General features: G+C 37.8%; 1 long non-coding RNA gene and 1 other non-coding gene across 2 annotated transcripts; one reads left to right on the forward strand and one right to left on the reverse strand.

The window, feature by feature from the left end:
* Nucleotides 1-8,112: 8,112 nt before the first annotated feature.
* Nucleotides 8,113-241,404, reverse strand: LOC133046130 (uncharacterized). The gene is made up of 3 exons (XR_009690421.1): nt 241,249-241,404; nt 102,034-102,074; nt 8,113-8,169 (listed from the first exon to the last, which is right to left on the reverse strand). It is a non-coding gene; the product is annotated as an uncharacterized LOC133046130 (long non-coding RNA).
* LOC133046325 (small nucleolar RNA SNORA67) lies at nt 97,021-97,163 on the forward strand. Its single transcript, XR_009690463.1, has one exon. It is a non-coding gene; the product is annotated as a small nucleolar RNA SNORA67 (small nucleolar RNA).
* Nucleotides 241,405-288,358: the final 46,954 nt, after the last annotated feature.

Here is a 288,358-nt window from a genome sequence, read left to right on the forward strand (position 1 = left end):
GGGATCGCCAGCTACATATAGAATAATCCCCTCAGAAAGAGACCTGAAAGCTGGATGAAGAGTCTCCAGAGCAAACGGTAAAACGACAGCAAGGGGATAGCAGAAAAGGCAGAGATAAAGGCTCGTCAAGAAAAATTCACACCCCAGTCAGATCAATCCAAAGATGGGAGCAATTACAAAAGTGAGGTTATTTTCCCTGCAGAGTAGGGGATTTGAATTCCACAAACACCTCAATGGCTAGATCCTGCACAACGGAGATGAGCCCCTTAAACCCCTGGATTTGAAAACCAAAGGGGCACATGCTCAAGAAAATATAAAACTACAGGGAACAGAAAATCTGCTTTATAAAAGGCTCTTGTGCAGACTCACTCAACACGAACAACAGCACAACACTAGGCTGAAAAATGTGTGGGCGGTAGGTGAAAGGATTCCACATCTCATCTTGAAGGATCTGCCTGAGAGGCAGGTACCAAATGGGACCCTCTTTGGGGGACATGATCTCAAGCCACCTCAAAACTCAGTATGGAATTCTACTGTCTTGCCCAGGTTCAATGCATGGAAGAAAATGAAACCTGAAGCTTTTGCTAAACTTTAGTATAAGACCTAACTGTATACTACTCATGAGCTGTAGGAAATGAACACTGGTCTGTGACATTTTACATCCCAAAACCTTGGTAGAAGCAAAAGCAAAACCACCTCTGTGTCATGTTTTCACAACATAACATCCACAGCATTCTCACGTGAAAAAAATAAATCTAATATGAGCTCACAATATAAAAAGACAGACTATGTGAGGGGGAAAAAGCTATGACAAGAATGAATCTACTAGCCCAGTAAAAAGGATATGCAGTGTAAGCACTCAAAATGAAAAAAGATCATGAACATGAATAGAAAGTAAGAGTTTGGAAAATGTTAGAAAGGAATTGAACCCACAAGAAAATAGCAGAACATTATAAAAGATACACAGAAAGAGAAATCAAAGAAACCAAATAGAAGTTCCCAGAAAAAAAAAATAATAGAAAATTTAAAAGCCAACAAACATTTTAAAGTGCAATTAAGTGCTTTTAACAAATATTCTTTATTTCCAGGCAATTGTTAATACTGCATTATCTGCCTTCTTCAGAGTCATCCATGGCCTTGTGACTTTGGTAATGAAATGTAAACAAAAGTGAGTGACACATGTCCTTCATGAGAAAGTTTTCAGACTTAGTTCATGATCCCACAGGTGCTCTGAATTCGGCCTCAGCACTTATGGAATCATTTCCTGGCAGTGATTCCATCAACATGAATGGAATATGATGAGCAAAGCTCCCACGTTAGCTTGCAGTGGGTATGTAACATGAGGGAGAAATAAATGTTTGTTGTTTTTGCCCATAAGACTTAGGAGTTATTTGCTAGTGCAGCATAAATTTGCTATTTTGACTGATATAAATGTTAAGTAACAGAGTAGACACTGATAAAGAAAGAATTTGAAAACTGGAGGAGGAAATGACAGATTTTCTCAAAAAGCAAAATGGTGATGTAAAGAAACAGACACTGAAAAGAATAACCAGGCATTATAGACAGGAGAAATAAATGGTCCCAAAACGTCTATTTAGATATACAACAAAGGACAAAGGAAAAGATGTTGAGTGTCAATTGTTCAAATAAATGATGAATGACAATTTTCCAAAACATGACCTCAGATTGAAAGTAAGGCATCACATGAGTAAAACTAAAAATAAGTGCTTAATTGGACAAATAATAATGAAACTTCAGAACTCCAAACACAGAGAAAATCTTAAAATGAAATAAACAAAAAGACCACCTATAAAAGATCATCAGTGTGACTAACAGAAGACTTTAAAATCTGCAGTAAATAAAGAGTAGAAAACAACAGAATAGTATCTTCAAAGTATTGAAGGGAAAAACTGGGCAACCAAGAATTCCAACCCTAGTTCAATATCACTCCAAAATAATGGTTAAAAAAAAAATGACATTTTGTGACAAACAAACAGAACTGAACACTAACAGAAGCCACAGAAAAATGTTTTGTGGGTGTTAATAAAAAAGGAATTTGAACACTACAGATTAGGAAACTAGAAACAAATGACAAATGATAAATGAGCAAATGAATAAGGAATTCTATATAAATGAAACCTTAACTATATTGAATATAACAGTAAGAATCACTAACTGAAAAAAAAATCAAGTTTCCATAGTATTTTACTATGTATACGAGAAAAATGTGGAACTTTGTGTGGTATAATTAGAAATAAAGTATTTTAGGTCTTATGTAAGAACGTTATTAAATTTTGCATTGCTAAGTGTAAAATTAAAGGAGCTATATACAAATAGAGACATAATAAGAAATCTGAAATAATCAAAGAATAGTGGAATAAAAGAAAAATTAGTTGTTCCATTAGAATTCAGAAAAGAAGAAATATGCAGAAACAAAAAATCTCACACAAAGTGTGCTGACACAAAATAAGACAGTAGAAAGAATGGAAAGATTGTTTAAGATTCAAAGTAAGTATGAACTTTTAAACTCCTCTGATACATGAGAAAAACAATATATTGAAAAGAATATAGCTATATGTTACTAAAAGAAGACACACCTAAAATGACTAGTAAGGACTGGAAACAAACTAGAAATGGAACCCCTGGCAAATATTAATTTAAATAACGGAGGGATTTTAATCTTAATATGATATGAAATAAATATGTCAAGAAGCATTACTGAGAACAGAAAGAGTATCATTCCCTAATATCAAAGGGTTAATTCATTATGTGAAAAGAAGTCTGATGCCCGCATCTCTTGTATCTCCTGCATTGCAGGTGGATTCTTTACTGCTGAAGTACCACGTGCCCCCTCCATTAGATATCAAACTCAGAATTTGAGGGTGTATATATATATTTTATTTGCCACCATAACCCTAGGTCCTACTGAAGATGTTGGCTTTTAGTGAGCCACCAATAAATCCTTGCTAAGAGGCAAATGATACAATCTCAGCTATTCTGGCTACTCACCATAGCATAATCCTTTCCATTATCCACAAAGAAAAGCAGAAAGCAACCACTGTATCAAATGGAGCAATTCACACAGTCATTTCTTCATAATGTAGATTAAACAATTCTGCTTAATGTTACAATGTATAGTATACTTCACTGACTAACTCAATTATCTTCTATATCCCCAAACTATGATTTTAATTTTAATTTCCAAAGATAAAACCAAAGGTAAAAAAAAAAAATAACTCTACAATGTTTAAACAGAAAAAAATCATAAATAATAAAAATGATAGACAATTGAAACATACATTTTCAGGCAGCAGTTTATTTTCTTACTGGCAACATGTTGACTTGCATTCAGAGGCACACGCACAGACACATTTTTAATACAAGGCCACAGGGATGTGTTCTCTTAGTTCTAACATCACCCTCATGGTATGCTAATGCCCCTCTCAGCACAGGTAATGTTACTTCTGCGAGGGAAGGCTCTGTCAACTACTAGGAGGAACACAGGAAGCATAAAAATAATGTTTCTCTGTTAAACATTCCTCTGCTTTATCAGAAGTCCCTACGGGACTGATTAAATTCATTAAGTGATAGCAGAAATTCTAGCCGTGCTTTTCTTTCTGGCAAAGATGCCTGTGGAGGGGGCGCTGGGGATGTGGGAGGGTAACGGTGGAAAAGCTGAGTCGCCAAAAACCGTGTTACAGCCTAATACTTACAACCAAGTAACACTCATTAAAATACATCAATTATATAATATTACAAGTCTATTTTACTTCAATTTATATATATATATATATATATATATACACACACACATATATATAGAGAGAGGAACTGTTTGTAACTGGCACCATGGTAAAAATTTGACATTTGTTCTTCCTTTGTCTTACAATAACCCACCAAAATGGCCGTTAGTACCTTCATGTTATTGTTAGAGGAATGTGTGGCTAGAGAAGATGTAATTGATGAATTTTAAACACGAATCCATCTCTGACCCCATCTCTCATAACCAGTGGATTAAACTATGAATTTTTACAATTAGAAATCTGCCTTGGTCTTTGGTTTTGGAGCGCACAGCAGGACTTTGTGGAAAACCGTGCTTATTGACTTGAGTGACCGCCCAAGAAGTCTGCTTATTCTGTTACACGTCCTACTCACCACATTTGAAAGAAAAATCTTGTCTTCCTAAAACATGAATTTAGTGTTTTATGACTTCACTGATATCCACGTAGCATAAAAAGAGTTGGAAATGGCTGAGTGACTGAACAACAGCAACAACCATAAAATCTGGGCCAGTGCAGAAGACATGAGATGTTGGTTCGACCCCTGGGTTGGGAAGATTTCCTGGAGAAGGGGATGGCAACTCTTTCCAACATTCTTGCCTGGAGAATCCCCCAGACAGAAGAGTCTGGTGGGCTACCGTTCACAGGGTTGCAGAGTGGGACATGACTGAAGCGACCGAGCGCACACACCATAAAATTCACCATTCACTGTAGAATCCAGTGTCTCAGCATATTCACAGGGCCATGTCGCCACCACCACCATCCGACTCCAGAAAATGTTCATCACCCAAGAAAGGACACCAGGGGCCCACCAGCAGCCACTTCACATTACTCTCTTTCCTTAATTCTTGGAAACCACTACCATGCTTTCTGTCTCTATCATTTTTCTATTCTGGAAACTTCATATAAATGAATTCATATAATATGGAGCCTGTTGTGCTTGCTTCTTTCACTTAGGATAACAGTTTCAAACTTCATCCATGTTGTAGCATGTGTAGATACTTAATTTTCCTAATCTGTTTAAATTAATATCATCCAATAAAAGATGAAAATTATGTGCATCAATCCAGAAAAACTATTTTCTTCAATTTTCTCTATGTGTACAGGTTAGATGGAATGTTGTGGTTTTAACAAAGGAACTTGATGCAAGTTCATACACAAGATTATAGTCTCCATTTCTCCATTTTACAGGTGGGGGAGAAAAGAGTTTTGGAGAGATTAGTTTATCTGTTTGAGTATTTGAGCAGGAAATTAAGCACAGAGCTCTGAACACAAAACGTAAATTACTTTTACTTAGTGGGGTAGATATACAACAGGAACAACAAAATGGTTCAGTGACCAAACCCATCATCTTTGGTTTGTAAGAGACAAACTCTTAGAAGTCGAGCTTTTATTTTGTTTTGTTTCAGTCACTAAGTCCTGTCTGATTCTTTGCAACTGGATAGACTGCAGTCCACCAGGCTCTCTGTCCATGGGTTTTTTACTGGAGTGGGTAGCCATTTCCTTCCCTAGGAGATCTTCCCGATCCAGGGATCAAACCCTCATCTTTGGCAGGCGGATTCTTTACTACTGAGCCACCAGGGAACTCGAGTGCCTGCCAGGGCCATATAGATAGCAAATGATGAGGCATGATGAGTTGAAGGTAGAGGAAGGCATCTGCTGCTCCAACAGGCCCTCACGCCACCTGGGAATGCGGGCCCAGGGCAGAAAACAATCCGGTCTCTTCTAAGAGAATCTGGAAATCATCACTGCATGGGAAATCTAATTTTCAAGTGTTAGCCACGAATTAAAATTTGTTTTCCTTTTTGAAATTAAATGAAAAAGAGAGAGGAAATGCATGAACTAAAGTACACTATTTTGCAGCTGTTCTGTTCCACAGGCTACAAATAACAGATAGCAAAAGGCCAAGGCACCAGAGGGGGAGCCAGGGCCCTCTATAAGACAGGGACAAAGGAGAATGAGGAAAATTCGAGGGAAGGTGACCCTCTGCCTTTCAACATTAATTCTGAACACGCCCAACCACTTAAACCTTTAAAGACAGAAGAATTAGAATAGAAAAGATGTCATTGAATCCTTCATTCTTTCCATGAATAATTACTGAGTCATTCTTCATGCACGTACTGTTACATTCTAGGAATACCATAATGTACAATAAGATGTAATCACTGGGCATCAGAGTCCAAGGTGGGAGAGTAAGATAATTAGGCAAGCAATTGCAGGACACTGTGATTATCATGTCATTCATATTGATGTCAGCAGCCAAGAGAAGCTTAACTGAGGCAAAGGAAAACACAGAAGGCTTCCTGGAAGAACTGAGCTTTCATTTAGTGATAAATGAGTTGATCACACAAAGGTAGGAGAAGGGAGAAGATGGAGAAAAGGGCTGTTCCTGGAAGAAGGGCTACAATGCACAAGAGCAAGATAGAAGATGAGATATTTAAACAATTTAAAGAAATTCAGGTTGGAAGAACCTACTTTGGAAAGTGTGGGGTGGGAGAAAGAAAGGTAGACAGCTAAGCAAGAGCCAGATAATGTTGAAACTTCTGAAGCCGTGTTAAACATCTGGAATTGATCCAAGGAAAACAGGGAAGACTGGCAGATTTATAGGTGGTTCTGGTAGTTAGATTACATTTAGAACGTGATTTAAGATCACTCCTACTTCCTTGTGTGGGATGGATTCTAGCTAGAGAAGTCTGAGGAGGTAAAAATAGTTGTTCACAGTAAGTGTGAGGGCACTCATATCCTGGAACAAGGCCAGCTCCATGAATAAAAAGCCTGGCTCCCTGAGAGACGACAGGGAGCAGAGCCTCCCCCACCCAACCTACAAACTGACCTCAGACACACAGACACACCCAGCAAACTGTGGGCTGATAGACTCATAAGAAATAATAAATGGTCACTATTACAAGCCACTGAATTCTGGGGTGACTTTTTACAGAGTAAGAATTAATTGGTAAAGAATACCTTAGTTAATCTTGGCTTATGAAGGACTGGGGCTCATAAGGGGAAATCAAATTAAATAATTTTTTTCTATATATTTTTTTCAATAGAGGGTGTTAAGAAAATTCCCTGAGACTCAAGAGTATGCATTAATATTACCCAAAGGTATCAAGCCCTATACTGAATCACAGAATATTTTGTTTTCTATTGCTGGGGAGACAATTTGGCCATCAGGATCCCTTGATAATTATTACATCTCTTAAAGTGACTCAGCTTTTTATTTTCTACACAGCAATGCAATGAGATTTTCCTCTACCACCATCCTCCAGATTAACATTTTTCCCCATGAATGTCTGGTTAACTGTAGTTAACTTCAATATCACTCTTGCCACTTTTAAGGGCCAGGTCCTACTATGGGTGAACAATATCCCACAAAAAGGTATAGTGAAATCCTAATCCTGAGACCCATGAATGTGACCTTATTTGGGGAAAGGGTCTTTGCAGATGTAATCAAGTTAAGATGAGGTCATATTAGACTAGGGTGGGCCTGACGTAAGGACTGGCGTCCTCACATGAAGGGGAAATATAGACTCAAACACACACAGGGGAGAAGCCATGTGAAGGCAGACTGTAGTGATGCAATTACAAGCCAGGGAACACCAAAAGTTGTCAGCAACTTCTAGAAGATGCAAGGCGCAAGTAAGAATTTCTCCTTTAAAACTCTTAGAGAAAGCACAGCCCAGCCTACACTTTGATTTCATTCTTTTCTACTCAGTGAGAAAATAAATGTCCATTGTTTTAAGTCACCCAGTTCATGGTACTTTGTTACAGTGTTACAAAACTGAAAACAGCAAGTTTTACTTGCGTATATCTGTATCTTTTATAAAGGAAAAAAATATGAAGTTCAAGACAGAGTAGGCAAGTGTAGACAGAGGGGGCATGCATGACAGTAACTTACAACACTCATGCTTTACCCCTAAAAGACTTCAATTTTAATGCCTCAACATTTGCAGACTCATTAACTTAGTATTTTGAAGATCTGACTGAAAATATTCTCTCCATAAGTCATGGGCAAAAATGCAACAACCTTCATTTTATTCCCAATACTCTTTCCATGATGCCAAATTCTGAACTTTTTGAATTATCACATTAATTTGAACCACCAAATATCTGCCTCAAGTATCTTCTCCAGAAAGAACCCAGAGAGGGTGCAACTTCCTATTTTCAAGGTTCAAACTTGTATGACTTCACTACTGTTAACTTCAACTTTCAGAAAAACATCAAAAATGATCTCACTGTATCACTCTAAGGATTGAATGTTTCCATAGTAACTGAGGATGCTAATCCAAGGTGAAATACAGGTAAGAAAAAGTTTTCCCTTTGGGGAAGCTTACCTTTTAGTATAGATCTTGGGGCCACATGCTGTGGAGTTACTATATGTCAATGATTCCTAGAATTAAAAAAAAAAAATAATGTACAAATAAATACATTTTTCAAGGATAAATATTCTTATATGTAGTTAATGCTTAACAATTTCCATTCTAAACAAATTAGAAGGAAATAAACATTAAATACAGTTGGTATGGATTCCAGGCTTAATAGAATGGCCAAAATTAGAGACAGGAGCTTGGGTTCTATGCTGTGTATCTCACTAGCTCTGTGAACTTTTTTTAAAACATGTATTTTTTAAATTTTTAAATTTTATTGAGGTGACCTTGACTGTTAACACTATATGTTTCATGTATACATTATACTTCTACTTTTGTATGCCTCACCAAAAACACCATGCTCATCACCACAAATTTTTCTGTCACCCTTTACCCATTTTACCCTCGCCATGTCCCTCTTCCCAAGTGGTAACAAATTGAAAAAAGACACATGCACCGCTATATGCACCATTTGTTGCAGCATTATTTTAAATAGTCAAGGAACAGCAACAACCTAAGTGCCCAGGAACAGATGAATGGATAAAAAGGACTCATATACAATGCAACACTGCTCAGCCATAAAAAGGTGAAATCTTGCCATTTGCAACAATGTGGCTGGACCTTGAGGGTATTAAGCTAAGTAAAATAAGTTAGAGGGAAGAAGACAAATCTGTATGACTCCACTCATGCTTTATATATGGGATATTAAAAAAACTAATACACAAAATTAATGAACAAACCAAATCAAACTAGGTGCCTGCCTTGCTGTGTAACTACTGAGCAGTGGTTTCACCACTTAACGGCTTCTTGTGAGTGTAACAACTTTAGAAGCCTGCGATATTCTCAGGTACTCAGATTCAGTAGGAGTGACCATTTCCTAAGAAAATATGTTACAACGTGATTTTAAATAATGAAAAACAACTAGGAGGCATGCCACTGTTTTTGCTCATTTTATGATTACATAAAATGAATGTAACAAAACTCTTCCAGTAAATCTGGCATTATGTGTGCATGCTAAGTCGCTTCAGTAGTGTCTGATTCTGTACGATCCTATGGACAGTAGCCCACCGGGCTTCTCTGTCCATGGGATTCTCTAGGCAAGAATACTGGAGTGGGTTGCCACTTCCTTCTCCAAATATGGCATTATATCTTCTCTTAAATCCACCAAGTTAAACTTTAACTGTGAAATACTTTTCTACCTGAAAGTACTTTTTCTTGAAGCAACAGTTTCCTCTCTAAGGAAAATATATACATATTACTAAGAATAGATGGAAAGATTCTATTTCTATCTCAATCAAATATGCTATGTTTAAATGTAAATTAGACTAGAATTTTATAGTTAAAGATACTTCTGAGTGGCCTATACACACACACACACACACACACACACACACACACACACAAAATGATATTTTCAATTATAAAAAGACAATTATATTACTCAGAATTAAAGTTGGAGGATATACACATAAACATGAAGCTACAAATATATATATGCACACACACACACATTTGTGTGTTTCCCTGGTGGCTCAGGCAGTAAAGAATCTGCCTGCAGTGCAGGAGACCTGGGTTCGATCCTGATCCCCGCGTCAGGAAGATACCCTGGAGAAAGGAATGGCAACCCACCCCAGTGTTCTTTCAAGAATAGATGAATAATGTTAGTTACTCAGTTGTGTCTGACTTTTTTGCAACGTCATGGACTGTAGCCCGCCCAGCTCCTCTGTCCACGGAATTCTCCAGGCAAGAACACTGGAGTGGGTTGCCATTCCCTTCTCCAGGGGATCTTCCTGACCCAGGGGATCAGGATCGAACCCAGGTCTCCTGCATTGCAGGCAGATTCTTTACTGTCTGAGCCACAAGGGAAACACACAAATATGTGTGTGTGTGTATTTATAGTTTCATGTTTATGTGTATGTGTATATCCTCCAACTGTAACTCTGAGTAATTGTCTTTTTATAATTGAAAATATCATTTTATGTGTGTGTGTGTATGTATATGTATATGTATATATAAATATATGCCACTCAGAAGTATCTTTAACTATAAAACTCTAGTCGAATTTACATTTAAACATAGCATATTTGATTGAGATAGAAACAGAATCTCTCCCTGACTACCGTAAATGCCTTATCACGTCTTACGCTTACACTGTCGCCTGGCGGGCGCCCTAATAGTTCATCACTTTGCTACATTTCTTAATACCTTTACTTTCAGGTCAGTATCAATAAGTCTGGAACATCAGAACCAAATCTTCTTTATATTGTTTATATATTGGAAATGGAATTTTTCTTTTTCCTTTACTTTCTTAAATATTCTCCAAAAATAAAGAGCCACAAGTGATTCTAACAAATCTAAGGCAGTGCTTCCTATGAAACAAACAAATCCTATAATTAACTTAACCATGAATCATAAATACATCACTATTTGATTTTTTAAATATGGTTGGTCATCAGCTGTATATATATGTGTGTGTATCTCAAATCCTAATTTTTTTATACTAAGCATACCCACTGATAAGAGGGTAAACCTCTATTTACAGTTACTGGCACTATATGCAACTCCAGATTACACATCAAAAACAACAGCTAAAATGAGAGTTATCCTAAAAACAAAAACGGGAAAACTGCGGGCAAGGCTTCATTCTTTATTTTCAATTATTACTAGAATCTTGGCATATACATATATATTTTCTTTTCTTCCAGGATGAAAGTAAAGATTACAATTATCCACTAGAATGATACAGTCTGAAATGAAAGCAGACTAACTTCATTCATTAAATTATAATTATGTTCCTCTTGTTTAAAAGCACAAGCTCTGGGGCAGCTGCCTGGGAAGGGATGCGAGTTAAATTATTTACTAGCCATGTGATCATGAGCAATTTGTTAATTGGTAAAAGCCTCAACTTCACCTACAAAGTAGGGAGGATAATGCTATTCAGCCTCAAAGAACAGATGAAAAATAAGTACATAATGTAATTCAGTTCTCAGTCCACTACCTGGCATATGGTAACCAGTGACTCTACAGTAACATTGATAAGAGTCTCCTATCCATCATGAGGGATGTGTATACACACAAAAAATGCAGTTAGTACTTAAAATCTACACATACTTCAAAGAATCCCCTCCTTATCCACATTACTTAGTTCAAAACTCACCCCTTCCATTTTAGGAACTGTTCCCTATGGGCACTTTTATCTAAAGAATTTACCTGTTGGATGGGCTAACATCATGAACACCTCTATCAGATTTCTTAGATGCCATTAAGCAAAGGATGATGCCAGAGACTGGAAAGCAGGATGGAAAGGTTGGAAAGTAAGGAGTAATATCTAAGATTTACCCACAAAGGTCTACGAACATCTCAGTAGATATTAAGAAGCTTTTTTATTTAAAAATTAGAGAATGCTTGTTTAATTCTAATTGGAATAAAATTTGACTAAGCAGATTCTTATCAGATATAGAAGGGATTTGGTGAAAACTTCCTATCTGATGTGCCAACATACAGAGATAAACCAGGTAGAACATACCTAAGTAGATTCCTTCAATGGGTTAAAATCACAGGAATTACTGAATACCACCTTTGTGCTGCTTTATTCAAGCAAAGAAACCAGGCATTCGTGCTAGTTGATTGTATAACAGCCTCTCCCTGGACAAGAACACATGGAAAGGCTTTCATTCCATTCACCTTTAAGTTCAGATTTCCCATGCATAAAAAGAGCATAATACTAATTTTATTCCCATCTCACACTGTTTTTATAAGCGCAGATGAGATAATCTATGGGGGGGGTGGGGGGGTGGGGAAGCAGTGTCCAGCACATAATATGCATAAAGTATTTACTTTTAATATCATTGAAAATTTATTAAATTTTCCAATACTATATCCTTGTCCTTGTTGGCTCAGATGATAAAGACTCTGCCTGCAATGCAGGAGAACCGGGTTCAATTCATAGGTCGAGGAGACCCTTGGAGAAGGGAATGGCTACATACTCCAGTATTCTTGCCTGGCAAATTCCAGGGACAGAGGAGTCTGGCGGGCTACAGCCTACGGGGTCACAAAGAGTCAAACATTACTGAGTGACTAACACTGTCATTTGCACGATCCTTGTCATTTACACCATCCTTGTCATTTACCTGCTGCTGTAATAGGTTTCAGTTATATTTAAATTTTAATGATGGCTTTTATTAGAAACTACATATAAAGCACATGTGAGAACAGACAGGAAATTGATACATGAACAAATGAATAAATAGATGAATCTACCTCTGCTAAGGATTGGACAAATCCGCATTTTGAACAAAATCAGCTGGTATAAACGTAAATGCACCGGCTATGTCACTATACAAAAGAACCAGAAATCCATGAATGAGTGTAGACCTTCGTGGCAAAAAGCAACTATGAAGAGGCAGCAGCTGGAAAGCCTGGGTCAGAAAGGATTATTTTAATATAGAGAACAAAATGTCCTGAGCTACACCCTGCTCAATTATTTAGAACTAAAATGTATGCTGGTAATTTGTTCAGGACAAAACAATCCTTCCCAAGTGACAGTATTTTATTCAGTCATCAAGCCGTGCCAACTCTTAGTGACCCCATGGACTGCAGCACACCAGCCTTCCCTGTCTTTCACTGTCTCCCAGAGTTTGCTCAAACTCATGTCCACTAGGTCAGTGATGCTATGGAAGCATCTCACCCTCTGCTGCCCTCTTCTCCTTTTGCCTTCAATCCTTCCCCGAATCGGGGTCTTTTCCAACAAGTCAGTTCTTCACATCAGGTGGCCAAAGTATTTGAGTTTTAGTTTTAGCATCAGTCCTTCCAAATGTTCAAAGTTGATTTCCTTTAGCATTGACTGGTTTGATTTCCTTGCAGTCCAAGGAACTCTCAAGAGTCTTCTCCAGCACCACAATTCAAAAGCATAAATTCTTTGGTATTCAGCCTTCTTTATGGTCCAACTCTCACATCCTTACATGCCAACAGGAAAAACCACAGCTTTGACTATGCAGACCTTTATGGACAAACTGTTGTCTCTGCTTTTTAATATGCTGTGTAGGTTTGCCATAGTTTTCCTTTCAAGGAGCAAGTGTCTTTTAACTTCATGGCTGCAGTCACCAACTGCAGTGATCCTGGAGCCCCCCAAAATAAAACCTGTCACTGGTTCTACTTTTTCCCCTTCTACTTACCACAGAATGATGGGCCCAGATGCTGTGGTTTTAGTGTTTTGAATGTTGAGTTTTAAGTCACTTTTTTACTCTCCTCTTTCACCTTCCTCAAGAGGCTCTTTAGGTCCTCTTCACTTTCTCCCTTTAGAGTGGTATCATCTGTATATCTGAGGTTGTTGATATTTCTCCTGGCAATCTTGATTCCAGCTTGTGAGTCATCCAGCCCAGCATTCTGTGTGACGTCCTTTGCATAGAACTTAAATAAAAAGAGTGACAGTATACAGTTTTGTCTTACTCAGTTCCCAATTTTGAACCAGTCCACTGTCCCGTGTAAGGTTCTAACAGTTGCTTCTTGATTCACATACACATTTCTCAGGAGACAGGTAAGATGGTCTGGCATTCTCATCTCTTTAAGAACTTTTCACAGTTTGTTTTAATCCACACAGGCAAAGGTTTTAGTGTAGTCAATGAAGCAGAAGTAGATGTTTTTCTGGAAATCCCTTGCTTTCTCTATATTCCAATGAATGGTGGTAATTTGATCTCTGGTTCCTCTGCCTTTTCTAAATCCAGCTTGTACATCTGGAAGTTCTTGATTCACATACTACTGAAGCCAAACTTGAAGCCTTTTGAGCATAACCTTGCTAGGATGTGAAATGAGAACAATTTACAGTAATTTGGACTTTCTTTGGCATTGCCTGCATTGGGACTGGAATAAAAACTGATCTTTTCCGTCCTGTGACCACTGTTTCCCACATTTGCTGTCACGTTGAGTGCAGCACTTTAACACAGTCATCTTTCAGGATTTTCACAGAGCTCAGCTGGAATTATATCACCTCTGCTAGCTTTGTACATAGTGATGCTTCCTAAGGCCCACTTGACTTCACACTCCAGGATGTCTGCCTCTAGGTGAGGGATCACACCATTGTGGTTATTTGGGTAGTAAGACTTTTTGTATAGTCCTTCTACGTATTCTTGCCACCTCTTCTTAACCTCTTCTGCTTCGGTTAGGTCTTTCCTGTTTCTGTCCTTTATTGGGCCCATCCTTGCATGAAATGTTCCCTCGGTATCTTCAATTTTCTTGAAGAGATCTCTAGGCTTTCCCATTCTATTGCTCTCCTATATTTCTTTGCATTGTTCACTTAAGAAGGCCTTCTTATCTCTCCTTGCTATTCTCTGGAACGCTACATTCAGTTGCTATTCTCTGGAACTCTGCATTCAGTCTCCCTTTCTCCCTTGCTTTTCACTTCTCTTCTTTCCTCAGCTATTTTAAAGTCTCCTCAGACAACCATCTTGCCTTCTTACATTTTCTTTCCCTTAGGAATGGTTTCGGTCTCCACCTCCCGTACAATGTTACAAACCTTCTTTAGCCTTCACTGGTCTCAGACAGGTGTATATCCAGTAATGAACGTGTACATGATCACCATCACCTAGAAGTCTATGACGGCACGGAATCTTCCTCGCAATATGCCTTTACTTAATCAGTGGCAAACAAACACATGGCCTCTGAAGTCAGATTAGGTTCTAAGCTTCATCACCTTTCTGCTACATCAACTCAAGCAAATCTTTTAATCACTACCATCTCAGTTTCCTCAGCTGTAAATCAAAAATAATATTAACTACCTTGAAAGATTCTTGTGATGATAAAAGAATATATGAAAACTATCAGGCATATAGCATGTATTCAATAAATGATGTCTACTATTACCGCGTTATTTGAACATAAAAAGACAGCAGGAGGTGAAAGAGATACCATTCACTGACTGTCCATATTCTAAAAAGTCACTGTATTTAAATTGTTTCTCCTTACATCTATCCGCTTAAGTTATCAATGGCACTTTCCATCACTGAATCAGCAGGTATTTCTTATGAGTGTTTACTTCCTTCTCAGGTATTTAAAACCCAACCAGAACTTTCCATGGGAGGTAAAAGTCATACAGATATTAAATTATCCATGTTTATTTCCACAATTTCCATTAGCTTGACTGGACATAATTTAGTATTAACATCCAGGTTATTAAACTAATACCATGCAAGAGATTACATTTAAATGCACTTTCTATTGGGAAGTGGGATGCATTTCTAATCATGCTGTCTATCTACAAGCAAACAAATGGTCATTTGACGCTTTTGTCATTATCATGACGTACAATATCAACCACAGAGATCACTAATGGGTTCCCACACACACTCAAGGTAAATAACAACACAACATGATACATAACAGGCTTTAGAGTTATTAAGAGATAATCACATCCTTGGGACTTTCACTGGGCACAGTAAATGGCCCTGCGAAAATACGATTCTCTCTCAATAACGAGGGTCCTTGCAGTTTTCACAAAGGGAGAAAAAAAAAAGAGTCATTACCATAGAGAAAATGTGCATTCATTATAATGAAGCATAAATTTCACAATCTAAGCTAATGAAGAGGGCTCTCCCTGTGATGATAATATTACAAAGTGTAGAAGGCTTCGTATCAAGGTTACACAGGTACCATCACCTTGAAGTATCTGGATTCAAGAGCCATTTTCTGGAAGACTAATTTCTAGGGTCTTGACTACAAGATAAACAGGGCTGGGAGATGCTTAAGGGCCTAGAGACTAATCTATTTAAGACTGAGAATAGAATGGGAATGGCTTATGCAGCTTATCAGCTGTAAAGTTAGACTTGAGATACTAAGCTTGGAGAATTGTCCCAAAGGATCCCTGTTTGGCCTTTATCACAGGTAAACAAGTGAGCACCCAAGAGGCTTATGTGAATCTATGGGGGAAGGATCATTCTTTGCCATTGTAAACCGTTTTCCAGAACACAAAGGGTAGAAGGATTGGCAGCCTAGAGGAGCTACCCCAGGCCCAAGGTCAGGGGCAGCAACAGTTGTCGAGAGGAGCAACCCCACCTCCAGGGAGTGGCTGCTGCAGGGCGCAGGAGGGCTGAGAGGAGCTACTCCACGTTCAAGGTCAGGAGGGGCGGCCGTGAGAAGATACCCCTCATCAAAGGTAAGAAGCAGTGGCTATGCTTTGGTGGAGCAGCCGTGAAGAGATACCCCACATCCAAGGTAATGCGAGAGGGCATCAGAGGGCAGACACATTAAAACCACAACCACAGAAAACTAGCCAGTCTGATCACAGGACCACAGTCGTGTCTAACTCAATGAAACTAAGCCATGCCGTGTGGGGCCACCCAAGAAGGATGGGTCATGGTGGAGAGGTCTGACAGAATGTGGTCCACTGGAGAAGGGAATGGCAAACCATTTCAGTATTCTTGCCTTGAGAACCCCATGAACAGTATAAGAAGGCAAAATGATAGCACACTGAAAGAGGAACTCCCCAGGTCGGTAGGTGCCCAATATGCTACTAGAGGTCAGTGGGGAAATAACTCCAGAAAGAATGAAGGGATGGAGCCAAAGCAAAAACAATACCCAGTTGTGGATGGGACTGGTGATAGAAGCAAGATCTGATGCTGTAAAGAGCAATATTACATAGGAACCTGGAATGTTAGGTCCATGAATCAAGGCAAATTGGAAGTGGTCAAACAGGACATGGCAAGAGTGAATGTCGACATTCTAGGAATCAGCGAACTAAAATGGATGGGAATGGGTGAATTTAACTGAGATGACCATTATATCTACTACTGTGGGCAGGAATCCTTTAGAAGAAATGGAGTAGACATTATGGTCAACAAAAGACTCTGAAATGCAGTACTTGGATGCAATCTCAAAAACGACAGAATGATCTCTGTTCATTTCCAAGGCAAACCATTCAATATCACAGTAATCCAAGCCTATGCCCCAACCAGTAACGCTGAAGAAGCTGAAGTTGAATGGTTCTATGAAGACCTACAAGACCTTTTAGAACTAACACCCAAAAAGATGTCCTTTTCATTATAGGGGACTGGCATGCAAAAGTAGGAAGTCAAGAAACACCTGGAGTAACAGGCAAATTTGGCCTTGGAGTATGGACTGATAGGGCAGTGGCTAATAGAGTATTGCCAAGAGAACACACTTGTCATAGCAAACACCCTCTTGCAACAACACAAGAGAAGACTCTATACATGGGCATCACCAGACGGTCGACACCGAAATCAGATTAATTATATTCTTTGCAGCCAAAGATGGAGAAGCTCTATACAGTCAGCAAAAACAAGACCTGGAGCTGACTGTGGCTCAGATAATGAACTCCTTATTGCCAAATTCAGAGATAAATTGAAGAAAGTAGGGAAAACCACTAGACCATTCAGGTAGTAACTAAATCAAATCCCTTATGACTATGCAGTGGAAGTGAGAAATAGATTTAAGGGACTAGATCTGATAGACAGAGAGCCTGATGAACTATAGACGGAGGTTCGTGACATTGTACAGGAGACAGGGATCAAGACCATCCCCATGGAAAAGAAATGCAAAAAGGCAAAATGGTTGTCTGAGGAGGACTTGCAAATAGCTGTGAAAAGAAGAGAAGTGAAAAGCAAAGAAGAAAAAGAAAGATATTCCCATTTGAATGCAGAGTTCCAAAGAATAGCAAGGAGAGGTAAGAAAGCCCTCCTCAGCAATCAGTGCAAAGAAAGAGAGGAAAACAACAGAATGGGAAAGACTAGAGATCTCTTCAAGAAAATTAGAGATAACAAGGGAATATTTCATGCAAAGATGGGCACAATAAAGGACAGAAACGGTATGGACCTATCAGAAGCAGAAGATATTAAGAAGAGGTGGCAAGAATACACAGAAGAATATACAAAAAAGATCTTCACGACCCAGATAATCACAATGGTGTGATCACTCACCTAGAGTCAGACATCCTGGAATGTGAAGTCAAGTGGGCCTTCGAAAGCATCACTACGAACAAAGCTAGTGGAAGTAATGGAATTCCAGTTGAGCTATTTCAAATCCTGAAAGATGATGCTCTGAAAGTGCTGCACTCAATATGCCAGCAAATTTGGAAAACTCAACAGTGGCCACAGGACTGTAAAAGGTCTGTTTTCATTCCAATCCCAAAGAAAGGTAATGCCAAAGAATGCTCACACTACCACACAATGGCACTCATCTCCCACGCTAGTAAAGTAATGCTCAAAATTCTCCAAGCCAGGCTTCAGCAATATGTGAACTTTGAACTTTCAGATGTTCAAGCTGGTTTTAGAAAAGGCAGAGGAACCAGAGATCAAATTGCCAATATCTGCTGGATCATCGAAAAAGCAAGCGAGTTCCAGAAAAACATCTATTTCTGCTTTATTGACTACGCCAAAGCCTTCGACTATAAGGATCACAATAAACTGTGGAAAATTCTGAAAGAGATGCGAATACCAGACCACCTGACCTGCCTCTTGAGAAACCTGTATGCAGGTCAGGAAGCAACAGTTAGAACTGGACAGACTGGTTCCAAATAGGAAAAGGAGTACATCAAGGCTGTATATTGTCACTCTGCTTATTTAACTTATATGCAGAGTACATCATGAGAAACGCTGGGCTGGAAGAAGCACAAGCTGAAATCAAGATTGCCAGGAGAAATATCAATAACCTCAGACATGCAGATGACACCACCCTTATGGCAGAAAGTGAAGAAGAACTAAAGAGCCTCTTGATGAAAGTGAAAGAGGAGAGTGAAAAAGGTGGCTTAAAGCTTAACATTTAGAAAACTAAGATCATGGCATCTGGTCCCATCACCTCATGGGAAATAGACGGGGAGACAGTGGAAACAGTGTCAGACTTTATTTTTTTGGGCTCCAAAATCACTGCAGATGGTGCTTACAGCCATGAAATCAAAATACGCTTACTCCTTGGAAGGAAAGTTATGACCCACCTAGATAGTATATTAAAAAGCAGAGACATTACTTTGCCAACAAAGGTCCGTCTAGTCAAGGCTATGGCTTTTCCAGTGGTCATGTATGGATGTGAGAGTTGGACAGTGAAGAAAGCTGAGCGCCGAAGAATGGATGCTTTTGAACTGTGGTGTTGGAGAAGACTCTTGAGAGTCCCTTGGACTGCAAGGAGATCCAACTAGTCCATCCTATAGGAGATCAGTCCTGGGTGTTCACTGGAAGGACTGACGCTGAAGCTGAAACTCCATTACTTTGGCCACCTGATGTGAAGAGCTGACTCATTGGAAAAGACCCTGATGCTGGGAGGGATTGGGGGCAGGAGGAGAAGGGGATGACAGAGGATGAGATGGCTAGATGGCATCACTGACTCAATGGGCATGAGTTTGAGTAAACTCTGGGAGTTGGAGATGGACAGGGAGGCCTGGTGTGCTGCGATTCATGGGGTTGCAAAGAGTTGGACACGACTGAGCGACTGAACTGAACTGACTAACATAATTAGGCCAGATCACCTGAGGGTGTAGAGACAGATGTTTGGTTTCCACAAGGTCCCAGGACAAACAACCAGTGTCAAAGTAGCAAAGGGTGACAAGTGGATTTAGACTTAGGAGAACAGGAAAAAGAAACAGGCATGAGTTGTTGGCACTGTTGTCAAGGATAGAAAAAAAGCTTATACACAAGATAGAGCATTACTGAAGGGTTCTAATTAGCAAGAAAACTGTGCTCACCTAAAATTACTGCAAATGGTGGTATTCTCTGATCTCCGTAACTCACAAAAAACAGAGAAAAGTTACTCTTCCTGAATCTCCATTTACTCATCAATAAAATGGGTTTTTAAAAAGCTCTCCTTGGAGTTACTGGGAAAAGTAAAGAAAATATTGAGTGTGAAGATACTCTGTATGAATAAAATACCCTATATTTATCATACATTATTATTTGGAAGGATTCATTGCACAAACTTTAAAAATGGGGTGAGAATACATTATTTCTCAAAGGCTCTGCCAGTGGTATAACTTAAGCTTATTTGTATTAAAAATAATACTAGTAAAGGACACATAACACTTAATTTATTGTAATATGCTTGGAATTATTAGCTTGGTATTTTGGTCCCAAAGATACTATCCTCAAAAAATCTACAGTCTTAAAACATGTGCAAAGGTGTTATTGATCTTAGGAGTTTACACTCAAAGAGTCAAAAATTCTATTGGTCTAAATCAGTGATTATCAAACAGAGGCAACTTTGCATCCAAATCTAGAGATATTTTTGATCATCATAACTGGTGAATGGAGGGGGTGCTGGTGTGCTCTGGCATGTAGTGGGTAGAGGACACGAATGTTGCCAATTCTCCCATGAAACATAGGACCCTATTCTCTGTTCTAAATATAGACACTAAATGTTATCACTTAACTCATGATTTGAATGACCTGCATCATTAGGCACCCTCACCTACAATTCAGTGCCGTGATAAACTACCTCATCAGCTTCTGGATCCTACGAATAGAGATGGAAAATAATTTTCTTCAAATTATTGAAGCCCATATCCAAATGCAGGCTCTGTAGCCCTTTCAATTTCCATTATGAACAATTATCAGTTTGACTAAATTCAATTCTGTCTTTCCCAATGGGAAACCATAGGCGAAGAGTCAATGTGTTGGCCATCTGCAAAACCAGAAAATGAAATTTGCAAGGGTTCACCATTATCACAGAAATTTGGCACAGCTTGTAATGACAACCTGTCAGTCTCCATTCCCAAGTCATATATAACTCCAATGCCTGGCATTCCACCACGGTCTAATGTGTCACATTATGTGACATGATATGAAAATATATTAGACACTTAGAATTTTATATTTCCTATAAGTGCCTGCTCTCTATTTCAGTTTTACCACCACGGGGGGAAAAAAATACCTGTATTTCTGCCTAGCAAACGGAAGACAAATGAAATGAAGCCAAAATTGCAGAAAGTATTAATAACTATAGATGCTAGAGTCCAAATATTTTCACATGGATAATTTCATAAACTTTTAGATGAGATACAGTATGGAATACTGGTTGAGAGTATAGAGTATGGCTTTCAGAATTCAGATCTCCACTTTCTAGCTGAGTGACCTTCAGGAAAATACTTCTTGTGCCTTACCTTGTTACCTTCCTCGTGTATTAAATGAAGGTATTAATCCCATTTGCCTCATAGGGCTGCTATAACGATTATATAAATAAATGTTTAGAAAGTGTTTAGAATCCTTCCTGATACACAGTAAAGACCATGAAGCTATCAAGTGGTTGTTTATAGTAAAAAGAAACACCTTGATAAAGCAGAAGATATGATCCCATTTTACTGGAGAAATAACCTAAGTTCTACAAGTATAAGGAACTCTTTGCGATTCCTTCTTTCCCTGAGTTTGCTCAGCACTGCCCTGTTTTCCTAGCTGCATGGACCTCAGAGGGCTGTGTGATTCTGTATGAGATCTCAACTCCCAGAGCATGTTAAGAAGTACGTGTGACCCCACTGTATGCAGCGGGTGACACAACAGGGGAGCGGGGTGAAGGAAACAGTCTGGAGGCCGGAAAGGTTCAAAATCTGGTCCCTCCAGGCAGAATTTTTGTTCATGGCCATAAGCGACTTGTATATAAAGGAAAGCACAGTAATGGCTCTGAACTCCAATTTCAATCTTTGAAAAATAACGGTTACAGGGAATCTCAGTTTTCAAAAATTTGGTCATAGGACTTCCAAGGGCACACATTGTTATTTTTATTTTCTGAACAGTTCAATATAAATCTGTGGGTGCGTGCATGTACGCATGTGTGCTCAGCTGTGTCCACCTCTTTGTGACCTCATGGACTATAGCCGCCCAGGCTCCTCTGTCCATGGAATTCTTCAGGCAAGACTACTGAAGTGAAGTGCTATTTCTAGGGCCAACCCAGTGATTGAATTCACATCTCCTGTGCCTCCTGCATTGGCAGGCGTATTTTTTACTACCATACCACCATGGTACCTAGTTAATGTGTGTGTAATTGTTTACATATTTGCTTTAATGTTTATTTTCCATTGATGACAAGTTTTCATCATTTATATTACTGGTGTAAGCATTCTTCAGATCCGGAATTAGCTTAAAAATCCATTAAATTTATGGAATATGTTAAATAGACAAGAGTAGAGATGGTATGCAGCTATGGTGAGGTAAGATATAGTAAGATAAGATCACATGGTAAAATATAGTCAAAGCTATGGTTTTTCCAGTAGTCATGTAAGGATGTGAGAGCTGGACCACAAAAAAAGCTGAGTGCCGAAGAACTGATGCTTTTGAAATGATGTGCTGGAGAAGACTCTTGCGAGTCCCTTGGACAGCGAGGAGACCAAACCAGTCCATCCTAAAGGAGATCAGTCCTGAATATTCATTGGCAGGACTGATGCTGCAGCTGAAGCTCCAATACTTTGGTCACCTGATGTGAAGAGCTGATTCATTGGAAAAGACGCTGAAACTGGGAAACATTGAAGGCAGGAGAAGGGGACAACAGAGGATGAGATGGTTGGATGGTATCATGGATTCAATGTACATGAATTTGAGCAAACTCAAGGAGATAGTGAAGGACAAGGAGGCCTGTTGTGCTGCAGTTCATGGGGTCGCAAAGGATTGAACATGACAGAGTGACTGAACAACAACAATGGTAAGATATATTATCCTGGTACATAACTGTCCAAAATGCAAGAAATATTGATATTTGAAAGGGAAATTATATATGAATATGTGAGCCCAGAATAAAAAGGGTTTCAAATATGGCCCCTGTTTTTCACTAGGAGTATCAATTTATTCTGGCTTTCTGGAAGAGTCCTACTTTCCACCAGCCACATTTGAGAACTGCATTCCTTTCCATATCTATTGCTATTCATGGTCCAGAAAGAGATCTATGTAATGGTTTTCTTTAATGACATTTGCACTAATTGCACAGTGACATATCTTGAAAGGAAAACATAATCAAAACAAAAGAAACTACAAAGCATGACTGTGGTTTTCTTCCCTAAAGAGGGAGAGACCTGCTGATGCAAAACAACCAGTGTCCTCTGAACAAAAGGCTACTGGATGCTAAAGCAAACCTTAAAGCTCAATAAATGTTTACAATATCAGCAAATATTTTGCTATTATCATGAAGAATGAAATAGTAGCTAGACAGCACAAAAGGGATGAAAGAAATAATATTTTACGACTTAGTGAATTGAGCTACACATACGATAATTTCCAGGATTGATTTCCTGTCTACTTTTGAAGCAAACAGCCATCAATTTGGAAATCCATGCAGAACTACGTGAAGAATGCAAACATTTTCCTAGTCAGTGGCAAGTTTCTTTAGCATTCTTGAAAATAAACTTAGAACTTTACACACACAGACATACACCCTTTGATTCTGAGGACTGTATAGTTCATGCCAACACGAAATTTCCCTAGTTCACTATAAATCAGTTATCACTTAACAAAACTGCAGGAGAGGCACTGCTACTTTTGAAAACTACTGAAAAATCATCATGGTGTCCTGCATTTTCATAGGTAGGAAAATGCTTTATGTGTAGTCTAGGTCCAAGAAAGCTTGGTGAGCTGGTAAGAGAATAGCTTTCTCAATTAGAGAAACACTGGTTCAAAGCTAGCTATCTCATTTACTCCTATATGACCAGAGGCAAAGGATTCTCCTTTAGCTTCAATTTCTGCATTTGTAAAATGAAAGCAATAGTAACTGTCAGCGCCTGGCATCTAACATTAATTCAAAGATCGTGATGGTCACTCCTATCCTTACTCTGAGTGAAACCTCATTCCTGTGTTCTGTCCTTAGAAAGACACCAAATCACTTAAATGAGACTAAGAAGGTTATCCAAATTAGGGGTCAACTTTCATTGACAGTTGGTATGTGCTAAAGTATATTTCCATTTCCAGTTTTTTAAGAAATCTCCACACTGTTTTCCATAGCGGCTGTACTAGTTTGCATTCCCACCAACAGTGTAAGAGGGTTCCCTTTTCTCCACACCCTCTCCAGCATTTATTGCTTGTAGACTTTTGGATAGCAGCCATCCTGACTGGCGTGTAATGGTACCTCATTGTGGTTTTGATTTGCATTTCTCTAATAATGAGTGATGTTGAGCATCTCTTCATGTGTTTGTTAGCCATCTGTATGTCTTCTTTGGAGAAATGTCTGTTTAGTTCTTTGGCCCATTTTTTGATTGGGTCATTTATTTTTCTGGAATTGAGTTGCAGGAGTTGCTTGTATATTTTTGAGATTAATCCTTTGTCTGTTGCTTCATTTGCTATTATTTTCTCCCAATCTGAGGGCTGTCTTTTCACCTTACTTATAGTTTCCTTTGTAGTGCAAAAGCTTTTAAGTTTCATTAGGTCCCATTTGTTTAGTTTTGCTTTTATTTCCAATATTCTGGGAGGTGGGTCATAGAGGATCTTGCTGTGATTTATGTCGGAGAGTGTTTTGCCTAAGTTCTCCTCTAGGAGTTTTATAGTTTCTGGTCTTACATTTAGATCTTTAATCCATTTTGAGTTTATTTTTGTGTATGGTGTTAGAAAGTGTTCTAGTTTCATTCTTTTACAAGTGGTTGACCAGTTTTCCCAGCACCACTTGTTAAAGAGGTTGTCTTTTTTCCATTGTATATCCTTGCCTCCTTTGTCAAAGATAAGGTGTCCATAGGTTCATGGATTTATCTCTGGGCTTTCTATTCTGTTCCATTGATCTATATTCCTGTCTTTGTGCCAGTACCATACTGTCTTGATGACTGTGGCTTTGTAGTAGAGTCTGAAGTCAGGCAGGTTGATTCCTCCAGTTCCATTCTTCTTTCTCAAGATTACTTTGGCTATTCGAGGTTTTTTGTATTTCCATACAAATTGTGAAATTCTTTGGTCTAGTTCTGTGAAAAATACCGTTGGTAGTTTGATAGGGATTGCATTGAATCATATGACCCAGCAATCCCACTTCTGGGCATACACACTGAGGAAACCAGATCTGAAAGAGACATGTGCACCCCAATGTTCATCGCAGCACTGTTTATAATAGCCAGGACATGGAAGCAACCTAGATGCCCATCAGCAGATGAATGGATAAGGAAGCTGTGCTACATATACACCATGGAATATTACTCAGCCATTAAAAAGAATTCATTTGAACCAGTCCTAATGAGATGGATGAAACTGGAGCCCCTTATACAGAGTGAAGTAAGCCAGAAAGATAAAGAACATTACAGCATACTAACACATATATATGGAATTTAGAAAGATGGTAACGATAACCCTATATGCAAAACAGAAAAAGAGACACAGAAATACAGAACAGACTTTTGAACTCTGTGGGAGAATGTGAGGGTGGGATATTTCAAAAGAACAGCGTGTATACTATCTATGGTGAAACAGATCACCAGCCCAGGTGGGATGCATGAGACAAGTGCTCGGGCCTGGTGCACTGGGAAGACCCAGAGGAATCGGGTGGAGAGGGAGGTGGGAGGGGGGATCGGGATGGGGAATACGTGTAAATCCATGGCTGATTCATATCAATGTATGACAAAACCCAGTGAAATGATGTGAAGTAATTAGCCTCCAACTAATAAAAAAAAAAAATATATAAAGTATATTTCCATGATGATTTGCTTAATCCCTTAAAATAATTATGTGACCTTTTCACTTTGTACCATGTTATAATTTTCTAAAAAAAAAAAAAAAGTTAAAATACTCTAGGAGAAATTCACAGTTTTTGATAGCCTGCTTCTATTAAGAAAAACACACAAAGAAATAATACTTCTAGTCATGTATTTTTATCTCTGCATTCAACCCTATTTATGTCTTATCTCATGCAGCTTTTGAAAAACCCCACTGCACATCTGTGAAATACTGAGAGTCACAGAGGCAAATACCATCTTAGTAATATAAAAATAGCTTTGATCTGACAGACCACCTGAAAATCCTGGTGGCTATTACCAACCAGAATTCCTTAGATCAGGTTTTGAGAACTACTGGAACAGGATGCCTTAGAAGCAGAGAGAAGCTATCCCTCACTTAAACAGAGAGATAAAAGAAAATAATAAAATACATGTGTGAACAACATTTAGGGAGTAGATGTTCAGAAAACAATTTTAGCTTAATTTTCTCTTCAAACGAGTAAATAAAAGTAAATAAAAGATCACTCCTTGTAATTCGGTTGTCTGGCTGGTGGAATCAGTGGGGGTAGGGTGGGAGGAGTGGATAGGGACTGGATGAACCAGGCTGGTTCATCTCCCCTGAAAAAACTACCTGGGTGCAGAGAACCCATAAGATACAAGCAGATCCAAACACTTTTTCCTGAGTTTAATCTATGAGCTTTTCGGTGCAGGCTCAAGGATCTCAGAAGTCACCTGCCTCTAACCTGGCAACAGCCCAAGAGAAACAGAGGTGAGACCCACAGAGAGACACCTAATGAGGGCACAGTGTGAACCCCTGGATTCAACTATGCCTAAACTGAATGCAGGGAATGGCAATGGTAAAATTAAAACTAAGAGAAAAATCCAGAAGAATATCCAGAAGAAAGCACATTTCTGACCCAAACAGATAAAGCCATAATACAAGTTATAATGTGTCATAAGCTTCTGGACTAGAAAATGGGAAAGGTCAAGCCACACAGAATACAGACATCTGGTGCAGTACATAATATGTGTATGCGTCTTAAGACAAATAATCCCTTGGAAAGATTAATACAATGCATCTTCTAACTATATGCCCCATCGTCATTCTCCTCGGCCCTCACTTTCTGCTGCAAAGACTAATAAGGCTTCCTGATCCAGGCCGAGGCTGAGGCGCTGGACCTTCACACTAGGACACAGTGCTTCTTAACGAGTGGAGGCAATGTCCCTTCGCTACTAGAGCACACGGGACAGTGTATGAGACATTTCTGATTGTCACAGTTTGTGGAGGGGGTTTTACTGTCATCCGGTGGGTAGAACCCAGGGATGCAGCTAAATATCCTACATTGAACAGGACAGATCCCCAGAGCAAAATGTCAATACAACTCAAGTTGAGAAGCTCATCTCAAGGAAATAACCTTGGCATGAGAATCACTTTCTATTTTCCTAGGCTAGCACTCTGAATTGCCAATGCACTGTCTAGATTTCTAAACACATCTAGGCAATATTACAAAGCCCAGTATGAAGCTTTACTACTTCCCAAAGTTGTTTGTATTCATACGATATTGTTCACAGACTAAAATGTTTTAATTTGAGTCAATGCACTAATGAAAATATACACAGATACATGAGTGTATACGCACTTGCTTATTCAAATCAGGGTTTCAAGGCCATAGTTGCTTTGACCACAATGTTCTGGGCGGGAGGGTGGGGGTAGAAATTGAAAGAACTCATCAAAGAAACTTAATTTAATGGATGGGCTATTTGTTGAGTTTCAAAACATGTTCATTTGGTTTGAGGCACACCCTGAAAACAAAAAGAATGGGTGATCATTTCTACTGAGGAGCTCTGATAAATGGTAGAAAAAGAGACATCTAAACGTCTATACATATAGAATTCATGCAACTTGCAGCAGAATGACACTTCACAGGAACAATCTAAGCTTTTGTTTACCAGCTTCCATGAACCTCCAGGAGACCATGGCAGGCAAAGATGTTCTCCCAAATCCCACAGTTCCCCTTCATTTCAAAATCCTCTCCTGTCTGTCCTTCTCTCCCCTTGTCATTTACAGTCTGTGCTCCAGAGACAGACTAATGGGGCTTGATTCTGTTACCCTAGCCAGCATTCCTACAGGATACTTCATCCTGCAATCATCATAATACCAGCAGTGCGTGTCTATGAAATTAAAATGGAAGAGACTGATTCTTCAGGTATGCGCCTGCTGCCATTTACAGTCACTCCAGATCAGTTCCTCTGAGGCAAGACAGCTCCTGCACAAAAAATACCTTTGCTTATCAAGCTGAGGCTCTGTGCCGGCGAGATGGCAATTTGGGGCCCATATGACAGCAGCCAGAGATGAGCTAGGGCGCTCAGGAGAGTGAATTCTGGTAATCCTGCAGAATTCCATTAATCTGAAATACACTAATCTGCAACTTCCAATTTGTCTCCATTTTAAAGCTCAGGTCCACTTACAACATTACATAAACACAGGTACTTCACTCAATAAAACTAAAAGACGCTGCCAACAGCATGTTTCAGGCATTTAGATGTTCAGTACATCAGGATCTAAATTTGGGTTTTTTAAACCTTTAAACATATTTTGTTGTGGAAAAATAAATTTAAAGTAAAATTTGCTATGCTTAACTATTTTTAAACATACAAATCAGTGCATTAAGTAGATTTACCATGTTGTGCAACCATCTCCATTATCTATCTCCTGATCTTCCTCATCATCTCTAACAGAAATTTATATTCATTCAACAATCATTCTCTAGTCCCTGGTAAACTCTACTCTACCTTCTGTTTCTATAAATTTGACAATTTCAGGTACCTCACAAAAGTGGTATTTTTATCACTGTTTATCCTTGTGTGTGTGCCGGATTTCCCTAGCATGTTTTCAAGGTTCATTCATGCTATAGCATGTATCAGAAGTACATTCCTTTTACAACTTAATAATATGTTAGTATATGTATAGGTATCATTTTGTTTAGCTATTCTCAGTAATGCTGCTATCATCAAGGGTATAAAAGTACATGAATCCCTTCTTTCTATTTAAATTTTGATTCATTTTAACTCATTTAAAAACATTATCTGACAGCTGCAAGGTTGTTATGAAACAAGGTAATCTAATGTTCATTTTTGTCATATGATCCTATGTGACTCCTTGTTCCATAGGGAGAGAAAATGTTTTACAAATAAGAACACTGCCACCTGGGGCTTTGAAGTTATTTTTCAAAGCATATACAATAAATAAGTTCATGTGTTAGTAATATTCTTTCTTCTCTCTATGGTCTCCCAAAAACACCTGGTACTTCTCAACAGGTCATGAGAAAATAATACCATTTCAAAGCAGCTCACTATGTCTTTGGCTAAGTTAAAATGGTCAAATTATGTGACTGTATTTCATAAGCCACTTCCCCCTCTTACAACACCAGAGAGTCAAGTGACAGAGCAGAGTAAGATGTAATATTCTGAAGTTTGTGACCACACATGCCCTTCTTAACTTTGTCCTGCATTAATTATGTAGTTCCATGAATAGGAAACTCAAATATTAGGCTATACAGAAACATGATTTCAGAGGAAATATAGCTGTGAAAAGGATAAAAATAGAAGGAAAATGATCTTAAAGTTGATACAAATAAAATTAGTAACAAAATAATTGTACCAAAAACACAGATTGCTAAATGTTATAATAACAACTGCATATCAAAAAGTGAAAATTTGTAAACCATATTTTAATAGTGAAGCTCTTCTCATTTAAACAACAGCAGAACTCTACATTTTAAAGATGTTTATTAAAAAAAAAAATAAAAAAAATAAAGATGTTTATTAAGTCTTGGTTACTCTGGAATTATTAATTTACTGAACTCTCATGGCAGTTCTGTGGGAACAAATTATTAGCATTTTCATTTAAAGCTACGGAAACTAAGAGTTCAAGTAACTCTCATGGGGGCACATGGCTAATAAATGGTAGAGGCAAACTTTGAACCAGTATCTATGTGACTCCTGAGAGGAAGCTTTTTATGACTGTGTTATCTAGAATCAGCCCAAACCACATTTCACAACTGGGACAATGCTTCAAACAAATATGTGTTTATGAGGGAGATAAGAATTAATGTGCCTTGTGAATTAAAATGGGTCCCCTCAGAGATATAAAGAGGGAGTCTGCCTAGCTTGTGTTGGACAGAGCCCGAATCATCTGGTCTTTCTCCATTCTGAAAATTTAGCAACTAAACATGGCTCCACATGGATTCATCTGACATTTCCTTCAGACCTCTCCCCTGAGAGCCCAACATTGGCTGTTTTACTGAAATATAAATATTTTATGAGTGAATGATACCTAGAATGGTCTAAAGAGAATTTCACTGTTGCTATTGTAATTATTCCTAATTATAATTGTTGTTCCCTTTGGAGCAAGTAAAATCAGGGAGCACTTATGCAATCTGCTTAGAGAAAAAGACTGATAGTAATCTATAGAGGATTTATCAACGAAATGCAGACTCCTGTGTTTCTTTTTCCTATGCACTGGCAGAATGATTTTAGAAGTCAGCAGTCTAAATGGTTTTAAGTTCATACTGACATTTGCTTCAGAATAATTTATGACATCCCAAAAGAGACACAAGCAACTTAGAACAGTAGTCTTTATTAACATGGTAAATTAAAATGGAATACTGACTGATGTCTTGTGTAAAATTCATGTGCCACTGACCTAACTATACAAATAAAGTTATATTATGAAGGTCAATTATAAGAACATTCATCTCCTGGGATATATAGCAAATGTGTTAATACAGTAACTCTATGTTAATGTGGAATATAGGTGTTTAAAGAGAAAGCAATTGAAACCAAATATTAAAACTCTGATTCAAAAAAAATCATAAATTTAGACACACAAGTTGTATTAGTTCAGGATCCCCTATCCCATATCCTCACTGATGCTGTTTCCTATGATTGTGTTGAAGGGTTTTTATTAAGTTGCTAAGACCAAAGTTTTTTTTCTTTTTGTCTATAACACATTAACACATCTCAAGGACACCAACAATGAGCAGAACATTTTTAGCTTGAAGGGTCACCAGAGGTAAGTAATTCCCACCTTCTCATTCTCCACATGAGGAAACAAAGATCTAGAGATGCTAAGGCACAGATGAAGAGGGTCTCAGCCTATCTCTCACTCCAGAATTATACTCCTTACAATGTGCTTGATTTCCATTCCAGCTCTTTCCTTGCAAAGGTATTCTCTCTCCTTTTGTTCTCTAACTCTAATAGATTGTATAAGACCAACTCTTAAAATAAGTAAAACAGAGGTAATAATTCCTAATAAAAAGATGATGGAAAAACCCAACGGTCTTGAAATTTTACTTGAAAAGTGTAAAAAATTATTATTTTTATATTCATAATGGCTATGACTGTATTGGTTTATTGTACATATAAATGTATATTTATCATAAATGTAACTTTCCATTCACTGAAAAAGTTGAACTCTTTTGAAAAGTCTACTCTCCTTTTGGCAAGCCACTCCAGTATTCTTGCCTGGAGAATCCCAGGGACAGAGGAGCCTGGCAGGCTACGGTCCATGGGGTCACAGAGAGTCGGACACGACTGAAGCGACTAAGCACTCACTCTCTTTAAGAAGTCAAAAGTAATACAGGCTCTCAGATCAGGAAACTGTGGTTCCTAGGGAAGCTGCACTCAACTTACCGGCTATCATTCTTGAATATCTCTCGATGGTCTAGATGTCTAAAACTGTAACAGTAATATTTCTCTTACATGGTAGCTGTGAATAATAAATAATAAATAGAAAATACAGGACAGTGCTTGGAGCCCACTATACATTGGATAATTATTGAGAAATATTAATTTTCTTTCCTCTTCCTTTTGAATCTTCCCTCTTTCCTTTGAATATGTATACACTGCAAACGTTTAAATAGTACTAACACATGGGCACAAATTTAGACTTACAAAATTATTTTATTACAATAGAGAACTACTTAGTAAGCCTCCCTATATCATAATACAATGATACACAGCAGAAAGTAAATCTGCCCACACATCCCTAAGCATTCTCAATTAAAGTAGGTTACTTACAGGTCTTACATTTGGAGGAGAGGAATATACAAAAATCTGGAATTAGCTTAGAAATGTTTAATGGAGAATAATACAGTGACCCTATTCAAGAGAGAAGAACACTGCGGCATTAAAAGACACTTTGTTATATCCCAGAGATTCTGACAATTCCTGATGGAGGCAGGACCAAACTCTTCCAGTATAAGCTTCCTTTCTAATAAGAAGAGTTCTAGTAATGTCTATTTCCAAGCACATTGGATCCTTCAGTACACACAATATAGGAAAGGTTATATATTCACATGATGATATACTAGTATATTCAAGCTGCCATGTTTAACATATCAGATCACGCTAAGATTGATATTCAAAATAACTGTAAGCTATATCAAGAGAAAACACAAAACAACAGGAAAACAAAGTCAAAAGACAAAGTGTTCTGAACTAAGTCCTAAAGGACATACCAAAGCCATTTTTACTGTTGATACAAAAGCACAGTAACACTTTGAAACAATATTACTCTTTTCAGAAGAAAAGAAATGTTAGCTTAGTGGGCCACAGACTCCGAGTGCTAGCACATCAGCCCTTTTAAAGAAATTACCAGCATGCTGCGTTTGGTTTACTGTCTCCCACCTTGCATTTCACCAACTGTATCAAAGCACGGAGTCTAACAGCTCCAATTTCTTTCACAGCAGCTGCGCTAGTGTGAGAAAAATTGACAGATTAACTAGAAGAAAGCCTCCAAAGTCACTAGAAACTATGGCTGCCCATTAGAACAGAATCATAGACCAAAGAACACAGGAAAAGGAATGCCTCAGTGATCCGATGCACTAGCCCCAGTGGATATGAGAATGCTACTCAGGATCTGAGTGTGAGCAGGAGAGGTTCCATCCAGGAATGAAAACCTGGACAGTCATGACCAGCAATCAACCTGGCTAAGGATAAATATCTGGATTGGAAAAGTAGCTACTGATTTTTTTGGGTATTTCAGTTATAATTTTCATGTATCTTTTAGTTGCCAGTTTCTTCTAAAAAATACACAACAGTAAACATACCTGCCCCTTACATAAATTAATGAGGTCAAGCTAAAAGAGACAGCAACTGCTTCACAAACAAGCATCACTCTTAACTGAGTTCAGAAATGCATACTTGTCCTTTTATGATAATCTGTCAGGTCTAGATCCAGGAGGAAGCTCTACACCTCACATTTATACAGAAAATATATAGTATGTTTGAGAAATATTTGTCATGTGGTCCATACAACCACACTAAATAAATAGGGAGGACTGGTATTATGACACCTATTTTAGAGATGAATGACTTAGAGGTCCGAGAGCTTAGGGGATGGTGTGCCTGTTTGTGGGGAATGAGATGAAGGCATGGGGAGGAGGAAAGAAGTCCTGAAAGAGAAATCTGAGGAAGATATATATTGGCTCAACCTCAATGTAATTTCCAAGTTTTTCCTTTTTTGAGTTACTTATTTTAAAAGTTTGCAACAATATACCTTTAAAAGACAACTATGGATTTACAGGGCTTCCCAGGTAGTGCTAGTGGTAAAGAACCACCTGTCAATGCAGGAGACAGAAGAAATGTGGGTTCTATCCCCGGTTTGGGAAGATCCCCAGGAGGAGTAAACAGCAACCCACTGCTGTATTCTTGCCTGGAAAATCCTATGGACAAAAGAGCCTGGTGGGCTATCATCTGGGGTCGCAAAGAGTCAGACACAACTGAAGCGACTTAGCATGCACCCACATTTTACATGGAGAACCATGAGTATTATATCACATAGACTTCAGGATCTACCAGAATGGATTTTCTCCTGACTTTCTGGGATGCGGAATTTCCCATGGATCTTTATAACAAACCAGCTGATAACTAAGAGGTTCATATCATCCAGAATAGCTAGGTTACAGCATAATATGATCCAAATCAAGGTCTTAAAGCAATTCATTTCTGGTCTCATGACTGTTGACAATGCTTGTTCACAACAATTCTTCAGGGGGATGAAAAGCAGTATCAGTAAACATTTCTAAATTCTCCACAACAGCAAGAAGGAAAACAAACTAGGGACTAGTTTTTAAATCTTTCATTCAATTGTGATTCATGTCCTTTGTATTCATATTCCATTGGTCACAGCACTCATTTGGCCTCAGTTTGGAGAGAAGTATAACCCTACCATTTGCCCAGAAAGAGACTGAGAACAAGAATACTGCATACAATTAATTCTTCAGCTTAAAATTTTTTCCCCTCATTTCATGAAAACCCTCACAGTTTTCATACACCTAATCAATAAATATTTATTAAGTACTTACATTTTACAAGAAACACATCCCTGATCAAGAGTCCTCTAAATGTCATACCACTGAAAAATATCTAAGGATTGCCTGAGAAATTCTGTTATCTTAAATGAAGAGAAAGTTTTTAAGAAAGGAATGCAATTGCTTGGAACACATTTTTCTATTCAATACTTTTCATATGAGCAATTTTCCCAGTAATTCTCTAATCACACAGCTTTCCAAAGTCTTATAAATGTGCACCAGCCTTTCTCTGACATAACACGCTGTACAGAGGGCAAATGAAATGCACACTCCTCGCTCCTGTGAGCACGCCAGACCACTGAAGAAAACCTACTGAAATGCTATCCTTGCTGAGTGTCCAGGAAGAGCATCAGTCATTTGTTCTCACAAGTGTACACCTGCACTTTCTGTCAAGTCTGATTCGTGTAACACTTGATACACTACCTTTACCACAGATGATAAAAAGTAGATTAGCAAAGAGTCATTAAAAGCATCAATAGAAAACCCAACAGTGTTTGTGTCGGTGACCGACCTCTTTCTGCTTCTTGTCAAATGTATTTCTATTTGATATATTTCTTCAATGGTTCCAAAAAAATAATGAAGCAAATTATCAATATAAAATTACAAATCAAAATAGCATTCCTAGGTTGAGAGAAAGACAGAAGCAAGAGTATTTCAAATAAAGGGGGGAAAAAATCAATCACCAACTCCATCTACAGTTCTTTGCTTTCTGAAGAGACTATGACTCATTCCTGTTGCCACGGCTAGGCGGGACAGCTTGAATCAGGAATGGAGAAACAGCCTTCAATTAAAGATTCTTTGAAATTTGTCAGCTCCAATAAGACATTAATACCATTTCAAGGGGGAATAGTAGGTGTGTTTTTGATTCAGTCTGCTTGTTTCTGATATTTTCACTCTACACTACATTCCTTAGCTGTTATTTTTCATTTGCTAACAAGGGAAAAAAGAAGTGTGAAATACAGGAGGATAAAGTCAAGGGAGAATTTTTGTTTATAAATCAAACATGAAAATTTCAAAACACATCCACTGCTTTGAAAGGCAGGTTGAATAGCTATCATTTGAGAGTTAACCAGATTTCTGCACTAGAGCACTTGTGGTAAAAATGTTTTATAGTATTTCAATGGCAATCCTTTTATCTATACAGAATAATAGAAAACAAGCGGGAGTAGAGACAGCAAGTTCTAGATAGTGCCAGGTTAAAAGGCTTTCATATCCACAGGTATTTTTAGTTAAAATATCAAGGGACACCTAAAGACACATAGGTGCTTAATATGCCATTGGGGTATGAAAGAAACCATTTTTAAAGGGAGAAAGTAGTAGTATACATATTAGTCGAAACATTATCTACAACCGTTGACATAAAACAAAAAATAAGGATGTTGTATGATGATGCAGAATATGCTGGGGTGAAACAGCAGGAATGCTAACTCTCGTGCTACGAATGTCTCCAGTAGCTTCATAAGTCATAGAGGGCATTACTTTGATGAATAGTGAACGACAGACACTCTGCACTGTTCACCCTAGGACATGCTGCACTGATGGCAAAAATGTCCTATTAGAACTTGCTTGATGTAGAAGTTTCATAGTTTCATTCCTGGTCAAGTAACATTAGCTCGTGAAAATGGGATTCCTACAATCATTGAGGCTAAACTTTTCATTTTATATAAGAGTAAAAAACTTGAAAAGCACCTAGAAAATTAGTTGAAGACACACTAAAGCCAAGTCAATTGACTGCTGTTCCAACACTCACACTTGACCCTTTTATTACAAAGTCTCCATCAAGAGAACATGTATTTCCCATCCATGCATTTGCTTCCCAAACATGTAGAAACTCTTGGAGTGTGTGATAAATTTTTCACATACTCCATCAGGCTAATGAAATAAGTGAGGATAAAAAGAGTTAAGAAAAGAACATACATAGCATAGTATAAAGTGTTCACTGTAAGTTAGTTTTTACTACTATTGTTTTATACCATTTTACAGCTAGGCAGGATTTACTTAAATATGTGTAGGCAAAATATAAAAGCAGTCATACCAGACTTGAGCTAGTCCTGAGAACTTCCATATATGAAAAACGCAGGTGGCAAATGGTTTCTCTTTCACTCTACTTGTCCAGTAGATATAGCTTGTTTGATTCACAACAATGACTTTAATATCTAGTTTCCAAAACTTTAAAGTTGAGTAAATTTTTTTTTTAAATCACAATTTCAACTTATTTTGATAGACTGAAAAAACCTGCTACAACAAGAATGCCATCCTGTAATGGCCCTGACCATCTAAACCAAGTAGGGTATTCTGTTAAGCTCCTGCCAGGGGAAGGCTTGGGCTGAAGGGCCAATAACTGGAAATGGAGAAATAAGTAATCACACACACACACATTCACACACAAAAAGAGATGTGATATACAAGAATAAATAATAAAAAGGAAGATATAAATTCTACCTTATCCATAATACCATTAAACATGAAGCGATGAAAAGGGAGAGATTTACAGGATGGATTGAAAAGAAAACCCATGTTCCAACTTGATGCTATGCACAAGGGAAACAATGTGGATTCAAATGCACAGTAGCTTGAAAGTGAAGGATGGAAAATGATATTCCCTACAAAGAGTATTAAAAAGTGAGCTTGACTGCCATTACTAATGAAGGTTGTACTACTTCAAGCCAAAAACGTTACCAGCAATACAGTGGAACATTTTATAATGGAAACATGGCCAATCTACTGGGAAAATATAATAATAAACATATAGGCACTTAAAAAGAGACCCAAAGTACATAAAGGGAAAGAGAGATGAATGTATAACAATTCAATAATCATAATAGAAGAAATATTAAAATCGATAACCTAACCTTCCATCCTAAGACACTGGAAGCAGAAGAGAAAAAGAAACATGAAAGCTAGCAGAATGGAAGAAATAATGAGAACTGGAGAGAAAAGAGAAAAGAGAAAAACAACAGAGAAAAATCAATGAAACTAAAGGTTGGTTCTTCAATAATAAAATTGAGAGAGCTTCAGCAAGATTGAGAAAAAACTGGAACAGTTTCAAAATCTACACCAATCAAGAAAAAATGTAAAAGACTCAAATTTCTAAAGTTAAGAATAAAAGAGGGGTGACTACAACCTAACTCCCATGTTTTTAAGTGACTCTAAGGAAATGCCACAAATCTTTGTATGCCAACAAATTAGGTAACCTAATAACATGGACATTGTACAGGAGACAAAGATCAAGACTATCCCCACGGAAAAGAAGTGCAAAAAGGCAAAATGGTTGTCTGAGGAGGCCTTACAAATAGCTGTGAAAAGAAAAGAAGTGAAAAGCAAAGGAGAAAAGGAAATATATTCCCATTTGAATGCAGAGTTCCAAAGAATAGCCAGGAGAGATAAGAAAGCCTTCCTCAAGTGATCATTGCAAAGAAATAGAGGAAAACAACAGAATGGAAAAGTCTAGAGATCTTTTCAAGAAAATTAGAGATACCAAGCGAACATTTCATGCAAAGATGGGCTCAATAAAGTACAGAAATGGTATGGACCTAACAGAAGCAGAAGATATCAGCAAGAGGTGGCAAGAATACATGGACAAACTGTACAAAAAAGATCTTCACAACCCAGATAATCATGAAGGTATGATCACTGACCTAGAGCCAGACATCCTGGAATGTGAAGTCAAGTGGGCCTTAGAAAGCATCACTACAAACAAAGCTAGTGGAGGTGATGGAAATTCAGTTGAGCGATTTCAAATCCTGAAAGACGATGCTGTGAAAGTGCTGCACTCAAATTTACTGCCAGCAAATTTGGAAAACTCAGCAGTGGCCACGGGACTGGAAAAGGTCCGTTTTCATTCCAATCCCAAAGAATGCTCAAACTACTGCACAATTGCACTCATCTCACCCGCTAGTAAAGTAATGCTTAAAATTCTCCAAGCCAGGCTTCAGCAATACGTGAACTGTGAACTTCCAGATGTTCAAGCTGGTTTTAGAAAAGGCAGAGGAACCAGAGATCAAATTGCCAACAACCACTGGATCATCGAAAAAGCAAGAGCGTTCCAGAAAAACATCTATTTCTGCTTTATTGACTATGCCAAAGCCTTTGACTGTGTGGATCACAATAAACTGTGGAAAATTGTGAAAGAGATGAGAATACCAGACCGCCTGACCTGCCTCTTGAGAAACCTGTATGCAGGTCGGGAAACAACAGTTAGAACTGGACATGGAACAACAGACTGGTTCCAAATAGGAAAAGGAGTACATCAAGGCTGTATATTGTCACCCTGCTTATTTAACTTATATGCAGGGCTTATAAGATAAACTCATAACTTATATGCAGGGCTTATATGAGAAACGCTGGGCTGGAAGAAGCACAAGCTGGAATTAAGATTGCTGGGAGAAATATCAATAACCTCAAATATGCAGATGACATCACCCTTATGGCAGAAAGTGAAGAGGAACTAAAAAGCCTCTTGATGAAAGTGAAAGAGGAGAGTGAAAAGGTTGGCTTAAGACTCAACCTTCAGAAAACTAAGATCATGGCATCTGGTCCCATCACTTCATGGGAAATAGATGGGGAAACAGTGGAAAGAGCGCCAGACTTTATTTTTTTTGGCCTCCAAAATCACTGCAGATGGTGCTTGCAGCCATGAAATTAAAAGATGCTTACTCCTTGGAAGAAAATTATTAACAACCTAGACAGCATATTAAAAAGCAGAGATATTACTTTGCCAACAAAGGTCCATCTGGTCAAAGCTATGGCTTTTCCAGTAGTCATGTATGGATGTGAGAGTTGGACACTGAAGAAAGCTGAGCGCCGAAGAATTGATGCTTTTGAACTGTGGTGTTGGAGAAGACTCTTGAGAGTCCCTTGGACTGCAAGGAGATCCACCCAGTCCATCCTAAAGGAGATCAGTCCTGGGTGTTCACTGGAAGGACTGATGCTGAAGCTGAAACTCCAATACTTTGGCCACCTCATGTGAAGAGCTGACTCATTGGAAAAGACCCTGATGCTGGGAGGGATTGGGGGCAGGAGGAGAAGGGGACGACAGAGGATCAGACGGCTGGATGGCTTCACTGACTCGATGGACATGAGTAAACTCCGGGAGTTGGTGATGGACAGGGAGGCCTGCTGTGCTGTGATTCATGGGGTTGCAAAGAGTCAGACACGACTGAGCAATTGAACTGAAGTGAATACAATGGACAAATAACCAGAAAAGCATAAAACTACTAAAATTGCATCAAGAAAAACAGAAAAATATCTGAATATAACCATGAAAGCTATTGAATTAGTAATAAATTCCCACATAGAAGTCCATGAACAGAAGGGTTCAGTAATGAATGCTACCAAATGTTTAATGTAATTCTCTAAAAGAAATAAAAAAGGAGGAAGTCTTCCAACTTTTGTCAGACCAGTATTACCCTGATTCCAAAACTAGTCAAGGATATCTCAAGAAAATTACAGATTAATATCCTTCATGACGACTGACCTAAAAACACTTCAACAAAATGTTTACAAACCAAATCCAGAAAGATTTAAAAAGAACCTATGACTTAGGGGTTTATCAAAGGAATACAAGGTTTGTGCAGTATATGAAAAGGAATTAGTTTAATATTTCATATTAGTGTATTAAAGGACAAAAGTCACATGATTATTTTACAGATGTTAAAAACACATTTGACACAATGAAACACCCTTTCATTATAAAAACACTCCGAAACAAGGAAAAGAAAGGAATGTACTCAACCTGTTAAAAGTCATCTATAAAAATTGCATAAGAAATGTCCTGTTTATTAGTGAAGGGGTGAAAGCCTTCCTTATAAGGTCATAAACAAGACAATGATGTCTGCTCTTGCTTCTCTTCAACACTGCATTAGAGATACTAGACAGGACATTTAGGCAAGAAAATGAAACAGAATTCTCCCAAACTGGAAAGGAAGTAGTAAAATTATCTCAATTTGCAGATAACATGATTTTCTTTACAGAAAACCCGGTGAAATTCATTAAAAAATCTATAAGATCTAACAAAATATCCAAGAAAAATAAAAATGTGTCCACACAAAAGCTGTATACAAATGTTCATAGAAGCATTTTTTATAAAGGTAAAATATTCAGACAATGTCCAAGTCCATCAGATGATGAATAATGCAGGATTATCCATCCATTATAGGAATGAAGCACAGATCTTGCTACAACATAGATGAAAATGAAGCATTGTGACAAGTGAAAAATGGGACTCAAAGTCTATGTATTTTGTATTATGTATGTATAATGTCTAGAATAAGCAATTCACAGAAGTAGAGTACTGATTAGTGATTTCCAGAGGCTGAGAGGCCAGTGTGGATTGGGTACTAAAGAACTGTAAATCTCTCTCGATTTTGAAAATATTCTAGAATTGAATGATGTTAACGATTGCAAAACTCAGAATTCTTTAAAAAAAATTGAGTTGCAAAACATTTAGTATTCTTAAGAACTGGGGATTTGCGGCATTATTTGTTTGGTCAGATATGATAAAGCCAAATTTTTGCTTTCAATATTTTCCTAATTACCAAGGTCAACAATGTTTCATCTAAATTATATTGTGAATTCAACCAAAAAGATGCAAAGCATCTTGCTCATAAGTGACATAACATCCCTTCCTTCCCTTACTTCCATCGTTAATCATAATCAGGGTCAAGGAACACGTAAAAATCAAAAAGCTACTAACAGAACCTGGCTCTAAACATGTTTCACTGCACCTGAACAATGTAGATTAATAATCAAATTAATATTTTCTAATGAGGTATTTATAAGATGCAATTATTTTTTCTTTAAATACACTAATTCACTTTAGCAACAGATAAAATTGAGCATCATAACTAAGCTATGATCACATTAGCCATAAAATAAGGAATCTAATTGGGTGTGAATAATGAAATGAACAGGCCTATAAATCTAAACTAGTAAAGAACATATTTTATAAGATATATTTTCTACTTTACATAGTAGCTCCCAGCATCTCATTAGAGATAAATGAACAGAGTATATCACCAAATGATCCATTCCTGATACTACTATCTTTAACATCTCATCAAAAGATAAATGGACTAAATATCATTGGGCATCTCACCTATTAATACGTAATCTAGATTTACAGAAAATTTGAATAACACTCAGCTAAACGTGCCATCATCTAATTTATTTTTGACGAGAAAAAGTCCAAAGGTAATACTTAATTTTAAACAAAATATAACTTTTACACAGTACTCCAAGTATCCAACCTAGTCTGAAAATTCTAGTAGTGACTCTTGAGCTACGGATTCATCTGAAGGGAATTGAGAGGGCAGATAGAAGTTCATGAGCTCCTTCCTACCCACAATCACTTGCTGTATTCACTTCTCTGAGGTTAGCTGTTGGTCACAATCTGGGCTTCCCTGGTGGGTCACCAGTAAAGAATCCACCTGTAATGCAGAAGTCGCAGGAAATATAGGTTTGATTCCTGAGTCAGGAAGTTGCCCTGGAGGAGCACATGACAATGCACTCCAGTATTCTTGCCTGGAGAATCCCACAGACAGAAGAGCCTGGTGGACCACAGTCCATAACGTCATAAGAGTCGGACACGACTGAAGTGAATGGACACAGATTGTAGCCTGCCTGGCTCCTCTGTCCATGAGATTTCCCAGGCAAGAATACTGGCATGGGGTGTCATTTTCTTCTCCGGGGTTCTTCTTGACCCAGGGATGGAACCCATGTCTCCTCCATTGCAGGCAGATTCTTTACCCCTAAACCAAGTGGGAAGCCGCTGAGCTAAATCAGAGGTGCCTTTCAGACTCTAAAACTTAAAGCTCGGAGCTGTCCTGCATGGTGGTGCTGAAAGTGTGTGCTGAGCTGTCCAAACATTAGATATAAAAACCAGTGGTTTTAAGAGTCAATCCTTAAGTAATAGAGTGGAAGCAGAGATCTGTGGTTTAAATAGCATGGATTAACATCTATCAACTAATAAATGAGTAAATAAAATGTATATACATACAAGGAACTATTTTTTCAAGAAATAATGAAGTATTGATATATGCTACCATATAAGTGAACCTTGAAAATATTATGCTACATGAAAGAAGGGAATCATAAAATTCCACATATTATCTGACGCCATTTCTGTGACATGTCTAGAATCATAAAAGCTATAGAGACATAAATTAGATTAGTGGTTGCCTAGAACAGTGGAGACAACAAATTAGGGGAAAAGAGCAGTGGTTACTAATAAGTACTAGGGTTTTTCTTTTCCTTTTCTTTGAGAGGGGGACAAGGAAAAATTCTTTTTTCAATATTTATTTGTTTGGCTGTGCCAGGTCTTAGTTGTGGTACACAGGATTTTCAATCTTCTTTAGTTGAGTCATATGGGATCTAGTTCCCTGACCAAGAATTGAATTTGGGCCCCCAGCATTGGGAGTGTGAAGTCTTAGCCTCTGGACCACCAGGGAAGTCCTGGGACAAGAAAGCATTCTAAAACTGATTGTGGTAACAAATTAATTATTATTCACTGTAAATATACTAAACACCATTAAACTGCACAATTTAAATAGGCAAGATGTATGGTATGTAACATATCACAATAAAGCTGGTATGTTTTTTTAACAAGATCATGAATTTATAACATGACTCTACCACTTAAGAGCTCTGGAACCATAAGAAAGTAACATAATATTTCTCAACTACAGTATATTATCTGAAAGTACAGATGGTAACAGTATCTATACTTTACAGTTTTGAAGACTGAATAATTTCTGTATATGTAAAGGATTTAGGATAATTTCTCATACAGTAAATATCACCTGTTACTACGGCTAACCAAAGCATCGTCTTCTAAGGTGTCTCCTGAAATCTGATGGCTGCCATTGTGTTTAACAGATGTGTCAACAAAAGGGCACCTCAGTGCTCAAAATTCCATTCACATGTTTATTCTTACATATTAATGGAGTATATACTGTCTGTTTGGCATGGTTAGGTGTAAATAAAACTCTAGATGGAATAACAAGCTCATAGATAAGACCTCCCAACATTTAATTAGATGTTCCTTCTTACGGAACAAAGTAACTAATACCTCCTTAGCCTCTATAGTGGCAAGAAACAGCGTTCTTTGTCTTTCACACACTTCTCATGATAAAAATGGGTGCAGTCAGACAAAGTCTAGATGGAAATAAGTCAACTATGATCTGGCTCTCAGATTTCCTGGCAGGAGAATCACTCTTAGAAAGTAGGACTGCATTTCAAAAATAATAGCTGCAATGGCTTAAACTAGGGTACACCAATTAACTCAAACTAAGATTTCCCTAATAACATATTTTTCTTAATTTATTTTTAAGTTGCATAATCAAATTACCTGAAGTTTTATGAAGTAAACAGTATGCTTATCCCACAAGAATTCCTTCACAAAGAAAAACAAATAGCAATGAACTCAACTTCAATTTAGAAGAATAAAATATATATTCACTAGCATAATTAACAAGTGCTCCATATACCTCTGATCATATTCAAATTACAGTTTAGTGTTATCAGTGACCTTTGTCGAGTAGATAGCTAATCTACAGAAACTAGAAACAAAGTTTTCAACATAGTTATTTTCATATGTCTTAGAGATTTTTTTTTTTTTTAAAGACAGGTCAAGCCAGCTTTAATCACAAGTATGACAGCTTAAGGGACAGTTCCAATACCAGTACTTATAGAAGCCAACAGTGGATTCCAGTCTGAGGTCTGACATGAATGCTCTATTAGAAAATTGCATCTGATTCAGCCAAACTCAAGCTTCACACTGTGTTCAAACAACTCTATATTATTTGCTAAATGACTTGCCTCCTTTTGCTGTGATTATGATTTCTGCTCAAGGTTCATAATCAAATTTTTTACAAATTGAAAGGAATAAAACATAAGGTAAAACTGTTGAAAACCAGCTATCAACAAAAAGGTCAAGGCCTCCAGCATGAAAAAGGAAAATAAAATAAACCTTATTCTCTGGTCTAGAATCAAATTTGTTCTTGATATAGAGCAGAATCATTTATAACTACAAAAAATATTTTAACTAGTATTAAAGCATATTACAAGCTCTCTTAATTCAATTTTCTCTGGCATTTATTGTGTTTCATAAAATATCTAAATGTCACCCAGATTTATAAAAATGTATTTATAACTTAATAAATGGCTAAAACAGATTATTCATAATAAATACAATGCAGGCCATAATAACCCAAATTGATACAAATATTTGTTTTCCTCCCCATCCTAAAAGTAATTAGTGTTTGAAGACAAAGTTTTTCTTTCCATTCTATAGTAATGGACACTAAAAATGTACATCTGTATGCACTAGATATTTCAACACTGCTACTGCACAGTTAGCATTCAGTATCAGAACATTTGGTGGATTTACATATTTCAATTTGCAATGAATCAATGAATGGTCAAGGACATATCAAGGATGGCTTAGCCCAAATCCGGATTTGAGGAATAATACCAATAATATTTTGAAAATGATTATCCACTATGTTGTTACTTCCTGCAGGTGAACCAAGCTCTTATTTGAAAGCCACTAAACAGGCAAGACTTCATGGTATTTTCAGGTTTCTCTGATAAAATGTTTTATAAAAAAGAAAAGAAAAAGAAGGTTTACTAACTATCCTCTGATTCTCTCGAGGGTAAATGAAAAGAGCAAACAGTAATAAATGAGAATATTAGTTCCACCATTTGGGCTCAAAACAAACATTCACTTGTTGCTGCAATTTTTAAGGCCCCTGACTTTAAGGAAGAAATTATTGCTTAAGATAAAAACTGCAATACTTCCCAAACAATTCTACTATTGTGAGAACCTTACACAAGCCAGTCTGTCCTGCAGTTTCAGGTAGTGATCTTGTTACTGAATGCCACAGTCTTGCCTTTTCCAGAATGTCACAGAGTTGAAATAATACAGTCTGTAGCCTTCTCAGAATGGCTTCTTTTACACAGTAATATAAATTTAAGCTCCCTCATCTCTTTCACGACTTGATGGCTCATTTCCTTTTAGTAGTGAATAATATTATTCCATTGTTGGGAGGTACCACAATTATCTATTCACCTACTAAAGGACATCCTGGTTGCTTCCAAATTTTGCAATTATGAATAAAGTTGCTATAAACATTTGTTTTCAGGTTTCTGTATGAATTTAAGTCCTCTGGGTAATTATGAAGCATGATTTCTAGGTTACTTGCTTTTGGAAATTGAATATAAAAGAATTTGAAATTCATTTTCCATTGAGTTTTACGAGAAAAAGGGTCAGATAGAAGTACAGAGAGACAGAGGGACAGGATAAAGAAGACAAGGAAAGAGAGAAAGAGAACAAATTTTAAAATTCCCATTTGTTTCAAGGGCATTTGGAAACATACAGAATGTAATTAGGGAACTACTTTCTCAGAATGTAAGGTTAATGAGATAATTAGTTGAGTTGAGCAATACATGAGGTACTGAGTGCTTAAAAAATTAATATACTTATTATAACCGAGTAATTACAACTAACAGGGACAAAAGCCAGGTTTGAAAATAAGCTGTTAAATCCCCAAAAAAGGGTGAGACTTGATTTTAATTCAACAAAATGAAGACAGCCCTATCAGAGCAACTTAAAATTATGCATTTATAACTATTTTTAAACATAAAATGGAATATATAGTTTAAAATTATTTATTACTAAACAAATTCTCTTCTAACATTGGTTCACTTCAGTTCAGTCACTCAGTCATGTCCAAATCTTTGCGATCCCACGAACTGCAACACACGAGGCCTCCCTGTCCATCACCAGTCCCCAGAGCTTACTCAAACACATGTCCATCGAGTTGGTGATGCCATACAACCATCTCATCCTCTGTCATCCCCTTCTCCTGCCTTCAATCTTTCCCAGCCTCAGGGTCTTTTCCAATGAGTCAGTTCTTTGCATAGAGTGGCCAAAGTATTGGCGTTTCAGCTTCAGCATCAGTGCTTCCAATGGATATTCAGGACTGATTTCCTTTAGGATGGACTGGTTTGATCTTCTTGCAGTCCAAGGGACTCTCAAGAGTCTTCTCCAACACCACAGTTCAAAAGCATCCATTCTTCGGCACTTAGCTTTCTTTATAGTCCAACTCTCACATCCACACATGACTACTGGAAAAAACATAGCTTTGACTATATGGACCTTTGTTGGCAAAGTAATGTCTCTCCTTTTTAATAAGCTATCTAGGTTGGCCATAGCTTTTCTTCCAAGGAGCAAGTATCTTTTAATTTCATGACTGCAGTCACCATCTGCAGTGATTTTAGAGCCCAAGAGAATAAAGTCTATCACTGTCTCCACTGTTACCCCATCCATGTGCCATGAAGTGATGGGACCAGATGCCAAGATCTTAGTTTTCTGAATGATGAGTTTTAAGCCAACTTTCTCACTCTCCTCTTTCACGTTCATCAAGAGGCTCTTTAGTTCTTCGCTTTCTGCCATAAGGGTAGTGTCATCTGCACATCTGAGGTTATTGGTATTTCTCCCAGCTATCTTGACTCCAATTTGTGCTTCATCCAGCCCAGCATTTCACATTATGTACTCTGCATATAAGTTAAATAAGCAGGGTGACAATATAGAGCCTTGACTTACTCCTTTCTCGATTTGGAACCAATCTATTGTTCCATGTCCAGTTCCAACTGTTGCTTCTTGACCTGCCTACAGATTTCTCAGAAGGCAAGTCAGATGGTCTGGTGTTTCCATCTCTTGAAGAATCAGTTCAAGTTTTGGTTAGATGATTTCATTTATCCACTTAATAGCTCCTTCATTCAAAGTATTCTACTTAGTGTTCACCTTGTACCAAGTACTGTTTTAACTGCTAAGTACAGATCCCTCAATACAACACTCAAAAATCTCTGGCCTCGGGAAGCTTACATTCATGTGTAGATAGATTGGAAATAAAAATAACAAACAAGAGAAGTGTACAATATTTTATAAATCCATAATGCCCTGGGGATTACAAGGGCAGGGTTCAATTAGACAGAGGTGCAAGCGAGTTGCAATTTTGTATGCGAATCAGGGCAGGAAGCACTTAGAAGTCAGCAAGTGATTAGTATTTTGTTGTTCTTTACTGCATTCCTTTTAAAACTGTCAACATAAACTCTGAACAGAATCTTCAAAATATTCTGCAATTTTCAAAGTAATTGTTAAAGCATCAACATATTTAATATCATTTGGCAATACTCTACAATATGATTTATACAAATTATTTGATTTCCTTTTGATGGGAATTTTAAAATAAAAATGAAACAGGTCTGTCATATAATGTTTTCAGATGTAAATTATAGAGCATCCTATGTATTCTAATAGTTACAAATATGCTATTTGATACCTCACATTAAATCTGGAAAAATCTCACTAATGAATCCACTGAAAGACATTAAAGCTGGCATTTAAAGCATAGTTAAGCTGAATTTATATTGTAATTTAAATCCACATTTTGTCAATAGGATACTTAGGTGGCGAGAATTACATAAAAGCTCTCTGAAGCCCCCTGTACATTCAAAATTAAATTAATGACTATAATCAAAGGCATGAATTAAAAAAAAAAAATCTCACCATTGCCCTAACCAAATTATTCAACTCCAATCTGTTTAGGGAAAAGGAAAAAAAAAAAAGTGATGAGTGACATAATTTACAAGGAACTCAACAGATATTTTACATTAGTAAAGCAAAGATGTTCCCAAATCAGGGTTCAAACCCAGGTTTCCCGCACTGCAGATGGATTCTCTATGGGCTGAGCCACCATGGAAGCCCAAGAATACTGTAGCCTATCCTTTCCCCAGTTCTTCCTGACCCAGGAATTAAACCGGGCTTTCCCGCACTGCAGGCAGATTCTTTACCAGCTGAGCTACCAGGGAAGCCCAAAATTCTTCCAAGAAAATCTAAAAGTTTAGGTCCTCCTAATTTTCTAGTTCATTGGAATTATAGGGTTTTTAGGTCAAGAGGTGATAGATAGCATGTACTAAACAAACACGCTTCTATATATGCTATCAGCTCTAGTATCTGTGGACCATTTCACTTTTATCCTAACCTGTGTCCTATAAAATCTCAAAGCTAGTGTTGCTACTTCTATTTGACTAAACTCTGCCATGGTAAATTGTCAACATTAATACCTAAGCTCCCTGAGACAAATCATTCTCAGGCAGAACCATGTGAGCTTGATCTCCTCCTTTGAGTCTTCAGATATTTATTACTCCTAAATGATAATAAATCAAAGTGGCATCAGCATGTTTTCTAACAAACTTCAATCCTCTTTAATAGCTTCTACAGAAAGAATTAGAGACAGTCTGTTCTTGACAAGCATTTGAGTAATATTTTCAGTAAGAAAAACTTTTGAAGCTATGGTAGACTGAAAAAGACAGAATTCTTCTACCTTCTGTTTGCCATGTATTAATAACTTTCCAGATCCTCACATCACCACTCACAACAGAGGAAGCTTAGCTCCCTAGCCTTTGAATCTGAACTGGCTTTGCCACTTGCACTGCACAATAGGTCATGGTTGGGAACAACACAGCAGTAGATACAAGGCATCCTGTATCTGGTATCTGAAGTCCCATCTAGTTACCACAGGGCTTCCCTGGAGGCTTAGTAGGTAAAGAATCTGCCTGGAATGCAGGAGACCTGGGTTTAGTCCCTGGGTAGGGAAGATCTGCTGGAGAAGGGAATGGCAGCCCACTCCAGTAGTTTTGCCTGGAGAATTCCATGGACAGAGGAGCCTGGAGGGTTACAGCCCATCGGGTCACAAAGAGTTGAACACAACTAAGCTACTAACACTTTCTCATTCACTTTTCACTCGTTAGCACGTGAAGAAGCTACCGTAACAGGCTGGATGATGAGAGATTGTGTCTTAGGTTCCTCCACTAACTACAAGTCAGCTTTCAGAAACAGAGCCAGGAGACTGGCAGTGCACCCAAGACCAGAGGAAATGTCAGCTGAATTCAGCCCAGACTTGTAAACTACATAAAAACTACATAAAAGGTTGTTTAAAGTCACTAAGTTCTAGGAGCTGTAGTACAACAATGGACAACTGGCATAAACTCAAGTCAGAGTACAGTCTATACATTGAATAGTTCAAGCAGGTTACAGGATTAAAATTATTATTTCATAAAGATGGTTGAAGTGAAAATGTTTAAATAATTTGTTAGTCCTGATTATTTAAATAAATACATTCATAACAAATATATAACCGAATGACAACTACTGCTAATAATATTAACAGCCAGCACATGGTATAACGCTTGCTGCTAAGTCACTTCAGTCGTGTCCGACTCTGTGCGACCCCACAGACGGCAGCCCACCAGGCTCCCCCGTCCCTGGGATTCTCCAGGCAAGAACACTGGAGTGGGTTGCCATTTCCTTCTCCAGTGCATAAAAGTGAAAAGTGAAAGTTAAGTTGTTCAGTCGCATCCGACTCTTAGCGACCCCATGGACTGCAGCCCATCAGGCTCCTCTGTCCATGGGATTTTTCCAGGCAAGAGTACTGGAGTGGGGTGCCATTGCCTTCTCCGGGTATAATGCTTAATATATGCTAAACAATCTATTCACTCACTTAATATCAAAACCATCCTATAAAATGTGATATTATTCCCTGATGAGGAACTTGTGACAGAGAAAAATAATTTGTCCAAAGTCACATAGCTAGTAAGTGGTAAAGTGAAGATTTGAATTCAAATAATCAATACTATTCCATTGCGCATCTAAACAATAATGGTAACAATAATAAAATGACACAGTATTATTTTATCTTATAATAATATCTAAAATTGATTGAGTTAGTGAGGATGTGTGAGCAAACAGAACTTCCATGCATTGCTGGTGACAGTGTAAAATAGTAAAATGAATTTGGAATACATCTTGGCAGTTTCTAATGAATAAGGGCATTACTCACCCTATCCTTTGGCAACTTCACACTTAAGGAAATGGTTGAATATGTCCACAAAAAGACCTGTACCAAATATTCACAATAGTTTTATTTCCAGCAGTCTCAAATTGGTAACATGCAGGATGTCCATCAGTAAGAGACAGGAAGACATATGATGGAGTATTCATACAACAGAATACTCTCGGGAATTTTAGAAGATCAAACTATCTATACATGTAATAGCATATATGAATTTCAAAATGTTATGCTGAGCCAAAGAAAGAAGATAAAAAACAGTATATGCTATGTATTTCCATTTATGAGAAATTCTAGAACAAGTAAGAATATTCCAAAGTATATGAGAAAGCAATTGCCTGGAGTAGAGCACAGATGACTACTCAAAGGTTACACAGGAGAACTTTCTCAAAGGTTACACAGGAGAACCTTCTGGGATGATAAAGGTGCCCTGTACCTCTATTTGAGTAGTGGCAAATGGCTATCAAAAAGTTAACACATTGTATACTTTAGATATGAGCACTTTACTGAGCACAAATTAAAGCTGAAAACACAAACAAAATAATACTTGCTCATTTTAACTGTTACTCAAGAAATGCCTATGTGGTACCTACTATGTGCTTAGCACTGTGCTCAAAGCAATCCTGAGTGACAGAAGGAAATCTTGCCAAAATCAATGCTATGAAGAAGTCCATCCATTGTGACAAAAGAAAATTTAGGGGGACATTCAGGAGAAAAGTAATATGTTGCCAAGAACATGGGTCAACCAAGTGCTTTAGAAGTGACAATATGAGTATCACTTTTTATAGGTGAAACAGGGAATAAGCATGCGATGCTCTGTTTTAAAAGTTGGAGATGTGACAGATTAATATTTTCCTATCTTTTAAAAAAGGTCATTAAAACATTACATTTCAAAACAAAGCAACACAAGTAAAATCACTTAAATCCCAGAAGGATTCTAGAGACCTCCAGATATTTTATCATAAAGTTATCAGTTAATCCCTTAATGATTTTACAGCATCTGATATCCTATAGTGAAATATGGGATAAGCTAACAAAAAATGTTATCATCCATTCAACAATCATAATTAAAAATTCATATTGAGCCTTTTAAACCCCCTTTTGTTCTTCAAATATTTAAAGGAAGAGTAAATAGGCACCCGTGGTAACTAGGGTGATTCTGTTAGGCTAATAGCATGGCAAAAGTTACTCATCATTTTTAAAATAATATCACAAAGTCTTAATAGTCTTGAATAGTGAGAAAATAGTAAAGTCTTGAATAGTGAGAGGTCTCCTCCATGAGTTGAAGTTTCTCCATATGAATCACTGAACAAGAATTTATTGAATACCAAGGTTATACATTGAATGCAGGGGAAGTGAACAAGCTATTCAATACACTCTCTGCCACCAAGAAAATTCTAACGTGCTTGGGTATATGGGAAGTGTAAAACACGTACACAAATGAAAGCAAAAGAAGAGGAAAGAATGAAAAGCATCCTATTTACAATTATGGGGTCCAGAGACCTTAACGGCTAGGGATGCGGTTACCCAAACATATAGCTATGGCATGAGTCATGATCAAACTGCACCAAACACTCTCATCATAGACAATTCTATTTTTCTTCAATAAATATAGCTCAATATGAGAAGTGATTCAATTTACCAATACAAAACTTTCATAAAAATAGGTCACAAGTCAAAAACAATTTCCATTAGTGCCTTGAGTTTTTCATTGGAAAATCCAATCATTTCAATACTAAGAAACTCAGCAAAGCTTTAGACCTGGAGTTTCTAGTCAAAGGAAAATGAATTGTTTCCTCCAATCTCATCTGTTTGAAGTCAGAAAGATTTTAACGCCTATCTTCCGGACTACCATCCCAAGACACTGTACATGCACCATGATCTCACACCCTGCAATACACGTCTTTAACGTGGCTCTCAAACCAGGTGTAGCCTGGCTCAGCTCTTTGTCTTCAGTCACTTCTTCCAATTCTGATTCAACAACTGATTTCAGTCATATTGAAAAATTTCATTCTGTTCAATATACCATTTTTATTTGTCCACTTCTATTTCATATATAGTCTCTCATCTCTATTCTGAACTTCTTGTATCAAAATTGTCATTAATGATTCTTGCCTCTAACTGCAACCATGGAACTCAATAAATAAGTTACATGTATAAATGAAAAGACGAAAAGGGCCCCAAACCAATAGCATAAAGCACAATTTAGTGTGATGATATTTAGGTCATAATGTAGCAAACTGAAATGAACAGCTTTAAATTACTATGGATACGTTCAGGGTCCATCTGGCTTCCCTCTTCTATGATGTGACCCGGAGGCTGTCTCAAGTTTATGAGCAAGGATGAACCTATACTCACCTCGTTTGCTGTTCATCTTTTTGGAATCACTGTTCTATGCTGCCTATTTTGTTCACTATCTAAAAACTGTTGCTTTTTTTTTTTTTTTTCATTTTTGGTTTTATTTCATTAGGCAGAATGGTAAATCCAGCCCCTGCTACTCCACCATGTTATATAAGGAAGTTATGAGATCTGAGAAAGTGGCTGGCTCAGAGGTCATATGTCAAAGAACTCGAGACAGCAACAATGAAAGTTCTAAAATTCTGAAACCTATACTTCAAGGTTTGCAAATAAGGTAATCTGGATTTTTCAGTCATCAAATATCCAGACAGAACTATGTCATAAAGCAATATTCTCAGTAAGTCATTCAGCCACTGTGGTAGCAACTTCTATATCAAGTGGCCATTCATATAAACACAAAAAGTAGAAGAAAATTAGAACGAGGCTCAAAACTGAAGATAGTCACAAGAGGCCCTGAAATGGGTTCACAGTCTGCTCTTCATTATTTTATTTTTCTTTTTATTTCCATAGTGTGAGAAGAAAGGGTTGGAGGTGTTAGAGAGCTGCCTAAAGTAAAAAATCTCACATGGATTTAAAAAGACCAAAAAGTTCATCATACATGATTCAACGACCCTCTGCTACAACATGTTCCATAAATGTTGACTGAAACCAGATGCTTTCACGCCTTGCTTTTCATTATTAACAACAGCATGTAATGAAGATCATAAATGTTCCAGGTGCCACGCTATGTGCTTTACATGTAATATCCAGTTAATCCTAACACCAGCCCTCTGATGTAGATGCAGTACAATTATTATCCCCATTTCACAGATGAAAGAACTAGAGAAAAGTAAGGTAACTTGCAAAGAATATCTCTATGCAGTAGAAAGATATGTCTAACCCATGCTGATCATTCTATGTAAAATCACGACATTTAACCAATTCATGTTCAGAGGACCTGGTCTCTCCTCCTCTATAACCCCTCCACCTGGCCTATGCCTGTTGCTCCTTCATTCTCAGGTTGTCCTCTGTCATTCCTGTCTCCAGCCGACCCATCCTCAGATCAGTCATACTTCCCATTCTTTCCAAGAAGAGGATCTAAGTGGATTTAACGTAAACTGTGCAGTTTTCAGAGAGAACTCTTACTGTATCTGCTCACTCCAGTGTACACCTGCTCCTGCAGAGGTTCCAGCCCCACTGCTGGGCTTTGCCCTCATCGCTTGCATTCTCTTCACCTGCTTCCTCCTGCACCACTTTTCACCAGTCATAAGAGATCATTCCTGGAAAAACTTATGCTACCTGCCAGCTCAACTACCAGTCTTTGCTCACTTTTTCTAAATAGTTTTGTCTCTATCACCTACTTGTGTTTATGAGGAGCAGGTGAATTTCAACACATTAGGAAAAAAAAGAAAGAATGTCACTGTCCTAGTCCCCATTAATTTGTAGACGTTTTACCTGAAAGGAGTCTGAACTTGGATAAAACTGGGCAAAAGTTAACTGATATTTTCCTTTTGCATATTTATAATATAAATAGCTTATAATTTATCATATGTAAATATATAAACACATAAACATTATATAAATTTATAAATAAAACTTATTTAAATCTAGAATGTTACAAAATAATGAATTTTTTGAGTCTGTAATGAGTAAACACTTTTCAGGAACATGGGGCTAAGTAAGGTCCACTTGCTGAATAGGGAGCTGGAATAAATAAATAAATAAAATTTTCATCTAGAAAGATCTTATAAATCATTATAAGATGGTACACAGGACCTTTAACCTCATTACCTATCTTTAATACTTGTATATACTGCTTTCATTTCATTCCATTCCTTGAAAATTTAGCTATTCTTCCACCTTCCCTACATGACTGAACAAACAAGTTGTTTAACTTGAGTAATAAACTATTTTCCTTTATTTACATGGTCATCTGACATTTACAAATTCTCTTTCAACAAGTACAAAACATGAGTTTTCTTTAATTCTGGTCTTGAGATTCATACTTCTCTTACTGTCCTTCTACTGATTTGATAACAATGCATATGTGATACATTTTCTGTGTTACACTTATTACAGCTTAATCTATTCCATTCCAAACAGAAACTACTTGAAGATCTTTGCATGTTGCAATCTTTCCCAGTTTCTTGACTCTGCCTTTATAGCAATTTCCTCCCTTCCTTGTTTTATTTTCAAATCCAGACCACTTAATTTCTACTAACATTCCCTCTATTTGCTAATTCTGCTGTCAATTTTCTCACTGCATTATGAGATGTCAGTGTTGCTGTCAAGACTGCCAGTGATTGAAATTCTCTGTTCCCTATATTTCTTTACAAAACTAACACAACCAAAATGAGATCTTAATTCTCAACTTATTCATTTAAAATTTTATTAGCAGATTTTTATTATCTTTTTACTCTTGTAATATAATTCAAATATCAGGAGATAAATATAAAGTTTACTAGATTAGCTACATCAAACAACTAAATTATAATCATACATCCAATTTCTAACTTCAGGTTTACTAATGCACTATTGTAAAATAGCATATTGTTTCACACATTATATTCAAGAGCTACAATGGATGAGAACGGTGTAAAGTCCCTTAGTTGCTCAAGTTTATGGTTCATATTTAATCACCAAGCTGGAAATAGCCTTAAAGGTAATCTAATTCAACTATTAAATGATAAAAACCATCTCTACAATAACCTTTACAGGTGAATGTCCAGTCTCAGAACAAGTAGGTCCAGAGAAATACGCCATAAACTTTTTCACAGGAATGTCTATTATATGACAAGCATGACAGTCCTCATCTTGTAACTACAATTCCTTGCTTTATTTTAAAACTATAATCAAAACATTCAGTCTACACTTATAGCCCTTCTAGTGTTTTTATACAAAAACGCAATTCCTTAATTTTACCTCATCTAAACACAACCTTTCCTAGTTTCTTTAGACACTTCTTACAACATTGTGATTAAACATTTCTCCATGTTTTAAGAATTCTCTAGCTCTCTATGCCTCTTTCAAAATATCTTACCCAGAGTAAACTAAATGTGTGTTCAATTATGTCCTTGGATCATCCTTAGACATTTACAGCTTCTACTATGTCCTATGATAAAAGTGTTCTATTTTAACTATAATTAATGTGTAACCCAGTCAGCGGTAATGCTTCCCATTCACACAGTAATTAGATATTCTGACCAAAAAACTCATCTAATCTAAACACCACTTAACATATTTTCTTTTTTCCTGTTCTTCTTATATCGTGTGACAGTCTTATTTAATAACCATGTATTTTTAAGCTAAATAGACCCTTTATGGTTCAGTTCAGTTCAGTTCAGTGATTCAGTTGTGTCTGACTCTTTGCAACCCCATGAATCGCAGCACACCAAACCTCCCTGTCCATCACCAACTCCCAGAGTCTACTCAAACTCATGCCCATCAAGTCGGTGACGCCATCCAACCATCTCATCCTCTGTCGTCCCCTTCTCCTCCTGCCCCCAATCCCTCTCAACATCAGGGTCTTTTCCAATGAATCAACTCTTTGCATGAGGTGGCCAAAGTATTGGAGTTTCAGCTTCAGCATCAGTCCTTCCAATGAACACCCAGGACTGATCTCCTTTAGGATGGACTGGTTGGATCTCCTTGCAGTCCAAGGGACTCTCAAGAGTCTTCTCCAACACCACAGTTTAAAAGCATCCATTCTTCAGCGCTCAGCCTTCTTCACAGTCCAACTCTCACATCCATACAAGACCACTGGAAAAACCATAGCCTTGACTAGAACGGACCTTTGTTGGCAAAGTAACGTCTCTGGTTTTTAATACGCTGTCTAGGTTGGTCATAACATTCCTTCCAAGGAGTAAGCGTCTTTTAATTTCATGGCTGCAATCACCACCTGCAGTGACTTTGGAGCCCAAAAAATTAAAGTCTGACACTGCTTCCACTGTCTCCCCATGTATTTCCCATGAAGTGATAGGACCAGATGCCATGACCTTAGTTTTCTGAATGTTGAGCTTTAAGCCACCTTTTTCACTTTCCTCTTTCATTTCTGTCAAGAGGCCCTTTAGTTCTTCTTTACTTTCTGCCGTAAGAGTGGTGTCATCTGCATATCTGAGGTTATTGATTTTCTCCTGGCAATCTTGATTCCAGCTTGTGCTTCTTCCAGCCCAGGATTTCTCATGATGTACTCTGCATATAAGTTAAATAAGCAGGGTGACAATATACAGCCTTGACGTACTCCTTTTCCTATTTGGAACCAGTCTGTTGGTCCATGTCCAGTTCTAACTGTTGCTTCCTGATCTACATATAGGTTTCTCAAGAGGCAGGTCAGGTGGTCTGGTATTCCCATCTCCTTCAGAATTTTCCACAGTTTATTGTGACCCACACAATCAAAGGCTTTGGCATGGTTACGATTGCACTATTTTCTATTCATGTTTCACTATTTCTTTGTACTATAACTTTGAAGAAAGGGAAATACTCATCTTTCTAATCAACAGGAACATCAATGTATAGACCAAGCATAACATCAAAATATAGGTTCATAATGTTTTTAAAAGTACAGGATATATGTGGGTGTACATATGTATGGATGAAAAGATATGTAATTTAATACATGTTTAGTTTACAAAATATCTGGTAAGATATTTTGGAAGAGGCATAGAGAGCTAGAGAATTCTTAAAATATGGAGAAAAGTTTATGTTGCAAGAAATGTTTAAAGAAACCAGAAAAGGTTGTGTTTAGATGAGTTAAAATTCGGGAATTGCATTTTTGTATAAAAACACTAGAGGGGCTATAAGTGCAGACTGAATGTTTTGATTATAGTTTTAAAATACAGCAAGGGATTGTAGTTAAAAGACGAGGAATGTCTTACCTGTCATACAACAGACATTCCTGTGAGGAAGTTTATGGCATATTCTTTCTCTGGACCTACTTGTTCTGAGACTGAACATTCACCTGTAAAGGTTATTGTAGAGATGGGTTTGTTTCAAAGTTGATAGTGTCTCTCTCAGAGAAGGCAATGGCAACCCGCTCCAGTACTCCTGCCTGGAAAATCCCATGGACGGAGGAGCCTGGTAGGCTGCAGTCCATGGCGTCACGAAGATCAGACATGACTGAGCAACTTCACTTTCATCTTTCACTTTCATGCACTGGAGAAGGAAATGGCAACCCACTCCAGTATACTTGCCTGGAGAATCCCAGGGACGGGGGATCCTGGTGGGCTGCCGTCTATGGGGTCGCACAGAGTCGGACACGACTAATGTGACTTAGCAGCAGCAGCAGCAGTCTCTCTCTATATATATATTTGATAGTCTCTCTCTAGAGAGAGATAGGACTTCCCTATAGTTCAAACGGTAAAGAAACTACTGCGATGCAGGAGACCAGGGTTTGATCACTGGGTTGGGAAGCTCCTCTGGAGAAAGTGAAAGTGAAAGTTGCTCAGTCATGTCCGACTCTTTGTGAACCCATGGACTATACAGTCCATGGAATTCTCTAAGTCAGAATACTGGAATGGGTAGCCTTTCCCTTCTCCAGGGGAATCTCCCCAACCCAGGGATCAAACCCAGGTCTCCAGCATTGCAGGCAGATTCTTTACCAGCTGAGTCACAAGGGAAGCCCTCCTATGGAGAATGGAATGGCAATCCACTCCAGTATTCTCGCCTGGAGAATTCCAGAACGAGTCAGACACGACTCAGCGACTAACATAGACACACACACACACACACACACACACACACACACACACACCTGAGTGACTAACACACACATATACACACACACACACACACACACACACACACACACACACACACATATAGAGAGAGTGGAATGGGTGATAAGTTCATACAGGAAGATATATTAAATATAATAAAGCTAAAATTTTAAATTAACAGAATTCTTAAAGATATACCTTTTTTGCTGATTATTTTTATAAATAAATAGATGCCTCCCCAAATCAGCAATTATGTAGCTAAATCAGTTTAATTCACTATAGACATACAAATTGGTACAAATTTTCCTAATAGAAATTTATTGATCTATTAAAAGCATAAAATATACACATTCTTTGATTCAACAGTTATGTTTCAGGAACCCATCCTTAAGAGATAAAAGACTAAGGAAACTGTGTATATCCATAAATGAAATAATCACTGGCCATTAATATAATGGCAAATAATATTTCCTGACATGGAAAATGCTCATATTACAAAACTATGTATAAAATCCAGGCCACAAAACATTTGAAAAATACATAATTATTTATTTATGTGACTATTTAAACACAACAGAAAACATACCTGGATGGACAGCACTAAAATGACATTGATAACAATCTCTTGGTATTAGAATTATCAATGACTACTTTCATTGGTCTACCCAGTGAACACCATTTGTGTAATAAATGTACAGTAAGCAAGGACATTTTTTAATATTAGGAAGTGCTTGCATGGGTAAACCTCCTACATAGCATTTTACTTAGTATATAAGAGTTATGATACATAGAAAGGAGAGAAAAGAAAGGAAACTGTTGGGCACACCAATGCAATCTTAATGTTTCCACTTCAGTAATTTTAGTATGTGTTATTAATGATATTATGCTGTGACAAAAAGCAATTACAGTATCATTAAACAGATGTATCAACCGTAATGGAACTAGGTAAACTATTTTTTTAACCAACCCATTCATCTAATTATATCCTATTTAATATTTTGGAGATTTGGAACTTCTCAATTATGATCTTTTAAATATGTGTTTGTTACTCATCTTTTAGAACTTTTCTAAGTACTGCTAAATTCCATATTCTATCTGTTTGCTAATAGTTAACATGACTTTCTAATTTATAACAGAATTAAAGTATCATTTTTATGTAGACTGAGCCCTTTTCATTTTTAAATGTTTTACTCACCATTCCTCTTATTTAAAGCATATCCTGGTAAACAAACTGGCAAACATAAAATATATAAGAAAACAAAATTAAAACTATCCTATTACCTACCTCATAAGATTATAATCAATGAAGAATAAACATTTTTCAACACTTCTCTGTGTGATATAACTTGAACAATTTTAATATTAATAATTTCTTATAATATATAGTCATGCTCATACATAAGGAATATTTTTCATATATTAAACATTTCTTCAAGATTGCACAACACTCAGTACATTGCATGTGTAAATTAACTTTTCCACTACTGTCAAATATTTTATTACTGATAAAAATGAACATTCCAAATGATAATGCTGGCTCATTTTACTAGCTCTATTGCAGGAGTTAGTTTTCATTAACTATGTAAATAAATTATTCTAAAACAGATAATTACAATTGCGTAGGAAAGGAAAAATTATTTCCCCTCTTCCCTCATGATTTATTGGCCATAACTTCTGTAATAGAAGCCAGATTAAGAAGAGAAAAGCAAAAAGAGGTTTATGAACATGGATACCTCATGTGTTCATGGGAGGAACACTGATTAACTCAAAGAGAGGGCTTAGAACTCTGACTTATGTAGCATCTTCAACAACAGCATCAAGAAAACACATATGTGGATAAATGACAGGACAGAGGAAAGCAGTTTTAGGATTCCAAGGGTGGCAAACTCACAGGGTAGATAAAATAAAAACAGATAAAGGCGAGTCAGAAAAGTTTGTTACACAGATTCCTCTGGTGCCATCTCCAAGTCAACAGGGAATAGAGTTCTTAGGTGATCAACTTTTTGTTTTTGTTTTTAGTAGAAAGGGTAAGACACCTTTGTAAATTTATATCCTGCTCTTAGGCAAACAGGTGTAGCATAGGAATCCTTTCTTGTATTTGCTTCTCAATTGTCTACGGCTCAAAATAACTGTTATGCAAAAGGAGCCTGTTTGTCAAAGGTATATTCTGCTACCCTTCAAAAATATTATTATATATCAAACCCCAACTGTGATGCTACATTTTAAATTCTTTGAAACTAAACTTCATATAATTACTTCAATTTAAGCAATCATGAAATAGTATAAGTAAAATTCATGAAAAATATTGAGACTTTTTTTTCAAACCACCTTTCATAAAAGGATATAGGGATGGATGAGATAATTACTGCAAGATATCTGAAAGAGTGTAAAACTACCTTCAAAACCAGAGGAAGCTAAGTCTTCGTGTATATTAGAGATGGGCCTACAAAAAGAAAAAAAGAAAAGAAACTTGCAAATAACTTAATTGGTTCTGCATTCTAGCAACTCAATTTTTTTTATGTCCTGTTCTTAACTTCTACACCATTCTTGGGGTAGCTTCCTTTATGATTTTCTGCCTGTAGCTATCATTTAGAATTAGTCCCAGCAGTTTTCTCATTTTCTTTCATTCCTTCTACTTAAACTTCATATAGCAATCTATTACCCCGCTCTTTTCCCCTCTCTGAGTACTTATTCTATTTGTCTCTCTTTCCTTTTTCACTTTGCCATCATGACCTTACTATTTTAGCTGTTTTCAGTTTCACATTTGCATTGGCAAACAGCAAGAGATGAACTAGATAAGTAAGGAGCAGATTTCAGGCCAGACAAAGGGGCAGAGAGCATATAGGCATCAAATGAGCAGATGAAAAATTCATAACGGGAAATACGCTTTCTTAGCTTTTGTAGGACTGAAAAAAAAAGTTCTAATGGCCTCCCTTGAGCAGAAATATGGAAGCTGGAGGAAAATTAAACCTTACAAACTGAGCCAAAAATAAAGACTGAGAGCTGTTTCAATTATATTTAGGGTAGGAATCATTGAGCTCAATGAAGAAATAACTAACCCTTTCTAGTTAGAAAAAGGAGTTAGGGTGAGATGAAACCTCTTACTGATCTTATTATTCCCTCCTCACCTGCACTGTGGCGTAGGAACGTCTATGCCTCCTTCCAGAACTAGCTGAAACAGAACCTCTCTGACAAAGGTCTCTACACCCAATTCAGCCATGCAGTGTTAATTACCCTCTTCTGTACCCCACTCCTCGAGACATAGCACTTAGTACTCTGTGAGCATATTTGGTGACAGATTTATGAATATATTACTCTATCTACCATCCACCATTCAATAACTAACTATCTGCCTTTAATTTTTTTTTTTTTTGGCAGGGGGTGGGGGGGACCTTCCTGATGGCTCAGACTGTAAAGAATGTGCCTGCAATGCAGGAGACCTGGGTTTGATCCCTGGGTTGGGAAGTCCCTCTGGAGGAGGGCATGGCGACCCACTCCAGGATTCTTGCCTGGAGAATTCCCATGGACAGAGGAGCCTGGTGGGCTACAGTCCACAGGGTTGCAAAGAGTCAGACATGACTGAGCGACTAAGCACAGCACCTTTTGTGGGGGAGAGGGAACCCATTCACAGCGATTGGGACACCCGCTAACTGACATTATTATAAAGCGTTGTGATAAGTGTTTCTTATTTAAATGCATTCCTGGATTTACTGTTATTATTAATTAGTTCATACGTATTTGTCTTTTTTTTTTTTTTTGGCAGAAAGCGAAGAATATAGAGCCTCTTGATGAAAGTGAAAGAGGAGAGTGAAAAAAGTTGGCTTAAAATTCAACATTCAGAAAATGAGGATCATGGCATCCAGTACCATCATTTCATGGCAAATAGATGGGGAAACAGTGACAAACCTTATTTTGGGGGGCTCCCAAATCACTGCAGATGGTGACTGCAGCCATGAAATTAAAAGACACTTGCTCCTTGGAAGAAAAGCTATGACTAACCTAGACAGCATATTAAAAGGCAGAGACATTACTTTGCCAACAAAGGTCCATCTAGTCAAAGCTATGGTTTTTCCAGTAGTCATGTAAGGATGTGAGAGAACTGGACTATAAAGAAAGTTGAGCGTTGAAGAATTGATGCATTTGGACTGTGGTGTTGGAGAAGACTCTTGAGAGTCCCTTGGACTGCAAGGAGATCCAACTAGTCCATCCTAAAGGAGATCAGTCCTGGGTGTTCATTGGAAGGACTGATGTTGAAGCTGAAATCCCAATACTTTGGCTACCTGATGCAAAGAACCAACTCACTGGAAAAGACCCTGATGCTGAGAAAGATTGAAGGCAGAAGGAGAAGGGGACAACAGAGGACAAGACGTTTGGATGGGAGCAAGCTCCGGGAGCTGGTGATGGACAGGGAAGCCTGGCGTGCTGCAGTCCATGGGGTCACAAAGAGTCGGACACAACTGAGCAACTGAACTGAACTGAACATGTTTGTCAATTATCCTGAAATCTGAACATATGATGCTCTTCTTAATGTCAAAGCATTTCCACTAATTCCAGTGGCTTCTTATTTTCATGCTCTCTATTCACTATAGTTTTTTTTTAGCTTTATACTGAGATAAATGATGAATTTTATGTTATGTTAGTATTAACTGTTTCGAAGTGTATAATTATCGGCTTTTCATATTTTCACAAATTCACCCACTTATCACCACTATCTAGTTCCAGAACACTTTCATCACTTCCAAAGGAAACCCCATATCTCTTCGGTGGCCCCTCTCCATTCCCCTCTACCACCAGTCTATGGAAAATACTATCTGGCCTCTGTCTTCACCGATTTGTCTGTTCTCAACATTTCACGTAAGTGATATGCACCGGGCATGGCCTTTTCTGACTTCTTTTACATTGCTTATTTTCAAGGTTCATCATCTTAAAGCATGTATGATTATTTCGTTCCTTTGAATGGATGACTAACGTTCCATTTATGGATATGTCACATTTTGTTTATCCAATCACTGGATGATGGACATTTGGATTATTTACACTTGGGGGTACTATGAATAATGCTAATATGAGTATTTGTGCACAAGCTTTTCTGTAAAAATAGATTTTCAATGTTCTTGGCTATAAGACCTCCTTGAAAAGAACCTGAGATCCTCTAAAACCAACACTGTAACATCCAGTGTGATAGTGCTGCTTTGTTTCTTTATGTTAAAGACACATGGTTGTCCTACATTTGGTCAGCCATTTTTGGCCAAATGATCCACCAAAACAGAAAGACCACAGACTCAGACAGAGGCCGTAGACTCATGAACCACATACACCACAGACACTACAGAACTCAGCAGAGTGCATTACAGCATAGATGAACTGACAGTGACCATGATACTGTGTGCCTGCTCTCACTGTAAAACACAGGAAAAAATACATACTGTGTGTTTTTGACATATCCTTATATTAAAGGAAATACCTTGGAGACAAACGGAACTACAACCAATCAGCAATAAACAGAAGTTATTAAATGTCTGTCACCACTGATACACTTTCAGTAATTTTATAAATGTTTACTGCATTTAATTGGCCTCAAAAACTCATGCCAACCATCTGAAAACTGTGTGAAACAAGCACTCAGAAGTAGATTATAAAAGTTTACATTCATGATATGTCAGACAATAATGTTTACCTATCATACTTAGCATACTAATAAACTGTAGTGTATAGGAAAAAAAAAGAAAATTTAAAAGGTTATTATAAAAACAGAGCAGGAGCATATGTGAAAATAAAGGGGAAAATGAGTGGGTACTGGGGAACACGTGGGAAGTTAAAAGCTGACAGCTTATGAACCTTTATAACACATGAAAATCTTCATGTCAAAGTCAGTAGAGTTGCCAGCCAAAATTAAATGAGTCAAGAATACCCAAGTACAATTACATTGCTCAAAGTTAACCTATCTTTATCCCCACAGAACAAGACGACACTAGACAAACAGAGAAGTAACGTGCTTGACAAATGAAGCCACTGACATAGGCAACACTGAAGGAAGAGCACAAAAAGGGAAGAGAAAAGTTGGCATGGGAGGACACTATCAGGTGTGACAGAGAGCTTCAGAGGCCAAACAAGTGCTGTGTTCCTTTAGGGAGAGCAAGAAAGTGGCCACCAGAGGTAGAAGACCACAGTGTACAGTAGACAGAAGAGACTATAAAACACTTTCAGCGCATCCCAGTGCTTAGGTGCTGAAGATTCTTCAGGCTTTAGGTGAGTCATGGAGAGTAATAATCACACTGCCTATGTTAGGTATATACGGACAGTCCCAGGACTGGGCTTTTTATTTATCCTCATGGCTAGAGTAAATGGAATGTAGTGTCATCATTCTTACTTAACTGACAGCTATACTGATGCTCAAAGAAGCTAATTAATTTGGTTAAGATCATTTCACTGCCTTACTTTAGATGCTGAGCTCAACAATGTTATCCATGTTAATGAACAAGAAAGTACCAAAATATGGTAGAGGTACATACATCCACTAACCACAAAACCCAGTAACTGTTAGACACAGTTTTTAAAACAAGGCTATGCAATATCTTCTGTGACCAGAAATGACTTCTCTAACTTTGCTTGTTAGGTCAGAGCAAACTTTTAGTGTTCAGTATTTCTGTTTTATCCCATCAGCGTGTCATGAACTGTCAAGAGTATGGAAGACGTCATCCAAATCTCAGCTTTTCACTAACAGAGCAAGTAGGTGCCACCTCTAAAAGGCTGCTTCTGTCATTCCCAGACTCTGCTGGAGGTGGATGCCAGTGTGACGTGCCTTCCCAGGTGACTGGAACAAAAACCGTGCGTGTCATTCTCATCATGTTTCCAACTTCTGTCAAGAACTTAAATTAAGTGGAGTTGAGGCTTTTAGAACAATTTTGCAAGAGCTGGGGCTCTAAGCACCATACTTCATATAGAAGTTCTTCTAAACTGACAAAGAAAGTAGGCAATGAGGCCAGGTTTTTCCATGAAAAACAGTAGAATTTAGTTGTTCCTTTTTTAGTTCAATATTTTACTGTGTTCTCTACAGAGTTGTGAGGGACTTCCCAGGTGGCACCAGTGGTAAAAAAAAACCCACCTGCCAATGCAGGAGACATAAGAGACGCGAGCTCGATCCTTGGGTTGGGAAAATCCCCTGGAATAGGCATGGCAACCCACTCCAGTATACTTGCCTGAACAATCCCATGGACAGAGGAGCCTGGCGGGCTTTGGACTGCAGTGCTGTAGGATCACGAAGAGTTGGACATGACTGAAGTGACTGAGCACCCACACACTCATGCACTAGGGTTGTGACCTTATACTCCCAGGAGGTTAACAGTTGAAGACCCTGTAGGATACTGACTAAAAGCACGGTTTCTGCAATTACACTGCCTGCATTTCAATCCCGAGTACCACTAGCTCGGGGACCCAAAGCAAAGTGTGTTACTCTGCAATTGTGTCCTCATTAGTAAATTAAGACTGTGCAGCTTGAGCTCAGTGGGTAACATCAAGAAAGGAGGGAGAAGGCTGAAATGACTCTTTCTCATGCTGTCATAATTACCTTTCAAAGAATCACAATAAACAATACTTGAAATATCCCCTTAGTCAAGAGCATTAGATTCATAACTATGCCTATAAATACCTATTGATTGGTCCAGTATTATATCTGGTAATCAAGAAAACATGGTAAAAGGAAGAGAATACTTGCAGGTCATAAAAATATGTCTATCACGACTATGTCTAGGAATATTTTAATAAAAGTGCTGTTATTTTTAATAATGCATATTATAATAATGTATATAAAAACATGCAGGCACTATTTACAAAAATGTCATTCTTAATCTGGTTTGACAAAATAAGTACCGAATTCAGGACCAAGCATCACAACTCGTTAAATGCTTTTGGCCCTCTTTAATACAGCACAGTCCCTTCTCCAGACATTAACTTGCTGAGGAGATCAGGCCTGCTGTCGCACAGAACGTCTCATATTTATTATCTGTCTTGTTGCATCTGTATGATGATGCCTAGTTTATGCATTTCCTGTTCCTCCTGGTGATCTGATATTAAAACTTTGACATGAGTACATCATGGATGTTGTCTGTTACACCTTACGTTATATCAAGAGGCATATACCTAACTTATTACTGGATTACAATGAAAACAATCTAATTCACTCACTGTATGTGTTTTCCCCTTGTAAAGTTATATATATAGTTCTACCTTGATATTATAAAATTATCTGACTTCCCATAAATCAATTTATTAAATTGCTGATCCCTACCCAAATCAGTAATTTCATTTGGATGTTTGTATTAGTTTCAGTTAGTTGCTTTGTTTCTTTGTATTTGTTTACATTTGAACAGGGAGAACTAGGGCCAGAATTTTTTCTCACATAAAAGATAAATACATGGTTAGCAATTTCAAATGTCAGGTCTAAACTTGAATTTTAACTTGATGGGCATGATCTATCAGCTCAATCTGCAAAGCCAGCAAGCATTCATTCCCTTCTGAGCCTAAGTTAAGGATAAACAAAAGTAGTGGTGACCATCCACCCAATGTTTACCAATATACACCAAACACCAGACTTCATTCTTACTTTTTTATTAATCCTCACAATGATATTATGAAGCATTTTATCACTATTTTACAAATGGGAGAACTAAGGTACAAAGAACTTTTCCAGTGTTTGACAGTACACAGTTATTTTGGAATTCAAAATCATCCTATCTGTTTAACATCCCTTCTTTTAATAATCATGCTGTGTGTGCTCAGTTGCTAAGTTATCTCCAACTGTTTGAAACCCCATGAACTGTGAACTGCTTGGCTTCTCTGTCCATGGGATTTCCCAGGCAAGAACACTAGAGTGAGTTGCCATTTCCTTTTCCAGGGGATCTTCCAGACCCAGCGACTGACACGTGTCTTCTGCATTGGCAGGCTGATTCTTTCCCACTGAGCCACCTGGGAAGCCCAACAGGAATTCATACCAGGTAGATGTATTTTAACCTTATTCTCTGAAGGGCAGGGAAACTTTCACATGTGTACAGTATGAACAATATTTCTCTTTCCATAGTTATGGATGCCTACCTCTCTCAAACACTGAATTTTATCTCAAGCATGTTGCCTTCTGAGATCTGTACTTTCTACAATGATATAAAAATAAATAAGCTGACTGTGATGAGGCATGAGGACACTGGTATTCTAGCTCTGATGAAAGTTGGTACCCCATTCAGGAAGGATCACATATTTTAGAAAAAATTCTGGTGCATAACAAGACTAGTTTATTGCTGTTCAGTTTCCTTTCCTACGTTATCCACGGCCAAATGGCATGTTGGTGCTCTCCAGGATGTAAAAATGAAGAATGTATATTTCCTAAGAAAATTCTAAGAGCTCCAATATTGAAATTTCCTCTATCAATTTTTTTTTTTTTTTTACCATTTAGTGATATAGAAAAAGTGAGGCTATTTTGAGTTTTATTTCTTTATAGATTATCTTTTTTGCATGTTTATTTTTGGAGAAGTTTCTACTTGAGTTATAGGCTCTTCTCATGCTTATTTACAAACTTGCACCCAATTTGTCTCTTCCTGTGTGTTCTTAAAACTTTTAATGAAAAGTTGAGAGTTAGCCCATCAGAAAACCAAACTGTGCTGCCATATTCACCTCAGAAAGTACTGTACCAACTTTAAAAGTTGTCACCTTCTGAAGTGACTGATCTTCAAACCTAAAGTCTCTTTTTGATTTACAGCTTTCTTTAAAAAAAAAAAGAAAATTAAGTCGTTATCCTGTGCACTCCCATATTGTACTGATTCCATTGATTAGTCAGCCATGCAAGGAAGGGGAAACTGACAGATAAATTGAATAAACAGCATTATGCTGAATGCGCTGAGCCCCCAAACAAGAAGGAAGTAAGCACAAATGAGCCATGCAGGTGCATCCCACCGACAATGCAGGGGAATCGATATTCCCCAGAGAACAGGACAAATCAGAAGGAGCAGAAAAGCAAGCAGTGTATATTAATAACACTAGCTTTAATGAAAATGAGGCCAACAGTGGGGAAGATGAGCAATTATGCCTATATGTGCTCTACAGAGGAATATTCAACAGAGAGTTTCTGAAATGTATACAGCAGTAACCACTGGTGAATGGTGGCAAGGGAAGATGAGAAAAAGAAAAAACACAAGCATAAAAATATTTCAGAGCCTGCTAAAAACTACATTACTTTCCTTACTTTTCTATAAACTGTTTAGCAGGAACTTTTGTTCAGCTTCAAGGGATATCCTTTTTACTAAGCAACAACATACACATTTGCAGTAAATTTAAGTCATTCCCTAATATTAAAAAAAAAAAAAACAGGCATTTTGCTCATTATTAACCTTTTAACAGTCTTCCAAGAAAATGTTTTCACTACCTTTCTCCAACAAGAAAAGAGACACAATAAAGTAGTGTATTATATCATATTCTCAATTGACTTGGGATTCTATGATTTTATGAACCCTCAGAGTCATTAAAATTCCCCTGGTAAAATAACAGATTATAAGAAGATATGGCTCCTTCCTTCTCTTGCTTTTTGGCCTAACTTTTACCAAAAGTACCTAATTTTTTTTCACTTTTGTTGTTTATTTCTATCATAATCTTTTTATACATACATAAAAAGGTAAAGATTTATACCTTGGGCTATCCTAAGACACATGGATTCTTTAAAAGCATTTGTATTGATCTATACTAAACCACCTAATTATGGCCTAAAAATGATTCTAAAAGAGCAAATAATTTTAGCAACTCACCAACATTTAGGTCACACAAATGTTATTTTATTGAGGACTTATATTTGCAATGTATTATGCTATGGGGACCACAAAAATAGAAGAGCACTGCTTTGTAAGTATTTATCATTTAATTGACCTATTATTTAAAATTTGTGAAAATACAATCAGGGAAAGAGTAACTAAGGAAATAAGCCCATTTACCATCACATCAAAAATAACAAAATATCTGGAAATAAATTTACCTAAGAAACTGAGAACATCCAGATGCTCAAGCTAGTTTTAGAAAAGGCAGAGGAGCCAGAGATCAAATTGCCAACATCCGCTGGATCATCGAAAAAGCAAGAGAGTTCCAGAAAAACATCTATTTCTGCTTTATTGACTACGCCAAAGCCTTCGACTGTGTGGATCACAATAAACTGTGGAAAATTCTGAAGGAGATGGGAATACCAGAGCCCCTGACCTGCCTCTTGAGAAATCTGTATGCAGGTCAGGAAAGAACAGTTAGAACTGGACATGGAAAAACAGACTGGTTCCAAATAGGAAAAGGAGTTCATTAAGGCTGTATATTGTCACCCTGCTTATTTAACTTATATGCAGAGTACATCATAAGAAACGCTGGGCTGGAAGAAGCATAAGCGGGAATTAAGAATGCCAGGAGAAATATCAATAACCTCAGATATGCAGATGACACCACTCTTATGGCAGAAAGTGAAGAGGAACTAAAAAGCCTCTTGATGAAAGTGAAAGAGGAGAGTGAAAAAGTTGGCTTAAAGTTCAACATTCAGAAAACTAAGATCATGGCATCTGGTCCCATCACTTCATGGGAAATAGATGGGGAGACAGTGGAAAGAGCGTCAGACTTTATTTTTTTGGGCTCCAAAATCACTGCAGATGGTGATTGCAGCCATGAAATTAAAAGATGCTTACTCCTTGGAAGAAAAGTAATGACCAACCTAGATAGCATATTAAAAGGCAGAGACATTACTTTGTCAACAAAGGTCCGTCTGGTCAAGGCTATGGTTTTTCCAGTGGTCATGTATGGATGTAAGAGTTGGACTGTGAAGAAAGCTGAGCGCCAAAAAATTGATGCTTTTGAACTGTGGTGTTGGAGAGGACTCTTGAGAGTCCTTTGGACTGCAAGGAGATCCAACCAGTCCATCCTAAAGGAGATCCATCCTGGGTATTCATTGGAAGGACTGATGTTGAAGCTGAAACTCCAGTACTTTGGCCACATCATGCGAAGAGTTGTCTCATTGGAAAAGACCCTGATGCTGGGAGGGATTGGGGTAGGAGGAGAAGGGGACAACAGAGGATGAGATGGCTGGATGGCATCACTGACTCGATGGGCATGAGTTTGAATAAATTCTGGGAGTTTGTGATGGACAGGGAGGCCTGGCGTGCTGTGATTCATGGAGTCGCAAAGAGTCGGACATGACTGGGCGACTGAACTGAACTGAAGGAGACACTTTAAAGACCTATATTCTGAAAACTATTAGACACTGATGAAAGAAACTGAAGATGACACATACAAATGACCAAATAAACCATGCTTTTGGACTAGAACAATCAGTGCTGTCAAAAAGAATAAATCTTTTTCCTCTCTCCCTTCCTCAGGTTTTCTTTTCAATTTTTTTTTCTCCAAGGTCCATACACTTGACCTTCCAGTGTACTAAGACTATCACTGCAAACAGATTTAACAGGAGAGAAGTGATTCAATGATTGGCAGCATTTATTGATGAAGGAGGAAGGTAAGCAACCATAACAACTCCACCATAAAAATGTTTTAGTTAGAAAAAATGGCATTTCTTTAGGTTTTATGAAAGGTAAGAAAACACAGATCTTGAAATAATTACAAATTTGAAGAAAAATTAATTTCCAGGATGATTTGTAGATGGAGATTTGAGTACGGCAACAACCTCTATAGGTTGGAGAAGGAATGGAAAAGCGTATCTACTTTCCTAAGATGCAAAATGGAATGTTTTCCTTCACAAATCTCTAAGGGATGATTATTTCTGTGTTCATGTGAAAGAGGAAAATAACGCTAAACCTCCATTAGATGCAGAAAAAGGAGAAAGAAGCTTTTTTTCTTGGATATTAGTAGGAAGAGAGATACTACTATCCTATTTTAAATGGGGAAAGCTGACCTAGATAATAAATAACAGAGCTACAATTTAAAAACAGTTCTGCTATGCTGTAAGCATAGGATTTTAATTACTTTAAAAAAAAACTGCTTATTTAAATTGAAGTATAGTTCATTAACAGTGCTGTGATAATTTTAGGATATAGCAAAGTGATTCATTTATACGTATACATCTATCTAGTCTCCATTCTTTTCCCATTTGGGTTGTTACATAATACTGAGCAGAGTTCAGGTTTTAATTTAATGTATATTAGTATTAAAAAGAAAACAGTAAAGTGAGAAGCTGACCTTCATACTAGCGTGTTGAAGAGTCCCTTTATCTGGTAGGCTCAGTCAATTAAATTTCTAGGTCAAACTTGAGGATTCAGGCAACTGACGTCCAACCAAAGAAACCGTTTCCACTTACTTACCATCATCTTAAACTCTGCTTGCTCATCAGTCATGGTAGCACCGTAAATTAGATCAAGAGGTGAAGTTAAATGTTTCCATGTAAGACATCAACAGGGCAAGACAACCAACTTAAAGGACCCATCCAAGCACTATGTCTTACTGTTGTTTTCATTGTAAAGAAAGCTGAAATGGGCTTTTTATCACTGACCTGGATAAATACATAAATAAATATATATATATATCTAAAAATTATATGCATACACACAGATGTACACATACGTGTACACACACACACACACACAGAAAGAAGGAGGAAGAGAAAGAAATAGAGAACAGGACTGAAGGAGATACTAGATGCCTTTATAAAGCTATACAAAATCAATTATAAAGTTAAAATAATTTTTAAATGGCCATTGAAAAATTTTGTAGACAATTTAACAGTATCATGGTTTACTGCTATTACTATAATTTCTCTGAAAAAAGGTCTTTAATAAAATCTCAACTTTTGGATGGCATCTCCCAATCTGTTCATTGTACAATTTCTAATAGTGGATAGGAAGAAAAATTAGACCACTAAGGAAATTGAGCTTAACGTTTATTTTTCCTCCCAGTTTAACCTAAGAGAGGGCTTTATATCATATAATGATACTGTAAAAAGTAATTTTCATTCATGCCTGAGGATACAGAGAGATACAAGCTGCTATTCACATACTACTTCTCTAAAAAGACCTAAGAGGATACCCGGATGGGGTTCCATCTGTCTCCTGACACAACTTCACTCCCACTTCTACTGCGATCCCAGTGGTTTCCTGTGATAGCACCAGGTAATATGACAAAGTGTTAACTAGGAGTCCAATCACCACCGCATCCTCGTGGGAAAGGCCAGAATCACCAGGGTGGGAGTGTGATGAAAATAAATAAAAGCTATCTAAGTGTTTCTGATATTCTTAAAATATTTCCGCCAATAAGTGAATGATCACAGTTATGCTATGAATAATTTGAATCCCATTGTCTAGATGAGGGACTCAAGCATATACTTATGAGAAGATATTCAACCTATTATTTAAATAAGAGTAGATGAAAACAATAAAGATATTTAAAAAAAAACAGCCAAGAAATATTTGCATATACCTTTATTGGTAATATAAACTGGTATGCATGAGAATATGCCAGAGCATAGATTTTAGCACATTGATTATGAGAGATGAACAAAATACACTCCCACATATACAGATGCACACACATATATGTGCACGTGTGCTAAGATGCTTCAGTCGTGTCCAACTCTTTGCAAACCCTATGGATTATGGCCCACTAGGTTCCTCTGTCCATGGGATTTCCAGGGCAAAAAGACTGGAGTGAATAGCCATGCCCTCCTCCAGGGGATCTTCCTGACCCAGGGATCCAACCTGTGTCTCTTATGTTTCCTGCATTGGCAGGTGGGTTCTTTACCACTAGCACCATCCAGGAAGCCCTACACACACACACACACACACACATATAAATATAATTTCTATCATGAAAAGATGGTCATATATCTATTCAGTGGACCGGACCATTAGAATAATGAAAGACAGTATATTCTGGCAACGGAAAAGTGCATGACACATTGTTGAGAAGGAAAAAGTGTATAATTCAAACTTCATTTAAGTAAAATGAACAAAGTAGTGCATATGGAAATCCATAAATAATATCTGGATGATGTCATTAATATTAATGATGGTCATTTTGAGGAGGTGAGATTGTAAATGATTTTATAATTTTCCTGTTTTGCTTGACATATCTACAATGAGCTTTATTACTTTTACAATCAGAAAAAGAAACCTATAAAGTTGTTTTCATTTTGAAAAATGTTAAGGCCAAATCAAGAAAGTACTCATTAAAACTAATCATAGGGCTGTAACATTTTAATAACATTTCTCATGATTATAATATTCTCTGATGATTACAATTTTAGGATCATATGGAAATACTGTTTTGCAACCCGTTATCCTGTTTTTTTTTCTACTTAACATTTTGTGAATATGTTCCCATATTCTTCAAAATATGTTTTTTAATGACTTTAGTGTTCATTGTATTATATAAAATACATTAGTTTTTACCTATTGTTTAGGTTTCTAATACAGAAAGTAATTACATGACATGATTCTGAATTACAGAATTATTTATTGAAGAATGAGTTCAGATGTTGGTAGAAGGTAAGTTTCTCAAGTTAAGGACAGATGGCTCTTAGAGATGATTATACTGAGTGAAGTAAGCCAGAAAGACAGACAAATATTACATGATATTGTCTATATTTGGAATCTTAAAAATGATACAAATAAATACATGCTGCTCCTGCTGCTGCTGCTAAGGCACTTCAGTCGTGTCTGACTCTGTGCGACCCTATGGATAGCAGCCCACCAGGCTCCTCCATCCCCAGAATTCTCCAGGCAAGAATACATATACAAAACAGAAATAAACCCACAGACATAGAACACAAACTTATGGTTAACAAAGGGAAAAATGCAGAGTAGGGGATAAATTAGAAGTTTGGGATTAACACATACACATTGCTATATATAAAATAGACAATCAACAAGAACCTACCATATAGTATAGAGAATTATACTCAATAGTTTTATAATAACCTACAAGGGAAAACAATCTGAAAAACATATTCTCTGTCCATGGAATTTTCCAGGCAAGGATACTAGAATGGGTAGCCACTCTCTTCTCCAGGGAATCTTCCTGATTCAGGGATTGAACCCAGGTTTCCCATATTGCAGGAGGATTCTTTACTGTCTGAGCCACCATGGAATCCCCCCCAAAAAAAATATATTTATATGTAATATGTATAGCTGAATCAATTTATTGTACACCCAAAATCCTGAAACTAACCCAAAATTATAAATCAATTATATTTCAATTAAAAAAAAAGAAAAAAAAAGCTGCAAAAATGCATTTGCTGGAGATGGGATCCCACTACATGATTATCCTATAGATCATTTCATGCCCTGGCTCCAAGGCACTGATATAATCAGGATAGTCTAGGAAGAAAAAAGTCTCAATCAGCTATCCACTTGGAATCATACTATTATTTTCCTTAATAAGATAATCTAACCAATGCTGTTTCTATTAAAATAATAATGGTGAATAATTACACAGCACATTACAAATATTAGCTCATTTCATCTTAATAATCCTGTAATGTAGGTGTTATTATTATCCTAGATATTATTATTCTCATTATTTAACAAAGGAAGAAATGGATACCAGAAGAGTTTATATCAGGGGCTAAAGATACCACAATGAGTAACTGCAGAGACAAAAACTGAACTCAGTACTATGGCTACAAGAGTGCATGCAATTACTTCCTTCAAAATTATGAACAAATTCACAGAATCTGAGGCTCATTCAAGGATATATACTTAGTTATCAGGAGGTCCAAGATCAGAATTCAGGGGTAAATTCAGGATCTTTCAATCACACTCCACTCTTAGCAACAAAAATATCTAGTAAATGAGATTCAAGGGGAAGAGGAAGAAAGGAGCACGTCATTTCCAGTGACTGAAAGTTCAGTATAAAGAGGCTGACTACATACAGATATAAATAAAACAATTTGAGAAATGGTATGATTTTTCTTCTACCATCCATACTTTTTTTTTTTAGTTTGAATCCAACTGCTTCACAATGTTGTATAAGTTTCTGCTATACAACAGCGTGAGTTAGCTGCATGTATACATGTATCTTCTCCCCTTTGAGCCTCCCTCCCTCCCAGTCCCCATCCCATCCCTCCAGATCCTCACAGAACATCCAGTTGAGCTCCCTGTGCTAACAGCAGCATCCCACTAGCTATCTATTTTACACATGGTAGTGTATATACATCCCTATTCATCCCATCTTCCCCTTCTCGCCTCCCCCCTGCCGCCGCCTTTCCACATGTCCATTCTCTACATCAATGTCTCTATATTCTTTTTACCATCTACATTCTTTTTGCTACAATATACCACCAAAAGCATATAGATCCCCACATTTACAAGAGGTGGCTGAATTAATATTCAGCTTTCTAGAAAGAATATCAAAGTTGTTCAAACTCAGAAATAATCCTTTAAGACACAGCAAATACTTCAGCCCACAAACTTAGGAGTTTCTGATAGCCCACACACATAACAATGGCTCATTTACATTTCAGGAGGCAGCCAGACTATGAAAACTGAGTAACACAGAAGGAAGTGAGCCATGGTCTGCCCCTCCCCAGGGCCCACGAAAGGAATTAATTATCCTGGGTAATTCTAAGATTCATTCTCTGTCACAGTGCACTTCAGCCTTCCCCAAGCAAATCACAAGAATAATACTAGAAAAAGATCACAATGAACCATATTCTTGCCACTGTGTCAATGAGCAAGGACTCAGTGCACATTAACAGATCTTCTACCACAGTCCCCCTTGGGCCATCTGTGAAACATCTCTGAACTGGTCTAAGTGGGGTCCTAAAGTCATAACAAGCACTACTGTCCTATACCCAACATTCAAAGTTAAGTGACATTTTCATACAGGGTGCTTTCACATATTCCTTTATTTCTGTCCCCAAATGTTAAGAAACTAGCCTCCTACCTCATACACACAATAAACTTGCTATAAAAAAAGGATTAACAAGTAAACTGGGACTCCCCAGTTCAAAGTTCTGATACAAAAAACTATATTTACATCTAAAGAAAGGTCGCTTAATTTTAAGTCCCCTTTTCATTATTTTTGAAATAGGGAATTTATGCTATAAGTTATTGAGTCTCTTTTCTACCCCTCAAATTAGTGTTAATATAATCCATGAGATCATAGACATACATATTTTTACCCAATTTCAGCACCCCCAGTCACTAAGAGGGGGTGTAAGATTCTCATTTTATCATGATCTCCCTTTCCACTCCTAATTGGTTTCTTAAGGCAATTCAAGTGGGTGACAACAAAATCCTTAAGTATTTACAGTCATCTGAACAGTTTCTTAGGCGTTCTTTGCAGAACTGAACTAAAATGGTGCCATTTCCTGTTTGTCATTCTTAGCCTGATGGACTAATCAGCCACCAGCATCCAACAAGACTTTGGCTCTGAGACTGTGAACAAAGTAAGTGATTTAGAGATGCTGAGATGCACACTCCAGAATTGCCAGACTGTAGAAATGCATCCCATAGAACACATCTTATTTCTAGAATATAAATGAATTAATCAGTAGGCTTGCCACCCACATGCCAAAAAATCCCTGATTAAATTTAATGTAGTGAGTTTGTGCAATCACCACCAAACTAACCACTGATTAAACAAAGTCCTCTGAGTGCTAATTCTTTTAATGTGCAGTTTATTTCTTCTCTTGTCTGAAGGGCATACCTTTGAAAACATGGCTAGTTTGAGACACACATTCACATTTGGAATTCAGTTTGGGTTTATTTCTCAAGGCAGCCCAGCTCTATTGTGGGCAGGGCAACTAATGAATCAGACATTTAGACAGATGCCTATTTAGTTAATTTGTCTTAGTGGCACTAAGATTTCTCAACTACCTTGTGGACAGGGGGAGAAAACTGTTTATCATAAAGTAATTAGTCACCTGATTTCCTCTCTGCATGAATAAACAGTAAAGAACCTATTGTTTCTTACCCCCAAGATAAAAGTTAAATGTTAAAATATACCTAAGATCTCTGTCTCCCATCTCCTACACACTTGAATTTAAGGCATAACAGTATTTGCCTGCCCATGGATGATAAAGGAGTAAGGGAACTGTAAAATATTATAAAGAGATTGAAATTTGTTAAGACTAGTTCTTTATTTTCCTCCCTAACAGATATAACTATATAGATTTAGATATGTCGCATATTAACTAGAGTCTAATTTATATAACAAATCAATTTGCAAACTCTTACTATAGGCTTAACAATAGTTCAGACTGCATGTGCTGTGTTCCTGTTGTTTAACAGGTACCACACAAGAGACTCAAATTCCTACTCTCAAAGCAGCTGGAAATTCAATGGCGATAAATGTGGAGTAATTTTTCTATATTGAAAATGCATCCCCTGGTACGTTATCTAGGTTTGTCTCATTCTAAGTCCTGTGGAATCATGCTCATGTAAATACTGGACATTCAAAAGTATATTTTTGGCTTAAAATAAAGCTTAGGGCTAAATACCTAACCTTGATCCACAATGAATATATAGGATTGCTGTCTCAACTCAAAGCATGGCTTTTATGGCCCTATTTGGCCCTTAGAGGTCTGGCAAAGATTCTCTTAGACTTACAGAACAGCCCTATCTGTATATTATGGAACAACTACTTGAATGCATGTTTGACTTTGCTTCAATACCAAATCTAGTATATTGAGCACACAGGAAAATGCATTCAGGCTAAAAACATTTATGTTTCTCAGAGCCCACATCTATCCCATCATCAGTTCTTAGGGACTCTACATTCAAACTACTGCTGCTTCAAATATAAAACAGTATATAAAACAGCTAGTGGAAGTTTCAGTGTAACACAGGGAGATCAGCTCAGTGCTCTGTGAAACCTAGGTAGGTGGGATGGGGTGGGAGGGAGGCTCAAAAACGAGGGGACATAGGTATACCTATGGCTCATTCACATTATTGTATAGTAGAAATCAATACAACATTGTAAAGCAATTATCCTCTAATCTAAAAGAAAGAAAGAAAACTACTGCTGCTACATATCTTGAATATGATCACTTAGCATCCCCTGCTGCTGCTGCTGCTGCTAAGTCGCTTCAGTCGTGTCTGACTCTGTGCGACCCCAAAGACGGCAGCCCACCAGGCTCCCCCGTCCCTGGGACTCTCCAGGAAAGAATACTGGGGCTCTCCAGGCAAAAATACTGGAGTGGGTCGCCATTTCCCTCTCCAATTCATGAAAGTGAAAAGTGAAAGTGAAGTCGCTCAGTCGTGCCCGACTCCTAGCGACCCCATGGACTGCAGCCCACCAGGCTCCTCCACCAATGGGATTCTCCAGGCAAGAGTACTGGAGTGGGGTGCCATTGCCTTCTCCCCTAAACTGCTACAATTCCAACCTGAGAGTCAAAAGGGTCCAGAGGACAAGATAACAATATATAAATACACAAGAACCATTACGTGTTAAGATGGAAAACTTTGCTCCTATGTGACTCCAGTTAGCAAAATCAAAACCAATGAAGTGGTATTTTTTCAGTGTACATAAGAAAATCTAACACTCTCCAAAAATCTAATAGGTTACCTTAGGAAGCAGTGGGTGTTTTCACATAGCTGTTGAGGAATGTATTAAAGTTCAGCAAGATCAATTAAGAATGAGAAAGTAGGGAAACGAACTGGAACAAAAAACAGTTCCAGCTAATCCTAAAATCCTATGCTTTCAAACTGTCACTTTCTCATAAAGTCCATGAGTCATAGATGAGATAGGATTGCCATGTATAACATACATTTATAATGGTGTAGAACCATAAAACAATATCCTATTAGAAACTGGGATGCAATCCAAATATTTCTTTCATTCCAAATGAATCTCTCCTGCTTTGATTTGTACACATCATTTCAGGATTTCACAAAACAGCTGTGAAATTGCTGATTTGTCTTACGTATGAATTTCTTGTTAGAAATGAAAATGGCTCTTTGAAACAGGCCTCGTCCTATAAGGAGAGGAGATAACTTTTGCTTCTTTTACAAACACATGCAGGTCCATTCAAAGAAAGCCTCCTCATTCCTAAAAGGCTGTGTCACCCCAGGAAACGGTTCTTTCAGTGGCTCTTGTGCTACATTTCAACACCACACAGACATGTTTGGCACACGAGCCGGGAAATAAGGTGAATGGAATGGTATCTTTGAGACACAGACAAAGTTCACTCATCACAAGCCGTTTACATCCCTGAAAGGGAAATTCCCCTGGCGACATCTTTGTTTCTTTGAGACAAGACAGACCCATGACAATAAATGCATTTAATTCTTAATTGACTACCATTTAAAGTCCTATAATAATAAGTGTATCCTTCCACTGCGTGATTATATTTGAGGAACCATAAAAATAACGGTGGCAATTTTCTCTTCGGTCTCAGTACCAGAGACCCCAGGTTCTTTTGGTACCTAAAAACCTCAAGCTAAGCATGCTGTGTGAGTGTGGTGGAAGCTGCTGTTACTACAGATGACCTTCCCCTGCTGAGAACCCTCCAGTAATCTTCTGAGAAGTCTCCAATACTGTGACATTTCTAGGAAACTCAAAACAGCAAAGCTGTTCTTTACCTGTGAACCAGTTTGTATAGTAGGCATTATACATCCTTCAGCAACAGAGCTCAATAAATGAAATATTTAAATAATCTGATCCCAGGACATTAAGGCTTCTTGTCTCAGAAGTATGGGAACCTCAATCACAGTTAACAGTCCTTATTTAAAAATCCTCCAAGGGGACTGAATCTCCATCTTATCATGGTACTTTTTTTTTTTTTTTTTTAATAAGAAAACTCTCAGGGCAAAATATGACAAAAGCAGATTTTAAGAGAACAAAACAAGTAGTGAAGAGAATTATTCTCACATATGTTTTAAAATTTACCAATTTATTTTGGAAATGACCAAAAGTCATTTCCAGAAAGGAATCCACAAAAGGCCTTGATAAATGGTTGCATCACAGTTACCAGTATGAGAAAAACTACAGTAATTTGACTACAATACTTAGCACCTAAGATGTTCTTTACTGAAAGAATGAAGATTGAGTACAACTGTATCAAACTTCAAAAAAATCAGTCTCCTTTTATGTCATATTTCACATTAAAAATACTCTCAACGCACATTTCAATGACTATTCATTGCTTCGGTGTTACAGTAAGACAGATAACACAAAATAATATTATACTAGTTCCTGTCCACATGTAGTTCACAATCTACTTAGCAATATTTCTCCAGTGGAGGATATATTAAAATTAACATTTGTGGGAAAATTACTGCTTGTCTCTTTTTCTTCCATAAGATAGAAATTTCAGCCGGGAGAGCACAGGGTGACAAGAAGAACTATATCTTCAAGTCTCCTTTGAAGTCACACACACGACCATCTAACTAAGCACTGATCCAGGGGACAAACCAGATCAGTCACATGGCAGCTACTGGGGACTTTCCTTAAGAGAAAATATCGTTTCCTTTAACGTGCCTATGACAACAGAGCTCCATCCCCAATCACGAGGGCAAGGACAATGTCTGAAAAGCCTGGATCCCTAACATCCTGCAACACTGTGACTGCTTTGGATTTTCTACTTTGACTTGAAAAGAAAAACAACCATCAACTTTTACATCATTTAAGTCTCTGCAATTATGCATTTTCTTTCTCTTGCAGCCATGTCTAGCTCTATCTAAGACTGTATGAAGAAGATATGCTAAAGTTCTAATGCATTTGATGGTATAGTTACCAGAAAAAGTTCTGAAAATGCATTTGTAAAATAAAATAATCATGGAACTGCTAAAATATTTCACACCTTTGCATACCTCACATTTGGAAACTCAAAAATCCTCTGTTCAGGAAGACAGATGACACAATTTTCATTTTAATTAGAAGAACATGGCACAGCGAGATTATAAGACAAGTCCAAGCTAATAAAACCTACTCTTCACTCAGGGCCTAAATGGATTGCTTGCCTTAGTCCAGTATGAGGATTTTCATTCTTTTACATAAAACCCTTTCATAAAATTGCAAGAAAGCCTAAGTGGGCTATGGCAGTTTTTTGTTAGTCAGAAAGTGTGCTGCACAAAATGAATCTGGAAAAAAAAACACAACTTTTATTTTCCTGAATTATATGATGATGAAACTGCAAAAAAAGGAAAAAAAAATATATCTGGAAAAACTGGCCCAGTTGGAGCTACACAGTGGGGACATGGATGAAATTTTTTAGGTGTTCCTTCTAAATTACTTTATATTGCCTGAGTTTTCAATAAATGGAAAGTGTTGTACAGAAGGGGTTAGAAATATATTTGCAATTTTCACATTAAAACTGAAAGGAAACCATATAGGGAATAAGTAAGGGAGAAACTGAATCTTGCTGAGGGGGGAAAAAAATGCATTTTACCAGTTGGAGAAAAGTCTAGGTAATAAGTAGAGACAATGTGATTTGTGAGGCAAGTTGCAAAAGGCACTCTAAGATGAGAGAGGGAAAATAAAATGAAGACGACAGCATGTTTGGGACTTACTGGGCAAAAATAAAATCACTTTCAACATGCATCCCACACACAGACACTCAGGCAGATTTAGTTGATCAGTTCTGACAATAACAAAAAGAAGTACAAGTGGAAGACGCCCAATCATTTCTCAAGGTACACAGTTCTATCTGAAAATTAAACAACTAACTTCCACATCTGAGCAATACTTCCACTGCCAGGCAAGAGCAATGAAGCGGGCTTGTCCTACACTATTTGCTCTATTTCATACTATTTTTGAACTGATTCTCTGCATCTTGGAATAGGTGGTGTTTGTGTTCAGCTTCTATCCGAGATGGTAAATGTAGCAAGTTACATTAAAATAAAACAGTAGAAAATTCCTGATGGAGAAGATGCTCACATTCTTCACCTGGACATCTTTTTCAAACTCCTACCACTAAAGACTGTAATATAAATAATGTATGAATGGGTCATTTTAATAACGTCCCATGTGTGAATATCAGCAGACTTGATAGTAACAGCCTGAGTAATAACATGTTTTCAGAGGACCAGTAGATTTTTACTCTGAGTAGTAGACAAACCAACATGTAGACCTTTAAAGGTAACTGGCATCTTCTATGATCTCAATCCAACAAAACAAATATAGCATAAATGCCCTAACTCTGAATAATAACTTTGAGTCACCACATAGCAGCAAATATCACAAATAACAATATGCAATAAACCATGTGAGAAAAAAATCAGGGATTTTTCTATCTCCAAATGTGGTGGTGCTCATTTATTTGGACAAGTACAATTTAGTTTTAATTATTCATCATACGGTGGTGAATGTGCTGTAGAATATTGCATAAAGTAATGAAAACTGAAATCTGTAATGGAAAGTCCTGGTAAGAGGCAACATTATATTAAATATTTGCTTAGAATAATACAAAAGCAAGGATTTATAGCAGGCATCTGAGTGAGCAGAGCTTTCACAAGGCATTAACAGCAGGGGGCCAACTCTAGTCCTTAATGTGCATGCACTGCTTTCTCTTTCACCTGCTTGCCTCATCCACCTCAGTGAACCTTTACTGTTCTTAAAGTTCATCCTAGTAACATCTTGAATTTAAAGAGTGCTTCGAAATTTACAAAACAGTTTCTCATTCTTTATCTCACTTCAACCCATACATTCTCAACTAGCGGCAATTTTGCAGGAAGTAAAAATTTTGGCATTGCTTGAAGACATCTTTTCTGGAGTAGAAAACGGCAACCCACTCCAGTACCCATACTTGGGAAATCCCATGGACAGAGGAGCCTGGAGGGTTACAGTCCATGGGGTCATGTGAAGTCAGACATGACTACGCACACACACACACACACACACACAAAGACATCTTTGGTGTCACGTGTAGGAAGGTGCTACAGAGAAGAGGCTACTGACAAACCTGTCAAAGCGCAGGGCCTACTCCCACAAAGAACTGCCTGGCCCCAAATGTCAGTAACTAAGGCTGAGAAACCCTGATTTAATCCTACAGCCACATGGTGTGGTACAGTAGGTGAACTGCTATCTGTGGATGAGAAACTTAGACCTGTAACTCTGTAACTTATTAAAAAAAAAAAAAAAAAAACACTAAAGACAAGTATCTTCCTTCAGTGTCTATTTCAGAAAAAAATTATAAAAGTCCAGTGATCCGTAGAAATTGTGGGAAAGCTTGGTGACCAAAACAAAAAAGCTTGAAAATAATAAAGCGAACAATAAAGGGATAAACAGAAAAGAGGTGTGGGAAAAGGGAACTACCTGCAGGTACCACAGTGCAACACAGGAGAAAGAAAACACCTAGATTTAGATCCCAGGTCTGCCTCTCACCCACCAGATGCAGACTTAACATTTTCAACAGAGAGCCTAGTTGACTGACTTGTCACAGGATGATTACTCAAAGAGAATTCATATGCAGTGCTCTTTATAAAACATAAATCACTGTCCAAATATTTTTTATTATCATCAACACTAGAGACAACTTTCACCAGTCTCTCCCCACCACCTCCTCTTATCATCTAGTTAGTGATGTTCTAATTTGTGTTCACAAACTGACTTAAAAAACCAGGTTCAGGTCCCAGAGCTAACACGTATCTAGATCCCATAAAGATATGGGAGTGAGGAAGGGAATGTATGCAGGAGTAGTTAAAATCAAGGGGTCTGAATTCAAAGTATGAAATTTATAGAGAATAAATGATCACCAAATAATCAGCTACCTGTTACAGTATACCTTTGGGTGAATTATATAACCCAAGTCTTCATTTCTTCATTTGAATAATAGTATCTGTGCCTAAGGTTTTAAGAACTCAATGAAATGCATGAAAAAAAAAAAAAAATAAGAGTACACAATTAATACCTGATGTGATGTTAATGACCACAGGGCATGATGCATAGTAGTAGGAACCATCATTTAGTTTATTGTTGTTAATTCAGTTGCTAAGTCGTGTTTTACTCTTTTGCAACCCTTTGCAGAGCAGCTCAGCAAGCTCCTCTGTCCACAGAATTCTCCAGGCAAGAATACTGGAGTGGTTGCCATTTCCTCCTCCAGGAGATCTTCCCTAGCCAAGGATCGAATTCCAGTCCCTGCATCTCCTGCATTGGAGGCAGATTCTTTATCACTGAGCCACATGGGAAGCTGTGTCATATTGGTATACCTGTACATACATATTTTTTCAGAAACCCTCTTATGTCCAACATGACCCAGAGGATCTGGACAACTGTGGATGAAATGGACAAGGTCTCTGCCGTCAAAATCTCCACATTTCAATGAGGGAAATGAGCAAATCAACATATGAATAAAAAGTAATCAAAAATTAAAAAATTTTAAGGGCCAGGAAATAAGACTAAGACATGAGATGCTAATTCAAAATATCTGTGAAGACAAAGATTACACTTTCCAGAAATGATGTGAGAAACACACTAAGTTATTAAATATAGGATTCATGACCCAGGAAGTTCAAAGTCAATTATAGTATGGTTGGTGAGTTCACAAACATGAGCAAATAAAGTGCATCGAGCAGATGATTTAAAAGGAGAACTCATCCACTGTTTTCTTAAGCAATATTTCATCCTAAAGTAAAGTATTTCATCTAACAACTATCTAGGCCTACTTCTTACTTAGTAGGAAATAACTTTCCAAATGCTCACTGACACAGAAGAAATGATATTTTTGCAATATTCAATGAAACTTCTTGAATCAGAATATCAAAAAGTAACAAGATATCTATCAGTTATGCAGATATAATGGGAAATGTTAAATTATTCAGAAATCTTGGCACATTATGGTCATACTGATTCCACTGAGGAAGAGATTAATAATAGCAAGTTGTATTCTGCTTCAAGGAAATAATTCAATTACGTAACAATTCATGAGCAGAGCTCTTTAGTAGCAAATTTATCAAAGGAGAGAGAGAAAAAATTCTAGAATTGGGGTACAGATCTTATGGCAGAATATTGATTGCTTTCCTTTATTACCAAAATATTGTATCACTTGAATTTCTGATCTCATTTCTTATAAATACCATAACATCAACCCCTCTCAGAAATAAATTTTTAAAGGAAATAAGCCTACTTCTCTCTGAAATAAAGTTACTGTTCAATCTTACAGGCAGAAAAAAATAATGCAGCAGAAATGGAAGTAGTTTAAACACTTTTAAAAACACAGACAGAGAAACAGACAGAGAGAATAGACGTGTGGACCTGGGGAGAGGGGAGGAGAGGGTGAGATGTGTGGAGAGAGTAACATGGAAACTTATATTATCATATGCAAAATAGATTGCCACCGGGGGATTTGCTGTATGTCTCAGGAAACTCAAACAGGGGCTCTGTACCAACCTAGAGGGGTGGGATGGGGAGGGAGACGGGAGGGAGGGTCAAAAGGGAGAGGATATATGTATACCTATGGCTGATTCATGCTGAGGTTTGACAGAAAACAACAAAATTCTGTAGCAACTATCCTTCAATTAAAAATAAATAAATTAAAAAAAAAAAAAAAACACTGACAAAGGAACCGAATTCTTCAATATACTTAGAATAATTACATAGCACAAAGTACACAGGAGATTTAGAATCTAGTCACCTTGATCACCTTTAATGAAAAGAAAACCAAACTAGTAATTTTAGACTCTAGGAATGCTCATTGACTCTTTCATAATTTTTAACAGCCGTTTATTTACTAAAAGCAATTACTAAATATGTTTTTTTCCTTTGTGCTTTGAATATATTATCTGCTATGTTTCTGTGAATGTAACAGCCTCTAAAACAAAAATTAAAAATTAAATTAACTAACAGCTTAAAATCTACATAACGAAACCAAATACCCTGAAAAGGAAAGAAGCAATAAATAATTAAGATCATCTTTTTTTTCTGAAGTCTTTAGACATCAACAGTATTGATGACTTTAGAAATAAGCAGAAATGCTTTCAGAGACTCCTGCTTCATCAAATTATTAAGCCAATATGTACCGAAAGGGGTTTAGCATTTTTATCCCCTTACTCAAGTATGTCAGTTAAGTTTCCTAGTGGATATGCTTTTAATCACCCATGTTAAATTTACAATTTAACCCAGAAAAAGAGAACATATTTTATAAAAGCTACAAAGTAAAATCAAAGTGATGTTCTATAATTTGATCATTATTACAAAGCAATATTGTTTCACTTCCAATAAACACCTTGACATTTTTTTGTTCCTTTTTCTTGTTCATATGTATGGAACATAACCAATGGAAATATTTAAAAAGTAAGGGAAAAGTAGACGGTAGTTTTTATCATTATTGACACATACAAACTGAATGCATAGAAGCATGTTTACAAAATATCAAACTGTTATAAATTATTAATAATACAGCAATAATAAGGTCTCAAAAGAGATATACAAAAATGTAATAAATGTAACTTAAACACTTAAATGTTTTGCTAAAGATTCATTTGGAAATAAGACCACTTTATTTTCAACATGACTTGCTGTATTATTATAATCGAAAACCTCATCAGAGTATCTTTACCATTCAACCACATTGAAGGAAAAAATAAATTCAATCATTTCATTAGCAACTGTTCTTTAATAAGTATAATCCATTCATTAGGTCAGTATGTATCTAATACCTACTATGTGCCTAGCAGTATTCCCCATCCTATAAATATGAATGTAGAATTTGTGTAGAAATCATCAGAGGTTACAATGCCATCTATATTGAGATTATTTGAATTAAGTTGGGCCAAAATCAAATCAAATCAATGAAACAGTTTGATATGCTCACTTTCCTAATGGTTTTTACTATATAAAAGATTGAATTTAAAAAATATATCAACTAGACAACTAGTTAAAATGAGAAAATAGTCTCCTTTTTAATATCTATGCTCCAGGGCATTACTTCAAAGAATCTATACCAGCTTTATTTTTCAATGCAATCCATGGTATATAATGTACAGAAAAATATAAAACCTGCCTCTATAATTTATCAATATTACAAATCAAGGAAAATTAGTAGCACTAACTCACTTTCTTTAAAATATTACAGTAGTTTTTGCCAACATGTCACTTTAAGAGAAGAGGTTACCTAGTATTTTATAACTAGTGCTAAATTAAATAATTCATTTCCCGACTATTCAAAAATCCCCTAATACAGAAATGGCAGTGGCCCTTGAGGAAGCAGAAGGAAAGGCAGATTCATTCTTTCCATTTATTACCAAAGTCCCCTTAAATGACTTATTTGGGCAAGGACATATTTTCTAAGGGACCATTAGTGATGGAACCCTGAGAGCCCTCTTTCCAGGGACCAGGGCCTCTAAATGTAAGTGAGAGTGATCAGAATCAAATGGGAACACAAAAATCAGAATTGAGCAAAATGATATAAAGAGCTACTCGTTTATTTATTTAGTACCCCTTAACTTTGCTGTTTCCATTAAAAAAATACTTCAGGAACAGAAAGTCACCATATTTTATTAGCATTCCTGAAGCAAATATTTAATATCCTAGATGGCTATGCTCAACTTCCCAAATGTTAATTGATGCCATTACAAATTGCTTGTGGCACATTCAAGGTGTACCAGGAAATTAACAACAGAGCTTCTAGAACAGAAAATACATTTTAATAACTGGTCAGGAGGATTTGTTTTTCATTAGCTTCTTTTCTATGGCAAGTAATAAGACACTCCTATTTGGAATTCTAAAGATATTGAGATAATGACACTCTATAAATAAGTGACAAGGCAACATTAGCGTTGTAAGCAGAATTTCTCCTCAGATTTAGGAATAACAGTTACAGGTGCCATTACTAATTATTCTTTTAATATAATTTAGTTTCTTCTATTAATTAGAACAAGAACAAAATCAGTGAAAGTTTCTATTGTAAATAATTAAGGATTATATTGACAACTAAGTATTATGTTCTGGGTTTCCATAAGCATTGTCTACTTGTGTCTTTATTTTGGACCTTGTAAGGTAATAAGATTATAATAGCTTTGGGGGCATATGGTTATGCAATCCAAAACTGAGTTGAAATGAAAAAAGAGAGCTATAGTGCAAATCATTTCTCAAGCAAAAGTTCCAAAATAGTTGTTAGTTTTACTTCTCACTGTAACCTTTAATTACAGAGCTCTCAAGCATCATGACCTCAGAAGTATATAATGATGAAAAGAAAAATTAGTGAAAATTAATGATAATAGTTCTCTGAAAAATACAGAAATCTGTGATGGTTCCCAAGATTCCTGCCCTTTGGTGTACATAACTTCTGTAATCTCTTCCCTATGAATCAGGTCATGAATATGATAGACTTCACTCCTGTCTTTACACCACCTTATAGGACTAACGTGACTGGATTACGGTTCCACATCACTGGGCTTTGAGTTATTCCAAAGGGAGATTCTCTGAGAATCTTGACCTATTGAGATAAAAACTGAAAGTGACAGGCTCCGCTCCTGAAGGGAGAGATAAGTAACAGACTACCCCCTTTAGTATGAAGAAAGCCGTTGTGTTGTAAGGTATTTATGAAGAGCATCACGCAGCAAGGACTGGAGGGCAGCCTCTGAGTGCTGACAATAGTCCTGACTGACAGAAAGCCACTCAGACAAGGAACCCAGATCTCAGTTTCACAACTGCAATAGAACAGGTGCTGCCAACAGTCTGAAGGAGTTTGGAAACAGTTATTTTGCTAATTCAGTCTCCAGATGAGGACCTGGCCAGCTGATACTTCCATTTCAGCACTATGAAACCTAAGCAAATAGCTCAGCTAAGCCACGCTGGACTTCTGACCCACGGAACTTATGAGATAGTAAATATTGATTATTTAATTTTTTTAAATCCATGGTCATTTGTTACACAGCAATAAGTCTGATACAGATGGACTGTCATGTATTGAATATTTTCGAAGACTCTGCAGGCATTGTGCTAAATCTTATATTTATTGTTCCATTCAAATCAAATTCAGAAGTCAAACATTATCATCAACCCTATGTTACAGATGAAGTGCAAGTTTACAGGGTAAATATCTTGATTGAGGTTACAGAGATGACAGCTGGAACTTTAACTCATTCTATTTAACTTCAGAGCCTATGCTCTTGAAGCCTGCATTCTTCTCTCCTTGTGACAAAGGGCACTGAGGTGATGGTACCAAAACCTGGGTTTGAATCCCATTTTGCTATAAATTAGCCATGCTATTTAAAGAAAATACACCTTATTTAAAGGAATACACCTTATTTAAAGGAATACAGCTTATTCCAGGTGTATGAATGAAAGAGTAGTACATGCTCTAAAAGTCCTTTCAAATCTAAGTTTCTCCTATGAAATTAAAACCCTATATTCTAAATCATCCACATAGAAATGAATGTAGTTTTATATATAAGAAAGTTAAATTACAAGGGCCAATGACTAGATATCTCATTTTGTCACGAGAGCCACCTTACCTCTATGAGATTCAAAACCCACACTAAACATTTTGAGGAGGTGTATATACCCCTGGAAAGGGATTAGGAGATACTAAAACATGGTTTATTTTAAATTCCATGTTTGGTATACATCCCAGCTAAAGTGGACACAGAATATGATATAAAATCCCTCTACAGGAATCTTAAAAGAATAAAATATCTAAAAGTGGGGTCCAATAACAACACTCATTATAGGGGTAAAAGTAGGATTTGGGGTTTTTTTTCCAAAAGAAAACATCTATGACAAGAGAACTGTGAGTGGAATCCAAAGTCACACTATGTTGGGACAGTTTTTCCCACTCTCTGACTTTCGAGGCCAAAGATTTCTGTTTTTCTGCTTTCCCTCCGACTCATTGGATTTCATTTGTGTACTTCTTCATGGCTCCCTCTTCCCTCTCCATTGAACTCCTTGCCCAATCTATGCTGCTCTCCACACTTACTCTGCTTATAAACCTCAACCAATGTCTTAACTTAATCCTATAAGCTAGATCCTTTGCCCCAGCCCTACCAATTCAACCCCACACACACACACAATAATAATAATAAATATATGGGTCTGTCTTCTCCTGCCATCTACTTGCCCTCTTTCAGTAGCACTAACTGATCTGAGAAACAAATGCCATTTGCAGTCATGAGACACGAGTCATGATCTGGACCACTCTGCACTAGGCCCTATCTGTTCAGTCCTCTCTGGTTGTAAGACCACAAGCTTTCATCATTCAGCTTTTCATTTTTCATAACACTTCTTTACCTCCTGTACAAAACTGTTCATCGATGCCTCCAAATACTGCTGTGACAGCAGCTACCTGTATCTTGGCTACTGAAGGCCCTCTGCAATTTTTTAAGGTATTTTATTTAAAACAGCAGATGATTCTGTTTTCAGCAACTAATATTTTCAGTCCCATTAGAAAATTCCCCATGCATTAGGAGGGCTCAAGGGAACACTTTCACCATCTGCCTCTTCACTTGTTCCATACATAACCTAGTTTCTCCATTACAACAAATTCTCTCCTCAAAGCTGGATTTCACCACATCCAGTCAACACAAATATCAACAGGCTACAATATGCTATGTGATGGTGTCAGGAGAATACATGTTGTCCTGCCACCTTAACAAGGTTTTCCATCAACAAATGCACCAACTGGCTGTTTTCATGTTAACTTAAGAGAGTGCTCAAGCTTATCATCTAAACTTCCAGGTATGATGAATGACCAAGGCAAAAAACACATTTGTTAAGGAAGCAGCACACATAAGCTTGTAAAGCTTTGATTGATCATGTTTACCCAATGGATACAAATGTTATTGACCTTTAAACAGTATTTCGGGAGGGGGTTATGTTTTGTTTTCTTTTCCTTTTTGAAAATGGCTTTTTTGAACCAGTGTCTTCTTGGGCTTGCACAATGGAATGGTACAGAATAGTAGTTACCAGTGATTTTGTATAAACAAAATTGATTCCTTTTGTCAAGAATGTAATGAGGTATGGAAATGTTTTAGGTGCAAGTAAGGAAATAGTCCACTTCCCTTTCAGGGTTCTTTATTGTCTCTATTATTTATGTATATACAAACTAAAGTAACTTGGGTTAATAAACCAAAATTCTTGGGTTTGGCTCTGGAGCTAAATATTAACTACTTCTCTAAACTGTCTTTAGAACCTTATTTTAGACCTCTCTGTACCAAAGATAAAAATACATCCAGCTAATCATTCAGCAATTATTAATGCTGTGCCCATCACAGGCCTGAAAACAGTGCAGCATTCAGTTTACAGCACTAAGCTGTTCAGTCTCTGCTCTGATGCAGCTCACGTGCCTGGACAGAGACCATGAACAAACAAGCATACCATTTCAGGTGGTGAAAGCTGCTATATAGCAGTGAGAAGAAACAGAGGAGGTATAGACAGTTTGCTAGAAATGATGATCCAGGAAAGTCTCTCTGATGGAAAAATATTTGAGCAGAAATTCAAAGAAGTAAGGGACCCAGATATGCAGGTATCTGGGGGGAAGAGCAATCCAAGAATAGGGGACAAATATTTGAATCTTCAACAAATATGAAGAGAACATTGAACATTCATGTGTGTCAACATTCTCCGAAGACCTAAGAAGGCATGCAACTATCATATCTTAAAAGTACCACACTTTCTGCCACTTCTCTGTCTACACTTGGGTTGCTATTTATTCCCCAAAACATGACTCACCATGGAAGATACTGCAAAGCCCAGAATAACTGTTTTCACTCAACTAATACATACAGAATAACTCATTATATTTTGCCCCATTGCTCAGTTTTAGAGCCATTTTATCAAAGAGAATACAGTTCTTAGCAATATTCCATTTAATCAAAAAGATACCTAATATGACAAGAAATCCCCAATCTAGACTACAACATCAGCCAAAGAGGAAAAAAAAAAAAGCAATTTGCCCTGCAAAACTGATTTCAAAACTATCATCATCCATCATCATCATCATCAATCACAAGAGGCAGCTGCTTTGGCAGCATTATTTTAAGTCCACATTTAACGAGATGACAGCTTAACCTTCTTAGGAAAGCACAGTAATCTCTCCTTACAACCCCAACCAAGTACAGAGAAGCAGATTTGCTTTAATGTAGAAATTGGCTTTCATCTGATTTCATAAACACCCAAAGGCATTTGATGATTTAATAGGTACTCGGGTTTTTCTTTTGAACATTTGACATTCTATCAGGACTGGTGAGGGCTATGTTACTCAAGTATTATTACAGTCACCACCTCAGCAAGAATTTATCTACAGAACTGACTGAGTCTGATGGCCAGGGAGAAAGCCATCCATGCCACACTATTATGTTTATCATTAAAATAGATAACCAATGAGAAGCTACTTCATAGCATGAGGAACTTTACTCAGTGCTCTGTGGTGAATTAAATAGTAAGGAAATCCAAAAAAGTGGGGATGCATGTATACATGTAACTGATTCAATTTGCTGCCCAGCAGAAACTAACAACATTGTAAAACAACTATACTCCAATAAAAATTACTTTAAAAAAGAAACCATCCATGCAAATGTACCTTCCAGAGCAAGAGACATTTGCCTAATACATGTTACAACACAATGAACATGCTTCACACATGACAGACATTCCTTTCCTCTTTCAATGCTTGCATTTAACTGAGCTCCAGCTCTCACTGTTCACATCCATGTCCCAGAGCTTTTCATAGTTCTATGTATTCATTTGTACTATTTACTCAGCATGCAGGGACCATCACCAACATCTCTATATATTCATATCCCAAGCAGAGACACTGACCAAATTTCAGCAGCAACCCCTTCCACAAAACTCTCCCTGGAACCCCAGAGAGTAGTTTTTTGCCTTCTCTGAATTTCCTATCAGACTTCAGCTGTATCTTTTTTAAGAACTCATCTTGTATTCTACCTGATCATAGAGTCATTTGTTTGCATCTATCATCCTGTTTTTCCTGTTGATGAAAAATATTTATGGGCAATTATAATAGCAGTTTATCTTTTTACCTATTAAAATAATCTTCCCTTATTACACTATTACAAAGATACGTGGTAAATTAACAATTTCTACACATCCCAATTATGCTGCACTTCTGAACAAATATCCTCAGTGAAAAACATGCCTTCCATCATTTCCATCATAGCTAAGGGCAAGAATCAAAGGCAGAAACTACGAAAGCTACTTACAGCAAATGTCAAAAACAGCCGTTCTATTATGCGAAAGAAATTTTAAAAAAATAATAGCAAAAAAAATCTCCCCATTAAAAGTTTCCTTTCAGAATAAGAGGCATTAGGACTTTTTTTCATTATAATTTCCACAACAGCTAGCACACTGCCTTGATGACAGTTTGTGGAATGAATAAGTAAATGATTGCATGATTATGTGCACATTACTGTAGCTCAGACACAGAATATAAAAATTGTGGGGAGTGAAGATGGTTGCAAGACTAACATGTCCAAGATAAGCAGGGAGTACAGGTTGAAATTTAGGAGAAAAGGAAAGGTAGATCAATACTGTTGTTAAACAGCATCTTAAGAGAGAGTATGAGGTTAAGAATCATATCTGTACCTGAGGAAGATAATTAAGATCAATGACATTCTGAAAAATTAGCATACAGGAAGGTGTTCATCTAGAGAATGTGACAGGTAAGAGAAATTACACATACACATATGTACCTATCTGCCTGCCTGTTGCTGATGAAGTTGGAAGAAGGAACAGGAGAAAAAAGGATAATTCTCAAAAGGCAACTCTATTTACTACTGTGGTATATGTATTGATTCCTAAAAAAATATGAGAATTTCAGCATACCTCAATGGTTTGTGATTAATGATAGGATACCTCGTTAAAGTTAGCTGAAAGATACATCATTTTTCATGACACAGGACCAATGAGACTCAATTAATAAAATGAAATATTAAGTCAAATTTAGAATTCTTCCCCACACAGTCATTTCTCTGAAGAAAAAAGAACATGTGCACTCATTTTTTTATTGTTTCAGATTAAAACAGTAGGCATTTTACAACACATGTACAGGCTAAATTCCTAGGACTCAGTGTTCATAGAGGTTTTCTTTTCCCTACTTCAAAGTCTGTACTTCTGAAGCACTGTTAGCAGAGTTTCAATGCAATATGAGCTTGTAAGAAATTAATTATGGCAGGAGAATCATGTTCAGAGTCAGTGTGCACTGTTCTTAAATTTTTCTGAAAATAATAGAACCATCACGTGAGAACCTATCAATTGTGACATGCCCCAACTTGCCTATCTTATTCATTTTCACATGCCAGAGAGTATCTGATGCCAAAGGCTCCTTAGGAAGTAGCTGTTAAGCTGTGTTGAGTATTTCAACAATGTATCTTTCCCCCTAATATTCAGATTCTCAAAATGGCAGTTTAAAACCACAAATAAATTAAGGACTCCTCCTGCCTCATTTCTTCTCATTCAAGCTATTATCAGTCTACCTTCTGTTAGAGGAGTGGCTCCCAAAATCTGTTCTATGAAATATTGGTTATCAAAGAGTAGGGGAGTGGGTTCTATCCTGAAAATATGTGAATACTTGTCTTTGAAGCAGTAATCTATTTTCAGTTCTAGAACTTCTCAGTTTAATATGGATACATACATTGTGTATATTATGGAGAGTGCAAAATTACTTCATTTGCATCCAACTCTTTGTGAACTCACAGACGGCAGCCCGCCAGGTTCCTCTGTCATGGGATTTCCCAGGCAAGAATACTGGAGTGGGGTGCCATTTCCTACTCCAGGGGATCTTCCCGACCCAAGGACCAACCCTGTGTCTCATGTCTCCTGCACTGGCAAGCAGGTTCTTTTCCACTAGAGTCACCTGGGAAGCCCATGTACTATGGTAGAGAGATAAAAATGTATATAATACATCTGGACTTAAATGATTTCAGAATAGTTTTTAATTATACTACTGTATTGGACTCCCATACCTTTTCACACATTGAACATGAAATACCAAAAAATTACAAGGCTTTCAGTTTGTTTCAAATATTTTCCTGTAGGCAACCAACCAGTCCATCCTAAAGGAGATCAGTCCTGGGTGTTCATTGGAAGGACTGATGCTGAAGCTGAAACTCCAATACTTTGGCCACCTCATGCGAAGAGTTGACTCATTGGAAAAGACCCTAATGCTGGCAAGGATTGGAGGCAGGAGGAGAAGAGGACGACAGAGGATGAGACGGTTGGATGGCATCACCAACTCGATGGACATGGGTTGGGTCAACTCCAGGAGTTGGTGATGGACAGGGAGGCCTGGCGTGCTGCAATTCATGGGATCGCAAAGAGTCGGACACGACTGAGTGACTGACCTGACCTGAACTGAACTGAACCAGCATATATTAGTCTTTTTGATTGCATAGTCTTTTTGAACATAGATAAGGGACATCTGTAACATGATTAATTCATAAAATAAGAATTTTAACAATGTACTTTTCACATGGAAATTCTAAGTTTTAAGAATAATATATCTACAAATTTTTGAATCTTTATTTTGATCTTATTTTTGAGAAAAGCATTACCTTTTACTTGTCCATATTGAACTATACACTGTGTCTCCTCCATTCCATTTTGTTTACCAAACATTAAGCCCTCAATGCACCCCATTCATGGGTCTGGAAATCAGTCACATAAAGATGAATATAATAGGTCTCTGCTCTAACAGAGCCCTTGTCTCATTTGGGAGAGAAAAATATAATAACAATAACTCAAAACAGAGGTCGCTGACATGAGAAAGATGTACCCACTTACAAACTAAGGACATGTCTGCCTTGGATAGTCAGAGGCAGCTTCAAAGAGGAAAGCCTTCAAAGAATGAGTTTACCATGCATCACAGGACAGTAGATTGAGGTGTATAACACATCCAAAGAGAGAAACTCCATTTGCTGAGACATGGAAAAAATATAGATGTTTAGAAGATTGAAGTGATTAGGCAAACTAGACCATGACTTGCTTGTCAAACTAATTTCACTGAGAATTTTCCAAAAGCAAATATTACAGATCAGGAGAAGTGGGGGTCAAATTCTCCATCTTTTGTCTCCAAATTACTACCATACTTGGGAGTATTTGTGTGAGTAGACTTGGACTGAATTTCTGCACATGCTCAGTGCTTCTCGGAAAAGTTTAGACAGCTCCGGGGCTGGTCCCTTGAGAGATTAAGACGACCTGCACAAGGCAGTAAGTGATTCTGTGATGTATTGTACAATTAATGCTTACTGAAAAAGAAAGGGTAACATCCAAATCCTTCTCTGCTCATACCTAATATTGACAATAGAGTAAAAGAAGATGCAATCCACTATTCAAAGTACTATTTCCTTACCTCTGCAAATTTAAGCGATACATGGTTACCTATTCTGAATTTGTCATCTGCCTGGAACTCAGTGAAAAACTGCCATGATTAAAAACCCTCCAAGCTTCCCTTGTAGTTCAGTTGGTAAAGAATCTGCCTTCAATGCAGGAGACATGGGTTCAATTCCTCGGCTGGGAAGATCCTCTGGAGAAGGAAATGGCAACCCACTCCAGTATTCTTGCCTGGAGAATCCCATGGACAGAGGAGCCTGGCGGGCTACAGTCTATGGGGTCACAAGAGCTGGATGTGACTGAGCGACTAAGTACACAAGCTCCCCTTTTCCATGACCCCGTTGCAATTAACCCTTTATATATTTAATCTTTCCACCAATCTAAAATGTTAGGCATATGCTTTAAGGATATACTTTTCATGATCTCTCCCGCTATGTTTGGCCTGAGTTCCGCCTCCCTTTTCAGAACACCACCATCTTAAAAGTAGACACTGAAGAGAACAAAGGCTGTATGTTGCTTACCATTTTGTCCTCAGGAATTAGGGTACCACTTAATGCATGCTAAAGAGTTGAAAAGCATTATATGGATACATAGATGGATGAATGAACAAGTGGATGGGAGGAAGAAAGTCAAGGAAATGGATAAAATGACAAGTAGAAAGAAATGAAAGAAGAAAGAAAAGACACATGGAAAGAGGAGCAGACAGAAGAGTTCACTTGTGTCAATAATTTCATCCACATTAGTTAGGATTCTAAATTGAGTAACAATCCAAGGTGATTCCCTCTTCCAAGGGGCCTACTAGTGCCCCTCCTCAGGAAAGTAGCAACTTGGAATAAAATCTGGCACGCCTCAGGTGTCTGAGGAAAGGGGGTGTTCATTTCCTTTGCCTGCCTTTGGCTGCCTACATGTATGCTTAATCCTGGATAGGCTTGTGCTTTCTCATTCGCATACTGAAACTGCCTTCTTTCTTTACATAGGCCAGAGGCATTGATGTACAGCAAGTTTCCTTAGTCATCAACTATGACCTCCCCACCAATAGGGAAAACTATATCCACAGAATCGGTCGTGGTGGACGTTTTGGCCGTAAGGGTGTGGCTATTAACATGGTGACAGAAGAAGACAAGAGGACTCTTCGAGACATCGAGACCTTCTACAACACCTCCATTGAGGAAATGCCCCTCAATGTTGCTGACCTCATCTGAGGGGGGCTGTTGTGCTACCTAGCACCAGCCAGGGATAAAACCTTGGAGGGGGCTGAGGAGCAGCAGGAGGGGGGAGGGAAGGGAGCCAAGGGATGGACATCTTGTCATTTTTTTTCTTTTTTTTTTTTTCTTTGACTCTTTGAATAAATGTCACTTTTTGAGGCAAAAAATAAATAAATAAATAAATTGAGTAACAAAGACTCAGTGCAGACTAGCCTAAACAAAAGGGTCAATTACTGGTTTCTGTAGCTCCCAAATACCCAACGATACAGTGCAAGGAGCTAGACAAAGAGTAGCAGGACACAAGACCTTAGAAGACAGAACTTAGAGGCCTCCACTCTACAGATCTTTCCCAGTTTCCTGTTCATCCACTTGTCTGGGTACCTGAGGTTACTCTAACCTTATGGACATCAGTCACCTTCCTTGATAGAGAGCTCCTCATCCTCACATCCATACTTTGAGGGTCCTTTTTACAGTTTGGCCTGCGTCTTTTCTAATCCCTTTGTCCAGAGGAAGAGACAACTGTGAAATAGTTAAACTTGGGACACTGGCCCATGAATTCTGATCAGAATTGCTACTATATCTGTTATAAAAAAAACAGAGCTATAAGCATATAGCTCTAAATTATGCCCTTGCATTTTGGACTACCAATGTTACTTTGTTTTTGAATTATGCAAAGATAGCACAGACATTAAATATCAGACTAATAGTTAATAAAAAATAATAAGATTTTAGAATCAGCTTTGAACAAATATTGAGGTTTAATAACAACCTTTGCTGTATCTGAATAACATACAATTTCTGCCCCACCCATATCATGGTGTGACATGAGGATCCAATAAGATGAAGTACATAAATATATATAATAAACGTATGAAATGCAGTGACCATTGTAGTTGGCAATTCTCCTATTTTTAGTATTAATTATTAAGAAACAGAGCAAGAATGTCAAAGAAACCATGTATAGCCTTGTGATTTCTAATGAAGATTTCCCTCTGATCTTTGATAAAATAATTATTACTTATTTAATTTTTAAAATAACTGTGTTCCTTCCAGAACCAATATACATTTTTTCACTGCCTCTTGCCTAATAACTAAGACCATGGATGCAGATGCATTCTTTTTTCTCTAGTATTTCTTACATAACTGTGTTCGTGTTAAAGAAAGGATATTGTGAGGTGATTTATCCAATAAAGCAGAAAACAAAAGGATAAGTAAGATCATTTTAAAAGTAGGAAGCAAATATAATTGGCCCACCCACTCCAAACATACCACATGGGGAAAAAATCAAGTCTGAACCTCTACTATCTTGTCGAATAAACAATTTTAAATTTTACAAAACAATTCTATTAAACACAACTGAGATACATAGAAACACATGAATTGTACCAAAGCAGGGAAGAAAGGGAAGAGAGGTACACGATTAAGTTGGGGAACAGACAAACAGAATGTGTTGGTCAGAAGGCAGCGAGATTTAGATGAGCGACAGTGAAAGGACAAGTTGACGGCAACGACCTTGAGCAGCAAGTTCTGACTAGAGGGCATCTGGATGCCTTCCTGGAAGAGGCAGAAGTTCAGCGAGACATAAAAAGACAAGTAGAACTTTGACAGCTAAGGAACTGGAAAAGAAGGGGCATCCTTGACAAAGGAAAGTGTATAAAAGGCAGAGAGCCAGGATCAAACACTGGGTAAAACAGCAAGTGACAAATAGCAAGAGCATCAAGAACATGAAATCATGGTTAGAAAAACTGAAAAGTTAACTATGCAAGATTCTCAATGTCAGCATTATAGCTATCTATCCAATAATACAGTTAGTGATAAAATGTAGATAATAAAACTGGAATTCACTAGAATACTTAGGATATTTACAACTTTGTTAATTAATTATTATTATGTTGGCCTCTGAAAATAAGTATATCAAGCTACTCTATTCATATGTTTGTATAATTCTAATATGTAACACACAAAGAATATCCATTATTTTAATTGCTTATTTTTAAATATTTCCCTTATAATTTGCTTCTATGATTTGCACTCCTTTGAAGGGAAATAATGCATTTATATATTACCTTTGTCAAAGCCATGCTGAAAACCACCCTTTGCCATAAAAAGATATCTTTACTAATGGCATATAATCAAGCAGGCACTTCATTAGTCGTTAAAACTTACTGCAAATACTCAACAGCTATGTAGCAATTGCAAAGAAAACAATGAAACTGATTTCAAACTGTAATGCCTGTGATTTGTCTCATAAAACACAGAAAAAAAATTTTCTGCAAAAAGAAAGACATGCAATGAAGGTTTTATTACCATTTGATTTACAAATGTTTAAAATATAGTTTTTAATATCTAGCACTCACGATGCTAAGTTTTCCTACATGAAGTTAGTGTTTTAATAAGCTTTGCTGCTTGTTATTACCATATTCACAGATGAGTTCTTTTTTTTCCTCAACAATGAATAACTAATATGTAGACTGAATCCATATAAAATTGACATCATCTTACCATTTTCACCTACAAAATGGTAATTTTTTATATTTAACCTAAAAACATAGAATAGCAGAATCTTAAAATTAGGAAAACAGTCTAAGAGATCCAGCAGATTCTTTGGCTTGACTCATAAAAAACCCCCTCTGGTATGAAACTGCAATCATTTGCTATCTGCTGTTGAAATGTTTGAAATAAACTTAAAATAATATATGAATGGGAGCAAAAAGAAGCAGTCAACACAGAATAAACCCAATACTCAAATGGATCTTTTTCCTTATTCATTCACCTTATAAATAAAAGTAAAAGGGAAAAAAAGAAATAAAGGAAAGGAAAAAAGAAAAACAAATCTCAAGCAAATATCTTACCTCACAACAGTAAAGGTGCCTGAACATTATTTAGAATTGTTTTAAATGACCAGATAAGGGTATAAGGGTTTACCATTTGGACTAAATATACAATGCATTTCTTTCTCTAATTCAAACAAAAGGAACTAAAATTAGCATCTCTAAATAACACTTTTTCATCTAAATAGATTGAAAAAATCAAGTGAATTATTCAAATCTAGCAAAGGAAGCCACTAAGAAAACATATTTTAATGCTCTTCAGCCTGCAACCTATCCAGGAAGAGAGAAATCAGATAAAAGATAACCTTGAGCTAACAAGGTTATAAGCGATTCTTTGAAAATGAGAGACTTTTCAAAATGACTCAGTCCTGTGTCTCCAAGTTGGGCAGAACAAAAAGGGCACAGAGGGAAGCCTGCCTTTCTAGATCCACTCAAACTCCAGAATTCAGTAAATACACAAGAATATTGGTGACTCGACAATAAATTGAACCTTTCTGCACTCTTTTCCCAATAAAAGAATTTACTCTGCCATCTCTTAATTCATAGCAGTTTTACCAACATGAAGATACTCACTTCTAAACTTTAACTTTTTGAAGTAAGAAATGAAGGTATTTCAGGAAAGAAAAAAACCTAAGAAATCTTGATTTGACCCACTAACCATACAAATGAGGAAAGCAAACTTGAGGTAAAGTGAGATGTTCAAAATCCCACAGCCTTTGAGAGTAAGAACAGTCTCCAAATGCTTGCTTCAAGAACTCCTGGCTTTGTGATGACCTGACAAGTTAGGACACCATCCTCCTTGTTGTGATTTGGTCGTTTCAGCTATAAAACGGGTGGTGCGTGTGCCTGAGCATGTATCTGTGCGGAGCTTAGGCAGGCATTAGGACAGTTAAGACTCAATTTTTCACTGATTAATTAATCACTCCTAAATGGTCAGTAATCCTTTTTAAGTCTAAGATCTTTCCCATAAATTAAACTTCCTAATGCCACAGGATTATCTGCAATTGGGTAACCAAATACAAATCACGTTATTATCATGGAACCACCAAAGTAAAATTGCTAAAATAAACAAACTGATAATTCTCTAGTATTCAATGTATGCACTAAATGAGAAGGAAAAAAGACAGACAGAGAACTTTGTTCAAATTATAAACACGGTTAGGTTGAAAAAAAAAAATCAAAATGATGATTTGATATCTGCTATTAATAACAGAGACACCTGATTGCTAAATACAAAAAAAAACATAAAATAATGCTTGTAGGACTAAGGTGTGTTCCAAAATGCACATTTTGGTAATAGAATCTAACTTAGGAAATAAATAAATGTCATAAAAAGCAAAGATTTACAGCTGAATAAATATGTGAAGGAAGACAAACAAATGCATTGTGTCCTATATTTAACTATTCAAATAATCAATGTCAAGTAGTTAACTTTCCTACTTTAAAAAACTGTGCAGTTTTTAAATGCACTGATAAATGAGATTTAGTAATAAATGCTATTTGCAAATTAATTTTGAGGACCAAATATTACATTGAAAATAACCATAAGTATCTTATGGTTCAATGTCAAATACATTGCTATTGCTTTGTGTATATTTTATTTCCATAAATTATAAGTTAATTTCATAACTCATAAGGAAAAGGAATCCTAGTTAGGATCAACATCAAATATATTGTACAATTTCTCTACAGAAAAATATATTTGTATATTGCAAACATATATTTAAATAAAATGGTACATACCTCCAAATATGTTATTCATCTCAAGTTCAATTGCACATCACCTACAAATAAAGAAATGGGTTTTAGAATAAAGCATAAATCTAGACTTAAAAAAAATAAATCATCAGTTGCATTCCAGAGGTATCACTGGTGCTGGAAGAAAGTCTCAGTGGCATGTTATGGTAGAAAAACTTTCTCAGTCAGTTACAGAGAACTTGATTTTACCAAGATACTCCTTAAACTGTACAGTAAGTTATCCTGATGAGCAAGGATACTGTCACAGTGAATCCATAAAAAAAGGCCAACAGGATGATCTATATCTAAATATCTGAAAAAAAACAAAGACACTGATACTGCAAAGATACTGATACTGCAATATGTTTAAATAAGTAAAGTTAAGCATCTGATTTTCATATTAAAGTCAAAACTGTACCATTTGAAACTAAAGAATAAACTAAAGATGGTTAAGAGCAACTATATTCATTTCTTATAATAACTACCATGAAAACAATCCCCTTATCCCTTTCTTTAAAAATCACTGCCAAATTTTTTGACCAGAATACATTGTACAAAAATTCAAACCTAACTCAAGTAGGACAATCTGTGCAACAATTATAACAATTTAAAATAGTATGAAGGCTGTCCAAGACTTACAAATCCACTTTTTTCATCCTCAAAAATCATACACTACACCTTTCTAAACTTAAACTCCAGGTGGTTCTGATAATAATTTAGACTTGAAACAAACTTACATTTCTTTCAGTTCTAAATTGTATCTTCATGCTTCCTTTTCTGAGCTCTAGATCTACTTAGCAAACTGATTATGTGAAACCTCTATTTGGATACCCTAAAGGAATCTCAAACTCAACTTGCCTGAAAACAAGTACATGACTCCCTGTACCAACCTCTTTTCCCATGAAATGGCCTACTTTTACTGTTGATAGCACAAATTTTTAGATTGGTTTCCTGGCATATCTACTGGCACAACTGTATACAGTTTAGCTAAAGTAGATGAAATAGGAACAGCACTTAACGTCTATATTGCAGCACAGGCTGCAATGCCTCCTCCGCCGCGGCCACTTAAAACCCAAATGCTGAGTGGTGGTATGCAACAGTTAATGACTGAATTGTCCCAGGAACATGTACAATATTAGATGCTCCTGTTACTTCTCAATCATTACAATTTAAAATCACATGAGAACATTTTACTAAAAACTAGTTCTCCAGTCAGCATAATCACCATTGATGCATCACATGCTTATCATATAGAGACAGGAGAAAGGACTTTGCAATTTGCACTGGAAAGATTTATTATACAAAGATTCAAAATGTTAGGGGAAGCACACTGACTGTAACCACCCACCCTGGCCAGGCACCATAGTAACCATTTGCAGGAGTTGTTTTAGGACAGGAGGTCCTGGTCAAGGAACACAGAACTAATAAGCCACCACCAACCAGAAGAGTTCGGGAAAGGTCAAAAGGAGACACCACATGTCTGACCACCTCCCAGAATCCTTCTTTCTGGCATCCATCTTGGCTGAACAAGACGTGCACCACCAGGAAGTCAGAATGACTGGCTAAAGACAATCCGGAAACTAATTCCATCACCATAAAACCTGAGATTGCCAGCCCCGTGGCAGAGCTGTTCTCCTGGGTTCGCTTACCCTCCTGCTGTCTGCCCGGGCGCCCTCTCCCAATAAAAACTCTTGCTTTGTCAGCACATGCGTCTCCTCAGACAATTCATTTCCGAGTGTTAGACAAGAGCCCGGTTTCGGGCCCTGGAAGGGGTCCCCCTTCCTGCAACAAAAATACAGATAAACAATGCTATGACTTTTTTAAGTTAGAAAAATAAAACAATATGGGAGAGTTTAATTTCTTCAAAATTTTGACAAATTTTGGGTTTCCTTGGTGACGCAATGGATAAGAACACAAGCTCAATCCATGGTCCGAGAAGATTCCACATGCCGCAGGGCAATTAAGCCCATGCCCCACAGCTACTGAGTCTGCACACTCTAGAGCCTGTGCTCTGCAATGAGAGAAGCCACTGCAATGACAATCCCCACACACCAGAATGAAGGGTAGCCTCAACTTGCTGCAATGAGAGACAGTCCATGCAAAGCAATGAAGACCCCGTGCAGTCAGAAATAAGTAAATACAAATTTTGACAAACTTCTAAAAAATGTTTACTATAGCATTTTGAAACACAGCCTAAGATATTCCTTTCCTAAATAGGTATCTGGGATTCTCTAGGACCGCATCAAAGTTAGCTTTCATATTAATAAACTGCTTAATTGAAATAGCTTTCATATTATCCTGCTATATACATCTCTTCACACCTGGATAAACGTATAAATGGATAATGTTAGCACATCATTAAATCACATGCAATTCAAAATAATCATTCGATTCAAGCTCTATTCAAAAGAGAAATAGGACAGGGGAAAAGAAATCATTTTGTTTCTGAAATATACAGACTTTTGGGTATTCTTCGCCACTCTGTTCTTTTGTTAGTTCTGAGTGAGCGCTAAGACAAGAGATCTTATCAAGGCCACAGATTAGCCAAAATAAATGAGAACTCAATTTCCCCAAATACCTATGGCCTTTTCCCATTGAAAAATAAATTCAGAGCAATACTACTCAAAGCAAGTGAACAAGCTTTATCAAAGTTTCAAGCAACAAGAAAGACAAGTATCTAGTTTCCACTTAGCATAAACTTGGATCTTGTAATGGAGGTAATAATGAAATGCAGTGGAATGCTTCTTTGGTGGAGAGAGGAATGCTAAGTAAGCAAGAGAATAGAAGAGGAAAAAAAAAAGACAAAAGCAGTATGGTCTTTGTGAAGATCACACTGATAAAATGATCAAACTTTACTTAGAGTAACTGATGAAGATTAAAATATAATTCCTTTATGGCAAAGACAATCAACAATGCATTTGCCTCAAGCTAAAGAAAACTGTATGCCTTCCTTACTCTAGGAGCTTTACCCAGCATTGTTAGCTCTGTAAGAGGACGTTTAATGAATTTTCCTATCAGATATTATCAGCAGGATTTCCTGCCAAAGATTTCTTGGTCCAGCATCTGGAAAAAAGTCACTTCTATAACTAGTTCTGTATATAAACAAGGTAAGCAGAGAAACTCCACAAGCTGATGAAGTTTGTTAGTCTCAGCTAGATGCAATAAAGACCTCTTAATAGATATTATTGATTCTGTTGTAGGTTGTCATTTCAGAATCTAAAGCTACCTGGCAATTCTCATCTGAAAATAAGGAAAACCTACTAGATGCCTAAATGAGGAAGAAGTCATATGGAATTACAGGCATGGATGGAAATACTGCCAATGCTAATTATATCAGGTCAATTTTCCAGGAACTGCTCTTGTTTGCTTTTCTTCCACCTTTTGCTGTGTTTTCACTTCTCATAAAAAAGACCATGAATACTTTGGAGAAAGGAGAACTCACTGGCCTCAAACCAAGGAGTCTGGATGGACTTTTCCATTAAATATCTTGAAAGTCATTTCTCTAATGAGCTTCTTCATATGCAAAATTAGAAGGGTGAGCTAGATGAGCATCACGTCTCTGCAAGAGAAAATAACTATCATATCCAGGATGATTCTATCATACTGCTGCTTTGTCATAAGGTTTATTAGAGAGAACAGTCAAACAAACACCCAGAAAATAGTCTGAAGATTCTCAACATATTTCATTTCCCACACCATCCACACTTGTCCTCAATCAGCACAGATAATGCTAAAGAGGAATTATTCAAAGTCAAGTACTACATACTGAATTGTATCTGCTTCGTTCAGAAAGGCTGTCTATATGGTAGTACATATAGTCATGAAGGAGAATGCAGAATATATCACAAGACTGAAAGGGAAGAAAAAAAGGAGGCAAAAGCTTTTTAATCGACCACTTAAAAGGTTATGTAGAGGCCACAAGGTGAAGTTATGAAGTATGTTTCTAGTGGAGAATGCTGTCTACTGACAAGGAAACACTCGATATTCTTATGATTTTATTGAGTGAAGAGTCTATAGTGCATTTCAGTCCTGGATCAGTTAAGAATCTGGTATGTAAAAATAAAAAGCCCATCAATTCTTAGCATTCCTTTGGGGTTTCTGTGGGTATATGTTTAATAACTGTCATATCTCCAAACAGTTCAATCTGACCCCCATTTAGTTTAAAAATATAATGATAGTAGCCAGAGTTACCAGCCATGCTTCGATGGTTTAAATGCTCCTAACTGGTACCCCATTAACCAATTTTTTAGTATGCAAACAGATTTATATTTGAAAGGCTCAAACATCCTCAGGAAACTGATTAGGGCACTTCATAAAAGCAGAATCTATTTGCCAAGGTCAAAAAGCTCCTGAATCTCTTCCTCAATTCGATTTTTTTTTATGACTTTCTACACCCAAAGTTGTCTCATTTAAGTCCTGTTAATCCCTTGGCAGGGCTGTTTTGAGATATGGATGGGAGGATGATTGGAGAAGGAAATGGCAACCCTTTCACTTTCACTTTTCAATAACTTGGCAGAGCTGTTTTGAAATATGGATGGGAGGATGATATGCAAACGGTGTCAAGGGTGTGGTCTCAACTATAACAAATACTTTCACACTTTATGTTTTACATCTACTGAATTAGCAAAGATCAAAAGATTTACACTATGTTGATAAGTGTGCTGTAACAGTTATTCACAACATTTTCAGTGGGTGTATTCATTGATACAAATTCTGTGGAGGATTATTTACCAGTATCTATTCAAAGCAAAAAGACTTCTTTGGGGGGACTCAGGAATGCCTCCTCTAGAAATACAAAAGTCTAGAAAAACACAGTCATTGAAGCACTTCTTCACTGGTTGTAATAGCTACCTAATAGGGTTGTTGTAAAGAACAAAATTGGCCTTTTATTGGTGTTAGTAGTTTGCAGATGCGTGTAGTCACTCAGTCGTGTCTGACTCTTTGAGCATGAATTGCAGCCTGCCAGGCTCCTCTGTCCATGGGATTTCCCAGACAAGAACCCTGGAGTGGGCTGCCATTTCCTCCTCCAGGGCATCTTTCCACCTAGGGATAAAACCCACGTCTCCTGTGGCTCCTGCATTGGCAAGCAAATTCTTTACCACTGAGCCACCTGGAAAGCCCTGGTGTTGGTGGTAAGCACTGATAAAATTTAGCATGTAATTATTATTAGATGGTGGTACAAATCTTTTTTTTTAATACTACAGAATTTCAGAGAAGTAGAGCATAGCCTCATATTCATTATAGTAAAAATAAGCATATGTGTGTACTACACATACCTGTACCTAGAACATGGAATTTACATTCTTTCTGGTAAAACACCTACTTTTGCTTCATTGACTACACTACAGCCTTTGTGTAGAGCACAACAAACTGGAAAATTCTTAAAGAGATGGCAATACCAGACTACCTTACCTGTCTCCTGAGAAACCTGTATGCAGGTCAAGAAGCAACAGTTAGAACTGGACATGGAACAACAAACTGGTTCAAAATTGGAAAGGAGTACATCAAGGCTGTATATTGTCACCTGGCTTATTTAACTTCTATGAAGAGTATATCATGTGAAATGCCTGACTGAATAAAGCTCAAGCTGGAATCAAGATTGCAGGGAGAAATAGCAATAACCTCAGATATGCAGATGGCACCACCCTAATGGCAGAAAGCGAAGAGGAACTAAAGAACCTCTTGAGGGAAGTGAAAGAGGAGAGTGGAAAAGCTGGCTTAAAACTCAACTTTCAAAAAATGAAGATTATGGCATCCCATCCCATCCCATCACTTCATGGAAAACAGATGGGGGAGAATGGAAACTGAGAGACTTTATTTTCTTGGGTTCCAAAATCACTGCAGATGACCACTGCAGCCATGAAATTAAAAGATGCTTGTTCCTTGGAAGAAAAGCTATGACAAACCTAGACAGCATATTAAAAAGCAGATACATCACCTTGCTGACAAAGGTCCATCTAGTCAAAGCTATGATTTTTCCAGTAGTCATGTATGGATGTGTGAGTTGGACCATAAAGAAGCCTGAGTCCCTTTGATGCAAGAATTGATGCTTTTGAATTGAGGTGCTGGAGAAGATTCTTGAGAGACCCTTGGACAGCAAGGAGATCAAATCAGTCAATCCTAAAGGAAATCAATTCTGAATATTAATTTGGAAGGACTGATGTTGAAGCTGAAGCTCCAATACTTTGGCCACCTGATGCGAAGAGCTAATTCACTGGAAAAAACCCTAATGCTAGGAAAGATTGAGGGAAAGAGGAGAAGGGGGTAACAGAGGATAAGATGGTTGGATGGCATCATTGACTCAATGGACATGAGTCTGAGCAAGCCCTGGGAAATAGTGAAGGACAGGGAAGCCTGGAATGCTGCAGTCTATGGGGTCGCAGAGAGTCGGACACAACTGAGCAACTGAACAACAACAAAATCCTGCCAATTGGCTAAATTTCTTTACAAAGAAGTAAAGTTTATGTATAATAATATGTGTTAATTTCACAGGAATGTTTCACACTGAAATAATAAATGTCTAAAAGATCAGCGAAAAACACAAAAACCTTGTAATCTGGATCAAAATTATCATTATCTTATTAGAACGCAATTGAGTTGAAGAGTAGTTTAAACATTTTCTGGGTTTTTCTTTTCTGTAGCTAAATGACATTCTAACCATTATCAACCAACCATTCACTTTAGCTGAATGACAAAGAGAAAATATGTGAAGTAAAAGTATATTCATTTGACATTAATCTAAAATAACCAATTTGTCTCTTATGAGCCTGAGCTGCTGCTGAGGTGGATTTGTTTAATTAGAGCAGCTACTTTTCCTCAGGAATCTTCTAATTTTCTTCCAATCACTGGAGTCATGTTTATGTATTTCCTTGCACAGATATACTGCTTCCTCAGACAACTCTTGAGAATAGAACTCTTTATCAGATGATTGAATATCAAACAGTGAGATGACAAGCCAGCTATGTTAAAAATATGAAAAGGCATTTAAATTTAAACATAAAGGAGATCACATGAATGAAAAAATAGAGGGAATGCAGAAGAATGAATTAGGAAAACTCCTTCCTTTCCTTTTCTCTCAAGAGCTTTTCCATACCTAAGCAGGAAAGTTGGGTTGTGCTATCCAGTATGGTACCAATATTTAGACCTGGGCTATCCAATATGGTACCACTAGCCATGTATGACTACTGAGGGCTTGTAAGGTAGCTAGCAAGAAATGAAGAGATGGTGCAAAAAAAATGAGTGTAATGTATCTTACTCAAAATTGTTTTAATACTGGTAAATGTGGATATATTTTGAGAACAATATATATATATATAATTTCACCTGTTTCATTATACTTTTTATTGTGACTTCTAGAAAAACTGAAATTAGATTTTTGGCTCATTGTGTATTTCCATTGGACGGGACAGAACTGAAACATCATTATCTATGACATACGTATGTGCCAGGGTTCCGTTTTGTGTACTTAGCTTCGATGTTTCCAGTAGCTAAGTCTGTCTCTAAAAGGGAAGAACCCATATATCTGTACAACTGCATCTTCACTGGGCTTGGGAAAACTGGTTACTCCCATTATATGGGTCCAGCTTTTCCTCCTCAAATCAAGGTTCTACCCAACACAGGGCTGCAGTCAAAAAGCTTGAGTTTCCAGCTAGGTTACCTGGGTAAATCACTGAAATGCTCTTGAGTTCCTGTCTCAGGTACAAAATGTCTGCCTCTCTAGCTATCAGCTAGATTGCTGCAAAAGTCATTTAAGTCATTTAGTTTTATCTCAATAAATGGCATACTGAACAACAAACTCTTTGCAATCCATCTAAATTGCAGCAGAAATACTGCATCTCTGCTGCCAGTCACACTGCTGTTGACAACAGGTGGCAACTGATTTGTTCATTCCTAAGTCATAACTTGGACTTTTCCATAATGTTTCTTTTTCAAAGCAAGTGAATGGGGCATAGATCTCTGATAAAGCGTATAATGATGATCACAGTATTAGAACTATGAGTAAAGAAACTGTAGATTAAAAACAGATTCAAATTCCATGATTACGTATTCCTGTTAACAACTGACTCTTTCATACAGCCACGCATTCACGCAAATATTTGGAGCACGCCCTACTACCACAGCATGAAAACAATCAGGCTTTGGAGTCAGAGATACCTGAATGTTAATTTTAGCCACTTCAAGTGCTCTAGGTGTGTGTGTGGGTGTTAGTCACTCAGTCGTGTCCGACTCTTTGCAACCCCATGGACTGTAGTCCACCAGGCTCTTCTGTCCATGAAATTCTCCAGGCAAGAATACTGGAGTGGGTTGCCAGTTCCTGCTCCTCAAGTGTTTTATACAGACCTGTAAACCCTGTAATGTTGGAATAAACTGTTAACACCAGAAGATTTTTAGGCAATTAAATGAGATATTAGTTGTAAAAAATTAGCATATTTTCTGGCAGAAGGTTAGCTAAAATAATATTTACTATTATGTACTTACTGTTCTCAATACTGAAGGTACTATAAGACACAGGCTCTGCCTTCAAGGCATTATTTAGATTATCATCCATCAGCTATATTTAAGAAAGTCTATAAGAATGGCTTTTTTAAGAATCCTGGTAACTAAATAGTATGAAATAGTAAATCTCAGGCTATTATCCTGATTTAGCACCGTGTAAGGACAACCTTAACCCTCAGAAGGTCCTTTCAATAAGCCTAAGGAATTTTGCACATTAAAATACAGTTCACTGTGTTTCACTTGTTCTTTCAAAATTGTAATTCAGCAAACTCTTGAGGAAACAATGATTCCCTCTTCTACCACGCTTAAAGTTACCCTAAATACTTTGTTAAATAGATTTCCTCTTAAGACATTTTTTAATAACACACAAAACTGATCATCATCACATCCTAATGCAATAATCACTTATCACGATCCTCTAGTTCAGGGAGGTGAGATATCAATGATGGAAAACAAGTAACTTCTTGTCTCCTTCCATAAACTTAGCTATGTAAACTCTTGCCATGAACAGCCATCATCTTTCCCATTTTTCTGTACTAAACGAGAGAGCAGTAAGATTTCCACAGAAAGGCCCTATGGGCAATTCCCCAAGACTACTGTACTAGAGTTCTCAAAATAAAAGCTGTACCAACTTGTAATCGTTTTCATACAGAGTAGGAGCCACACTGACACAGAACAGTGATTCTGCCGGCTACGATGAAAACAGACTAGGAGCCTCCCTTCTGTAGACAGCTACAATACCACATCTCAGACGCTCCACACGTTGGAATGACTACTTTTTTTTATTGTGTCTTTCTTTCTTTTTGTGCTGGGTCTTTGTTTCTGTGTGTGGGCTTTCTCTAGTTGCAGCAAGTGACGGCTACTCTCCAGTTACAGAGGCTTCTCTAGTTGTCGAGCACATGCTCTAGGGCATCTGGGCTTCAGGAATTGTGGTTTCTGGGCTCTAGGGCACAGGCTCAGGAGTTGCGGCACACGGGGTTAGCTGTCCCACGCCATGTGGGACCTTCCCGGATCAGGGATGGAACCCACGTCTTCTGCCATTGGCGGGCCGATTCTTTACCACTGGGCCACCAGGGAAGCCCCTGGAATGACTGCTTTTAAATCAACCAAATACTGTCCAATAATTATTAACTGATAACAGAAGACAAAACCCCATTTTCAAAAGACTTAACATGTTATTTTTAATTAGGTCTAAATTCTAAGCATTCATATATGTTTTCATATATACTTCAAGTTGTTATAGTTCAAGACTACCCTCAAAACCCAAGTAAAATGACTTAACAATCAGAGCCTCAGTATCTTGAGCTGTAAAATGGAGACACTTGTATCTAAACCGCAGTCCTATTAGAAATCACAGTCTTATTACTACTATTGGCTAGGGCAGGAGTCTGCTAACTTTTTCGTAAAGATCTAGAGGATAAATATTTCCAGCTTTGCAGACCATAAAATCTGTATCAGAGCTACTCAATTCTGTTGATGTAACATGAAATCAGTATAAACACTACAAACACAGACGAGTGGGGCTGTGTGCCATTAAACCTTATTTATGGACACTGACATTTGAATGTCATGATTTTCATATCATGAATTACTATTCTTTTGTATTTTTCCAACCATCTACAAATTAAAACAACAACAAAAAACTTGCTTAGTAAGTGGAAGACATATAAAGAAGTAGATAACTGAATTTGATCACCTGGCCATAGATTGCCAACCCCTTGGCCAGAAGACTCAGATCCAAACTTAGGTAAACTGATTATGTATTTAACTGGCCAAAATGTTTTTGTAAAAAACCACTTGTAACAAATTGAAAATGCTTTTCTCTATATACAAAACCACGGTACTTTAATTTGCTTAACTTTAAATTCTGTTTAACACTTTTTTTCAGGGAAAAAAAGAGACTTTTCACTATTTAATCACCTCCCACTTTATAGGTCTTTTAGTAGTATTTTCTAACATAGAAAGTTCAACTATGGTACTTCAAAAGATTGCAAACAAATTTATTTACAGTACTTGTTAAACATACTGCTTATTTTCCTTACTAAATTAACTGTGGTTTGCGAAACAAACAAATGAATCCAACAACACAAGATGCAAAAACAATTTCAATAAGTAGGTCTTCATTTACTATTTAATCTCCTTTCTGCCACTGACTTAAAAACATCTGCCAGGAAGAGGTGCAAACACTATATTTCTCCAGTTACATAATGTTAATTATAATGGAATTACACCACAAATAAAATCTTAATCATGTTGGCCACTCTTCTCTGTGTTCTTATTACTTACTCAGACTCCCAATCCATTAAATCTGTTGTGCTGCCTTATTAAAAAGGGCAGAATTGCAGGGAGAGAGAAGATGAATTTGATTTGGTCAAAAGGTCAAGGCATGATAATTTACTTGAATAAGTACAGTGGGGCATCATCTTTTCATCCCTTTATATCTTGTGCTTTCAATGCTGAATTATATTAATAATGAACAAAAGACAGTGAATATCATGGCAGTTATCCTTAGATGATCAAGCAAACAGACAACACCATTTTAGTATTAGTTGACTTTAGTGTTAGCTGTTCTCCTGACATTAAGTTAGAGTTTACAGAGATTTAACAATCATTCCTAATCCATCATTATCTTGTAATCCAATTTATTTATCTTATTGAACCTAATTACAATGACAAGTAAAATTTTTAGGGATACAAAGATTAGTATGCTAAGACAGAAAAGTTCGAAAGTGGTCAGAATAGGTTTCTGTTTTGTTTTCTGAGTCATGGCATCACAGTAGCCCCCAAACATTGAACACATTATCCACATTACATGGATGCACATGCCTACACATAGTTAAATACAAAGGTAGTGACAGAAGGCAGTATAAAGCAGGGATTAGGAGCACATACTTATAGAACCGGACTGACCAGTTTTATAAACTCAGCCATTTATATATGTGTGTGACCTTAAATAATTCACTTATTTTATGCCTGAGTTTCTCTGTATGCAAAATGGGAAAAAAAGAACAGCTTTTGGGTTTCCCTGATAGCTCAGTTGGTAAAGAATCTGCCTGCAACACAGGAGACCCTGGTTCAATTCCTGGGTCGGGAAGATCCCCTGGAGAAGGGATGGGCTACCCACACCAGTATTCTTGGGCTTCCCTTGTGGTTCAGCTGGTAAAGAATCCACCTGCAATGAGAGAGACCTGGGTTCAATCCCTAGGTTGGGAAGATCCTCTGAAGAAGGGAAAGACTACCCACTCCAATATTCTGGCCCTAGAGAATTCCATGGACTGTATAGTCCATGAGGTTGCAAAGAGTTGGACATAACTTCACTTTCCACAGAATGTTAGAATGATTAGAAAAATATGCATAAAGTTTTTATTACATTATCTGACATAAAGTAAGAACATGTAAATGTTTGCCAAATAAAGTAATGGCTAAAAATGTATTTTCCATTGAATAATATTCTACATTACTCCTTCTTTATAATACTTGAATTCTAATAGGTCATTACTATAAAGCTTTTCTTAGACCTCTGTAAGAAAAACAAGACATAAGAACAGTCCCTCTGTAATAAACATTTGTCAATGATACATTTGATACAGGAATCTAAGTGTTGTTTGGCTCAAATACCACCAATGTCTGACACAACTGATGAAACAAAATTACAGGGAACAGGGCCCTTACTTCAAAAGCACCTAATAATGAAGAAGCCTTTAACCAGCTGTACGGACTTGAGTCCCCTATACTAATCCCGAAAATCAGCCACTTCACTGGCTCCTGCTCTGTACATAAAGTGTTTGCTCTCAGTTCCATAAGTTCTTTTATTCTAGATATCCCTATGACCTGTCTCCAAAATTCCAGGTCCTCATCAATAAACTTGACAAGATTCTTAACTGAGCCCCATTTAGCAGCACATCACTTTGCTAACTACCATAGGGAATGTCAAGACACAAAGGAGGCAGGCACAAACCATCAAGGAGATTAAAATCTATTTAGACAAGCAAAACATTACAAAGGTGGACAACAATGGCAACATGAAACCAACGGAAAGGAAGTAAGAACTCAGAAGGCAAGCATAGGTGCACTGCTTTAGTGTCCTTACAGCATTCTCACCAGTACAGTAATTCGTTTTGTGCCCCCAATCCACCGTTGATCAGCAAGTTAAAAAAAACAACAAAAAAAAACCAACTACCATCTTGATATTACAGACACTAAACAGAGTCTCAGGAAATCTAAGTAACTTGCTCAAGGTCTTAAAATTAGACATAAACCCATAGTGCAGAACCTAGATCTTCATGCTCACATTCATGATTTTAAACTACGGCACTCCGTTTCCTTAAAGGAGAGACCCACAGGATTCGAGCACTCTGTGATCACTCACCAGAGAGAGGGGATAAGCCAGTTCATGATGAGTGGTCAGAAGAGGGCATCTGACAGAAGAGGGGAAGGTCACCGCAAATGGAAAATGGCATCAGTTCAACAAGGTATAGAAAAAGTTCAGGTTAATGGCTTTACAGAAAGTGTTTGGAAAGGAAATCTGTGTTGACAAGAACAGGAAAGTCATCAGCTACTATTCTGCACTTCCTATTGGCTGTGCAAAAGATGGCGGAGAAGGACCGGAATTTTAAAGCAACTGTGTTGAGCATTATCAAGTTAAATTCCAACTCCAGCAGTACTAATACCCTTCTATCTCTTTATCTCAAGACTAATATGACCTACACACTACACACTCAGTCAATCTGATTAACTTGGGATCCCCAAACCAATTGCTACCCCATACTGAGTGATGGGGGACAATTAGGCAAACCTTAAGATATATGGTACACTTAGGATGTTAGAAGCACTGCACTAAAATCTTTCAGATTATTTCATTTATTCTTCAAAATAACCACAGCAGCTGTGTCAGGGTCCTCAAGACTCCCCCTAAAATTAAAGGCTTGCTATTTTCAGCATGTAAGCTTCATTTGTGTGTAAGATTTATGACAATGGTGTAGTAGGAAAACAAAGATAGGTAATCAAGAAAAAAACCACAGGCAGAGTCTGGAGTAATCCAAATGCCAAGCTTCCTTCTGCTCTCTCCCAATGAAGTGGTCACAGAGAGTGTACACTTTCCCAGCAATGACGATGCATCAATACGTCTGCAATCTTTCTATCCAGAGAAGCTGATTAGAGACTCAGTGTGGGCACTGAGAATTAGTTTTGTTTGTAGGAGGGCTGGCCACATAGGTACTCTCTGCTAGAACTACCTAAATTCCATACAACTGAAAGAAAGCAGATATTCAACATACTCCAAATTATTTGTACAGGCAGCTTATATATACTGAGCTACTCTTACCAATTACAAAAATTTGTATTATTATTAGCCAAAGGTCAATCTCACATGCATGCCTCTTAGGATAGTAGTCTTAGGTCTAACATATCAACCGTTTCCTACACAGAGGAAATTATTATTATTTCATGCAGATGAAGTAACTAAATTACAGATAGCATCACTGTCAAGCAGGAGTCAGTCTCAGTGTCGTACACTGTGAAATTAACTTGAGTTTTCCACTCAAAATACCAATTGGAGGAGTATCTATTTACTGGTTGTTCATCCCCTATTGGCTAAGGTTCTCAGGAGGTATTAACCCTTCATTATTACACACCTGTAGTAGGAAATGACAACCCACTCCAGTATCTGTGCCTGGAAAACTTCACAAACCGAGGAGCCTGGCAGACCCCAGTCCTTGGGGTTGTAAAGAGTCAGACATGACTGAGCGCTACACTGCACTGCATATTAGAGAAATCTTAGGGCACAAAGCAAGAATCCCTGAAGCAGAACACAACCTGGTTTTGCAACAAGGATGGGAGCCAAAATTTGCACCTAGACAATCACAGATGGGGCATAGAAAGTATCCATAGCCTGTATTAGACCCCAGGCTAATATCTACCATACCTGAGTCCTAATCCTTATGCCATACCTGAGTCATCATGGTGGATTCTATCAAATTCCCTCATAATGGATTAGAAGTCCCTAAGTAGCTGTCTTTTTTTCTTTTTTTTCTCTTTAGGCTCCAAAATCACTGCAGATGGTGACTGCAGCCATGAAACTAAAAGACACTTGCTCCTTGGAAGAAAAGTTATGATCAACCTAGACAGCATATTAAAAAGCAGAGACATTACTTTGCCAACAAATTTCCATCAAGTCAAAGCTATGGTTTTTCCAGTAGTCATGATGTGAGAGTTGAACTATAAAGAAAGCTGAGGGCCAAAGAATTGATGCTTTTGAACTGTGGTGTTGGAGAAGACTCTTGAGAGTCCCTTGGACTGCAAGGAGATCCAACCAGTCCATTCTAAGGGAGACTAATCCTGAGTGTTCATTGGAAGGACTGATGCTGAAGCTGAACTCCAACACTTACGCCACCTGATGTGAAGAACTGACTTCTTGGAAAAGACCCTGATGCTGGGAAAGATTGCAGGTGGGAAAAGAAGGGGACAACAGAGGATGAGATGGTTAGATGGCATCACCAACTTGATGGACATGAGTCTGAGTAAGCTCCAGGAGCTGGTGATGGACAGGGAAACCTGCTGTGCTGCAGTCCATGGGGTTGCAAAGAGTTGGACACAACTGAGCAACTGAACTGAACTGAAGTAACTTTCTTTACTGTCTGAGCCACAAGGGAAGAGGAATAAACAGTACAGACCAATGTGACAGTGCTAACTTCAGTTTGTCTGGCAAGGAGGATGATAAGAGTAAAACTCAGTCTTAAAAATTCCATGCATCTCAGCTCAGCTTTCTTTACAGAAAGCCTATATGAGGACAGCAACTGTTGATACAAATACAAAGCTAATATAAATAAATAAATAAAATTTTAAGTTTTGTAGAAAGCCTGACTCTGACTCAGTTTGGTTTCTGCTCAACACTCTAGGAGACATGAAGGTTTTATTTACATATTTGAAGAACTACTGATTAATAAAAGTAATATTTTTCAAGGGTTAGAAAATTACTACCACTGAGTTTTAGAATATTCATCCCCCCACCAAAGAAACTAAGTAAGTTCACTCCTGTATTGCTATTCAAAGTCATTCCCAATCCCCCTCCTTCTAACCCCTAGCAATCACCAACATATTTTTTGTCATTATGAACTTGCCTATTCAGAAACTTCATATAAGTGGAATCATACAGTATATGGCCCTTTGTGACTGGTTTCTTTTATGTAGCATAATGTTTACAAGGTTAATCCATGTTATAGCATGTATCAGTAATCCATTTATTTTTATTTCCAAATAATATTCTATCACATGAATATTACATACTTGTTTATCTGCATATCAGTTGATGAAAATTTAGGATGAATCCACATTTTAATGACTAATGCCCCTTTGAACAGTGTGGCTTTATGTTCTCATTTCTCTTGAGTAAATTCTTAGGGGTTAAATTTCTGGGTCAAATGATAACCTTTATGTTTAATAGTGAGGTACAGCCAAACAGTTTTCCAAAAAGCTATGTTATTTTACAATCCTATCAGTAGTGTATGAGAGTTCGGATTTTTCCACTTTTTCATCAACACTTGTTACTGGCAAATACAAATATTTGAAGGCCAGTTACTTTCAGGACATCAATGGTTTGACTAAGAAACTTCCTCATTATTTGCATTCAATATTCATAAATACATATTTAGGAGAATACCTTCTCTTGGAGTTGACAGTTACAAATGCCTGCAGACTACAAAAATGACATGCCCTCTAATAGTTGTTATCACAGTGGGAAAACAAAAACAGCCTCACCTACACATAACAGGTGGCAGACAGTGGTAAGTTTTCACAGTAATTCCAATTGGAAAGATCAAACCCAAGAAGGTATGATTTGAGGATTACTGGGGCTTCCCTGGTAGCTCAGAAGTTAAAGCGTCTGCCTGCAATACGGGAGACCTGGGTTCGATCCCTGGGTCGGGAAGATCCCCTGGAGAAGGAAATGGCAACCCACTCCAGTATTCTTGCCTGGAGAATCCCATGGAGCCTGGTAGGCTACAGTCCACGGGGTCGCAAAGAGTCAGACACGACTGAGCGACTTCACTTCACTTAATCAGAGTAGTATTTGAGTGGGAGTAGAAGAACCTAACAAAAGAGAAAGGTAGATGTCATGAACTGAACGTTTGCATCCCCCCAAGTTCATGTGGTGAAGCCTTACCACCAACGTCATGGCATTTGGAGGCGGAGCCTTTGGAAGGTAATTAAGTTTAGATTAAGTCATGTGGATAGGGCTTCCACAATGGGATCTGTGTCCTCATAACAACAGACAGACCCCAAACCTAGCCTTCAACATGTAAAGAACACAGGAAGAAGGTGGCAACCTGCAAGCAAAAGGGTTCTCACCTGAAACCCCATCTCTTGACACTCTAGTCTTTGACTGCTCAGCCTCTGTAATTCTGACAAATAAATACCTGCTCAAGCAACTCAGTATATGGTATTTTGTATGGCAGCTTGCTCTAAAACAATAGCATACCAGATGCAGGAAACATTATGAGTGACAACATAGAAAAACAAATGAGAGGTTGTATTTATCTAAAATCAAGTAGTGAAACACAGAACTCATTTAAACTTATCTTCTGATGGTGGAAACAATATTCTCCTGGTAAATGGAAAGGAAATGGAAAGAGAATCTAAAATTAGATGTAGGAAGAAAGTTGTCATAGGGAAATAAATAGAATCAGGGCATGAATTTGGCAAAGCTAATTCCATTAACTTTAAGGTCTATAATTCTGAAAAATGCCATCTTTTATTGGGGAATATTTGATAACTTATGATCCAGCTCAAAACAACCATAAAAAATAATGCTTAAATCAGCCTCCAATGTGAATAATGATCATGAGTTATAAGTAAATAAACAAATCTGTTATAAATTACATTGCCATAATTAAAACAAAAACAAAGTCGTATTTTTATTTCCTTTTATTGTTAATACAGGCCAAAATTTAAGAAAACTCCAAGGAGTGTAGAAAAGCCAAGACACAGAACTGTCCCAAGTTAAGGAACTGGTTGAAATAAAAATCACCAACTCATTTCCTTCAGAGTTACTGTTCATATCACACTAGAGACATGAAAATTAGCACTGCAACAGTTCACCATTTCCATGCATCTAGGCATTCACAGATGAGCAGATCTGCCTCCTAGGAATGTGTTGAGAATTAGTATCTGCAAGCTCTGAGTAAACCTAGGGGACAGCTGAGCCCAAAGCCTCATCACTTCTTTAAACATTTAACACCTTCAACTCTAGCATTCTCTTTAACAGATGCTCCTCACATCCCACATGTCAGCACAGCTTCCTACAGTTCCTAAATATAGAAAACATGATGACACATTTTGGTCCTAACTGATAAGAAAAACTGGAATTGCCATAGGACTGTCTGATAAGCCACTCCTAGAATGATGAGATATGGAAGGACTTCATTCCTGAGAGAAAAAGGTGGGGGAGAAGAATGGTGAATCAGGAACAATCCTCCTTAGTTACGTCTAATCTTTTACTCTGCCTTTATAGCAGGAGAAAGGATCCCTTTGGTTTAACACAATAAACACAAGTTTCAGAAAAAGTATACAAGGTAAAGAACCAGCAATAAGGAATTTTTACAAATATTTAAACCAGTTTGCAAATCAATTTCTAAACATCCAGACCTGGGCATGTATGGGAAAATAGCAATTATTAGACTTAATATTTTAAAAGAAAATTACAAAATATATACCTGTTTCCAACTTCTTTAAAAATAGAAACATACCATGATAATTTGATCTCAAAATGCACATCTATAAACTTTCACTTTATCTGTAACTGGTTCGATCATTAAATTGGGTTGTACATTTAAATTCTTGTGCTTTTATCTCCGCTTAACTCCTCCACAGAAAGCTGTGATTAAATTGATGGTGTCTCTTCCTAACTTTAGGCACACGCCAACCTCTTTCATATCTCCAGACACTCTACCTGCATTCCTGGCCCCCTGTAATCTTGTCCTCCTTGATCTTCGCATGCCTGCTTTTCACATCCTGTGAAACTCAGCTGAAATATTTTCTTCTAAAAAACACTGGCTTTCCCTTTAACACTAATTAGCCTCTATCCTTGTAGCAGTTCATGTAGCCCTCTCTTCCTTCCTCTTCAGTCACAACATTGCTATCACTGTACCTCTTTCTTATCTTCACACCACTTCTCTATTTGCTTTTACAAATTTAGTTATTTATCTCTTACCATTTCCTTCTGAAGACTTTAAGCTCCACGAATGGCAGATCTATATTTAATTTATTTACTGCTCTTGGTATACCAACAATTTTTGCTGTTGTTGGTCAATCGCTCAGTCGTTTCTGACTCTTTGCCACCTCATGGACTGCAGCACGCCAGGCTTCCATGTCCTTCACCATCTCCGGAGCTTGCTCACACTTAGGTCCACTGAGTGGGTGATGCCATCCCACCGTCTCATCCTCTGTCGTCCCCTTCTCCGCCTGCCTTCAGTCTTTCCCAGCGTCACTGTCTTTTTTAAAGAGTTAGCTCTTTGCACCAGGTAGCCAAAGTATTGGAGCTTCAGCTCATTTGAAGGCACTCAAATATTTTTTCAAATAATACACATTGTGTATCTTTACATCTGGATTGCCACAGAAAGTTAATTATAGCTTCATGAAAATCTTTTTTCTTAACGCACTGCTTTATTTTCCAAACTTTATAAAATGAACACATGTGTTTGACTTGTAAAATCAAGGAAAAAACAATCTGCTTTTGTGAGGGTTGCTTTCCCTTTAGAACGCTATTCTTAGGGCTTTGGTTTTCTGATAACCTCCATATATTTAGGTCAAAAGCAGTCATTTACTGCTTGATGTTCAGAATATAGGTATTAGTACATCTATGGAGATGAGGTTCACATTAGTAAAGAAGAAATTGAAATATCTGATAGCTCTAGAAATGATCATGACCTTCAAAACTTTCTGAAGGAAGAAAAATAGGTGTCAAACAATTGACAGATTTTGTAAAAGAGTAGAACAAACAGCATGAAACCACTTTCAGGAAAGACAGCAATCAATCTTTTTCTTAAATGGCAGCGTCCACAGCAGAGAGCAACTTGTTGGGAACCAGATCAGCCCTCTAGGCCAGGAAAGTGCCAGGAGAAGTACCATGTAAGCATGATAACAAAGAGCAACCTTCCTATATTACAGACAGGAAGGAAGTCCAGAAGAAGATAAGGCATTGATAAAGCATGGGGGAAGAAGAACCATACCACAAAAAAAAAAAAAAAAAAAAAGCCCCGTTGCACCCAAGTCCCAAAGAAGCAAACTAAAAGGCGATGAACTTTAATCCTTGAAACAGAAACTTTAAGAAGTTAGATAAAGTCTGAATCCTACATTTAATGTTAGATCCTAAAGGAATAGGTTTTGAGACAGAGTATTCTACTTCTTAGAATGTGGGTCCAAGTACATGCCATATAAAAAAAAAAAAAGTCTTGTTATTTGAACTAAGTCACAAAGTAAAGGCCAGACTAGCAACAGGTATAATCCACCCACAGAATGGGTGGTGTACAGAGTAGTGGGCTATAGCTCCCTCAAACCTATTACAAAAGGGCAAGATCTATTCAAAAAAAGTAGATGAGGCTGAGCCTGCAAGGATTTCAAAATGTTGTAGCTATGGGGTGAGAAAGTATGTGAACCAAAACCAGTCAGGGCATAGTATCAACTATAATCAAAATAAGAGAAATCTTCAACACTTGGTGTGAATGTGAACGGGTACAAGCACTTCAGAAAACAATTCACTAGTGTATCTAGTAAAATTGACACACATACCATACAACTCAATGATTCAACATCCATGGGTATGTTCGTAAAGAAACCTTTACATCATAAGCATGTATGCATCAGAGGATTTGTTGCCATTGTTAAAATGACATTTTTGAAACTAAAATGCCTAACTATATGAGAACAGATAAACTTCATGTGATTCAGTCAGACACTAGACTATTACACTGCATTTAAATGAACTACTATGAGTGTTGATCATACTGAATATTGGGAGAAAGAAAGCAATTAGCCACAGGATATGCACTGTATCATGTTTTTAAACTTTAACACAAAATAATGTGTGCATATGTATGTGTGTGTATATGTATATATACAAACATATTAGCATAAAAAGATGTGTATAAAAGTATAAATATTTGAATATGAAGGGAAAACACTTAAACCAGGATAATTAATACCTCTAAAGAGGTAGGAAGGAGACTTGGGTGAGAGGAGCTTCATTTGTATCTGTAACTTAAAGGTTTGACTGTATCTATAATGAAAATGGTTCTAAATAAATAGCAAAGTATTAAATTGTTTTCAAAGGTGGTTAAGAATACATGGATATGAATTAGTATTATCTTCTATAGGATTTATCTTTTTAATATTTATAACTTTAACAATCAAAATGATAAATTTTTTTTTGCAGAACTTTTTAACTTAACAGCAATATTTTAAATTACTGTTAAGTAAGAGCTCACATTACATTTAAGAGTACTGAAGAGTAGGCACACTGAGATTTATTAATTGTGTACTTACTGAAATACAGACTGAGTCCATACTCCAGTAGAAATGCTCTCTTATCTAAGGCTTTGATAGTTTTCACATAATCAGTGTGGCTGACTTTATATGATCGTTTTCATGGAATCCATGCTCTTTTACTGACTTTGTGGTGGTGGGGGGACAAACCTTATGTTGTCAAATGTCATGTTAGGAGGATTCATACTATAATGTCAACTTATAATGTCAAAATTCAGTCATGCATAATTTCCTCCCTTTCATCTGAGACACTCTCTTTTACCACCATTACTAATTTTTGAAAGGAAAAGTGAAAGATGGGGGTGGCACTATCTCTTTCCAGGGAAAAAGTGACAGATATTTATAAAAGTTCAATATAAAACAAATGTAAACCTGATCAGTTCTTGATCACTGCTATCGTGAAGACACCATTTAAGATTTATCACTGTAATCTACTCATCAACTGTCCAAATTGAAGAAGAAAATAACATCAACTGATCTGAAGCACTGGATTATTTGAGGATATAGGAATACGCAGACTTCAAATGAAGTATTTGTACTCGTATCCCCTTAAGCTGCACTGAACCGAATTTCCACACTCAGGAGGCTAATGTGTTTAAACCACATTACCCACCTTATCTCTAGAAGCAAACCTTGGGCAAATACACATTTTTAAAAGATTCAGTCCTACCTTTCAATTGTGGAAGTCTCTTAAATTAAGCCTAGGTAGAAAACATGCACAATCTGTAACTATGAAATGAGAGTGAAAAAACATAATATTCCAACAAATAACATGATGTAATGAATCTGAGTATGAAACAAACCTTCTAGCATTTTCTACCCTCATTTCTGAAAACAGTAAGGATTACAGAATGGCAATCAGTCCATTCCAACACCACCAAACAAAAATAAAGTCCACCGATATAGTTGTTGCTAACCTCATCCCAGTTTCTGTAATCTTAGATGTGTACAACTAAGTCACTCACAGCAAAAATATATCTTTAACTGATTCACTTTGCTATTTTGTTACTTTATGCTGCCCGGGAAATTATTTCCAATAAGAAAAACACTATCTCATTTCACCAATGGACTACTTAACTTCAGAAAAACAAAACCTGCTTTTCAGGGGGGAAGTGGAACTGGGTGATTGGCAGTTGGCAAAGCTGATGCGAGCCTGGTGAACACTTGATCTGTTGGCAACAGAAACCCTCACACTGCACATCAGCTGCATTTGAGACCTTGGCAACATGAGCGCATTCATTAATATTGACTGCTACTTCTCGGTGGAGAAACAGTGCTGAAGGTACAGGTGTAGCTCATTCCAACTTTTTTCTTAGAAAATAACACACATCTGTTCACTGTAAAGTAATTACTGAATGGTAATTAGGACTTAAGCACTGGGGTTTAAATAACAAAAGGAGTTTTTAGGACTTGGCCCAAATAGAACAAATGAAATCTCAAGTTCTGTGCTATTTCACAATATAGCTTCTGAGAGGCAAGGAGTGAAACAGAAAGAACACCTAACTACCTAACTATGGGCTAAGAGCTTCAAGCTCATAGTCCTTGCTCCCAACCTGACCAGCTTGTGAAGCTGAGCCATATATCTCATCCCTCTGGACCTGAATCTCCTCACCCAGAAAATGGGGAACTAGACAAAAGGTGACAACTCTCAACTCCACCATTTTAGGTGTCCCCTGACTTTCAGATATTTTAAAATAGTAATTTCAGTCAGTAGGTCAGGTTCCCAATTTGCTATCCAACACCAGACCAACCACATTATTAATTAAATTGATGCCAATATTAACAGATACCTAGAAAGTTCAGGTATACCTAGAAAATCAGGATCATCGAAAAAGCCAGAGTTTCAGAAAAACATCTATTTCTGCTTTATTGACTAAGCCAAAGCCTTTGACTGTGTGGATCACAATAAACTGTGGAAAATTCTGAAAGAGATGGGAATACCAGACCACCTGACCTGCCTCTTGAGAAACCTGTATGCAGGTCAGGAAGCAACAGCTAGAACTGGACATGGAACAACAGACATGGAACAACAGAACAACAACTCCTTTTCAAAGGAAAAGGAGTACGTCACGGATGAATGTTGTCACCCTGCTTATTTAACTTACATGCAGAGTACATCATGAGAAACGCTGGGCTGGAGGAAGCACAAGCTGGAATCAAGATTGCCAGGAGAAATATCAATAACCTCAGATATGCAGATGACACCACCCTTACGGCAGCAAGTGAAGAAGAACTAAAGAGCCTCTTGATGAAAGTGAAAGAGGAGAGTGAAAAAGTTGGCTTAAAACTCAACATTCAGAAAACTAAGATCATGGCATCTGGTCCCATCACTTCATGGCAAACAGATGGGGAAACAGTGGAAACAGTGGCTGACTTTATTTTGGGGGGCTCCAAAATCACTGCAGATGGTGACTGCAGCCATGAAATTAAAAGACACTTACTCCTTGGAAGGAAAGTTATGACCAACCTAGATAGCATATTAAAAAGCAGAGACATTACTTTGCCAACAAAGGTCCGTCTAGTCAAGGTTATGGTTTTTCCAGTGGTCATGTATGGATGTGAGAGTTGGACTAGAAAGAAAGCTGAGTGCCGAAGAATGGATGTTTTTGAACTGTGGTGTTGGAGAAGACTCTTGAGAGTCCCTTGGCTGCAAGGAGACCCAACCAGTCCATCCTAAAGGAGATCAGTCCTGGGTGTTCATTGGAAGGACAGATGTTGAAGCTGAAACTCCAATATTTTGGTCACCTGATGTGAAGAGCTGACTCATTTGAAAAGACGCTGACGCTGGGAAAGACTGAGAGCAGGAGGAGAAGGGGACGACAGAGGATGAGATGGTTGGATGGCTTCACCGACTTGATGGACACAGGTTTGGGTGGACTCTGGGAGTTGCTGATGGACAGGGAGGCCTGGCGTGCTGTGGTTCAAGGGGTTGTAAAGAGTCGGACACGACTGAGCGACTGAACTGAACTGAACTGAACTCAGCCCAGACAGTGCATAAAAACATGGACTGTTAGGCAGACCTGGTATTACCATATTTAAACCTTAGTGTTTTATTTATAAAAGAGGAATAACACCCCCTTGTGGGAGAGAATGGCTCCTTGTTTAGCAAGGTTATTTCCTTTCCCTATTGCACCAATGGCCGGATTACATAACCCAGACTCCCTTGCAATTAGGTGTAACCATATGACTGAGTTCTCACCAATGGCACATGGATAAAAGGACAGATACCTTTTCTACGTAACACCATTCTTGCTATCCTCACGTTTTTTCTCCCTTCTTGTGTCAGATGGAACACAAAATCCAGCAAAGGTTTCAGAAACTCTGTGAAAGGACAGACCACAGTTGGAAGGACACATGTATAATAAATGGTTAGGTGAAATAAAAACATCTATTCCATGGTGCTTGTGTCTTACAGCACGAGGTAACCCAACTATATGCTCCTGTACTTGGGCAGTTATATATTATATGCAGGGAATTTTTTGGTGGTCCAATGGTTGGTTAAGAATCTGCCCTTCAGGGCAGAGGACAAGGAGGGAGGGAACATGCTACGAGGGAACTAAGATCCCACATGCTGTGGGGCAACTAAGCCCTTGTACCACAACTACTTTCAGCGAAAGGTCCTGCATGATGCAACTAAGCCCCAGTGCAGCCAAATAATACATTAACTTAACAAAACATTACATGTAAAAATCAACTGAAAATTCTTATCACAGTGTTCAGAAACAATGCGTATTAAACTCCTGCTAGCTATAATTTTTTATCACCTTTCTGATATTTATCAGTTGACACATCTGTATATTTTTTCACTTTGGTCAATGTCAAACTGCAGAGACACCACAAGTGACCAACTGCTAAAGCTAAGTCACGTCAGTCATGTCCGACTCTGTGCGACCCCATAGACGGCAGTCCACCAGGATCCCCCGTCCCTGGGATTCTCCAGGCAAGAACACTGGAGTGGGTTGCCATTTCCTTCTCCAATGCATGAAAGTGAAAAGTGAAAGTGAAGTCTCTCAGTTGTGTCCGACTCTTAGCGACCCCATGGACTGCAGCCTACCAGGCTCCTCCGTCCGTGGGATTTTCCAGGCAAGAGTACTGGAGTGGGGTGCCATTGCCTTCTCCGAAATGACCAACACACATATTTAAAACAAAATAGACTCTAAAAGTCATTCTTAATATTACTAACAAATCCAAATACTGTCCAAGAAGAAACAAGTATGGCTTTTTTCTTCTTTCAGTAAAAATTCAATGCTTAAAAAATGTTATTTCATGGTAAAGGAGAACTCACATTCATTATTTAGAGCACACTGGCACAAAGGTATATTGATTTCTAGGTTTTATAATGAAATTTGCTTGATGTGGTTTTCTTCACAAATGAAATGAACACTGACCTGCCTGATTGCATATTGACAATAAAATCATCCTTAGATACAGAAGCCTTTGTAGATACTGTCAAGGAAAGTTAGACATGATGAACGGGCTCTTTTATAGGTTGACAATATTAGCGTTGATCCTAACTTTGATCTTTCCGTATGGTTTAGAAAGAGCAGGCAGAAAGCAGTTAGTTCTCTACTACCTCACTTTACTTCAAAATAATCCTGTTTCAACAACTTACTTGAGAAGTAGGGGGAGAGAGGGCCCATGGAAGGAAAAAGCACATTGTAAGAGTTTACAACAACCAAACAAACACAGGTGAAACATTCTCACCTGTCAGTAAGCATAACTGCCTAGGAAAAAGAAAAAAAAAAGACCAGAAGAGCTACAATACTCGGGCAAAGTATTGAAATGTATTCAACTGTTTTGCATTTCCTCAAAATGAGAATTTAATCTCTCACTATTGCTGATTAAGTGTTTCTGTGGTTATCTGCATAGGATACACCATCTTATCCACTCAGTATAGAAGTTCATTTAAAAATCTTACACAACTGCAAAGGGAGAAACAGTTTTCTGAGAACTGTATACATGTCACTTGCTGAGACAAATATTATTTCTGTTGGATTCTGTGTTTCTGGTATTATTGTTTGACCTTCAGAGGGAAAGAACTGTTAAAACTGCACAAGCACACTCTTCATTCATTACTGGGCAGCTAATAAGTGCCTGATGCGCATTCAGTTCAGTTCAGTTCAGTTGCTCTGTCGTGTCCGACTCTTTGTGACCCCATGCACTACAGCACGCCAGGCCTCCCTGTCCATCACCAACTTCCAGAGTTTACTCAAACTCATGTCCGTTGAGTCGGTGATGCCATCCGACCATCTCATCTTCTGTTGTCCCCTTCTTCTCCTGCCCTCAATCTTTCCCAGCATCAGGGTCTTTTCAAATGAGTCAGCTTTTCGCATCAGGTGGCCAAAGTATTGGAGTTTCAGCTTCAACATCAGTCCTTCCAGTGAACACCCCAGAACTGATCTCCTTTAGGATGGACTGGCTGGATCTCCTTGCAGTCCAAGGGACTCTCGAGAGTCTTCTCCAACACCATAGTTCAAAAGCATCAATTCTTCGGTGCTCAGCTTTCTCTACAGTCCAACTCTCACATCCATACATGACCACTGGAAAAACCATAACCTTGACTAGACGGACCTTTGTTGGCAAAGTAATGTCTCTGCTTTTTAATATGCTATCTAGGTTGGTCATAACTTTCCTTCCAAGGAGTAAGTGTCTTTTAATTTCATGGCTGCAATCGCCATCTGCAGTGATTTTGGAGCCCCCCAAAATAAAGTCAGCTACTGTTTCCACATCTATTTGCCTGCTACGCATTAGGCTCTTAAAAAAATAAAAAAGGTATGATCCCTGTTCTTGAAGAACTTATAATTGAATAAGAACTTGACTGAGTTGTATCTGAGGCCCAAATTGGCTTCAGAAATATACAGGTTACTACAGATCAAGTCTCAAGTCCCTAATGGAAGTTACAGTTGGAGAAAAACTATGTGGTTCTTAAAATGGTCAAGTAAGAGTAAAATTAGGTTGGTGCATCCCAATTAAATCAGTAATCACATTTTTAATTTTCAGAGTATTTCATAATCAGAAGAAAAGTTCAATAGTGGTATTTAATAATTTTAAATTTAATATTTAAATATTATTAAATAATCCTTTGGATATGACAGAAAATCATCCAATTAATAAAAAGCATAGTAATAAGGCTAAAAAGTTTTTTGAAAGTCAACAGTGCATAGGAAAAGACAATACTAAAGTCATGTTAAAGATAATTCATTTTTACATGCATTTTCCTCATCTTTGTTAATAATAATAATTCATGATTTGAAAAAAGTGACTATTGTAAGGAAATCCTAACTATATCCCACTCTACATTCATCAGCTACTTAAACAGAATAATATCTTTAGTGAGTTTCAAAGTAAACATATTTCATGTAATTCTAAGTTGACAATTATGAGATTTTCATGTTATTCAGACCAGAAATCCTGTCCCGGACTTCCCTAGATGTCTGGTTGTTATGATGCTATGCTTCCACAGTGCAGGGTGAGTGTTCAATCCCTTGTTGGAAGTGGGATCCTGCATGCCACGTGACATGACTAGACTTTTTTTTTTTTTAATACAGCTCCAGAAATACTGTCCTCACTCAGCTTTCTCAATCATCCACTCAACAAATTGCTATTTCAAAACCCAAGTGTTACTTCAAGAATTGACAGGTTTGCTATTTCTCTGGTCACATCGAATTTATACAAAGTGGTGTCTCAGCTCCTTCAAGGATTCTGAAACAAGATTAGTACAAGAACATTTTTCTTATGTGCCCTAAGTCTAAATGGACAACCTCTCCTATGGCCCAAGCGATAAAGGATCTGCCTACAATGCAGGAGATATGAGTTCAACCCCTAGGTCAGGAGATCCTCTGGAGAAAGAAATGGCAACCCACTCCAGTATCCTTCCTTGGAAAAACTCATGAATAGAGGAGCCTCATGAACTACAGTTCATAGGGTTGCAAAGAGTCAGACATGACTTAAGACTTTGTCTGTGTGGATCACAACAAACTGGAAAATTCTTAGAGAGATGGAAATACCATACCACCTTACCTGTCTCCTGAGAAACTTCTATGCAAATCAAGAGGCAACAGTTAGAACCAGATATGGAATAATGGACTGGTTCAAAATTGCAAAAGGAGTAAGGCAAGGCTGTATATTGTCACCCTGCTTACTTAACTTCTATGCAGAGTATATCATGCACAATGCTGAGGTACCAGAATCACAAGAATCAAGACTTCTGGGAGAAATATCAACAACCTCAGATATGCAGGTGATACCACTCTAATGGCAGAAAGTGAAGAGGAACTAAAGAGCCTCTTGACAAAGGTGAAAGAGGAGAGTGAAAAGGTTGGCTTATAACTCAACATGAAAAAAATGAAGATCATGGCATCCAGTCCCATCACTTCATGGAAAACAGATGGGGACAAAGTAGAAACAGTGGCAGATTTTATTTTCTTGGGCTCTAAAATCACTGAACAAGACCCAGTTTCCCCCTCAGTCAGGCTCTCCCATCAGGAAGCTTCCATAAGCCTCTTATCCTTATCCATCAGAGGACAGACAAAATGAAAACCATGATCACAGAAAACCAATCAAACTGATCACATGGACCACAGCCTTGTCTAAGTCAATGAAAAAATGAGCCATGCAATGTAGGGCCACCCAAGACAGACAGGTCATGGTGGAGAGTTCTGACAAAATGTGGTCCACTGGAGAAGGGAATGGCAAACCCCTTCAGTATTCTTGCCTTCAGAAACCCTTGAACAGTATGAAAAGGCAAAAATGATAGGAAACTGAAAGATGAACTCCCCAAGTCAGCAGGTGCCCAATATACTACTGGAGAAATAACTCGAGAAAGAATGAAGAGTTGGAGCCAAAGCAAAACCAACACCCAGTTGTGGATGTGACTGGTGATGGAAGTAAAGTCCAATACTGTAAAGAGCATTATTGCATAGGAACATGGAATGTAAGGTTCATGAGTCAAGGTAAATTGGAAAGGGTCAAACAGGAGATGACAAGAGTGAATATCAGCATTTTAGGAATCAGCGAACTAAAATAGACTGGAATGGGCGAATTTAACTCAGATGACCATTATATCTACTACTGTGGGAAGGAATCCCTTAGAAGAAATGGAGTAGCCCTCATAATCAACAAGAGTCTGAAATGCAGTACTTGAGCGCAGTCTCAAAAACAACAGAATGATCTCTGTTCGTTTCCAAGGCAAACCACTCAATATCACAGAAATCAAAGTCTATGTCCCAACCAGTAATTCTGAAAAAGCTGCAGTTGAACGGTTCTATGAAGACCTACAAGACCTTCTAGAACTAACACCCAAAAAAGATGTCCTTTTCATTATAGGGGACTGGAATGCAAAAATAGGAAGTCAAGAGATATATTCTTTGCGGCCGAAGATGGAGAAACTCTATACAGTCAGCAAAAACAAGACCAGGAGCTGACTGTGGCTCAGATCATGAACTCCTTATTGCAAAATTCAGGCTGAAATTGAAAAAAGTAGGGAAAACCACTAGACCATTCAGGTATGACCTAAATCAAATCGCTTATGGTTATACAGTGGAAGTGAGAATAGATTCACAGGATTAGATCTGATAGACAGAGAGCCTGAAGAACTATGAAGAGAGGTTTGTGACTTTGTAAAGGAGGTGGTGATCAAGACCACCTACAAGAAAAAGTAATGCAAAAAGGCAAAATGGTTGTCGGAGGAGGCCTTACAAATAGCTGTGAAAAGAAGAGAAGCCAAAGGCAAAGGAGGAAAGGAAAGATATACCATTTGAATGCCGAGTTCCAAAAAATAGCAAGGAAAGATAAGAAAGCCTTCCTCAATAATCACTGCAAAGAAATAAAGGAAAACAATAGAATAGGAAAGATTAGAGATTTCTTCAAGAAAATTAGAGATACCAAGGGAATATTTCATGCAAAGATGGGCACAATAAAGGACAGAATTGGTGTGGATCTAACAGAAGCAGAAGATATTAAGAAGAGGTAGCAAAAATACACAGAAGAACTATACAAAAAAGATCTTCAGGACCCAGATAACCACGATGCTGTGATCACTCACTTAGAGCCAGACATCCTGGAATGTGAAGTCAAGTGGGCCTTAGGATGCATCACTACAAACAAAGCTAGTGGTGATGACGGAATTCCAGTTGAGCTATTTCAAATTCTAAACAACGATGCTGTGAAAGTGTTGCACTCATATGCCAGAAAATTTAGAAAACTCTGCAGTGGTCACAGGACTGGAAAAGGTCCGTTTTCACTCCAATTTCAAAGAAGGGCAATGCCAAAGAATATATAAACTACCAAACAATTGCACTCATCCCACACGCTAGCAAAGTAATGCTCAAAATTCTCCAAGCCAGGCTTCAACAATACGTGAACCGTGAATATCCATATGTTCAAAGCTGGATTTAGAAAAAGCAGAGGAACCAGAGATCAAATTGCCAGCATCCATTATCGAAAAAGCAAGAGAGTTCCAGAAAAACATCAACTTCTGCTTTATTGACTATGTGAAAGCCTTTTACTGTGTGGATCACAATGAACTATGGAAAATTCTTCAAGAGATGGGATTACCAGACCACCTTACCTTCTTCCTGCCATCTGAGAAATCTGTATGCAGGTCAAGAAGCAACAGTTAGAACTAGACATGGAATACACTGGTTCCAAATTGGGAAAGGAGTACGTGAAGGCTGTATATTGTCACCCTGCTTATTTAACTTATATGCAGAGTGTACATCATGCTAAATCCTGGGCTGGATGAAGCACAAGCTGGATCAGGATTGCCAGGAGAAATATCAATAACCTCAGATATGCAGATGATACCACCCTTATGGCAGAAAGTGAAGATGAACTAAAGAGCCTCTTTATGAAGGTGAAAGAGGAGAGTAAAAAAGTTTGCTTAAACCTCAACATTTAGAAAACTAAGATCATGGCATCTGGTCCCATCACTTCATGGCAAATAGATGGGGAAACAATGGAAACAGGGACAGACTTTATTTTCCTGGGTTCCAAAGTCACTGCAGATGGTGACTGCAGCCATGTAATTAAAAGATGCTTGTTCCTTGGAAGAAAAGCTGTGACCAACCTAGACAGCATATTAAAAAGCAGAGACATTACTTTGCCAACAAATGCCCATCTGGTCAAAGCTATGGTTTTTCCAGTAGTCATGAATGGATGTGAGAGTTGAACTATAAAGAAAGCTGAGCACAGAATAATTGATGCTTTTGAACTGTGGTGTTGGAGAAGACTCTTTAGAGTCCCATGGATTGCAAGATCAAACCAGTTCATCCTAAAGGAAATCAGTCCTGAATGTTCATTTGAAGGACTGATGTTGAAGCTGAAACTCCCATACTTTGGCCACCTGATGCAAAGAACTGACTCATTGGAAAAAAAACCCTGATACTGAGAAAGATTGAAGGTGGGAGGAGAAGGGGATGACAGAGGATGAGATGATTGGTTGGCATCACCAACTTGATGGACATGAGTTTGAGTAAGCTCTGGTAGTTGGTGATGGACAGGGAAGACTGGCATGTTGCAGTTGATGGGGTCATGAAGAGTCGGACATGACTGAGCAACTGAACTGAACTGAAAATCACTGTGGATGGTGACTACAGTCATGAAATTAAAAGACACTCGCTACTTAGAAGACAAGCTATGACAAACCTAGACAGCATATTAAAAAGCAGAGACATCACTTTGCCAACAAAAGTCCATGGAGTTAAAGTTATGGTCTTCTACATACAGAGGGCTAACAAACACATGAAAAGATGCTCAACATCACTCATTATTAGAGAAATGCAAATCAAAACCACAATGAGGTACCATTACACGCCAGTCAGGATGGCTGCTATCCAAAAGTCTACAAGCAATAAATGCTGGAGAGGGTGTGGAGAAAAGGGAACCCTCTTACACTGTTGGTGGGAATGCAAACTAGTACAGCCACTATGGAGAACAGTGTGGAGATTCCTTAAAAAACTGGAAATAGGACTGCCATACGACCCAGCAATCCCACTCCTGGGCATACACACCGAGGAAACCAGATCTGAAAGAGACATGTGCACCCCAATGTTCATCGCAGCACTGTTCATAATTGCCAGGACATGGAAGCAACCTAGATGCCCGTCAGCAGACGAATGGATAAGGAAGCTGTGGTACATATACACCATGGAATATTACTCAGCCGTTAAAAAGAATTCATTTGAATCAGTTCTAATGAGATGGATGAAACTGGAGCCCATTATACAGAGTGAAGTAAGCCAGAAAGATAAAGACCAATACAGTATACTAATGCATATATATGGAATTTTAAAAGATGGTAACGATAACCCTATATGCAAAACAGAAAAAGAGACACAGATGTACAGACTTTTGGACTCTGTGGGAGAAGGCGAAGGTGGGATGTTCTGAGAGAATAGCATTGAAACAAGTATACTATCAAGGGTGAAACAGATCACCAGCCCAGGTTGGATGCATGAGACAAGCGCTCAGGGCTGGTGCACTGGGAAGACCCAGAGGGATGGGATGGGGAGGGAGGCGGGAGGGGGGATTGGGATGGGGAACACATGTAAATCCATGGCTGATTCATGTCAATGTATGACAAAAACCACTACAATACTGTAAAGTAATTAGCCTCCAACTAATAAAAATAAATGAAAAAATTAAAAAAAATTAAAAAACAAACAAGCAAAAGTAAATAAAGTTATGGTCTTCTAATAGTTCTGTACTGATGTGAGAATTGGACCATAAAGAAGGCTGAGTGCCAAAGATTTGATGCTTTCCAACTGTGGTGCTGGAAATGACTCTTGATAGAACCTTGACAACAGAGAGATCAAACCAGTCCATCCTAAAGGAAATCAACCCTGAATAGTCATTGGAAGGACTGAAGCTGAAGCTGAAGGTCCAGTATTTTGGCCACCTAATGGGAAAAGCCAACTAACTGGAAAAGACCTTGACGGTGGGAAAGACTGAGGGCAGGAGGAGAAGGGGGCCACAGTGGATGAGATTGTTGGATTGCATCACCAACTCAATGGACATGACTTTGAGCAAATCCTGGGAAACAGTGAAGGACAGGGAAGCCTGGCATGCTGCAGTCCATAGGGTCACAAAGAGTCAGACATGACTTAGTCACTGAACAGGAATTAGTCTAAATGGAGAGAAAAAGTTTAAAAAATAATTGTTCTTTCTTAATATAACATTATTTGTTTAAAACCCAGGTTTATTAACTTTGAAACATGTATATAGTTTTAAAAGCCACCCAGAAACTTTACTTTGCTTACCCAATAAACCAGCAAGCAGAAAAGCACAAAAGTGCAAAACTTCAGGAAGAATCTGTGTACAAATTCTATAATTGTCAAAAAAATAGTTTTATTTCCTATTTTTAGGATGAAAAGAAAGACTTATATATTATCTCTGTGTAGTTGCATATAACTTTTTTTTTTTGCATATAACTTTATTTAATGTGTATAGAAACATCAAAGGCATTAATCCACTGTTAAGATTTTAAGGCACTGTAAGTTTGTGAATAATTCAAAGAGATGCATGCAGTTTTTGCTAAGTAATGAATGTGTCAAAAAATATGAATTTTACTGAACCTATTCATTAAGTTCTGTGCATCAACGATCTTAAAAGTTAACCACTTCTCTTTGTTTCTAAGTATTCAGAAGTACTCCTCATGGATTAAAACATGTATTTATATACATGTTACATGTATTAAATATGTATTTATACATATTTATAAATTTTATAAATATTTTTATATTTATATATATTTATAAATACATTTATACATATACAATTCTTACATTTATAAGGCTGAACCTTTGAATATATAGATTTAAAATTTACAGATACAGTTCACATGCGTAAGTTTATGATGACTTTGCAAGAGAAAAAAGAAAGGAACTTGAAGAAAGCCTATTTTGTATATTAACTACATATCCTGGTCCACATTCTGATTCTGCTTTTACTGGTTAAACAACTCTAGGCTTGTAATTTAAACCTATATGTTAGTTTTCTTATCTCTGTAAAGGGGTTTTGCCAAGTATTTTGTTTGTTGGCTAGGAAAAGGACTATAATTGATCTGAGCTGGACAATTGTAGGGCATTACCTGGATCACATCTCCCTTGAGTAGAGCTTTCAAGGGGCTTGGAAGGTTAGGGAATCTATAATGTTCTGACTTTTTCTTTTTTCTTTCTCTCAATATGACTGGGATAATGAGCTGACTCAACACAATCCTCCTACCTCCATGCATGGTAGGTAATACATGCACCTACACAAGAACAAATCTGAGCATGGACTTCCCTGGGTGTCCACTGGTTAAGACTCTGTGCTTCCAATGGGGGGGTGTGGGTTCAATCCCTGGCTGGGGAAGTAAGAGCCCTCATATACAATTTCTTTATGCATTCATGTCTTGGCTATTGTCGAAAAATGTTGCAATGAACATGAAAATATAGATGTCTATTCAAGATCCTGTTTTCATTACCCTTGGATATACACCCAGAAGTGAAATTGCTGGTTCACATGATAGCTGTATTTTTTCCTTTTCTTTTTTGAAGAACTTCCATGTTATTTTCCACACAAACTGAACCACTTTACATTCCCATCAACAGTGTATAAGGGTTCCCTTTTCTCTACATCCTCACTGATATTTGTTATTTCTTGTCTTTTTGATAACAGCCATTCTAAGAGATGCCAGGGAAAATCTCATTGTATCTTCAATTTGCATTTCCCTGATGACCAGTGATATTCAGCACATTTTTATGTGCTCATTGGTCCTTTATATGCCTTCCTCTGAAAAATGTCTATTTAGTTCCCCTGACCATTTTAACTGAATTGTCTTTTTTCTATTGAGTTTAACATCTTTATATACTTTTGACTCTTATTAAATATATGACTTGCAAATATTCTCTCCTATTCAATGCCTTGGCTTTTGGCGTCAAGTCCGAAAAATCATTGACAAGACCAATCTCAAGGAAGTTACTGCTTATGTTTTCTTTCATGAGTTTTATGATCAAGTCTAATCAATTTTGACTTGACTGTTTTGTGCATGATAGGGGGTCCAGTTTCATTCTTCTACATGTGGTTGTCCTACAGCATTTAATAGAGAGATGATCCCTTCTCCACTGTGTATTCTTGGCTCTTTTGTTGTATTAATAAACTAATTGCCCATATATCCATGAGTTCATTTCTGGGCTTCCTAGTTTGGTCCATTGATTTATGTATCTACTCTTCAGCCAATGCCATACTGTTTAGTTTGATTACTATAGGTTTAAAATATAGCTTGAAATAGGAAAGTGCTATACCTCTTGCTTTGTTCTTCTTAAGATTGCTTTGGCTATTGTCTTTTGTCATTTTGCCATTCCATTCATATTTTAGGATTTTTTTTCTGATTTCTGTGAAAAAAATGTTATTGGAATTTTGATAGGGATTGAATATACTCTGTAGATCACTTTGTGTTATATGGATATTTTAATAATATACTAATTATTCCAACTCATGAACACAGGATATCTTTCTATTTATTTGTGTCTTCTTCAATTTCTTTCATCAACTGTTTCTTTCAACAGTTCTCAGTACACAGATCTTTCATCTCCTAAGTATTTTACTCTTTTTAATTGAGTTGTAAATGGGATTTTTAAAAAATTTTTCTTTCTGATAGTTTGTTATTAGTGTCCAGAAATGCAACTTATTTTTGTATATTGATTTACTTTATTTTTTGGCTGCATCACACAGCTTGAGGGATCTTACTTCCTTGATCAGGGACTGAGCCTTGACTCTGTACAGCAGAAGCACAGAGTCCTAACTGCTAGACCACCAGGGAATTCCCTGGATATTGATTGCACATCTTGCAAATTTACTGAATTTGTTTATTAGTTCTAACAGTTTCTTGGTGGAGTCTTAGAAATTTCTATATATAATATCATGTCTTCTGCAAATAAAAACAGTTTTACTTCTTCCTTTCTGATTTGGAAGTCTTTTATTTCTTTTTCTTGCCTAACTGCTCTAGCTAGAGCTTCTAGTACTATATTGAAAGGAATGGTGAGAATTTACCACTGAGTATGTTAGCTGTGGGATTGTCATGTATGGTCTTTATTATGTTATATATATTTCCTTTATACCCAGTTCATTTAATGTACAAGTGTGTGCATGTATTTCTTTTATATTAAATTGTGATTTTTACCCCAAAAGGTATGGTCATCCCCGGCTTAAATAAGCAACTAATAAATTGGTAAATAAGCAGTTTTGCAGGTCAGAGGATTACATTTGAAGTCCAAGTGCCATCATTAGCCAACTATGTGACCTCAAGCAATTTATTTAGTTCCTTTGAATCTTACATTTTTATTGCCTGAAAATTGAAGGAAATGAATTTTCAATGATGAGTAAACATCAGAAGAATGGTGTAAAAGAATGTTATCTCCTTAGATTTTGGAAAAACCTGACCTCAGTGGGTTCTAACACCCCCCTCAGGTTTCAAATTCATTTGGGTAGGGTTCTTAACCCTCCATTAGGTTTCAAATCCACTTAACAAATTGACCGTTTCTTCTTTAACATCCCTGAATGTAAGCTGAAACTAAAGGTAAATGACTTGCCCAAGGTCACAGAGGTAAGAAGTAATGATGATAAAATTAGAACAAATACTTCTAACTCCCATTTCCAAAATTTTTCTAAGAAAAGTATGTGCAAGAATACATTAATCTGATAATGATGCAACTTTAAATAAGAACTAGGAGCCTCAATGTTAAGCAGCCTTAGAAAAATGCACTGTTTTTCTCCAACCAGAAAACATCTTGGGACTGATATATATTCTTTTTTTTTTCAGTTTTATTTATTTATTTTTTTACTTTACAATATTGTATTGGTTTTGCCACACATTGACATGAATCCGCCATGGGTGTACATGTGTTCCCCATCCTGAGCCCCCCTCCCACCTCCCTCCCCATCCCATCCCTCTGGGTCATCCCAGTGCACCAGCCCCGAGCACCCTGTCTCGTGCCTCGAGCCTGGACTGGCAATTCGTTTCACATATGATAATTTATATGTTTCAATGCCATTCTCCCATATCATCCTGCCCTCGCCCTCTCCCACAGAGTCCAAAAGACTGTTCTATACATCTGTGTCACTTTTGCTGTCTCACATACAGGGTTATCGTTACCATCTTTCTAAATTCCATATATATGCGTTAGTATACTGTATTGGTGTTTTTCTTTCTGGCTTACTTTACTCTGTATAATGGGCTCCAGTTTCATCCATCTCATTAGAACTGATTTAACAAAGAACTGCTTAATAGCTACTGAAGCTAGAGGAAGAAACCAAAGGTGCTCTTCGAAGGGGAAAAAAGTCATACTTCCCTCAAAAAGCAAAAGAAAAATGCCTGTAGGATGAAGTCTCATTTTAACAAATGAGCCTAGGAGCTTAAGAGCTTTGTTCTTCTGGTTGAAGACACTGAAAGTAGCCTTCTCTATAATATTTAAACCACTTTAATATAATTTATATATAGCAGGGTGTATAATAACTTGAGAGAATTGAAACAGGAAGAGACTAAGAATTTGTCAAATGAAGAAAATCACGTACTTTTTCAGTATCAGTAAACTATCATGAGTGTTTCTCTCTACCTGATAGATTCTCTCATACAATATTTGAATGCAGAGATAAAAGTCTAGAGCTTTTAAGTGATAAAGACTAGAAACCGGGGAGAAAAATGTCCTTTTCTTGCCAGCAGTATATGTCAGCTGAAGGATTCTCAGGCTTTACATTCGGAGATCACTTCCTAACACTTAAATCTTGGGTATTTCTAAGCTGGCCATCTGAGTAAGCAGGCCTTCTGAAAAGAAATGAATCTCTTGACAACTGGTTATTTTTAGCAATGCTCTGACAAAAGTTTAAGTAGTCAATGGGTAGAGGAAGAAAGAACCTGGAGGTAATTAGCAACTTTGCTAATTAATTCTCTATATTTGAAGTTTTGCATTTTTAATTTTCCTCTTGTTTATTTGAATTGTTGATTAAGTGATGCTCTGCCAGCTAATGTATGCATTCACCTAGCCATTGATTACTTCAAATGACTGCCTTGAATATTTATCGCTAGTTAAATATTTTAAGCTTTTACCAACATTATCTTATACCCAATTAAGAACTCATTGAGGCAGGGTTTTTTTTTTGTTTTTTTTTTAACCTTTCTTTCAGTAGGGAGTGTTCTTAATCACAAGAATAGCTGCTTGTTTCCCTCATTTTGAGGGATAAGTTCTGGGAGGGAGCTGCCCTGTCCTGCTGGAGGTTACTAACAGGAGCTTGGCACACAGCAGAGCTGGGGTGGATGCTGACTGCTGGGGACAGAAGGCATGGAGAGCATGCTGCCGCCTCTGGCCTCTCTCTCCAGCTCCTTTAATTCCCTTGGCATTCCTCAGGGGGAAATGTCTCACAATGCCCCTCAAGTCTCATGTTCTCCCACCTACCATTTTCTTTTAAAAATAAAATTCATTTTCAGTGAATTTTATAATCAGTCTTTCTGCAAAACAATGTAAAATGGTGGCTATTGTGGAGTCAGAATAAACCTGGAAGCAATCTTTTTCTTTTTCTTTTCTGCTACTCTACTGAAGGCTGCTGGGACTACTGTGCAAAGCACCATGTTCACAAGGCACCACAGTCATTCATTCAGAAGAGAAGGGACTGTGGTAATCACTGGGCTGCAAGAATTTATTGTCTTTCCTCCAACAGATACTGTAAAATTGTGGCATCAATAAAACTTCATATAGAATTTAAAGCCTCCATCGGACTTTACAACATATTATTTAAGTAAATCCAGCTGTCCTATGCATTGTAGGATGTACAGCTTGGCCCCTGGCCTCTACCAACTTGATGCTAGAAGCGTCAACTCGAGACACAGCTGTGACGATTAAAATGGTCTCCAGTCTCCAGACAGTGCCAAATGTCTCCAGGATCTGGGGAGGAGGGAATGATGGCAAATCAACCCCAGTCAGAACCAGTAACATATCTATAATTTGGATTTTTATGAAGGGCCCATCACCAGAAATTCAAGTGATTTATCCATTTTACAAAGACTGATTCCTCTCTTCACTTAACCTCCACAAACTATCAGTAAATATTTATTAAGATGGTACAACAGTAAATTTGGTTTTGCATTGTTGAAATTTGCCATTGTATATTGGAAAATATTAAATAAGTGTGGCTATGTTGTACATCACTTTAATGTAAGTTCTCACTTTATTGCTTTGCTAATGATTTATTACTTGCTATTCATTTTATATGTATTTTAAACTATGGAATTGACGTTAGACAAAAAGAAAATTTGAGTAATTTTCTTATTCGAGTTCAAAGTGGGTGATAAAACAGCAGAGACAACTTGCTACATCAACAACCCATTTCACCCAGGAACTGCTAACGAACGTACAGTGCATTGGTGGTTCAAGAAGTTTTGAAGATGAGAGTCTTCAAGATGAGAAGCATAGTGGCTGGCCATCAGAAGTTGACAATGACCAACCGAGAACCATCATCTAAGCTAATACTCTTACAACTTCATGAGAACTTGAAGAACTCCATATCAACCATTCTATGGTCATTTGACATTTGAAGCAAATTGGAAAGGTTAAAAAGCTAAATAAGTGGGTGCCTCCTGAGCTGATTGCAAATAAAAAAAAAAAAAAACTGTCACTATGACGTGTCATCTTCTCTTATTGTACACAACAATGAATCATTTCTTGATTGAATATGACATTCAATGAAAAGCAGATTGTACATGACAACTGCGATGACTAGCTCAGGGGTTGGATCAAAAAAAAAAAAAAAAAAACCCCAAAGCACTTGCCAAAGCCAAACTTGCACCAAAAAAGATCATGGTCACTCTTTGATGGTCTGCTTCCAATCTGATCCACTACAGCTTTCTCAATCTTAGCAAACCCATTACATCTGAGAAGCATGCTCAGCAAATCGATGAGATGCACTGAAAACTTCAATACCTGTGCTTGCAGTCTGCATTGGTCAACAGAAAGGGCCCCATTCTTCTCCACAGCAATGCCTGACCACATCTCACAACCAATGCTTCAAAGGTTGAACAAACTGGACTATCAAGTTTTGCCTCATCTTCCATATTCACCTGACCTCTCGTCAACTGACTACCACTTCTTTAAGCATCTAGACAACTTTTTGCAGGGAAAATGCTTCTACAACCAGCAGGATGCAGAAAATTCTTTCCAAGAGTTCATCGAATTCCAAAGCACGTATTTTAATGCTATAGGAATAAACAAACTTATTTCTCATTGGCAAAAATGTGTTTATTGTAATGGTTTCTATTTTGATTAGTGAAGATGTGTTTGAGCTGAGTTATAATGATTTAAAATTCATGGTTCCAAACCACAATTACTGTTGCACCAATCTAATAATTTGACCTCAAACATATCCTCAAATCTAGCCACCCATCTTCAACTCTATTACCACCAGTTAGACCTATGACACCATCTCTTGCTTAGGCTGTTGCAGTAATGTCCAATCTAGGAACCCAAATATTTATCCCCTTTCTCAAATCCATTCCCCACATACTGCATCAGTAATAATTTTAAAACAAATAGACTACCAACACTAGGCAGTTTGAAACCTAAGATGCCATCCCAATGCAATAAAATCCTAAAATTCATCTTTCTTATCTCTCTCTGGCATCTCACCCAGCCTACTGGTCACAGTGATCTTCACTTTCTTAGAATATGACAAGTATTCTTGGAGTCTCTACATAAATTGTTCTCTCTGTCAAGAATGCCCTTTCCCTGACCTTCATGGTTGATTCTGTCATACCTTAATTAACCACGAGTGTGTGTGTGTTAGTAACTCAGTCGTGTCCAACTCTTTGTGACCCCATGGACTGTAGTCCACCAGGCTCCTCTGTCCATGGGATTTCCTAAGCAAGGATACTGGAATGGGTAGCCCTTCCCTACTCCAAAGAATCTTCCCAACCTAAGGATTGAACGCAGGTCTCCTGCATCGTAGGCATATTCTTTACTGTCTGAGTCATAATAATTTACATATTTCCTATTTAATTCCCTGCATACCATTCTTTTGATATTTGCCTTGATTATTTTCATGTGTTATTTATCAGCTGTCTTTTCCATAAAGTGCAAATCCCAGAACAGCAGGGATGTCCAGTCTATATCTTGACTGTTGTATTCACACCTATGTTCCCGGGGTCGGGAACAATCTGACACATGACTCAATGAATGCATGTTGAATAAAAGTATTAATTAATGACTAAGAAGTCATGGAGTCAGAACAGGAATCCAGATGACTCTTTCCATTCTACTATTAAAAAACAGTCATTTCAAAGCAATCAATTCATAAAAATATTTATGACAGAAATAAGGTAGGGACATGGTGAAAAGTAGGTGAATAAAGGGGGAGACCTGCATCAGAAAAGCTCACAGTCTACGGGAGAGACTCTCTCTCTCTCTCTCTCTCTCACACACACACACACACATACATACACACACACACACACATATTTTTAAAAAGCACATAAGTGAAATGCCAAAACAATGGTATGGACAAGGAACGGTGGGAAAGACGTAGAGGGTGGGTGGGATCATGGAAGTCTGAATTTAAGAGGCGAGCTTAAGCTGCATCTTGAATAAAGCATAGGTCGGTATGTATTTCAGACAACTGCAGGCTGTCAATACTTTGGCTTTTAGGATACCTGGATTAATAATGCCAAGTGAGGGATACCGCCAGTTAGAGACTCGAAACTATTACACTGCTTATACATTTGTTGTAGGTATTCTGACATCTCCTGACCATGGGCTGCATGACCCAGAGAGACGTTCCTTTCTCATGTTAAGCGGAATGCGATTCAGCTTCCCCGGCCAAGCCTTTGTGTGTTTGCTTGAACAAAAGCTGTCATCTGTGCTGAACATCACCAGTGTGGCCCTCAGCCGGGATATTGGAACAACCACTGAATGAGATGAGGACATAAAACTGGTATCTTTTGTGATCAGCATAATTTAAGAACTTGGAATCTGTGGCAATAATGACTAAAATGATAAGAGGTGGTTTTCAAATAAAGCGTAATGGGAAGCCTGGAAAAGAAATAGCTTCTAAAATGAAACTCAAAATGAAGCAAATTAAGTCTCAAGTATATTCTATGAAAGTCCCTGATGATTGTGTGGAGTGGAGGAAGGAGGAGGAGTGTTTTATTTCTCTGACTGTACTTTTTTTTCTCTTCTTGACTAACTGCATGCTGATTCAGAGGTCCAAAATTATTTATAAATCTGGATATTTAGAAATAAAGGTTTGGGGGGATTTTAATTAGAACAAGCATTTTGTGATTGTGATAGGATATATCTGCTATATGATTTCACAACCATAAGGTAAGTTATTACAGAGTTGGTAAAAGCTACATGATGTAAACAGTTTGGTATTCTGCATCTAAAAAACAGCATCAGCATCATACCAACTTGAAAACTGACACCAACTTGAATTCTGTGTTACTCACTTTGAATATTAAAATTGAGTCATCCAAAGGCACTATTTTCTTTTGCTGTGATGTGAGAAAATATGTATCACATTGTAATAAAACTGAGAACAACCAAGTTAACAGGAAAAGTCAAAAATTTTCCAAAGCTAAAAAGAGCATTGTTATGAAGACAAATACATCTTTCTCCTTGTATGACAGGAGTACAGATTTATGGTTTAGTAGGAATTTGTCACTAGTCAAGAACCCCATGTGGGAAACTAAAATATCTGCTGCATTATTCCCTCAAGAGAATTTACGTATTATTGAAAACCGTCTATACTAAAAAGTATGTACCTATCAGCTTTCATCTTTTTCACAAGACTGATAATCTTTTCTCATGATAGTGTGCATGCTCAGTCACTTCAGTCGTGTCTGACTCTTTGCGATCCCGTGGACTGTAGCCTGCCAGGCTCCTCTGTCCATGGAATTCTCCAGGCAAGAATATTAGAGTGGGTTGTTAGGCCCTCCTCCAGGGGATCGACCCAGGGATATAACCTGCATCTCCTGAGTCTCCTTCACTGCAGATGGATTCTTTACCCATGAGCCACTGGGGAAGCCCATTAAAAGAATGGAAAGTTTCTGCCAGAAAACCCTGAGGTCAAATGCAGATCTGACCATTGATGATATATACTAATAGGAGACAGTGACTGAATGTTGGAGTCTCAGACTCCTCATCTATAAAATGAAGAAATTAACCCCTGCCCTAAAGTATTATTTTGAGGATTACTGGGAAATGCAGCAGCAGCATCCTGACACATGATATTCACTCAATAAATGTTAAATATAGACTAAGTCAGATGTGTTCCATCTTGATTCTTCTTTCATAAAAGAAGATCAATCAATTCAAGCTAGCAAACCAAGAAGGAATGAAAAGGGAATGACAGTACTTTGAGTTTTTAAATGGGAAGTTAGCCTCTACTATACACAAGATGCATGCATGTAAATAGCATCCATGGACATCTATAAAAAGCAGGAGAAGCCTGGGAGCCTGTCAGAAGTGAGAAGAACTAGGGAACTGATGCCAAATTGTGAAGATTCCTTAAAAGTTGCTATAACTTCAAGAAAGGCTGTGCTTCAATTCACAAGTGAAAGAGGTCCAGTGGCTCTTTCACCAGATCACAAATGGATCACTGCTCAGAGCACAGACCAGGTAGGAGTGATTCGCAGAGAAAATACCACACTCAACTAAGCCAGAGGCTTCACAAGAAGGGTATCACTTGACCATATCCCACTATGCCTGGCACACAGTAGGCACTAATATTTGTTGAATGATGAGTGTATGACGCCAACAAAAGTAGTGGAAAAGAAAGCAGAGATCAAGTGCTTAAAGTAGATGCTCAATAAAATATTTTTGCATGGAACAAATGAAGTGAAGAACAAATAATACAATAAAGGAATGAACAAATAAAAAAGGTTCCTTTGAGTCTACCAAGCAACGAATAAAAGAACACGCATGTTCCAGAACGCCTACCAGTGAAATAATTTGAAGTCCATGACAAAAATCAGGATTCATGGTAGGCTTTGCAGGAAAGCGAGAATATCAAGTTGGCCATTTCAGAAATTACTGTAGCACCATTTTGCTTCTCTCCATCTTCAGCCCTTCAGACACACACCTCAGAATATCTCTTTCCAAGTAAAAGATAAAAGCTAAGTATCTAAAAAACGGCACAGTGGTGTTAATCCCAGCCTGTTATTTCTTTACAGGATATAACTTACAGATGATATTGCCCTACAGAAGTCAGTGTCTTCTAAAGCTGGGTCAGACTCGAACACCACTGATTACAGGGCCTGCACAGAGAAGCTTACTTATTCACATGCCATGTCTAGAAAGTGGAGAAAATTTATACTCAAAAAGAAATTAAACAAACACATATGAGCACTTATTAAAAGCTTAATAATATATCAGATAAAGCCACAATTCTTACCAACAGTTCACTGAGAAAGTTGACTTTTTTATTCCCTGACTGTTAAAGGATATGTCTTCAAGACTGTGATTATTTTTCTCCAGAAATCAGTTGGTTTAAAGAAGATCCAGATTGTTTCAAGCCAAACTAGGTGACTGTCACTGTAAGTATTATATTGAACTATTAGGAAACTACCTATCCTTGTTTTTGAAGGCAACTTTCCATGAATTGGACAACCACACGATTCCAAGAACGACACCTATCAGTGGAGAGCTTACCTGATATTATGGATACAGAACTGTTAAGCATCTAAAAGGAGTCAGTTATTCTTCTGTATAAGTAACTAATACTCAAAAACACATGCTAATTTCCCTACAGTGTTTTTTTCTTATAGGCATTAACATTATATATTACACCAGAATAGTAATTATTTTCAAATTCTAATATATGAAAAAAAACTTTAACTTTTACAAGAAAGTCAATTTCCTGACAAATAACATTTTTATTATAACGCCATCATGAATGAAAAAGATTTTGCTCAAGAAAATATAAAGAGAATCTGCTCAATATTTCTTAACATATATACTCCCTCATGGTCTCTGTTTTGTTTTCAGTGATAATCTTTATATTGTCTCATCTCAGTAATCTGTACCCATTTGTTTTACCACATGTCTTCTGATTCATTAAACAACACCCCCAATGAAATTAGCGTTATGAGAGCACAATCCTCCCCTTTTCTGACTCATGATTTAGTGAGAAATTTAGGGTTGATTATAAGGGGACATCTATATTCTGGAAAAAAAATTAAAAGGAGTAAAACTAGATAACTACCTCTCTAACTATCCATCTCTAACTTAACTTACATGGGGTAGGAAACTACCACATCTCAGTTCTCAGAAGTGAACCACAGTTTTCTTAATGTCTTTTTTAAAGACTTTTTACATATCTCTATCTTAATAGCAAGGAAAAAAGTCTTAAATTTAACATGAAGGTCCTTGTGCATGGCATATTAGTTGCTAATCCATCAGATATCCCTTTTCTTACTTAGAGGAAGAGCACGGGTTTTGTTTGAGAATTTCTCTTTCTTCTCAAACTTGAGGATGTGAAGAAGTGATAAACCCAGATTTGTCTAATCCAGGGAAACAAAATGGGCCATCTGTTGTATAAATAAAGTTTTACTGGAACACATTCATGCCATTCCTTTACATATATCTCTGGTTGTTTGTTCACTACATTGGGAGAATTGAGTGACTTCAGCAAAGACTATGTTTCCTGCAAAGCCTAAAGTATTCATTATCTGAACCTTTACAGAAAAGTATGCTACCCGCTGGTTAAGCTAATCCTAATCATCTCCTTCCACTCACCAGTGACTGGTTTGAATCAATGCATATGACACAATCCTAACCAGTAAGGTAAATAGAAAAGTCAATGAAAATTCTGAGAGAACTTCCTTACTAATCAAGAGAAACACACACAAAGAAATAATCCCTTTTCTTCTTTTCAGTGGTGATATGTCTGTATGCATCTGTGTTCAGTCATGTCCAAGTTGTTGTGACCCCATGGACTGTAGGCTGCCAGGCTCCTCTGTCCATGGGACTTCCCAGGCGAAGAATACTAGAGTGGGTTGCAGTTACCTTCTCCAGGGGATCTTCCCGACCTAGGGATCTAACCCATGTCTCTTGTGTCTCCTGCATTGGCAGGTGGGCTCTTTACCAGTTATCACCTGGGAGATACATCTGTACCTGCCTATCCCAGAGCTTCTTTTTAGGTAAAATAATAAAGATACTCATTTGTAGGCCTGCTGAGTTAGCACTTACTTTCACCTGCAGCCAACAGCTTCCTAATAATATTCTCAGATCATGGAATGTCAGAGAAATGACTGGCCAGGGAGAGACAGGAGAAAAGATGTGAATAGGCTAAGGTAGTAGCTCCTCTGAAAGGACATTCTATTTTTATAATAAGATAGTATTGTAAGAATGATGGAAGACCCACACTGCTTTCTACAGAACTGAGAGAACTGTGTACTTGCTGCACTTATAAAAATTCTACTGTAAGTAATTAGAGCTACTTACCAATAATCCATTATCACAAAGAGTCATTAGGATAGCTATGTATTTTTGAACAAAATGACAGATTATTTCTCAGGTAACTTGGGGAGGAAGACATTACTAAATTTATATTACTTTAATATTTTTCTTGGGCTCCAAATCACTGCAGATGGTGACTGCATCCATGAAATTAAAAGATGTTTGCTCCTTGGAAGAAAATTTATGACAAACCTAGACAGCATATTAAAAAGCAGAGGCATTACTTTGCCAACAAATGTCCATATAGTCAAAGCTATGGTTTTTCCAGTAGTCATGCAAGGATGTGAAAGTTGGACCATAAAAAGGCTAAGCATCAAAATATTGATGCTTCTGAACTCTGGTGTTGGAGAAGACTCTTGAGAGTCCCTTGGACTCTCAAACCAGTCAATCCTAAAGGAAATCAATACTGAATATTCATTGGAAGGACTGATGCTGAAGCTGAAGCTCCAAGTACTTTGGCCACCTGATGGAAGAGCTGACTGAAAAGACCCTGATGCTAGGAAAGATTAAAGGCAAGAAGAGTAGGGGACAACAGAGGATGAGATGGTTGGATGGCATCACTGACTCAATGGATATAAGTCTGAGCAAGCTCCGGGAGATGGTGAAGGACAGGGAAGCCTGGCATGCTGCAGTCCATAGCATCACAAAGAGTCAGACATTACTGAGAGACTGAACAACAATCAATGCAATAGTATGATTTAAGTCAACTGCATTTAAAATGCCTCCCCAATTTACCATATACCCACTATGTCCTAGGCATTTGAGATATAGTAAAATATAAAGAAAAAAGACCTTTATTCTTGAGAAGCTTTTAATACAGTGGAGGCAATCATACAATAATCTATAAGAGTAAATAAGCAAGGAGAACAGTATGATAGAAGGTTACAGGGCATAATAGGGGAGGTGAGACTATTAGAGAGATTCTGGAAGAAGGAAAGGATACAGTGTTAAATAGAGGTGTTCACATGCATTCAAGGGGATGTAATTTGAGCAAAAACATAAAATAATTAAAGGGATAAAAGAGGAAGTCAGTAAGAGGATTCAGAGAAAACCAAAGTTAAAACATAGGTCTGTGCATAGAATGTTCAAGGTCATTGTGGCTGAAGCAGAATGAGAGAAAAGTAGTAGAAGATAAAATTGAGGAGCTATACCCTGAAAAATCTGTAGGTCATTGTGAGGGCTCCAGCTTACACTCAGAGTGAAATGGAGGGTTAATGCAAAACTTTGAGCTAAGGAATTTGACACACAATTTAAATATATCACACTTTGCTGAAACTAGACAATGGTGATTGGGCAAGTGGGGTAAACAACGAAGCAGAATTATGGCAAGGCTATAGCAGGGGTCCCCAACCTCTAGGACCTAATACCTGATGATCTGAGGTGAAGTTGATGTAATAATAATATAAATAAAGTGCAATATAAATGCAATGCACTTGAATCATCCTGAAACCATCCCCTCACAGTAGGTGGAAAAACTGTCTTCCATGAAATCAGACACTGCTGCCAAAAAGGTTGGGGACCGCTGGTCTATAGAGATGATAGTGACTCAGCAGAAGGTGATGGAAGTAAAGGACTTTCTACTTCAGAGTGTGTGTACATACATGTGTATGTGTATTTCCATGTTTACATTTTTTAACTTGCAGTAATTTCAAAAATACTGGAAGTTGCAAGAATTTAGAGGTATTCTTTACCTCTAAACCCTTTACCCAGATTCACCTCCTGTATTAGTTTCTTAAGGTGCTGTCACAAAGCACCACAAGCTAGGTGTTTAAAACAACAGGAATGTATTGTCTCACAGATTTGAAGGCTGGAAGTGGGAAAATACAGTGTTAGTAGGGCCAGGCTCCTTCTGAAATCTGCAGGCGGGGTGCTTCCTTGTCTGTTTCTAGCTTCTGAGGGGTTGCTGACAATCTTTGGTGCTCCTTAGTTTGCAGCTGCGTAACTCCAATCTCGGTCTCTGTTTCATGGCCTTCTCCCTGTGTGCCTCCGTGTCTTCACCTGCCTCCGATGAACTTTCTGCAGACCCATAATGGGCAGAGCGTGTGGACTGCCTGGCCCAGTGACAACCCACTCAGCCTTCTGGATCTGCTCTGAACAATTAACAAGGGTCTGCAACTTGGTCCTCACGCAACGTCATCTCCCATAGCTCATCTTACTCCCTTGGATGCTGCCTTCAGCCCTAGTTGACCCAGCCCTCACCTTTGTGGGGTAAAGATGCATCATCGGTCTTGGGTCAGGTTCTATTCCTTTGTGGGACCGGGCATTTTTCAGTTCTTTGTTACTGAATAAACAAACCCGTCCCAGAAAAAGAAAAGTGATACTAAATCAGGGGCCCATGGTACCCTACCACGACCTTAAACAATTATATACACAATAACTGCATTTTCAAATAAAGACACATTCCAAGTGACTAAGGATTAGAACATTAACGTGTCTTCTCTTAGGGGGCACAATTCAACTGACAACACCTACTTATAACATTGTGTCCTATTTGCATATATTCATAATATTCTTTCTAGAATATTTGAGACACGTGTCATGGACTTATACCTAAATATTTCAGTATTTCTTTTAAAAAGGATATTTCCTACTACCCACAGAGTTCAGTTACTTACTTCATTAAAATGAGTATGTATACAGAACTTTAACCTAATCTGCTGGTTTAATTTCTGTCTTGTTAATTCACCTATTAATATGCTTTATAACATTGCATTTCTTATACTTTAAGACCCAGACTATATCTATTTAGTCATCACATATCTCTTATATCTTTTTATCTGTTAAAGTTCTCCAGCTTTTCTTTTTCTTTTATGATATTGATATTTTTGAAAAATAAAGTTGATGGGCCATTTTTATAGTTCTTTATATCACCTTAATATTATCTTTCTAGAGTTTATATTCCTTCAGATTTAGAAGGCAAGTGCATTTTTATATAGGGGAGTCCTGAGGTTTTAGAGCCAATCAAGGCCAGACCACTCTATAATTGACAATACCAGAGATGCCAGGATATATGGAGGACATTCTCCACACAGAAAGAAATGCTGCAGTAAAGGAAGAATAGACTAAGGGATGCAGCTTGAAATCTAAGTATTTGGGGAACAGCAACTGTGGAAAAACTTCTGTTTCAGGAGAATATGGGCAGAGGAAGTAAGTCAGCTCCAGTAAAGATGCATCCTATGAATGGGAAAGGTTTAGGTGTCCTCCCAAAGCTGGTGCCACAGAAATGGAGGGTAATCAAAGCAAGTATACTATATGGTGCTTGATTTAAGCAGTCTGTAAACCCCTGGAAAAGGAAATGGCAACCAACTCCTGTATTTTTGCCTGGGAAGTCCCACAGATAGAAAAGCCTGGCGGTCTACAATGCACAGTGTCTCAAAGAATCAGACACGACTTAGCAACTGTATGCATGCATGCTCGTTCACTTCATTTGTGTCTGACTCTCTGCGATCCTATTGACTGTAGCCCACCAGGCTCCTCAGATTATGGGATTCTCCAGGCAAGAATACTGGATTCGGTTGTCATGCCCGCCTCCCGAGGATATTCCTGACCCAGGTATTGAAACTGCATCTTCTGTGTCTCCTGCATTGTAGGCAGGTTCTTTACCATTGAGCCACCAGGGAAGCTCCGATTTAGACACTAACAACAACAAATCTTAACAGCAAAGCTCTAAGTATTTCAAATCTGTTATATACCTGGATCACATGGAAAACACACATACACACATAAACCTGTTTTCTCTCATTATTTATTTTTTTAAATACTGGGGTGACAGTGTATTGGGGAATATTTGGGAGGAATCAGGGCAAATGACTCTAAGAAGGAGAAAAATGGCAAACAATGACTTAGAGAAGGTTTTACATGCTCTGCTATGAGGTATGCTGCTGCTGCTAAGTCGCTTCAGTTGTGTCTGACTCTGTGAGACCCCATAGACGGCAGCCCACCAGGCTCCCCCGTCCCTGGGACTCCCCAGGCAAGAACACTGGAGTGGGTTGCCATTTCCTTCTCTAGCATATGAAAGTGAAAAGTGAAAGTGAAGTCACTCAGTCGTGTCCAACTCTTAGCGACTTCATGGACTGCAGCCTACCAGGCTCCTCCGTCCATGGGATTTTCCAGGCAAGAGTACTGGAGTGGGGTGCCATTGCCTTCTCCCACTATGAGGTATACTCACACATTTATCCCGCTCTTTTTCTCTTATAGCATCTTTAATACAGAGGCTGTGCTGCTTACTAATTTGTTGTGTTTGTATGGAAATATAACATTCTTGGTAAACTCGAAGTGGGGGAAGTAAGAGCTTAATGTCTGAGTTAACACAAGAGAGAAAAAAAAAAAACAAAAACAAAAAACTACATCTGGAAGCCTGAGATGAGAATAAAGGAGACTCTAAGGAACCAAAATGCTGAGAATTAGTAAAAATTTCTTGGAAAGTGCTAAATTCTCAAAGCTACTGAGGTGCTAAAGCCACAAACACCAAAGAATAAAGATCAAGCCCTAAAGTAACAGGAGTCTGGATCTCCTAAGTTTCAGACCTTGAAAAAGATCTAGGATGCTAATTTAGACCCGGCTAAAGAAAATAAGGATTCTAGCAGCCACCAACTAGTGGATAATCCTAAAGAGAATACAAGGTTGGTGGCCTTGCACGTGGAGGGAAAGAGAAACTCTATGAAGAATAAAGGGGCAGTAGAGGCCCAGCTGAGCGAGATATCCCAATTCCTGAACTACAAGGCATAGGTTTCTCAAAAAATGAAATTCAGAGAAAGTATGAGTCCTTTATCTCCATGCAGTCATCTGCGAGGAAAAAGGAAGTCAGTAATGTGCCCTGTAGGTGCCAAGTTGGTTCCAGCCTCTGAGTAGAGTCCAGGCCCTGCTCAAATCACAGGTGTTGTTTCGCTAGCATGGTCTCTGAAGGTTAAGGACACAAATCAGTCATGGGCCTGGTTCCGGAGAGGAGACTGGGTCGGAGGCATAAATTTCAGGGAAGAGAACACGGCCAACACATGGATGAACTCCAGGCTCAGGCAGAGTCCAGGGCTGAACAACCTGTGATTGCAGACCCTCCTCCTTCCTTAAGCAAAGCAAAATGATAAGTGTCACATCTACAGGCTTCACACAGATTCTAAGAATCACAACTTTTTTTTAGGAAGAACAGTCGGTTCAGAAACAAACAGTTCAGAACAGTCAGTCAAGACATCACGGATTGATGTCCTAGACACACCGAGGTCAACTGTGTCTGAGGCACCCTCTTTCTATGTTTCCCAAGGAGCCTGTGTCCCTATTCTGGACCTACCAGCAAGTGTCCAGGATACAAGATATTGCACTCACCCCTTCTCTGGGCTCTGTCTTTGAGCCAAGCACTTCCAGTGTGCCTGAAAATCCTCCTCTGTTCCCTCTCAGAAGGGAAATACCTGTCAACAAAAATTTTTAGTCCATGTGGACAAAATGTATTTCACTAGCTTGTTTTCTGAAAGAGATAGTCTTTATTTCTTCTATCCCAAAATATTTTCTGGTCCAATTACATCTTTTTCTTCTAATGAGAGAGTTGTGTCTTCTATCTCTGATGCATGTACAATTGAAGTTTACACTCTCAGTAGTTTGGGCTGATTAAGTGAGCATCATTCTCAAATATGACATTCTACGCAAGCCTTTGATTGCATGGCCATTATGTCCCATTATATACAGTCCAGTTATGAAAGAGCTGTTCTCCTTTCAAGTGGGCACAAAAGTCTTAATTGATTTGAATTCCAAGTTGACAAACAGATAAAGACTAACAAACCAGATTCTCTATTGCCTCTTACCCAACAGAGAACAGATCTCTATAAACCATCTATCTACTTGCAGAGCTCACCAAATGGTGAGACCATAACACCAAACAGCCAATCATTCTTGAAGCTAATGAGAACTAACTTATCTGGCTAAAAATACACCCTTCCACCCAAATTAAAAAAAAAAATGGCAACCCCCCCCCCCGATAAAATTAGCAGAGAAAAAAATTAAGATGAAAAAAACAAAGTCAGGAAAATTCTTTTGTCCCCTCCTGAAGTCAAGAAAAGGCATAAGTTCGCTTAATTTTCCCATGAAATACTTAAATTTCTCTTGTGACAAAATTTACCTATGTCTGTTGAACCTATTGGATATATCAGTGGAAGATCTCCAGAACTTGTAAAATATAATCAATTTTTTAAAAAGTTAAAATAATTGTCACAAGATAAAACTGACAGGTGTAAAAGAGTTTATTTTACTTATAATGAGAGAGCTAGTCATATGTTATAGACGCTTCCTGTTTCCTGTTTAAGTTGACCCTTGAATAACATGGGTTTAAACCTGCACAGTCCACTGCAATAAATACAATACCTGCATTTTCATTTTGTAGATCTTTAACTAAATGTGGGGACATGATTGTGTTTGATTAGAGATCACAATATGTGGATTCAAAAGAACTAGTGTTTGAGTCCTGAGTCTATGAAATCTGTTTCAGCTGCCTGCTCTTGGGTGAGTCATTTATCAATTCCTTTGTTTTTGAGGAACACATAGCACCCAAATTTTTAATTATGTGGGGATTCTAACCCACATTGTTCGAAGCTTAACTATATTTTATAAGTAAATCTAAGGATTCCCTGAAAGATGGAATATATGTTGTGAGTCATTGAACTTAGTGAAAAATCCCTAAAGATGTGAATTAGAGCTAAATTTTTATTCTGGTATATGTATATAGCTCTTTTTTATCCACCATTTTCAGAGTTGATTTGCCAGTATTTGTGAACACCAAAGTCATGCTCAATATAATTCAAAACAAAGAACAGAGCACCTGCTGTTAGGAACAGTCATTTTAAGTTGAACAAAATCATTCAGGAGAAAAAAAAAAAAAAACACATGCTGGGCTAGTATCTTTATCTCAAAAGTACCACAGTTCTTCTCAACCAAGACAAAAATCAAACTTATGGGGAAATTTTGCTTAGAAAATAGCTTCCAAATAAACAATAATTGGATTATAGGAAGGCATATTTACTTTTATTACTGTTATAATGAGTCACATATTCAATATCTTCTTGGTTGATTGACCCATAGTTTTAAATAGTAACTCAGATAATTCTTAACATACACAATGAGCTGCATATTCAGCTGGCCATCCTGTAATTTTAAACACTAGTACATACTGTTCATGAAAGGGGAAGTCGCTCAGTTATGTTTGACTCTTTGTGACCTCCTAGACTATACAGTCCATGGAATTCTCCAAGCCAGACCACTGGAGTGGGTAGCCTTTCCCTTCTCCAGCGGGTCTTCCAAACCCAGGGATCGAATCCAGGTCTCCCGCATTGAGGGCAGATTCTTTACCAGATGAGCCACAAGGGAAACAGAATGTTCATAATAGTTCATAATAATGAAAGTGAAAGGGTTAGTTGCTCAGTTGTGTCCCACTCTCTGCAACCCCATGGACTGTAGCCCACCAGGCACCTCTGTACATGGACTTCTCCAGGCAAGAATACTGGATTGGATTGTCATTTCCTTCTTCAGGGGATCTTCCCAACCCAGGGATTGAACCCAGGTCCCCTGTACTGCAGGCAGATTCTTTACCATCTGAGCCACCATGGAACCCTTCACAATACTAGATGGTAGATATTACATACTGGTTTCCTAGTGGAAATAAAACTACTTAGTAAGAAAGGAATAAACAAGACATAACTAACGTTGTATCTCCAAACTTCATTAACAGTGATTAACAACTTTACTTCATCTCTATGAAGTTAATATTGTGAATTTATTTATAGTCTTGCCTTTGATTAGCTACCAACAATAAATGGGTAGTAGGAAGGTAGGTACGTGGGTAAATGGATAGATAGATAAATAGACTAACTTGAGTAAAAGAAAAAGGAAAGTATAGTTGATAACTGATTTTCCACTTATAAATGGCTATCGCTGGCTGCATCCTGAAAAAGGTACCATCTAGTGTACTGGCTGAGAAATGCCAGCCTCAGCAGTACTATCCAAAACACTCTGAAGCCTAAGTATTACATGGTAGAACACCATATAACTGATGAGAATTCACACCTCGCTAAAATCTACTGGTTTTATTGTTTTCTCAAGAATCTATCACTGTTGGGAATGGATTTTCTGTGCTTACTGTCAATGTTTAGAGGCATTCAATACCTATTACTGCAGGGGAACCAGCAATAATACACAGATCACCAATTAAAATTGGTTCCTATTATTTGCTTACCTACTATTTCATTTTGTATATAGAAATGAAACCAAAACCACAAAACCTGGTGTTATTTCTATTTTCTTTGAAAATTTATGTTTGATCAGCCCCTACCACATGTCCATTCAACCTGTGATCGACTGGACACTTTTTTTTTTTAAATAGTCTAGTTAGAAGGAAAATATTGTAGTTCAAAATGGAATGAAACTTATTAATTCATCAGTGGTTAAAAGGAACGCTGGCCTTTTTTTAAACATTAATTGACAAGCCAACCAGCCACTGTACTAAAACAGAATCATTTATAAAGACAGCAAATTTATAGGAGGAAATAACACTGGATTATTAGTCAGGAGACTGGGAGCCTCATTCTCAGTATAATATGACAAAGGATAATTGATTTCATCTTCCTGTCCTGTGTTTTCATCTTTTCCTCAAAAATGAAACCAAATATTTGCTAGTGGAATTTCACTCAAATGACTCCTCGTTCTTGACACATTCTGCTGAACATAAATTTTCAGCATTTCACACCAGTCACCCATCCCTTTATGCATGGTTTATCAGTGACACCCCATCACCTTTGCCACCCATATATCTGAGTAACAGCAGATTGGCTAACGGTTTTTAAACATTTGGCACCTTCTAAAACCCCTGGGGGTGGCCAATTTTGTTTTCTTTTTACTGTTGAAGGAATTATGTACCAATTAACTAGAGACCATTTTCAGCACTTTTTTTTCCCCAGCAATGCATCAGTCATTTTAAAATGATGAGAAAACGTTTTACAAAACAGGAATTAGCTGTATGGCTTAGGAAACTCAAACAGGGGCTCTGTATCAACCTAGAGGGGTGGGATGGGGAGGGAGACAGGAGGGAGATGGGAGGTTCAAAAGGGAGGGGATATATGTATACCTACGGTTGATTCATGTTGAGGTTGAATGGAAAATAACAAAATTCTGTAAAGCAATTATCCTTCAATAAAAAAATATATTTAAAAAAAGTTATGATAATCCCCCAAAAGAAGGTTTTTGAAAGTCATGCTGGAGTCACAATAGCCAATAGTTTTTCATGTTCATTTTAAGCAGAATCAGTTTGTTTTAGCAGACAAAGCATGTTCCACTGATAAACTAAAAACAAACAAATTCCTCACATAGTTGCCTTCAGTAGAATGTTAAACACAGTGAGTCTGGCCTAATCATGAGCAGTAACCAGATGGCTAGGCAATATTTGACACATGACTTATCTGTCAATGCTCATAGCCACATATGCAATTCACTCTGAATTTGACCTTGATTGTCTTATAGAGTCTGTCAATCACAATGACATGTGATTCTTCAATCCAAGGTAAATTTCCTCTATAACTACAATCAGATGGTTGCTAAGGCATCGCTGTCAGTCACTGGGTTATCCCCAACAATATGCTTTCTAGGAGTGTGCATAGCAGTCAACAAACTTTCAGTTAAAATGCCACTGAAAGACAATTTATACTATTTGAGATAAGTTTGCCAGAGCTAGCTGTCAGGAGAGTCCAACTCAAGGAACTGAATTGCAGAACTTAATTCAACTGATAAGGAAGGTCAAGAGTAACCCTAAGAATCATATTAATCAACTAATCAAACAACCAAATTGTTTCTAATGAAGCCTGTTACACAATATTTAAGGAAATATAGGTCATTCAAAATCTTTTTCCTAGGACTATCAAGAAGCAAGTGGACCAAAAATAATTATTTCTTATTGGGAAACCATGAGACAAAGTTTGTTGTCAAAGAGAGACAAATGTGGGCCCAGTTTACTATGTGCCATACAAGTGTATAAAGTAAAACCCTCTGAGCCTTACTTTTCGAACATGTAAAATTAAGACATACAACTTACCTTGCCGGGCTATATGAAGACTAAATTAGGTAATACTTGTAAGTGTACTTAGCAACATATACAACCTAGGAAACAGTTCATAAATATTAGTCCCATTTGTTAGACTAACATAAATGTTAGTCCCATGATGTTAGTCCCATCATTATCTTCTAGTAAATACTGACTATAAAATATAGGAACTATTTTAGGTAGGATGCATATTTTACCAAATTCTGAAATATAAGCTGATAAAATACATATAAATCAGAACACAAACTATATATTATGAGTCATATTTATACCATGCACATATGATCAATGTAATCAATATGTGTATGCTATCTAATTCAGTAGCCACAAGCCATAGATAGCTATGGGCAACTGAAATGCAGCTGATTTTTCTGGCTTAAAACAATGATAAATAATTATTATTTCACACAGTTTTTGTGCATCAGGAATCTGGATGCAGCTTAGCTGGGTGGTTCTGGAAGTTTCAGTCAAGATGTCATCCAGAGATGCATCGAAAAGCTTGATTTAGACTAGAGGATCTGTTTCCAAGACGACCCATTCACATGACCAGCAAGGCAGTGCCGGCCTGTGGTTAGACGCCTTAGTTCTCTAACATGTGGAGGACATCTACATAGGTCTGCTTGAGTACTCTTAAGGCTCCACAAAGGCCACTGGTTTCCCCCAGAGCAAGTGAACAAAGAGATGGCCAGGCAAAACCTGCAAAGTCTTTTTTTTTTTTAATTAAAGTACAGTTCTGACACAATAGAATATGTTATAGCTGTACAGTATAGTATTTCATAATTTTTAAAGGCTATACTCCATTTATAGATATTATTATAAACTATTGGCTATATTCCTTGTGTTATAAAATATATCCTTGTAGCTTTTTTATACATAATAGTTTGTACTTCTTAATCCCCTACTGCTACATTGCCCTTGCTCCCTTACCTCTCCCCACAGGTAAACAGAGCTTTGTTCCCTACATCCGTAAATCTTTTATTTTTTGTTATGGTCACTAGTTTGCTGTATTTTTCAGCTTTCACATATAAGTGATACCATACAGTATTTGTCTTCATCTATCTGACTTATTTCACTTAGTGTAATACTCTCTAAGGACTTCCCTGATGGGTCAGTTGGTTAAAAAAAAATCTGCCTGCAGTGGAGGAAACCACCTGCAGCACAGAAGACCCAGGTTTGATCTCTGGGTCAGGAAGATCCCCTGAAGAAGGAAATGGCAACCCACTCCAGTATTCTTGCCTGGGAAATTCCATGGACAGAGGAGCCTGGCATGCTACAGTCCATGGGGTCGCAAGAATTGGACATGACTTAGAGATTGAAACACCACCAATACTCTCTAATATTGTTCATGTTGTTGCAACATCCTTGTGGTTGCAACTGGAAATTTTTTTCATTCATTTTTTATGGCTGAGTAGTACTCCATTATATATAGATATCACACCATCCTAATCCATTCATCTATAGCTAGGCACTTAAGTTGCTTCCATATCTTGGCAATTATGCTGCTATGAACACTGGGGTGCATGCATCTTAGAATTACTGTTTGGGTTTTTACTTTTTCAAATAAATACTCAAGTGGGAAATTTCTGGGTTGTATGGTAGTTCTATTTTCAGTTTTTTGAGAAAGTTCTACACTGTTTTCCACAGTGGATGCCCCAATTTACAGGACCACCAACAATGTACAAGGATCCCATTTTCTCCAATACCTCACTAATATTTGTTATTTGTGTTCTTTGTGATGATGGCAATTCTGACAGGTATGATAAAACTGCAATGTCTTTAATGACCTGGACAGCATACTCATTTATTTCCAAAATGTGGCTAATCTTAATGGAGATTTACTGTAAGCAAAATGCTTACCACATTTCAACGACTTGCTGTAAAATGTGCAAGATAATTCATTAATAATTTTATACTGAATATCTGATTTAATGACTTTTTAAAATAAAATTCACCTCTAAAACTAATTACACCTGCTTTTTGTAGCTTTTTATGTGACTACTAGAAAAATTTAAATTGGTTATGTGGCTCATATAATATTTCTGAAGGGCAGTGCTGATATATATACATATGCATATGTATACATATGTGTACATATACACACACACACATATATATATATATTATGTATGTCTGTGTGCTCAGTCATGTCTGATTCTTTATGACCTCATGGACAGTAGCCTTCTGGCTCCTCCATCCATGGGATTTTTCACACAAGAATACTAGAGTAGTTGCCATATCCTCCTCCAGGGAATTTTCCTGACCCAGGGATCAAACCCACATCTCCTGTGTCTCCTTCACTGGCAGGCAGATTCTTTACCACAAAGAGGCACCTGGGTAAGATATATATGTATGTGTGTGTGTATATATACACACACATATATATATATAATCTTTAATGGATGTCTGAATAAACAAATTTGTGAGCTGCTTTCAGATTCATACATGTGATTTGCCTCACTCTCAAAAAAAAAGGTCTTTGAAAATTGAAATGCACATTGTATATGAGTAGGTGAATATTAAAGATTTTGAAGAAACAACAGTGTGAGAAAAATAAAAATTCATTGTAAAATCACTAATGGTGGTGTTGGACATGAAAAACACATTGTCCTCATGACATTCATAGTGTATACTCTTAATAGGGTAATATTTTTTGTCACAGCTACAAGAGGGAAAGCATTCATCCATGCTGAAAGTTGAAGTTTATTATCTCAACTTCATTGGATGTACAAGGAATCCTATTAATGAAATCTAAGTCTCTCCTCTCCTTTCCAACTCACTGTTTTTGGAGTGTTATGGGAATGTCACCCTGAAAGCTCGACTTTACCAACAGAAGAGAAGACTAGGAAACAACTTTTCTTATTAAAAAAAAAAATTAGTCCCATGGATAATTTTTATTTGACCAGAAATATTTTAATCATGTGAGCACTTAATAAGGTACAAATAATTATTTGCAATTACATGATAATTACTTTCAATGTAATTACCATGCCAGTGCAGTTTTGTTGAAGATAATCAGATGGTTACTGGTGAACCGCAAATTAACTGATAACGGGACATTTATAACTGCAAACGATCATGATTACCTTGGAGTCCTATGAGCACATCAGAAATATGAGTAGGTCGGCAGGAGGATCAGGGACATTTATCTATCAGGAATGTCACAGAGGAAGTAAGATGAGATCATAAATCCACTTGTCCCTGTTCTAAGCCAAAGGATATTCTGTGCCTGCTGGTAATGAATTTTTTGGCCTTATTTCACTCAATATATGCACAGATTATTTGGGTTAGTCTACCAACCAAGATCTTCTTCACGTATGCACCATCTGCATGGTAGTCTGTGTGGTGTATTTAAAGGCATCTAAGTAATAAATCACTCTTTTAGTGTTAGAAGATAAATTAACAGAGCTATCTATATGAAAAAGGGATACAGATGACGAGAGAGGTAAAACGGCTGAAGATCACACAGATGGTGAGTGAGAGAACTGATTTCTGATCTCCTAACTTCTAATCTAGCACCACGGTGGCTCAGATGGTAAAGTGTCCGCCTGTAATGCGGGAGACCCAGTTTCAATCCCTGGGTTGGGAAGATCCCCTGGAGAAGGAAATGGCAATCCACTCCAGTCCTCTTGCCTGGAAAATCCCGTGGATGGAGGAACCTGGTAGGCTAGTCCATGGGGTTGCAACGAGTCGGACCTGACTGAGCGAGTTCACTTTCTTTCAACTTCCAGCCTAGGACTCTATTACACTGCTGCTGCTGCTGCTAAGTCGCTTCAGTCGTGTCCGACTCTGTGCGACCCCACATATGGCAAGCCCACCAGGCTCCTCTGTCCGTGGGATTCTCCAGGCAAGAATACTGGAGTGGGCTGCCATTTCCTTCTTTGTATTACACTAATGTTTCCCAAACCTAATTCCTTTACTTACCACTTCATGATGTTGCCATATTTCCATACTGACTCAAACCTAACATAGGTCTATATCTTAGTCTCATCCTAAATGCTAATATTTGAAAATGTATTAGTTTCATGTTAATCACATTTTCCTAAATCACACTAAAATAAACACACATCTGTTAACATAAACACTACTTTCTGTAGTGTTATTCAGTATTCTGTGGACTATCTACCACACTTTGTGAAACACTATGTTGTATCACACTCCCACTGTGTGCTAGAATGTATCTGCAACTCTTTAAGGTTAATAATGGCTTATAATAACACTCTGTACTTCAGAAAACAAAACAAAAATTATAAACACCTTTGGGTGGAGCAATGCATTATACAATAACTCAGTGCAAAGACATATGTGTTACCACCCTGGCCCTTGAGAAGCTTAAAGCTCTCCTATGGTATGAAAGCCATACACAAATACATTTCAATACTGAGCAGCGTGAAAGGCAGGCTGTAAGAGCGCTGCATCCTGGTACAGAGTTTCACAGGTGCTTTTGCTACCTCATTCCTGGATGAAGTGAACAGTAATGACTCTGCAATGGAGGGAGAAAATGAGCAGGAGCCTGAAGGATACTGAAGTTCAGAAACGTCGAGCATGGACATGTAACGCAGAGAATGCAAATACAACATCAATCGGACGAGAAAATTTCCATCACAAGGCATGAGTGATGGTTCAATTTAATGCATCAACTTGACTGGGTTATGGTGCCCAGTTGTTCGTTCAAATATTAGTCTTGAAATTGCTGTGAAAGTATTTTGTAGATGTGTCAATATCTATAATCGGTTGAATTTAAGAGACTATACTCTATAATGTGGGTGGACCTCATCAAATCAGTTGAAGGTCTTTTAAGCAAAATCTGAGGTTATCTGCCTAATGACCGTAACAGCAAAATTCTGCCTGTATTACCAGTTAGCCACTCCACCCTACAGATTTCAGACTCAAGATAATAACATCAACGCCTGTCTGTCTGAATTTCTAGACTGCTGGTCTGCTCTACAAATATCAACCTCAAGACTTCAACACCAACTCTGAGTTTCCAGTTTCCAGTTTGCCAGATTACCCAATATCAGACTTTCCAGTCTCCACAACTGTGTGAACCAATTACTTATTACATTATATATTTAACATATATACTTTATACTCCTTAACATACACACAGAGACACATATACACACCTTGATTCACAAGGATTCCCTCATCCACTTTCCCCAAATATCCATTTTACTCCTTGATAGCTATTAATAGCTCTATAGCCCACAAGAAGCTCTGCTCAAGGTTAATAAACCACCATCATAATAAAAAACATAATACAATACTATGTAAACTCTGAGGAAGATGTGTTCAGTTCTGCAGATACACTCTCATGCAGGCAAATTAAGTTACAAGATGAAAAATCATTGACCATTCAGATTCCCAAAAGTTTTACCGCTCTAGCTTCCCACCACTCCATGTCTTGCTAAAGTACATCCATCAGTTAGTATCATCCCTAATCAGCAAGTTAGTAGATTATGCCTATGTTGACATTTCCCTTCAAGCCAAATGGTCTGTTTGCTCAGTTGATCACTGTGTTCTCATTAGGAGTTCTTAACCCATCAAAATCATATTTGATGGGTCTGGCAAAGTACTCAACTGTATTTGTGTTCTCCTTTGTTCTAACGCTAATTGTTGAATATTTTAACCACCCTTCTGATGAACAGAAAACCCTAATTTAGACATCCAAACAAACCAATCATTTTTCTGATGGCTGATATCAGCACAAACACAATCTACCAATTTGCAGATCACTGATAATCTTTCTGATCTGTAGTGCCAATGGTACCTGTCACACAAGCTTAAATTTTCAATCATCTCTGCTTTTCTTTTGGCCCCTATATGCAATCAGTAAGCAAGTCCCATTTTCACTTTCACAATCTTTCTCATTTGTCTCTTCTTCTCCAGTTCTATTTTCTCTACTACAATTCAGGTGTTTATTATTTCTTGCTTGTCTATCGAATAGCCTCCTAACTTGTCTCTATTGCCAGCATCAGTCCCAAACAAACCACCTGTCACACACTACCACTGGAAGGAACTGCCGCCTGATGGACATCTCCATTCCTCGCCACCCCATTCTCAGAAACATTTACATTCCCTATCCTCTACCAAAAAACTCCAACTCACTTAGCTAAATATTTAAAGGCTCACATGGGCTGGTCTTTTCAGCATTTGACTTTCAGGAAGTTGAAAAGTTGAAAGAGCTAGTCACTCAGTCACGTCCACTCTTTGTGACCCCGTGGACTGTAGTCCACCAGGCTCCTCGGTCCATGGGATTCTCCAGACAAGAATACTGCAGTGGGTTGCCATTTCCTTCTCCACTTGACTTTCTAATCATTGTTAATAAATTCTCTGATACTATCTAAGGGGAAGATTAACTTATAATAAAACTTGACTTAGTTAAAAGCTTTACCCTGAATGTACCAGGTCCACGATTCTCAAACTTCAGGACCCATCAAGTCAGCAGGAGCGCTTATTAAAACACAGAGTCTGGGGATAGGATGAAGCAGTTTCTGATTCAGTAGGTCTGGGGTGAAGCTTGAGAAATTCCTTTTTTTAATAAGTTCTTGGGTGCTCCTGGTCCAGGGATCACTCTTTGAAAACCACTTCTCTAGATTAGAGTATCACAGACAATATTAACACCAAACACATCAAGCACCTGATGAACAATATAGAATCTCAAGTAAATACACTACACAAATGATCTGTTCTTGTCCTGTATGGGTTTTGTTATAGTTGGAGACTAAGTTTTCTCACAACTGTGAACAGACACCAACAGTGAGCATCATTATATGAGTTTTGACACATGTCAATCAGAACACCTTCAAGAAATGTAATTTGCCCTGGGATTTTATTTATACCGGTAGAATATAGACTATAACTTTCTGCTGAATTTCTTATCTAAAATGAAAACAGCTCTACTTTTTCCAATGCTTAAAGCAGTGAATACTCAGTACAAAAATTCAAATAATTTAGAATTTTAACTATATGAAATAAAGTTAAAAATCTCCACTCTCTCATTTCAGCTCTTATATTCTTAAAAGTTTGGTTTTCTTTTTTGTAACTTTTTTTTCTCTTTACAAAAAGGACAGACACAAAGATGAAGATATAGATTACAAAAGTGAGATCACAAATTACACTGTTTAGCAACTGTTTTCTCCTCTGACAATTACACTGAATATTTACCAAATCAATACATACAGACACACCTTGCCATTACTGAATCCCTTAAACATTCTTTTGTAAGAATGTACGGTTTTTATTTAAGTACCCATTTCTTGTTAGATATTTAGATGCCTAATTTTTTGACAGGGGTTAATCAAAACTATTCCTATTTACATATGCCTTGTGTTTATGGAGAACTTCTATTATATTGAATTTAAAGTTTTAAGAAAATTTAATTTACCTTTCTCTTTTATAGTTCCTGGACTTGAATCACACTAAGGAGGCCCTCCCCTCAAAGTTAAAAGTATTCTATATTTTCCTACTGTATGATGTGGTTATTTTTATATTTTAATGTTAAGTTAATACAAATTATTTTTGTTTGAAGTAGAAATTTATTAAAACAAGTGTTTTTTATTGCAGAATTTGTTGAGTTACCAAGCTATAGTATTGTTCATTCTATAAGACACATTTCATACATACTTAAATTCCTAAATATCATTTGTTGTGTTTCTATTGATCTATTTCTGCAAAATTTGGTACTGTACAATATTTTTTTTTAAATTTTGGCTTTTTAATTCAAGTTTATATTTCATAAAGTCCCCTACCCCCTTTTACACAATGTCCTTCTTCTAAATCCCTCAAAAAATTTTAATGACTTTTCCCTAAGAACAAATTTAGATTCACTGTTTAAGTTTTGCCCTAAACCAAAGTACAAAAATACATACATATATACATACATTGGAGAAGGAAATGGCAACCCACTCTAGTATTCTTGCCTGAAAAATTCCTTGGACAGAGGAGCCTGGTGGGCTACAGTCCATGGTATTGTGAAGAGTCAGACACTACTGAGTACATACACACATACATACATACATAAATAGAACTGTTAAGATTTTATTCAGAATTCCAATAAATATTTATATTAATTTATGTGCAACTTATATTCTTAAAGGTGTTCCAAATTAGGAGGAAAGTGTGCTTTACTTTTCAATCAAATATTTGTTTTACATTACTTAATAAAGAGGAATACATTTCTTCATGTAGGCCTTCTTACAGTAGCATTTCCTATTCAGTCTACTTTTTTTCATTTTTGTAATTGCTTCTCTTGCAAATATATTTCCTTTATATCTCTTTCTCTGTTTTTTTTTGTTTGTTTGTTTATTGACATATAGTTGATTCATAAAATTGTGTTAGTCTCAAGTGTATGGCAAAGTGATTCAGGCTTTTATTGTTCAGATTACATTCCATTATAGGTTATGAAAGGTTCTTGAATACCATTTCCTGTGCTATACAGCAAATCTTGTTGTTTACTTATTTTACATATAGTAGTTCATCTGTGTCAATCCCATATTCCTAATTTGTCCCTCTCCCATTACCTTTCCCCTTTCGTAACCTTAAGTTTATTTTCTATGTCTGAGTCTGATTCTGTTGTGTGTATAGATTTATTGATAGCATTTTTCAGATTTCACATATAAGTGATATCACATCTGTCTTTGTTTTCTTTCACTAAGTATGATACTAAGTCTACATATGTTGATGTAAATGACAATATTTCATTTTTTATGGCTAATATTCAATTGCATGCATATATACATATATACATATATACATATATATATATATATATATATATAACATCATCTTAAGACAATCATCTGTTGATGGGTATCTGGGTTGTTTCCATGTCTTGGCTATTGTACATAGTGCTTCTATCTCTCTAGTAATTAGTGATGTTGAGGATCTTTTTACATGACTGTTGGCCAGCCAAATGTGTTCTTTGGGAAAACATCTATTTAAGTCTTCTGCTGATTTTTTGCTTGGGTTGTTTGTTTTTCCAACATTGAGTTACATAGCTGTTTATTGTGGATAGTTACCCCTTGTGTGTTGCATCATTTGCAAATATTTTTCTCCCATTCCATTGGTTGTCTTTTCATTTTTTGATGGTTTTCTTTGCTATGCAAAAGTTTTTAAGTTTGATTAAGCCCCATTTGTTTATTTTTGTCTTTTGTCTTAGCAGAATGATCTAAGAAAATATTGCTACAATTTATGTCAGAGAATGTTTTGCTTCTGTTCTCTTCTAGGAGTTTTATGGAGCCATGTCTTATATTTAGGTGTTTAAACCACTTTGAGTTTTTTGTTGTTTTTTTTACACAGTGTGAGGGGGTGTTCTAATTTCACTGATTTACACACAGCTCTCTAGCGTTCCCATCACCACTTGTTGAAGAGACTATCTTTTTTCCACTGTATTTTCTTGCCTCCTTTGTCACAGAATAAGTGAACATGGGTGCATGGGTTTATTCTGGATTCTCTATTCTGTTTCATACATTACTGTGTCTGTTTTTGTGCCATTCTCATGCTGTTTTTTAAAAAAACATTTTTATTTTGTAGTGGGGTATAGCCAACTAACAAACAATGTAGTGACAGTTTCAGGAGAACAGCAAAGGGACTCTGCCATACATACACATGTATCCATTCTCCGCCAAACTCCCCTCCCATCCAGGTTGCCAAATAACAGAGCACTGTTGAAACAGCATCAAAGAACTCCACATACAGCACATGGAACTCTACCATGCTATGCTGTTTTGATTCCTGTAGCTTGGTAGTCTGGAAAGGTTATGCTTTCAGCTTTTTGTTCTGTTTCCACAGGATTGCTTTGGCAATTCTAGGCCTTTTGTGGTTCCATATAAATTTTAGGATTATTTGTTCCTTATCCTGTGAAAAATGTCATGAGTATTTTAATTTCCTTTTACATTTCTGATTCTTATAAGTAAACTACTGGTTTTATCTTATAGCTTGCTATATTACTAGCATTAATTCTAAAAGTTTCTAAGTAATTGTAAAAATTCTATTGAAGAACCCCAAACAGTAATCTGAAAACACTAATAATTTGTACCTTTCCAGTATTTATTCTTAATTTTGTTTCCATTTTACGTTCTACAATCTTCAGAGTATTGCTGAATGAGAGCATTTATAAGGAACATTTATGTCCTATTTCTAATTTTGAACAGGAATGTTTTTAGTGTTCACAATGAACTGTCAGGTTTATTGCTATTTTTCATAGATACCCTCAATCATAATCATGCTAAGAAATTTTTTTATTTTTCCTAGTTTGCTAAGAGCTTTATTTGAAAATGTCTATTTAATTTTACTGAAAGGCTGTCAACAACTATCAATAAAATAATAAAGAATTTATCTTTTTAATATACTATAAAAATTATATTAACATACATCTGAATATTGAATTTCTCTTACATTTTTAGAATAAACTATGGATAAGTTTATAGCACTTTTAACATAGTAAAGACGGTGATTCACCAGTACTTACATCAGCAATCATAAGGAAAGTTGTCTGTAATTTTGGTTGTTACTTGGTGCAGCTCTTCCCAAATTTGACAATATATTTTTATGTTAGCCTCTCAAAATGTGGACTTTAAATAAAATAGAAAGTGCTCCCTCTAAGTTTTAAAACTCTGAAATCTTTTAAGTCACTCAGTAATGATTAGGTTCTTAAACTGCTACTGCCACTTAACTCTAAAGCCAGTTAAGTCTGTGCATTTTGTAGCAATGAAGTTAAATTTAAGACAGTATTTTGTTATATTTTACCCTAGGAAATTTGTTTAACTGGAAATTTTTCTTTTCTTGGAAAAAAAATATTTGTGCTATTTTTTCCCCAAATCGCCAATTTTGTTTGCATGTATACATCAATAAAATTACTTATGATTTTTAAAAAAAGTTATCACATATCTATGGTCCTATACCCTTTAAACTTAACATTACATGTATGTGGACTTCTCATGCTTTCTGAATCACACATGACAAAACCTTTTTGATTTTACCACTCTTTTCAAAACATGGGGTATTTTTAATTCTATATATTTTGTACGTAATACAGGGCTTCCCTGGTGGCTCAGAAGGTAATGAATCTGAAACACTTCACTAATTTCTGCTTTTTCAATTACTAATTACTCTTTACTAATTTATTTTCATTTGTAATTTGTTTTTCAGCCACTTGAAGTAATTATTTATTTACTTAATTTCAGTCTCTTATATTTAAAAAAATGGAAGCAATAATGTTTATTAAAAAAAATCTGAGCATGAAATTAACCAAATATCAAAATAGTAAACAAGTATCTTTAGTAAGGTTTTTTAAGATAGCGTAAAATTAGGATTTCCTCTTCAACTCAAGAGCCACTCTGATATTCTTTTTTCTTTTAATTTCCAAGTAACTCCACTTTTGCTACTTGTTAATTTACAGCTTTATTATTCCTTTGAGAACAGGTGAAATTTTTTAAATTTTAAATGCCAAATTTCTTTTAGATATATCATATAATCAATTTTCATAAACATTTCACACTTGGACAATAATGCAGAGGCTACATTTGTAGAGTATAAACTTTCAAACTGTACTTTTGAAATAAATCTTAATTGAATTATAATATTCAAAATCAGGGATTATCAAATGAAAAGAGAATAGAGAATCAGCACAAAATAGAAACCTAAAATTCTTTTAAAAATGAAAGAAGAAAAAAAATGGATGAGGAGGAATGTGTAAAGAAAGAAGTACTCTGTTGTAAAGCTTTATTCTTAGTCACCACTTTGATTTATTTTAAAATTGGAATGACATTAAAGGAAAAGGTAGAAGTTTCTGTTACCAAAGAAGTATGAACTTAAAATTGTACTTTGGATTTCTTTGGTGATAGTACAGTTCTAGGTTTTGTGTTAAAATTCCCTAGTCTGGTAGCAGATGTATTAATTATTTCTTAGGTTTTTAAGATTCTAATTCATCATACTTTAATGCGAGTTTTTCAGTACATAAAGGTTTAATGCTACTATATCTTGGTTGAACTGTTATCAATAAACACAGTCCTGTAATATTCTAATACTTTATTATTCATTATTTTAAACAGCATATAACTGGGTTACACTTTTTATCTGATGTAAGAACGTCTGTTTTGTAATTAAAGTTTGTTGTTGTTCAGTCGCTCAGTCATGTACAACTCTTTGAGATACCACAGACTGCAGCACGCCAGGCTTCCCTATCCTTCACTATCTCCCAGAGTTTGCCAAAACTCATGTCCATTGAGTCGATGACACCATCCAACCATCTTATCCTCTGTTGCCCACTTCTCCTCCTGCCTTCAATCTTTCTCAGCATCAGGGACTTTTTCAATGAGCTGGCTCTTCTCATCAGGTGGCCAAAGCATCAGAGTTTCAGCTTTAGCATCAGTCCTTCCAATGAATATTTAGCGTTGATTTCTTTTAGGATTGATTGGTTTGATCCCTCTGCTGTCCAAGGGACTCTCAAGAGTCTTCTCCAGCACCAAAATTTGAAAGCACCAATTCTTCGATGCTCAGCCTTCTTTACGGTCCAACTCTCACATCCATCCATCCATGATTACTGGAAAAACCATAGCTTTGACTACACAGCCCTTTGGCAAAGTGATGTCTCTGCTTTTTAACATGCTGTCTAGATTTGTTATAGCTTTCTTCCAAGGAACAAGCATCTTTTAATCTCATGGCTAAACAAAATAAAATCTGCCATTGTTTTCACTTTTTCCCCATCTACTTGCCATGAATTGATGGGGCTGGATGTCATGATCCTAAGTTTTTTGAATGTTGAGTTTTAAGCCAGTTTTTTCACTCTCCTCTTTCACCCTCATCAAGAGGCTCGTTAGTTCCTCTTCACTTTCTGCTACTAGAGTGATATCATCTGTATATCTGAGGTTGTTGATATTTCTCTTCGCAGTCTTGATTCCAGCTTGTGATTCATCCAGCCAGGTATTTCACATGACGTACTTTGCACAGAAGTTAAATAAGCAAGGTGACAATATGCAGTCTTTCCCAATTTTGAACCAGTTAATTTTAAACCAACTAAGGTTTAACTTACTGAATTACAATTTTCATATGTTCTATCATTTGTTTTTGTTTACATTTTCTTATTGCTTTCTTCCCCCAAATTTTCACTCTATTACTGAAGTTTTCATTTTCTCATTATTATTTTCCTATCTATAGTCATTACCGGAGATCCATTTTACCTCTTTTGCACCATTGTCTCGTGTCTCGTGTGTGTTAGTCGCTCAGCTGTGTCCGACTCTTTGCGACCCCATGGACTGCAGCCCACCAGGCTCCTCTATCCATGGGATTCTCCAAGCAAGAATACCGGAGTGGGTTGCCATTCCCTTCTCCAGGGGATCTTCCTGACCCAGGGATCAAACCCAGCTCTCCTGCACTGCAGGCAGGTTCTTTACCACTTAAGCCACCGGGTAAGCCCATTAGTTATCTTAAAATACACAGCGACAACTAGGAGATATTGCAGGTTTGGTTCTAAGCCACAATAAACAAACACCATAGTAAAGAATTTTTGGTTTCCCAGTGTATATAAAAGTTATGTTTGCACTGTACTGTAGTCTATTAAGTGTGCAATAGTATTACATTTAGAAAAATATTTTACATATTTTAATTAAAACAAAATTTTATGCTAAAAAAGGCAAACTATTTTTAAGCCTTCGATTAGTATTCATCTTTTGGTAGTCCAAGGTTTTGCCTCTATACTGATGACTGCTCAATAATCAGCATTGAGATTGTTAAAGGCTGGGGTGGCTGGGGCAATTCCTTAAAATAAGACAATAATGAAGTTTGCCACATTGATTGACTCTTCCTTTCATGAATGATTTCTCTGTATCATGCAGTGCTGTTTCATAACATTTTACCCCCAGTTATCTCCTTTCAGAATTGGAGTTAATTCATCCAAATCCAGCAGCTGCTTTATCAACTAAGTTGATGTAATATTCTAAACCTTTTGTCATCATTTCAATCATCTTCACCATGAGAAGTTCCATCTCATGACCACTTTCTCTGCTCATCCCTAAGAATAAACTCTTCATGCTTTATAATTTTATTTTGAGATTGTAGCAATTCAGTCATACCTTCAGGGTCCATTTCTAATTTGAATTCTCTTGCTATTTCCACCAGTTCTGCAGTTAACTTCTTCCACTGAAATCCTAAGCCCCTCAAAGTGAACCATGAGGGTTGGAAGCAACTTCTTCCAAATTCCTCTTAATATTGATATTTTTCAACCTCTTCCCATGAATCCCAAATGATCTTAATGACATTTACAGTGGCAGATCCTTTTTAAAAGGTTTTCAATTTACTTTGCCCAACTTCATCAGAGGAATCATTGTCTATGGCAGCTATAGCCTTACAAAATATATTCCTTAAACGCTAAGACTTGGAAGTCAAAATTACTTTTGGGCTACAAAATACTCCATGGGCTACAGAATGAATATTGTGTCATCAGACATGAAACACACACTAATATTACACTTCTCTGTCAGACCTCTTGGGTGACCAGATGTACTATCAATGAGCAGTAATATTTTCAAATGAAAATTTTTTTCTAGGCAGTAGGTCTCAACAGTAGGTTTAAAATATTCAGTAAACCATGCTGTCAATAGATGTTCTGTCATTCAAGTTTTGTTTTTCCACTTGAGAACATAGAGTATATTTAGTGTGTTTCTTAGGATGTCTACGGTTTGGGGGATGGTTAATATGCCTAGGCTTCAAATGAAAGTCACCAGCTGCATTAGCCTCTAACCACCCTTTACAGCTTGGAAGTCAAGTATTGACTTCTCCTCTCCAGCTATGCAAGTCCTAGATGGCATCTTCCCCTGATACAAGCTGTTAGTCTACACTGAAAATGTGTTGTTCAATGTAGCCACCTTCATTCACTATTTCAGCTAGACCTTCTGGATAACTTGCTGAAGCTTCTACATTAGTGCTGGCAGCTTCACTTGTGCTTTTCTGATATGAAGGGAGTTTCTTTCCTTAAATCTCATGCAGTAACCTCTGCTAGCTCCAAACTCTTCTTCAACAGATTCCTCACTTCTCTCATCCTTCATAGAACTGGAAACCATTGGAGCCTTCCTCTGGATAATGTTTCAGCTTACAGAAACATTGTGGCTGGTTTGATCTTCTCTCTAGCCCATTGAAACTATCTCCATATCAGCATAAGACTGTTCTGCTTCCTTATCCTTCATGTGTTCACTGGAGTAGCACTTATAATTTCCTTCAAGAATTTCTCCTCTGTATTCACAACCAGGTTACCTGTTTGGTACAACAGTCTTGGGTTTTAGCCTGTCTTGGCTTTCAACATGCCTTCTTCCCTAAGTGTCATCATTTCTCACTTTTGATCTAAAGTGAGAGATGTGAGACTCTTCCTTTCACTTTGGGGCCATTTCAGGGCTATTAATTGGCCTAACTTCAATATTATTGTGTCTCAGAGAGTAGGGAGGCTTGAGGAGAGGGAAAGAGATGGATGAATAGCTGGTCAATGTAACAGCCAGAACACATTTATCAACTAAGTTTTACATCTAATATGGGTATAGTTGTGGTACCTCAAAATGATAGTAACATTAAAGATCCCTGATCATACATCATCAAAATGTATATAATAATGAAAAAAGTTGGAAATACTTTTGAGAATTTCCCGAAATATGACATAGAAACAGGAAGTGAGCAAATGTTATTGGAAACATGGTGCTAACAGACTAGCTCAACACAGGGTTACCCCAAACTTAAAATCTGTTTTTTAAAAAATACAATATCTGTAATATCTGTAAAGCACAATAAAATGATCTAAATATGACATAATACGTGACATATTATGACATGTAACATAATTCTCCATCAACCTCAATAACTAAATCATCTTTAAGAACTTCCCACTGAACTGACTGACTGAAGAACTTCCCATTAAGAAAAAGGCTAAGAAATCACAGGTTTCTATTTCTTCAGTGATCCCCTCACTCTGTACAACCTTTTCACCACAATATTTACAAATTACCTAGCTTCTTCTAAAGTAACCTAGGTTTTTATTTTTAGTAAAATAATTATTTACATTCAGTTCAGTTCAGTCGCTCAATCATGTCCAACTCTTTGCGACCCCATGAACCACAGCACGCCAGGCCTCCCTGTCCATCACCAACTCCCGGAGTCCACCCAAACCCATGTCCATCGAGTCAGTGATGCCATCCAACCATCTCATCCTCTGTCGTCCCCTTCTCCTCATGCCCTCAGTCTTTCCCAGCATCAGGATCTTTTCAAATGAGTCAGCTCTTCACATCAGGTGGCCAAAGTACTGGAGTTTCAGCTTCAAAATCAGTCCTTCCAATGAACACCCAGGACTGATCTCCTTTAGGATGGACTGGTTGGATCTCCTTGTAGTCCAAGGAACTCTCAAGAGTCTTCTCCACCACCACAGTTCAAAAGCATCAATTCTTTAGCACTCAGCTTTCTTCACAGTCCAACTCTCACATCAATACATGACCACTGGAAAAACCATAGCCTTGACTAGACGGACCTTTGTTGGCAAAGTAATGTCTCTAATTTTTAGTATGCTGTCTAGGTTGGTCATAACTTTCCTTTCAAGGGGTAAGCATCTTTTAATTTCATGGCTGCAATCACCATCTGCAGTGATTTTGGAGCCCAGAAAAATAAAGTCTGACACTGTTTCCACTGTTTCCCCATCTATTTCCCATGAAGTGATGGGACCGGATGCCATGATCTTAGTTTTCTGAATGTTGAGCTTTAAGCCAACTTTTTCACTCTCCTCTTTCACCTTCATCAAGAGGCTCTTTAGTTCTTCCTCATTTTCTGCCATAAGGGTGATGTCATCTGCATATCTGAGGTTAGCAATATTTCTCCTGGCAATCTTGATTCCAGCTTGTGCTTCTTCCAGCCCAGCGTTTCTCATGATGTACTCTGCATATAAGTTAAATAAGCAGGGTGATGATATACAGCCTTGACGTACTCCTTTTCCTATTTGGAACCAACCTGCTGTTCCATGTCCAGTTCTAACTGTTGCTTCCTGACCTGCATACAGGTTTCTCAAGAGGCAGGTCAGGTGGTCTGGTATCCCCATCTCTTTCAGAATTTTCCACAGTTTATTGTGATCCACACAGTCAAAGGCTTTGGCATAGTTAATAAATTATTTACATTATGTTCTTTCTAGGTTACCAAATAAGGCTGGGTGTTAGATCACTCAGGGAACCTATTAAAAATATAGACTGTTGGGTCCTATCTCAGATTTAAACATTTTTGTCACTAACTTTGGACTTCAAGAATCAGCATTAAAAACTTTTCGTGATCTTAACGCAGTCGGCCCAGGGCTAATGTTAGAGCAGCATCCAAGAGTGAGAAACCATGTCCTCCTCCTCCACAATCTACTCTGACACATTTTCACAGTTTATCTATAATACTTCATGGCTTCATTATGTACACCCCCCCCCAACCTCTTTCTTCCTTTCTCTTCTTTTCTTTAAGAAACAACCCATTCGGAGATACTTTTGAGTCCTTTCATGTAATAAAATGTACTATCTCCCTTCATATAATAAGAAAGAGTCTGTGGTTAAAGAATATCAGGGTGGCAACCATTTTTCCACTCAGAGTTCTGGAAGGCGTACTGAACTGTCCATAAGCATTCGTGCTGCAGATGACAAACTGAGTAACACAGTCTTTCTTCTTTGTAAGCAACCTATTTTTTAACGTGTGAATCTGTATATGAATTTTCTCTTTATCCTTGGAATTCAAAGTTTGCACCATGATGTGTCTAAAAGTTTTTATTTTCATTAATCTTCATCAGCCTGTGGTGGGTTCATTTAACGTGAAGGCTTTATGAATTAGTTCAGCTTAGGGGGAACGGTAATCTATTATTTCTCCTCTTTCTTCACATCTGTTCTCTATTTCAAAAATGCCTATTATTAGCTATGAGTTGAGCCCCAGGATCTATCCTTCGTGTCTCATCTTCTCCTTTATAAACTGTCTTTTTGCTTGTAGTTATGTTCATTCTGCCAGCCTTCTAGCTAATTAATTTGGTTTCCAGGAGAAACCTTTCTCATATTTACCACCTCTTTGGATACTTTGTGTGTTTCCCTGAAAAAAATATTTTTTGCTTTCATTTTTATTTTTTTTCCTTTTTTCATGATTGATTTTGATAAATACAATATCTCCTGTGACTGACAGAAAACTTCAATTGGTATATCATTATAGGTCTCGTCTACACAGAACTTTAACCTTTCTCTAAAACAACTGTGGTTATGGGCATTGACAGGCCGTGTGGACAGCAGAGAGCAAGAGCAATTGCACCCATTCCTTAAGTTTGACAAATACCCGAGTCAATAAACAGATCACCACAGCTCTCCCACATCTCCCTCTGCATGAAGGGTGGCCTCAGACATCCCCCAAAATTTCAAATACATGGATGGGGATCCGTATGGATTTTTTAGTAGTGGGACATATTTTTTCCATATGACTATATGGTGAGTAGTTGGGAAAGCAGAAAAGTCTAAAATAAAATAAAAAACAAAACCTAATTAAATTGCACATCATGGTGTTACCTCAAATTTTTTTTCACAGTGAAAGGATTCTTTACTTTTTAAAAATCCAAACATATACAAACATATAACAATATGTCAACATTAAAAAGGAGTACTTTTCAATACAATGAACAGAATTCTGAACAAACTTAATTCTCAATTAGAGAGGAACCTCACAGCAATGGATAAACATGAGTAATTCAAGTGCAAATCATGTTGAAATCATAATATGCTCAAATAAATAAAATGCATATGAGAAAACTACACTAAAATATATGTTTTTAAAAAAATTTATCCTCATTTACACCTACATTCTATTTAGTCTTATGTCTCTGCTTTCACTGAAAAAGAATAAAACTAAACAAAATCCCAGGTGGCACTAGTAGTAAAGAACCCCTTTGACAATGTAGGAAACTTAAGAAAAGCGGGTTGGATCCCTGGGTTGGAAAGATCCTCTGATGGAGGGCATGACAACCCACTCCAGTGTTCTTGCCTAGAGAATCTCATGGACAAAGGAGCCTGGCAGCCTATGCTCCATAGGGTCACAAAGAGTCGAATACAACTGAAGCAACTTAGCACGCACTCATGCATTTAATAAACAAAAAATAAAATGTTTGAGATATTTTCAAAAGATGTAAGATCATTATGTTATGTACAAAAGGCAGTGACTTTACCTTTACTTCAGATGCAAATATTCTAATCAGTCATTTGACACTGAAGAACTGATACACTCTTCTTAGTGTAAATAAGTAAGTGTTAGTCGCTCAGTCGTGCCCGACTCTTTGTGACCCCATTGACTGCAGCCCACCAGGCTCCTCTGTCATGAGATTTTCCAGGCAAGGATACTGCAGTGGGTTACCATTTCCTTCTCCAGGGGATCTTCCCAACCAAGGGATCAAACCCAGTCTCCTGTACTGCAGGCAGATCTTTACCAACTGAGCTACAAGAGAAGCCACAGACTCTTCTAGAGTTCTACTAATAATTGATGAATTTAGTTGACTTAAGCAGTTTACCTGATTACTGGCATTGAAGAATACTAGGCTTATACAAGAAACAAGAATTCCTCGATACTTTAAACCTCACAGTTCAAAACTTAACTACACCAACTCCTGGTATCTGACCATCATATTATTTAATATATTTATACTAGGAATATGTTCTATATGTTGTGTTTAGGCGAGGAAGCCAATTATGCTCAAAGACTGAGATTGTCTTTGGCAATATTTTACTTCAACCCAGGTTCACTGTAGGAATTACAATAATTTCACAAGTCAAAAGCATACAGGGTAATATCTCTTTAAAAAGAAATAACACTCCAATCCAGTTACAAATTAATCACACTATTGTTCCAGATAAGCGGAGATAAAAAGATTAAAAACCAAATTTAGTTTGAGGTGTACCTCTTTATGAGTTGGTATTTCAGAGAGATGCTGGACCAACCTAGAGATGACTTCCAGCTGCCAAGTACAAAAATAAAAGTCCCTGGTTGCTAGAGCATGTTGCTAGGGACAATGGCACCAGTGTTGGCAGCATCCTCTTGGGTAGCTTAACAGCTTTTGTCACTGCTGGTAAAAGATCTGTCTTTTCCAAGGTAGGAGCTAATGTCCTGAGGGTGTTTCAAGAGCATGGTAGATCAGCAGAGAGTCACCTTGCCCAGACCTCAATTCTCAGATTATCTTCACAAACTCTGGGTATTTATAATCTATGTCCCCTCACCAAAGTGGCTTCTTCACCTGTTTTTTTATTGACAAGCATCCCCGTCCAGGTGGGGGGACTAGCAGCTGAGTTACTGACTGCTTATTGATTATAACAGAGGAGATGATGACACTGCTGTAACTTATTGCTTTCTCACATCAAGACAATTTTACCCATGAAAACAACCTGCATTTTCCCATAAACAGGTGGATTTACAAAACTTCACTTAGGTCATAAACAAGTAAGATTTGAAATCGTATCAAAACAATACACAACACTATCCTAATCATGACCTAGAAGTTCTCTTTTCGCTTGCCTCTCTGAGATACTGTGATTTATAATACGAAATATATACTTGGTCTTTATCCATGGTTCTGGCATAAACCTCCCATAACCCTTGGAATTTTTAAGTAATAACAGGACTAGGAGCATCTTTTGTTCTAATATTTAGACTCTGTAACTCTGGTTCCTGACTAGATAGAGCTCCTAAATGTCTTGGAATTTCCTAGGTCACTGAAGTATCCTTTTTTTTTTTTTTCTAATGAGGTAGTTCTTGGTGGGCTAATAGTTCAAAAATGGGCACCAATCATCAGAAAACTAAGCCATGATTAGTTTAGAACTTTCAACCCCACCTCACATCCTCAAAGAAGGGGAGAAGGGTTTGAGATGTGAGTGAACAACTAAGTGTGCCTACATGATGAAGGCTTCATAAAAATCCCCAAAATATAGAGATTTCCAAGTGGCTGAACATAGCCACGTACCTGCTGCTGCTGGTGCTGCTGCTAAGTCGCTTCAGTCGTGTCCGACTCTGTGCGACCCCATAGACGGCAGCCCACCAGGCTCCCCATCCCTGGGATTCTCCAGGCAAGAACATTGGAGTGGATTGCCATTTCCTTCTCCAATGCATGAAAGTGAAAAGTGAAAGTGAAGTCACTCAGTCACATCCGACTCTTAGCGACCCCATGGACTGCAGCCTGCCAGGCTCCTCCATCCATGGGATTTTCCAGGCAAGAAACTGGAGTGGGTTGCCATTGCCTTCTCCAATCCACGTACCTAGAGGGCAGCAAACACTAACCCCATGAAGACAGAAGCTTTTGTGTTCAGGACACTTCCAGACCTCCCCTATGTATTCTTCATCTGTATATTCATCAGTTTCCTTTATCATACAGGGTTTGCCTGATGCTCAGATGGTAAAGAATCTGCCTGCAATGCAGGAGACCCAGGCTCAATCCCTGGGTCAGGAAGATGACCTTGAGAAGGGAACAGCAATCCACTCCAGTATTCTTACCTGGAGAATTCCATGGACAGAGGAGACTAGCAGGCTACAGTCCATGGGGTGACAGAGTCAGACTCGACTGAGCTTATACACTGATAAATATAAGTGTGCCCATGAGACTTACTAAGCTATTCGAGCAAATAGTCTAAGATGGGGGGTTCATGTGAATCTCTGAATTGCGCCAAATCAGATGGAAGTTGTGGGTAACCAGGTGACCTATTACTTGCAATTAGTTCTCATGTAGGGGCAGTCCTGTGGAACTCAGCCCTTAACCTGTGGGTTCTGCACTAACTCTGGTTAGTGTCAGAACTGCACTGAAATACAGGACGTTCAGAGATATCAGAGAGAATTGTGTGCTGTAGGATTAAAACACACACACAGATGGTGTCAGAAGTGTTGTGAGTGTGGTGGTAGCATAAGTGTGTAAGTGTAAAGAAGAAGCATGCAGGAGAAGTGTGTTTTCTCTACACTCTCTGCTACGTGGTCCACCATGTGAATATTCTTTTGCCAGAATGCCTTTCTGTTTCAGTTGTACCAGGAAAAAATCTGATGATATATCAACCTTGCTCCATTATTCATGATATCTGGAGCCTAAGACAGAAGTGGAGCCATTCTTTCTACCTTTTTTTTGCATCTGTTAACACACACGTCACACACCAGCTCCTTCACTGTACCCACTGCGTATCTCAGGTCTCTCTTCCCTTCCATTCACTTCCCACAAGCCGTTCCCTTTCCTGAAGAGCCCTCTGTGTTTCAGAACTTCTTCCTTTCACCCATTTTTCATAGAGTACTAAAATGATCTTTATAAAAGATCTTCTAATAACTTTCCACTACCTTATAATAAAGCCCAGAAATTTTAACACAAATTTTATCATAAAATTCATGATATATAACCCCTTCATCTCCAGCCTCATCCTCCTACATCCACTTGCTTCAGCCACAGTGATTTCCATCTATTTCTGCAATTACCGAATACAATACAGTTGCCCCTCTGCAGGTACCTTTGAAGAAAGCTTCAAAACGCAAAGCTTTCTGCCCTATTTCTCTAGTTAACACTTTCTCATCCTAGAGAAATCCATACGTTGGTCTTCCGATTCACTCACTCATAGCAATCAGTACTCATTTTTAACACTTACCACAGCCATAAATAAACAGAAATATGATTGGTTGTTTAGCATCTATCTCCCTTCCCAAAACATAAGCTCCATGAAAATAGGCGTTATCCCTTCTGTTCACAAAAGTGTGCTCAACATCAAGCACACAAGTGTGTACACAGAAGAAAGGGGTTCAATACAGAATTTATGACCCAAATATGCACATGGACAACCAACAGGAATGGGGTGTAAACTCAACATGCACTGTGGAACCACATAATCAAATGAAAAAGATTTTGAGCCCCTGCTGAGGAAACTTTAATAGACCTCAAGAAAGTCTTTAGACAGTTTGGAAGCATTGCTAAAGCTCTGTGATAAAATAAGCCTGGACCGGTGATCAAAACATTGGTGACCACCGTTACGACAGTGACAGCAATAACACAGATGATTTGTTGAGAACTTGGTATGTACTAGGGACAGTGTCATGGAGTTGGCCTGGATCCTATCACTTCTTATTCATCATAATCCTTCAGAGTGAGTACTATTAATATTTTCACTTTAAAATCATGGAACCTAGGACTCAGAAAATTTATCTGGCTTGCCTGAAGTCACAGCAAGATAATTAATATACAATCAGCCATCTAGGACACAAACTCAGTCTGTCCACCTTCAGATTCTAAGCCCTTAACCACTATGCAACACTATCTCCTGACTTTGCCACTATGTACGACACTGGCCAAGATGACCCTTCTACTATGTTCATCATGACCTATTCAGTAAAATGATGGTCTTACACCAAAGAAATGTCCATGTGCCTTTTACCTCTAACAATCAATAGAACACATATTTATATAGTCACAGAAGGAACACCATGCACTGACATTCAATAATTTAAAAAAAAAATTACAATTTAGTAACATGTCCTCCCCATCCTACTTTAGTTTTTCCATAAATAGGTAACTCAGCATTTGACTGGACTATTATTTTTTAAGCAATTTTATTCATTCAAGCAGAAGATATTAGGGAAATAGAAGGCAAAGGAAAGCAAAGAAAAAATAAGAGTTTGAGTGAGCTTTGGAGTTCAGTAACAAGGAAAAGGAAATAAGCATTTTTAATTTGCAAATCACATAACCAGCCAAAGCAGGTGGTCCAAGATTAAAGACAAATGTGGGCAAGGTTTGTCAAAGGATTAAACTAAATGTTAAAAAAAAAAAAAGTCAGGTTGTATTAAACTGACCTTATTATTGTTCACATTAAAAAAAAAAAAAAACACCATAGTAGGACAAGCATAATCCATTTAAACACTGCATTAACAATGAAAGAGAGTATTTTTAATGACTGCTAACAGATCTCATTTTTTGCAAATCACCTACCAAAAAAAAAAGGGAGGGCTCACCTCACACAACAGAAGGCTTCAACAGTCCTCAGAGAAAGACAGTGAAGAGGGACACCTCAAATGCCTGGCAGATAGATAATCCATTTAATAAGAAATCCACAGGGTAGAACACCTTTGATGAGTATAGTCTCAAAACCAACCTTCTGATGACTTTTGTGTCCTTTCCCACTGCTCTGAGGCACCTGCAATTTTTCCTGATGCTCAGGAAATACTAGCTTGTATCACCAGATGAAAAGTTTGATAAAGAACCTTGACAAAAAAAAAAATGCTTCATAGGTCAGGACAAGAGGAGACATAGGATGCCTAACAATTTTGTATTGTATTTTTATATTTAATTTTTAAAATATTAAGGAAGCAGGGGTATAGATACGGTAAGCTTTGGGCATCTGAAAAACTGTTTTCTTTTAAAGTTAAAAAATGTTCAAATTCCTAAGAGGAGGGTGTTCATACTGAGAAATTCTTAAGAGGAAAAATCTTGGTTAAAAGTATCAACTCTGGAACATCAATCTTACACAACCATCTCCCTGATCAGATCTTGTCTTGTGCTAAGACAGTCAATCAGCGCTCCAGGAACAAGTATAGGCATAATGCCAAGAGCGCTGATTGTGATCTGAGCTCATAACTACTTTCCTCTCTGCCTCTCAGGATCCCCACATCATGCACTGGGCTGGAAAGGTTGTGAACTGAAAGTCCCTGGGCGAAATGTGGCTCAAGGTAGGTCCTGTTCAACCCACTCAGTGCTCCCTGCACTGACTCAGGTGATGGAAAGAATGCTGGATTATTTCCCAAATTTGGGAATTTAACCCCTCCGAACAAAGAAAACAAAAAACAAAAACAAATCAAAGAAAACAAAAAAAAAAAAGAAAGAAAGAAAGAAAATATCAAAAGTCAGTAGATAACTTGCTTCTCTTGAAAAAGTGAAGATCTAGAAACAATGGGTTCAAATTCCCAAATGGCAAAACTAGCCACATGCACTGCCTGTTCTCCAGCCTTCTCTGCTGATCACCCACTCACGTATTCTATAACAGGTCTGATTCTCCTGCTCTTTGTGATCCCTGCTGGCAAGGACATTTTCTCTTCTCCGTATCAGTGATGATTCACTTCACTGAGAGTCTAGGCTTTTTTCAAATGTAGAACTGGAAAAAAGATGAGGATAATCGCTCGGGCACTTTCATCTCAGCAGCCAGCATTTACGACACTTATGTTTGGTGTAACAGCTCATTCTGTCCTTCATAATTCTTTCAACAGTTGTTGAGACCACAGTCACATTTGTAGGGTAAGAAACTGTTAAATAAAAGCTTTTATTCTCTATTATTTATGAAATGCATTTTAAAAAACATTGAGTGTGTATGTACTGAAATATTAATGCACAAATAATGAAGGGCAGCAAACTTTTGGAAGCATACCTAAACTTTCTACATTACTACTTTTGGAAAACGACATCTCCCCCTTTGTCTGTCTTTGTGTTATAAGCTGTATTTTCTGGAACATAAAATTTGATGTGTAACTTTGCCACTCTGTCCTATTTACCAGGGTTGTTAAAAAACCCTTCAAACATTTCCATTTCCCATGTAGGGCAGGCAGTATGTCCAAGATTAAAGAACATGTGAATTAAATCCTGGCAACTTACACTAAATTGAATCCAAACACTAGTCCTTGTAATTTAGGGTATGAGTGTGAGGCTTCACTCTAATTTCAGTGTAAATGAAATCATCCTCCCTAATTTGGGGTTCTTTTCATTCATTTTTGAAAGACTCCTGGGAGTGATTTTATGCAAATGTGTGCTTATTCAGCCATGTCTCTTGAATGAAAACAATGATTTATTCTGCACCTACTCATGAAAGACAATTAATTTCTGAGAAAATTTGAAGGGAAAAGATTATGTCAGCAACAGAATTTCAAGATAAACTGAAAACATTCATTTCAGCTAAGTCAGTTACCACAATGTGGAGTGAATATATTTTAATATATAAAATTAACATTTATTGGACACCTCCTATAAGCCAGCATTATCCTAGGACATCTCACTGGATATTTCACTTTATCATCTCACAAATCAATTTTTATAAATGAGGAAATAGGCTTAAATCTTGAAAAACTTAAGTAATCCAGGTAGTAAGCAATAAAGGTGGGTTTGAAACTAGAAATTACACCATTGTTCATTTTTAATGTTTTACTTTGTAGAGGCAATCCCCAATTTATATGTGCAAAATATATCAAGACTCCTTTCCTATGTGTCGTACCCCATGAGAGTCTGCAGTCTTACAAGCTCCTCTGATGTTTACGCACCAGCCCTTTGGCAACTTAAAACCCACTGACTGCAGGCATGCCTTCTCCAATGCGTCCTTTCCTCAGCTGGTTCTGAGCGATCCTACCGAGGTTCACCACCTTTCTTCTCCCAACTCCAATAAACACATGTGCCCTGTTCTTCCCCACCCATCTGACTTCTCCCTGGGATACACGTCTTCTCTGGACATGTTCCTATCTCACACCTTAAAACATCCTCTTCTAAGAGGCCACTCCATCCTCAATTTTATTACCCACCATGATTATGTGATATACTGTATTACATTCATATGTATTTACTTTGCTTATTTCACTTTTTAAATATTCTTTCCCATTTTCACAAGTTTAAGTGTAAATTCAAATAAGAAAGTGAAACTTCTCTTTCTTTAAAAATCTCTTAGGAAAGTAAAGAAAGAAAAAGGCCTCAAGGAGACATTCAAGAAGAAAAGGAGGAAGGTTATGAGTAAAACAAGAAGGAAGAGGTTCAGACAAACAGGTGAGAAATTTTAATGATCCCAAAATGACTGACGGACATAAAATAAGCATCTCACAGACACAGGTTTCTACCTATTCTAAAACACCCAGGTATACATACCTAGGAGTGAATTAAACGTAACCTCAGTACACATCAGGGAAGCCTGGTTAGCTGGAGTCCATGGGGTCCCAAAGGGTCAGACACAACTTAGAGACTAAACAATGACAATACACATCATGGTTTCATTCAACTGCGGAACTACCAAAACTGGGACCAAAAGATTGGCATAGTCCTATCCTAACCCTTGGAGAAGGAAATGGCAACTCACTCCAGTATTCTTGCCTGGGAAATCCCATGGACAGAGGAGCCTGGCAGGCTACAGTCCATGGGGTCCCGAAAGAGTCAGACAGGACTTAGTGACTGAACAACATCATCCTCACCCTATCACTGTGTAATGCTGTGATCTTGTGAAAAGCTACTGGAGTTCTCTCAGCTTCCATCTCCTCATCCATAAAACAAACATTGATTGATAATCTATAGGGAATCTGACAAGCCAACGGAGACAAAGGCTTCCGGAAATCAGGGTTCATTTGCAATCGCACGCTCATTTTTCCACCTGGCCTAATGGGCAGGATATCCTCTGTGGACACCCATGTGCTGTGCTTAGTCGCTCAGTCCTGTCCGACTCTTTGCAATCCCATGGACTGCAGCCCACCAGGCTCCTCTGTCCATGGGGATTCTCCAGGCAAGAACACTGGAGTGGGCTGCCATGCCCTCCTTCAGGGGATCTTCCCAACTCAGGGACTGAACCCAGGTCTCCCGCATGGCAGGGGTATTATTTAGGGAAGCCCAAGAATACTGGAGTGGGTGGCCTATCCCTTCTCCACCGGATCCTCCAGACCCAGGAATCGAACCGGGGTCTCCTGCATTGCAGGCAGATTCTTTACCTTCTGAGCCACCAGGGAAGCCCGTGCTAGCGATCAGTCTGACCACTGTCATTGCATACTGCTGCCTCCCAGTGGCGCTGTTTACGGAATCTGCAGAGGAAGCTGAGCTACTGCTGCACTGGGATCCCAGAGGGCCCAGCAAGGCCCTTGGAGGAGAATTTCGCTTCCTGAAGGCAAAGCTCATCGCGGATGCATGGTTCTCAGGCTTCCAATATTTTCCTGATTCAGATATTTTTTTAAATTTCCACAAACAGCCACCTCCCAAGTCCCCTGCGGGTCATGGAAGCACTGCCAGGAATGGCTCTAGCATCTTCCATCTCTCGAAAATGCCAGCTCTTTTCCCTCAAAGATCACAAGGGGTTTTGTTTTCGGTCCGACTGTACCCTTTCTAAGGCAGCCCTGCTACCAGTCTGCTGTTAGATGGAAATGCACACCTACACCTCTAAGGGTAGACATTCTAGAATCTCTATTGCTGGAGAAGAGAAAAGGCAAACCTAAGGAAAACGCCTCCTGTAGGACCTTACAGACAAAATGTAAATGTTTTGGTGAAAGAGTAAACGTGAGATGAGAAAACAATACAGGGGAGAAATTGAATATAAACAGGTCGGTCAAAGAAGTGCTTTCTGAGGAAATGGCATGTAATCTGAGACCTTAAAGATGAATAGAAACTGCTGTGGGGTAGAGGGAGAACCTGAGGAAAAATAAACCACATGTGCAAGGACTCGGCAGATAAGCCTTAGTTGTGTTTGATTAAACAAATAGGCCAATGTGGTTCATAGTGGAGAACAAGGTGGGGAATGAGAAGATGAACCTGCAGGGGAAGGCCAGGTCTAAACTGCGTGCAGCCTTGGACTATGTAGTTCCCAAGACTCTCCCGGATCACTATCTCACTATTGTTCAGACTTGGTGTGCACTGACAACTTAGCACAAACAAATTCACTTAAAAAAAGTTTTCAGTCAAGTCAGGAAATAGAGAGGAGTAAGTCCTTTAACACATGGAGGTGCTCTCTGTTCTTATCAAAGCCGCTGGAGCATCTGATCCTGGGGGGATCCCAATGTCTCTGTTCTCAGAAAAGCTCCCTCTTAGGTACAAAGAATCTGTATTTACATGTCCTCTGGCAATGGGTGCCCCACTTCTCATAAAAGATAACAGAGTTTCCACATTCAGGAGTTGGTGGCTCAGGTACTTGAAGCAAAACTCCATTGCTGTAGAGAAATTAATTAATGCAGTAAGGTAAGCACTGGAGAGAGAGAGAGAGAAAGAGAAATGCAGAATTTGGGTTTAAAATTAGCTTTCTGAACATGATGAGACGATTACGTATAAGGCCCACTGTATTACAATAACAAGATTTTTTTTTCTGGAAACAATATTTCAGGAGAAAGTAGTTAAATGAAAATGATTGGCAGAATGCCGAAGTCTAAAACATCAAAACACTTAACAAATTTTGAAAATATATCTGAACCAAGAAAGAGAAAGATGATAGGAGAGGTTTTGCTATTGTCAGATTTAGGACATTTGCTGTTTTGCCATCTATCAAATCTATTTATCACAAGCAAGACTTTTTCTCTGGGCAGTCCCGTGTAGATAGAAAGAGATTTTAGTGATTTCATTTCCTCTGTGATTCTGGCTCTTTCATGGATCACACAGAGGATGATTAAATGGCTTTTCTATATTGTTTGTTAAATTTGACTCTTCCCACGAAATGGGGGTGGTTCCCATGGGAACCTGTGGACGTAGTATAAGAGCAAAACAGATCACAGACAATCATTGGAGTCTCTACTGAAAGCACATTTGGCAAAATACTTTATTGGCCATTTCTGTATGAGCAATCCTGTACTACGTATAAATCCAAGATCTGAGGAAGTGAAAGTGTCTTTTGTTGTTGCTTAATCCTCATCCCAAATAAAAACCATAGAACTTCTTCCATTTTAAAAAAACTTATTTTGCACACAAACTCAGTCAAGGACAGTAAAGCAGAAACTGCCTCTAAAGTCATTTGAGCAAAATAGGCCAGTGTCACTGAACTGGTTCAGATGGAATTGAATTTAAAAAAGATAAAAATGATCATATCCATTTCTCCATAGACAACAGAAATTATTATTTTGTAAAAGAGCAGAATGTAAATTTTATAAATTAACCAATACAACATCACATTGCTTCAAATAGGCATTATTCATTATTCATAAAGTATAGCTGGAGATAAACTATAAAAAAATAATTCTCATGTGCCTTGGTGATTTTCATTCGATTACAAAAACTTTCTAAAAGTTTGTAAGCTAGAATCCTACACCATGGTCTAAATAGCATTACCTCCTGGTAAAATTTATGCATGGCTTTCCACATCTCCAGTGCTACAACTCTAGCAGAAGCCAACATAATCTCTCACCAGGGAAACTGAAATGGCCTCTTAACTGTTCTCCCCACTTTTCACTCCAGACCCTTTTCCACACGCCAACCAGAGCAATACTTACAAAGGCAAACAGATCACTATTTCAACCCTCCACTATCTCCCACCTCACTCAGAATAAAATCCAACACCTTTACCATAGGTTACCATTCTCTTTGTGAAAAGGCCACATTTAATCTCATTTTTATCTCCTTTCTAAAATATTTCTCAAAAAATTATTTTATTTGTTATATCAAATTTCTCTCCTCCCATATTCCATTTAAACACACATGCTTGCACCTTCACCAGGCCTGTGAAACTTCTTTCATCAAGGTCAACAGTGAACCCTTTCCTGCTAAATAAATAAGATACAAGGACATAATGTACAGCACAGGGAATATAATATTTCATAGTAACTTTAAATGGAATATAATCTATAAAAATATCAAATCACTGTGTAATACATCTGAAACTAATGTAACACTGTTAATCAACTATAATTCAATAAAAAAATGCAATGATCCCCACAGGTTACCAAAGCCAACAACCAATACTTAGTCATCTTTGACACAGTTGATCATTTCCTCCTCTAGATTGTTTTCGTTTTTACTTTTTAGACAATCTGTTTTCCCCCTGTGTCACTGGCTGTTCCTTTTCAGTTTTTGCTGATGGCTGTCCCTCTTCTTCAAGAACCTTGTAATGTTTCAGCAACACAATCCTTCATTACCTTGTCGACTGTATTCGCTCCCACCATGATCTCATTTCATCTTGAGGCTTTAAGTACCATTAATATGCACATAACTCCAAACTCTATCTCCAGCCCAGACTTCTTCTGAATGACAGACTGTTACCTCCAAATCCTTATTTCATTTCACTGCTTAGATGCTCTATTGGTAAGTTACTGTTGTAAAACTTCCAGATATAATAGACTACCTCAAAATTCAGTGACTCAGAGAACTTTACTCAATACAATGACCTCTATGGGAAAATAATCTGAAAAATAGTTAACATATGCACATGTATAACTGATTAACTTTGCTGCTCAGCAGAAACTAACACACTGTAAATCAACGATACTCCAATAAAAATAATAAACAACAGCCATTGATTCCCATGGATCTGCAGCTCAGTGAGGGTCTGATGATCCAAAGTATGTTCAGTAGGCAGCCCTGGTCTAGTGCACTTGGGTAAGTGCCTCACGTGCACTCACTGGAGGACCAGTTCAGAAGGCAATGACTATTGAGGGAAAGCCCTTCTCATGATGACAAAAGAAAGCTCTTCTCACAGGAGATGGAACCCAACCCTGTATGCACATTTCAGTCCCATCTCATCCCACCTCTAATGATCCACAGGCCAAAGTGAATCAGACTTCTTAGACTAAGTCAGGATGGGAGATGCACCTGAGGACACAAGGAACAAGAGTGTAACAGATGTCTCGCACTTTACATCTCCAAGCCCACCCCATCCTAATCTGCTCCAGCTGGAGTCATTCACATTTGAGTCATCTCAGACTCCTTCTCACACACTCTACTTCCAGAAGCTTACAAAATACATTCAGAAGCTGATAAAGTCTCATCATCTCAACTGCCTCCTTCCACGTGCCATTATGTGTATCTCCTGGTTCACTCCACTATGCTAGCAGGTATCCTTGATTAAAGCCCCCCTGTCAGAGTCCATGTCCCTTAACTCACCCCCACCCCCAAGACAGCAGCTCATTTCACCAAGTCAGAAAGAACTGACAGTGGTTTATAAGACTCTGCGTGATATCACTTATTACCTCTCCAAATGTGTCTCCCACCTCTTCCTTGCTCGCTCTGTTCTGATCTCAAGAGGCTTCTTTGAGGTCTTCTGAACAAGTCATACTTAATGCCTGCTACCTATCTCTTCTACACTAGCTCTTACCTGTGCCTGGACAGTCATGGGGCTGACTTCCCCAGCTCCTTCAATATTTTGCTTGAATATCACCTGTACTGTGAGATCTACCTTGACTGCAACATTTTAATTTATAGCTCCCACACCCCCACATTCCTAACCTCCACACAAATTCTTTTCATATCAATGATGGGCTTACGTTCCACATAATTAAGTTATTTATTATACCTGTTCATTGTCCACTTTCCCCCAACACCTTTCGACCCCCTAACCTGACATGAGGAGCGAAAAAAAGGCTTATTTTGTTCATTGGTGTGTATATCACAAGCAACTAAATGACACCTGAACACCCTGAAGGCTACAAAATGCATTCAGTCACTTACTCCCAACTTCATCCAGACTGAGCTCCTTCTTGCATCAGAGCCCTGACACGTGCTGTTCCTTCTGCCTGGGATCTTCTTTGTCTCTCATCATTCACGTCTCTGCCCACACCTCACTTCTCCACAGAAGCTGCCTTTGGGCATCTCATCTAAAATACTCACCTTCTTCCCTCTTTGTCCCACTTTCCTGCTTCATTTTCTCCATCAGACTTTCACACTTTGAAAAATATCTGATTTACTTATTTGCCTAATATTGTCTGTCTTCTCCTATGAGGGTGAAAGCTCTATGAGAACAAGGACATGTTCCATCTTACTCAGACCTGTCTCCTTAACTCACCTAGAACAGTGCCTAGTGGGTCAATAAGAACCTAAAAACAGCTGCTAAATAAATAAGTGTTCCTTCTCAAAGGGGAGGCAACACAAATCTTGTCCACATAATGCGGAAGAAAAATGGTGACTGCATTGCAGGGAGGGCAAGCCTAAAGAAATGAGACAGAGGAAACATGAGTTTTGTGGTTAAACAGAATGTTCCCAAATTCAGTCATCCTTAAAAAGCTGTAGGAGACTGCACAGCACTTCCAAGAGAAACATGTGTGAGAACTACTCCAGGAAGAAAACCAAGAAAAAGCAGCTTCTGATGCTCCTTTTAGGTTAACTAATTTCCTCAATAAGAAAACATGCATGAAATGAACAAGCAAGTTATTTGATGTTACAAATGATTAAGTGCAAGCTGAGAGAGCTTTGAAGTAGCTGCCATATAATCCCCAGGGGAGGATCTGTAGACAAATAACCAGACTATCCCTTGGAAAGAGATTTCTCCAACAAGGAGGAAAAAAATAGAAAAACATATGTCCCACCCGAGGTGGAACTACTTGAACTTTCACATTTCCAAAAAAAGGCAAGGAAACGAAGAGATACTCCTTTTCCAAGAATGTTAATACATGCAGCGATGCTGGAGTTACTTTTAGAATGTATTACAAATAATGATAACTAATATAACTAATATTTCACTGGCATTTTTATTATGATTCTCTTTCTTACTAAAACCAATGTTACCAATGCTTTCAATACACTTAACATCTTTATTTCCCACAATCACCTCATGAAGTAAATACTTCTATCATAAAGTTTAGACATGAGGAAACAAAAACACAGGTAGTTTAATAAGCAACTTGCCTGACGTTACTTAGCTTAAACCCAGAGAATTCTGCTGCAGAGTATATACTATTAACTCCTGTGGTAAAAACTTCTTAAAAGGTATTCTCAGTTTAAGGAGTGCTTACAATAAGCTGAGTATGGTGCTAATAAGCACTTCACACATACTGGCTTATAAATGTATATGAACCAACCTAATCATTATTTTCTTAATTCCAATGTCCACCTACCTTACAACATGGGGAAAAAAAAAAAATGAACGAAAGCTACAACCACCCTGTTCCCTATTCAATTTGCACTGAGACTCAAAGGTATGTTTGACAACCTTGTGGATATCATGTCAGCATGGGCCACCGACTCCCTGGTTCTGTTATCAGTGATAATACAGTGAAGACACACAGGGCAGCTGGTCCTTATCCTTTTACCAAGCACTGAAATAATTTTACACTATAGGGAAAACTCATTGCATCAACTTGCATAAATATCAGCTATATGATTTTTAAAAATCATGAGTTTAACTAACTTCATAAGGATAGATAAAAATACACATAACTTAGGTTAGCATCTAAGTAGCAGGGTGTTTCAACGACATCAAATACAGAATTTCAGATAGTTTCTAGGGCAATGCTATTTTCTAACTGTGAAGGTCACCACCTTTAAGCACATAAACCTGAAGGTGCTTTTAGGGTAAAGCCACAGCTATGAGCCAGTGAGGTCTCTGAAGTAGGCATTAATCTCAAATTGGTAATTAATGGTCTCATGACACATGCCTCACTGTATACCTCCACAGACTAAAGGTGGCCATTTCACTTACCCTCACAGGTGTTCTATGATCTGCCAGAAACAACCAAATAGAAGTTGTACACCTCTCAGAACAAAATAAAACCACTGTCCACTGTTCTGAGGTTTCTACAGCATCAGTACACTTTGTATTGCTCCATCAATACAGAAGTCTTCTCTGATAGCTCAGTTGCAATGCAGGAGACCTCGGTTCGATTTCTGGGTTGGGAAGATCTTCTGGAGAAGGGATAGGCTACCCACTCCAATATTCTTGGGCTTCCCTTGTGGTTCAGCTGGTAAAGAATCTGCCTGGAATGCTGGAGACCTGGTTCAATCCCTGGGTCGGGAAGATCGCCTGGAGAAGGGAAAGGCTACCCACTCAAGTATTCTGGCCTGGAGAATTCTACGAACTATATAGCCCATGGGGTCGCAAAGAGTCAGACACAACTGAGCACCTTTCTCTTTCACTATCACTTGACCCAACTTGAGGACCACCATAAAGCAGATGGAACATTTCAAAAAGATATAAGAATCTAATAGTCAACCTGAAGGCTTATCATAATGTGAAGCGTGCCTGGCTTGCTCTAAACTACAAAACCGATTTCTCAGATTAGACAGAATCAATAAAATAAACCAGCTCAATATAATTAAAGAAAATCTGCAATATTTTAGTATTTGAGACTGCAATGACAAATAATAGACTCAGTCAATAGACAACACACAAAAACCACTGAAGGTTGTAAAGTTTAACTGGCATCCAAAAGTAATAAACTAAATGTTAAAAAGTGTTAAATATATATCGCACAGAAGTTACATTTGCCCTTGATTTTTGCTTCTCTCTGATCCACATGTTATTAATACATCATAGTACAATATATTTGTCATGTATTGAAACTGTCCCAAGGCATGGAGTTATATGAAAGGAGAGACATTAATATTCATTGACTCAATTAATTTGTCATCAGTTGACAATTATTAAGTGCATTTATCAAGCCTCATAAGATTTATATCACTGGATCATTTTACCCTATTGTCACAGCCCAAGAAATAGTTTATGTTTAAAGCTCAAATTGTAAACCTGTATTCTTTCGTTACTATTACTTTTTCAGGGATAAAATCCCACCACCAAGCAGCTATATAGAAGCCATAAAACATTTCATCTTGAGAAAGACTTGACATGCCTTGAAACACATGCCTTGACTGAGAAAGATCTTGTTGGTACCACTACAAAAAATGGGCCAGGAAGGCCGAAGAGTGGAGGTTGGAGAAAAAATGTCTTAGAAGATGATATTAATACAAAAGGTGGTCACAGAAAATAATTAACAAATGCAAATAGTCATTTCCATGAGTGAGACATAAAAGTTAACAAGTTCCTAGACTCTGTTCTGATTCTTGGAACACTCAATAAAGCCCTGTTAAAATTACTGGGTTTTTTTTTTTTTTTCTGTTATTTGTTTTTATTGAGTGTTTTTTAAGCCCAAGATATGAAAAACAGACATAGTTAAAATCATAATAGTCTAAGTAGTCTAAGAATCCAATACAATGCAGGTATACCGAAAAAAAACTAGATATTTTCTACCATACTGTAGAATAATAATGAATGGCTGAAGTGTGAACTTTAAAGACCAAGAAATGGACATTTACTGAATACCTACCAAGTACCCAGCCTCACACCTTCTGGGGAAGTATTTGCCATTTCACTGGTTAGGTGATAACTCACATACTAGGTAGGGACTAGAGTCTTCTGACTACAAAAACATCTCATTTTTTATACAACATATGGTGTGCTATGCCACTTCAGTCATGTTCAACTGTTTGCAACCCTATGCACTGGAACCTGCCAGGCTCCTCTGTCCACGGTATTAAACTGCAGATTACAACTTTATTGTGGGTCGGGATCAGCATATAATTTGAAATGTGATAAAATGCAGAATATTAGCACTTACTATAATAAGGGTAACCAATATTTTAGGAAATATTAGCTCACATATATGTATTTGTATGTGTATATTTAAAGGAACAGTGTTTATTTAGGGTCATAACAAAATAAGTTTGAAAGCTACCACATTCATTGCAAGATGCTTGAAACACAGATACTACTCAGCTTATTTTAGGGAATAAATAAATTTTTACTCTAAAATTCTAATAGCAGTTACTCTAAATTTGCTTATGAACTAATACTTTTGAGGTATTTCCCCACATCACAGTAAACAAAATTAATAATTAATATTAACATACAGTAAAGTCTCGGATTCCTAGGCACTGCTAAAATATAAACAAAATTACTATTTATTTTTGAAACATAATAAACATGATAAATATATAATGTAGCAAGTTTATCTGTTTTCCAGATGACTTCTAAGTTTATATAACATAACTGCTTTCTTAAAATGGTTAACTGTCAACATTCACAAATGTCAAATGTTAAAAACAAAAAAAACAAACTAATGTCAAAACTTCCTTCTTAATAAGAATTCTTCTAAGGCAGTAATTAGAACATCCTAGGTTTGTATTCCAGACTACCATACTAGGCTGCATGACTTTAGTCAAATCAGTTAAACTTTCTAATCTCCAAATATCCTTGTGCTAAAAGTGGAAATGATACTACTTACCACATAGGTTTGTAAGGAGAGCAATGAGAAACCATATGCAAAGTGCAGGGCAAGAATGCCAAGCTCTTAGAAAATGCTCCATAAATGTGACTGAAATTGCATTTTATATTTAATGGTTGGCATGGCTAATTTATGCAAAAAGTCAATTTCACTTTCAGTAAATTTCATAGCAATTAAACTGAGTGTGAGGCAAGTAAGTATCAAAAGCTAAAGTTTTGGAGATATTTTACCATTACACATGATTTTTCCCCAGTTTATCTGCCCTTTCCTATCAGTCTTCCCACTCTCTGCTAACATGGAGAATTAAAAGCTCAATCTCACCGAGTCACACTATCTGTTTCATGTGATAATTTCCAAGCCCATAAGTGGCAAAGCTTTCAGTCTCTGAAGGATTAATGGCAACAAAGAGAGTGGAAAGAGACATAATATGACAAGGTCAGAGTTGCTAGGCTGGCAACACGATCAACTGTACCTTCAGTTCAGTTCAGTTCAGTTGCTCAGTTGTGTCCGACTCTTTGCAACCCCATACACTGCAGCATACCAGGCCTCCCTGTCTGTAAGTAACCCCCAGAGTTTACTCAAACTCATGTCCATTGAGTCGGTGATGCCATCCAACCATCTCATCCTCTGTCGTCCCCTTCTCCTCCTGCCCTCAATCTTTCCCAGCATCAGGGTCTTTTCAAATGAGTCAGCTCTTTGCATCAGATGGCCAAAGTATTGGAACTTCAACTTCAACATCAGTCCTTCCAATGAACACTGAGGACTGATCTCCTTTAGGATGGACTGGCTGGATCTCCTTGCTGTCCAAGGGACTCTCAAGAGTCTTCTCCAACACCACAGTTCAAAAGCATCAATTCTTTGGCACTCAGCTTTCTTTATAGTCCAATTCTCACATCCGTACATGACTACAGGAAAAACTATAGCTTTCACTAGATGGACCTTTGTTGGCAAAGTAATGTCTCTGCTTTTTAATAGGCTGTCTAGCTTGGTCATAACTTTTCTTCCAAGGAGCAAGTGTCTTTTAATTTCATAGCTGCAGTCACCAACTGCAGTGATTTTGGAGCCCCCCAAAATAGAGTCTGCCACTGTTTCCACTGTTTCCCCATCTATTTGCCATGAAGTGATGGGACCGGATGCCATGATGTTAGTTTCCTGATTGATAAGTTTTAAGCCAACTTTTTCACTCTCCTCTTTCCCTTTCATCAAGAGGCTCTCCCCTAAATGGGTTTGGAATGTTGTGGTGTGATAAATGTGTGGACTACTTTATAAAGAATCATTTAACAGTGGTTTATTTCTAGAGGGAAATAAAATGCCACCAGAACTAATTTGATGAAATGACAAGAGAACACAGATTTTAGTTTTGGGTCACAAAATCTCTCCACCCTTCTACTACTGTATTTCCAAATAAGAAAAGGAAATTTGAGGTTGAAATGACTCTCTTTAGGGAGAATATTGTGAAAAATAAGCCCAGAGCACCAGAGGTTACCTCCACCTGCACATCAATTCTTATGAGAGGACTCCCCCCACCCCCACAAATGGTTTTAACCCACAAGCTTTCCTGGAAGAGGGGGGAGGATTTACAAAATGGTACAAAAGTCTTTTAGTGGTAGCTGATCTTCCACGCATATGTAGTCCTATTTATATAATTAAAATTAATCTGATATAAACAGGGTGTCTTCAAAGTTAGAAATTTCTCCATGGAAATCCTTGACAGATTTTTCTCTCTTAGAATGAGGACAACACACCAGCCAGGCACCCCTTTGTCTCCAGGTCCTCAATTTCAGGTTTAACAGTGAGCTTTCACTTGAGGATCTGTGATTGGGAGGATGAATACAATACAAACTCAGATCTTCAACAACCCCTGTCTCCTGGGGGCAAAGTTGAATCAACTATTATAGGCAGGCAAGTATCACACATACCACTCAAAACCACCTTTTACCTCCCTGTCCTCCATTCTCTGCGCCCAGCCAAGGCTGATGATTTTCTGCAATGTGAACCATTCTTTGGCAAATGTGTGTCTGTCCCTTCTAGAACCCTTATAAAATCCCGGAAGTAACAACAAACAGACATGCCATTGGTTTCTGTGATTTGTTAAGGAACTGCCTACAAGCAAGTTTTTGGGTAAAAGGAACTCATGTTTTATAGATTTATCAGCAGAGAACCATTTTAAGGTTGGGGACTAGAACTTCCTGTGTCTAGAAGAATCCCAGGACCTTGTATGTGGGCTATCATCAAAGAAATGAAGAGAGGAAAAGCTTTGCTTACATCTGATCTTAATTTATCTTCTTAGACTCACCCACTGCTGTAACTAAAAAAAGAGGGGCTTCAGAAACCATATTTCTACCTTATACTATTTGCTGCTACAATTCAAGTATATAACCTAAGAAGGCCTAAACAGTAACCAAAATATTATGTATAACTCACCTGGCATTGCCCATTAAAATTAGTCACGGCTGCCTTTAATTGGCACCTTCACCTTTGATGGCTCATCAGAAATGCAAGCACTCAGACGCTGGAGGGCACAGCACATCCTTAGAATTCTGCACTGAACTAACAACAGACCCTTGGGTCATCTCTTAACCATTTTCTCTTTCCCATCATACAAATCAGAGATAATAATAGCTCATAGGTTTGTGGAGTGAATGAGTAAGTGTTAATAAAAGACTGGGAGCAATGGCTAGTACAGAGGATGCATTTAACAAATGCTAGTTATTAATAAAACTGGCAGAATGGTATACAAGAGAGGGAGTAAAAGTTTAGATTTTAATGATCCCAGCTCAAAACTGCATTCTGATGGTTACTGTCTGAGTTTTAGATTCCTTATCTCTAAAACAGGAATATTTCCACCTATTACAAAAAGTTGTTGTAAAGACTAAACAAGGGACTTCACTGGTAGTTCAGTGGTTAAGGGTGTGGGTACAATCCCTGGTCAGGAAACTAAGATCACACATGCCTCGCAGCCAAAACACCAGAATATAAACAACAGAAGCAATATTATGACCAATCCAATAAAGATTTTTTAAATGATCCACATTAAAAAAAATGTTAAAAAAACAAGACTTAAAAAAAAATATTATTGCACCCTACACAGTTATGGCATGTAGTTTATGCAAAATCAGAATCAACAATCTTTGTTTTAATCTCACTAACAACTAGAACACTTCTCAAGGTAACAGTGAACCAAATCCACAAAAAAAAAAAAAAAACAATAAAAAACATCCAAACAGAATAATTTTATTAATAAATTTGGCCATGGCTCATTCTAAGTCGGAAAGAAAATGGGAAACCTTAAAAACAAACCAAAAATGGCTCCAGTTTATAAAATGAAGATGTGCACAAACCATGTGATGGTCAGAAAGTCTGTGGCTGTCCTGCCGTACAGCGAACCGCCCCCAGGGAGTCAGCCTCCTGCTCTGAGTGCCCTTGATTGCTTATGTAATGAAGGCAAAAGTAGCACATACGTTTGAATCTAGTTAAGAGAGAAAAGAGGTTAAGGCCACGGAACATTCATTTTGTTCTTTCAGAGGAAAGCAGAAGTACAGGACAGTTTCACTGCCTGACAACTGCAAAAAATAGAGGCAGCTCATTCACAAAACCTGAAAGTCAGGTGAAAAGTCACTCCTCAAAGCTCTCCTAAGAGCTCACATTGTATGCCTGAAGTCAACTCCTAATTTTTGTGAAGTGCTGCTGCTTCGCTTTCTCTCTGCCCTTCCCCCTCTAAGTCTCCTCTCCTGTCCTCTGCCTACTCCTCTTCCTCCTCTGTTGCAAAGCCAGCTCTACAGTTTTTGAACTGGTAAGGGACGGGAAGATTAAGAAAATTGTAGTGGGAAATGAAAACTATCTAAAAGACAGGAATGCAGAGGCCCTAGTTTGAAAAAGAGCAGGAAAGGCTGGTATATTATGGAGAGATCATAAAATATTTTTATCAGAAACTATTATTCATGATAATCAGATGTAGACACAGACGCTTCCACAAATATTGGGAGAAGATGCATGCATAGCATACTGCATAGCCTTTGCTTTCATTTTTGGCTGGATGACCAGTCAAGAGAGCACCACAGAAAAACAAAACAGTGTTCTACAGCCTTATGTGTGAACCGTTAACATGCCAATGACAGAAACAATTAAAGTGTCATAAAATGAATGTGAAAAGTATCAGGATGAAGAAATACGTAGTGACGGTAGTGAGGTCTAATGGCCAGCAGCTTGAGATGTGCAGACTCACCCTCAGTTCCTGACTAAGCCACTAACGGTTGGTGATTTAGAGCATTTCAGTCTTTACTTTTATTGAAGCTCTACTCATAAAATGCATGCCTCTGCCAAAGGCTTTATGCTTTTTGGAGAAAATAACCAGAACCCCATGTTAAAAGAATTTGATAGTGAGAGTCCATCTGCCTGAACCCAATGCTGGTATAATTCTGCTTATGGTAAAACTAAAAACAGTAAAGAGCTGTGTAGTTGTCAGTCTGAGAGTGTGAGAGCCATATTCTTCTAGAAGATGAGTTCAAGGTTAATTTCAAAAGGTTCAGTGAGCTTTCTATGGCTTTTCATCTTCACATTTGTATTAGTTTCCTATTGCTAATGTGACCAATCACCACAAACGCAGTGATCTAGAACAACATAAATTGATTATCTCACGGTTCTGGAAGTCAGAGGTCGGAAATGCATGTCATTGGGCTAAAATCAAGTGTTGGCAGGCTGCACTCCTTATCAGGGGTCTAGAGAAGAATCTGTTTTCTGGCCTTTTGCAGCTTCTAGAGGGGACCCTCATTCCCTGACTCATGGTCCTCCTCCATCTCCAGAGCCAACAATTGCAACCTTACAACCACTTCCATCATCATATCTTCTCTGACTAACTCTCCTGCTCCCTCTTCCCAGGGAAGAGGACATGAATATCTTCGGTGGGAGCCACTGTTCTGCCTATCACATCACCCTACACGACACTTCTGTAGAAAGTTGCCCATTACAATGAAGAAGAAGCAATTAAAATGCTAAGGTTGGAAAAAATAAAATGCTAAATGTTAGTTGCTCAGTTATGTCCGATTCTTTGCGACCCCATGGACTGTAGCCCACAAGGCTCCTCCATCTATGGAATTTTCCAGGCCAGAATATTGGAGTGGGTTGCCATTTCCTTCTCCAGGAGATCTTTCTGACCCAGGGATTGAATCTGGGTCTCCTGCATTGCAGGCAGTCTCTTTACCATCTAAGCCACCAAGGTCATCTGCATTTTAGGAATTTTTCCCTAACTCTTCCAGTTTAAAACAGGTGTGAATGACACCTAATCTGAGGCTCATATAACCCTCTACCTTGTAGGCTGTATACTGAATTTTAGTCAGGCTGGTGGATAATCAAACTTGGAAACATCAAAGGAATGAAGCTGCGATTCCTAACAACATCTAAGACTGACTCTCCAATCTTCATGCTGGACATAGTATCTTTGAAAAATTCATATCTTCCTGCTTCTATCATTTGCAGTTGTTTTTTGTCACACATGAGTAAAGTCACAAGGAGCACAGCTCCCCAAACACAATCTTCTTTCCCCAGAAAATTCACAAACCTCCCAATGTGATAGTTACATGAAACAACACACAAATAGAACTTAAGCAAGTGAATCACTGGCAGGAAACAAAACTCATTTTGAGTCAAGGATCTTTCCAAAGAGTTTTCTCATCAGTTTACCACACACAGGGAAGGAAAATGTGGAAATAGAGAAGACGTTTTGATTTGGAACCCTGCACAGCTGTGGAGTTAAGCCACTGGATAGGTCCTGCCGCTGTCCACACATACCTTTGTCCATAGTGGCGAGGCAGTCCCATTGCTGATACCTCCGCTTAGTTCATTTACAATAAGACCTAAATCACTTGCTTTTTATGGCTAAGGCTGACATAACCTTAAGTAGAGCAATATGAAATGTGCCACTATAACATATGAAATTGACATTTCATGTCCATTTTAGATACAGCTAGATGACAGTCTAAAAGAGCCATTTTAAGTGTGAGTCAGTTTTATTTTTTGACAGATGGGTGCCATGGCTGGAGAATTTATCTAGGTTATATCTGAACTCAAGTATGATCTATACGATTATTTTGATTCAATGGCTTTAGACATTGTGAAAATAATTTTTCTCTCCCAGATACTAATTTGTTATGTCACAGATGTCCTATTTAAGGACTTCTTGTTTTGCATTTCAGCAATCATATGAAGCAGGACGACAGGCAACTAGTCCTCCAAACTGATAATCCATATATCTCTATCTTCACTCATTTCATGTTGTTGGATAAGAACAGACTTTACAATCAACTAATTCTTACAGTACACCAATAAAAAAGCAAACAGTCAATGCTCGTTGAATAGCATCTGTAATTACATAATACCATAAAGTGTATTGTCCATGCCTACACATCTGGAGCACTCTAGGATTTCTTCCTTTCTTTATTTAACCACAGAAGCATTGTTAAACTCTTTAACTTTCTAAGAATTATACTCTCACAAATTACTATCATATTATTTCTCAAATATAACTCTCTAAAATATAAGAAATGCCTTTTTAAAGCATTAATACAGACAGCATGTGCATATTGTTAAACTCCTCAAAACACACACATACAAAAGTGGAAGAATATTATGAATATGCTCACAAAGTCTACGTAATGGAATATGAAAGACTAATCCATTCAAAGTTATTACCTGGTACAACACATCCTCCCTTACTGACAGTTTCTCCTAATAATTCTGTGTACCTTTTAGTAATTTTTTCAGTTTTCAGTGGAAGAAAATACAGCAGAATCTGGTATCATCAAAATGAAAATTTAAAGGTTTACATAACTTAATTCTGGAATTCTACCGGCTTCATACAGCTTCATTCTGGAACACAGATGCTATCATGTCTCTCAGCTCTGTTTTCCTTTAAATTGAATACATTTTTAGTCAATGCCTCCTGTCAGGATGGCAAGATGGTCAAGGACTTGGGATGATATCCTCAGACCTCCAATCACAGAAAGTAAAGGAAGAAAAGAATCGTAGAAGTAGCCTCCGTACACCTGAATGGATCACCTGAGGGCATGGGTCCATACCTGAAAGAGACTCAGGACCAAATGTATCTGAGAGCCTATGCCTACGTCACAAAACCAATCCTAGAGCCAGGGGTGAAGTCAACACTTCTCAGAGACCAAACATGAGAGGAGTGTCTCCATGAGAAATCAGGGTGTCTTTACAGAAGGCGGGTGGAACATGGACTTGAATGGGTTGCTGGCGTTTCACAGCACTAGCCTCGTCTCTCTCCTTACAGAGCCTCTCTCTTTAGATGTTAAATTTCAGTAAGCCAGGAACCACTTCCAATGCTTATAAAAACTTATTCATTCCAAACAACAAAAAACTGGACACAGATCAATGAAATACATGAAAATAAAAAACACTGTATTTTTAAATTACATGGTTCTCATACTACGCCTTCATCTGCATTGACCAGCTCTAGCTTCTCAAACATAAGGCTCTGCCCTTTCTATTACCCCAATACTAGCTCTGGTGGGGCAAAAATATGCTCCGATAACCCCTACTATTTCTCAGATTCTTCCTCCTGGTGATAACAGTCCCAGAACACTAATTTACAAACTAACTCCTTCTCATTCATTGTCTTATGTTTTCCGTTTTCAAGGCTCAATTTCTCTGCTTCATTGTCTTATGTTTCCAGCTTTCAGATCTTACAGAATAGAGGAGATTTACTATCTTAAATCTAATATTTATGCCCTATTTTTTCAGACCATAAAATACATTGTACCTATATGTTATAAAATGCCTTCAGGAAAAATAATATTGCAACAAGCATGCCTGATGTTCATTAGAACCACTACTCCTCCTGTCCCAGGCCTTTATCCTACATTACTTCCCTCTCCTCATCTCATCTGGCTTCCTTGAGATCCATAGAGGCCACTCCCCCAATGCTTCCTGGACCAACCTGTCATACCCTTTTTTATGCCGGTTCCCAAAATGTTTTTTCAGGATGAAGTATTTCATTGCACTTCACTAGATCAGAGTTTCTCAGTCTTGTCACCACTAACATTTGGGGTCAGATAATGCTTTATTGTGGGGGTGTGTGAAACTTCATTTTAGATGTTAACTTGACTGGGCCACAGGGTTTCCAGACATTTGGTCAAATATTATTCAGATTATGTCTGTCTGGGTGTCACAGATGAGACTAACACCTAGATTGGAAGGCTTGAGTAAAGCAGATTGCTGGCCCTAAAGTGAGCAGCTTTTATCCAGTCAACTAAAGGTTTTTTGACTGCAACAAAAAAGCTAAGTATCACACCACTGTTAATCAGCTATACTCCAATATAAAATTAAAAAGCTAAAAAAAGAAACCCACACAGTGCTCCCTAGCCCCTTCTACTGTACAGGGATTCAACGAGAAGTCACCAGTCTACAACTTGAAATAGGACTGTCACCAGAACATGAGCTTGCAGGCACTTTGATCTTGAACTTTCAGTCTCTAGAACAGTGAGCAATGGTTTCACTCTTGATAGAAAGAAAAAAAAAAAAAGGCTGAGTAGAAAGCTTCCCAGGTGGCACAGTGGTAAAGACTCTGCCTGCCAACTAAGAAGACACAAGAGATGCGGGTTCAGTCCCTGAATCTTGAAGATCCTTTGGAGAAGGATGACAACCCACTCCAGTATTTCTGCCTGAAAAATTCCATGGACAGAGGAGGCTGGTGGGGCCATGGGTCCACAGGAGAGTCGGGCATGACTGAGCAACTGAACAACAAAAGGGAAAACCCCATGGTTGGGACTCACACCATCAAGTCTCCAATTTGCCAGCTGCAGATCTCGGGGCTTCTTCGCCTGCATGATCATGCCAGTTATTTCCTTATAATAAATCTCTTGGCTTCCCTGATAGCTCAGATGGTAAAGAATCTACCTGCAATGCTGGAGCCTGGTGTTCGATCCCTGGGTCGGGAAGATCCCCTGGAGAAGGGAAAGGCAATCCACTCCAGTATTCTTGCCTGGGAAATCCCGTGGACAGAGGAGCCTGATGGGATTTCAGTTCATGGGATCACAAAGAGCTGGATATGACTTAGTGGCTAAATTTTCACTTTCACACATATAGACATATGGGTGTGTATGTGTGTGTGTGTGTGTGTGTGTGTGTGGCTAAATTTTCACTTTCACACATATAGACATATGGGGGTGGGTGTGTGTGTGTGTGTGTGTGTGTGTGTGTGTGTGTGTGTGTTTCCCCTGGGGATAAAACTGCCCCTGGTTAAGAATCATCACACTAGAGGTTAACTGGAGACACACCATCAGGACAACTGAGGTCATAAAAATGTCTTAGAAACATCACAAATTTTCACCAGTGGTCACACCACCATTCACAATGACCATGTTTCTCAAATTTGGGATGTCCCGTGTTCTCTTTTTAAAGCTGTCTATACTTCAGGCTAGATCTTGTCACCTGTACAATCTGCTACCCAGTGTGTAAAGTAGTGGTTCTCAGATCCGGGCTGGGTATGAATTTAAATCACGTGTAAGCCTTGCTCAGCTCATCTGTACTGTGGAGATTTTTTTTTTTAACATAATTATTTATTTGGCTACACTGGGTCTTACCTGAGACATGCCAGATCTTCAATTTTCATTGCTGTACGTTGGATCCAGCTCCCTGATCAGGGATCAAACCCAGGCCCTCTGCATTGGGAGCTCTGAGTCTTAGGCACTGGACCATCAGGGAAGTTGTCGTCCTTGAGATTTTGATTTAATAACTCTGGTGTGGGGCCAAGGACTCGCATTCAATCAGAAGAAGCTCCATAGGTGATTCTGGTGTCCAGCCCCAGTAGAAGCACAACTGCCCTAAAATCAGCAGGGATTAAGAGGGACGTGGCGTCCAGGAAATCAAACACCTCTAGACACAGCGAGTATCCCGCATCTGAAAGTAAGTCAGGACAGGCCACCCTCAGTGCAATGGTTTTTCCAATTTTCCAGTAAGTGAAGAAAGATCATGCAATATCTTGTCACTTCTAGAGGCAAGTTCTTCAGATGAGGTCAAATACTATTAATTCCATTAGTTTTAAAAGGATTATCTTTCATAGCAGAGGAATCGGCAAAATCATAGAAAAGAAATAAAGGCTTTATAAGGCACATACTCAATTTTCACAGTAAAATCATGAGAAAACAATAGGCTTTAAATCTAATTCTGGAAAGTGACTTTTAATAAATCAAAAGACTGTTAAAGGACCTAGCCGGTGATAAATTTGAAAAGGAAAAGTAACCCTAAATTGAATAATTCATGAACTCAGACACACAAGTAATTTCCTAAAATTCTCTAACAACAATTCAAGCTGCAGTACACATATATTTACTTTGCCAAATTAGAATATAAGTTTCTCATCCTCAAGGGCTTTCATGTGTTCATGTTAATGCTACAGAAAATCAGTAAATATTATGGATAATGTAACTACATAAAAATTTTCCTCCAAGTAAAACCAATGTACAGCTAAAAAATATAGAAATCAAAGATTTTTTTAAAAGCTATGAAGAATCTTTGCGTTAATTCTCTTTCAAGACAAGATTAACACTGGAATATGTAATTTGTTCTTTATTACTCTTTGCAAAATACCATTAACTTCTTATAGTTCCTTCTGCTAGCACCAATCACAAAATGCATGGAGACTCTAAATTTGAGGAGACAATGATACTTAAGAAATCTGAAGAATGACATGGGTGAACTGACATCACACACACACAAAAATCTATAAAGACGGAGATCCATGTTATCATTTTCATTCTCTAGAGAGACAATGAACCAAGTAAAGCTACAGTTAATGACACACAGAAGAGAGTGAACCCATTACGTGGTGATGGACGATGTGCCACCCAGCCCTTAATTGTTTCTTTCTCTCTATTCCGACCCCTCCGTTCAACCTGCTACAGATTGCTCCAGTGTTCCAAGGTCAACTTCCTCATTTCTTCCTCTCTGCATCCCTTCCACTTCTTTCTCTGTTGCCTTATCTCCTTGCTTGAAACACCACCAAAGAACCAATTTCTCTTTGACAGTTACTCTGGCAGTCTTTCCCAACTGTTGGGAAGCTGCTCATCCAAATGTTCTTTGACTTCGCTGCCCCTTTTTAAAGAATTCACCACATCTTATTTCCCTTACAGTTTCCAGACAAAGAGTCTATAAAAAACAGAATTCTGGGCATACACACTGAGGAAACCAGATCTGAAAGAGACACGTGCACCCCAATGTTCATCGCAGCACTGTTTATAATAGCCAGGTCATGGAAGCAACCTAGATGCCCATCAGCAGATGAATGGATAAGGAAGCTGTGGTACATATACACCATGGAATATTACTCAGCCATTAAAAAGAATTCATTTGAACCAGTCCTAATGAGATGGATGAAGCTGGAGCCCATTATACAGAGTGAAGTAAGCCAGAAAGATAAAGAACATTACAGCATACTGACACATGTATATGGAATTTAGAAAGGTGATAACGATAACCCTATATGCAGAACAGAAAAAGAGACACAGAAACACAGAACAGACTTTTGAACTTTGTGGGAGAATGTGAGGGTGGGATATTTGAAAAGAACAGCATGTATACTATCTATGGTGAAACAGATCACCAGCCCAGGTGGGATGCACGAGACAAGTGCTCGGGCCTGGTGCACTGGGAAGACCCAGAGGAATCGGGTGGAGAGGGAGGTGGGAGGGGGGATCGGGATTGGGAATACATGTAAATCCATGGCTGATTCATATCAATGTATGACAAAACCCACTGGGAAAAAAAAATAATAAAAAAAAAAAACAGAAATGGGTGCTGTCATCTAGAATGAGGATCCATCAGAGGTTCTAAGCATGGTTACTGTCACAACAATAGAGGTCTGTTACTGTAGAAAATCCCATTCATTATGAAATAATAAACATGAGTGAAAAAAAGGCAGAATTTTTTAAACTCCTGCAATAAGGAAAAAAGGATGACCACCTTGGCTGCCAGCCAACCACACTTACTCTGTATACTTGTCCAGGGAGTACAGAATGATCATTCTTTTCATCACAATGGCAAATTATAATGAAACCTCTGAGGATATTAGAGAGAAAGGCCTTGATTTTGAGATTGTCAAAACAATTATAATAAAACAGCTGCTCACCTTCATTTGAGGAATTTAACACATTATCCCCCTCCTTTGCAACAAACCTCTTTTGGATAGCTACTGGTCTGTAACACACAACCCAGGAACTTCATGACTTATTACCATGGATTATTATTTCTCATGTTTCTGTGAATGAGCTCAGCTGGGCAGCTGTCCCTTAGGGTCTTTCAAGCAACTGTAATCCGATGGCACTTAAGAATGAAATTATCCGATGGCCTTGCTAGCTGGGGGTGTCCAAGGTAATTCACACATCTGGCACATCGACTGTGAATTACAGAACAGCAGCTGGCTGGCCAGGAGTGGCTCATTCTCCACATGGCAAGCTTGGGCTTCCTCACAGCACACTGGTCTTACTAACCATACTGAAGTCACGCAGCACCACCTCCACTGCATCTTCTAATTGTGCAGGGCCAGCCCACATTCATCGTGGGAGATGACCACACCACGTAGGGACTTCCACGTGGGGCCATCTCAGACGTTCCAAAGCCATCTAAGTCAATGGGAAAAAGGATTATTTCTCTCAGCTTACAAATAATACACAGACTCTTTGACTCCAGTTCTGAGTTCCAAGACCTAGAAATCATCCAGACTGGGATAGGAATCCAAGTTTTCTGATTTTAAGATGTCGGAGCCTAAATGGGCTGTGATTAAATATGTAGATATGATTTCCATTCAAATGTTCATTTCACTTGCAATTACTTAATCATTCAAAGAGCGGGCATTTCAGGGCAGCCTGCTGTCCCACATTGGTCACACCTTCTTTTGCTAACAGCCATCGATTTTCTTTTAGGAATGCTGTTCCAGCCACACTGGACACAGCATACCCTGCTCTCCCCAGTTAAGGGCAGCAGAGACTCAAGCACTCTATAACTCTCTCAGGGATTTGAATCTTGAACAGAGAGGCAAAAGGCCTACATCGTCTAAAGCTCATTTATTCTAGCAGCAATGTCCTGAAGAGATTGTTGAACAGTAGTTATAAATAAGACCCATCCCCTCCCCAGTTATCTTCTAGGCCTCATGCTCTGGCTGCCTGATGTCTTTCTCATAAATTCCCTTGTGCTAATGTAAGCCAGAATCTATGGCGTGCTGGTCACATACACTGTGTAGTGGTTGGGAGATAAGGCACATTGTAATGGCTGAAAGCACCAGCTTTAGGGTCTAACTTAACTCAGTAGTTTAAATGTGATTCTGCCACTCGGTAGGTGTACTCATATTTCGGCTCCCCAGGTGGCACAGTGGTAAAGAATCTGCCTGCCAATGCCAGAGACACGTGTGTGTACAAGAGATGTGTGTACGATCCCTGGGTTGGGGAGATACCCTGAAAGAAGAAATGGCAATACACTCTAGTATTCTTGCCTGAAAAAACCCATGGACAGCACGGCCTGGTGGGCTCTGGTCCACGGGGTCACAAAGAATTGCACTGAGGGACTGAGCACACATATCCATACTTAGGCAAATCACTAAACTTCTCTGAGGCTGTTTCTCATTTTTCAATCAAAATGAATAATATCACTCTTTTCAAACAGTCGCAATGTTTAAAGGAGATAGTACAAGTAAGCACAGTGTATCGTTCAATAATGGTTAGGTATTATGTTTAATATTGCATCCTCAATCACTCAGTTGTGTCTGACTCTTTGTGACCCCATGGACTGTGGTCCACCAGGCTCCTCCATGGTATTATCCAGGCAGGAATACTGGAGTGGGTTGCCATTTCCTTCTCCAGGGGATCTTCTTGACCGAGGGATCAAACCCACATCTCCTGTGTCTCTTGAATTGGCAGGCAGATTCTTCACCACTGAGCCATCTGAGAAGCCCCATGTTTAATATTACAGGTCCATAATCTCTTATCTGTAATGCTAATATTCAAAAACCTCTGAAAACCAAACCTATAGTCAGCAAAACCTGACTTGAGCTGAAATGGAACTCTTTGTGATGTTTATCCCACTCAAGTAACTATTCTTATGCCTCACTGTGGAAATGGCAATAGGCTTAGGTGTTGCCTGTGACCCTATGGGACCATCACATGGTGTATAGCACAGGTAGCACATTGCCTTTCTAAAATATAAAATTCTAAACCACCTTTATCCCTAAGGGTTTCAGATAAAAGACTGTAGACCTATAAGTCATTATTTATTCAAGAAATTTACAACGAAAAATACACAGGTTGAGAACAGCAGCTAAGGAGAACCATGGGTGATCTTATAAAACTGGAACTATTTATCAAAACTCAGAAATTATACTAGAGCCAATTTCAATAACAAACAAATATTTTATACTGAACTAATGCTGCTTATATAGGCAAATTGTGCCAAAGGAACAAATTTACATATAATTGGATAAGCTACTCTACAAATATTGTACTTCTAGTTAAGGCATGTAATTAGAACGGCATCTTCTGGCTTTTTAATTTAGTGTGTTTAAGAATTATATTTTATTACCTGAATTAAATACCATTGGTTCCACACTCGTAGGTTTCTCACAGGCTTGCTGTTCACTCACAATGCGTCCTCTTACTCATACTGAATTGGATAAACCAGAGGTCTGAATTATAATCCCACCCTGGGACTGCTGCATTTGCTTATACTGTCAGATCTGCCTCTCAAAGGTCCAGAGCTCCAGAAAAATACACTAAGCCACTGCAGCATCATTTCTCCATGGTTAAATTTTTAATTTTAGAAGAAAGATTCTGAGGCTGTGTTTTTAAAATTAAAATGGAAGGTTGTGTGCAAATCCCTACACAAAAAACTACAAATTTATAAGTCAAACCAAAATGACATATAGAGAGCCTTTTTACATCTGATAAAGAATAAAGCTATGAAGCACTCCATCAACTTTTCTACTGCAGTTTTTTACATCCTTTTTTAAAAAAATTCTTCCTTTAAATGGATTCTAATTTACAGTGCAAATTGGAGGGGGGGGTACAAATGATACTATGTAAAATTTACACATAATACCAGATTTGAGAAACGTCCATTTTAGAAAACACGTTTAGCTGTCCAAACTGCAAGATTCATTTATGAAATCACCAATATAAATTTGTTTGAAAGGATCTAACTTTTCACCTAAATACTAATATCTGGGATCTCCATTTTTCTGTACAATTTAGTTAAGAAGGTAAATGAAGAGACTGAGTTGCATAAATCCAGAGGTGTGCTCAAGGTCACAAAGCTAACTGCTGAACAGATGATGCAAAAGACCATTTGCTTAAAGAAAAGAAAAAATCTAACTTTAATAAACAGGGTGAAGAGCTTCTCTCCAAAGTCTCTAGCATATTTTCAGTTTTCATGAATTTTTCAGAGAGCATCTGTTTTTAAGTAAGTAGAAACATACCCAGGGAAAATAAGGCCCGCTATAAGAAATTAAAATCAAAGTCCAGAAACATGTGCTATTCCTTACATGTGTGCAAAAGCACGTTTATTACCATCAACATTTGATTATTTCTTAGAACAGAATACAAAATAGCACATCTAAAACAGCATTCTTTATCCATCCCTGCACCATGCCAAACTAGCCCTGCTTTCTCCCAGATTCACAAGGAAGGGAAGAGTTCTTTTGTTTCTCATTACAAATAGCTGCATACACAACCTCGCATACAATGCTATTTTCTGTAAGTTGAGGTCAACATTTGCAAACAATCTCCTGTGCCCTCTTGCTTGGTATTACAAGAAATGAAGAATTTTGCAGTATTTTATAATAATAAATTTAAAATCTTGGGAAATCCAGGGTTAAATAAACAGTTTGAAGAGCTTCGTTTTGTTTTCCTAAATAATTTTGGGGGCCTTTCATGTTCTAATATCTATTATAAATTGACAAAAGATAATTCCCCAAATATACATCCATAGAAAAGTATGGTTTGTTCTTGTTGTTCCACAGACTATTTTGGGTACTGATTCTCTGTAATTCATCATAATCAACCCACTGATCTAAGATTCCTATAAGACCGAAATAGACTATTTTTGAACATTTCTGGTGATGGGGAAGATTCACTACATGCTGAGACAGCCTATTTATTTTGGAGTTGTTCCACTCTGTTGCCTCTCTATGGTTTCCTTTAGTATGTCTTGGTTCTTACTACCATGCAAATGCAAAATAGATCATCTTCCACTTGAAAACCTTTCATAAATATAAAGACATCTGCTGCAATCCCATGCACTGAATTTCCACCACTAAAAGCTAAACATCCTAAATTCTTCATGATTTGGGAAGTCTTCATTAACCAAACTGATACCCTCAGGATACCTGCTTGCTTGGGAGACACATGAAGTCATAGAGATCACAGTCGTTAAGAGTGGGGTAACATCAGCACAGGATTAATACTGAGCCTCTTTCCCAGGGTCTGAGCCCTGGATCTGCCATGCACCATCTTAAAGACCTTAACAAGTTAGTTAATGTTTTTTAAGCCTCACTCTACTCACTAGTTAAACAGTGTGTGTGTGTGTGTGTGTGTGTGTGTGTGTGTGTGTGTGTGTGTGTGTGTGTGTTAGTCAGTCAGTCAGTCTTTTCCAACTCTTTGTGACCCCATGGACTACAGCCCTCCAGGCTTCTCTGTCCATGGGATTTTCCAGGCAAGAATACTGGAGTGGGTTGCCATTTCCTCCTCCAGGGGATCTTCTAGGGATCTTCTAGACCCAGTGATCAAACCCAGTCTCCTGCACTGCAGTTAAACAGTGTCAACTACCAACTGGCACTTGCCATGGGCACTTGCCATCTACCACTACAAGTTGTAAATCATGTGCTACTGCAGCTGCTGACCTTCAACACCCCATGAAAGGAGTTCAGGGTGGAGAGCAGAAATGAGGCATTCTGTGCTTGGGGAAAAACTGGCAGGTCTTCAGATAGATATTTTTAAGGAGCCGATTTTATGAGCCCAATTCTTGTATCATCTCCTCATATCAAAAATCACTAAAATCCTTCATGGTGATGACTGTTCCTTGTGACTAGCAGAAAGCTTCAAAAGACAGAAACCTTCTGGGAAATACATACTTGATTCCATGTAGTACTCCTTCACCAAAATTACATATATACTGACCTACCTACAACTCGCCTCTTTGGAGCAGTTTCCCAGAGTTATCTGAGATGCTGTCTCCTGGGCTGCAGTTCTCATTTTGCCCCAGATAAAATTTAACTTGAATCTCTCATGCTGTGTATTTTTTTAAGCAGTAATAACAGTAGTTCTGGTCATCATGAAGTTTCTGTGAACATTACATTTAAAATATTGCTAGTATCAATATGTCCATTTTGGAAATATGTGGTTTTTTTTTAGTCAATTTTTTACAAGTAAAAATCACCGAGTACTCAACACTGACTGGCTCAGGGCTGTAAATAGCAGGTAAATAGAACAGTGGAGAAAGAAACTGCCAGAGGATTAAAAATAAGCCACAAATTATCTGCAAGCAGATAAAGCCCTGACGCATAATCGTTACTGAACAGGCTCTATCTTTGTCTTCCCATGTAGTAACATGTCACTCTCTTTTAAGGGTTTCAGGGAAACACACTTTGCAAAAGTCGTCAATTTGAACGAGAAATGGGGGTGGATATAAACATCTTCCAACAACACAGACTTCCACTTTTTCTGCTCTGCTTGAAAGAGTGTCATTCAGAGGAAGAAATAACTCAGTGTCAGGTTATTTTCTACTCCTGGTCTGATGCCACACAGCTTTGAGCTTGCTTTTGGCTATACCAGTCGCGCTTGCAATCGCTTAACTTGGCACATGACTTATAGCTCCCTGTAGCACCTTTGAAACACTGGCAGAGTTGTGCAGTAATGATGAATGGGGCTCCACTGAGCCCAAACCTCTAGCATCTTACAGGTGCAAGCACCTATGGAGCACCTGAACTGAACTTGGCATATATTTCTAGTATGGATTCTGATCCTTCTATGATTGGTGGAGTTGAGGAGAGCTCTTGGCAGTAGTATAAGGAGTGAAGAGACTCAAACTGTCTTTTAAGCAATTTCTTAGATGTTATAGGAATATTCTTGATTTCTAGCAATCAATTTGAAAAGTGAACAGAGAAAGCAGGCTAGTTTCAACCATGGTGCTTGTTCTCAAAGGATTATGGAGCATCAGATCCCACTATTTTAGGATCACGATACTACTCTCCACTTAATTTGATCAAATATTGAGTTCTTTCCTAAATTAAAAAGGAAGGAAAGACTAAGAGGAAAAGGCAAGGAATCCACTAGGTTCTGAAAGATGACTCACAGAAAGGTACGTCTGAGTTCTCTGATGTACTTCTTATCTCAGATCATGAAGCCATCCCATTAGCAACACGGACTGGGACTGTGTTGGACACCTCGTAAAGGACAGCTGATCACAGGCAGCTCATCACAGGGCCGCCAGCAGTCTACCAGGCAGCCCCTAGCTAGGGCACTGCCCTCAAACTGTGGAGATGGTGACTTAACCAACTTAGTCTCTTCTCATGAAAAAAGTGCAAGCAATTCATTGGGAATGAGGGGGGAAAAGAAGTCCACAGACCACAACCACGAGAGAGAAAGAGTAGGTGAATCATTTAACTGTGCCACAGTCAACTAGGGATCCATAAATTGCCAACACTCCTAATCAGGTAAATATCAAAAAAGATCCCATACAACCTTCTAGTCCTGAACTTCCTAGACTTTCCTCCCTAGGTAAGGTCCGGGTATACCACAGTTGTGAAGCTTTTTCAGAATTCCAATCAGAACTTCCCGTTTGAAAGACATTTCTTCTTCATTTCCGCTTTTATCCTTCTGGTAAGCCCGCACTACCTAACAAAAACTTAAATGAATCTTCACTGCTTGCAACCAGTGGAGAACAAAGCACATGTAAAAGGAAGAAAGTGTCTCCTTGATGAGTTTCCAACCGTGTTTGAAGTCACATTCTCCCCTCATTCTCTCAAGCTCAGACATGTGCTAACAAAAGAAGACAACAGGATCCAAATGGAGTCACTTGGGCTAAGACCCATGTCACCAATCAGAGACTTGATGTGAAAGTAAGTGAAAGTGTCAGCCGCTCAGCTGTGTCTGACTCTTTGCAACCCCATGGACTGTAGCCCACCAGGCTCCTCTGTCCATGGATTCTCCAGGCAAGAATACTGGAGTGGGTAGCCATTCCCTTCCCTAGGGATCGTCCTGACCCAAGGATTGTACCTGGGTCTCCTGCACTGCAGGCAGATCTTTACCACTGGGCCACTTGAGAAGCCTTGGAGACTTGACACTAAACTATAGATTCAGTCTCTCCCAGGAATGGAACCTTAAAAAATCAATCTGGAATGACCTGGTCAGCAGTAATGAGTTAATCTGCCAGATAAGACCCCTGTTCTCCCCTAAAGGAAGGTGACATTGCCACAACTATATATAATTCACTTTTTGTATAACTTCCTTGTTCCCAATCACTTCTGACTATAAAAGTATTTCTTTTCATACAGCTCAGAGCTATTTTCTAATTGCTAGAAGAGATTCATGAATTGTTGAATAAAGCCGATAAGTTCTTTAAAATTTACTCAGCTGAATTTTTTTTAACACATAGCACTTAGTTTTGGATATCAAATTAACCTAAATTATTATTCCATTCAAAACAATTATGTGTTTAGCAGCTAACACCATCAAGAATAGGGCTACAGAACTGCAAGGTACTCAATAAATCTTATTAGTTAATGATTAAATAATGTCCACAGGACAAAAAAGTATTAAATCAATATTTCTTAATTATAAGGCATAAATCTACTGGAAACTCATATCTCTACTTCTTATTACCCAGAAAGTATAAGAAAAGGTGTCAGATAAAGAAACCTAAAATAGAATTCATTAAGACTTTTATTTACTGAGCACTTTAAGACACATGGGAATGTCCCATGCATTTGGAACGCAGACAAGTAAGAAACATGGTCAATTACCTCACACTCTAATGGGAGACAAAAACAAGAAAATATCACAACACATAACAGATTAAGTTATCATTCACTTTCCATCCTACCAACTTAGAGTCTGTGGATTCTAACTAGATAGAGATCAGTAAATGCCTAAAAAGTGTTCATTGGTGGACACTCCATAAAGGCAATGAACTGTTCAATATTCAGACACTCAAATAGGTGTATCCACAACTCCACAGTCAGAAGATGCTTATAATATGATGCAATATGGGAAGGGGTTCTGATAACAACATAGAGTTGCAGTCAATGACAAAGATAACCATCACAAAGGAAATCCTAAGTATGACAGAACTTCTGAAATTCATACACACATGCAAAATAAAAAAAACAAACTAAAATCCTGAGGGACTTAAAGGTCTTAATAGAAATCTATGCAGATGACTTTGCTGGTGGATCAGTAGCTAAGACTACACTCCCAATGTAGGGGACCCAGGTTCACTCACGGGTCAGGGAACTAGATCCCACAAGCTACAACTAAGAGTTTGCATGCCGTCACTGAAAGATCTCGCATGTTGCAACGAAGATCAAAGATCCCGTACCCCCGTAGCCAAATAAATAAATATTAAAAAAAATAATAACAAAACAAAAAGGCTATTTTGCGGGGAGAATTTTTTTTAAGAATTCTATGCAAATAATAGAGAGATAATAGGCTTTGAGAGATGCATTACTTAAAAGAGGAGAAGAGAATCTTCTATTTATCGAGAAAGCTGGCATGACCGAAAACTGCCCTACTTTCACAACATACCACTGACCACAGTGCCATGGCTACTGGTGGTGAGAAAACAAGTTCATGTGGAAGCTGATGACGATCTCTTCTTTCTCACACTTAGCCTACTCGTACTTCTTGGATAACTCCTTCCCCTCTCCCCTATTGCTACACCTCTCCAACGTCTGTCAGTTGGTTCGGAATTTTACCTGACTTCTGACAGGCTCTCAGACAGGGTATGTTGCCAACCTGCTGTGAGTCATTTCCCCCTGATCTGCATTCTCTGTGCAAGCCCGGCCATGGGGGATTCCCCTTCCTTGAGGCTTCATGCTTTGATGGCTTAGGGTTTTGTCTTCTGATTTCTTTGTCTTTGTAGAATTGTTAGACGTTTTCCTGGAACCTTGGCTTTGACTAGCCCGCATCTTAAATTCTTTTCATCTGTTTATATATTTAAAGATTCTAATCAGGGTCTAATCAAGAAGAATTAATTTGGCTATGTACCTTCTTCACTGCTCTTAATTGCTACACATTTCAATTTCACTTAGAGGTGGGATGACCTTCCCTTAGATGTCAAGCTGCCTGGTGATCCCAAATGTAGTTTTGATATGCTAAGTGGTGCAGGATAAGAGCTGTAAATCTAAAATTCTAGCATTCATCTCTTAGCTCCAAAACACAAAGTAAATTTCTAAGGAAATTTCCAACAATAAATCACCCCATGTCAGCCACTAATTATAGTCAGTGCAGTGCTAGAAAACTATACCATCTCAATAAATCTTGTGAGATGTCAGTTCAGAAACATTAGGTTGTGGGTGATGTGAGGGGACATAGCACTGCTGGATTCAGGATTTGCAGACCATCTATCAGGCATATTAAGGGGATGCTAAGCGGCAGAGGTACAAAAGTTGGACCAACCAAAGAAAGGGATCTTTCAGCCAAGGCACTGTCTGAAATTTCCAGAGTACTGATAACAAGGAACTTGTTAATGCATAAAAGTTAGCAAAGTGATTGTAACCAACTGAAATGATGCAATATAAAAGAGAAAACAAACAAACAAACAAACAAAAAAAAACCTCTGGAAGTAGGTATAGCTATGTCACAAATGCCAGTGCCATGTGGAAGAGAGAACAGAGAGTTTAGAACTGAAATAGCTGCCCTGCCAATGATCAATTATCAGCCTTTTTACTGAAATTCCTGCTCTGCCAGTTATCAGACACAGAGAGGCACTCCACCTCTCTGAACCTATTTTTCCACAACTGTAAAGTGCAGATACTAATGCCCACCTTGGAGGCTTGTTGTAAAGATTAGAAATAACATATGCAAAGATTTCAGGCACATTGTTAATGCTCAACAACTGAGGGATATTAATCTCTGTTAACTTACTCTATCTGATTGCAAGTTCTCCAAAGATCAATTAGGTTATCACTTTGGAAACCAAATCCTAACGCTGCCTTAAACTAAGACTATACATTCTTGGCATCTTCAAGCCATTGCACAAAATCAAAGACCAGTTTTGACTGTCCAGTCATGGCATGGTCTTACCTGCAGCTAACACCTCATAATTTAACAATCAACCTTGTAACTGAGAGGTCTTAATGAGCTCTTATAGCTAGAAAGGATAGAAACAACAGCAACCATGACCTTGCACAAAATGCCTAATATAAGTTGTTCTGTCTAGATATGTGATGGCCTGTAAGGCTTTGTGAAAATCGCTAACGTTGGCAGATTATAGAATGAATTTCTGCTAATCACTAAGAAGCAACTACCTCTACTCAAAACGTATAAAGACATTATTTGGAGAATGTAGATTGTGATCGTTTCTTTGGAGAGCAATCTGAGAATAAAAAATGCTAAAAATGCAAAATGCACTACTTTTTCACTGAGAAATTCCCATGCTTCTATCAGGAATTTGCATTGCAGATAAACTCACATATGTTTACAAAAATAATGTAAAGAGCACAAATGATGATGACCAAGGGTCTGGCATTATGATCTTGGTACAAAGGAATAAATATTCTGAGTAGTCACTGGCAACCAAGAGACAGCTACGCATAGACTGATATCTAAGATTCATCTTTAAGTAAAAATGGGATATTCCAAGCCATTGTTTTTACAGTAGACAGTCACATATCTTTTTTATTGAGTAAGTATCTTAATATATATGTACTCATATTCATTAAATAACTCTGCAAAGATAAATGATACCACATTGCCTCTAAGAGAAAGAACTATTAATAACAGAAGGTGACAGAAAGGAAGCTTAGTTTTGACTAGATACCCTTTTACACTATTAAAATGCACACTCACGGACGTATAACCTTTATGGAAAAATAACTTAAAAATACAAAGCAATATAAGGGCAAAGTGACACTGAAAGTTCAGATATTATCCAGGGAAATTCAACAACATTAACAGTCAGCTTAGTCAGTCAAGGACCTAGACCCTACTTCTTCATTACCACCAGAAATTTTTCCTTTTAAATAACACAGATAATAATCTTAACTCTTCATTTGTACAATGTAGACAAAGGGTTTCCACCTGAATTCTTCAAAATATGAAATGAAAACTCTCCCAAGTTGAAAGTTTGAGATTTGCTTAAAATTTTTCAGTGAGGGGCTTCGTATACAGCACAATTTCTAGAGTACCCTGTTTTGCAGTTCTACAGAATTGGAGGACACACATCTCCTGGCATGTAACTTTTTACAAGCGAAATGATACATTCACCACTTTCACTCCTATATGATTTCTAAGGCCGAGGTAAGGACTCGATTAAAAATGAAAAGAAGGAAAAAAAAAATGAAAAGAAGGGAGAGGAAAGGAGGGGAAAGGAGAGGAGAGGCAGGGAAAAGAAATAGTCACACAACTGAAATTCACAAAAGGCAGTAAGCCTAGAGTTTCAAGTCATTTGCGATACTGAGATAGTCTCTCAAAGTATGGAGAGCCTTCCAAATCAACATTACGACACTGTAAGATTTATGATCTCTAGACAAGTATCCATGAGCTAGCCTTAAACAGCACTACCTGTTCATGATGGCTACTAAAAATATGTATTTCTCTAATACCTCAAAGCCTCATATTTGGTTTAAATAATACAGAAGTTAAGCACATATAAAACCTGGTTAAGTGTGAAGTGAATATTTTCCCTAAAATATATTCTCAAAGACTTTTCCTGGCGGCTTAGTGGTAAAGAATCCACCTGCAATGCAGTAGACAGCCTGCAGTGCAGGAGACCACCTGAAGACACGTGTTTGATCCATGGGTTGGGAAGATCCCCTGGAGAAGGAAATGGCAACCCAATCCAGTATTCTTGCCTGGAGAATTCCATGGACAGAGGAGCCTGGTGGGCTACAGTTCACAGGTTCGCAAGAGTCAGATATGACTTAGAAACTAAACCACCACCACTACCAGAATCTCAAACACGAATCCAGCTTAAGTAACTTCGTCTTCCCAACGTAATCAGTTGTGCTCCTCACAACTTTCACGCCCACAATTTCCTTCACTCAGCTGCGGTAAGACTTTCCTGACCAATGATCCTTGATTCTTTACACATTACGTCAGTTATGAATCAAGGTCTTCCTTGTTTCCTGTCCCTTTTCACATTATGTTCTTTGCCTGGAACTTTCCTCTCCAGTTATTTATTTGACTAGCTTCTCCTCAAGGTTTAGGTCTCAAAATTCATATTCACTAAGAAACTTCCTCTCTGTAGGCCATGTAAAGAATCCTCCCTTAGCACCCTCCCTTTCTCCTTCAGAGCACCTATTTCAGTTTATAATTATTTGTATTATAAGTATTAGTTATTTAAAACATTTTTCAGTCTCCCCTACCAGACTCTGAGCTCCATGAAGCAGGATGCATATCTGATTTTTTTTCTACCCACATGACCTAACTCGGTCCTAGCACAGAATTAGCTGTCAATATCTATAAGCTGAATGGATGAATGAAATGAATTGCAGGATATTTCATTCATGTTTTTCTAAAGGACCCCACTTTGACTAGAAGACCAAAGCCATACCCGAAAACCTGTCATACCACAAATTCACAAGGAGCAAGAACTGCCTTTTTGAACTTTCTATACTCCCATTTACTCTATGTGGCATTTATGAAATGGTCACTCATGGGAACACAGCATCAGTGTTGGAGAAAGTAAAATCTGCTGCCATCCACACTGCTCATCATTCTGCAAAATTAGGAGAGCAACTCTGTGGACAAGAACATTCAAGGCAATTATTTGAAAAAGCAAAATGGAAAAACCTTCTTGGTAAAGTAATCAGAGTTCTCCAGAGAAACAGATCAAACGAACACATGTGTGTGTGTGTGTGTGTGTGTGTGTGTGTGTACACATAATATATGTGTATTAGAAAAAGACAGAGATATTTATTTTAATGAACTGGCTTATGTAATTGTGGATGCTGGCAAGTATGAAATCTGCAGAACAGGCTGGAGACCCAAGAAAGAGCTGAGGGTGTAACTGGAGTCCAAAAGCACTCTTCTGGCCTCCGATTAACTGGATGTGGCCCACCTACATTATAGATCTGCTTTATTCAGTGTTCTGATTTAAATGTTACTCACATCTTTAGAAATACCTTTATAGCATCACCAAGATATGTTGGACCAAATATCTGGACCGTGGCCTATACAAGTCGACACATAAGATAAATCACTATATTTCACTAAAAACTCTCTGTGTTGTCATTTATACATTATTTGATTTATCTTCTCTGGTAAAATGAAAGACATGCAACTGAATACTTTTTCTACTTGTCATAACAAGTTGCATAGGCATTTACTTTTAAAAGGAAACATCATATTCTGAGAATCTAATAAGCATGAATTTGAACCCATACATAAATCCCCTCCACTGAGTTTTATTGCCAGTAGTGAAAAGAACTCTTTATTTAAATTTGTGGCCAGACTAACACAAATTTATAAAACTCAATATTTTTTAGAAGTTTAGCAATATTGGAAGGCTAGCTATAAGAAAAAATACATTTATACATTGAATCATGCATATTCAAATAAATTCAGAATAATGAATATAGCATATAGCTTACATACACAAATTACCAGCCTATTATAACTACAAAAATTCTGTTTATATTCATATACCAATGTTTGTCTGAAAATCTTTCTATATTGAAAGGATTTTTAACATTTGGAATGCATTCCCAAACCCCTATAATTTATGAAGATGCACAATCCTTGCAATAAAATGTAGTTGGGAAAGCAGTTTATACAAGTTTAGGTCTTTTAACCATATGCTGATCACTAAGGATAAAAACCTCTACCTTCCTGAGGAATCCATACTGGTTAAAAGCTTCACAGGCAGGCACACCAGTAACGTGACATCAGTGTGGCTATTACTGCTTGCGTGAATTGAGTTATTTAATCTTTTGATTTTCAGTTATCTCATCTAGGACACAGGGTTCATTACAGCACCTAGCTCACAGGATCATTACAGGCTTAAATGAGATAATATAAAGGCAACTTTTATTTGATACACTGTATCTGATTAATTTATCTGATACATTGTATTTGATTAATATTATTCATTATGATTAAGGGTTACTTAGAAAGTCCATATATATATATATATATAATATATATATTTATTTATATGGATATATATATGTAAAAAAAGATATATATATATATATATATATCTTTTCTCATAGAGTGTCTCCAACGACTGGGGTGGTACTTCTTCCCAAAAGAAGTTTATGTTACAGGCAGAAAAAAAGACATTTGAAAACCTTCTCTTAAAAATGTAATATGAGGCATATATTACCATGAACTTAGTAAAACCACCAGACAGACGTGAAACAAACAAAAACCTGGGTGATAGGAACACACACTAGGACTAAACTTCCCAACATGTGTTTCAAAGAATATATTAATATCACGATATCTATGATCTTCAACACTGCTGCATTTAATAAAATCATCTGGGGCGTGTTATAAAAATTCTATTTCCCAGAATTCACCTTCACCCCAGACCAACTAAATCAAATTATTCTAACATACATCAGGGCTGAGCACCACCCCTTTGGATGTTTCATAGACAATCTCTGCTCTGAGGAGGGAGGTTGTTTTTTAGTTCCTACAGACCAAATTGTATATCCCCCCAAAATCTTTACATTGAAACCTAATTCCCAATGTGATGGTATTTGAAAGTCAGACCTCTGGGATGTAAGTCAGTTATGAAGGCAGAACCATTACAAATGGGATTAGTGTCTTTATAAAAAGACCCCAGAGAGCTCTCTTGCTCCTTCTTTCATGTAAGGTTACAGAGAGAAGATGGCTATTTACAAACCAGAAAGCGGCCTCAGCAGACACTGAATATGCCAGCACTTTGATCTTGGACTTCTCAGCCTTCACAACTACAAGAAACACACTTCTGTTGTCTTGTAAGTCACCCAGTCTGTGGTACTCTGTTATAGCAACCTGAAAGACCTTAGTAAAGTAAGTTTCAGAGACATGTATTTCACAAGGCATATAAACAGCCTGAGAAATTCTAATGTAAGAAAATCTATTTAAAATACAGAATTTTCTAAGCTCATTCCTGCTGAGAAATTTTTTAAACGGAATCCTATTTATATCCTGAAGAATTAGTGCTCTGCAGAACAAGCTCTAGTTCTCAAACCTGGCTGAACATCAGAATTACATGGGGAGCATATTCAAAACATAATTTCCTAACCTCATCCCCAGGGACTCTGATTCAATGCCTCTAGAGTGGGCCTGTGAATCTTTAGCTTCTTCTAAAATGCCAGCTTCTTCTGAGGATCATACTTTGTAGCAATTACCCAGAGATCTTACACTTACTCCTATATGCATGGTCCCTGCTTCTGCTCCCGAGCTGAGGGCACGGAATGAGTCTTTATAACTGGCACTTGGTCTCCTGCAATGCCTTGCTTCTAACAGAAGATCAACAAGAGTTTAGTGGAACATGATAAAATATGAAAGAGTATTAGAAGATCATCAGGCCTGGGGTGCAACACAATTATGAACACCAGGCCCAAGTTACACTCTGAGACTTTTATGCTCAGACTATGATAAGGCACTCTGTGCAAAGATTAAGCCTCTGTGCATAAATACCAATAGACCTGGCTCCCAGAATTAATGACAAGTTTGCAAGGTGGGCCCCCAAATCTAAGCTTTAGCTCCTTACTGTGATAATAGAGCCTCCAAAAATACATTTGCAGAAAAGACATTAAGCACTGGCTAGACCAAGAAGGGAACTTTCAACTGCTGATCTTATAAAACCACAGTACTGGATGATGTGAATTATTCAGAGAAGAACAAGCTTGTAAGGAAGCACCATGGCATGTGCACTTGTAGAGACCTGAGAGCTCCTTTGTGAACAGTCACTCACCAAAACCTGAAAACCAGAGGAACAGAGAGGGATTTATACACCAAATTCCCAGCCAACTTTCCCACCCTGCTGAACACTGGGATGGGAGTAATTACTGTAAAATGAGGGAAATGCCATCGGCTCTCCAGGGGGGATGATTTTCAAATTAATGCAGGGGCCTCAAACTAATGAGTGGTGCATTCTGCAAAAGTAACCTTTGTGTCTGTGCTTCAGAAGTCTCAACAGAAAGACAAGGGCATAACAATGTAAGGCATATAGTACGAAGCACCTCCAAACATCTGATACTAGGAAAAGCGCTTTACAATCCTTGGGGTGTAAGCAAAAATAAACACCAATGAGAACCTAGGGGGAAAGGTACTGTATAAAAAGGACATAAGGAGATCATAAGACAGAAGAGAAAAGTCGGGAATCAAACAACTCCAGATGCCCCTCTCGCTCTCCACCGGGAGCAGGTACCACCGTGCAGGTCAGGCCAGGTCTGGCCAGGACACTGCCGCAGTACAGACAGCAACTCCTCCCTCCAACTCTTTTCCCATCCTTGTGTTACCGATCTTACAATTCTACACATGAGGAGAGAGGGCCTAATAATTCAGGCATTCAGAGATGAAAGTCACACGCGGCACCTTTACACTGCAACAGCAGATGGGTGGGCTGAAGAAAGATTCCTGGGCCACTTCTTAGTGAGGGCATGGGCTCTGGATTTATCAACCCACAAGACTATATACAGTATAAGTGATTTTTACTGTTGGGAAAGTGAGCTTATTCCTGTGAATTAAATTTTTTAAATAATCAGCATCAATGACTACTATTTGAAATGTTACCAAATACCATTAGTTTCCCTTTGTGATCAGTCGCTTAATCACGTCTGATTCTTTGTGGCCCCATGGAAGACAGACCGCCAGGCTCCTCTGTCCATGGGATTTCCCAGGCAAGAATACTAGAGGAGGTTGCCATTTCCTCCTCCGGGGGATCTTCCTGACGTCTCTTGCATCTCCTGCATTGGCAGGCATATTCTTTACCACTAACTAACGTCTAAGGACAGCAAATGTTAGTAGCAAAGGAATATGCCACAGACACAGGTGAGCAATATGGAGTGAAGCCAGAAAACATGGGGGAAAGCAGATGATCACTTGATACCCTGCAATGTAAACTTCCAATATCTCAAATAAAACATTTTTAAATGGAAAAAAAGGAGTGGTACTCAATTTAAATTGTCCATTTGTAAATCTACTGCCATGAAACAATTCTTCCCATCCTACGATATAAAGGCACTTAATTACCTTGTGTAATGCTTTCTTTTTATCATTATAGGCTTTAGGACATTTGTTGTTTGCTCAATTTCTTAGTTTTCTAATTTAAATCCCAAATTACTTATTAACCCCTGTGCATCCTGGATTTAAATAATGAAATACATTAAGAATGTAAAAATATTTTATATGACAATGTAACATACTTTTGTACCAAGTTTGCTGTTTTCTTACGTCATTAACACGATCAGAATAGGACATAAGAACTATTCATAGATCAGACACATATCTAAAAACTTAGACAGGTTACGAATATCACTCCACACACCAGCCCCAACATATCACTTAGATTTTCACATTAAATTAGGATGAGTTTTTCAAAATTAACTACCTGATGTCATTTTAGTGCTTTAAAATTGTGTAATGGCTTTCTATGGCCCCAAGGACACAAGTCAATTTCTTCTTATTCCCTAAAGATGCTACTTTGTACAATTCTATAATGCACTAATCACCCTAATCACACAATTACACTGTCTTTGTTCTCTGCCCAACTCATTGGGCATCATTCACATTCAGGTCTCTGCAGTAGAGCACAAGGACTCTGCCATCAGTCTCCTACATCTGTGAGGTCCACTCATTCTCAGCTCTTTGCCAATCCCTAAACACACCACTTCTCTCATGATCTCATCCCACTATCACACTATATTCTTTTTCTTAAGTGTTCTTTCCAAACTCAACCTGTGAATTCGATAGAATTCTTTCCACTTTGTCTCAATTAATATCAATTCTTCCCCAAAATTTCTTTGCAACTACCACCATAATATCCCACATCACACCACACTGTAATTTTAGTTTTCTTTTCACACCATGCAAATAACTCCTTGAAAGCACATTATACATGTCTCTTCATATAAATATATATATACACACACACACACTCCACACACACACACACACACACTCACACACACACTCATATATGTGCTGTACTAAGTTGCTTCCATTGTGTCCAATTCTTTGTGACCCCGTGGACTGTAGCCCGCTAGGCTCCTCTGCCCATGAGATTCTCCAGGCAAGAATACTAGAGTGGATTGCCACTCCCTTCTCCAATATACATACATATGTGTATAAATACATTTTATATATATGTATATATATATATATATATGCCTGAAGTCAAGCAAATTTCCATACAGAGGCAATATTTAGATTCTATAGGATATAAATTAACAGATGGAAGTCGATCAATGAATTAAGATTCTGATGTGAGTTCGTTTAGTAGATAGTAGGCGGGAATGTAAAACACAAAGAGAAACAATACTTTACTCTTTGTGTGTAAAACACAAAGAGAAACATACAAACTTATGTATGTTAGAAATAAAGAAACAAAATAAAAAAGTAATTATAGCATTTAAGTAACGAGGTTAAATGACAATACAAGTGTTATTTGAATTCTGCAAACCCAAAGGGTAAACCCCAAACAAGGAGGAAGTAGAGAAACATTCAAAATAAACTTACTAAAACTGTTTCATTCTTTAAAGGCTATACAAACACATGGAAAAGAAAATAACATTAGGTTGTTCCTCTTCAAATATGTAAAAATCCTTCATAGCAAGCATATTAATAATGTATTAGTCATTACAGTTATGCTAAGTTTTGACACTCAAAGCACCTATAAGGAGACTATGTGTAGAATATGTAAACTGATATTCTCCCAAGTAAACGGAAATTCATTCCCAAGTACTATTAGTATCAAAGATTTTTGAAAATTGTGTAAAGCTTTTTAAAAATTTCAATCACATTTGACTAAGAGCAACTCAAAACATTTTTATATTTCCACTCTGTCACATGTCAGCATTTCTTTTTGTAGCATGGCAAGATGGGCTAGAGCTGAAGTAGCAAGAATACAGATGAGAGTCTATTCAGTAATTCATTCTTGTAATTCATTCTTTATAATAAATAAGACTCTTGACCATAGCCAAAACTATTTCTCCAAAACGAAATCTCAAATAGTGCTAATCGCATCTCAGCTCTGATCCAGCGGCTCTCTGTAACAGTCAATCATAAAACAACACACTGGAAAGGCTGCCTCCTTCCGTCTCTGTGCAGCCAAGGAAGATCACATTGTCTACTCAAGAGCTGTGGGTTCAATCCCAGGGTCAGGGAGATCCCCCGCGATAGGAAATGGCAATTTACTCTTGCATTCTTGCCTGGAAAATTTCATGGACAGAGGAGCCTGGCAGACTAGAGTCTATGAGGATGCAAAGAATTGGACACAACCGAGCACGTGTGCACACGTGCGTGCGTGCACACACACGCACCCATGCATAAAGTCACAGGGACAAACATGCATCACCTTCTTAATTATTTGAAGGAATAACATTTCAAGTTTATAAGCTACAACTTTCATTATTTCATCAACAACATAGGTATCATATTAAATAAATGTATGAGAAGAATAAGATAAATGATAAACTCCACATTTTTTAGAGATGATATAGTTATATGCAAAGCATCAGGCTATGTGTACACATCATTAGCTCATTTTGGTCTTCATAATTCTACAAGAATACCCTCATTATATGGTATGATATGTTAAATAATTTGGTCTAATCTTACAAAAGTAGTGTAGCCAGAATTTGATGATATCATGTTTCAATCACCAAGTCTGCCTACTACTTTTCTTTTTCATCACATAAAACATTTTCCATCTGCGGAAACTGAATCACAACCTAAAACATGGAATTCATTATAATAGAGTGTATATTATATTATGCTCCTTTTCTTAAGCATTAACCTTAATATATTGATTTAAGGAGTTACGTTATAAGAAAATTACTAAAATTTGTACAAGCTCATTAATTCAGAACAAAAGAAGACTGCTGCTTTGAATAACAGTAACGTTTAAAACAAAAGTACTAATTTCAGTTACAGCACATAATATAAACTACAAGATACTGGTAAATTGCTACTAATAAAAGAATTGAGTAGAGTTAATGGAACTATGAATTCACAATAACCCCATGTTACACAGCCCATATACATATGTTACCACCACATTCACAGTTATCTAGAATTATTGCAATGTCTGTAATTCTGATCAACAGGTTCAAGAAAGAAAATAAAGGGAACATACTAGGACTTTTTAGTTAGATTCTAGTAACCGGTGAAAGAGACCTTGAAATGTGCTAAAGAAAATAAAAGGAACTTCTTTACAGAGTGAAGATCATGTTCTCAGAGTACAGACTTTTGAACGAAGTTTATAGTACTGCAGGTAAGCAAGCCAACCTTCCACAACTGTAACAAAGAAATCTTCACAAACAGGCTGCTGCTGCAAAGCGTATCACAAATACATGGGACAATATTATCAAGGCAGCTTATTTTCTATTTCTACGGTACCTCTCACTACCTTGGTCAACAAGTAGGGGAAGGGAAGTAGAGAAGAGTGAAAATGAATAGGAGACATCCATGCTCCGAGGCTCTCACAAAAAGAGCGGTGTGGAAGGCCCCTCACAGCCTCATTCAGAACTATTTAAATTACTAAATATAGTCTGAATGGCTTGTAAATTTGTTTTTGTTTTTTCCAGGAGACAAGCGGGAAGAAACAGCACATAGAAATGGATAGTTCACCAAAGCAAGGAATCATATAATATATGAGCATCTGAAAGGCAGCAGAAAGCAGACAGAGGCCACTTGGCATAGGGTCTGATGTTTCACCAGTCCCTGAGGGGATCCTGCTGCACAATCCAGTCTAACATTTATTGTCTCAACAATAAGCAGAAAGCAGCTGTATGCACTATGTTCTGTATAAACTGCCAAGTTTATAGTATAGAATAGGGCAAGTTTGCTTAGTGATTAGAATGTATTGTGCACACCTACTAAAGTATTAAACTCACATCATTTAATGTTCAAAGCATCTCTACAAGGTAGGCAAGATCTACTTCATTTTGCAGATTTTAAAAACTGCTTTGTAAGGGTTAAGAACATGCTCAAGATCACACAGCTGGTGATAGAAGAAATCCAGGTGGGTCTGATTCAAAAGTGAATCACTGTCCTAGTCTAAACTACTAGACTATGTTCATCACAGTGATTCTGTGTCATCGAGAAGTAAATCATACTGGGCCACCTATTTAGTTGACCAGTAATATAGTTGACCTGGATTTCCACTTTTTAAAAACCATTATTGTTAGGTTAAAGAAAACTGTTATTTGTGAAAAGTGAAAGTGTTAGTGGCTTGGTCGTGTCAGACTCTTTGCGACCCCATGGATTGCAGCCTGCCAGGTTCCTCTGTCCATGGGATTCTCTAGGCAAGAATATTGGAGTGGGGAGCCATTCCCTTCTCCAGGGGATCTTCCTGACCCAGGGATGAAGCCCAGGTTTCTTGCATTGCATGCAGATCCTTTACCATCTGAGTCACAAGGAAACCCCATTTATTTATTCCAAGAATTCCACTTAACCAGGTTTTTGCTATAATTTTTACAAGGAATTAGAAACGTGACTTAAGTAAATATTCTCTCTTTAAGAATGTCATTCACCTAATCAAATATAGTAAAAGTACTGTCTGCACTCCCAATTAATTTGCTAATCTGCAAAAATTCTAGAATCAATAGGTAGCTAATAGCTACTCAAATGAGTCACTAAAGACAAAAATATTCATATTTGTATTTGGTAGTTGAAGAGCAATCATAATACAGATGACAATATACATTTGTGCAACTCAAAATGAGTGTAATGTGTCTAGAATCAAGCCCTATTAAAGCTATTTGGGGAAAAAGAAGAAAAAAAAAAAAGTTATTTGGGGATTTGAAACTGGAGGAATCAACCTGCCTGACTTCAGACTCTACTACAAAGCCACAGTCATCAAGACAGTATGGTACTGGCACAAAGACAGAAATATAGATCAATGGAACAGAATAGAAAGCCCAGAGATAAATCCACGAACCAATGGACACCTTACCTTTGACAAAGAAGGCAAGGATATACAATGGAAAAAAGACAACCTCTTTAACAAGTGGTGCTGGGAAAACTGGTCAACCACTTGTAAAAGAATGAAACTAGAACACTTGCTAACACCATACACAAAAATAAACTCAAAATGGATTAAAGATCTAAATGTAAGACCAGAATCTACAAAACTCCTAGAGGAGAACATAGGCAAAACACTCTCCGACATAAATCACAGCAAGATCCTCTATGACCCACCTCCCAGAATATTGGAAATAAAAGCAAAACTAAACAAATGGGACCTAATGAAACTTAAAAGCTTTTGCACTACAAAGGAAACTATAAGTAAGGTGAAAAGACAGCCCTCAGATTGGGAGAAAATAATAGCAAATGAAGAAACAGACAAAGGATTAATCTCAAAAATATACAAGCAACTCCTGAAGCTCAATTCCAGAAAAATAAATGACCCAATCAAAAAATGGGGCAAAGAACTAAACAGACATTTCTCCAAAGAAGACATACAGATGGCTAACAAACACATGAAGAGATGCTCAACATCACTCATTATTAGAGAAATGCAAATCAAAACCACAATGAGGTACCATTACACGCCAGTCAGGATGGCTGCTATCCAAAAGTCTACAAGCAATAAATGCTGGAGAGGGTGTGGAGAAAAGGGAACCCTCTTACACTGTTGGTGGGAATGCAAACTAGTACAGCCGCTATGGAAAACAGTGTGGAGATTTCTTAAAAAACTGGAAATAGAACTGCCATATGACCCAGCAATCCCACTTCTGGGCATACACACTGAGGAAACCAGATCTGAAAGAGACACGTGCACCCCAATGTTCATCGCAGCACTGTTTATAATAGCCAGGTCATGGAAGCAACCTAGATGCCCATCAGCAGATGAATGGATAAGGAAGCTGTGGTACATATACACCATGGAATATTACTCAGCCGTTAAAAAGAATTCATTTGAACCAGTCCTAATGAGATGGATGAAGCTGGAGCCCATTATACAGAGTGAAGTAAGCCAGAAAGATAAAGAACACTACAGCATACTGACACATATATATGGAATTTAGAAAGATGGTAACGATAACCCTATATGCAGAACAGAAAAAGAGACACAGAAATACAGAACAGACTTTTGAACTTTGTGGGAGAAGGTGAGGGTGGGATGTTTCAAAAGAACAGCATGTATACTATCTATGGTGAAACAGATCACCAGCCCAGGTGGGATGCATGAGACAAGTACTCCGGCCTGGTGCACTGGGAAGACCCAGAGGGATCGGGTGGAGAGGGAGGTGGGAGGGGGGATCGGGATGGGGAATACGTGTAAATCTATGGCTGATTCATATCAATGTATGACAAAACCCACTGAAATGTTGTGAAGTAATTAGCCTCCAACTAATAAAAAAAAAAAAAAGAAAGAAAAAAAAAAAAAGTTATTTGGGGATTTGAATCATGCCATTTGTTTTTTTATTGTTTGACTTTCTTCTCCTCCAAATTGGACCCATGTCAGCATAAGCACAGTGGTTGACACTGGACATTTCCATGACAAACCTAAAAGTCACAGGCAACATAAATTGTCAACTTTATATGAGTACAGCTCTGCAAAGTGTAAAGTATTTTCTACACAAAAGTTCAGCCCAAAGGTAGAAGGGTCATTTAGGGTGGTAAAAACAGAGGAGTCCTGGATGCATTTTTTAGAACCTCAAATTAATTATGGAATCAGGAGTGCTGCCTTCCTAACCCTTACTCTCTCATGAACCAAAGTGTTTTTCCCAGAAATGCTCAACCTTTATTTAATTAATGGAAAAAAAAAATAAGGGTTTTAAGTATTATGAGCTGAAACTGACGCTGCCTAAACATGGAAAATATTTTCACTTTCCAAACCATGAAAACTATTGATCCCGGCTTTAAATAAAAAAAGAACAATAAATCTCTGACAAGAAAAAGAAAACAAATGAACCTTGCAGCCAACTCTTGCTTTTTCAAGTTTCAAACACCAGAAGTTCTTTCTCAAATATTTCCTAACCACTCTCACTGACTTATTTCTCCCCTTATCCCAAGATCACCTGTAAGACCATTAATGCTCCATGAACACATCTTATCTGAGTTCAATTGTACTTTTGTTGCCTATCATGTTTTATGCAAGAGATACTCCAATAGAAGTAAGATTAGTCAATTTAAAAACTAAACAAAACTCTGCGTGTGTGTGTATGTGTGTGTCCCCTTGCACTGTCATGTCCAACACTTTGTAACCCCACAGACTATAGCCCACCGGGTTCCTCTGTCCATGGAAGTTTCCAGATAAGAATACTGGAACGGGTTGCCATTTCCTACTTCCCCACCCAGGGATCGAACTCACATCTCCTGTGTCTCCTGCATTGATAGGTGGATTCTTTACCACTGAGCCAGCTGAGAAGCTCTAAAAACTGTTTACCAGAAGCTTACTAGGCTTTTCAAAGCACTAGTTACAAGTATTAAGTACTTTGCAAGCTGTACTCCACATAATGTTCACCAACTCCTGCACTTTTAGGTACAACCCAAATTTCTAGATACGTCCATCAATAAACTGAGTGATTTAATTTACCATGTCATTTAATTATCTGACGAACTCTACAAAACACGTATTATCCCATCATATAGCTGATGAAGCAGAAACCGAGAAAGTAGGTAATTTGCTATCACACAAAATAATACAGCTAGCACAAAAATGGATTTAGAACTGCTAAGAAATTGGTCTTCAAATTTCAAACTCTTATCCTCTCAAGAAACTCACATGGTACTGAGTGATGCGTGAAGTAAGTTTACAATGTAGTAGGTATGGCAATGAACTTGTCCCAATTGCCCAAGACTTTCCTGATTTAAACGATAATGTACAGCATCTTGGGAACCCTTCAGTCTTATGATAACTGGTTGGTTACTTTCATGACAGGTATTACAGAAGTGGAATGGGGAAAAAAATACAGCAGGAGTTAGTATGTACAGGAAGAGAGTCATTGTTTACTCCGCAGTAGTACGAAAACAAGCTTAAGAGAGGCACATCTGAGTTAAGCATTATACAAAGTATAATAAACACGGTAAGAAAAGACAGCAAGGTGGACTGGGAGGCAATGTAAACAAAGGTGAGGATAAAAAACACAGGACGAGGTCCAGGCTGGATGACTAGACTGCTACGGTTGAGGCTGTGGGCTTTAACAGGGGAAACAATGGAGAAATGTGATTGGGAAAAAAGAACATCACGTAGAAAGGACCACAGTAAGTCTCAGAAGAGAAAATTAAGCCTGAGGACATGATTTTTCTTCCAACTCCCTTCACAGCTTTACAAAGAGAGACAGACTTTGAAGAAATGAGAGCTTGGCTTAATGATTTAGTGACGAATATCTGTGCCTGGTAGGATACTGCCAAGTGATTCTTGACTGGAAGTCTGATTTATTATGAGGGAGTGCAATTGTTGTTAGGCTCATAACTAAAGTGACACATCTGATGAGCTCAGAAACACACACACTTTCCTAACATTCTATCCTAGATTTTCTCCCCTTGCCTCCTTGATCCAATAAATCAGTATTGACTGCTAGTGATAGGAATTGAACCCAAACTAGCTAAAGTCAAACTGTAATTTATGAATTCCAAGAGCTAAAAAATCAGAAGGCAAACTCACATGAGACAGAGTTGGATGAATCATCTCAGGCAGTATAAGAGGACTGAGTTTCTCTCCGTCTTGCCTCTGGTTTTCATTCTGCAGTGACATGTGATGACTGCCATTTGACCGAGGCTTTCTTCCCTGGTAGCAAGACAGCTGGAGCAGTGGCAGACAGACATGCCCCTGCTTCTGGTCTCCTTGTTCACAGGGACTGGTCCAAGGCATGCATAGAGCCCAGCTGGAGTCACTGAGAAGCTAGCAAACATCTCCATCCTCTGCACTGGTTCTCACCAGGCCCAATGCCTGTTCTGGAAGCAATTACTGTGGACACAGAGAGCCAGAGCCTTCCTTAAGTAAAAGAGCATGTTCCAGTCCTTAAGCAGGAAATGGAGTTCACTCAGACCATTTGCACTAAGAATGGGCAGTCCTTAAGTAGGAAATGGAGTTCACCCAGACCATTTGCACTAAGAATGGGCGAGTACCAAACAATAAAATATTATCCAGTACTAACAAGATATGAGCTCACGGGCCATGAAAAGACATAGAGGAACACAAATTAAATGCATATTACTAAGTGAAAGAGATCTACCAGAAAAGGTTACAAATGTATGATTACAACTATGTGACATTTCAGAGAAGGTAAAACTATGGAGACAATTAAAAAAGATCAGTGTTTTCTAGGGGTGGAAGATACAAGGGAAAAAATAAACAGGCAGAGAACAGAAAATTCTTAGGAGAGTGAAAATACCTGTGTATGATATTATAATGATGGATATATGTCATTATACTTTTACCCAAACCCACAGAATGTACAATACCAAGAGGGGACCCTAAGGTGAACTAAGAACTTTGGGTGATAATGATGTGTCAACGTAGGTTTATCCTTGGTTTAAAAAAAGCACCATTCTGGTGAATGACATTGATAACGGAAGAGACTACGCATGTGCTCCAGTAGCGGGTATATGGGAATCACTGTATCTCTCTCTCAACTTTGTTTTAAACCGAAAACTGTTTTAAAAAATAGTCTTTACAGCAGCTTCCCACTGATCTATTTTACACATGGCACTGTATTTACGTCAATCCTAATCTCCCAATTCATCCCACCCCCTCCTTCTCCCACTGTGTCCACACATATCCATTCTCTATGTCGGTGTCTCTATTCCTGCCCCGGATATTGGTTCTTCTGCACCATTTTTCTACATTTCACACATATGCTTTAATATGTGATGTTTGCTTTTCCCGTTCTTACTGACTTTGCTCTGTAAGACAGCCTCTACAAAGCACAGGAAGCTCAGTCCAGTGATCTGTGATGACCTTGATGGGTGGCAGGGGGAGAGCGTGGGAGGCAGGTCGAGGAGGGAGGGTATATATGTAAATATATAGCTGATTTGTAAAGCAATTAATTTCAGTAAAAAAAATAAGACATAAGATAAATAAAGTCTTAAAACTAACAAAGACAAAGAAAAGAACAGTAACAGAGGCCAAGGTTAATACACACACACACACACACACTCCTTTTAGCACATCTACAAAGGCGGATATGAGAACTGGCTGGTTCTCCATATCCACATTCATTCACTGGAAAGCTGTGACAGAGACTGCCTAGTTATTTGGCAAACATGTTTCTATACATGTTTCCAAACACGTTTTCCTTTCCTCCTGGGCACTCAATGTGACTCTACTCCTCAGCTTCCCTTGTAACAAGGAATGGCCAAGTGACGGAGCTCTGCCCAGTGGAATATGGGCAGGGGCCATGATAACCGCTCCCAGGCTAGGCCTAAAATAAGCTCGTCTAAAACCTGCCAGGACATTTGTCTCCTCACATGCTATATACCTTTTCTGAAAAAAGAGGACTCAGGAGAGGACAAAGCCACACAAGGGTGAGGAGACTGATTCTTTGAATGACTTCAAGGAAAGTCGCTCCTGTGCTGTGAGTACTGAGCATGACAAAGAAGTATAAAGACTTTTCAAGTCACTGAAAATTTAGTGTATCTGGCACAGAAGCTCGAACTAGCTTTTCACAAGTCCCTGTGGGACTCAGCTCTTTGGGAGTCTGAAAGCATCATAGTAAGCTAGGCTTCCCTGGTGGCTCAGTGGTAAAGAATCCAAAAAATATGCCTACCAATGCAGGAGATGCTGGTTCGATCACTGTGTCGGGAAGATCCCCAGGAGGAGGAAATGGCAACCTATTCTTGCCTGGAAAGTCCCGTGGACAGAGGAGACTGGGGGACCATAGTCCATGCAGTCACAAAAGCAAGTTTGAACCTCTCCATCTCGCTAACCCCATTAAACCACAAGAGGAGCCTTGAAATACACACACAAACACACACATACACACACACACACACACACACACACACACACACAGAGATGGCATGGATGTGAGGAGAATTCGAAGGGAGAAAAATTGGGGGGAAAAAAGCAAAATAAATCAAATTTCTTAGGATAAGAGGTTCAGGGACCATTAGAAGGAAATGAACACAGGGTTTTGAGAAACAGTTGATTAATAAGTTTACAGTATATCTGCCTCCTTGCATAGTGGGAAGATGGTGGCTTCTCATTAATTAATTGTGAAGATGACACAAATATGCACTGAACAAGAAGAAAAAATGAGTCTATAATGTGGACAAATGAATTCTCCTGGCAAAATATTTCACTCTCATTATGACCACCTCACATTTCCATGGTGACCACTGGAAGCCATAAGTGTACTAGATATTTCTGCAAAAGACAAAAAACAAAGGCACAGGAAAAGAAACGAAGGAGAGTCTCTAAAATAAGTGGGACAACAGGATGAGAATGACAAGAGGACTCACTTTGTTTAGAGAATTCTAGGAAAAGAGAGAGGTTCCTCCGTCATGCAGGAAATACTGAAACACTTTTGGAAAACTGAATCAACAGGAGGAGACTTTCGGGGAGCTGGGGATGTTAATGAACAGTAATGCCTTTGCTCAAAGGTAAGGTTAGGAGAGGACGTTTCAGTTGTGAACTTACCAGAAGGGATATTTGCTTAGGCTAAGAAATGAACAGGAATTTATCTTCACACACTGCAGCATAAAAGTGATAGGCCAGGATTTCCAAAATGAAAGCTTAAAAGAAAGGTTAAACAGATCCTAGAATTTTTTATCAGAAGTGAAAAAGCACTGTAATGGAGGAGGGGGAGTCTTCCTTTAACTATCTGCTCCTGATGCTGGTAGGTATTAAAAATAAACCAATGTCATATATAACTCTGCTTCAGTATATCTTCAATTAGATGCAGTCTTCTAACTTCTTTAGGACTTTTAAAAATTTCCAGCACCTTTTTTATACAGACAAAAAGGAAAGTTGGTCCAATGATCACAATAAGAAAAGCACTGCAGCAAGAACAATAACAGCAACAACAAAAACAGTGAAGCTTCCGGGAGAAGCAATTCTAGGGTCAGACAACGGGGTTCAAATCCCAGCTCTGCCACTTGCTGGCTATGCCAGGCAAATGATTTAATTTCTCTAAGCCTAGTTTTCCTCAACTATACAATAGACAAAACAATAATTCCTATGGGGGGGCACCTTAGCAAAGGACCTCAAAAATAATACACACTATCTGTGTAAGCTGTTCCTATCATTTTCTTATATCTATTCCAGTTTTTCTGCCAGAAAACCAGTAGTTGGGTGAGAGAAGGGAGAAGGGGAAGAGAGAAGTAACATTCACTGAACATGGAGAAATATCACATACAATAACAGGAGGCCAGACAATGATGGCTGTTCCCCCAAACCTTTTTTCTCTTCCTGAAAACACAGCTAAATTACATTTCCCAGACTCCCTTAGAGTAAAATACACACATATATAACTGAGTTCTGGTCAACGGAATGAAAGTAAAAGTGATATGTATGACTTCCACATCTGGGCAGTTAACATCCTGCAAGTCTTTCTCCTTCCTACAGATGAACATAGATGAACATGCTGAAGATGGCAGGGACACAGAATGTATTAAGGCTGGATCTTCCTATCACATCTTGGAGGAATGCTGTCAGGATCACCCATTTTGAAACTTTATATGAATGAGAAATATATTTGTTTCATCTAAAGCTGTTCACTTTGCTTCGATTCATTTGTTATCATTCATAATCTAACCAATCTAATAAAGTCAAGCTCTTTACCTATACTCCTGTGTATAATACCTACCATGCTGCATTGAAATAAATGTCATCCCAATTTTATAGCTAAGGGAACAGAGGTTCACAGAAGTTATTCAATTGTCTTGTCCAATATCATGACTGTAATAAGTGGTAGGGCCACATTTAGGTCCAGGTTAATCTGTGCCAAGGTAAATGGGCTTTCCACCCTCCACACAATAAATACCACAACACAAAAAGGATTATTCCTTCCTTTACTCATTTATTCCTTAGTTTCCTCACTTTCTAACCACTAGAACGTTAGTCTTTGAACTAAGACTTCATATTTTTTATCTGTATATCCAATTTGGGAGATCTAGGATGACCCTTAGGTCACATTCATCTCTTATGCCTCATTTCATCCACATGTGAGTCCCTGGCAGGGAAACAAGGTTCCTAATTCACCTGTTACAGGAGCTACACGTTCCTATCAGTTCTGCAACTGGCTACAGTATCACAGATGATGAATGACAGAGGTACAAATAAGGAGAAAAAGGTAAAACAATCCCAAACCATCAGTGATCTCCAAAGCATACACCCTAGGGGCTGTGCAAACAATCCACTGGAATACAGAAAAAGAATATTTGAACAACTGTTTCATAATTTTTTACTTTATCCTTCGGTTTCTTTCAGGGTATGTTTTATAAGTAGTACATCAACATAACAGTATATGTGTGAAATGTATAAATAACTAATGATCTATGGTCAAATGTCCTCTGACAGTACCTAATCAAAAAATATGAAGACCAATAGGTCTAAGTTAATAAAGCTGCTTTCCTTCACCAGACTTAAAACCCTGGGCTATGGAAAAAATGACAACAACAAAACTCTCCACATCTGTGTATACAGACATCTTCCACTTACTCTATGAAACAGATTAATTAAAATCATATAAAAGCATGTTTTCATAGAAGATTAAATTATTTGGATTAAAAAAAGACTGAAACAAATGTATATTATGTCTATGTCTTCAAAGAAAACAAAGAAGAATCCAATGCATTAAAATCATGCCCATACAAAGCTGGGGGGGAAAGTCAGAACTATAAAGGGGAGTCTTCCACTGAGAAGTTTACTTATCCAGGTTACCTTCATTTTATAAGACCTAAACTGATGTAACAGATGTCCTGTGTACCTTTCAGAAAAAAAAAAAAAAAAAAAAAAAAACTATAGTTAAAAGATAAAGTGCTTAGTGGGAAAAAAATAATTCTAAAATCTACTTCTGAATAAAAAGAATTAAGCAAAATAAGAGGATGATTTTTTTTTAAAGCTAACAGTATTTGAAAAGCTTGTTCTCCGTTCACTCTTTTCTTTTAAAAAGATCTTTAATTTTTGCTGGAAAAAATATTAACTAGCATAATGTATTTTCTAAACCCACATTTATTTTGGCCACAGACATCCCAGTTGTTTATTTTTTTTTATGTTAGTGAATGCACCGATGTCACTGCACATATTTTTACTGTACAAGGCAGTCTACTTTGCTGATTGAGAAACTGTCATTCAGTCATTTAAGAAATATTTTGCTGTTCCTATCATATGACCTACCAATATGAAATGACTAGGGAAGGGGGCAACAAACCGACTTGAGAAGAAAAATTCCTCCAGGTTAAAGGAAGTGAAAAGTGCTTATAAAAAGGTTGCAAACAAGGAAACCTGCTTTCTTTGTCATTGCCAAGTGGCTCTGATCTGCACCCTTAAACAACAGGTCACTCCTCCTACCATCTCAGCCCCTAATTTTAAAAGGTCCATTTTTTCATGCTAGCCAGCAAACTTGGAGGGTCCACTCTGATAAATAATGAGGCTTACCATCATGATCCCACCTCACCAAGCCAGAGCAGCTGAAGCCAGTTTAAACAAATAAACAAAATCAAGAGCAATTTATGAGATGGCAAAAAAAAAATAATATCCCCATGGAACTTTAGCAGCAATCTTATACTTTCATCACCTCTTGTGTTGATTCACACAAGGCAGAAGAATAAAGTTATGGGTGAAACGTGAGTTTTCTCATCAAGCCACCAAAACCACCTCAAGGTGTCTACCCCCATGACACAACGTTCTTTTCCGCTCACTTGGGCAGAGGCAGAGAAAAAAACGTGCTAATCAGCTGGACTGGCAATGCTACTGCGTGAACTTGCCTGCAAGGAAATGTACAGTCTTCATGCACTTGCCCCCCTCTCCCTAAAAGACTTAAACCATAAACTTCAAAGCACATAATAAATGCACATTCCAAACAAATATGGAATTATTACATGAAATATCCACTTCACAGTAAATTGCAGGAGCTTCCCATGCAATTAAAGGACGCTGTTATTCTGACAAACATGTCCCTGCCTCTATGTTGATTCCAGTAGGAAAACTAGAAAAAGTTCCAGGAGCCTAGCATTCCTCCCAGGAGCTCCTCTATGCAAACAACCCTTCAACACAACCCAAGATCCACCACACCTCCAACGCAGACCACCCACCCAGGGTGAGCTGCCACACTAACTCGCCCTAAGACCAGCCCCGCAAGCCTCTTCGCTCCTAATGTGGAGTCCCTAGCCAACCACCAATCTCCTAAGCTTGGCGTTGCGCTAAACCTTCTCCTTGCAGGAGCTGCGCTGTGCTGCAAAATGTTTTCATATATCAGACGCCCTGACTGGTTCTGAGAGATTCAAGAGCCCACGTCCTCCTAAACCTCACCTCCACATCCTTCATAAGCAATGGAATATATTCGCGAAGCCCAGGGAGAAGAAATGCACGCAGGGCTCGAGCCCTCCGTTTCGAAAGGAGAGCGAGCCGGCTGGTGTCCGCAGGGTGCCCGGCGCACATCTCGCTGATGTCTGGTTCCGGGGAAGAGAACAGGGGGTTGCCTTCGCCTTTCAAAAGGAACTGCGAATCCCCCTGAAGTTGCAGGTAAACGAACGCCGCCCCCACACGCTCCCGCAGAGTCTGGGTACATCAGCTAGGTTCCACAACAGCGGGGACCCGGTGGATGTGGTTCGTGGCTGTACCTCCAATGCTCAACACTGAGTCTGGCGCACAGTGGCCGCCCCCCACCCCCCGCAAAAAACCGAAAAACAGTGTCCTTTCTCACAAGACTTCTTCCACCACGGCTACGGGATCTTGCCCTTTCAGTCCCAAGTCCCTTCGCATCTCAGCCCAAGTTCGCCTTCCTCTACTGTGGCTGCAGCTGGGCGCTCGGAGCCCCGGGGAACGTCTGAGGGAAACTCTCCCGCCGAGAACCGCGCGCCAGCGACGAAGGCGCGCGGAAAGGGGACGACAGCCTGAAACCAGTTGCAGGAGCTGATTTTAAGGGTTCCTGAAGCATTGCCGGCTCTAGGTTCCCTGCTTCGGGGCAGCCTTCCGGCGCAACAAACTTATTTTCTGACTAAAAACCAGGGTTGCCATGAGGTGACTGCGTGGCGGCGGCGGTGCCCGGGCTCCTCCCGGGTTCAGGGCGCACGGCGCCGGCTGCCCAGACCCCGCAGGGTGACCGGGCCCACGGCGGCTCGGCCCACAGCCCCCGTCCAGCCCCGCAGGAGGGGACGCCCCCGAAGAACCCCCTCTCCACTGGGCAGCCTCCGAGACCCGCGCTCCTTCTCCGAATTCGAGGTGCCCAGGGCAGCACGCACCCAGGCTGGAGAGGGACCCGGGCAGCGCGCGCGCTTCACTTACCTGAGCACCTGAGCGCGGCTCCCGCCTCAGCTTCGGGTGCGGCGCCGGCACGGACCCAGGGTCCCAGAGTAGTGGCGAAAGCTTCCTACTTGCGACCAATCCGGGTGTTGAACCCGGTGCTCTGCCTGGAGCCGCGCTCCCCTCCCTCCTCACGCTCGCGGCTGCTCCGAAAACCCGGCGCCGCGGAGTTCAGGCTGCCGGCCCCTCAGCCCCGGAGGAGGGGGAGACGCGTGAGGGAGACGCGGGGGGCGGGGTCGGCGCGCAGGGACCGAGCATGCTCACTGCGCGGCCGGAGGAGGCGCGCGCCCCGGCGCCGCACCTGCCGGCGCTGCACCCGCCGGCCCTGCTCGCGGGAGAAGGGCCCCGGTGCCCGGGAGCAGAGATGTGACACGGTGCCTCGCCTAATCCCGGTCACCCGATGAACCATCAAGTCGATTCCCGTGCGGGCGTGCAGAGGACATGCTGCTTAGCGACAGGGAATAAACCAAATCGATGCCGCCTTCTTTTTCTCCCGAGTATGGGGGCTCAAGGAGGCGCGACCTGCCCGGGTACCCAAACCTCTGGCCTCCGGGAAACAGAGGGTCTCGTTAAGGCTCCCTGGCCAGGGACACACTTTTGCTCTGGGTCTGACAGTTGCCGAGTTCAGAAGGATTGGGGGTGCGGTGCGGTGGGGGGAGACCGGTATTAAACTTATGAAGCCTGAAGAAGGGGCTTTTGGAAGGTTTATCCTACCTGTCCTCAGGAGGAGGACATTGGCCAGACCGGCAGTGTGACCGACCTGGAGTCTCCCCCACACAAGCGGGCTTTCGAGCCGGATTGTGTGTGTTGGAGAGGAAAGGGTTGCGATGAAATAGACACAAGGATCAATTTGCGGTGTGTGTGGGCACACTGAAAGCTTTGTTATTCAAAAACATGTGCCTTAGACAATGACGTTACCATGGGCATTCTGTAGTATGCATCTACTGTTTTCTCGCAGAAATGGCTCTCTTCACCCCAACTCCAAACCTCAGGGTAACTGTAGAGATTGGCAGCAATGCCCAGCGTCTCAACAGCCCTGTGCAAAGACAATCTGACAGGCAGAGGAAAGCCAGCCGGCCCAAACTCATCTGGACTGCATTCCCAGCAATCCCAAGAGGGCCCGGGTTCCTCTCCCAGGGAAAAAGCCCCAGGGGCTTTACTGAACTCCGGTTTTCCTGAGCTTCGCTCAGCAGTTCAGAGCTACATAAACAACTTCTGACCATTTACACAATCATGTAAACCTACCCTGACATCTCCATTATGTGGAAAAGATGTTAACTGGAAAACTATTTTTAAACTACTGTAGTAAGCAAGCACCCAACTCCTACCAATATATATGCAGCTGTCTGGTTAGTTCACACACTTTTGTTTGTTTGTTTTGTTTTTGTTTTTAATTCTGATTCAAGAAGTGGGCAGATTCAGACATGGCAGTGGGCATTGTTGTGGTCAAAATTTTCACCACTTAAAATTCTGTGGCTTTCCTTGCTGCTGCAATCAATGCTAAGGAAAGGAGATTTTGTTTTTTTCTTCCCCCAGATTTCTTGATTGCTTAAACTTGGAAAGAAATTGTCAGCTTTTCCCTCCTCCTCCTGTGGTGTGTTTCTCGAATAGTGGTACTTTTGCAAAATGGAAATGTTGATAATGCAGATATATTCCATGGCAAATAAATAGTTAAAATGAATTGTTTCTGCTCATGTTGAAGGCTTTTGTGTTCCTGACAGAAACATGACTTGTAATTATTTTTAGATTGACTATATTTCTGCACCTAGTCAATTAAAAATAAAAATATATATGTTTTCAAGTAAAAATATGTGACAAAAATGCCTGGCCAGTAATTCTCCAGGGAAATATTCCTATGTATGCATGCATACTTTTAACATGTTCAGAGGAAAAGTGGTATTTTGTACTCAAAACCAAATATCAAAGAAAAAAAAAAGAATAAGGCAAGCTGTCACATTCTCCCAAGGAGACTACAAATTGAAGCAATTTTCAAAGTTCTATGAAGATTTTGGACAAAAGTCCCTTAACAGTGTTTCTGAATTTCAAATTTAGATATTTTGTTTTCATCCTTTCCTTCAACTCTTCGCACTAGGTATTCTAGTAGGTGCTGTGTGCATGCACACACCTGTGTGCATGCGTGCTAAGTCACTTCAGTCGTGTCGGACTCTTTGCGACCCCATGCACTGTAGCCCACCAGGCTCCTCCGTCCTTGGGATTCTCCAGGCAAGAATACTGGAGGGGGTTGTCATGCCCTCCTCCGGGGAATCTTCCCAACCCAGGTATGGAACCGTGTCTCGGAGTTTTCTGCATTGGCAGGCGAGTTCTTTACACCTAGCACCATCTGGGAAGCCCAGTAAGTGCTGGGAAACTGAAAATTATCAAAACTTAGAATCTGCTCCAACGTTCATCAAGTAGTTGGGAAAACAGACATTATGTATCAGGAGAGACAGATTTGGGTTGAGCTGATGGAATGTCAGTTACATGTTATGATGAAAGACATTTTGTTTTCTTTTCACCACTAGGGTCACACCGTTTAAATGCTAAGCTTGATCAGCACCTCCCCCAACTTTTTTCCAAGAAAGACAGCCACTAGTTTAAAATGCAACGAATAATCCAGTCCCTTTTTTCCATTCCACAGAAAAGACATGAAGCTCACTGCTTGCCACCTCTGCCAAGAAAGGAAGCCTCTCGCTGAAGCTCCTAGGATTGGAGAGTGTTCCTGGGAGAACTAGCCCCTGCCAGAAGACAGGAATGGTTTATTTTGATGACAACATCCTCACACGTGTGTCCCGGCATATCCGGGACTGGCTTGGTGTCAGTTTCTTGCTCAGGGAAGTTGTCATTGGGATTCTCTGGGGGAAATGTTCCAAAAGAATCAATTAGTGCTTCCAACAGCAAGTTTAATATCACTGTGCTGGGTCCGCACTCTGTATCGGCGCATGAATGAATTACTGGTGCTCATGTAATTTGCAAGTAATCATCATTGTAAGGCAATGGAAAATTTCTCCTGCCCATTTAGCCTAGGTAGCATCCAAGCAGAGACCTGCTCTAACCCCCTATACAGCCCCCAAAATAATTTTACTTCCAGGTCTTTTAATACAAGAGTATCTATGTGGATACAAGGTCACCTCTTAACGCTCATTAAACCAATTTGAAAAGAGTCTGATAACTCTTAAGGGAAATTAACACTGAAAACGCTTTTGACTTTTCGGAGACATGTATGGAATACATCATCAGGTTAGACTCAGCATGCAACAGTTCTGAAAACTCCAGAAAGGGCATTTATCTACTCCTGTCACTTCTTCCCCACACATCAAGAGGGTAAGGTGGAAATGGCTTTAATAAAAGTGAAAAAAGGAAGAGAATTACAGGGAAAGAAATACACATTGCAGATATATCTGATGTGATTTGATTTTCTTCTTACACCTTGCATCCAGGACTGTTTAAAAAGACTAAACACCACCCTCTTTTTTCTAAATGACTTGACTAAGGCCATCCAGTGGCAAGAATGTTTCAATCAGATAACACATACCTTCCTTTTATAATTAGTTGTTGCTTATTTTTAGTGTATTTGGTATCCGGATAAATCTTTCAGTATGAAGCAACACTTGTACCCTATGCCCAGGTTTTAAAACTAGTTTAAATTCACTTTGATCAATTGGATAAAGCAGTGCTTTTTAAGGAATTGTGTCAAGAGGAGCTTTGTGTTCATTGTTGAAATAGACTGTAATGAAACAAAGCTCAGGTAAAGACTTTCAGAGGAGGCTTCCTCAGCTTCCTCCTCTTCAATTGTTTAGGTGACTGACGGATGCTTGAGCTTCAAACTAAGGACTTCAGAACAATAATGGCCACATAGTGGGATAATGATAATTAACATACAAAAGCACAGTTAATTGCCATGAAGGTTGTGACAGAGATTGACAGAGTCAGAGTAAGCTGGAAGCCTGAAACCCCAGCCAAGACTACTTGATAAACATGGCAGTGAGACTCCCACTGTATTTAAGCATTAGGAATCAATCAGCTGTGCTCACCTCCACACTTTTCCAGACTACATTAGATTCTTTATACAGAATGCAAAAAATAAAAGTTTTAGAGGACTTTGGTTTGAAGAAGTGTTTACAGTTGGTTTTTGTTGTCTGCAGTAATTATGATCTGTGAAAGCAAAAGTGAGTCGCTCAGTGGTGTCCAGCTCTTTGCGACCCCACAAATTGTAGCCTACCAGCTTCCTTTGTCCATGGGATTTTCCAGGCATGAGTACTGGAGTGGGGTGCCATTTCTTTCTCCAGGGGATCTTCCCAACCCAGGGATTGAACCTGGGTCTCCTGCATTGTTGGCAGACCCTTTACCGTCTAAACCACCAGGGAAGTCTTTATGATCTGTGAAGCCTCTGGGAAAGATTGAAGGCAAAAGGAGAACAGGGCGGCAGAGGATGAGATGGTTGGATGCCATCACCAAGTCAATGGCCACGAACTGGGGCAGACTCCAGGAGACAGTGAAGGACAGGGAAGCCTGGCACACTGCAGTCTATGGGTTCGCTAAGAGTCAGACACGACTTAGCAACTAAACAGCAACAACAACAAAGTCTCCGGGAACCCCAAATTAATGAATACTAAAACCATTGCTCCTATGAGAAATGAAGAGTTAGGTTCCTGTGAGCCTCTGGTGACAACATTTTTGTTCAGCAATCAGTTGAAAAAACCTGTGCACTTCTGCCTAAAGGCATTGTAATTAATGCATACTGTTGATTCGTTAACATTGTACTCACAGTCCTTATCACTATAGCTCATTCTTGAACAAAGCTTGTTGAACAGATGAATTTTCTTTGGAAGGCACACCACAGACTTCTTGCCCTTAGGAACACAAGATAGCACTTCAGCTCCATGCTCTGAGCCATTTTAAATGGCAAGATCTCCAATAAAAAGGCGCAGAAATGTGGCACCAAATAGATTTCGAAAAGGACAGTTCTTTACCATAAAGAAATAAAACAGCAAGGCATAGCATCACCTTTTTAGACTTCAGCGAGGAGAGTGGGCAACTCAGATTTTCCAATGCTCTGTGTGTTTTCTACACGTGACTGCAGAAGTACCACAGGTATTGACTTTGAGGTTACAAATAAATTTCAGTAAGTAGATAAATTTGTAAATATGGAATCGTGAATACTAAAGATGACTATACCAAAAATCCCCTTTATATTGTTAACCACATTAGTCCATATGGTATATGATTCAATTTGTAGGTATTTGATTTATATGCAATCATTTTAGAAACACTTTACTGAGAGGAAAAAATTATATTTTGTACTATCAAAGACTGTCTTCTGCCAACTTCCTCAAATAAATTATATGTCACAATTACATAGGAATTTTCTGTTTTACTATGGACCATAGTCATTTCTGTGTTTATTTACAGTGGATTTTGGAGTTTTTGTTGCTGTTGTGCAATGTGACAATTCATGAAGGATAATTTCAAGAGCTAAGGCAAAATTAAGGGCAAAGAGAGAGGAAGATTAGTGAAGTGAAAGATATGTTTCTTTAAGAGCTGAGAAACATGGAGGTCTGTTCTTGGCCCCAGAATATCATAATTTTAAATGGACCTAAGACTGACAATTATCTCTGCAGATGGCTGGATGCAGAGGAAACCAATCCATGGGCTGAAATGAATAGATCAGATTCTAATGATCAATTTTCTGTTCTATGAAAGGGATATTGGGTATGTATGGGGTTTCCCTGTTGGTCCAGTGGTTACTACTCCACTTTCTATATGAATCCTTTAATAATATTGCTACAAGTTCATATTTGAAGTCTCAGCTCATGTTAAGAAATTTTATAAGGTGGTTCCCAATGATCCATGCTCTCTACTATACACAGCCTTATTTAATTCCTTTCCTTTTAACTGCTGGCTAGACTTATCGATTCACTGAAATGATGGATGTCACTTTCAAGAATAGTTTACATAAAGACTGTGGCTTCTATCTTGACTGCTCTCCTTCCCTCTCTTTCAGATTGCCAGATGTGACAGGTCTCAGTTAGTCTATGGAAAGGCTCTCATGGCAGATAACCAAGGCATGACAATATTCATTAGAAGCAGATCTATTTACGCTTGCCAACAGCTGTGTGAGTGAGTTTGAAAGCAGATTTTTCAGTTCTAGTAAAATCATGAAATGACTAAGCCACTGGCCAACCACATGGCTGTGATTTCGTGGGAGACCTTCAGCCAGCAGTGTCCCCACTAAGATACCTAGATTCAAGACCAATGACAACATTATTAGCTATTTGTTCACTTAAGCCCCTATGCTTTGATGTAATTTCTTACACAGCACTAGACGGCAAATACAGTACGTCAAGGCTGTATATTGTCACCCTGCTTATTTAACTTATATGCAGAGTACATCATGAGAAATGCCAGGCTGGCTGAAGCACAGGCTGGAATCAAGATTGCCGAGAGAAATATCAATAACCTCAGATATGCAGATGACACCACACTTACAGCAGAAAGCAAAGAGGAACTGAAGAACCTCTTGATGAAAGTGAAAGAGCAGAGTGAAAAAGCTGACTTGAAACTAAACATTCTAAAAACTAAGACTTTGGCATCCAGTCCCATCATTTCATGGCAAATAGATGGGGAAACAATGGAAACAGTGAGAGACTTTATTTTTTTGGACTCCAAAATCACTGCAGATGGTAACTGCAGCCATTAAATTAAAAGATGTTTGCTCCTTGGAAGAAAAGCTATGACAATCCTAGACAGCATGTTAAAAAGCAGAGACATTACTTTGCTGACAAGGTCCATCTAGTCAAAGATACGGTTTTTCCAGTAGTCATGTATGGTTGTGGGAGAAGGAAATGGCAACCCACTCCAGTATTCTTGCCTAGAGAATCCCATGGACAGAGGAGCCTTGGTGGGTTGTTGTCCATGGGGTCGCACAGAGTCAGACACGACTGAAGCGACTTAGCATGCAAGGATGTATGGTTGTAAGAGTTGGACCATAAAGAAAGTTGAGCCCCGAAGAATTGATGCTTTTGAACTCTGGTGTTGGAGAAGACTCTTGAGAATCTTTTGGACTGAAAGGAGATCAAACCAGTTAATTGTCAAGGAAATCAACACTGAATATTCATTGGAAGGACTGATGCTGAAGTTGAAGCGCCAATACTTTGGCCACCCGATGCGAAGAACTGACTCCTTGGAAAAGACCGTGATGCTGGGAAAGATTGAAGGCAGGAGGAGAAGCGGACAACAGAGGATGAGATGGTTGGATGGCATCACCAACTTAATAGACATGAGTATGAGCAAGATCCTGGAGTTGGTGATGAACAGGGAGGCCTGTCGTGCTGTAGTCCATGGGGTCGCAAAGAGTCAGACATGACTGAATGACTAGACTGAACTGAACACCCCCAAGATATTCTGATTTGATAAGTTTGGAGTGGAACTTGATATGTGCATTTTACAGTAAATCAATTGAGTCTGATGCATATGGTTCATGGACTACTCTTTTGCAAACGCTGGTATTTGGTGACAAATGAGTTACAAAAATTTTAGAGAGTTCTTTGGGATTTCCCTGGTGGTTCAGGGGCTAAGAATCTGCCTGCTAATACAGGGGACATGGGTTCGATCCTTGGTCAGGGAAGATTCCACATGCCATGGGGCAACTAAGCCCGCACATGTTGCATCTACTGAGCCCACTCACCACAACTATTAAAGCCTGTGTGCCCTAGAGCTGATGCTTTGTCACAAAAGATGCCACTGCAACGAGAAGCCCAGGCACTGCAACTAGAGAGTAGCCCCTGCTCTAGGAACTAGAGAAAGCCCGTTCACAGCAACATAGACCTGCACAGCCAAAAATAAATAAATAAATTTTTAAAAATTAGAGAGTTCATCAAATTAAACGTCTTTCATTTTTCTAAATAATCACTACTATGTGTCTCTTGCATCTCCTGCATTCGCAGGTAGCTTTTTATCACTGTGTCACCTAGGAGCCCACTACATACTCACATAAGAATAATTATAGATTTTCTAGAACATGTTCACACTGTAAATATTGTTATAATATAATTTTATTTACTTACAATGTGCCCTGAATTTTTTTTCCTATCATTAAATATCATTAAATTTCCCAATGCCTTATTTTTAAAAAGCTGTTTAATGCTTCATTTTGGGGGGCTCCCAGATCTTCAATGGTGAAGAATCTGCCTATAGTGCAGGAAACGTGGGTTAGATTCCTGGATTGGGAAGATCCCCTGGAGTTAGAAATGGCAACCCACTCCAGTATTCTTGCCTGGAAAATTCCATGGACAGAGGAGCCTGGTGGGCTACAGTCGATGCGGTCACAAAGAGTTGGACACAACTGAATAAATAGACAACAACAAATACTCCATTTTAGAATATACTACAAATTAATAAATTCTCAATAAAATGTTGAACATTTAAATTGTGTATGTTCTCCCATGATAAACTTTTCAATAAACATATTGAAGTTAAACTTTACATATGCTCAATTATTTCTTTAGAATAAAGAGTTGTGGTTTTGTTCATTATTATTAGATTCTTTTGGATAGACAACCATTACCTCCAAGAAGTGAAGGTAGGTGAGATCTCTATGTCTTATTCTCAACACCTTTGAAGTAATATAACAAAATATAAGAAAAGAAGATTCAAGGTTAAATTCTGTGTATGTAAAAACATAGCAGGTAGGCATAAAAATAGCATCACTCAAATTGTAAGCTCAACAAAGTATCAGCTCTCTATTCTACAGGCTGTGTGATAGCCATTGGAATGAAAGATTCACTTGAGGCAATTGCAGCAATATAGTAAGGGTAGGATTCGGCTAACATTTTAATTGGAGTTTGGCAGCAAAATCCTCTGGAAAGTGATCAACACAGAAATTATTACAATCTTGAGCCCAAGGCACCATTCCTAAGAATATAGGCTATTGGGCTCACTAGATTTCTATGTTCTGCAAAAGCAAAACTAGTATTTCTACTAAAACTCTTATCTTAGGCACCACTCATTTCACTAGTGAATAATCATTGCTACCTTCAATTATGTCAATTAACAAAGCTTTATCACTGATCTTAAATAAAGTTAATTGGATCCCTTGTGGTTTTCTGATAAGAGGCTTTCAGATGCTAACTACTCACCTCTGGAAAATGCATTCCTGATTAGAGAAATACAAATATTAACAAACCACAGCAAGAGGGTAGGGAAAAGCAACACACGCACTTCACACAGAGGGCTGTCAACCATACATCACATCACTAACATTTTTACATAAACGAATGCAACAGAAAATTTGTGCACATTTTTACTTGCTGTGTACCTGAAACTAACAAGGCATCGTAAATCAACTATACTCCAATGACAAAAGTTTATTTAAATCTGAGCACATTTTTAATATGCTTATTCCTTTTGCCAAATTTCTGTCAACTTACTCTTTCGTCAGTAGGATATTTTCCCAATTTCTTGCATGTGCTGTGCTATGCTTAGTCACTCAGTCACATCTGACTCTTTTCAACCCATGGACTGTAGCCCACCAGGCTCCCTGTCTCTGGGGATCCTCCAGGCAAGAATACTGGAGTGGGTTGCCATGCCCTCCTCCAGGGGATCTTCCCAACCCAGGGATCGAATCCAGGTCTCCCGCATTGCAGGTGGATTCTTTACCATCTGAGCTACCAGGGAAGCCCAGTTTTTGCATACTTGCTGAGTAATATAATTTTATTTATATCTTATCTAATCTGTGGAAATAAAATATTTCACATTTTTCTTCTCTTTTTTACTGATGAGGTTCAATACTTACATATGTTTATTTGCTGTATGCATCTAACAAAATGCTGGTGTTCTTTGTTCATTTACTTATTTGAATGTTTATGCTTACCCTAGAAATTTGTCAGTTTTCAGTATATTTATGATAATAATATTTTATCTTTGCAAATATTTTTGTTTGCTTTTAAAATTTAGACATACATACATATTTTATCTTTTTGTAAAATTAGATGTATTACTTTTTCCTTGCCTTTCTTTTCTCCAGCTTTATTGAGATAAAGATGACCTATAACATTGTGTAAGTTTAAAGCATACAATGTGATGATTTGATGTACAAATTGTGAATAGTCTACCACAATAAAGCTAATTAACCAATCCTTCATCTTACATTGTTATCTTTTTTGTTACTGTTATCTAAGAATGTTTAAGATGTACTCCTTGAGCAACTTTCAAATAGACAATATAATATTATTGTTTAGTCATTATGATATATATGAGAGTCCATAATATTCTGCTTACACTTTATATTATAACTTACATTTCCCTCAATGATAATAAGTATTTGCTTTCTCCACATCCTCACCAGCATTTTCTAGCTCTTGTTATTTTAATAATAGCCATTGTAACATTGTAATAATAGCCATTGTAACAGGTGTGAGGTGGTATCTCATCATGGTCGTCATCTGCCTTTCTCTGATGATTTTTGATGTTGAGCACCTTCTTGTGCATCATCTGTTAGCTATTTGTATGTCTTCTTTGAAAAATGTTTATTTTGTTCCTTTGTCCACTATCATTATATTATTATGTTTATTTTTGAAATTTCTCCATTTAGATATGTTAGTATTTGCCTAACATATTTAGGTGCTCTGATATTGGGTTCATATATATTTAGAGTTGTTATAGCTTCCTGATGAATGATACATTTATCATTATATAATGACCAAATTTTTCTTTTGTTACAGTTTTTGACCTGAGGTCTATGTTGTTTGATATTAGTATAACTACTTGTGTTTTCCTTTTGTTTTATTTTCACAGTATATCTTTTTCCATCCCTTCAATTTGAGCCCATGTGTATCCTCAATCTGAAATGAATCTTTTATAGGAGGCGTATAGTTGGTCTTATTTTATCTATTCAGTCACCTATACTTTGGTTAGAGATTTTAATTTATTTACATTTAAAGTAATTATTGATCACTAAGCGTATTAGGAAGGAGAGCATTGCCAGCAGCCCTAAAGCTCTGATAGCCCCGTTCTAATGACCAATCGTTCCTCCTCCTTAAAGAGCCATTCTCCTGGCAGCTAATGAACATTGTGCATTATTATACTTAAGGTATATACGTTGGAATTAGTCTGTATCTCAGCTTTATTTTAGTTTTTTTAAATTCCAATTTGATAATCATTATCTTTTAAATGGAATTATTTTTCCATTTAACTTAAATGTAGTAACTTTTTCTTTCTTTTTTTTTTGTAATTGTGGCTCTTTTTATTCAGACTAAGACTGGACATTTCCTTCTGATCCATATTTTAGTTTACTATTTTTCTCTTCAAATACATCTAGTCTCTCATACTCACACAAGGAGTTTTGTAACTCCAATGATCATGTTTTCCACTCTATTCACACCCTAACCAAGTTCTCAATCTTGTCTTTCTTGAATGTGGTAACTTTTAGTTGTTCTAAAGTCTGGTTCAGATAGCTCCCTTATCCAGATTCTTATGAATTGGTTTCTATTTCTATGGTAAACTTTATTGCTTTTCATTCACATAGTCTTATTTCCTTATGTTCCTGGTTATTTCTGATTAAGTATGAGACATTTTATACGAAAAACTTTCAAAATGATTTGAGGCCTAGGATGACAGGATTTTTTCCAGAGAGTGTTCATGCTTGATTCTGGGAGGTGTTTAGGCTTAATTCTGGCAGGAGGCTACAGTCAATGGCAATATAATTTTAACTTAATTTTACTAAAGGGATTTAAGGAATTTAAGGTCAGCACTATTCCTAAAGGGTCTGCCTTCATGATACTAAACTACATGAATGATTTACCAAGGTACCTGTTTGTTTCATGTGGGCCAGATGAAGCACAAGCTGGAATCAAGATTGCCGGGAGAAATACCAATAACCTCAGGTGTGCAGATGACACCACCCTTATGGCAGAAGTCAAAGAGAAATAAAGAGTCTCTTGATGAAAGTGAAAGAGGAGACTGAAAAAGCTGACCTAAAACTCAATATTCAGAAAATAAAGACCATGGCATCCAGTCCCATTACTTCATGGCAAATAGATGGGGAAATAATGGAAACAGTGACAGACTATTGTTTGGGCTCCAAAATCACTGCAGATGGTGACTGCAGCCATGAAATTAAAAGACGCTTACTCCTTGGAAGAAAACTTAAGACAAACCTAGAGAGCATATTAAAAAGCAGAGACATAACTTTGCTAAATAAAAGTCTGTGTAGTTAAAGCTATGGTTTTTCTAGTAGTTATATATGGATGTGAGAGTTGGACCATAGGAAGGCTGAGCATTGAAAAATTGATGCTTTTGAACTGTGGTGTTGGAGAATAGTCTTGAGAATCTTTTGGACTGAAAGGAGATCAAATCAGTTAATCGTCAAGGAAATCAACACTGAATATTCATTGGAAGGACTGATGCTGAAGTTGAAGCTCCAATACTTTGGCCACCCGATGCAAAGAACTGACTCATTGGAAAAGACCCTGATGCTGGGAAAGACTGAAGGCAGGAGGAGAAGCAGACGACAGAGGATGAGATGGTTGGATGGCATCACTGACTCGATGGACATGAGTTTGAGTAGGCTCCGGGAGTTGGTGATGGACAGGAGGCCTGGCGTGCTGCAGTTCACGGGGTCGCAAAGAGTCGGGCACGACTGAGCGACTGAACAGCAACAACAATCTGTTTGTTGTTGTTTTATGAGACTAGACTCCTTTTATCCCCTTAAAGTGTAGTTGCTCAGTGGTATCCAATTCTTTGCAACTCCATGAACTATGGCCCACCAGGCTTCTCTGTCCATGGAACGCTCTAGGTTAGAATGCTTGACTAGATTGACATTCCGAATTTCACCACTCATTCCCTTAGGTTGTTAAATATGTCTGTCATTTTCTGTGTCTTTTATTCCCTGCTCAGGTCAAGAATGGCCTTGAGGATCAGTAGTTCCCCTAACCTCAATAACTCACCTCAATAGCTTTCCTGCTTCCTATAGTATGCTTATTTCAGCAGCTTTCTTCCTGCTTAAAGATCTTCACTGTCTTGTTAGCGCTCTGATTCCTGCAAACAGATATTTTAAAAGACTTCATTCAATTTATCATCAGTTGGAAAGGTGGTCTGAATTACCTAGTTTGCTCTTACCAAAAGCAGACGTTCCAGTCATTTCTATTATTATCCTTTTACTGATTAGAGACTTAACAATGTTCCTGCATCTAATAAATGAAAGATTGAGAGAAAGTGACATGTTTACAGACTAGGCTTTCCAATTCAGTAATGCTCGATTACTTTGCAATTACAGGTATTTATTAAAAAAAAAAAACAAAAAGAAAAAAGCAACATCTGCCAAGAACTTTATTCATACAATTCAGCTAACATTTATTAAACATTTATTATGGGCTAAGCACCCAATGAAGCAATGGGAAGCACTGACACACATGCAAACAGTGCGAATAGAATCCTCTCTCTGTTATCAGTCAAGAGGTTGAAAAAAGTTACTAGAGTTTATAAGCAGTGAATAATTACTTGGATTCAGTATATAATATCTAAGAGTAATTGTTTTGGATCAAGTGACATTTCTATAAATATATACTTATATATCCAAACATATCTATTTATTTTTCTACCTGTATAATGTAAAACATCTGCTTCTTGAGCCTCTCTGTTTGTGTGTGTGTACGCACATGCACTCAGTTCTGTCCTATTCTTTGAGACCCCATGGACTGTAGCCCATCAGGCTCCTCTGTCATGGGATTTTCCAGGCAAGAATACTGGAGTGGGTTGCCGTGCCCTGCTCCAGGGAATCTTCTGTGGATTCTTTACCACTGTACCATCTGGGAAGCCTCGAGCTTCGAATTCAGTGTCTTCCTAAATGTGGTTAAGAATCTCTGTGTTAGAATCATGTGGAGGTGCTTGTTAAAACCATACTCCTGGATTCATCCCAGTTTGACAAAATATTAATCTCTTTTTGTTAGGACGTTGGACCCTGCAAAAGCACCCAAAGGATTTTCATGCACATTAAACATGAATATCTGTTACTGTAAGCATACTGATGATTTTCTAAGTCTTTCATAAAGAACTCTAATAATTTAATTATTTTTTTCTTGAATATTTCTGCTCTTTCTCAGGACTTGAATTACCACTGTTATTGAGACAAATATCAAATCTCTGTATTTAATCTAAATATTTCTCCTGAGAACTGAGCCTATATGTACATTTGTCTTCTGAAGAAATTCAAGTGGATGTTCCATAGGCAAGAATGTCCAACTCTTACCGGTTGTCTTAACTGTTTCCCTAACTCATGTCCCTTGTTGCCCTTAGAGTAAAAGACTTTACTGTCCACTGAACTGCTCAAGACAAAAACAGAACCTTTATTCTTGACTCCTCTCTTCTCTCATTATTTCATTCAATATTTTAATGACATTAAAAGTCTTATTCAGGAATTTCCCTAGTGGTCCAGTGGCTGAGAATCTGGCTGCCACGCAGGGGACACGGGTTTGATCCCTGGTCTGGGTAGACCCTACTTACCGAGCGGCAACTAAGTCCACAGGCCACAACTGCTGAGCCCGTACTCCGCAACTACTGAAGCCTGTGTGCCTGAAGAGCCCATGCTCTGCAACAAGAAAAGCCACCCCAATTAAAGCATGAGCACCACAATGAAGAGTAGCCCCCACTCACCCCAAGTAGAGAAATTCTGTGTGCAGCAAGAAAAACCCAGCATAGCCAAAAAGAAATTAACTAATTAAATCAAATATTTAAAAACCCTGATCCAGTAGACTTCATTAATATGTTCTGAATCAACCCAATTATTTCCATGTTTACTGACATAATACAAGCTGTAGATTTCTATTGTCTAGAAAGTAGTTAAAGCTTACTAGGAACAAATACTCTCAGCTTAATGCTCTTGTATCTGTGAGTACTAAATCAGAATGACCTGATATGATGGCCAAAAATTCATATACCTGGGATCTACTGAATATTTATCCAATTGTAGTTATGGGAGTGGAGCCAGGAATCATTTAAAACATAATTATTTCCAAGCAAATTGTCATGCAATGTAAGTGTGAGAGTTTCTTCTTTTAGAGTTGCCACTTTCCCTAGAAGGGTTAAATGTAGGGCAGTTGAATAGTCAGAAATAAAAGAATTCTTGCAGTCATAATGAATTTTAGGTATGAAAGAAACCAAAGAGATAATATACCTCAACACACAGAGGAAAAGCTGAGACAAACATAGTCACCCAGTTAGTTAGTGACAGACTCACAAGAGGACAATAGGACAGGTAAGTTCCAGCCAAGAAGAGATCTCCATTTTACTATGCTGCTGCCCACTTTTCAGTATACACAAAGTTAGAGATTACTTTAGGAAAATCATTTAGATAAACTAGAATTTGGTGATGATATAAATCACCCAATGTTAACTCTCATGTAAAACACATATCTTATTGACATTTTTTATACAGAAAATACACACACAGTTTATTTAAGCATTTCATGGTCAAGATTTCTAAATGCTTCTAAAAAAGACTGGAGCATATTTCTTATTAAAGGAAAATTTACTTTGCAGGTTTTTCAGCATAAACCACAAATATATTTGCAAGCTTTTTAATTGTGTGGCAAAACTTTGAATTGGAAGTCCATAAAGTTTTTTCACTCAAAGAACGCAAAGAAACTTTGAGATTAGATTCTAAGAAGGGTCATTTACCTAGAAATCTTCAAGAAAAAATACATTCGTTTAATGTGATTATCTAGCTCCCAGCTTGAAATCACAGTTTAAAAAAAGTAATGGTTTCTTCCTAATTATTAAAGAGATATGTATTTCAGAAAAGGGAAGAGATGTTTAAATGCCTTATTAAAACTTGTTCAAAATGTCTTACATAAACAGAAAAAAAGTTTCAGCTTAGCAAAAAAAAAAAAAAAAAGCATTTTCCAGAAGATCTGTGAAACTCAGACTATGTTAACACTTCAAATTTTCTTGAAAATATCTAACGAAGTTCTTTCCATGGAATAAAGAACGTGAAATCCCATCAGCATTAAATAGTCGTTTATTAGGCAGACTGTGTGAGCCCAGGACTAAAGCTGGGGCTTTTCTCAGTGTTCCATCTCAGCACTGCTGTGGGAGTCAAACTCAGCCTTATATATGTGGTTTTCTGGGGCAGAGTAGAGCTTCCTACCATCCTCCAGCAGTTTCAAGTCTTCACTTTCTCTCAGTACAACCCTCTGTGTCAGAGGGTTTTCTACATCCCTCATGTGCAGTTGGCTTTTGCTGCTGTCCCCTTCCCCTGAAACAGTGTATCTTTGCCAGTGTCCTGGGAACTAGAGAATTTCATCACATTTGCCACAGCAGATTAAGGCTTTTTTTAAAAAAAAATTTTTTTTAAATTGAAGGATGGTTGCTTGACAGAATTTTATTGTTTTTTGTCAAACCTCAACATGAATCAGCCATAGGTATACATATATCCCCTCCCTTTTGACCCTCCCTCCCGTCTCCCTCCCCATCCCACCCCTCTAGGCTGATACAGAGCCCCTGTTTTGAGGGGGCTATAGATAGCCATGGCTATCTATTTTACATACAGTGATGTAAGTTTCTATGTTACTCTTTCCATACATCTCACCCTCTCCTCCCCTCTCCCCAGGTCCATAATTCTATTCTCTATGTCTGTTTCTCCATTGCTGCCCTGTAAATAAGTTCTTCAGTACCATTCTTCTAGATTCCGAATATATGTGTTAGAATACGGTATTTGTCTTTCTCTATCTGACTCACTTCACTCTGTGTAATAGGTTCTAGGTTCATCCACCTCATCAGAACTGACTCAAATGCATTCCTTTTTATGGCTGAATAATATTCCATTGTGTATATATATCACTTTTTCAAATCCATTCATCTGTCAATGGACATCTAGGTTGCTCCCATACTCCAGCTATTGTAAATAATACCTGAATTAACAATGGGATTCATGTATCTTTTTCAATTTTGGTTTCCTCAGGGTATATGCCTAGGAGTGGGATTGCTGGGTTATATGGTGGTTTTATTCCCAATTTTTTAAGAAATCTCCATACTGTCTTCCATAGTGGCTGTATGAATTTACATTCCCACCAAGAGTGCAACAGCATTCCCTTTTCTCCACCCCCTCTCCAGCATTTATTGTTTGTAGACTTTTTGATGATGGCCATTCTGACTGGTGTGAGGTGATATCTAATTGTAGTTTTTATTTGCTTCTCTAATAATGAGTGATGTTGAGCATCTTTTCATGTATTTGTTAGCCATCTGTATGTCTTCTGTGGAGAAATGTCTGTTTAGGTCTTTTTCCCACTTTTTGATTGGGTTGTTTGTTTTCCTGGAATTGAGTTGTATGAGCTCCTTGTATATTTTGGAAATTAATCTTTTGTCAGTTGTTTAATTTGCTATTATTTTCTCCTATTTTGAGGGTTGTCTTTTCACCTTGCTTATAGTTTCCTTTGCTGTTTAAAAACTTTTAATTTTAATCAGGTCCCACTTGTTTACCTTTGTTTTTATTTCCATTACTCTAGGAGGTGGATCTAGAGGATCTTGCTTTGATTTATGTCAGTGAGTGTTCTGCCTGTGTTTTCCTCTAAGAGTTTTATACTTTCTGGTCTTACATTTAGGTCTTTAATCCATTTTGAGTTTATCTTTGTGCATGGTGTTAGGAAGTATTCTAATTTCATTCTTTTACATGTAGCTCTCCAGTTTTCCAGCACTATTTATTGAAGAGGCTGTCTTGCCCCATTGTATAGTCTTGCCTCCTTTGTCAAAATTAAGGTACCCATAGGTGCATGGGTTTAATTTCTGGGCTTTCTATCTTGTCCCATTGGTCTGTATTCCTGTTTCTGTACCAGTACCACACTCTCTTGATGACTGTAGCTTTGTAGTGTAATCTGAAGTCAGGAAGGTTGATTCCTCCAGTTCTAGTCTTCTTTCTCAAGACTGCTTTGGCTATTTGGAGTTTTTTATATTTCCATACAAATTGTGAAATTTTTTGTTCTAGTTCTGTGAAAAATGTCATTGGTCATTTGATAGGGATCACATTGAATCTGTAGATTGCATTTGGTAGTATAGTCATTTTCACAATATTGATCTTCCCACCAAGGAATATGGAATATCTCCCCATCTGTTTATGTAATCTTTGATTTCTTTCATTAGTGTCTTATAATTTTCTGTGTACAGTTCTTTTGTCCCCTTAGGTAAGTTTATTCCTAGCTTTTAATTCTTTTTGTTGCCATGGTGACTGGGAATGATTCCTTAATTTATCTTTTTTATTTTTCATTGTTAGTATATAGAACTGCAAGTGATTTCTGTGTATTGATTTTGTATCCTGCAAATTTGCTAAATTCACTGATTAGCTCTAGTAATTTTATGATACTATCTTTATGGTTTTCTATGTACAGTATCATGTCATCTGCAAACAGGGAGAGGTTTACCTCTTGTTTTCCAGTCTGCATTCCTTTTATTTCTTTGTCTTCTCTGATTGCTGTCACTAGGACTTCTAAAACTATGTTGAATAATAGAGGTGAAAGTGGACGCCATTGTCATGTCCTGATCTTAGGGGGAATGCTTTCAGTTTTTCGCCACTGAGAATAATGTTTGTTGTAGGCTTATCAGTGTAGTGGTTATCACGTTCACCTCACACGCGAAAGGTCCCCAGTTGGCAACTGGGAAGAAACAAGATAGTCATTTTTTGGACTTCCCTGGTCGCTCAGACAGTAAAGCATCTGCCTACAATGCAGGAGACCCGGGTTCAATCCCTAGGTCAGGAAGATCTCCTGGAGAAGGAAATGGCAACCTATTCCAGTATTCTTGCCTGGAAAATCCCATGAATGGAGAAGCCAGGTAGGCTACAGTCCATGGGGTCGCAAAGAGTCACACACGACTGAGCGACTTCACTTTCACTTTCTTTTATCATATATGGCCTTTACTATGTTGAGGTAGGTTCCTTCTATGCCCATTTGTTGAAGAGTTTTAATGATAAATGGGTGCTGAATTTTGTCAAAGGCTTTTTCTGCATCTATTGATATGATCATTTGGATTTTATCTTTCAGTTTGTTAATATGGTGTATCACATTGATTGATTGATTTACATATATTAAATAATCCTTGTATTCCTGGAATAAACCCAACTTGATCATGGTCTATGAGCTTTTTGATGTGTTGCTGAATCCTGTTTGCTAAAATTTTGTTGAGGATTTTTGCATCCATCTATTTTGCTATTGACCTGTAGTTTTCTTTTTTTGTGTTGTCTTTGTCTGGTTTTGGTATCAGGGTGATGGTGGCCTCATAGAAAGGTCTTTGGAAGTATTTCTTCCTCTGCAATTTTTAAAAAGAGTTTTAGAAGGATAGGCATTAGCTCGTCTCTAAATGCTTGATAGAATTCTCTGTGAAGCCATCTGGTCCCAGGCTTTTGTTTTTTGGGAGATTTTTTTTTTATCACAGCTTCAGTATCAGTGTTTGTAATTGGGTTGTTCATAATTTCTATTTCTTCCTGGTTCAGTCTTGGAAGATTGAACTTTTCTAAGAATCTGACCATTTCCTCCAGTTTATCCATTTTATTGCCATATCATTGTCCATAATAGTCTCCTATAATCCTTTGTATTTCTGCATTGTCTGTTGTAACCTCTCCTTTTTCATTTCTAATTTTGTTGATGTGATTCTTCTTTTTTTTCTTCATGAGTCTGGCTATGGGTTTGTCAATTTTGTTTATCTTCTCAAAGTATCACCTTTTAGTTTTGTTGATCTTTCCTATTGTTTCTTTCATTTCTTTTTCATTTATTGCTGCTCGGATCCTTATGATTTCTTTCCTTCTACTAATTGTGGGGTTTTTTTTGTTGTTGTTGTTGCTGTTCTTCTTTTTCCAGTTGTTTTAGGTGTAAAGTTAGGTTGTCTATTTGATGTTTTTCTTGTTTCTTAAGGTAAGATTGTGTTGTTATAAACTTCCCTCTTAGAAGTGCTTTTGCTGCATCCTATAGGTTTTGAGTTGTGCTTTCATTATCATTTGTTTCTAGAATATTTTTGATTTCCCTTTTGATTACTTCAGTAACATGTTGGTAATTTAGAAATGTGTTGTTTAATCTCCATGTGTTTGTGTTTCTTGCAGTTTTTATTTTCTTGTAATCAATATCTAGTCTCATGGCATTGTGGTAGGAGAAGATGCTTGATACAATTTCAATTTTTTTTTTAAATTGCTGAGATAAATTTAATTTAACAAATAAAATTAAATTTAAATTTGATTCATGACCCAAGATGTGGTCTATCCTGGAGAATGTTCCATATGCACTTCAGCAGAAGGTGTATTCTTCTGCATTTGGATGGAATGTCCTGAAGACATCACTGAGATCCATCTCATCTAATGTATCATTTAAGGCTTGTGTTTCCTTACTAATTTTCTGTTTTGATGATCTGTCCATTGGTATGAGTGGGGTGTTAAAGTCTCCTACTATTATTGTGTTACTGTCAATTTCTCCTTTTATGTCTGTTAGTGTTTGTCTTATGCACTGAGGTGCTCTTATGTTGGGTGCATAGATATTTACAATTGGTATGCCTTCCTCTTGGATTGATCCCTTGATCATTATGTAGTATCCTTCCTTATCTCTTGTAATCTTCTTTATTTTAAGGTCTACTTTGCCTGATATGAGGATTGCTATTCCAACTCTCTTTTGCTTCCCATTTGCATGGAATATATTTTTCCACCCTCTTACCTGCAGTCTATTTGCGTCTTTAGATCCGAAGTGGGTTTCTTGTAGACAGCATATATATGGGTCTTGTTTTTGTATCCATTCAGCAGTCTGTGTCTTTTGGTTGGAGCATTTAATCTATTTACATTTAAAGTAATTATTGATAAATATGTTCCTACTGCCATTTTATTAATTATTAATTGTTTGGGGTTGATTTTGTAGATCTTTTTCTCCTCTTGTATTTCTTGACTATATAAGTCCCTTTAACATTTGTTGTAAGGCTGGTTTGGTGATACTGAATTCTCTTACTTTTGCTTGTCTGAAATTATTTCTCCATCAATTTTGAATGAGTTCCTTGCCAGGTACAGTAATCTTGGTTGTAGATTTTCCCCATTCAGTACTTTAAATATATCTTGCCATTTCCTTCAGGACTGCAGAGTTTCTGCTGAAAGGTCAACTGTCAAGCGTATGGGGTTTCCCTTGTGTGTTACTGGTTGTTTCTCCCTTGCTGCTTTTAATATTCTTTCTTTGTGTTTAGTCTTTGTTAGTTTGATTAGTATGTTTCTTGGCATGTTTCTCCTTGGGTTTACCCTGTATGGGACTCTTTGTGCCTCTTGGACTTGACTGACTATTTCCTTTCCCATGTTGCGGGAATTTTCAACTATAATCTCTTCAAAAATTTTCTCATACCCTTTCTTTTTCTCTTCTTCTTTTGGGACCCCTATAATTTGAATGTTGGTGCATTTGAGTGTCCCAGAAGTCTCTGAGACTACCCTCAGTTCTTTTCATTCTTTTTACTTTATTCTGCTCTTTAGAAGTTACTTCCACCATTTTATCTTCCAGCTCACTGATTTGTTCTTCTGCTTCAGATATTCTGCTATTGATTCCTTCTAGTGTATTTTTATTTTCAGTAATTGTGTTGTTTGTATCTGTATGTTTATTCTTTAATTCTTCTAGGTCTTTGTTAATTGGTCCTTGCATTTTCTCCACTTTGTCTTCAAGATTTTTGATCATCTTTACTATCATTATTCTGAATTCTTTTTCAGGTAGTTTGCCTATTTCCTCTTCATTTATTTGGATTTCTGTGTTTCTAGTTTGTTCCTTCATTTGTGTAGTATTTCTCTGCATTTTTATTACTATTTTTTTTAACTTATGTGTTTGAGGTCTCTTTTTCCCAGGCTTCAAGGTTGAATTCTTTCCTCCATTTTGTTTCTGCCCTCTAAAGGTTGGTCGAGTAGTTTCTGCAAGCTTTGTATAGGGTGAGATTTGTGCTGAGTTTTTGTTTGTTTGTTTTTCCTCTGATGGGCAAGGCTGATTGAGATGGTAATATTATCTGCTGACAACTGGGTTTGTATTTTTGTTCTGTTTGTTGTTTAGATGAGGCATTTTGCATAGGGTGCTACTGGTGGTTGGGTGATGCCAGGTCTTGTATTCAAGTGGTTTCCTTTGTGTGAGTTCTCACTATTTGACAGTGCCTAGGGTTAGTTCTCTGGTAGGGTCTTGGAGTCAGTGCTCTCACTCCAAAGGCTCAGGATTTGATCTCTTGTCAAGAATGAAGATTCCACAAGTGGTTTGTTATGGCATTAAATGAGATTAAAACAAATATTCCAAAACAAGAAACCAAAGATGAACCCCAGAAAAATGGCAGTTAAAAAATCAGGCAAATAATAATTAAAATAATGGAATATACACATATGCATATACACCCATGAGCAAAGTCAAAACAGTCCAAAAAAAAAAAAGTATGGTAGATTGCCCCGGTGAACTCAAGAAACCAAAAATTATATTTACCAGTTAAGAACAAAACTAACTAAAGCAGAAACTGTAAAACAAAACTAAAGCAAGGTGCAAAGTGGGGAATAAAGCAATGAAAATAAAACTAACAAAATGCTGAGAGGAAAGGAAAGAAGGAGATGAAAGACAGAATAGATATGCAAAGATAAACAGAGATAGATGAAGGAGATTTATATACATTAAAGATTAATTGCAAGGGGAAAAGAACAGTAGGAAAGGCAAACAAAGGAATAAATGTAGAAAAAACATAATAGGTTTAAAGAAATTAAAAATTAAAATTATAAAAAAGAGAAAAGAAAAACAGAAGAAAGAAAAAAAAAAAAAAAGGAAAACTCCACAGAACTGCAAAAGCCCAACACAGAGGCATAGGTTTATAACAACAATAAAATTGTGACTGAATATACACATATACATATACATCCATAAGCAAAACCAAAATAGTCCAACAAAAATAAAGTGCAGAGATTGACCTGGCAAACAAAGGAAACCAAAAATTATATCTTCTAGATCAAAACTAACTAAAGCACAAACTGGAAAGCAAAACTAAACAGGGTGCTAATTGGGAAATAAAACAATAAAAATAAAACTAACTGGTAAGTTAGGAGTAAAGGGAAGAAAGAATAGATATGCAAAGTTAAATAGGGGTAGATAAAGAAGATTTATATACATTAAAGATTAACTTCAAGGGGAAAAGAACAGTATGAAAAACAAACAAAGGAATAAACATAGAAAAAAATACATTCAAAAAATTAAAATTAAAAAAGAAAAGAAAAAAAGGAAAACCCCACAGAACTGCAAAAGCCCAATGTAGAGGCAGAGGTTTATAACAACAAAAATGTGACTTAGAGAAAAAAAAAAAAAAAACTCAAAAGCTTAATTAGATTTCATAGTGCCAAAAAAATTGACAACTACAACAGAGGGGGGAAAGGGGCAAAAAAAGAAACAAAAATCCAAAAGAATCTCCAGAAAAAGTCAAAACATAAGAATAATAAGTGTCTTTGTTGAGTCACTGCTGTCAGAGTCCTTTCCCTCGCTGGGAGCCACAGTCCACCTCACCTCACTAGATGCCCTCCAACACTGTTCTGATCTCTGGACCCGCTGAGGGGGCAGCTCAGATTCCAATCTGGTCCTACTCCTGTGTGTTCTTGCCTCCAATGTCCACAGCTATCAGAGCTAGTGTGTTTTCTTTTGTGGGAGCTCTCGATGACTTTTATATATTCCATAGACACAGAGTCTGCCTAGTTGATCATGTGGATTTAATCTGCAGCTTGTACGGCTGGTGGGAAGGTTTTGGGTCTTCTTCCCTAGCCACACTGCCCCTGGGTTTCAATTGTGGTTTTAATTCCACCTCTACAAGTCAGTTGTCCACTGGGGTTTGCTCTTGAATTGGCCCTGGAGGACTTGGTTTTGCCCCTGTGAGGGCCAGGTGTGGAAGTGGTGTAGCTGCTTGGGTCACAGTCAACAGCAGCCCTCGCCCTGGGATTACCCCACAATCCCTAAACTCCAGCTCCCAGCTGCTGCGCCTTCCAGGTGACCTGCATCCCTGTCCGGGGCATGTATGGCTGCAGCAAGGAATGTCTGATTCTCACTGTATTTAGGCTGCCACAGATCAGCTGCTTCACTCTCAGGCTTTAATGTTTCTCCTCTGACTCAGACAATTGCTCTGATGTGGAGATCGGACCCCTGCTTCAGTTCCCCTACCAGGCAAGGGCAGATCCAGTCCTAATGACACTCCTGTTTTTCCCCCCAGTTCCTTGGTTCTACCGAGTTTTGCATGGTTCTGTGTATTCTTTTCCACTGGCCATTCTTTCCTCCTGTCCGTTCTCAGCTGCTGTTCTCCATGCACTTCTGTGTTTGAAGGTGTATTCCTGATGTATCCATGGGGAGAGAAGTACTCCACATTCACATACTTCTCTGCCATCTTGTTTTCTTCCAAGGCTTTTTTTTTTTAATGGTGGGGGAGGAAAGATCAGGAGATATGGGTCAGGTTTTCTTGTGTGGCATTAAAGTTCCCTTGTCTAGCCATTTGTTTCACCCATAGTCTCTGGTACAATACTCAGGTGAGGTCTAATGAAAAGAGCTTCCAGAGAGCAGACTCTCATGAAGCTTTGGGATCAAAATTAACCTTAACTCTCAAGCTAATCACACCTGTCATTTGAGAATTCACTAAAATTTTAGCTATTTTCTTCCAATCAACCTTAACAGTGCTCACTTCCTCCCTTGCTCTGCCAAAGGTGGAATAGTTCATGATGTCCAGTCTTTCCATGGAAGAAGGTAGCACTTCAGGAATTCAGTTCACCAAATTTGCATGCAACTTTAGTCTTTCAGGGGCTCAGAAAAAATGTTATGATTTTGTTGTTTTAACTGTTTATATTTTCATTCTCTTACCACAGTCTTTTGTAGAGAAGACATTTTTAATTTTAATAAATTCCAGTTTATCATGTTTTGCTTTCATGGGCTGTACTTTGGATCTTTTATCTAAAGAGTCAACAAATTTAAGGTCATCTAATTTTTCTCTTATGTTATCTCCTGGAATTTTTATAGGGTTTCTTTCATTTATATATAGTTCTGTGATTCATTTTGAATTAATATTTGTGAAAGGTTTAAGATCAGCGTTTAGAGTTTTGGGATTTACTTTGACATATTGTACACTTTTCCCAGTACCATTGGTGGAAAAGATTTTAAATTGTATTTTTTCTCTGTAATTATATTTACAACAAATGTTATTTTGAGTTAACTGATCCTATCTGTGTCCAATATTTTGTTTATTGCATTTTTGAAACTGCATTTTTCAAATCTAAGATTTCTGCATAGTCTTTAAACTTTGCATTTTTTCTTTAAATCTTCCTTATTTCCCCTTGTTTTGTCCATCCATCTCAGTGTATTCTTTATTTTTTTCTTAATTATTTTAATTGGAAAATAATTACTTTGCAATATTGTGATGGTTTCTGCCATATATCAACAAGAATTGGTCACAGGTATACATGTGTCCCCTGCATCCTGAACCCCCCTTCCACCTCCCTCCCCACCCTCCCTATCCCTCTGGGTATTCTTTAAGCTAGTATAAATTTGTTTGAAGGACTTGTCCACTAATTCTTACATCTGGGTTATCTATGCGTGTGTCTATTGTCTCTTTTTCTCTCAATTATTGATCATAGTTCTCTATTTCTTTTCAAGTCTATAAATTTTTATTCTGTGCTACAAATTGTAGATTTCAGACATTTAAAAATTTTCCTGCTTTCCTTTAGTGAATGTTGAATTTAGTGGATATTCTGAAAGTTAATTTATTGGCTGTGCATTTTAATCATATGGAGGTTCAATTTTAGACTTGCTAAGATAGATTTAGTTCAGTTGGCCATTAGTTCTATGACATTGTTGCTTTTCTTGGATATGTTTCTTACTCTTAAGTAATGAATCTTTTGGGGTTTAAATGAAAAGCCCAATGTGTTTATCAAGCACCTTTAAGTTGACAAGATTTTGGCTCAAAACTCTGTCTCCTTGGCATCAGGCAACGACTGAAAACTCCATTTAAATGTTTAGCCAACCAGATGCTATTTTATGACTTTTTTTAACCCAACGAACCTACAGTTTAGTACTTAGCCAAAGATATGAGATGAATCTGTACTTATATTTGGTATGTATCCTTCTATGTTTGAATCCTTTAGGCGATTTCCCCTCAGTTTCAAGGCACTATGTCAGTTCTGAACTCCAGTTTCTATCTCCCGAGCCCCTCCTCTTTATGCTTCTTTCCTTCCCTGTTTGTGAACTGATATGTGCCCTCAGGGAAAGTTCAGGCAAATATGGAGTTCACCAATTGTGTTCCTTTTCTTTCATACATTTAGAGTTGCTATCAAAGGGAAATTAAACTGATAAAACATACTCTGTCTTTAATGAATGCAGAATTTCTCCCTTCCCAATTATTGTTATCATAAAGTCCCTGTCTTACAATCCCAATGTCTCAACAATACTGGATCTCTTTCTATAGCCCGTTTTCTTTTCCCTTTTGATGTTTGGTCAATTGGTTTTCTTTCCTAGAATGCCTGGTAATTTTGGGTGCTGAACATGGAGCATGAAAAATTGTAGAGTACGTGGATGATCTTATCTTACTCTAGGTAGGATTCATTCTCTTCCAGAAACATTTAAACAACCATTTACTTTAATAATCAGTGAGTGAGATGTTCCAAAGCTGTGATTCAGATTGTCATGCTGAATTTAAAAGCTGTATTAAATAATGGTCTTAATAATGGTTGAGGTGAGGAAGAAGAAAACGTTCACTGGGAAAGCATTTGGACCTTACATGATTATCAATAGGCTCATTTTAAACTGCTACTATATCTGGCACTGGTTATGTTTTCTGTCTTCTTACAATTATTAAAATATATATTTCATGGCACTTATTATCTACAAAATAAAGCATTTGAATTCATGTTCTAAGAGAGATGGGGAAATATAAATGTATCTCTTGCTCATCTTAGAGCACTTACACCTTCTCAGACTATAGGCATCAGGAGACTTGGAGAGGTGAAACTTCACAAGAATGAATGTAGTCCAGCAGAATACATTTCAACTGGATTTTTTAATTAGTCTAAGTAATTTAGCTAGCCAGTATTGAAATACCAAAGATAATTTACATATTCTGAAGCAAAGGTAGTTTACTGAACTGAATATAAATAAATGTCCAGGTGATAGCTTTATAATTTTCCCCCAAAGCAAGTTCATTTCTTTCTTTAAAAATCTCATTTTTATTGGTTTCCTGGATACACATTTCAAAATGGGGCTTATGTTATAATATTTCCAAATTTGATAGGCTGAAAAGTCCCTAACTGGTTGTTTGGCAACTTCGAATATTGCTTTTCACTGAACGTGCAATGTAAGATCACGTAAGTGCAGTGTAAGATCAAATTTGATCTGCTCTAGTTAAAGCAAGGATGAAAGAAGAGTCATTTTATCCTTTAAACAGCACAGGCCTAAGGCCTACAAGCTTTTAGCACCTTCAGAATATTTAAGAATTGAAAAACATGTCTAGTCCCAAAAAAAGAAAAAAATTCAAAATACAAATTAATGAGCATTTGATTAAATATCTGCAAAGTATATTTTGTTAACTACTCATAAAAATTTCATAAATTTCATCACTTAAGAGAATGTTGTGTACATTAGACTTTTCTCTTTTTGCAAGAGCTCCTGTATATGTAATATGATTCTTGAGAAATCATAGGCAATAAATTAAAGGAGTTCCTCAAAGCCACTCAACTTCAAAAACAAATGTATAAAATTATTCACAAATTTTATTTACTGTGTAACATGGGTGCATTTTAATGCTTGATATTGCCTTTAGAGAGGGGTGTCTTTAAATCAATGCTGGGATTTCTTCAACTTTCTCCCTTCTGCAGAGGTTAGAGACTACAACTTGCAAACCATAGCACTTAGCGTTCGCTCAAGCCCCTCTAAGCTTATAACATTTATTATAAGCTTAGTCTATTTCAGGGATTACAGCATAGTTTTTGCATAATGAGTAAGAAGGAACTTCCATGTAGTTTATTTGGTGGTTAGGATTGTGAATGGCAATATATAATAGCAGGTATGTAAGTTACAAAGTAGTTTAGTAAGGAAGTGAAAACAATTTTTGAATGATTTTCAAATTGTTCCTCAGTAGCATTACTTTAGACATTTAAAAAACAAACAAACTAAGCTGTACTTAGATAAGCCATTTGAAACTCTGGACTCATTCTTCTGCATCAGGTCACTCCTTCTCATCACCTTACAAAAAATTATGGGAAACTTACCTTACAGAATTTATGGGGTGTAAACCAAAGGATACACTAATACAACTGAACTCTTCATATAAAACATTATTATAATTAAAACATTAGGGAAGTAACCACATATAGCATATGTTGTGACACTGAGATCTGAAAAAGTATAATCTCCTGAGTTTTCAATTCAGTGTCCTAAAGGTCTCTTATATTAAGGCTATTCTACTTCTACAAGTCAGGAGAAGGCAATGGCACCCCACTCCAGTACTCTTGCCTGGAAAATCCCATGGATGGAGGAGCCTGGTAGGCTGCAGCCCATGGGGTCGCTAGGAGTCGGACACGACTGAGAAACTTCACTTTCACTTTTCACTTTCATGCATTGGAGAAGGAAATGGCAACCCACTCCGGTATTCTTGCCTGGAGAATCCCAGGGACGGGGGAGCCTGGTGGGCTGCCGTCTATGGGGTCGCACAGAGTCGGACACGACTGATGTGACTTAGCAGCAGCAGCAGCAGCAATTCTACAAGTCAAGGGCGGCACATTTCCTTAGCTAATTTTGAAGTTATTATTATTTAAAAAAAATTTTTTTTGAAGTTATTATTGAAGAATAATGTTGTCGCTTTTTAGATCAGTAAGAAAAGGCACACGCTATACTGCAAAACAAAAACAAGCTTGCTAGAAACCTCCTTTCTGAGAAATGTATATCTTATAATGTATAAGATATCATGAAAGGACCTTAGCTAGAAGCATTTGCTGTTTAGTCTTAGTAATTTAAGCTCTGATATAATTTAAGCATAATGTGTTTGTTGGGAAATTGTACCAACTCAGGAGAATTTCATATTTTTAACTAATGTTACTGTGGTGCAGGGCCCTTTTGTGTACATTAGCATTTGACTTACTGTTAAAAACTTGACCCCAATGAGGACCATAAAACCCTAACTTGCTTATTGAGTGTGCCCTTTCATTCCTTTGGAGGAATGATAAAAATAGACACATGGATTTGTTCTTCAAATAGCTAAGCATGAATGTATTTGTCCTTCTCCTTAATATTGACAGAATACTGTACTCCAGCAACTTTGCCGAAACCTATTATTACCTGAATAAGCCTTATTTGTTATTCATAAGCTTTCCAGTGCTTACTACTTTATCATTTTTTTTTTTTTACTTTTCATTGTCTATAATTGCTTCTTAAATGCTTCCAAATAAGACTTCTTTACTTATAATTTCTATTCTATCCAGAATCATTCCCTATAGTCAAGGTGAATCATCGCCACCCTAGTTTTTTACTGTTTTTTTGCTAAACAAGCATATTTCACTGTGGCCTATGTGACTAATTTCCTTTACTGCTGCTCTAAGATAAATTTCCAAGTTCACTGAAATTAGCCTTGAAGGAATGCTGAAAGGCTGCTTCTTGGTATATAAAGAATTTTGCAGTATCTGCCTCTTCTAGTGCTTGCTATAGATCACAAAGTGATGAAATGAAAGGACACAGATCTATTTCTGCATTGAGAATCCTATTGTGACAAAGACCACTGTTTGACTCCATTTCTCTCAAAATACAGGGACTTTTCTTGCAGCAAGTATGATTGAGCAGGCTTTATTGTTTCTGCTTATTTTATTAGTATGAGTACATTAAAACATGAAAGTTCAAGTAATTACGTGTCTGGTTGCCTTTGTTCTAGGGTGGAAAGGCCTGACATTGCTAGTATCTGCTAGTGTATAGAGTAAAGAAAATAAAAGGTCAAGCTATGAGCTATTGTTTGACATTAGCTATTCAAATCTGTCAAAAGATTAGATGCATGGTTGTTGGACATTAAAACTGCTGTTCGAATACAATTGTCTCACAGACCATGGTGGCAAAGGAACATCAGAGGAAAACTGACTTCCATCTTGACCAAATTTCCTGGGGTTTTGTGTATCTGCTGCTAGTTATCTTAAACATGTCATGAACCAGGGAAGTAAATCTCCAGGGGCCATCAGATCTACCCATGAATACAAACTGGGTCATCATGAAGTCAGTGAAGGACTTAGGATGTGGTCTTGGCTCCCTGTATCTTGAAAGTTGAATAGTATTCATAAAGCATTGGGTCCAAGAAGTAGGTTTATGCAATACATATCCTTTGCAAGAATTCATGCAGTGGAGACAAGACTGTGTATCTCATGAAAGCCACAGTCTCAGACAACTATTGAATTTTCCTCTTACTCCAGGGCAACAAATCAAGAACTGTTTCCTCAGCAGAAACAAATACTACTGACACAAAGCACTAAAGACTCAATCTGGTTGAGAGATTCTCCAGGAAAAGGGAAATGTGTGGTAGGCTATAGAATGTGCATGTGTGATAAGTCACATCCAGTTCTTTGTGACCCAATGGATTGTAGCCCGCCAGGCTCCTCTGTCCATGGGATTTCCCAGGCGTAGGAGACACTGGAGTGGGTTGACATGCCCTCCTCCAGGGCATCCTCCTGACCCAGTGATTGAACCCACATTTCTTATGTCTCCTGCATTGGCAGGCAGGTTCTTTTATCACTAGTGCAACCTGGGAAGTCCAGGCTGCATACTCACAGAAATCCAAATCACCTTGTTACCTAACATTGCAGTCGGGTTAGCATTTGTTTATCCATTTATCCATTTATAGAAAAATATGTTTGAGCATTTTGTTACCTACCTGGCACTGCTGGGACAGTGGTGTGGAGTGATGTCTGCTTTGCCTGAGTAACTCCAGTACTGACTGGTTTCAGGGGCCTAACAACACTGTCCTTGCCTTCTAGGCACTGGACATGTATTCCAATGACTACAATGTAAAATATTCCATTAGAGGGACTTTCCTGATGGTCCAGGGGTTACGACTCTGCACTTCTCTTGTAGGGGGCACAAGTTCATTTCCTGATTAGGGAACTAAGATCCCACATGACACACAGTGCAGCCAAAAAAGAAAAAAAAAAGAGTACTCTCTTAGAGAATCACTGAAAATTATAAGTCACTTTCAAATATTTATACTTTCAATACTTTAAATATTTATTCCTCTTCCCCACCTTTGGCTTTTTTTGACTTTCAAACAGTATTTCCTATTTGTCTATTATACATTCCTATATAATGGTATTTGCATAAAGTATTTGTCTATTATTCTTCCCCTTATACTTATATTTGCAAATCAAATCTCATATCACAACAAAAGCCTGGCAATCACAATTAGGCAGTGGTTCAAATTTAGATTTTTGATGTAATCTTCAAAAAAAGATAATATATAATATAATATTACAGAAAAGAGTGACAGAAAGGAAAAAAGACTTCTATCAGGCATTCATTAGTTAGATGTAAACATTTGAAACATCTTATAATTTTGGTCATCTTTTTTAACATTTTCTAATTTTTAGTATGGCAAGGGTGTTAGAAAATGATAATGTTCTGGGTTTCTCTTGATATCCGAGGAGCGTGAATGGATCTCTGTAAGTATCTGGGGATAATATTTATATTTTATATTTGAGTGGAGTTGTGATTGTGTTGGTGTCTATGATCAAATCAATGGCTTATTTATTTCTTAGTGATGGTTGTTTTGACTAGAGTCTGTTACCAATACAAAAATAAGTATAAAAGTCTACTAGTCTGAAGAATGTTGAAAACAAGACACACTACTTACTGGGCTCGACAACAATACTATTATTGAGCTCGGAGGGCTAATGTTTTGTGGAGTTATTAGAAAATCGATTAACAATATAATACATTTATTTAGTATCAATTTCCATTATTGGTTAATCTGTCCATCGGTCAGCAGGCCTCACTATCAGTATCTGTTAGTACAATTATAGATGAATTTTGTACACATTATAGTTCTTACCTGAGGCCCCAGATTCAACAATCTTTTGTCTTCCTGGAAGCAATGACCAAACAATGAGATGTCTATAGAATAGTCATATAATTGTTCCTAAGAGAAGTGTCCCAGTGGCTCAGTTTCCTGTGCTTGCTAGAATTTTTGAGAAGTTCACAGGCTTCCATTCACTCATCTGTATCTATGTCCATTTATTAGGGCAAGTGTGGTATCCTTTTTTAGCAACAGACATTCTTTGTGGGATGGAGGAATCATGTATGTTAATGGAGCTATCTCTACATTACTTCAACTTTTTAAATATAAATAATAGTAATGTGAGAGCATTACAGTTAGAAGTTTCCTGTCTTGGCAATATTCACAGTCCTGCCATCTGCATTCATTTTCAAGTATTTAACTCAGATTATCTGGTTACAAATCTAGTGCTTTTAGACATTCTGACTCCATTTGGTAGAAATATTTTATTTTGAACTTTTTGTTTCCTTTTCACTTCTTGCATGTTTTTTTCTTTTTTGGGGAGCACATGGGTAGCTTTTGGAGACCTCTTGATAATTCCTTGATAATTGGAATTATAGTTGATAATTCCTTGGCAAACATCACCCACTGTGAATACATTAATGATGCTAAAATACAGATTGAACACTCAAATGACTGTGACTTCTATATGTAACATATTCTAGTTATTTTACTTCCTAAACTGTTAATAATGACGTTCAGAGGCAAAATCTGCTTCTCCTTGACTTTTGGTAATAAAACCAACATTTACATGAAGTTTTTAAAGGCAACATTTTTGGGCTTGTGAATATAACAGATTTAGTTGCTTTTAAGTCTGTATTGGATTGTTTTAATAACTTTAATAATACTAAGATTGATAAATTGCTAATGACTCTCCATTTATATTTTGCTATAAATAACTTACAAGAGCACATGTTTATCTTAAAACACTTGCAAAATGAGGGGAGGAAATTCACATTGTTGCATAGGCATGTGAATAATATTAACATTATTCACACAATAATCTATGGCTGTTGTGTTGTTTAGTCACTAAGTCATGTCCAATTCTTTGGTGACACCGTGGACTGTATCCCACCAGGCTCCTTTGTCCATGGGATTTTTTTTCAGGCAAGAATACTGGAGTGGGTTGCCATTGCCTTCTCCAGGGGATCTTCCCTACCCAGGGATTGAATTTGTATTTCCTGCATTGCAGGCAGATTCTTTATCATTGATAGGGAAGCCCAATCTATGATTACTGATGACAAATTGCATCTTTTTTATAGTTTAGAAAATGATTATCAAACTTTAGCTTATATTTATTTTGATAATCATCATGATTATTGCCATTATCATCTTCCTCATGATCATTATCTTCATCAAGGATTCTGGGGACTTCCCTGGTGGTCTACTGATTAGGATTTGGGTCTTTACACCTCTGTTCAAGAAATTCCACAAGCTTACGGCAGTGCAGCCAGAAAAAAATAATTTGTTTCTTATGTATACAATACAGAGCACTGCAAAAGTATTGATAGATATAAAAATACACTCTCTGATCTTAAAGACAATTTACTCCTTTTTCCCTAATAAATCTATGAAAAGTGACAGTGTTAGTCTCTCAGTCTTGTCCAACTCTTTGCAACCCCATGGACTATAGCCTGCCAGGCTCCTCTGTCCGTGGGATTCTTCAGGCAAGAATACTAGAGTGGGTTATTTCCTTCTCCAGGGGATGTTCCCGACCCAGAGATCAAACCTGGGTCTCCTGCATTGCAGGCAGATTCTTTTACCATCTGAGCCACCTGGTGGCTAATAGATGACTTGAAAATCTGTTATCTCAATTTTTCCATATGATTGCAGTGAAATTGGTAGGGTGTCATCTCTATTTCACAAAAGTAAAATTATGCTGAAGATAAGTAAAAGTAGTTTCACTCTGTCTGCTAATAGTCTAGAAAATTCCCTAGCAGATAATTCTCTTCTGGAGGGAAGGATTGGTGAGATAATTTTCTGAAAACAGCTCTAAGTAAAGTTCTTTTGTGGATCAATTTTATATGTATATATAAAATCCAAATAGATTCCAATCTTTCCTTCAAATTTTAAAACAAAGCGGGCAAACAAAACCATCAAACAAAACCATAACCTTGTCTTTCTCTATTTATACAAAAAACGGGCACTAAATAAAGTTGCCTGAAATCTTCAGTGTTTTCCACTGATTTCAAAATTAGTTCTAGATTCTGTTTTAGTTTGGATCATTAGCCTATATCTCTGGAGAATAATTTCACAAGAGATCTATTTGAATTAAAAATGCATCTTGATGATTCTTTTTCATTGCAATGAGCAACCAAATTAGTCTGTATGTGATCCTTTTCAGAATGCATATAATAGAATAAATTGATATTTACAACAACTGCCTCTGATTAGAGGCAGATACGCCAAATCTGCTGCTCTTTTAGCGAAGATGAGTATTGACATTTCACTCTTCCAGTGACTCAGAAACATTTGATCATACCTTCAACCCTCTTGCTTTCCTGACTCTATATTATTTGCATCGAGTTGTCAGATTTCATTCTGAGGATCACAGTTGGTGGTGCTCTTGATCTTCAGCGCCCCCATTTACATCCTTCCCTTCTCTGTGCTGTCAGAATCAGATTTCTTTCCCAATGTTCTCTTGGTTGGGAGAAGATGTTACATTTTACCAGGTAACTCACAAATTTGTGCAGTATCTAGGAGTCTGAAGGTAAACTAACACTTTGTAAACATTTGAAGAGAATCAAGATTTGCCCCACTTCTGTCTTCTACCTTAGGTAAAGTGCAGGAGCAGGAGCTTCAATAAACTAAAGGCACTCTTCCGCACTCATAATTAAACCAAGCCTAGGTGTTTTCCGGACAGCCTAATACTTTGACAACCCTTCAAATCAAAATGCAATAAATATTTATTCAGTATTTATTTAAAAGATAACCTGAAATATGTGTGGAAAACAAATGGAGTTGGAAGACCATGGTTGTTTGCAGTTTTAGTCTCTATTTTATTTTGCCAAACAGTTCATCTTTGGTGACAAATTAGTAGCCCCCAATCAGAAATATTAGACTCCACAGTTAACCAGACGGATTTTCTTTAGACGACATCTTGGAGATTCTTTTCCTGTGAGCACAACCCTTGGAGTTTTCATCCCTTTCCTTTTGTAACTCACCAAAGTAGTCTTTTCAACTGAGCTTTTTCTCATGAGAAGTCTGTTAAATTTTTCTCCATCTCATTAATGCATCTGTGTTAAGTTGCTTCAGTCACGTCCGACTCCGCGACCCTATGGACTGTAGCCTGCCAGCCTCCTCTGTCCCTGTAATTCTCCAGGCAAGAATACTGGAGTGAGTTGCCATGCCCTCCTCCAGGGGATAGTCCCCACCCAGGGACTGAATCTGTGTCTCTTACATATTCTGCATTGACAGGTATGTCAATTTTAGTACAGTCCAACCCTTTTCACGTAACAATGAGTAAGTGGAAGTCCCTTAACGGGAAATTGGTTATCCATGGGCCCCCAGCATTTGCAGTGTCAAAAGTTGATCTTATTCTAGGTTAGTACTTGTTCAATGATCCTAATTAAATTAAGAAAATACATACCTGAAAGAAATAAAATATAAGCTACCGCACACTCTTAGAAGTTTAAAACAATCTTATTAAAATTTATGCAGGATCCATTCAATCTAGATTCTCTAGGACATATTTCAGGGCTTTAGATACACTTTAAACTTTCCTCCCCTCTTCCTGGGAACCCCTTACACACTTCATTTAGTTAATTTCTATGATTTGCTGAATGTCATCTTATGTATCATTTTATTCAATATTTTTTTTTTTTACTGTATCAAATGCTTTTCTTGTACCCTAGTAGTTCTTTTGAGCAGCACTTATCTCAGTTTTGCTGCTTGCTGCTTAGTTGCTCAGTCATGTCCAACTCTTTGAAATTTCATGGCCTGTAGCCTTCCAGGCTCCTCTGTCCATGGGGTTTTTTCAGACAAGAATACTGGAGTTGTTACCATTTCCTTCTACAGGGGATTTTCCTGACCCAGGGCTTGAACCAATGTCTCCTGTGTCTCTAGCATCACAGGTGGATTTTCTACCTGCTGAGGCATTGGGGAAGCCCTCTAAATTTTAGCTAATAGTAATTTATATTTGCTTAACATTTTGTCTTCCATATGTACTGCAAACTCTGATGAGATCAGATACCTTATCTGTTTTGGTTATTTCTTCTACATTTCTTTGGAAGATCATACTAGCTTTGGCCATAGGTTTTGACTTGTGACCCAGGCTCAATGGAAGAGTCCTCATACCTGTGTAACTGATCTGGAGAGAGTGGCATATAATACATTGTCAAACTGTCTAACTAAAGTTGGTGAGGAAGGTACCATTGGTCCTCATGTTTGTTAGGATGTAATTCCAGAATTATCTAATGCTCTGGATCCATTCTCCTAGGAGCAGATGACCTGGGGAAATGAGACCAATATGCATAATTAGGCAAAAGAGACAGTGTAAAGAAAAGGTGGGAGGGGACAGAAGGGGAATGGAGGGAAGAAAAAAGATGAGGTATTGGAGTCTGTGGACCAAGACATCCTAAAGACCGCTTCATATTTGCTCCTGCCACAATACGACTAAATGATTCAAAAAAGCAATTTTTAAATTTTTTTTTGTTTATTTTGCTTAACCTATTATTATAGGGGCTTCCCAGGTGGCTCAGTGGTAAAGAATCTGCCTGCCAAACAGGAGACACAGGGTGGGATTCCTGGATTGGGAAGATCCCCTGGAGAAGGGAATGACAGCCCACTTCAATATCCTTGCCTGGAAAATCCCATGGGCAGAGGAGCCTGGTGGGCAACAGTCCACGGGGTTGCTAAAGACTTGGACACTACTTAGTGACTAAGCAGCAGGAGCATTATGAGTTGATTTTCTTTATCCTACAACCACATCTCTAACTAATAAGCTACTGTATTGATAAGCATCACACAGTCACAATACCGCATATACTCAATTCTTAAATAAAAAATATATACATGTATATTTTTGGATTTAATTCTGAAAATTAACTGTCACAAGAGGTGGCATCCATAGTGGTTTTAATTCATGTGTTGTGGATCAACTGAGATTTAAGTATGCAAAATATTTGATAATCCTATTGCTTATCAATGACTTATAAGACTTTAGAGGAATCCTATAAAGCAAAGTTACATATAAACATGAAATTAATGATAATATGTCAAGGACAAATTTTTTATGAGTCCAACAAAATTTTTACATTATGACTTAAATCATAGACACTAAAAACCAAATCAAAACATATAGGACACCAAACAAATAAAATCTACCTCCAGAATTCAGACACATCATATATCAGTCTCACAACATGATCTAATGGCTGATTTGTTAACTCTTAGAATTAGAAAATAAAGGAATTTATGACTCTTTTGTCTGAACTTCTGTTTCTTTATCTATAAAATGGAGATACTGATTATGGCATGGACAATTAGCAGACCTGGCCTGTATACAAATCTCTTTACTATTAGTACCCCTACTCAATTTGACGGAACACTTGATTGTATGAGTTTTTTGACAGAAAATCATGCTTATTCCACTACAGAATATGAAGATGCCAGATTCTTCTGTCTTCCCCACCACATGACTTTGACTTAGCTAACCAAATACCTTTTCACTTTTTTTACTTGATCCAAGGATCTGGGAAGTTGTAAGGCATTCATTTAAGGAGCACTACTGGGGCATTGGTGCTTTTGAACTGTGGTGTTGGAGAAGACTCTTGAGAGTCCCTTGGACTGCAAGGAGATCCAACCAGTCCATCCTAAAGGAGATCAGTCCTGGGTGTTCATTGGAGGGACTGATGTTGAAGCTGAAACTCCAATACTTTGGCCACCTGATGCGAAGACCTGACTCTTTTGAAAAGACCCTGATGGTGGGAAAGATTGAGGGCAGGAGGAGAAGGGGACGAAAGAGGATGAGATGGTTGGATGGCATCACTGACTCAATGGACATGAGTTTGGGTAAACTCCAGGAGTCAGTGATGGACAGGGAGGCCTGGCGTGCTGTGGTTCATGGGGTTGCAAAGAGTCGGACACGACTGAACGGCTGAACTGAACTAAATAGGGCATTGAACAGTCATTACTTCTAGGAGACTTTAGGGTTTATTATACTTGTGCCCCTGGAGATATCTTGCTTCCTTTTCTAACCTGGATTTTGTAGGTCTTATTAATTCTGTTAATTCCATAACATCTTATTAATTAATTCCTTTCTGCTTGATTTATCTAGAGTCTGGCTGTGCAGTGAGAATGCTGAATAATACAAATACCTACTCCAAAAGAGCTTCAGTCAAAATTAGATGAGATAATTTGTAGGACACAGTGGAGAATCTGCTATGACCTAGTGAATAACATAGTTCCTGGTTTATAGGAAGACTAAGTATTTGCTGAATGGATACATAAATCTCAGGGAAACTGAAAGTGCTAAACTATTGTTCAATAATCATTTTGGATGATTTATTAAAACTAATCCCATGTTCTGTGGTTAATGTGAACACTAAACTGCATCCATTTGTATTTAAATTGAAATCCTCAGTGTCACAAAGTCACTTCTGGAAACAACTTGGATTCCATGTCCTGAAACTTGCTTGTGACCCTGGGAGTTGGATATGTTAATCCACTTAAATTGGGGGTGGATTAGCCTTTATGCTTCAATTAAAGCTGAACCCAACCCCAATTTAAATGGATTAGTACATCCAATTTCCAGGGCCACAGGTAAATTTTTTGGCATGGGGACCAAGAAGGGTCAATAATTAGTTATGAACAGACATTTAATGAGGGCTTTTGAGAAAGAAGCTTCCTTGCACTTTTATAGGAGCTATAAAAAATAAATCTCTCTTGAACTTGCAAGAAGAAAATAGACATTTGTGTTTGCTGGGGGTCATTTTGTGACAGCATTAAGATGAAACAACTATTGCAAAGGATGAAGGAAATGTACATAAATAAATTCGGTTTTTGTGATATTGTTGGCTAGTTTGATCCTGATGAACTTTTAGTCCTTACAATTACCTGTATCATTAACTATATATTTTGTTTAAACCTGTTTGAGCAAGACATTCTTTCATTTATAATCAGTAGGTACTTAATGACTCATCTGCTTTGTCTGAACTCAAAGTGAGTCCCTTGTCAGATAGATATCTGGTCTACACCTATAATAAGTGTTTCTTTTCTAATATATAATATTTTATCTTGTAAATCACCCAAATGTCTCTGTGGTTGGCAATAAAGGATGCCCTTGGGGTATAAATATTCATTACAATTTTTCACTTTCAAATGACAAAAATAAAGTCAAATGGAGTTAAATGAAAAAGGGAAATTTATTGCTCATGTAACTGAAGTTCCACTCCTACATCATTCTGCTTCCAATTTGAGTAGGAATGAAAACAATCTTCTCTTTTGACCAGAATTGGATTACCTCCCTCTATGAAATAATAATGGTAAAGAGTTCATGATTTGGCAGGCTGAAGTCACATTTGCACTCAGAAAGCCAAAGAGATGGAGGTAATTCTGCCTAAAAACCTTGCACTGACTCTGAGAAAAGTGGCAATTTATTGGAGAACAACTGGGGAACTTGGTACTATGCAAAGTGAGAATGGATGAGAAATGGCAAGCAGCAAATGCCTACCCCATTGAATAAGTAAAGTCAAATTCTAAGCCCTTTATAGTTATACAATTGCCTCTCGGCTTCCATGGGGAGATTGGTTCCAGGACTCCCTGCAGACACCAAACTCCACAGATGTTCAAGTTCCTTAAGAGTCTGCCCTCAGGCACCTTGTATCTGGGACCTCTGCATGTGTGGATTCAACCAACCACATGGGCACAGGGGTGAACTGTGCTTTAAACTATAGCCCATATGCTTAATTCAATTTTAGAATTAGACAAGAACTGAGAGTTTTGTCCCTCTGAAAGTGGAAGATATTTTTCAAGGCTCATATAATCATCTAGTAACAGAACCAAGTGTATAACTAAGGACTCTTTGCTCTCAAGAGTTTATTTTTTTTTGGTGTGCCTCTAGACTTATACAAAGAGCATGAACTGTAAAACTGGACAAATTTGAATCTCAGTTTCTCCTTATGTTACATAGAAATAGACTAATTTAAGGGGCTAAATTAAATATTAATTGTCTTTGAAATAGCAAGTAGAGAGTCTGGAACAAAGGAAATCTTATTACGACTTTCACTGTAGTTTGTTCTTTAATGAAGCTATCTTTTTCTATACCCAAAAGATCATGTGTCAAAGGGATACTATTCTGGTTTTGTGGGGGGCAGAGCCATCTTTTCTACATATTCAGCCCTAATGTCTTCAACACACTCAAGGGATTTGTTACTAGAAACATTCACTGCCTCTAAATCCAGGGGTAAGTTCTTATCCAAAAGGCCAACAGGTCTCAAAAATATGGAATAGTTGGTTTAAATATTCAAGGGCACAGAGCTGTTTCTCTGGGTTCAAATTTAAACACGAGTGAGCTTTGTCCTATCACTCAACTTTCCTTTGGTACCTTTGTCAGCAAAGTAAGAATGACTTTCAGAAAAAAAAAAAAGAATGACTTCCTACTCTTCTACATAAAGTTATTGGGATATGTAAATAAGACACCATAGGTGAAAGCATTTAGTAAACTGTAAAGCACTATAAAACTTTAAGATATACAATTACAATAATGTATTTTATGCATGTTAGTAAAGCTGATGTATAATATAGTCTACTTTACATTGCTATATATTTACTATTGATCTGTACTTATTGGCCAACTATTGAGTATGTTGAACAACATGAAATTTCCAGTTTTACCGTCTATCTAGGATTTAGTTATTTCAAGTTATAAGTTTTTTTTTTTTGTTTTTCTTTTTTACTGTTTATCTCTTTGTGGAGGACAAAGATACTTCTTCCCTCTTTCCTATATACATCCATAAATTATGGAAAGGAAAGAGGGACTTTGATTTCATCCTTTCTGTTATTTCTTTATCATCTCTCCCTCTCTTTTTCACAATTGAAATAATTTCCTCTGATCAGTGGTTCACAATCGTGATTAAAATTTAAATAATTTGGAAACTTTAAAAAATCCTAATATTCAGCCTATCCCTCAAATCAGTGGGTACATCTGTGGTTGGGACCTAGACATCAGTATTTCTTAAGATCTCATGTAATTTCAAATCCATCCATGCTTGAGAAATTCAGGCGCCACACATAGGCAGAGAACTTCCTTTTTATTGCAAAAATGCCCTACATGTGAACTTAACTAAGAAATGGTCACAGGAGTAGAATCTCATTTTCCAGGAGGATTCTGAGGTTTAATTTTGACCAAAAACATCAAAGATTGATACCAATTTTATTTTCTATGACAAGGTCTTATTTTCAATTTTCTTATGTTTGCAGTGAGAAATAAAAGGAAAAGCAAATTTCCAATGATATTTTCTATGTACTCTAGAAACTATTATCACTTTCCTGAAAATCATATTTTCACCTCCAAAGGTGCATTTCCATGGTTTGTTTGGTGGCTTAACGGTTCCAGCGTGTGATTCACACTTTCAGAATAAGCCGTACCACCCTTTCCTCATGTTCCTTTCCCTCCTAAAAGTTTTCACCTGCAATTGCATCTTTTAAAGTCATGTTTGCTACCTTTTATGGTGTGAAATATTAATGCCAAGGGAAAAAAAAAGTTAGGAACAGAAAACCAGGCCTGAAAGCTAATACGTAAGACCACAGAAATCCTTGACAAAAGATTTGTTCTTATATTTGCTTTTGCTTTATAATTCAATGCGAAGAGCAGTCAACAAGCCATCAAATTCAAAGCCCAAAACGAGAAATTTTGAGGGCCAGTGCCCAGAGAGAATTTCCTAAATAGATTGGGGAAAAGAAGTTATTGCAACAGGTATATGTGACTGAGATACACAGTAGGAACTTCCTGAGATCATGAAGCTTGAAATTTCAAATTCCCAAACTTTCTATCTAGTGGTCTGCGTGGAGAAAGGATTGTATCTGCCTGTAGTATCTGGTTTATGTGCACATTTGGAGCACCACGTACGTCATCTTAGAGGATTTAAGGTTTGCCCATACTATTTCCAGTGCCTGGAATTATGTAGAAGAATTTTTTTTTTAGAAAACAAAATTATCAAAGAGGGGTTTTGGAAGATTATTTTACTTTTATGAAAAACAACCATAATTGAAGCTATAATTTTTTTAACTTATTTTTAAATAAATTTGTAACTTCCTTGCTTCAGAATTGACTGGATGGTACCCACCCCTTACTTTAATAAGACAGAAGGGAAAAATAGTACTTTAATCAAATAGAGTGCTTCAAATTAAAAGAAAAGAAAAAAATATAACATACTTGAAGGAAAAGGAAAGAGAATGGTGATTGAAAGCTGGCTCTGAGCTTTCCTGTTTTTCTTCACAAAATGCAACTCGAAGCCTCTGGATATGGAAAATAATAGGCTAACTACTTCATATGTCTGATAACAAAACCATCTGGTGATTTTATCACGACCCAGTGTCAATAAACAGTATTGACTCAACAAGCAAATGATGAAGAGACAATGCACATTTAGCACATTGGACAAGAGCAGCAAGGAGGTTAAATGTCTGAGGGATGTTTGTTAGAGGTTGGCTCTAAGAGGCATTTGCCGCACATTGGATTTTGCGGTGTGCTGGAAAGCTGACTCTTGAATGAAGTGGGCAGTCTATGTACAGAGCTGGCTGACTGTGGTCATACAAAAATGGGAAGGATGGGTTTTTAGATCTTCTTGGGATTTTTTGTTTTGCTTTGTTTTTTTCAAGAGAAGCCATAAATCTGGAATATTTTTGTGAAAAACTTCACATTATGATTACTGAACATGACTGATTATGTACTACTGTGAATTAATTGAATTTTTTAAAGTGTAGGATGTTTAAAATATTCTTGAGGGCTGACTATGGTCACCACTTTACTGACAAATGATGTCTTTGCATTTTAATCACTGAACTGCATAATTTATTTTCCAAATTCCCCTTAATTTCTCTTGAACTGATCCTCAATTCTGCTTTGATATATATCCAAAGTTGTGTGGGGATGACTCATGATTCAAATTAACTCTAAGTTTATAGAATTTATTGAGTTTTTCCTCATCTATATAATGGGAATGTTAATAAGATAAAGGTTATTTTGGGTCTTGAATGAGTTAATATACACAAGCCCCTGCACCTTTGTAAGTGATGAGAGCCTTTACTATACATCTATATTGAAATACCCAGTGCACATATACAATGATTTTCCCATAGAGGATGCTTTTAAAATGTAAATTGGCTGATAGATTGATACCTTTATGGCCAAAAATATCTACTAAAGAAACTTTTCTCAGCCTACTCCACTTGTGTATGAACTAATATTAGAAGGATGTGATTGAAAACAATTAGATTTTAGTTTCTGATTGCATGTGAAAGCTTAATTCTTGAAATAATTATAGTATAAACATTTTTGCAATAAATAAAGTATGTTCAAATAGATTCATAAATTTTTAAACAGTTAATCCACAAAATCTCACCTGTGACCTCCAGGAAGCATAGTTTGAAAGCTGGAGCATTTTCTTAAGCATCATGTACATCATTAGGACACATTATTTATACAAACACAACACCCTTCTCAAAACACCCAAGCCATTTTCCATTTACAGAAAATATAACAGGTTCTTCTCTGGAACTATAGCTCAAATGACTAAAGAAAGGAAGACAAAGCCTGAGAGTGATCTTTTTGTTGGGTAATACAAATGATAAGTAGAAATGTTTTTCTTTTCTCAATGACACAGTGAATTTAGGTATTAAGAAAATCATCTCCTCTTTAAAGATTAGTTTCGTCAACTTTAAACAGATTGACTCAATGATATCTATTTTCTGGTTTGAAAAACCTGTGATTGTAGTAGTATTATCTGTGTCCATACAATTCTAATGATAAAAACAACACATTTTGTTCCCTTTTCACTTACATTGGAATGAAAAAAAAGGGATAATGCAGAAATACATGGTCCTTTCTTTCAAGGAGCTTAACATTTAAAAGGAATGTGTAAATATGAGGGAAACCATGCAAGAAGGAAACAAAGTCTGGGAAAATTGACAGAAAACAAAATATTTTGCTATTTTTTCCTGAAAACACTTCATATCAAAGCTAAAATCTAAACACAAAGAAAAACTCTATGGAATAGGTTCACTTAGGGAGAAAGAAAATCTTGAAAAGGGCAAGTAACACAGTTTGACTGGCTAGAAACTCTGAAGAAGGAGCAAATAATGTAAAGATTTAGTGTATAGTTCTAGGAAATAACATCAAGCAGAGAAGAATAAGTGAGACAACTCTGCTTTACATAATTTTAAAATTCCGAGCTGGGTAAGGCAAAATATACTGAGGATACACTGAATTCTTCAGAACAATTAGAGCTCACAGTCCAATGACTACTTCATTTTTCATTGGCAGGAAGGAGTTGGTGTCTCTATGTCCTTCTCTATAGAAATCAGGTGAGGGGTGTTAGCTTATTTTTATACACTAAGAAAACATTAAAATATGACAGTTCTTGGTATTAATTTACTCATGTAAAAGCCAACTGTCTAAAAATTAATGCTACAAAAATTTTCAAGTCCTCTGGAAATTGGCCCCAGCTCAACAGAAATATTTTAAAAGTCCTGGCAGGAATTTTCTAATACAGTAGAGCAGATTAGCATGGTTGATCATTAAAGAATCATACCCAGAGTAATGGAAATAAAAGCAAAAATAAACAAATGAGACCTAATTAAACTTAAAAGCTTTTGCACAACGAAGGAAACTATAAGCAAGGTGAAAGGACAGTCTTCAGAATGGGAGAAAATAATAACAAATGAAGCAACTGACAAAAAAATTAATCTGAAAAATATACATGCAGCTCACACAGCTCAATACCAGAAAAATAAATGACCCAACCAAAAAGTGGGCCAAAGAACTAAAGATTTTCCCAAAGAAGACATACAGATGACTAACAAACACTTGAAAATATGCTCAACATCACTCATTATCAGAGTAACGCAACTCAAAACCACAATGAGGTACCATCTCATGCCGGTCAGAATGGCTGCTGTTAAAATGTCTACAAACAGTAAATGCTGGAGAGGGTGTGGAGAAAAGGGAACCCTCTTATACTGTTGGTGGGAATGCAAGCTAGTACAGCCACTATGGAGAACAGTGTGGAAATCACTTAAAAAACTGGAAATAGAACTGCCATACAACCCAGCAATCCCACTGCTGGGCATACACACCAAAGAAACCAGAATTAAAGAGACATGTGTACCCCAATGTTCATTGCAGCACTGTTTAGAATAGCTAGGATGTGGAAGCAACCTAGACGAATGGATAAGAAACTTGTGGTACACATACACAATGGAATATTACTCAGCTATTAAAAGAACACATTTGAGTCAGTTCTAATGAGGCGGATGAAACTGGAGTCTATTATGCAGAATGAAGTAAGTTAGAATGAAAAACACCAATACAGTATACTAACACATATGTATGGAAGTTGCGCAGTTGTGTGCGACTCTTTTCGATCCCATGGACTGTAGCCTACCAGGCTCCTCCATCCATGGAATTATCCAGGCAAGCGTACTGGAGTGGCTTGCCATTTCCTTCTCCAGGGGATCTTCCCAAACCGGGGATTGAACCCAGATCTCCCTCATTGCAGGCAGATGACAACCCTATATGCGAGACAGCAAAAGAGACACAGACATGATTTGAGAGAATAGCATTGAGACATGTATATTGCCATCTGTGAAATAGATCACCAGTCTAAGTTCAACGCATGAAACAGGGCACTTAAAGCTGGTGCACTGGGACAACCCACGGGATGGGATGGGGAAGGAGGTGGGAGGGAGGTTTGGAACGAGGGGACACATGTACACCCGTGGCTGATTCATGTCAACGTATGGCAAAAAACATCACAATATTGTCAAGTAATTAGCCTCCAATTAAAATAAATAAGTTATTTTAAAAAAGAATCATAGGGTAGTGAGAATGACATGGCTTTTCTGTACTCAGTTTCTATGCCCCCTCATATACACATTGTGTTTGGAAGACACTGACACTTAAATTATAAATTTTTACACTATCATAAATGTTTCATGTAATATAAATATGTGGATGCATCTGTATATGTATCTTATGAATGTAAATTGGCTGCAGGTTCATGAGCTCAAAGTTGTCCTAGATAAACTTATAGAAATACAAAGAGAACAGAAACACAGTAGTAGTAGATGACTAACTTACTGAGATGATGACAAATCAAGTAGACAAGCCTAAATTTAGGTGACCTAAGAAACACAAGGTTGATCTATTAGTAACAACACACAGATGAGCTTCAGCTTGTTACAAAGGGAAAAAAAAAAAAAAAAACTTTTTAATAGTATATGAAGCATTCATACAATTTAGCTAAGTATTGGGCTATAAACAAAACTTTGAAAAAAAGTGTTGAATTAATACAGACATTATTTCCTGATCATGCTGCAAGAATAGTATAAAGAAATAATACAATTAGTCAAAAAAATTCTTTCACTTGGCAATACAAATACTTTATTTTGACCAACTCTCAGTTCAAAAAGGAAAAAAAAAAGAGAACTGAACAATATTTACAAAAAAGTGAAAATAGATGTGATACTTTACAGAACCTAAAGGAGAGAATGTTTAGGGAGAACTCATTTGTGAAACATATATTAATTAAAAAAAAGAAGATGAGGAAAAATAAATTAAGGCTCAGCTACAAAAAATAACATAAATTAAAGGAATGGATAGGCAAAAAAATTCATAATTAAGATAAATTCAAGAATAAATTTCTGTGAAAACTTGAAAACAATAGAATTAATATGCCTATTAAAAGATGATAGTAGGAAGAAGAGTAAACAAATAAACTACTAGGTAATCTAATAAAGAAAAACAAAAAGGAGGAGTAACATTAGCAAGATGCTGGCTGAGGAGGTCTCAATGCTTGTTCCCTCACAAAAACAATGATTAAACAACTAACCGCCA

This window comes from Dama dama, chromosome 24 (assembly GCF_033118175.1).
Source record: "Dama dama isolate Ldn47 chromosome 24, ASM3311817v1, whole genome shotgun sequence".
NCBI lineage: Eukaryota > Metazoa > Chordata > Mammalia > Artiodactyla > Cervidae > Dama > Dama dama.